This window comes from Bombus flavifrons, chromosome 10 (assembly GCF_040668555.2).
Source record: "Bombus flavifrons isolate JBK064 chromosome 10, iyBomFlav1_principal, whole genome shotgun sequence".
Classification (NCBI taxonomy): Eukaryota; Metazoa; Arthropoda; class Insecta; order Hymenoptera; family Apidae; genus Bombus; species Bombus flavifrons.
Window position 1 is genome coordinate 945,253 of NC_138451.1, and position 288,358 is coordinate 1,233,610.

Here is a 288,358-nt window from a genome sequence, read left to right on the forward strand (position 1 = left end):
CCGACATCCCCCACTCCCTTTTCAGGTCCTCCACCAGTTCCTCCTTGGTGGTGAGGGGGTCGATATTTTTTATCTGCATCGTTGTTCTGCTCACCAATGCAGATACTTCCATATTATCGCTCAGGGCGGCCCTGAGCTTTACCGCCACTTCGCTCACAGCCACCTTCCTGTCAAATTCAATGAGGATGTGACCAGCCCTGGTCTTCCTCCTCCCGATCGGCCGTATGATCGTTTCCCTGACCGTCACTATTTTCCTATATATCTCCATCCAATCCCGACCTTCCTCCACTTTAATCAGGATTGCCTCCTTTCTCCTCCTGCCAGTAGCTGCACCTCTACTGTCACCTCTCACCCCCTGTTCGTTACCACACACACCCGTGGAAAGCGGCTCCTGAGGTCTTCTCCTCTCCCTCTTTCTTCTCACTACTGCCTGCCAGCCGTCCGAGTCTTCACTCCTCTCCGCACAAGTCGGCTCCCCTTTCCACGGTCTCATCACTACCGCGACTGCCTTTTTTCCTTCACCAGGGGACACCCATTTCCTCTTGGGATATTCGGATACCAGCCCCTGGCCTACCGCATCTCTTCTCTCATTACAAGACACGCTCGTCTTCTCTATTTCTCGCCCGGCTTCTTCCACTTTTACCTGGCCAGACTTTGTCCTCCTCCTTCTCTCCGGCTGACCAACGCATTGATCCAAAGACGACGCAATAGCCTCAATCACTCTGCCTACCCCTTTTATGCCTCGATTTTTCTCCCTGTCCAGATTGAATCTCCTCACCAGTGCTCTCAGCATCTGGGCAGCCCCCACCAAGGCTTGAGTTAGACCTCTCATCTCGCCGACCGTCATCCTGACATCTTCATCTCCCCAGCCTCGCTGATGGGATCGTCGGTCTCCTCCTTAGTACTCTCCTCTGCTTCACTGCCCACCGGTAACATCCTTCCATATCTAGCTAGGGTATTCCTTTCCATCGCTCTCCTAGCAAGCTGTCTCCCTCCTTTTCCACTCTTTTCTATTGGCGTACTTTGGTCGCTAACCCCAAAGGATATTTCACTCCCTTCGGATTCTTCACCAACCTCCGCCTCCCTTTTCTCCCCTGCTATCGGGCTTCTCTGCAGCCTCCTACTCGGCTTAATAGGGCTCAACACTTCTCCCTCCTATCCTCTTTTCATTTTAGGAACTACCGTGATCGTGACATCCCTCAGCTTAACATACAAAGTATCCCTAGGTTTCTCCCTCCTCCCGTCCTTTATTACTCCAGCCGCGCCGCCTTCTTCTCCAGAGCAGCTTCACAATTTCTTCAGATTCAAATTATTTTCCCCAGTCGCTTTTCCCGTACGAGAGGGTGCCTCGAGATCCACGTCCCTCCGCCGTTCTTCCAGTAGCTATATAACCGTCGGGTCGAGCCCGGAAAGCCACTCGATTCCCCGACGGGGCTAGGGAGCTCCGAAACCCCCTGCGCCGTAACTTTTATACCCTTATTTAACTTTTCCATAATAACTTAACTTTTTCCAATTTAACTTATTTAATTTATAACTAACTACCTCCTTCTGCTGCTGACCATCACATTTATTAATTCTCATCTATCTTTTATTTCATTTTAGAGAGACAGATAGCGATATCTCCATCGCCCGCCTCAGATAAACACAAACATCCATTAATTATGTCTCCTACGCTTCATTCACCTAAGTATTTAAAAATTATTAATGGTATACTATTAAATGTATAATCTATTTATATCCATTACGTTTAATTCAGCAACCACCTCCTACTACAACTACCTATTACTACTAATACATCCTTTTCTTTCTTTTACTCTAGGAGGTTAGATAGCGATATCTCCATCGTCTACCTCGGACAAAAATCAAACACTCCATCAACCCACTATATGGACCAAAATTTATTGTTTTTACTTTATGGCCTACGCATCCTGCGTGCTCATTCACCAATAAAATACCTATCCAGTGTGCAGTCAACCAATCTATTATTTACAATTTTTTTCCAATAGTTAATATTTGGTGTGCGGTCTATTTCTATCTATTAACCTATATCTACCTCCTTCTACATCTGACCATTGCGTTTATTAATTTGTTATCTTTTCTTTTATTTTTAGGAAAATAAATGGATATCTCCATTTACAATGGTAGTTAGAGAATTTGAAAATCTTACCTCGCTCCCTAGCATGATGTGCAATGCGATTTCAAAATCAAAAGAAAGTAGAGTTGACAAAATAATTGAATTATTACGACTCGAACACTTGAACAAAGAGAAGAGAAGAATCGTCGGAAAATTAATTCGCAAGAATCAAGATAGATTTCATATTCCAGAAGACACGCTGAAAGGAACTGAAGTTCTAGAGCATCGAATAATTACAATGCATGATATACCAATTAATATCAAACAGTATCGTCACTCACCTGCACATCGAGAGGAGATAAATCGTCAAGTTCAAGAATTACTGGACACTGATGTCGTAGAACTACCGATATCTCCGTACAATTTTTCCGTTATGGATTGTGCCGAAGATACCGGACTCGCGAGGAAACAAACGTTGGAGATTAGTTATTAATTATAGAAAGCTTAATGATAAAACGATCCGCGATGCTTAACCGCTCCCCAACATCACAGAAATATCGGATCAATTAGGAAGTGCGAAATATTTTTCCACGTTTGACTTGGCATCAGGCTTGCACTAGATTCGAATGGGCCAGGAGGATGCCCACAAAACGGCATTTTCAACACCGTACGGACACTTTCAATTCAAAAGAATGTTCCTTGGATTAAAAAACGCCCCAACAACGTTTCAACGCTTGATGAACTCAGTGCTATCAGGATTGCAAGGAGTAGAACTATTCATCTATCTGGACGACATAAATCAAGACAATGCATTCAACAATTTTAAAACTGCATTAATGACAAAACCTATTCTACAATATCCGGATTTTTCCAAACCCTTCAACCTCATGACAGACGCATCGGGATACGCAGTAGGCGGAGTATCGAGTCAGGAACCGATTGGAAAGGATTAGCCAATCGCGTATGCCTCTAGACTACTAAACCCCGCAGAATAAAACTATTCTACCATGGAAAAGGAATGTCTGGCAATCGTCTACTGCGCGATGCATTTCAAACCCCACCTGTATGGTAGGAAATTTACTATAGTAATTGACCACAAACCACTAGTATGGCTGTTCCATTAAGGATCCCACATCGAGAATTTGGAAATGGAAACTGAAATTACCAGACTGAGTTTGATATTTAATACAAGGAAGGACGAACAAATGCAAACGCAGATGCACTGTTTCGAAAAGAGAAAAGGAGGTTCGCCAGATCGATATCTACATCTAAAAAGATTTCAATTGGATGCCTTGACCGAGGACTCTGAAACAACTCGGAAACGAGGAGAAGACGCAAGACCTACGGTGCTTGCGGAATTAAAAATTTCACAAAAACGCGAGACTCAGTTGCAAGACTGAATGATCATAAAGTAATATTCGTCGATGTTGGAATACAACGATATTAATCGCATACAGATGAGGTGATTGATCGAACGGATTCTTCCCTTCGTTGTCCAGCGATATCCCCACTAGCGTGCGTTCGTGAGATGTAACGCGGCGGCTAGGGTGCGCATGCTCTTTCGAGAATTCGGCGGAAGAAGAGTGGGGTTCAAAACCTTTTTAAGGGCCATGGGTCACTAAGCCAGTCAGTCTGGGAATAACTAGCCAACTATCTAGATTCCACAACACTCACTTATAATTACTGTAATAATTGTTTAATAAATGTCACATAATATAATTTCAATACAAACATTGTGTCTTCCACAGATTATTAATCTTAATTCCGAGATTAAATTCTAACAGTCGATATACAGGGCGCTCCGATAGATAAAGGAGCCAGCCTTGGAGATAAAGAAAATAGGAAGGTTACCGCGCTACGAAAGACTCATGTTGGAAAGAGCAAGTTTGAATCAAGACTCCGGTAAATACATCGTATCCCTACTCGTAAAGGAAGACCGAAATATTCCAATAACGCCAGGAAATCTACTAACTCGTTGAGATCCCTACTATAGTAGTAAATGAAAAGCAATTAACGTCCCTTATGGCAATAGCAAAGGAAATTTGGAAGAGATACCCTGCGACACACAATCAGGAAATTGAAGGAAGTATTTATGGAAAAAACCATAACTATCACCATTTGCGGGAGTAACTATGACTTTATTTCTTCGGTAGCGGCATGTCGCTTAATAACGGCGTGTCGTGAGCCCTGGGATTGGTTATAGATGCTCAGGGGCAGGGGGAATTCGGTCTCGCCTGCTCAAGTCACACTTCTACCTCCTCGTGGTACAGCCGGTAACATACCCCGCTCGTGTCAGCGTGGGGTGTATAATTCCCCCGGGCACGATGAGTATGGCTAAACGGAGTGTGGCGCAGAAGGAGCGAAAGACAAAGACCATCAGTCGGCTTGCCGACTCAAACGGCGATTCGTCGCCGTGAAAGCGGGAAGTAATTCCCCAACAAGGAATTCGTTCCTTTGAATTCATTGGCACGACCTGGCTTGTAAAAGGTCATGATTTGGCAAATTGATCGGGATTAGATGAACAGATTTCACAACCGAAGCAATTTTCGAAGATGAAAATGAAGCCACGGACGCGGCGTCTCTCGGTCCCGGAGGCGCCGTGGCGGATACTTCCGCTCTGGAGGGGACTACTGTTGACGACTTGGCTATGTCCACGGACATGAATTTTGAAATATTGGTAGCATTCGTGGGTACTCAGGTTGCCTGTCCTGTCTGTCAGGAGGGGGGAACTCACCTCTTCTTTCTATCACCGACGGACTTGGGCAGGCACCTCGAGCAGCATCACGTGACAACCCGCATCCAATGGGGGTACAGTGAATGTGGGAAAGGCTTCTCGAAGCTTCATGGGGCCAGATGCCATCTGCCGCATTGCAGTGGCCGGAGCGAAAGACCTGAAGGCCCTTACAAATGTGAGGCCTGCCCCATGAGCTTTGGGACGCAAAGAGGGCTGTCTACCCACGAGCGGCATGCGCATCCTGCCGTTAGAAACGTCAAAAGAAGGGGAGCTGACCCCCCAGACAAAAAATGGACGTTTCAGGAGTTGGCCCTCCTGAGGGAGCTCAGTGAGTCATACAAGGATCACAGGCATCCAAATAAAATGATCAGCGAGGTCCTCACCACTAAAACGATCGACCAAATCAAATATCAGTGAAAGAAAATGAGATTACTCGGTGGGGACAGCTCTCGGGAGGCCACCCAGGCGACAGAGGGAGGGTGTGATCCCGTTTATCCAGGCAATGCGCATTTCGAAGAGCCTGGAATCAGCGGGGATTTTGACGAGTGGAGGCTCCAATTGGAGCAGGCCATAGAGACACAAACCGAGGTGCCATCTGTTTTAAGATGGATCCACATTCGGTTGACGAACATCTGGGTCGCTCTCAAGGGAAATAGGGAAGCCCTTGAGAGTGGTATTAACAAATTTATACAAACGCTTTATAGAGCTATCGATAATATAAATAAAGATAAAAGGAAAAGTGTACACGATACTAAAGAGACAAAAAGGATTGGTCACCAAAATAAAAAGAAAAAGAGAAACGCCAAAAAGAGATACTCATACGCGCGTTGCCAGGAATTGTTCCTGGAAAATCCTAGGAGGTTGGCTGATGCAGTAGTTAATAATGATCAGGCCTTCCTCCAGCCGGCCAGGGATCCACCTGAAGCCGCGGAAGTAAGGAGGCTCTATGAGGATTTATGGGGCCAAACAGGACCTACCAAGGCCCCGGTCCCAGGAGATAGAGCCTCCGAGCTGTCCTTATGCGAGATCTTCCCGCCGATTGCTGAAGTGGATGTGGCGGAGAAAATAAAGAAAATAAGGCAGAAGGCTGCAGCAGGACCAGATGGCTTTCAAAAAGAACACCTTCTGATTCCTGGCCTGCCTACCATCTTTTCAAAGCTATTTAATATATTATGCTATATTTCTTATTTTCCTTCCGCATGGAAGGAAAATAGAACAACACTCATTCCAATAGCTAACAAGCCTAGCAGCCTGGTCGAGAATTGGAGGCCTATAACAATAGGTCCCAGTCTCGGCCGTATTTTCTCCTCCATTATTGACGGGAGGATAAGGAGGGGCATTGTATTAAATCCAAGGCAGAAAGGATTCACCGCCGAGAGCGGTTGTAAAATTAACATCGACCTGTTGAGCGCTGCCTTGTATTATAGTAAGAAAGAGAAGGGGTGATATTCACTATCGTGGATATCTCTAAAGCCTTTGATACGGTGTCCCACTCGCAATTGAACCTTGCCTGGCGAGGAAGGGAGTGCCGGCCCCCATAGCTGAGTTGGTAAAGAACATGTATCTAGGTATCAATACAAGGATTAAATTGAAAAACAATATGGGGGTTGAGATCGAGATTCTCAGGGGAGTCAAGCGGGGTGATCCCCTATCGCCATTGCTCTTTAACTTGTGTTTCAAGATCAAAAAGAAGACCAGTGGCATAAACGTTAACGAAAACAGAAAAATTCCTGTCCTGGCTTTCGCTGACGACGTGGTGTTGCTCGGCGCTAACGAGGGGGAGGCACAATGCCAAATGGAAACGCTTAACGAGTATTTGAATGGCCTTGGCATGAAAGTTTCGAGAGACAAGAGTCAAACATTTCAAATCGTCTCAAAGAGGGATACCTGGTTCGTTCAGAAACCTAAAATTAAGCTTAGGGAGGACACCATCCCAACGGTTGATCCCGGCGAGGCCTTCAAATACTTAGGCGCCAAGATGGGGCCTTGGAAGGGCGTCCATTGTGGCATAATTGTGCCTGAGCTTCTGAGCACGTTGAGAAGAGTTAGAAAACTCTCGCTCAAGCCGTGCCAGAAGCTGGAATTGATCGTTAAATATATACTCCCCCGATATACATACCACATATTCGTGAATCCGCCGGGCGACTGCATCCTTAGATTGCTGGACAGCGAAATCAAGCAGGAAGTTAAGGCGATCTTTCATCTAACGCCATTAACTGCCACTGGATTTTTCTATGCCCCTAAAAGTTGGGGGGGGGGGGCTAGGGTTGCCGAGATTCGAATACATCATTAAAGTCGGCACCCTCAAAAGCGCAATTAAGATTAAAAATTCGGCCGATCCAGCGGTCTCCGGCCTGGTTGACGAGCATGGCGAAATAAAACTAAAAAAGATAATAAACTCCCTGCGAATTAATTGGCCAGCCTCTCTAGAGGATATTGAGAAAGCAAGAAAGAGACTGAAAGCGGCCCACATCAAACAATGGGCCGAACTGAGGAGTCAGGGACAAGGTGTTCTTGACTTCTCAAGGAACAAGACTGGCAACGTGTGGCTTACAGACTACAAGCTGCTTAAGCCATCTAGGTACATCGATGCCCTTAAACTCAGAACCAATGCCTTCGGAACTAGATCGGTGTTGGCACAGGCCGACAAAAACATAGATGTTGCCTGTAGAATATGTCGGACCCAGCCCGAGACCCTTGGACACATACTCGGGCTGTGCCAATACACGAAGGGTCTGAGGATTAAGCGGCATGACGAGGCAAAGATGACCCTTGTTGACAACTTAAAGAAGAGTTACGAAGTCTTTATCGGACCTTCGCTTAGAGTGGGAGGTAACCTATATAAACCCGACCTTGTAGTTAAAAACAAGGAAAGGGTTCTCATAGTCGACGTCACCGTCCGCTATGAGAATAAGGATTACCTCTCCAAAGCAGAGAAGGAAAAAATGGAAAAATACAAGCCCTGCCTGGAACATCTGAAGGCGAAATTCAATGTCAGCAAGGGGGATGTTGTGCCTATGGTGTTGGGCAGCCGTGGTGCGATAACTCCATTCACGGAGAGAAATCTGAAGCTCATGGGTATCGGTGACCAAGTGATAAAAACAATAGTAATGAATGTATTGAGAAGCTCCATAGAGCTGTGTAATTTATTCTTAGACGAATAATGAGACCCAGATATTTTAACTATATGTGTGTTATTTATTTATTTATTTATAATCAGAATTGTACATATGAATTTATTGAAAAATTATATCTATATACAGAGTGCCGTCTATTATTTATTTATTAATTTGCCGTAATTTTATAACATAACAATAATTACATGGCAAATATTCAATTTTAAATTCCCTACGATCGGGTACCTCGGAAGTATGGGCCTTGTTTAAATAATAAGGTTCCACAGAGCGTTTCCGAAGGCCTCGTTATCTAATTAGTGACGCTACTGTAAAGCAATATGCCGCTGGAGCTTAGCTGTATTTGCTCGGAAAGCAATACGCTTTACGACTGCAGAAGAGTCTGGAGCAGACGTGTGCCGTGGACTTGAAGAAGAGATACCCAGCGAGTGCGAAGAGGAACGCTAACTACTGGTGGAGCGATGACCTCGCTACGCTAAGGAGTGAAATTCTGAGAATTAGAAGAAGAGCCCAGCGAGCGGTGGCGGCCCGCAAGGATGAAGCCGAGGTCCTGGTGGCCGAATTCAAAGAAGCAAGGAGGCGACCGAAAAAGGCGATCGGCAAGGATCGCAAGGTAGCAAGGAGGAAAGTTGGAAGGGGTTCTGCGCCACCTTAGATCAGGATCCATGGGGCAGGCCGTATCGAGTTGTGAGGAGGAGAATGATGCGGTCGGTACCAACGGAGCCAATGGGAAGGGATAGAGTGGCGGGAATCTTGGATGACCTCTTTGTCACTAGGCAGGAACTGCGACCGGCTACACAGGAAGAGACATCGACTCTATTTGACGAAGGAGGAGGGACTTTGATTGGCGAGGAAGACTTGAAGATGGCCGTCGGGAAATGCAATACCAGGAAGGCGGTTGGAGTGGATGGGATCCCTGGCACTGCCGTGAGGTTATTGGCGGAGCAAAGACCTAGTGTGCTCCTGACGGTGCTCAGCGGAATAAACACCTATGGGTAAATACCGGCGGTATGGAAAGAGGCTAGGGTGGTACTAATACCCAAGCCCGGCAAAGATTCTGCGACGTCATCGGCATATAGGCCGATTAGCATACTGCCGGCGTTGAGCAAGGTGTGGGAGCATACGCTCAAAATGCTCATCGAGAGGAGCGTTGGTCAGGATCCCTTCCATAGGGACCAGTATGGCTTCAGGAGAAGGAGGGGGACTCTTGAAGCCCTGGATAGGACGGTCGCAGTTACTGAAGAGTGCAGAAGGAAGGGCCTGGTGTGCGTTCTGGTCGCCCTTGATGTGAAGAACGCCTTCAACACTCCAAGGTGGGAGAGGATTTTGGAGGAGGTTCGAAGGAGACGGCTGCCGGGACGACTACAGGAGTTGTTAGGGGACTATCTGGCTGAGAGGAGAATACTGGTACACTGCCGGGACGGTGTCGTAAGGAGGAACGTCTACGCGGGGGTTCCGCAGGGAACCTTCGGTCTTAGGACCGTTACTGTGGAATCTCGTGTATGATGGGGTGCTGGAGGCGCTGGATCGGGAGAAGGATACCGAAGCAGTAGCGTTCGCCGACGATCTGGCGGTTCTACTCAAGGTCAGAGGGTCCCATGGCATCGATGAGAAGATAAAGGCAGTCATAGCCTTGGCCACCAGGTGGTGTCGCGAGGCTGGATTGCACCTGGCCAGGGAGAAGGCGGAGGTTATCCTCTTAACAAGGAAGAGGATACCAACGATTTTTAACTTTGACGTGTGGGATGGGGGGGGGGAGATTTCCACCAGCCGTGTTGTGAAGTACCTAGGGTTAGTGTTAGATGGTGCTAGGGGATTGTCCCCCCCCCCCACCTTGAAGCAGTTTGTGACAAGGCGGAACGGTTCTTGGGCGCCATACGGAGCCTGCTCCCTAATGTGAGCGGGCCTAACGATGCACTAAGGAAACTTTATTATGGCGTATGGGAGTCTGTGGTTCTGTATGGCGCGCCGATACGGGCCTCATCCCTGAGTAGAGAACGTAACAGAGCGATTGTCAGGAGGGAACAAAGGGCGGCGTTGATCCGTACGTCTACTGCCTACCGTACGATCGCACATGGGGCATTGTGTGTGCTTACTGACAACATGTACCCACCATGTACATGTAAGCCACCAGCCATACAATGGCATCTATTTCACCTATGAGCGCGTTATATTAATATTTATTTCATATTTAAATTTCGCAAATGACATTTCTTCGCGAGTGTAAATAAGTAAGTCCCTCCACGATGGATACTTTATACCCGCAATACGCCAACTTATAATCTCCACACGAGTAGAGAATCGTTTTCATGAAGTGCACGTGCACGTGTGTGTTAGTATTAAACAATTTACTTAATTGTTAAGACATATCAATACCACATACGGAGGCAAATAATTTCCGCCCCGCGTGAATATCTAAAATTGTACTCTGCTCATTTCAGCTCTGAATTATGTTGACAAAATCGAAAAACCCCTCCGCAACCCAAGAAACGATGCGTGAACAATTGACAGCCTGACCGGACGCGACATGGTGCGTACGTTAATTATACTCAAACACTTTATTTAATTAACCTAGTACCTCAATAGAAACAGTAATAATACTTACCGGTCTCCATCTAACCCAATCCGGCCACTGCATCGTGTGACAATCTCTCTTCTCCGTCAGAGTTGTAAAAAATGCACCACCTCACGTCCACCAGTAATTCACCACTTAATAAATATAACAATCACCGCTAAAAGCATTACTAAAAGCATAACTATCACCAACTACATTATACCTAACAGCATCAAAACCTCCTTCGCAATACGCTATACTGTCATCAATTTATCACTGTCTCTTAAAATACATACCTCCTTATATCAGTATTAGCCCTATTAAAAGTGATACGTCATTCCTATATACACATAACAAAATAAGCGCTATATAAACAAAATGCTTATTAGTCAAATGAGAACCAAACAAAGATAGTAATCCTTTTCATAAAACTAACTCGATATCTATTTGCAGACATCACGACCTCCTTCGCATGACACTAGGCCATCCTCATATTATCGAATACTCTTGAAATAAGTGCCTCCTTATATATCAATAGTTAACCATTAGATATAATAAATAAGTAAGCAACCCACTTACTATACCAACCTCTTAAGTAAGTACTTTCTTCTAATACTATAGATATAACAATATCAAACTGACATAATAATATAATTAAAATAAACTCCTCTTCCCAGGATAATTCTTCATTTTACTTTCTAAAATCAGCATCTTCTTAGATCCTCAACACATTCGTAACCCAATTCTCTGCCTCGTTGGAGTACGCACCTATTCGAAGTAAGTACATCATTCCTAGCACATATATTTAAATAGACGATATAAAATATGAAGCATAAGGCATCACCTAACAATCACTTAGTCGACATGAAACAAGAGAATATAATAATCCTCTTAGCAAAAACTCACTCGATGCCTGCTTACAGGCATCAACCTTCTTCGCTTGACACCTGCCATCATTAATATGTCACTATCACTCAAAGTAAGTGCCTCATATGCATAATATATATGTCGGGTTAGGGTTAGAATTTTGGGCGCGCAACAACTCTTCGCGTGAATTAGCCATTGTTTTACACAGCCGAGATTATATTTACGCGTATATACAAGTCTACTACAAAGATTAACAAATACTAAGTCTAGTGAATAATTAGCTTAATGAATAATAAAGTTAGTGAAATAATAAGTTGAACAAATAATAAGTCTACCAAATAATAAGTCTAATGAATAATAAGTTTAACGAACAGAAAGATTAATGAATAGTATGATTTACGAATAATAAGTTTAATGAACATTATTAACACTATTTTTTGGGGTTCAAACGAATCCACGGTCAGCGGGAGAACTCTCTACTAAGCGTAAAATGTTCTTAGAAACAGAAATACGATTGTTGAAAATGCTCGATGTGTCACTCTCCAAGGCAATCGCAAGAATGCCAGCCTCGTGGAGATTTTTCTCGCTGTACGATAGCATTTGTTTTTCTATACCCGTTTGGAAGCATCGAGAAGGTTCCAAACACCGTTGCTAGGCAGACTCATTGGAAGCATCGAGAAAGTTCCAAACGCCGTTGCTAGGCAGTTTCTGCCTGGAGTTTGATTGTTAATATAATGTATGTCTCATTGTATCAGCACCTCCGAGGCAACATCACACGTGGCTATGCCCGCTCCCGAGGCCGCATGCCGCCACAACCACATTTCTCGGAAAACCCATACAACCACTCCAGACCTCCGTTAGGCAAAACGTCCATCCCGTGACCGTGGCTACGTTCGGCGACCAATTGTCACCTCGAACCCAATCTCCCTATCACAAGTCTCGAACAATTACAGCTATGATAAAATCTAGGCTAGAGTACTAGAAGATGTTCCCAAAATTTCCAAGGAACGGCTTCGGCTTTCCTTTCATCTCCGACATATAAATATAAAATTTAGTCTTTATATTATAAGTAGAATCAACTATATAAAACTAAATCTTTCCTACATACATATAATAAATAAATAAGCAATATGTACAACGTAATGTCTATTAATCAAAATAGAGCAAAAATATATTATCCTCTACCTAGAAACCAACTCGATACCTATTACAGGCATCAAGACCTCCTTTGCATGACCCAAGGTCGTCATCGATTTATCATTATCTCCAAAGGTAAGTACCTCATGTATACATACTGCATAAAATATCCGCTCCACTCCGCGAGTGGTCGAAACACAATGAAAGCATGGAGTTGAAGCAGTTGAAGCTTAAAAGGATCGCCAACTCCCTGAGGATTAATTGGCCCGCCACTTCTGCGGACATTGAAAAGGCCAAAATGAGATTGAAAAATGAGTATGTAAAACAATGAGCCGACTTGCGGAGTCAAGGCCACGGGGTGGCAGACTTCGCAAGAGAGAAACTTGGTAACGTGTGGCTCAAAGGGTACCACCTGTTGAAGCCGTCTCGCTTTATCGACGCCTTAAGGTTAAGAATAAAAAGGCATGACGAGGTAAAAGCTCTCCTCGTCGAAAAGCTCCGGGACAAGAACGAAGTGTTTGTGGAGCCGTCTATCAAAATTATCTATATTATCTATATAAACTATCTATATAAACCGGACATCGTAGTGAAAAATGAGTAACGGCTTCTCGTAGTCGACGTTACTGTAACGCGTAAGCAACGCGTAAGAGTGTATCGCGTACCGACGTTGCACTGTAGGGACTTTGAAATATTCGCATCGGTTCGAAGATTCTCTTCGAAATAACTCGTGAAAAAGCGTTACGAGGTGTCTATATTTTAGGTGAAATCGTTATGTATCGACGTATTCTAGACGAATGTAACGATTTCTGTTTATTTTTTTGAAAAATTTCGTCCGCCGGACTAACATGAACGGAATATTGGAACTTAGAATTTTTTCGCATCGCTAAGAAGAGGCCGAAAGTTCCTCTCGAAATAACTCGCTAAAAAGCATTATAACGAAGGGGAAGTAATCACACCACCAGTTGAAATGAGAAATAATATAATACGAGAAAAACATGAGTCGTCTGTAGCAGGACACAAAGGAGTAACGAAGACTTATCGGAGAATACGACAGCATTATTACTGGGAAAAAGGAAATTCAAGAATATGTAAGAATCTGTAGAGAATTCCAGTTAAAGAAACTAACAAGAATAAGGACGAAGCAAGCGATGGTGCTCAAAGACACACCAGGTAAAGCCTTCGACAAGATCAGCATGGATATCGTCGGTCTGTTGCCAAAGACATAAAAAGGAAATAAATACATACTATCAATTCAAGACTTATTGACCAAGTATTCGATTGGGATTCCGATGGAAGGGATCTCTTTGGCTGAGATAGCGGACGTCTTCGTGAAACGATTTATTTGCCGATCCGGGTCACCGAGAGCCATTCTTACCGACCAGGAAGCAAACTTTACATCTTCGTTGATGAAGAAAGTGGCGAAGAGATTTCACATCAAGCAATACATCACGTCGGCATACCATCCACAAAGCAATGCTTGGATCGAAAGACCTCATCGTGTATTGACCGAATATTTGAAACTATACCTAGAAAACACCAGAAACTGGGATGAATGGGTGGAACTGGCCATGTTTATCTACAACATCTCTGTACATGAAGCAACAAGGTTCTCTCCGCACGAGCTAGTCTTCGGACACTTGGCCAGAGAGCCCACGAGTGAGGCGATTATCGAAGAAAACATGGAATTCTACTTACGCAGAATACCTGAAAGACCTACTCGACAAAATTAATCCGGTACAGCAAAAGGTGTGGGAAAATCTAATAAAGTCCAAACTAAAATCCAAGGAGTACTACGACAAACGAATCAATCCACAAAACTTTAAAACAGGAGATCTGGTGTACCTCTTGAATGAACCAAATATCGAAAAATTTAACGACCAGGGTACAGGACCGTATAAAGTATTAGATATTTTGAAAAATCAAAACGTTACAATATAAGTGCGAGGTGCCGTACATGTGAGCAAGCTAAAACCAGCGCACAATCGAAACAGACAATAGCCTATCAGTAAACAGATGGACCAACAACCAAACGTCGAAAAATCCGCCCTAAATGAACGGAGAGAGACGATTAACCAAATTTCCACTGGAAATTTTAACCCCAAGAGGAGGGCGGGTGTCACGTCCCGCACAAACCGTAGCGTGAAAGTAAAATTGATAATTTCTTTCAAATCAAGGTAATTTAAAACGTTTATTTGAAACCGTGTTTACAGTATTTGAAGTGAAAGGCAGTTAAGGCTGCTAAAAGCTAAATCTTGCCAAAACTAATCTAACTATGTCTTTATATTTACCTAATTATGTTTCTACAGCAATATTAAGACAATTTAATTAAATAAGAACATTTACCGTTCGTTTATCGAGTGAAAATATTTACCGTTGCCATTATCGAATAGAATATTTACCGTTCGTTAACCGAATAATTACCATTCAAAGAGTTAGTTACCATTTTGTCAACCGAAGAATTATCATCTTGTCAATCGAAGAATCATCATTTTGTCAACCGAAGAATTTTATATCCGTCTGTCTGTCAGTCAATTGTCAATATCGAAATCGAGAAAGATTTGAATAAATCATTACATATTGTAAATTTACTTTCGCCCACGAATCCCTTTCAGCTCCCTTTCCCCTATGCCTGCTCCTTCGAAAGACCTCCGCGTTATGGTTCACCGACTCTGTTTCCACCTTTGGATATGTTATAGAAATACGATACGCTGCCGTTAATTAGGTTTAATTAGCATTATGAAACTTAACGATGAATAATGGGCCACGTTCCGACACGAGCAAAGCACGAAACAGTGCCTTTTACAAAGCTACGAAATACGCGTAAAAATATAATTTAATTAACAGTTTGACTCAATGTCGGTGGAAACGCACGAACGCGTAAATCGCGTATCGTAATAAGTATCGTAACAATAGCGGTGACTATCGTCGGACGATGCCATAAATATTCCATTAAACGTGGAGCAGAGTATTACGCGAGTGGTCGTAAGTAAATTACGAATATTTACCGCAACCAGAGGGAATATTGAAAACATGGATAATATTGGCAAGTATATACAAATTGTTTTTAAGTGGTAAAAGTGAGTTAAATATTTATGTGATAAAACGACTAATAACGAAAATATATTTATAGCGTATCTTTTACACGATACATAGGTGCTTACATGTTCCAACAGAAGATATCGCAGCTTGTATCCATAAAGGTCAATGACTAAAATAATTTACACCAGTCTATATCGCAGATATATACGTGTGTGTCCCCGGGAGGCCGATCGTCGCGCGATGTTAAAACTTCGGGGAATCGAAATTACAGCCACTGTCGAAGTAGTCGGTCTCCCCTTCATCGTTCTCTCCATCGCTTTGCGTTTTGATGTCAGTCTGGCCAACTCCCCTTTCAACTTCAAAGTCTTCTACATCCCATATCCATTCTGAGAATCTCCTTTTTATATTGCTTGTTTCCATCTTAACACTCTTGTATGGAAACGCGTTCTCCTCGAACCTGACATGACAGGATATTGTCACCTTCTTGGTCTTCGGCAGGTAAATCCTATAGCCTTTAACCTGTCTGTCGTATCCTACAAATATCCCCTCATCTATCCTGCTATCGAATTTTCCTCCTCTTGGACTTCTCAGGTACCAGACTCTGCACCCGAACACTCTCAGTCTGTTTATCTCCCCTTGGATGTCACATCCCTTACCTTTCTATAATTCCAGTGGGATCTTGTCTCCAATAGCAGCGGATGGGTACAGGTTCCTTATGTGACATGCCGTGTTCACAGCTTCCCCCCACAGATAGTCAGGGAGCTCTGATTGGATGAGTAAACATTTAGACATTTCCACCAGGGTTCTGTTTGCTCGTTCGGAAACTTCATTTTGCTCAGGGTTCCTAGGGACGGTCTTCCTGTGTAAGATCTTAACGTACATGAAACGAGAGAAATCATCAATGAAGGTCACAAAATAATTACCTCCACCCAGTGATTTGCATTGAGTTCTGCCACTAATGTCGCTGTGAACGATCTCTAAGGGGCGCTGACACATGTGGTGAGCTGTCCTCGGAAATGGTACTTTGGTCATCTTTCCCTTCACGCAGACTCCGCATGGCTCCTCATGTTTCCTCGAGGCCGGCCAAAAGGAAACATGCCATCATATGGTCCTCAATTTTTATTCCTACGCTGGTCAACTTATCGCATAGGTTGTTGATCCTCCCGCAGTACGTGGAGATATCCATGTTGGGGGTCTTCTCCATAGTTCCGAGTTCCCGCATACATAAAACAATGTCCATCGACGTGGATCTCCCATGGACGACCTCTAATGCCTAAAAGCATTCCTTCGCTGTCTTCAAGGTCCTAATTTCTCCGAGATACTCCGGGCGAATATGCCGGAAAATGTACGCACGTGCCTTGTTGCCCATTCTCATGCATTCTGGGTTTAACATATCTGCTGCCGTAAATCCTGGTACTATTGCATCCCAGCAACCCAGGAAAATTAACGAGGCTTCCGTCATCGTCTTCCAATATTCGTAATTCCCCTTTCTAAGGATCGGCCTCGTATCCCTGTCCACATCACCTATTCCCTCCTGGTCGAGCATGGCGTGGTCTCTTCTCGGGTAATCTCAGAAAATCACAAAAACTCAAAAATAATATCCTTTATTACCGCAGTTTACCGCCCTGGGCCCATGACCTGTTAATTGATGTGGGTTTGGGGTTGATAATTAATCGATTCACACAGATTCGATTTTCTCCAATATATTTCTCCGCCTCGTACAACACGTTTTAACTCACAGAATACACTTGGTCAATTAACACGTGGTCGACTTCTAAGACAAAAGAGCGTCGTTAGAAGTCGTACCAACTTAGCTTGTAGTAATTAGCGATCATACCAACCTAACTTTTCTCAACAGTTCTAAACTAATAAATTTGAAAAAAAGAGCGTTACTACTCGCGGGTATAAAAGATACCGGCGTTCACTATGCTCGCAAAGAATTCTACGTAATACAACCTGTCACCCGTGCCGATTCGGACCTTTCATTCTACGACATGGTTCAGTGACCGGAGGAACAGAAAAGTATACGACTCACCGTTCGAAGCGGAGAAACAGAGAACGTTACCATCGATACTGCGCTATCCCAGCTAATGTCGTCAGGAAGATTAACATCAGTCAGGAACCGTTGAAAGACCAATGGTAAAAGTGGAGGTTGCGAAAAATCTGTTAGAAAACAAAACACGATGAGTGATCGCTGACTATTTGAAAAGTTGAAGATAATGAAAAATGAAGGTTTATTAACTTTAGTAACTTTAGCAATAATAAAGATTGCAATTCTAATAAACTTTGATAAGTATAAAAGCTGAAAATCTAATATGAAAGTGTAAAATCTAAAATAATCTGAAGTATGTTAGTCATTTGTTTTAGAATTCAGTATTAAGATTTTAACACTTATTTTACTTTAATGAAAGAATAATCTCAGAAAATGCTATCCTTCTAAATTTTCAATCAAATCGTATTTCTTCATTCATAGTAATCAAAGAAAAATATACAGAATAGACATAACTGAAAGTAAGTATGTAAAAATACTTATATACCTGGCTTTTGAGCCACTGTTAGAACACTCCTAAAGATGAAGGAGAAGTTGAAGCAGTGATATGTCTATAACAAGACATAAGATATCATTAATATCGGTAATACATATTAAGAAACTTGAAACTTTAGCAATAATAAAGACTAAACTCTAATAAATATGTAAATTGGAACTCTAATATAAAAGTTTCAGATCAAAACATTCAGTTATTTTTTATGCGTATCAGACAGTTTTATTGTACTTTAATGTTAAGACTTTAAGACTTTATTTCGATTAAAGAGGGCATTAGAGCTTTCTAAATTATCAATCATTTCTATTGTACAATTAACAATAATTCAAACAAAATATAATAATTAGAACAAATTGAAATACAATATGTAAAACTACTTACATTCTTGTGCTCCTGCAGAAGCTTTGTGCTCTTGAGAGATGCACTGACTCTAATACCGAAAAAGAATGTTCAAAAGAATATAAAATAAGATCACATTACCGCGACCGCTAAAATATAATCAGCGAACAAGAACTCCAACGTCGCGTACAAAATTATTTGATAAAATTTTATTACTTTCGCGTGTGATTATTTAATTGTATTAAATTATTGGAGTCATAAAAGACCGACGCCGCCAATACGTTACAATACGTTATTCACCTGATGCAACGCGATCCATGTTATCGGTACGAAATAAGACGACTAAATGACTCCTGGTACCTTAGTTTCGTCGAGTAACTTACAAAGTGGTGCGGGTAGGGGGGGACACATGAGCCGATGGCACACGATTCTACGTAGTTACAGATTAACGATCTAGACAAAGAAATGTATACCAGGTAACTAAATATGAAACCGGAATTTTTGTATAGAAAATACACGTTTATTGTATGAAAATGATTAAAAATATTTTATTCGAAGTATTGCCCATCGCTAGCTATACATTTTTCCCACCTGTCTGGCAATTGGTGGATGCTACCAAAAAAACTGTCGCTCTTTTGAGGCAAACCAGTCATCGAGCCATTTTCGTACATTTTCGTAAGAAGTGAAGTGCTGGTCAGAAAGTGCGTGTCCCATCGATGCAAATAAATAGTAATCGGACGGAGCCAAGTCAGGTGAGTAAGCCGCGTGCGAAAGTATTTCCCAACTGAACGCTTCAGTCGTTTCCTTGACCGGTTTTGCTGTATACGATGGTGCATTATCATGAAGCAAAATTACTTTGTGTTGCCTTTTTTGCTATTCTGGTCGTTTTTCACGCAAAGCTTGATTCAAATCGATCATTTGTTCTTGGTAGCTCTCAGTATTAACGGTTTCGCCAGGTTTTAACAGCTCGGTGGTCTTTTTCCGTGGTCTTCCACGTTCTTCGTTCCTCGCGTCAAAATTGCCACTTCTGAATTTTTAAACCATTCAAAGCACTGTGATTTACGAAGAGCATGCTCACCGTAAGCTTCGACAAGCATTCGATGCGATTCTGCAGCAGTTTTCTTTAAATGGTAACAGAAAATCAATGCTGTCCGCAAATCGTAGTTTCCAGGCACAAAATTTGACATGTTCAACGCTATTACAAACTATGCTGTTGCATGAAACTTGTATTGTTCTGAGTCGAAAATATTTGTGAGATGTCAACAAAGTCTTTTGGCATCAATGACGCAGTTTAGTGATAACTACATTATCAGCTAGGGCCATCTATAGACAAATTCCGGTTTCATATTTACACACCTGGTACATCAACAAAAATATACATCTTCTACGAAGCACTTCCTTTCGAATTACGCAGCAGGAATCTTTCTTTACATCGATATTTACAAACATTGTACAGTAATTCGTAGCCCTACTGGCAACATCACAGACACATTTGTCTAACTGATTCCCTTACTTACCTTACTTTATAACCTTAATTTCGTTAAACAAAGCAAGATTTAAACAACAGCATGGAGAAAATGAAAAATTGCTTAAAATTACTGGTCGGCAATGACCCAGTATGCAAAAGGAGGGTTAAGCGCTTTCTAAGTGAGTATTCGCTTTTAATACTAATATAAAAATAATAAAAGAGAAACGTTATTTATTCCTAAGCAAAAAATGTGGTAAGAGAATAATTTTCTCACGGTTGAAAATTTGAAGTCCATTGATATTTTCTCTATAACATTTTTATTATCATGACATAGTATCTGAAATTTTGACCAATTCAATGATTTTTATTCTTCGAAATATCTTGAATACGGAGAATTAAGAAATGTATACTGAAGGATATAAATAATGAAAATTAATTATGGCGGAGGAATCAACGGAGGAAAGTTATTTTGCCAATTATTATACGAATGAATATTCAAAATGTTGCGCCACGACTACTAAATTATTTAATTAACACTAACCTTACCAAGCCTAGCCAAATGACTGGTTTAAAGATCTAATTTAAAATTGTACATTTATCGTTATTTCTTCTGTTCATCTAGCTTTATGTGAATTCTTATATTCTCTGATTAATTGATTTCTCAACATTGAAACCAGTTATTTGACCGGGCCAGGTGAGATTAGTGTCAAAAGCCAGCCTAAAATTTTCTTCAATTTCTGATCTTCGGCTGATGTTCAGTATTTTGCCTTCGACTTTTCATCAGAAATTAGATTTCACAAACGAAATGCAATAGAAGACCCGCCAACGTTTAGGCTATATTGCTTTTAACTGCAACAGACTGCCGCAGCGTTAACGATAAATTCAACGATAAATTACGATTCAGATGAACGTATTTACCCAGATTCCTGTACCGAAGAAAGCGAGGATAACACAAATCAACCTTGTTGCGTGTTGTATAAAAATTTTGGTCATCCAGTTCACATCAAGATTGCTCTCAACGCTTATTGTTAGTGTTAAAAAGGCGATGGCAAAAGAGAATTTGGAATGTTAACGAAGAGCGATACAAATAAATAAGATTCGCTCGTGAAACAAGTGACTCAATAATTACATGCAGTCAAATTCCATCGAATAATAAACTGGATAATTGTTCTAGACCCTGTATCCCCTTATTTCCTCGTGATATATCTAATGGCTAAATACGAGCCACAACCCGAACCCTGAGCTTGGAGAAACGGCTAAATACTACAATACAAAGCTAAGTCCCGAAATCAGTGCGTCGAAGATCACTCAGAGTTCTAACTCTACACTTATAGGAGAAATCTTCAGGCTTATACCGCAGTAACATAGCTCAACAGTGAACTGGCTCCTCTCACTTCACTAAATAATAGGGCGACGATCCCCTAGACGAGTCCAGTAACTCGACGGTAGGAACAGAGCATCGCTCACAGCATTCAAGATTTCTAAACATATCCTACAGCCACGTATAGCCAATAGGAAGCTACATCTGTATATTCATTATTAAACGATGTCTTGTTCCTTGACAATGTTTCCAGTCAACCAACAAATTTAAGAGAAAACAGCGCCTGCTCTCCTTATAAATGAAATATCATAATGGAACTTTCGGGCAGCCGACTCTATCAGGCCAACTGACTCAGAGTTCAAAGTAATTTCTCGTGCTTTCAGGTTTTTTCCTGAAACGCGACTTGGCAAGTAGATAGCTGCCACTGTAAGGCATTATTTAAAATAGATTTGAACCGCGAGAAAATTTCGGAAATCCCCAGAAAACATCTCCAAAGTAAAAGCCCAACAACAGTGGAACTTACTTAGAGCAGCCTCTATTTCTGTCAACAAACAAGTGATCCGTAATGTGGCGACCTCTACTCGAGGTTGTGAGTGGAACTCGAGCACCGCGCCTGGAGACATACCGACCCGTAAAACAACGTGTCGTCTCAAGAACCAAACTAGGCAAACCGCCACTTTGTCTGGAACTTTTGCTTAGTAAATTCCTCCTACTCCAGCTTACTCCATGTTATTAACCCTTGTGATTGGAATGGACTCACTCTCCGAATCTTAAACTAAAAGGGGGAATAGGCCAATTACAAAAAGTGAACAGAATAATGCTCTTGACAATATAGCTTATTATATGGCTCTCGATACACCGTAGTACGCGCTCAGCTCCACAGGTGTCACTCGGTACTCGAATACCTAACTGTCGTGACTAGCAATAATTCGCAGATGGTGCGGCACGTTCCGTATACTCGTATAAGACTACATATCGTAACTTGTACGTACAGCGTATTGTTGGCACCACCAATTCGCATATCGGCACCAGGCTGATGATTCTATAACCCTGCCTTGAGTAACTGGACCCCCATACCAGGATGGCGACCGCCTGACAGACCAGTGCGCGTTCTTCACGTCGATACCGTTGGCTTTCGCGCTAAGGAGACCTACCGTGCCAAGTGAGTGCTACCCTCCACCTACGAGATCCAAAAACTCAACGCACCACCGAGCTTACGACGCCCTTTATGCATCGTTCGACTGTGCCGAAACCAGTCGAGGCTAATGCTGTTGCACATTTTTTAACCATCGTACGCATCAGCAATCTGCACCGTCCAGTACACCACCACCATCGTCCACAATTCTGGTTCTAAAGTCAAAATCATTTACCTTAGTGGTGTCCAATGTTGCCGTAAATTACATAAGTCAGTACAGTGACCAAAGTAACGCTAAACAAGTAGTATGAGCATAAATAAAAACTCTCAGTTTTGTCAGTTATAGCCCATACCAGCACCGGCATATCGTACATTATTTAAAAGATTTCATCCTATCTTGGCAATATTAGATTCAAAAAGTTTAATGGCGGAACATACTCCGACCCGACTAAATTTCAGCAGATCACTATGTGATAATGGAGGAAGCCATAACCCCAATATGGCGCCAACTGCGTGATGTTGTAAACGGTACACTCGTCCGACGCAAGTGCAGCGATCTCAGAATCGAGCTCCGAAGTGCAGGTCTTTTTCACAACATGGCGCCGAATGCCAATCCCGGTAAACGTCGCCTCTGCTCGTGTCGATCAAGTGCATTATAAACTTACACATTCCTCAACAAACCAAACGTTAGCATTAGTCGTTCGACTTGTTACCTCCACTCCAACCGGTTTAATTTAATTTAATTTACTTTAAGGACAGGCCCTGCAGTCCTATTGATAAATATCTAACTGGTATTACCACCATAGCAAGGTGAGCCAATATTTACATATACTATTATACTCGTAATAAAACTTTTCAAATCAAACTACTGTATTATTAGATTAACTGTTTCATCTATAATCAAAATAATACTGTTACTATTTAGCTTAATGTTACTGCATTCTTCTAGAGATTTCTTCAAACAATAAATTTACATAATGTTAGGGATTGCAAACCTGCCCCTGTCAGTGATATCGAAATTCATCTTCTTTCACCTTGTCAAAGTAAGATTAATAATATAAATAACTAATCTTTATTTACAATTCGCAAATCGTCCTACTGTGTTCGATCACTCGCGGAGAGACGCGATCGCGAAGAAGCACGTCAACGGGAGTCGTAAATTCCCGTTACGATTAGATAATCGACGCCACGAAATGACCGATCCCCTATTTCGTTTAGGATAATAGGGGTGGTTAATTGAGTAGTTACACTGATTCAAAAGGTATAACTTTATATTTATTTCAACAACTTCGTAAAGAAATGATTACACTGATGCGAATGTACAAGTTAACAGTTGATTGATCTTGACCCGGTTACAAGATGTTGACGGTTTGAAGAAGAGAAAAAGAGTGTGCTTCGACGATGAAGCTGTAACGGAGGAAAAACTAAGGATGGGTGTGTCTAGCTCACGGGATCATCGGATTTGTTGGCGACGATTTTGGCTAATAGAGTGAGGGAAATAGGCTTCGTTGTTAATTGGTTATTTGCTATGGTGGTGGGTGAGGAAGGATGCTCACCGCCCTCAAGATAAAGTCGTTGGTGGGAGGCCTCACACGTGAGAAACAGAAACTTTCCCGTGTCAACCCGTGGTGGGCAATAAACTTTAGGAGACAATGCAGCGAAAGAATGTTTGTTAGGTTCGAAGGACCTCGACTAGGAAATTGCTGAGATTTATGGAGGGTACTTGAGAATATTGAGGGTACGCAGTAAGGACGAGCGGACATCTGGTTACCATCTTGCCCGCGGTGTGTGGCCTGGTCTAGGTAGAGTGTCGCCCGGCGTAACATCCTCCCCCCGTTGAGAGGGCACCGATCAACCTTAGATGTGGGTCAGGTGGGTGTGTGATCCACCTCCTTCAATGTCGGTGATTGTCCGGACTCGACTCGGGCTGATTGACATGGCAGGGGGACCAGTCTTTTGACGCCGCGATCCAGGAGGCTCGATGATGTCTGCACCGTCGCTGTTCGAATGATACCATCGGCTCCAGGATGGATCTTGACTACACGGCCCAAGGGCCAGTGCATCGGTGGAACGTTATCTTCTCTGAGAATGACGATGGTGCCTTCTCGTATGTCGTGATTGCCCTTGTTCCATTTGTTTCGGATGCTCAGTTCGTTCAGATACTCCCGATGCCAGCGGCGCCAGAAATGCTGCTTGAGTTTTTGATTGGTTGGAGTGTCCCTGAAATCTCGTTCTCGAATGCTGGTTAATGAATCTCCGATGAGGAAGTGACCGGGGGTAAGGACAAGGAGATCGTTTGGGTCGGATGAAATTGGAGTCAGCGGACGGGAGTTCAGGATGGACTCGATTTCAATGATTAGTGTGTTGAAATTTTCGAAGGTTAAGAGCTCGTTACCTGCGACACGTCTGAGATGTCGTTTGAAGGATTTCACTGCAGCCTCCCACAACCCGCCGAAGTGAGGTGAGTTGGGAGGAATGAAGCGCCATTCGATCCGTCGGTCGGCCAAAAAGGACTGAACCTTTGAGGTTTCGAAGCTCTCGTAGTTCGTTGTTGGCGCCAACGAAGTTGGTACCGTTGTCGGAGTAAATTGTTGCGCAGAATCCTCGGCGAGCGATGAATCTTCGCAGAGCAGCAATGAAGGCCTCGCTAGTGAGGTCGCTGACCAGCTCGATGTGGACTGCTTTAACTGCCAGACATACGAAGATTGCTACATATGTCTTGATTTTACGTCGGTTGCGATCCTTTCGTTCTTTGATGTAGAAAGGTCCGCAATAGTCGATTCCGACGTTGGTAAATGGCCGAGATTCCGTTATCCGTGCAGCTGGAAGGTCACCCATCACGTAGTCCACTGGAGGTGGGTTAGCTCGGCAGCAACGGACGCACTTCTTCAGCGTGCTCCAAACTTGACTACGGCCGTCGATAGGCCAATAAGTTCTTCTTAGAGCATATAAGGTGGCTTGAGTTCCGGAGTGGAGATTCAGGAGGTGCTCATGCTCGATTATGAGCGCTGTAACTGAGGACTTCGGTAGAATGATTGGATGCTTCTGACTGAAGGGCATTGGTGAGTTACCGAGTCGACCTCCGACTCGCAATATCCCGTCCTTGTCCAGAAACGGGTTGAGTCGTCGTAATTTCCCCTTCATTGCAGAATTTCGGTCTGTTCGGAGAATATGGATTTCATCTGAAAAATAACAGAACTGTAGTAATTTGATCAGTTTGTTATGCGCATTGGTTAAATCATGCGTGGTTAGAGGTCCCCGTCGATCCTGTTTCTGTCGCCATCTAAGACAACGAGCGGTAATTCTCATCAGCTTGGGCCAAGACGAAAATCGCTCCAGTAGACTGTGGTCAGCCGGAGTCACGGACAGACAGGTTGCCTTCTTCTGCTCCGGAATTTCGGTCAATGGTACTGGGTTCCACGTCGGCCAGTATTCTTCAGGATGTTGGAGCCATACCGGTCCATGTTGCCAAATGGTTGGTCGTAGGAAGTCTTCGGGCGATTGGCCTCGAGATATGAGATCTGCAGGGTTGTCGGTAGTGGGAATGTGATGCCAATCTGAGGTGTGAGTCTTCTGTTGAATTTCCGTCACTCGATTAGCGACAAAGGTTTTCAGCGTATGGGGTGATGTATTAATCCAATGCAGAACGATTGTGGAGTCAGTCCAATAGACAGTCCTAGAAATGTTGCTTGGTAAAGCTTGAAGGACTGTGGTGGCCAGTGATGTGAGAAGAAGTGCTCCACTCAGTTCCAGCCTTGGAATGGTTTGTGACTTGAGCGGAGCCACCTTTGACTTTGCAGTGAGAAGTCGTGTCCAGACATGACCATCCGGAGTGATGGTGCGAAGGTAAATGCATGCTCCATACGCCCTTTCGCTGGCGTCACAGAACCCGTGTAACTCAATTTCCGCTGCGGCCTTGATTATGGTTTTACGTGGGAACCTTACGTTGTTTAACAATGGTAGCTGTGTATAAAATTTGTTCCACTCTGTATGTAAGTCGGCCGGTAGGGATTCGTCCCAGTCAATTTTTAATGTCCAAAGTCTTTGGAGCAGCATCTTAGCTCGAACGATCACTGGTGCCAGTAATCCAAGAGGGTCGTAGATCTTGGCGATTTCGGAGCTGATTGTTCTTTTCGTGACTCGAGAGGCGGTAGGGTTGATTTTGACGGAATACAGGATCGAATCGTCAAAAGAATTCCAGATAACACCCAGAGTTTTGTACGTTTGCGATTCGCCTAGCAGCAGCTTATCGTTTATGTCCTGCTCGGAAAGTCCTCGTAGCAGTTCCCGGTCGTTCGATGCCCATTTTCGAATGTTCAAGCCGGCTAGTTTGAGCAATTCTGTGAGCTCTGTTCTCAATGATCGTGCCTCGCCCCTTGTATCAACTCCCGTGAGAAGATCGTCGACGTAGAAGTCTCGCTTTAAGACTGTCGCCGCTCGAGGGTACCGATGTCCCTCGTCGTCCGCCAGTTGTCTGAGGCACCGAATGGCTAGATAAGGGGCCGCTGACAGCCCGAATGTCACTGTGTTGAGTTGATAAGTGTCAACCCTTCCATCAGAGTTGCGCCACAAAATTTGTTGGAATTTCCGATCTTCTGGACGCACAAGAAATTGTCGGTACATTTTTTCAACATCTCCTGTAATGACGTATTGATGAGAGCGAAATCTTAGAAGAATGAAAAATAAATCGTCTTGTAATTTCGGTCCCGTATGAAGTACGTCGTTCAATGAAACTCCGGTGGTGGTTGGTGCAGATCCGTCAAACACAACTCGGAGTTTCGTAGTTTGGCTGGACTCTTTGATCACGCCGTGATGTGGCAGAAAATATCCATCGTCCGTGTAGTGGTCCGTGGTGATCTTAGTCATGTGTCCTAATTCTAGGTACTCTTGTATGACGGCGTGATAGTCGGCTTCGAATTGTTTGTCCCGTTGGAACCGACGGCATAGGGAGGTGAGTCGCTTCATCGCCATGGCTTTAGAGGATCCAAGCGAAGGGGTTGTTTCGTTAAACGGGAGAGCGACAATGTATCGCCCTTCGTTGTTGCGCTGAACGTGGTTTCGGAAGTGTTCCTCGCACTGTCGTTCCACTTCCGAAGTGTGTACAGTGGGAGGTCCTTCGTCGATTTCCCAGAACCGGGCGAGATCCGCCTGTAAAGCCGTCGTGGAGGCGTGAAATGCGTGTACTGGTGATTGCGAGGTTGGGCTCCCCCCGATGACCCATCCGAATTGCGTTTTTTGCAGACGCAAGTCGGGTCCGTTTGCTTGACTGATATCAAGCTGGCCGACACAGAGTGATGCTAGTGTTGGCCCGGCGCTCAACAATATTTCGATCGGAGCGGGTATGTGGAATCTTGGATCGGCTAGTTGGAGATTCCGAGGTATCTGTATCGTTGAGCGATCTATGGGTTGATCTGGGATCCAAGACGATATTGTCGGTATGATTAGGAACGTCAAGGTGCGTTCGTATCTACCGTCAATGGAGGTGATCGTGGCCGTGATGTAGCGTTTTGAGGTCGTCGATAACGTGTTGAGTGTTCCGATTGGGACCGAACATTTCCGTTGATTGAGTTTTAACGAATTAGCGAGCTTTTCTGTAATAAAGTTCATGCTAGAACCGGTGTCTAGCAAAGCCCGACAACGGAATGGTTGAATTTTATTATTCAAGATGTTGACCTGCGCTGTGACTAACAAATCGTGCTGCAATGGTTCGGAGGGAAGCGAGGTCAATGAGTCTGTTTTCTGTGGTTCGGTCCCTAGCAAAGTCGTCTGATGAAGTCATTGCTTTTTTTGTTGTTTAGAACCGGGTGATATATTTGGTCCCGATCCCGTCGTTCGCGATAGCCGAGATTCGCGTTTCGGAGATGTTCGCGGAGATGTTCGGGGGGACGTTCGAGGAGACGTAGATGCGCGTCTCGAACGATGTGACGAACGCGGGGTCGGTGAACTGGGCGAGGATCGACCGTTGGATGCCCGGCTGCTCGACGATCGACCGCTCGACGATCGACCGTTCGACGATCGACCGCTCGACGATCGACCGCTCGATGATCGACCGCTCGATGTTCGGTCTACACGTGTTCGGACTTTGCGATGATCATGGTCTCGGTACAGATATGTATGGTGTCGCTGTCTGCAGATGCGACATGAACCGGCGGAACATTGAGTAAGGGTGTGACCCTTGCCTAGACAATTGGTGCAGAGCGACGTCCTTTTGGCCGTTTCAAGACGTTCCTTGGGCGACTGCGCCTTGAAGGTTTCACAATTCCATATTGCGTGTGGTCCTCGGCAATTCGGACACATCGACGGCTTATGTGTAGTCGCGAATGTGTGAACTCGCGGGGCGTTCGGTTGCTGACGGTTATGTCGATCGGACCCCCGTTTTATCACGGTTGATGCTGAATTTGTTATGTCACCGTTCGTACGCGTTTTCAGAAATTCTACCAAGTGCGTGTAGGACGGCATTTTCTTGTCTGGCAATGTGCGGTGCCATTTGCGTATGATGGCTGCGGGTAGTTTCAATGTGAATATTTTGAGAAGAACGACGTTTGATGCGACTGGTTCGCCGAGCTTCTTTAAGGTTTGGAGGTTTACCTTGACCGTCTCGAGAAAATCATCTATGGCTTCGGGCGTTTCTTTAGTTATTTTCGGATAGTCAAAAATCAAGTCCCAGTGGCGCATGCAGACTTGACGGTGGCAGTCGAATTTTTCTTTAAGAATGTCGATAGCAATTGAATAGTTTAATTCCGTGATGTCTAGCGATTGTATGCTTCGCGCGGCCTTTCCGGTCAGGGAGGATTGGAGATAATGAAACTTTTGCACGGGTGTAAGTCGCTCGTTTCGATCTATGATGGACAAGAAGGAGTCGTAAAATGAATGCCAATTCTCGACGGTACCGTCGAAAATAGGCACATGAATCTCCTGTAATTTAATTGATGCAGCCTCGCGAACAGCGGCTGATTCGCCGTTTGTCGATTGCGACGGCGTAACTAGTCGTAGATTGTTTAATTGATGAATTACTCGGAGCTCTAATCTTTCGTACTCGTCTGCTATTTCAAGGCCGCGCGCGATCTCTTTTTCATCTATACTTGTAATCTCGTTTTGAATGGCGCGGAATTCCGTCTCATATGTTTCCAGACGATTTTTAATTTGGATTAACTCGTGCTCTTGCGGACAGCTGGATTGTTCGATTTCGTCCAGCTTTTTTGATAAGCGTGTAAAGTGACTGATACACTGGCCTCGGCGTCGGCGCAAGGCGGCAAGTTCATTTCTGGTTGCCATTATTTATTATATGATAGAGACTGAAATGGTTAGAACTTACTTCTGTTGACGAAGATGATACTTGTCTAAAGTGACGCGTTTTGTAGTGAGAACGAAGTTGTTGGATATCGTTATGTTGACGATTGTCCAGTTGCGGCGGGAGGCTGCCTGGTTGCGTTTCAACCACCGAATTATGCCTCTTCAAAGGTGACGGCCCTTGGCGTTACTGACTTCGCTGGAGTGGTAACGCTTCCTCTGCTGGTTATGTTGGATTCACGTGGCACTGTATGGTAGTGGGTGTCACTGGCGTGCACTTTTCACAGACACGTGATCCGGCTCGAAGGACCAAAAATGTTCGATCACTCGCGGAGAGACGCGATCGCGAATAAGCACGTCAACGGGAGTCGTAAATTCCCGTTACGATTAGATAATCGACGCCACGAAATGACCGATCCCCTATTTCGTTTAGGATAATAGGGGTGGTTAATTGAGTAGTTACACTGATTCAACAGGTATAACTTTATATTTATTTCAACAACTTCGTAAAGAAATGATTACACTGATGCGAATGTACAAGTTAATAGTTGATTGATCTTGACCCGGTTACAAGATGTTGACGGTTTGAAGAAGAGAAAAAGAGTGTGCTTCGACGATGAAGCTGTAACGGAGGAAAAACTAAGGATGGGTGTGTCTAGCGCACGGGATCATCGGATTTGTTGGCGACGATTTTGGCTAATAGAGTGAGGGAAATAGGCTTCGTTGTTAATTGGTTATTTGCTATGGTGGTGGGTGAGGAAGGATGCTCACCGCCCTCAAGATAAAGTCGTTGGTGGGAGGCCTCACACGTGAGAAACAGAAACTTTCCCGTGTCAACCCGTGGTGAGCAATAAACTTCGGGAAACAATGCAACGGAAGAATCTTTGTTAGTTTCGAAGGACCTCGACTAGGAAATTGCTGAGATTTATGGAGGGTACTTGAGAATATTGAGGGTACGCAGTAAGGACGAGCGGACATCTGGTGACCATCTTGCCCGCGGTGTGTGGCCTGGTCTAGGTAGAGTGTCGCCCGGCGTAACATACTGTTTTTTCGATTTTAACCATTACCACTCCTTTATACCTAGCCAACGACTACCAGTTTATTTAGATATTGCACTTTCTAATTCAGTTTAATGATTAAATTATGCTAAATTTTTGAACGATGTAGCGAGCCCCGTCGATACCATTGATTCAACCTCTTTAACAGATCGGTACTGCTAACCAAAAACAAAAACACTACATCATTTAATTCCCAATTCTAGACCTACATATGCATTTTATATTAACGGTTATTATTATATAACTCAACCAAAACAACGCTAATACTTTTATAAACTTGACTTTTATGCAAAACCATATGTAGCGGCACTCGACAGGAAAATAATACCCGGACGACGGTAGAGCAGTGGTTAGCGCCGTTGGTTATCAACGTCCCAGACCAGGTTCAAATCCCGGCACACGTAATCCGATTTTTTCTCCACGATTCCTAACTCAGAAGAAGGCAATCCAGCAGCAGTAACTCACAGCGACAGATACGTCAGGATCAGCACTATCATCACTACCTATATCCATCTCACATATCTATTAAATATTTATTATAGATTTTCCAGCTTGACATTGGACATCTATATGTCATTGTTAGTCAATCATAAATATTTCCGTTGTTGTTTTTAGTACCAGATAAACCAATTATGACCGAATAGGCATGTATATATATGTCGGAGATGAAAGGACATCGCAGCCTTCCCTCTGGAACTTCGGGAAAATCCATTGACACCGTAATTTAGATTCTAACTTAGGTGTAATTAAACAATTGTCGCCATTCAACCCGATTGTATTTGTGCGAGATTTATGATAATGGGCTTGGGCTCGAGACGACAACCAGTCGCCTAACGTAGCCACGGTCAGGGGACGAACGTTTTTACCTAACAGGGGTATGGAGTAATTCTCTAGCTCTCCTTAAGAGAACTATTTGTAGCGGCATGCGAGAGTAAACATTTCAACGGTTTCTGTCCCGTGGCCCGCCACACGCAGACCCTATTCTTCGGGTATGATGGTTGCCAAATGCCGACGCATCTCCACAGTACATGTTCAGCTAGTCTCAGGTCCTTCAAACAGACAAGGAGTATTTGTCCCATCTACGGGAAGATAGGGGAGATCTATTTTTTTCAACGAACGACGCTTCCTGCTAGCAACCTTTCCTCAAGGACGACTAGCATCCTTTTCTAACCACCAACATGGAAATTGACCAATTAACAGCAACGTCAATTTCCCTCACTTTCCGAATGAAGGCTATCCCCGACGAATTCGATGATCTCGTGCCCTTAGACACACCCCATCATAGTTTTCCTCGACAGCGTCACCGTGCCGGAGAGACACTTTTTCGTACGATCTCGTTGACGATTTAAGTAACGTTCTACGAGCAGTGATTATTTCACGTTTTAATATAAAGTGCAACTCAGAATTTGACGGAAGGTCAATTCGCTGTCCCGCTGACCGCGGTTTCGTTATCGAACCTGAGACCATTATCATTAGTGTCGCGAGTGCCTAAACATCGCGATTACCTGTTACCACTATAATATCTCTACCTGTGTTAATAAACTGTATCTTTGTTGCACCGCACCGATAGCCAATTCCAATGAAGATTCATTAAACGCCCCTAACCCTAATTGTAATGTAAACCCGACATATAAATATACTAATAGTCATAATTTGAGGCGTAAGTGTTGTTCGTGATACTTATAGCTGCTGGCTGTAGATGTCGCTGATGGGGTACTGCTATTTTTCTTCTAATTTAGATGCGTGGAAGAAAAATAGGACGCCGGTCGCCGGGATTCGAACCCGGGTCCCGAACGTTCGTAACCTAAGGCGCTAACCACTGCGCTACTGTTGTCCGGTGGTAGTTGTCATTTATTATAATTCCGCATATCCCGATCTTAATTGTTAGTTTACCTCCTTTGTTTTCAACTTTACCTCCTTTGTTCTAAGCTAAATTTATTTCGAATAACTTTAACCTTGATTTAGTTATAATTAACTTCTTGTGTATTCGTATTATGCGGCGATATGGACTATCTATCATATACCACGGTTAATTTAATTCTTTTTATTACTTTGTAGGACGAATTCGCCGATGTTTATCTACACCCAGCTTTATGATTCATCATAAAATTAGTCAGCTAATCTCTTAGCATAAGTATCGAATTCATTTACTAATTTCTACATTGATTAGTTTACTATGATCCTGTAATCTTACCATACTTTACTATACCTTAATTACAGCTTTTCTACACTTATCAATTTATTATCTTTATTAAATATACTGTATTTATTTTACTTGTATTTTTATTCAGGCCCGGACCACCAATCGAGCCCAATGCTATTGTCCTCGCATTCTACATGACCACTTAAACCTAATTTAACAATGAACTACGATCATTTAAACTCTCAACTTCGGCACTTAACACAAGAAAATTCACACTTTACACAAAATTAATTTTGATGTTAGCTAAATATTCGTTTTATTATACAATGACTATGTTGTATACACTATCTTTCAGCCTATGACCTACGTCCACCTTATCAAGAGACTCGTCGTTATTCCTTTGTTATTGTTCCTGAGCTGTAATTGCTCCTTATTTCAATTCCTATTTAGTAAAATCCTAGTTTTCTTTCCTTCAATTTAGTCAATATATTAACCAAATCCACTAATCGCTTACTCTCCTAATGACAGCAAACAAAGATCACTGTACGCACTCATGACCCCCTGGCTCTTTCACGGAATCCTAACCATTCCCGTGGACATTGTACTTTTCCGCCATTTTTCCACCACGAAAAGGAACAATCCAGCACTACCTCGCTAGTTAACCATTGATACCTGTAAAAAAACCTTAAGATTAATTCCACCCATGTTATGTCAGGTCTACACCAAGCCATCTACTATTTCAACTAGTCTGTGCTCACGAACGGAAGCTCGTGGCAAACAAGTCCGTACGTAACGAAGTATCAAGTCGAACTGAACTTAACCCACCCTAACCCAACCTTTTTTTACGCGAGAAGGGGAAAATGCATTAAGTATATCCAGTGACCCGCGTCAACGGGTTATGTGAGCCTCGGCAGATGGTAGCGCCATACCCACTAAAAACCCATACCCTTCCCAATTCTTCGTAAAGTGGCGAGTCTCGCCGGCACCACTAAATAAGCATTACTTCAGCGAGACGCCATTCGAAGCATCAACACCTTGTATAATTAACTTACATCATTCTCTTCGATAGTTGCTCCTTGCAGTCACATTTGCTCTTCTCCTAATCCGATTATTTGCGATTTCTTGTGCTTGCATGGACTTCATCGCCATTCCACAAAATTCCCGGTACTGTCCCCAGATATGGTCGTTAGCTGAGAATAATGCGATTATATTATTCACATTGAAGATATCCCCCAACATGTTCTCAATCGTGGTGCACTGAACTGCCCATCTAGGACACCTTAATAACACATGTTCGGCGTCATCTGCGCTCGAATCACAATCTCAACACTTATTGTCAATTTCTTTGTTAATCCTGACCCTGTAATCGTTGAAGATCCCCTGCCCAGTCAACATCTGCATGGTGAAGTGGTTGATACTTCTTTTCCTCTTCCGAAAGGTGGCTGCATCATCGATCAGCCTCCTCGGACTCCTCGCGCCCTGATATAAATGAACATGGCCCCCGCCATCACGCACAGCGCCGTTCTACAACCTTTGTCTTTCCCAGCGCATCCACCCGCACTGGGCAGGCGTATAGCAGGACCAACTCCCATACCTGGTAGTACAGCTTCCTGCAGGCATTAGAGGAGCCATTTACATTCGGCAACAGCGCTCTGATGACCCTTACAATAGCATCCGCTCAGGCACAAACTGCCTCTATGTGTTCATAAAAGTTCCACTTGGTGTCTAACACCACGCCTAGGTACTTTACCCTTTACCGTGCCGGCGCCACATATAACACCACCGACTCCCAAACCCCATAATAGAGTCTTCTAACAGAGTCGGTAGGCCTGTTGACATTGGGGACCTATGATCTAAATGCTCCCATAAGGGCGCAGGACTTCCCGTCCACTATTTTCAAGTGAGTTCCGAACCTTCTATGTTAATCCAGCTGGACCCCAAGATATCTCACTTCCTTTCTCGTCGTCAGAAGGTATCCCTCGATATGCATCTCGATTACCCTAGGGATCCGTTTTGCCTGTCAAGGATATCACCTCGGCCTTCTCACGAGCAATCCTTAATCCACAATCGTCACAGCACCGCGAAATCATTCCCATCGCGTCGGATAACTTCATGGTCGCGTCTTCCTGCTTAGCTACGTCAAGTATGCCCGCTAGGTCGTCAGCAAAAGAAACTGCGTTCAGGCGAGGAATCATCTTTAACTCCTTTGATAGACCGTCGTACGCTAGGTTCCAGAGCAGCGGCCGTAGTACTGATCCCTAAGGGACAACCGCATGCACGGTCCTCCTAACTGTTCCTCTCGTCGTTCTGACTGTAATCCTGTGCTCGGAATAATTTTAGAGGAACGTCAACAGTCTCTTGGTTATCCCTCTAACACCCGCTTTCCACAGGATCGCGCTCTAACTGTGAGTATTAAACGCGCTCTTCACATCAACTACTATCGACACAGTTATTCTATGTCATATTGTTAAGGAAATCAGAGGATTTGGAAATACAAATAACTGACTTTATTTCACACACAACAGCTATACATCTATATTACACTCTGAAGAACGTCTTGCACGCACGCTTGTCGCCAACCGACTCTTCTAGATGCTTCTTAACGACAGTGCTTTGTCTCAACTAAGACCTGGACGCCCTCTGACCCTTACACACACACTCTCATGTACAGTGTAAATGTATCACTTCCCAAACACATATTTTGGCCCAGCCGATAGGATCAACCACATAGCACAAGGCGTCAACAGTGCCCTTCCTCCTTCCGAACCCATATTAGTCTTCATGGAATGGGTCCAACCCCAGGCTTTCCTCGATCGGACCATTAAACGTATGCTCCCAGACTCAATGCTTTCTTTTATACGTGTGGAAATCCTCATGGACACCACCTTAGCTCTTCTGGGAAGCGACGGGGTTGTGTCGGACTTTACTGACCAAAACCCCACGGTGGTCCGCCTGACGATCAACAGGGGTGCCCCGGGACCTCTTTCGAATTACTGCCGAAGCACTCCTGCGTCTTTTCCCATGTGAGGGAGTAGTTCCTAGGTTAGTTAGGGCATTAGGAGGGACCACCCCTCTCACCACTAACCCCTGGGCCGTCGTGCAAGTCTGAGGAGATCCCAGTTCCTCCTCGGCGTGTCAGCCACTATGACTACTTAGGGCGGCCCAAGGCCGTCCTTCGGCGCGGAATCCTACAATGGTGGGACGTTCTCACTCTCTCCCGCTCTGTTCGCTCCTTTACGAGAATTACTCCTTCCCATTACTCCTTCCTCTCGTTGCCACCTCAGCATCGCTATCACAACTGACGAGAGGTCTAATCTTTCGCCAATCCCTAGTCACAGAATATGATGGGGGGGCTTCCACGCCCGACAAAATTCCAGCGTGTGCTGTGGCGTGTCCTCGCAGTGATAGTAAGTGTTCGTCACCTCTCTTCCGACTTTCTGCAAGTATTCCCCGAATGTCCTTACTGTCCTGCGAGCACCTGCGTCATCCGGAAGGACAGTGGAAGCCCTCCGCCGTCTCTCCAAGCCACCCACCTTGGGAGGACCGATCTAAAGTTCCGGTAGCCACAGACCTGACCTTTGCCGACAGATCGTAGCGCCATCCCTCCAAAACCTCTCGTTCAGCTTCCCACCGAACGTCTGAGTCCACCAACCCGACGCGGGGAGGGAATTCTTGCCTGAGCTCACGCCACTCCGGTTTTCGTCCGGCAAAATGGAAGGAAACGAGGGTGGCGCTCATTCCCAAATCGGGTAGGGACCCAGCAATGACATCATCATTGCGGCCGATCGGAGTGCTGCCAGCACTGAGTAAAGTCTGGAGGAGTTTCGAAGATGGCGGCATGCAGAGACGACGTGTTCACGTCGCTCCATACTCTGCAACCGAAGTTATAGAGAAAACAAGGAAAGGCGACAAAAGAAATGAACCAGAGTGTTACGTCAGTGTGCGTGCGCGAACATGCGCATGAGAACTGGTAAGGAACGGACTGGATGGGACAGGAAAGCACGGAAAGTTTAGCCCTGTCGACGAAGCAGTAGGAGGACACATTGAGACGCGCGCCGGCAGGCCCGTCACACGGCTACGTCTCGGGGCACGTGTGGGCAGGCGCAGACATCTTATGACGCGCGACGGCAGAGCCGCCGCATAGGCTACCTCGGAAACTACCCTAGAGCACGTGCGCGCTGGGCCCCTCCATGTTGAAGGCAACCAGACGGATTCCTGCGTCTGACGAGGGTAATACTAGCAGAAGGCAAGCTGAGGTTTCCGGCATGGATCCGTTCATTGCGCCAAGCTCCGAATCGGATACCGGAGCCACAACGGTAGGAATCTCGCAGGGAAGTGCGAGTTCGGACGTCGAAGAGCCGATGGCTTATGGGGCCTCGTCCTCATCAGCGACGTCCAGGGGAAGAAAAAGGAAGCTGACACCCACAGCTTCTGACGTACCTATGAAACTGGCTTTGGAGATGAGAATATCCTCCACGGCGGACATACCATAGGAGCCGAACTAATTCGGCGGGTAAAGGAGATAATGAACGTGTCGAGAATATCGTCGGACCTGAAAAACACCTACATTAAGAACCTAACGGAGGCGGAGGCATTGCCGCGGGCACGATGGAGCCGACAAAGAGGACCGGGTCCGCCTACGGCACTGGAGCAGCCAGAATGGCGGAGATGCGTGTGGAAGTACTGAAGAAGGAGATTAAAGTCCTCGGGAAAGAGCAATCCGGGAAGGGCGAGTGCCTCCGTCAGGAGAGTTCACGGTGTCACGCCACCACTTTAGAAATAGGATACCCTAAGAAGCATGTTGGGGGGGCGTCTCTCAGCTCTCGAGAGGAAATTTGAAGAGCTCGGGCCTTCGCTAATGAGGACCCTATAAAAACGCCTACGGGACTGGCGACATAGTCCAGAAACACGGCAGAGAAAGCCAACCACGGTTGCTGATAATGCCACCCAAATAGATGATTTGGGGGGGGGGCGATGGCCCCCGATGGGGCAGGAGGGTGGGGAGGAAACCCCAGCCATACCCATATCACTGTTATTACAATGAGTCAATCAAAACATGTTACGTTTGTTTTTAATCTCAATTAGCTCATTTAGTTACATTTAGTCATATACCATATACTGATTTTCTATTGTTCAATTACAATATCTATTGAACATTATGCTTATTGGACTTATAATCAATATACAGTGTCACCTTCATAACGCATACCATTATTACTTGTTATTCTTATTTTCGATGCCTATTGTTTTATCCATATTCTACTTATCGCTATCTTTATTAATATTTCCTACTAATATACCTTTTCTAGCTAGATATATACTCTTATTTATCATATGTTAATAGGACTGTATAACCTTTGGTGCTCTATTGAAATGTCTGCTGGTGTGTATACTACTACATTTTGTATTTTCCTTTTTTAATATATTACAATATATGTTTATATATGGAATAGTTGGTTGCAGATATTGGCTTTAATTTATGTTTGACACGACTCCCAGCTTTAAGTTGCATGTAGTACCTTACTATTATTTGCTTTATCTAATCCTCAAAACCCCTGTAACTTCCTTTTAATATATCGTTATTTGACAGCTCTATTTATGAACTGCTCCATCGTCATGGCATTTACCGGATTATTACCAATATAGACAATAGCCACCTTGAAACCTCTATCTTGTTAAAGTGAGTTTTAATTCTTATTTTAATATTACTATCAATGATACCTATTACTCAACTATAGTCCTTAATGTGAATAGACCACAGACAATATTTTGATGATTTGTGTATCGCTACTCTCTCCTCTTTTAGTTCTTTATACATATATTACTACAAGTTATTTGATTATTTACAAATCTCAATTTAATAATTCTATTAGTTTGAGCCCTATCTATTATTAATTGCTATTAATCCAATATCTATATAAGTATATAATATATGTCGGGTTTACATTGGAATTAGGGTTAGCGGCGTGAAACGAATCTTCGTTTGGATTACACATTGCCGACATGCAATAGAGAAGACATTTACTAGTGCAAATACGATTATTATAGAATTGGACAAGTAACCGTGGTAATTAGATACTCGAGAAACTAATGACAATGATCCTAGGTTCAATAACGAATACGCGGGAATCGACGGGATGATAGATGAACATGCTCACAAAATCTAAGTCGGACTCTTTGTTAAAACGTGGAATATGCACCCAGCGTACAGACGCTAAGTAACTCGCTAATACGACGAGAGAATGACTTCCCGTCGCGATGATGCTGCAGAGAAAAATATGATGGGGTGTGTCTAAGGACACGAGATCCTTGGATTCGTCGAGGATAGCCTTCGTTCAGAAGGTGACGGAAATTGGCGTTGCTGCTAATTGGTCAATCTCCATATCGGTGGTTAGAAAAGATGCTAGCCGCCCTCGAGGGAATGTTGCTACTGGGAGACGTCGTTCGTTGAAAAATAGGTCTCCTCTATCTTCTCGTAGTTGGGACAAAGACTGTTTGTCTGTTTGAAGGACTTTAGTTAGATAAATCTTAAGATTTATAACGGGCCCTCAGGTTAGCCGAACATGTACTGCGGAGACGCATCGACATCTGGCAATCATCTTACTCGAAGATTAGGGTTTGCGTGTGGCGAGCCACGGGACAGGGACCGTTGGAATGTTTACTGTCGCGTGTCGCCAGAAATATTTCTTTTAAGGAGAGCTATAGAATTACTCCATAACTTTGTTAGACAAAGCGTTCATCCCGTGACCGCGGCTACGTTCGGCGACTAGCTGTCGCCTCGAGCCCAAGCTGATTGTCACAAATCTCGAACAAATGCAATCGGATCGAAAGACGACAATTGTTTAATTACGCCTATGATAAAATCCAGATTACGGTGTTAAGGGATTTTCCGGAAGTTCCAAAAGGAAGGCTCCGATGTCCTTTCATCTCCGACATATATATGTCGAGTTATCGTTAGGTTTAGGGGCGTGTAAGGAATCTTCATTCAGACTAGTCATCGTTGTTGTACAACAGAGATTATATTTACTGGTATAAATATGATTTTTACAGAATTTGACAAATAACCATTTTGATTAGACATTCGAGATGTTAATTGACAATGTTCTTAGGTTCAATAACGAATCCACGGTCAAAGGGTAACTCTTTGTTAAACGTAGTGTAGCGGCACTCGACAATAAACTTTCCCACGGTTCCTGTCTCGTGGCTCGCTACACAACGACCCAACTCTTCGGATAAGATGATTGCCAGATATCGATACATTTTCATAGAATATTTTCAGCTAGCCTAAGGACCCGCTATAAATCTTAGGATTTGTTTAGCTATGATTCTCCAAAAGGGATAAATAGTCTTTCTCTTAACAGTCCCTAAGTCTATCACATACTACGGGAAGATACTTCCCGCTAGCAACTTTCTCTCAAGGGCAGTTAGCATCCTTTTCCAAGGACCAACACAAAAATTAGCCAATTAACAACGACGTCCATTTCCCCCACTTTCCGAACCAAGGCTTTCTTCAACAAATCCGATGATCTCGTATCCTTAGACACACCCCATCATAGTTTTTCTTTGCAGCATCATCGCGACGGAAAGTCATTCACGTACGATCTCATTAGCGAGTTACACAGCGTCTTTACGATCAGTGAATACTCTACGTTTTAACAAAGGGTTGGTTGAGTAATACTTGTATCGTGGACAAGTAAGTCGAGTACGACTTAGTCATTAACATTTCACGTTTCTGGTTACCGCAGTTACTTGTCAAATTCTGTAATAATCGTATTTGTATTAGCAAATATCTTCTCTATTGTATAACAACAATATCTAATCCAAATGAAGATTCGTTACACGCCTCTAACCCTAATGAGAACTCGACATATATAACAGCATATACTGTTAGTTTAACCCTTTCGCTTCGGGTGCTGCTTATAGGCGGCGTCGGCTAGATGACCTTGGGTACGGGTGCCTCTTATAGGCAGCGACCACGCGATATATCAGGCATATTCCAGTGCCATCTTGTAAATATGTAAATATTTATAAGATGTATAAATATGTAAATATATTTATATTACTTATAATTTTGTAAGCCTTTTCATATTCAAGATGTAAATTATACCTATCATATTCGAGCAAAGATTGGTTTATTATTGTTTTATTGAGCACAATTGTTATTTAAGACTTAGGAAGACATTTATACAGCAATCACGCCACTGTGCGCATTTGTGGCGCGCGCCTCCGTACAGGGAGAGCACTTAGGCGGACTGGACTGCCGAAGCGAAAGGGTTAAAGATTTATAAACCATGTCGTCTTTGTAGTTTATAATTCCAATATCTACTCCTAAAGTTTTTGTTAGGGAGGTGATACATTTACACTATACATGTGAATGTGTGTGTAAGCGTTAGAGGGCGTCCTGGTCTGACTTGAGACAAAGGACCGTTAGAAGCTGTTAGAAATTTCTGGAAGAGTCGGTTGACAACAGGCGTACGTGCAAGAGGGTTATCGAAGTCTTCAGAGTGTAATATATATGTATAGCTGTTGTGTGCGAAATAAAGTAAACTATTTGTATTTCCGAATCCTCCCTTTACCTTAACAGTTTTGAAATCTTAATAACATTGATATATACTACTCCTACTTTTTAATATTAATATCTACTACACACATAGCTACACACCAGTGAATTGAAATTTTCTCGTCTTCTAGTTATTTATAACTTTTACGAGTTATATATTATATTTGCAAATCTCAATTATTTTCTTCTATTACTGTGACTCATCTATCTATTGTTAACTTTCGATTGTTCCATCAACCTTATCTCTATTGCAAATTATACTTATTAGTTACCAGTTTTATAAACCATGTCATCTTTCTAACTTATCATTCCAATGTCTATTCCTAAGATTTAACATATTACTTATTTACTAATAATATCGATGTATATATTCTATTCTCTTATTCCTATATTGATTGATTACTTAATTTCCAGCCAATCATGTTTTAATGTTACTTCATTTACTATTTTGTTATTCACTGGACCTAATGGTGGTAATTAGAACTTATTTCAGTTACAGCAAATCAGAATTAATAACATTATATTACTATGATACTACACCCGCGTACTACTAAGCAGCGTTCTGTTAGTTCGTTTGGAAGGGGTCCCAAAGCCAACATGGTGATAGTCTGAGTTCTTTGCACATTATTTTACGTAATAGATGTTTGCTTTTATCTTTCATGTGTTAATAGGTCACTTTCAACCTATGTTTCATTAAAGCGTCTGCTGATTGTGTATCCTTCTACATTCTGTATCTTATTCTTATTATACATGTCGGAGATGAAAGGACACTGGAGCCTTTCCTTTGGAATTTTGGGAAAACCTCTTAACACTTTAATCTAGTTTCTACCATAGCCGTAATTAAGCAACTGTCGTCATACAATCCGATTGTATTTGTTCGAGATTTGCGATAATGAGCTTGGGCTCGAGGCGACAACCAGTCACCGAACGTAGCCGCGGTCACAGGATGAACATTTTTACCTAATAGAGGTATAGAGTAATTGGATAGCTCTCCTCAAAAAGAAATAGTTGTAGCTGCACTCGACAGTAAACATTCCAACGGTTTCTGTCTCGTGGCTCGCCACACACAGACCCCATTCTTCAGGCAAGATGATTACCAGATGTCGATGCATCTTCACAGTACATGTTCAGATAGAGTGTCAGCCGACGTAACACTAGATCTTAATGATCTAATAGCTAACATTCAAACTTATTTGACTTATTGACTTTACAGCCAATCAGAATCAGTAACATTATATTACTATGTTACTGTACTACTATGCTAGTGTATTACTAGGCAGTGCTCTTGTGTTCCTACTGGCTAGTCATTACTGGAAGGGGTCCTGAAACCAATAAGGTGGTGGTTGTAGCTAGTAGTGGTAATACGCTACAGCTCGAGTTCCGCTGGTGAGGAGAGGCCTGCATAAGTTCTGAAGCGGGCGTAAATGTCGCTCCTGGGGCACTGCTGTTTTTCCTGTAATTTAGATGCGCGGAAGAAAAATCGGACGCCGGTCGCCGGGATTTGAACCCGGGTTCCGAACATTCGTAACCTAAGGCACTAACTATTACGCTGCCGTCGTCGTTACGCGTACGCAGCGCGCCGTCGCCTCCTAGTTAATGTGGAGTGGTGGTATTTGTTGTCGAGTGCCGCCATACCAACATCGCGACAGTCTGCTTTCATTCCTCGTGTCGGCTATTATGCTTTACATATTTATTTGCATGAAAATTCTCGCGAGTGTTAATTATGTGCTAACAAAATAATTTTTCAAACATTTGGTGCTACGTTATTATCTCTGCCGGTGTTGTATGTTTCTTGCTCTGGTCTTATGTGCTGTGTAGGATCCTCTATTTATTTTGATGAGTGTACTCTTCATTCTTGAGCTTATGAATTTTTGCAGTTCCAATTTCTTCTGGCATGCTCATTTTCATTTCTCTAACTTCTTGTGAATTTATATCTTTCTGTTTATTACACTGTTCATACTAGCGAGTACCTGCGTCATCCTATATGTGAGTAGGAGTCCATCGCGGCTTCTTCAAGCCTCCCAGGTTGAGAGGACCGCTTTCACTATTCGGTGTTCACTGTCCTCCTTGCACAACTGGATCCGCCACCGGTCCCACGCCTCGTCTTCCGCCACCCCCGAACGTTTTGAGTCGCGTATTCGGCCGCATCGCCCCCCGAGTCCAGTGCTTTTAGGCGTTTATATTTTCGCCTAAGCGCCAATGACTGGAACTCTAAGGGAGGAGATGCTGCCAGAACAATCGCCAACACATAGGATATCGTCCGGTATACCCCATTACAATTCTGATGGCAGTCACCCTATGCAGTTTTCTCAACGGAAGGATACTGCGATGACACGCACCCAGATCGCCAACCCATATCAGGGCCCTGTACAGTACTCGAGACCTGGCGATACCCTCATATATACGGCGTCCTGCGACTCCAACCCTGTCAATATTCGGCAGCAGACCGCACAAAGCGTTAACTGCTGCCGACACCTTGGGGACTAGAAGATCGAAGTGCTATCCAGACACCCATTGGCTGTCGATGATGAGATCCAGATACTTCATCCGGAACCCCACCTAGACGGCTTCTCCAGCCATGCTTATGCTCAAACCGATGGAGAAGTCCCTGTCCTGTTCCTGTCCTAAAACCACATGTCTTCCAACTTTTCCGGAAAGATCCTAAAGCGCAGTCCGCGCATAACCCTCTCCGTGCAGAGCTCTGTGACTTCTCCGACACGTAATGTTTCGTGTCATCCGCGCCCTCCTGCCACGACCAGAGTGTCATCCGCGTAACACACCATCGCCGTGCCCGGAAGTAGCGGACAGCGCAGCAGCTTGTCGTACGCTTCCTTCACGGTGTACCCGATCCACTTGTCATTAAGGTAGGCCCGGAATAGACGAGCAAAATAGTACGGCACCTCGAAAAGCTTCAGGGCCATCACTATCCTGTCCCATGGCATGGTGTTGAACGCATTGACACCATCCGAAGATACGCCAATGCCACATTGTGCCGGGTAACCATGGCCTCTAAAACGGCTCGCAGGCATCTGACAGCGTCAACCCCTCCGAAATCCTTACTGCCTTTCGTGCCAACCCGGTACTCGTCCCGACATGTCGTCCTCCAGACAGCCAGCAATGACTCTCTTAAAGAGCTTGCCGACCTCGTTCAGTAGACATATCGGACGGTACGTGCATGGCGAGGTTATCGGTCGGCCCTCTTTACGGAGTAAAACCAGTCATCAGCTACGCCCGTGAATAGATTCCTTCCTTCAGACACCTCGTATAGAGGCGCCGAAGTTTGGAAGCCATAACCCTCATTATTTCCACCCAGACCCAGCCTGAGACTCCGTCCAGATCCGGCGCTACGTCGTGGAAGACCATTTTTCTGGTCACCCCCTGCAGCTCTTTCTTCGTGACTTGCCATGTATATGGGCTCCCACACGGATCGGACTTGACTGCTTCGACGAGGTCTAACCAGGCCCGGGTCTTAGCAATCTCGATCTCCCTGTGCAACGAGCACCACATCTCGCGATACATCTCGTGGCAGTGAGAGGTCTCTTCCTCGGTGCGAAGCCGTCTTCGGCGAACCCTCTGATACCGTCTTTGAGTCTTTTTTTTTTTTTTATTAACGTGGTGGAAATCCTCACGGACACCAGGTCGCTTCTGGGGAAAAGCGGCGTGGTAGTGCCGGACTCAAACCGACTAAAACCTCCACGATGACCGTCCCAGCTGCGATTGAGAGGGGCCCTGGAACCAGTGTAAGGATACACCGGACCCCCCACCGCACTCAATACATCCCCCAATGGAGCGATGTGCGGCCACGTCACACCGCGCCTCGACGCCGGAGTCGCCGTGCCAGGCAGTCCGGTTCCCCTACCGGGCTGCTTTGCGGCCCCGGGGCGCTGAGCTACCAGCGCCTAAGTTTGCACCCCGCCGGGGGACGCGGCGGACCTAGTGCGTCTCACCGAATCGCGTCCATGGCCTCTGCCACGCCCTCCCCGGTCAATCCTCTCAGGGTGAGAGTACCGCACCCTCATCCTCTCCACGGCCTCCTTTCGAAGCATGACTTGCTCACAAAAGGAGGTCACGGCCCTCCTCCTTCTCTCGTTTACCAACAATGCCTCGAGGATCGTCGGCGGCGAGAGATCCCAACCGATTTCCACGATGAGGTCGTGGCGCGGCCGCGCCCACGTCGGGCAGTATTCCAGCGTGTGCTGCGCCGAATCCACGCTCGCATCGCAGTGGTGGCAGCGCGCGGTCGCCTCCTTCCCGATTCGGTGTAGATACTCACCGAAGCAACCATGTCCGGTGAGCACCTGCGTCACCCTGTAGGTCAGGGGAGGCCCGCCGCCGTCCAACCAAACGTCCCAGTTTGGAAGGACGGCCCCGAGGTCCCTTATCACCGGCGCACCCACTCTCGTGTGGAGGCTGGCGCGCCATCTGTCGAGCAAAGCTCGCCGAGCCCGAACCCTGACGTCGGCGCCCACCGGGCCCGCCCCGCCCGACAGACCCCGAGTGTGGAGATAAATCTCACGACACCTCAGGGCTTGCAATTCGAACGGAGGAAGCCCGGCGGGCACCGCCGCTGCCGCCGCCGAAATGGTGCGGAAGCCCCTCACTACCCTGATGGCCACCGTCCTGTGCAGCCTCCTGACCACTAGGAGACTGCAACGGTTGGTCATCCGGTCCTCCGCCCAGATCGGAGCTCCATAGAGGAGCCTCGATCGCACCACGCCGGCGTACAGCCGGCGCACTCCGACGTCGGGCCCGCCCAGCCGAGGCAGCAGACGTCCTAAGGCATTCGCCGTCGCCTCAACAGACGGCGTCAGGCGCTCGAAGTGAGCGCCGAAGGTCCAGTGGCTGTAGAGAGTCAGGTCCAGATACTTCATGCTGGTTCCGACCCCGATCTCAGCCCCTTCCAACCTCAGGCGGTAACCCGCTGGAGGCGTCCCGTGATCGGCCTTGCGGCAAAACCACATTGCCTCGGACTTTTCAGGGGACACCCTCAGTCCCAATCCCTTGATTTCGGCGACCACGCAGGCCACCGCCAGCTCCGCCAGGCGGACGGTTCTACCCCATGCCGTGCCCCAGACCAGCACCAACGTTTCGTCGGCGTAGCACGCCAGTGCTGAGTTCGGAGGCATCGGCGTCCGAAGCACCGCGTCGTACGTGATGTTCCACAGCAACGGGCGCAACACCGAACCTTGCGGGACCCCGCGGTGTACAGCCCTCCCGGATATCCTGTCCCAGGGGATGCTGTTGAAGGCGTTGACCACGTCCAGCGACACGGCCAACGCCACGTAACCACACCGCTCGGCCCCCTCGTCATACATATCTAACAATATCGCCACCCAAATGCAAGATAATCATAATTCCAACACAAGTCAACGTCGTCATAATTAATCAAAAACCCTAATATGCAGCTATAAATTAAGTTAATTTACTGCATCGTACATATAATCCATATTAATTTTACTTTATGGACTATAATCAAATTATTAATTATCTCAAACTATTAATTATAACATAAACACTATGTATTATATGTATTATACATTTACATACACTGTGAATTATACATTTTTCCTATGTATTATATATATCGGAGATGGAAGGACAGCGGGATTTGCCGTCTGGAATGCTGGGAAACCCCCCAATACCCTAGTGCAGACTTTTTACGATAACTGCATTGTAAGCAATAAAGAGAAAAAAAAGAAATAAATAAAAAATAACTTTAATGTTCCTACCCGGCTTTATGACGATGTGTTCGGGTTCAAAGTGACATAGCAGGTCACTAGACGTAGCCACGGTCACGGGAGGGACGTTTACCTAACAGAAGTATGGAATGATTATATGGCTCTCCTTAAAAAAAAAAAAGATTGACCCGAGAAGTGGGGACAGGAATATATACGGGCAGTTTCATTTGGATAGAGAGTTACAGAAGAAGAGAGACAGATAGTTAGTTAGTCGTTGTACGAATTGCTGATTGAGTTACCCTAATCGTGTATTACGTTGATACTCGTCATCCCGTGAACCGTGAATTCGTTATCGAACCTGAATCCGTGGTCACTATCATCTCGACCATCCTATCGCCGCTATTACTCATAGCCTCTTGTAGTGTCCACATTTGTACCAATAAACCTTAGCTACATCCGCGATGGTAAAGTACGTAAAGGTTCGTCGAACGCCCCGAAAGTCCACCCTGACTCCGACATATATTATTATATATTATTTATTATATCATTTTATTATTTATTTTATTGTTCATTATTATTATGTGTGTGCACCAGTAAATTATCGTTCTTACGCTTCATACCATTTTAATAACATAATTCTCTAAATTACGCATTTACGAACATTCACAACTGAGTTCGGCTCTATGTTCTATATTTTCACTGGTAGTTAATTCACCATTACGAGTCGCCACTCATATATGTCTCTAGTTCATGGTCCTACCGGTACAGGACAAGATGGCGGCAACCCGGAACCAAGCTCGCGTTATGCAAAATTACGTACATCAACATGTACTCACGATTTTTCACGTCGGAACAGACGAGAACGAGGATCAACAGCAACAGCGAGAAACGACAACGGTAGACCAAGAATACCAAGGGTTAACACAACAACTGGACGACTACCTACAATACTATTCAGAGGAATTGCAGGAGAACGAATTCATCTAATTGATACCGAAGCAGGGATAAATTTGATCAAAGAAAATAAGTTACGTCGCGTGAGATGGTCCGTGCGACGTCCTTCATTGTCCGACCGTCAAGGCCATTTTAAATAAAGAAGGGTGTAATATATTTGAAAACGTTAATAATGAAGAGTATAGCGAAGCATTAGATCTACTGAAAAATAATATATTTGCAACTAAATTAGTATGCTACTCTCTTTAGAAGTAAATTTGACCAAAATGACTCTGAACGAAAGAGATTATTTCTTAATATGTGTTGAGGTAAATGTTAGATTGGTATGATCACTAGTATCTACATGCAAAGTTGGTACGTCCACTTACGACTCTGTTTATTTTTCCCGTTCGCCATGTGTTAATTATCTGAGTATCCGGTGTGTTGTAATGGCTGTACATGGTGGTGAAATACAGAGTATACAAAACTAATCTGTGTGAATCAATTAAATATCGAACCCCAAAACCTATTTAATAACAATATGCTTATGACATATTGTGATCTTAGTGATCAGACTAATCAGTGGAAAGTTTCTACAAAAACTGCAGTAAGTAGAAGTCTAAATTTAGAGAAATTTCGAAGACAATAATATATTTAAGAGCTTATGTGCTTTTCTTTCTTTGACTTTGCGTTAGGAACAAATTTATGATGAATTTTTTTCACAAGGAGATTTAGAAAAAAGTATGGGTAGTTCCCCCATAGAAATTATAGATAGAGAACGAGCATCCATACCAGACCTACAAGTTCAATTCATTACAAATATAGTCCTTCCACTTTTTATGTAAGTATATTTTAAAAGAAACTGTCTTTGTACAATATATGTATGTCGGACAGGAAAGAACACCGGAGCCTCTGGAATTCTGGATAATCCCGCAACATTGTAATCTAGAGTCTACTATAGCTGTAATTAAACAATTGTAGTTATTCAACCCAATTGTAATTGTCCGAGATTTGTGATAGTGAGCTTGGGCTCGAGGCGACGGTCAGTCGCCAACGTACCCGCGGTCAAGGGATGAACGCTTTGTCTAACAAACGTATGAAGTAATTCTATGGCTCTCCATAAAAGAAATATTTCTGGCGACAGGCGACAGTAAACATTCCAACGGTCTCTGTCCCGTGGCTCGTCACAAGCAGACCCTATTCTTCGAGTAAGATGATTGCCAGATGTCGATGCGTCTCCGCAGTACATGTTCGGCTAACCTGAGGGTCCGACATAAATCTTAAGATTTATCTAACTAAAGTCCTCCAAACAAACAGTCTTTGTCCCATCTACGAGAAGATAGAGGAGACCTATTTTCAACGAACGACGTCTCACACCAGCAACTTTTCGTCGAGGGTAGCTAGCATCTTTTTCTAACCGCCGATATGGAAATTGACCAATTAGCAGCAACGCCAATTTCCCTTACTTTCTGAACGAAGGCTATCCTCGACGTAATTTGAGCCGTAAATTGTCGGACACAGGATATATTGTATACGTTCAACTTTTAAAATAGCGACGACCAAGAGAATAGCGTAAATAATTTTTTCACGAATACGACCTAATGTTATCACAGGTAGGAGAGTGATGTAGCGGCACATGAATCATAGGACGAGGCGGATCGAGAGCGACTCATGTTGTTGTCGTGCCTCGGAATACGGACACTGCCTTGACGCACAAAACATATAGATAGGTAAACTCCCGATAAAACAAAGTCACCGTTATGGGCAACCGTCGATCTAAGATGAATTCAAATTTTCTGACTCCCCCCCGACCAGTATAAATAAACGGATGCGATCGCGGGCGACTCAGTATATACCGAGTAACACGATTTAGAGATTAATATCTACGAGTTATTATCCGAGTCGATCATATTCTAACTTTGCGAATACATTTGTACTAGCTTCTCTTAACGGTATTTATATTTATTCTTATTTATTTTATTTATTCTAAATATATTTGGCGGGTTGCAGCAGCAATTTGTCGTATTTTAAATTATTGATCCTCACACGATCCACTACATGATCGATAACTGAACTCTTTACGATTGCATCCGCTTAAACTGGTATAGTATCAACTGGTCGGGGGAGAGTCGGAAAATTCAAATTCGTCTTCATTCGACGGTAGCACGAAGCGGCGACATTGTTTTGCCCGAAGTTTATGTATTATTACATTATGTATGTCCTAACGATATTGATACTCCGAGGCAAAAAACAACAACATGATTTGAATTGTCCTCTAGCTCATGTACCGCTACATGTACTTTCAAGGGTCAAAACTGGCACAGTTCCGCTTGTGACACAAAAAGAAGATTATCGTGTCCCTTCCTTTAACACATTTTGCCATTAAAAGGCACTAATTTCTGTGACTTGTTTTATCTCTGTTATAAAAGTTTATATTTACAACTTTGTAGTTTTTATGCAAACGTAAAAGGTAAGTAAATATTAATAAATATCATAATAATATAATATAATACTATATAATAATATTAATAAATACTTCGCTATTTACTTATTTTATTTCCATTAAAGTATATTGTATTTCACATTACAGTACTTTCATTTTTATTTAGTGTAATAATAAACATATACGTTAATATTCATTGACATTAGTGTATTTGTAAACTTCACTGTAAATTTAATAAAATTGATAAGAACGGAATTGTTAAATGGGTATATATGTATAATTAAACTAGATTCTATCCTCAACGTTACTTCATTATTTTATTATTGTTTCATATAAATATTTTTTTTTTTTAAATAATTTACGTATGCTTCTAAGTTAATAGAAGTAAACACAATGTGTTTGTATTAATTGTTATATATGTCATAATTTCAACCACATGATTAAATTATGGTATGTATTATTAAAAATTAAAAGTATAGTTTAATGTATATATTAAATACTTATAAAGAATCTATTTGTAGATTTTAAATATGGGTAATAGATCAAAGGATCGGATTAAAGCAATGATTACCAAAGATATATTGAATATACATTATTATTGCTTGGATGTTAAAAAATTTATTAACGACCAGTTTGAAGATACTGTGGATTATTTACATAGTTTAATTGTTAAAATACCACAAACAGCCTCTGGCCCTTCAACTACAAGGACGCCAAAAGTTTTGAAGAAAAAAGGTTATCACAGTATAAAGACTATCCCAGAAAATGATATTATCAATATTGATAATACAGTATCAGGTTCTACTGCAATACATGATAAAACAGAAAATAAAGATATAAAAACTGGGGATGTGATAGAAACAATTGGCCGAACAAAAGGAGAGGCTTCAAGGAAAGCTGCAATTAATATTAAAAAGCAGCAGTCAATGTCACTTGTTGCAAAATTACGAAGGCCGTTATTTCTTGACGATGACAGCAATGTAAGTGTTTGTATCATATTATGATGAAATTTAATACGTTTAATCTTACCCCAAATCTTATGTTACTAATCAATTCTAACCTTTATATATAGTACCTAATAATGCTTGATATAGGTTAATTAATATGTTGAAATCTAATTGCTTAAATTGTACATTGTGTATATTATTACTATTATAACGTTGTTAAATATATTCTAAATTTTTAGAGGAAACGTGGAAGCCGATCTAAAAAAAAGGAAAGTGCTAGAAGTAGTTCAGATGAAAAAAACACACAAGGCCCTACAAAACATAGTAAAACAGAAAAGAATGTTTTAAGCGAAACAATTTCAAGAAGAGTCGCTGGTACTTCACAGATACATTCACAGGATCATCTTTTTATAAAAGAAGATGCAATACAGCCAGAAAAGATTGAACCATTAAAGTCTTCAATGACAACAAGAAATAGTAATATAAAGAGAACTTTTTCACAGAGTGAAAACACGGAGGGTAAATGTTCTAATATTATTGATGATACAGTAATTGCACCAACAGGAAATGATATTGAAGAACTTTCAATGTACGAGGATGCACTTGAGATATATACTCCTCTTATGAATTCCACGATGGACATCAATTCTACTTATACGCAGAAGATGATGAACGCTACCGTAATTTTAGAACCTTCCACCAATCCTAGATCTTTAGAACCTAGATCACCAATAAAATTAAACGAAACTGTAGTAATTAATAAAAACTTGGCTAGTAGTACAGGAAAAAATTTTGAACCTAAATTTACACCACGGTCGTCAATAACTTTCCAGGAGAAGATGCAGCAGCTAAAAGAAGCGATGACAAACAAAGAGTTTGATGAATTACTCACGGAAGATGAGTCATCCCCTGAAATGAAAAAGTCTAAAGCAAATATTAAGAAACAAGAAATGAAAAAACGACAAAAGCGGCAGAACAGATCTATGACATCGAGCGAAGATGCAATACTTAATACTCCAACAAAACCATTTTCGAAGGAAAAGAATACAATTACAGGATTCCAGGAAATAAGAAACACGTATAAATCGAATGCTCTATTCGATCCATATATCAAGGTATCCGTAAAAAAAAAAAAGAATTGAGGCATTTGAACAGGCAGACGTGAACACTCCAAAACTTGCTGTTGATATTCATGCACCAACTAGAATAACTCGAACAAAAACACGAGAACAAAACACTAGTTCTGCTGCACAAACAGAAGCTTCGGAAAATGCAAACATTGCAGAAAAAGCGATTGCTCATAAATTAGCACGAAAGTCGGTTGCAAAAGCCAAAAAAATTCTATTACCAAAAGAGAATAAGGATGTCGATGAAAGAAGAAAACAAGAAGAGCAACAGCGTTTACAACGTTTAAAAGCGAAAGCTGAAAGACGAAAAGAAGCCGAATTAAGAGCTCAACGACAAGCTGCAGGTGAAGTAATGAAAACTAAGCATCAGATGATTACATCACAGGTAACATTATAAACAATATCAAAGTATTCTTCTGTTATAAAAGCACATTACTCATTCAATATTTTAGCCACAATATGGCTCCAAACAGCAAGGTCCAACCACTTACGTTTTGGATGGTGAACTTGACGACGATGAATCAGGTGATGAATCTAGACCAAAGCATACAATTCCTCATTGGGCACAATGTAAGTATTGTTTTACTAAATGAGTTAATAAACATTAGAATGCATAGAGTACTCGAATTTTTATCAATTTTAGCGCACATGCGTGAAAATCAACTTGCGATGCAACGATACATTCCGGAGAAAGCAGTCTATAAATTCTTTGATAGCAGAAAGTGCACACCAGATTTAACTGAAATGTTTCAAAATATAGATAGGAGTAGATTACAACGCACGTCCAGTGCAATATGGAAGACACCACCGCATTATTTCATGATGGAGAACGAATGAAAGGTATAATTTGTTAAACTGAATGTTGTTGATTTCAAATTGTGCCCTAGAGCAAAAATACTTGTCATACCCTGCATATAAATATAGAAATGACGTTACATTGTAACTATCATTAAAATAGGTATGTGTTCTTAATATATCAATGAACGTAAGACTACACTTTTTATATTTTAGAATGATCATAGGCATATATTATTTTTATTATACCAATCAAATTTTACCACTTTTTCTTATTTATATGTATCTTCTTAAGAATTAATAAATAGAACAATTAATAAATAATTGTTTTGGTACGACTTTTTGATGAGAAGTAAATTTTATTAGATTTGACTTATTATCACTGTTGTGTAATAATTCGCGTGATACGCGTGATATAATTCGCACGATTAAATAGCACTGGTGATTTCGTCTCTTCGTGACACGAGAAGGGTCTGGTAAATGGGTCGACCGTGGACGTTCAATCTTGTAAAAGAACAAACAGCGGCACCGTATCGTCGAGCATTTTTCTCTCGGTCAACAGCCATCCATTTTATATTTAGAATGTTCGGTTGCGACGCTAAATTTTCGTTACACCACCGGTTGTTTTGTCTGAAATTCGCGTGACGTAAGTGCATTACACTCTCGCACCCGTCAGCCGTTCCTGCAACCACTTCGCGCGTTAACTCAATAATATTTCTTCTCTGCTACCTTGTTGCCGTCGCTGCTTGACAGATCTCATTTGCTGGACGACTGATCGATGAAAATTAAAACGGGACGCTGATTTACCGTATCGTTATTTTTGTGTCAGGTATTCTCTTTTTGCCGTTTCGGCGAATTATTTTCATTTCCAACTTTCCTAGTCTTATTCTTACGTCGACTCTTATATTTTAAGATCTAGTCTTGTACGTGCGCTGGGGAACGCTTTTATTTATTGATTCAACAAAAAATATAGTTGTAGGTGTTTTACATGCGAGTAAAAGTAACGAAGTACGTGTCACGTAAAATTGATACTTGATTTGTAAGAAAAAAGAGGCTGAGTCGTAACCCAACTATAAATTTTCTTTTATCAAACTTTATTATAAATTTTAGCTCTTACAAGAATAACACTGAACCCGAGAAAAGGCGTTGTACGAGAACAGCGACTAGGACAAGAACAAGAACTGCCCGAACTGGGTGAAGTCTCGGTTTATATACGTTTTGGTTTTAGGATGTTGAGGGGCTAGGTGTAGGTTATGATGTGGAAAAGTGTCCGAAGATCGGGGGTCGATATCCAATCTCTGATGTGGACTAAGGCGCGTCACAGCCTTGGTGTAGGCTATAATGATAAGGTGGTGATGTGTCCAAAGGAGCCCGAAGGGTTGCGGTCGATGTCTTATCACTGATGTAGGCTGAGATGTGATTACGGAGCGATGGAATTGGACTCTGACTGACTCGACTCGTACTTGTTCTTCTTCGTCGTGGTATATTATGCTTTTGCTATTCCAACCTGTGAAGGTTGGCTGGTTAAATTTCGATCACGATTAATAGGGATAATATGCGAAGTTTGACTAAATGCCGCAGTATCATGTGTTGAATCCTTTGTAGACTTCCCAACAGCCTGTGATATAGAATGAGTTAGTTGGTATTTGAGTAATGATTTTATAGTATTTTGTTGTTTCTTTATAGTTTGATTGTTATCTAGTTGCTCCTTTGATACTTGCATTTCTTTGTTTTGTTTAGCAACTTCTACAGCCTTTCCAGCATCTACAACTGGTTCTTTTTCAATGTATGTAATTTCTTCTTCAACCAGCACAACTGTGCTTTCTTCTATAGTTTGTGTTTTTGTGTCATTTAGTAAATTTTTCAATTCAATTTCCACAGTATCTGGAGCTTTAGATACCGAGTTACTATCATCTTCTTCATTTTAAACCCCCCAATCATCAAAGATATCCTGAATTACAATTCTTTTGTTAATTATGCGCATTTTATCTGCTTCACTTATAGATTTATTCCTTCCTTCTGTATTAGCAATATATACGACAATTTTATTATGAATAATTTTTTTTCTACATTAATTTTATGTGAACTATCAAAAGATTCAGTCTTGCCATTTCCATTTGTTGTTTCTTGTTCTACATTATATTTTGCATCAGTATTTCTACACTCTTCCATTGGCCTCTTCTTTAATATCAGTGCCTTCTTTAATACTTGCATTCTTTTCTTTAATATCAATGTCATCTGCAGTTTCTAGACCATTAATTACTCCTGATATAATAGGGGTTATAGAATCGTTTCCTGTCTTTGTATGATTTAGTACTTCCTTATTGTCTTTCTGGCTATGATTTTCAGAAACTTCTTGACATTGATCATCAATTTGTGTGTTCTTATTTATTATTTCTTGTTCTACTTCATTAATCGCAGTGTTCCTTATGATCTCTGTCTCACTACTTTCTTTACTTCCAAAAAAAAAATTTTTTTTTATTTAAATCTGTTACATCACATTTATTTACTACTAAAACATCTTGAATTATATTATCTGTACATTCCTCTGACTTATTTTCTTGATTCCTTTCTTTTTTTTTTTGGAATATCCTTCACATTCTTTACAATATCAGTCGTTGATTTTGATATTAATGAAGAAGATCCATCTACTTTTATCGATGATTCTATTTACTTTATTAATGTTACTGTGCACTTCATCTAATTGTTCCATGGTAAAACATCAGGATTGTTACAATTACTTAAGAAGTCATCGATTGTCCATTTAAATATTTACTACACTTTTCCATCAATGTAAGCCTTTATGGCAGTTTGACATTCTACAGAACAACAATGCTGTATCAGTTTATATCTTTTTTTCATCATGAAGTTTTATTATATCACCTAATTCTTCCTGATGTTTTTTCTTTTTTTTCTTTTTTCAGGATAAGAGTGTGTTTTCTATGTGAATCTTCTAATTCTTGGTGCGCCTCGCGTAAGCGATTATTAACATCTTTGGAAAGTTTTTGAACGTTTTCCTACGTAATATTTCAAATTCCTTTTAATTGACAAGGATCATTTTTTTCTTTTTTCAAAATCGAGTTTCGATTTATTAGTTTCTTCTTCATATTTATCTTTAAGATCACCCACTTTTTCCAAAACATTTTCAACAACTTTTTTATATTCACCCTTTAGTTTGTCTAGTTCACATTGAAGGGAAGATTATTTGTCCTTGTAGTTCAAGACCTACATTTTGTCGCTTTTGCAACTTTAGCTCCAGCTTATCACGTTCCTCCATTAAATTACTAACACATGAATTATGTTTGGCCTTTTCTTGTTCCAGCAAGTCAACTTCATATTTGTGACTTATGTTATTTTTTCTAATTTTATTGTTAGTTCTTCAATTTGTATTTCAAAAGATTGGACTCTTTTCACGTTTGTGTGTGTGTGTGTGTGTGTGTTTTTTTATCTGCCAATTCAGATTCAAGCGCTACTATTCTTTTCGAGTAATCCGCGATACGATTTCTAAGATCGCCTTTCATAGCCTTTTCTTGCTTTAATTTCGCGTTCGTTCTTCTCTGAAACTTCCAAAAGCTGAGAATGGAGGCACTTCACTTTATTTCTATGTCCTTTCGGTGTCGCGCCTTTACTTCTGTTTTCTTTTTATGTAACTCGTTGAGTTGCAATTCTAATTTTTGCACTTCCTCCTTCATGTCCTCTATGTGCTTCTCGAGCTCTTGTGTCGTCCTGTCTTTGTTGGAACATTCTACTTGAATATCAGCGAGTTGATGCTCGGGATCGTAATTCAATTTTTGGTCGCTAGCAGTAATAAGCCCACGTGACTTCACTTTTGAACTTGATCTTGTTTGGTCTTGATTGTGATTTCGTGGTGTTTGTGGTGTTCTAAAAGTAGTCGTCACATTGCTTGCATTTTCAGTGCACATTGATACACTGCACTCTGCACTGGCAATGCTTTTGTTGTCATGAAATCTCTTTAACTTTTCAGTAACAAAACCTTTTATCTTACTATCTAATTTTGGATTATGCGCCCCTGGTGGAGATACATTATGTGTTCTCTTTTCCTTTACTATACGCACGTTATCCTTCTGCTCTCACTTTTTCTATCATCTTGTGCTGTTGTTCTATATATTGTGTTCTTATGTTCTTCGCATATAAATCCTGTTCGAGTAGATAGATTTTATCTTTCAGTTGAGGTACATGTTTAATTCTTTGCCTGTGATTATGATGAACAACCTCAGCGTATTTCTTTTTTTATGGATTTCCTGATAATCTTTCAGAAGTCGCTCGTTATATTTGGAAAGCTTTTTCGCTTCGTCTTCAGCTGTTTCTTGACGGGATTTTCCTTCTTCAAGTTTTTCTGTATTCGTTTTCTCTAAACTTCTCCATTTATTCTGTTCTTCTTCGAGTAATTCATTACGTTTCGGTATCTGGCTATCCTTTTCTTAAAAACATTTAATTTTATCAAAGATTTCTCCTATTTTAAAACTTGCTTCATTTAAGGTAACTTTATGAATTTCCGATTGATGCTCTAACATTTGATTTGAGTCTTCTATTGCTGTTTCACGTTCCTTCAACTGTTCATTAAATTTGTTGTTTAGCATATCCACTCGAGAAATTTCGAGTTCTTGAGCATCGTTTCTTTTTCAGAAATTTGGCTTATTTTCTCTCGCCTGCTGCTACATGTTGCTGTTATTTTATCAACTTCTTTCTTTTTTTCCCTTTTTTTTCAGCAACATATCATTGACCGTATCTTTAGATTTTACTCTTTTAACCGTATGTTCTTCATCTAAATTTATTACATAGTCTTCACCTTCCATTCTTGTTTGTTTTGTCACTAACTCTAACATATGAGCTGCACGTCCTTGTGCTGAGTAGGTTTTTTTTTTAATCTTATCTGTCGTTTGATATTACCTTTAGGTGATGATAACTGAAGCAGGTATTTAAACACTGATCCATCATTTACTTTTCTGCACTTCATAAATTATTTTCAATAATAGGAGTTGAAATCTTTGATTCACTAGTAATGATTTTATTGGTTTCCTCAAATTCCTTAATATTATCTTTAGGGACTTTGATATTGTCGTTATCACAATCATTTGAAACAATTTTAGCTACTTCCCCATCTTCAGCTGTAGCATCATAACATTTCATCAAAGGAGAAATATCGTCCATTTTATTAATTTTAATAAAACATTGTTTTCTAGTACTATCCTTTTTTTCTTTTTTTTCCTTTTTTTTTTTTAACTTAAGATCTTGATTTAAGCTTTGTGTTTCACTATATGATTTATTATTATTAACTACTTCAACATTATTTTCAGTAGATTTTTTCGCGTGATTTTTATACTTATTTAAATAATTTAACATGTACAAATGTATCGTACATCAGATATACCATTTTTAATAAATTGTCGCATTTACTACAACTCGAGTTACCTTTAATATCCTGAATGAGTCGCATGATTGATCAATAAGCTATGAATAATTATACAAATTCAGTTTTTTCTCATCTATCTATCTGAATATTATAACAAATACTTTACATTGAATATTTTGTTAAAAACTGTAAGTTTTTCATAAACGCTTCAAAATTCACAGTCTATTGATCAATTCCTTTATCCCTTCTCTTTCTCCTCACTAAAACAGATAAATTCTTAATGTACTTTGTGGATTTTTTTTTTCATAAAGTAAATCACATTTATCATCTGATATATTTTTTGAAGTAATTTCTGTCTGTACATTTTCTTCTTTTCCCCTACTTCTTTTTCTCCTTCTAATGAATTCTTTTTATTCTGTACAATAGTTTTTGTACCTTCAATTTTGTTAAGTGCAATTCTTATTTTTGATAACTTACTTTTATTAGATAATTCTTGTGAATCTTCTACTACATCTTCCATATCATTTTGAGTGTGGCTCCTACCTTCAGTAAATTAATATTTTGAACAGTATCATTAATTTCAATAGCTCTTTCGGTATCAAGTAAATCGCCCTTATTATCTAATATTCTTTTTGAATTGACTTCTGTCTCTGCAGTTTCTTCTTTTGTATTTTCTTCGATTTTTCTTTGTTCTTCTAATCCACTCCTTTCATTTTGTAAGATTTTTCTCGTATCTTCATTTTTTTTAACTTCAACTTTACCCGATCTCCTAAGTCTGCCTCTATGTTTCGCTTCTCTCTTTGCATTATTAGCACCTTTGTTTTCTTCTTGTTGCTTTTTTCATCACAACTCTTCAATCTCCGACTACGTGATAAGGGACTATCGGATACCATATTTATAAGTAAACGAGATATTTTATTCCTAGTACGTTGGCTTAAATTCGCTTCATCAATTGCTGTTATTCTCGTTACTGCATTATCATTTTCTACAGTAACTTCTTTTTTCTCCAAGCTTTTGTTCAAACTATTAGAAACTAAACTATCCTGATAACTCCAACTAGTCGCTTCTTTAATAGTCTTCTGTATTCCTAACTTGATTTCGGCAATTGTTTTTCGTAGCAATTCGATTTCTTTATCGAGGAGTTGACCCTCTTCTTTTGCTTGTTTGGTCATAGTGTCTATGCGTCTTTGCATTAGCGAGTTTTCTTCTTGTTGTTTGTTTAACATTTCAATAATTAGTCTAAGTTCGTCTCTAACAGTGCATGCTTTATCTTTCGACATCATTTTAAATGTTTCTAATTCTTTATCTGAGTCTTGTTCAAGGCTAGATCGTCTGTCTCTATATGTAAAAAATGAATCCAGTGTTTACTTTGATTTGTTAGCTTCCGTAGATGCTTCCAATTCCAAAGGCCTTCTGGTTTCGTGGATTAAGAATTCGTTGTCGCGGATGACCATAGTCCCAAATAATTCTATCTTCCGTAGATGATGAATGTCTTTCGGTTTCCGAACGGACGAGAGTGCCGTTAACAATATCAGGCAGTTGGCGCCATATTGGGGTGATGGCTTCCTCTATTGTCACATAACGACCTGCTGAGATATAGTCACCTTGCAGTAAGTTCCGCCGTTAAACTTTTTGAATCTGATATTGCCAAGATAGGATGAAATCTTTTAAATAATGTACGATATGCCGGTGCTGGTATGGGCTGTAACTGACAAAACTGAGAGTTTCTATTTATGCTCATGTTAGTTGTTTAGCGTTACTTTGGTCACTGTACTGACTAAGGTTATGTAATTTACGGTAACTTTGGACATCAATAAGGTAAATGATTTTGACATTAAAACCAGTGGGTGATGATGGTGGTGTACTCAACGGGGTAGATTACTGATGCGTACGATGGTTAAAAAAAATGTGAAACAGCATTAGCCTCGACTGGTTTCGGCACAGTCGAACGATGCATAAAGGGCGTCGCAAGCTCGGTGGTGCGTCGAGTTTTTGGATCTCGTAGGTGGAGGGTAGCACTCACTTGGCACGGTAGGTCTCCTTAGCGCAAAAGCCAACGGTATCAACGTGAAGAACGCGTACTGGTCTGCCAGGCGGTCGCCATCCTGGTATGGGGGCCCAGTTACTCAAGGCAGGGTTATAGAATCATCAGCCTGGTGCCGATATGCGAATTGGTGGTGCCAACAATACGCTGTACGTACAAGTTACGATATGTAGTCTTATACGAGTATACGGAACGTGCCGCACCATCTGCGGATTATTGCTAGTCACGACAGTTAGGTATTCGAGTACCGAGTGACACCTGTGGAGCTGAGAGCGTACTACGGTCTATCGAGAGCCATATAACAAGCTGCATTGTTAAGAGTATTATTCTCTTCACTTTTTGTTATTGGCCTATCGCCCTGTTAGTTTCAGATTGGGAGAGTGAGTCCATTCCAATCACAAGGATTAATAGCATGGAATAAATTGGAATAGGAGGAATTTACTAAGCGAAAGTTCCCGACAAAATGGCTATTTGCCAAGTTTGGTTCTCGTCCATATCTGGACGCCATGTCGCTGTGCGGGTCGATGTGTCTCCAGGCGCGATGCTCGAGTTCCACTCGCAACCTCGAGTAGAGGTCGCCACATTACGGATCACTTGTTTGTTTACAAAAATAGAGGCTGCTCCAAGTAAGTTCCATTGTTGGGCTGTTACTTTGGAGATGTTTTTTGAGGATTTTCGAATTTTTCTCGCGGTTCAAACCTATTATAGATAATGCCTTATAATGGCAGCTATCTACTTGCCAAGTCGCGTTTCAGGAAAAAACCTGGAAGCACGGGTAATTACTTTGAACTCTGAGTCAGTTGGCCTGATATAGTCGGCTGCCCGAAAGTTCCATTATGATACTTCATTTATAAGGAGGGCAAGTATTGTTTTCTCTTAAATTTTTTGGTTGATTTGAAACATTGTCAAGCAACAAGACATAGTTTAATAATGGATATACAGATGTAGCTTCCTATTGCCTATACGTGGCTGTAGGATATGTTTGGAAATCTTGAATGCTGCGAGCGATGCTCTGTTCTTACCGTCGAGTTACTGGACTCGTCTAGGAGATCGTTGACCTATTATTTAGTGAAGTGAGAGGAGCCGGTTCACTGTTGCGATTGTGAAGATAAACGTGAAGATTTCCCCTATAAGTTTAGAGTTTGAGCTTTGTATTGTAGTATTTAGCCGTCTCTCCAAGGACAGTGTTAGGGTTGTGGTTCATATTTAGCCATCAGATATATCGCGATGAAAAAAGAGAATGCAGAGGTTAGGACAATTATCTAGTTTATTATTCGATGGAATTTGACTGCAAGTAATTTTTGAGTCACTTGTTTCACGAACGAATCGTATTTATTTGTTTCGCTCTTCGTTAATATTCCAAATTTTCTTTTGCCATCGCCTTTTTAACACTAATAATAAGTGTTGGGAGCAATCTTGATGTGAACAGGATGATCAAAACTTTTACACGACACGCAACAAGGTTGATTTGTGTTATCCTTGCTTTCTTCGGTACAGGAATCTGGGTCAATACGTTCATCTAGATTATAATTATTGTTGAATTTAACGCTGCGGCAGTTAGAAGCCGCATGGTCCAAATGTTGGCAAGTCTTACATTGCATTTCGTTTGTCAAATCTAATTACTGGTGAAAAGTCGGAGGCAAAATACTGAAAATCAGCCGAAGATCAGAAGTTGAAGAAAATTTCAGGCTGGCTTTTGACACTAATCTCATCAAGCCCGGTCAAATAACTGGTTTTAAATGTTGAGAAATCAATTAATCGGAGAATATAAGAATTCACATAAAGCTAGATGAACAAAGGAAATAACGATTAATGTAAAATTTTAAATTAGATCTTTATACCAGTCATTTGGCTAGCCCTGATAAGGTTAGTGTTTATTAAATAGTTTGGTAATCGTTGCGCGACATTTTGAATATTCATTCGTTTAATAATTAGCAAAGTAACTTTCCTTCGTTGATTCCTTTGCCATAATTAATTTTTATTATTTACGTCCTTCACTATACATTTCTTAATTCTCTGTATTCAAGATATTTCTAAGAATGAAAATCATTGGATTGATTAAAATTTCAGATACTGCGTGATAATAAGAATGTTATAGAGAAAATATCAATGGACTTCAAATTTTCAACCGTGAGAAAATTATTCTCTTACTACATTATTCGCTTAGTAATAAATGACGTTTCTCCTTCATTTTTTTTATATTAGTATTAAAAGTCAAAACGCACTTAAAAAGCACTTAACCCTTCATCTGCATATTGGGTCATTGCCGACCAGTAGTTTTAAGTAATTTTTCATTTTCTCCATGCTGTTGATTAAATCTTGCATTGTTTAACGAAATTAAGGTTATAAAATAAGGTAAGTAAGGTGTTACGTCGCCTAAAACATCGGTGCTGCAGCTCTCGCGACCGGGCAGCCGATGGCCTGCGTAACGTCATTTCGACCCTCAATAAACCTGAAGACCAACCATAACTTTTCTCTTTCATTGTGTACACATGTATCTTCATTCAATCCGCTGTCCTGAAAGATTTCTTAAGGCTAAAAATATTTGCGACGCACATCAGGTTTTCAGAGGTCCTTGGGTTTATTAGGCGCAATTAAAAACACGGTGAAAGCGGGTACGCACCCATTAGGAAAAACCGAACATCTATCGAATAGAACAGGCTGGGTTTTCCCATGCACAAGGTCACTCACGAACCACGTTGGTCGGAGGCTTCCTACTCATCTCTTCTCCTACGACTCTAGGAGGGTCAAGTCGCAGTCTTCTCCTACGACTCTAGGAGGGTCAAGTCGCAGACTTCTCCTACGACTCTCGGAGGGTCAAATCGAAGACTTCTCCTGCTACATCAGGAGGGTCAAGTCAACTTATTTCGTCAATACCGCTAGGTCAAGTCAACTTACTTCTTCTACATACTACAACGTCGAAGTCTAGCATCAAAATCTCACGTCTATTAAGTATCCTCGAGTGCTACGTCCACTAACATACGAAATTCGACTGTACGAGCCTTGCTCTACTATTCATATCTATCTCATATTCGTGCGACAAGTTGTTATCGACGATTTATATCTACTCAACAGTGTAGTTTAAGTGTTGGAAATATATATTTTTATAATTCTGTGAATCACAGTGTTATATAAACTTAATCACCCCTATTATCCTAACGGAAATCAGGGGATCGACCAACTCGTGGTATCGATTAATATAATCTTAACGGGAATTTACGACTCCCGTTGACGTCTCTCCTCGCGATTGCGTCTCCCCGCGATTGGTCGAAATTACATAAGGTAATAAGTTAGACAAATGTGTCTGTGATGTTGCCAGTAGGTCTACGAATTACTGTACGATGTTTGTAAATATCGATGTAGAGAAAGATTCGTGCTGCGCAATTCGAAAGATTCCTGCTGCGTAATTCGAAAAGAAGTGCTTCGTAGAAGATGAATGTTTTTGTTGATGTATACATTACTTTGTCTAGTAACGTGTAATTGTTAACTGCGCAGCTGCTTGTGCCACCGGCTCATGTGTCCCCCCTTCTCCCACCACTTTGAAAGTTGCTATGCGAAACTAAGGTACAAGGAGTCATTTAGTCGTCTCATTTCGTACCGATAACGTGGATAGCGTTGCGTCAGGTTCGTAACGTATTGTAACCTATTGGTGGCGTCGGTTCTTTATTACTTCCATTAGTGTATTTTTCGCATTATTCATTACTATATTTTTTACCATCGTTTAACTTTGTAACTTATATTTTTTTTTGATAAAGGTGACGCGCAAGTAAACTCAAGTACTTCAAAGCAAGATTTCGCATGCGTTTCTGTAGTATTATTTAAGTATATTTAGTTGCGAACTTTCGAATTCTTGCAAATATTTTTCATTATTTATAACACGCGACTATAGTGTATTAGTGGAGTGTATATCTCACATTCTAGTAACGAACATTCATAGTATAATTCTTGCAAATGCTCGCATTGCATTCACGGTATTCGTAAACATTTGTTCGATATCGAGAAATATCTTATATTTTTAAATTAATATTTTTCATATGTAAAATAAAAGTAGCAATATTTCTAAATAAACGTTCGATAGAGAAAAGAAGAAAAACATCGAAACAATATTTCGCTTCTTTTCTACTCCCCATCCCACCCCACCCATAAACAACTCTATTTTTAAGCAATATTTGTGACAGCGTGCAATGCGGTTTGTAGAGTCAGTGTTTGCTCCGCAAAAGTATTTTTCAATATTTCCAAATCACGGTCGTTTTGATTAAATCCAATTAAATAATCACAAGTGAAAGTAATAAAATTTTATCAAACAATTTTGTACGCGACATTAGAGCTCTTGTTCGCCGGTTATAATTTTAGCGGTCTTGGTAATGTGGTCTTATTTTATATTATTTTGAACATTCTTTTTCGGTACTAGAGTCAGTGTATCAAGAGGACAAAGCCTCTGCAGGAGCTCAAGAATGTAAGTAGTTTTACATATTGTACTTCAATTTGTTCTATTTATTATATTTTGTTTGAAATATTGTTAATTATGCAATAAAAATGATTGATAATTTAGAAAACTGTAAATGTCCTTTTTAATTGAAATAAAGTCTTAAAATCTTAACATTAAAGTACAATAAAACTGTTTGATACGTAACAAAAATCAGTGAATGTTTTATTGTCAAACTTTTATATTAGAGTTTCAATTTATATACTTATTAGAGTTCAGTCTTTACTATTGTTAAATTTCCATGCTTATTATTGTGTATTAACGATATTAATGATATTTTCTGTTTTGTTATAGACATATCACAGCTTGAACTTCTTTGTCTTCTTTGGGAATGCTCCAACGGTGGCTCAAAAGCCAAGAATGTAAGTAACTTTACATAACTTACTTGAATTACGTGTATTCTATATATTTTGTTTTGAATACTATTGATTAAGAAATACAATTTGATTGAAAATTTCATAGGTTAGGGTTTTCTGAGTGGAAAAGATGGCGGCATGCAGAGAGAACTTGTTTACGTCGCTCCGTACTCTGTAGATTAAATTATAGTGAAAATAAGGAAAGGTGACAAAAAGTGGACCGGAGTGTTGTACCACTGCGTGTGTGGAAAGTGCGCAAGAAAATTGGTGGGTAAAGGACTGGATGGGACAGGAAAGCAAGAAAAAAATTCAGCCTTGTCGACGAAGCAGTAAGGAAGACAGGTAAGGACGCTCACCGGCAGCGTCGCACTTAGACTGGGGTGTAGACCGGGAGCAGTTACGCCACAGGTGCGGAGGCATCGGTCATCAGGCCAAGAGCTGCCCTGCTTGCGCGCCCATGTACCCGCTCTGTGAGTCGCTTGGTGTGCCCACCACCCACAGAATGGGAGGGGTGGCATGCGTTCCGCCAAGAACTAAAGAGACGAGCCGAATTCGGGAGCCTGCTACGGACGGAAGGTAGGGTGACAACGCGAGAGATATACCGCAAGAAGAGGAAGGGATGACGAGTGTGGCAGATAGCTCAGGGGAGGACATGGATATGGACTTGGTAAACTAGATTTATGCGGCTCCGCCAGACCAACTTGGGGCGATCGTATACCAGCCCTATCGTATTCTAGACACCCTTAACTAGGTCGTAGACCTGGACGGTTTAGTCGCTATAACGTGGACGTCAGCACCGGGCATACTCGCCGCAAGCATCCTGCTCTAGCAGGGCAAGGGGTATGCCGCGATCGAGTTTGCCGGCCTGTGTTTGGACACAAGAGGAGAGGAGGTTGAGGTAGGAGCTCTGATGAAATGCTTGGACCTCATCATCGATAGAGATTGGACGTTCGGGCTGCACTTCAATTTCCTGGTTCCCAAAATGACGAAGACAGCCAACGCTCTATGTGGCCTGCTGCCGAATATCGGTGGGGCAGAAGTCGGAGTGCGCCGACTGTATGTGGGAGTCGTCCATTCTTGGGCCTTGTACAGGACCCTAGTGTGGGCAGAGGATCTGATGACAAATTGACACAGTCTACTTTTGCTCAGTAGGCTTCGTCGAGGAGGATCGTAAGCGGATGCCGGACGATGTCATATGCGTCGACGACTGTCCTGGCGGCGTCTCCTCCGTTCGAGCACCAGGCTTTAGCGCCCCGACGAGTGTACGAAGACCAGAGAAGCCGAAGCTCAGGCGGGGACTCTCCTCCCGCCGAGCAGGCGGCCCGAGACGTTCGGGGGGAAGTTAAAGGAGAGGCGTGGAAGCGGTGGCGCTCCCACCTAGTTATCGAAGACCAGATCTGGGACCACCGAGCCGGTAGATTGGTACTGCGAAACTGGGAGGCTTGGAGAGACCGCAGAGGGCTTCCACTGTCCTTCCGGATGACGCAGGTGCTCACGGGACATGGAGTGTTCGGGGAATACCTGAAGAAAATCGGAAGAGAGATGACGAGCACCTGTCATCACTGCGGCGAGGGCGAGGACATGGTCCAGCCCACGTTAGAATTTTGTCCGACGTGGGAGGCCCCACGTCTTACTTTACGGCTGATGATTGGCGAAAGATAGACCCCTCGTTAGTTGTAAAAGCGATGTTGAGGGGGCGACAAGAGCTCCTCGCAGTACGCTCATATTGCGAAAGCGTAATACTCGTAAAGGAACGAACAGAGCGGAAGAGGGTGAGAACGTACCACCCTTGCAGGGTTCTGCGCCGAAGGACGGCCCTACGCCGTCCTGGGTGGTCATAGAGGCCGACACGACGAGGAGAATCTGAACCTTCTCAGACTTGCACGACGGCCCATGGGATAGCGTAGAGAGGAGTGGTCACTCCCAATGCCCGAACTAATCAAGGAACGACTCCCTCAGACAGGAGAAGACGCAGGAGTGCTCTGGCAGTAATCCGAAAATTTTCTGGTTCCCGTGCATTCCAGCTGAGCGTGGGATGGTCCACCGTGGAGTTTTAGTCGGTAAAGTCCGACACTAACCCGCCGCTTCCAAGCTGGATGGTGTCCATGAGGATTTCTCCACGTATAAAAAAAAAGGTTGGGGTTTTCTAAGAATATTCTTCTATTAAAATAAAAAAAGTTTTAATACCAAATTATAAAACAAATGACTAATATATTTAAAAATCATTAGATTCTTGATTTCTGGATTTTAAACTTTTTTATTAGAGTTTCAATTTTTACATTTATGGATGTTTATTAGAATTTCAATCTTTATTACTACTAAAGTTACAAATGTAATAAATTTCCATTTTTTATCTCCAACTTTCCAAATAATCAGCGATCATTTATCCTATTTTGTTTTGTAACAGATTTTTCACAACCTCCATTTCCACCATTGAATTTCAACAGTTCCTGCCTGATGTTCGTCTTTGAAATGATATTTGCTGAGATAGTTTAGTATCGATGGCAACGTTTTCCGTTTCTCCGCTTCTAATGGTGAGTCGCATGCATTTTTGTTCCTCCGGTCACTCAATCATGTCGTAGGATGGAAGGTCCGAATCGGCACGGGTGACTGGTTGTATTATGTAGAATTTTTTGCGAGCATAGTGGCCGCGGGTATTTTTTATACCCGTGAGTAGTAACATTTTTTTTCATATCTTTATTTATTATTTCAGGATAGATCTTCTTGCACATCGCGATTATAATCATGAATTTTTTAATAATTAGTTTAAACATATAAATTTGAGAATATATTCGTGGTACTGACAAATATGTATAATAGTATTCGGTATAAATATTTGCAAAAGGCAAATATCTAGACGAATATACCTGTATGACATAAATACACTTAATCTTAAGCAATGAATTTTAGTATAAATAAGAGATACCGAAGCGATTTCGTTTGAGCATTTTATAGCGGAGAAATCGGATGTCCGATTTCGTTGGAATGAAAGATGCAATTTTCCCTCAATGATAATGCCGATATATGCAATACACGATACATACATTTTGTGACAATATTAAGTCACATTCCTTTATTTGACTGCAGATATTATAAACGTAATTGTTTTCGCACGTTCGCGGGGAGACGCGATCTCGAAGAAGCCCGGCAACGGGAATCCTAAATTCCCGTTACGATTGACTAATCGTTCGATACCTTATTTCTTTTGGGATAATAAGGGTAGTTAAATTCAAGATAACGCTGCTATTAACAGGTTATTATATATTTGCACAATCCAACAACTTCGGTGTAATACAAAATGAATGGTTGATAGAAGCTGACTACGAATGCGTACGACGTGAGACGCTAGTCGTGTTGTCGTGTATGATTATGGATTTTGTCGACTCACTGTATTCCACTTGTTGACTTCTTGATAGACTGACTAGAGTTGATGTAATGACCCACTTGAGAGACTCGAATTGCTTGACTTTGTAGAATAAGTAGTTGACTTTTCTAGCGGTGTAGAAGAAGTAGTTGACTTTTCTAGCGGTGTAGAAGTTGACTTGACCCTCCTGATGTCGCAGAAGAAGTAAAGTTGAGTGACGATGATGTGTCGGAGGACTGCTAGCGATGGGTGTGTCTAGCGCACGGGATCATCCGATTTGTTTATGACATTTTTGGTCAGGAAAGTGAGGGCAGTATACATTGCTTCTGATTGGATAAACGAAGGTTGGTGAACTAGGAAGGTCTTAGCCGTCCTCGATAGAAAGTTGGTAGTAGGAAGCATCGTACGTGAGAAAAACTGACGTTCCCTTGTCAAGCTGTAGTAGACAATAGTCTTTAGAAAGTGATTCAGAAAAAAGATATTTGTTCAGTCTGAAGGACCTTCGCTAGCAAATTACTGGGATTTATGATGGGTCCTTAAGACTATTGAGGGTACGCACTAGGGATGAGCGGACATCTGGTTCCCGTCTGGCCCGCGGTGTATGGCCTGGTCTAGGTAGAGGGTCGCCCGACGTAACAGTAGGTAGAATTTAAAATATGAATTAAAATTCATTTCTTTTCCGTACAAGAATGTGTGAAATGTTATGTGCAAGAAGAAACTTCGCGACATGCAGATTTTTGAAACAAAGCAATGACCTTGAACACTGTTTCTGCATTTTCGGAGATGTGCTTTGACGAAGAGATTGCCGGAGATTATTTCTATCTTGGTAATACATTTAGAGACAATTATTCCATTTCATCGAGTCTTAGTGTTTTTATTAATGCTACTTTTTTGATAATATTAAAATTTCAGTAATTTATTAAATTAGTAAAGCAGAGTTATTATAATCCGAAACGAAGTAATAAAATGTAAAATCAAAGAACGTTAGTTCGTTAAATACAAATGAGACAAACTAATCATGTTTTTAGATTTAGATTTCCAGATTTAACAATTTCCGTGCCCATTGTCAGGATCTCGTTCACGTGCCTAGGTGCTACTTAAATCGGAAAAAGACATTGGGCACGATGACTATAATTAATGCAAAAATTTCTCAGCTGCTGAACATGTGTAGGAGTATCGTGTGTGTAATTAGGTTGTGGAATTGCGTCGTTTTTCTCATTCGCTACAACTTAAGATACGAAAAATGTGGAGACATATATTAATTCAAATTATGTATCAATACAATCGCAATTCGTGGTAATATCAGCTACACGATTAAGTGTAACCACGCTGTTAATATTGCTGTAAATTACAATTATAATTCCAAGTATACTTATATTTATTTTAACGATATCATTTCCTTAGACGTGTTTTATCACGTTTTACGCAATGGTTACTAGCCTTCGTCAGTCGATTTCAGGAAAAAGGTACGTATCTTAGAGTGTGCATACTGTGTGTTCAGCTCGGGTGTCGGAGACGTCCCGGAACGTTCTCTCTAGTGTAGGCTCTTGCGCCCGGGTGTTATGTGTGAGAACCGTGGAGATGGACCTCTGGTCGGGTAGACGTGTTTTCGAGTGACCAACCTGTTTCAGGGAATTTCATTTGAACAATCGACGGTAAAGCTGGTACGAATGGAACATGTCATCGTCTCTGGCTTTGCCCGTCGATTTTTTTAATTTCGCGGTCGTGATCGCGAGTGGTTTTCGAAACGAACGTTAATATTGCTCGAGCATGCATATGCGAACAGACAGCGAACGCTATATGATCGTTGTTCATCCATGTGCACTTGGATCAGCTTCCGCGATTTATGTTTTTATTTCACCTTTATACTTTATTTCTTGGTTTGAAATTTTGAAAGTCTCGAGCTTAGATGTAAGTTTCAGCGGGCATTGCGCCCGAAGAAAGAAGAGGTTACGAGCCGAAGAGGCCCGGCAAACTGCCATAGAAGAGGATAAGTACCAATGACTCCCCATCCTCTGGACTATCCAGAGCACGGGAAGTCATTCTTGTTACTACTTTGCCACTACGCTCGCTTTTAGTATTTGTAGTAGTAGTAGTAGTTCTGTTTTCGGCCGATGTATATAACAGATAGTAAAAGTTAAAAGACAGGTGTTTGTATGTATCGTCGGAGAAAGGGATGAACGTAACAGGTTAAAACAAAAACTAGCCGGACGTGAAAGGGTGGAGACAGCTCGGCGAAACGCCGCGTCGTTTTTCGTTAAATACTTGCCTAACGAATCTGCTGGCTCGTCCGGCTTTTGACGCCCTTGTTATTCGTACTGTGAGCGAACAATTACCTCTGACTCCTCCGTGATAACTGGCCGAAAACGAAAAAAAACGAGGTAGCTCGAGTTCGGGAGAGGCAGCATCGAAAAACAGAATGATTAATCGTAGTGGGCTCGCGCACGTGTATTATCGCCCCTTTCCCAGGTGTACAGCGCGAAATTCAACAATGCTGGAAAATGAAAAGCCTCCGGTTACGGGACGTGGAGATATACTTTCTGGCATTTATATGGTACGCTTTCAAGTTAGGACAATAAAAGGGCTAGTGAAAATTGGCGAATAGTGGTACTGGAGATTCTGTTAGCGGCGAGACGCGGTTAATGATGTGATAGGTTTTAAAAATATACGATACGCGTACTTAAATTTTTCTGGGAGAACTTCTGAGGAATAGAATGTTGATAGATTTAGCAGCGGGTAATCTGATTATTGGTTTGCTCAGATTTTTGTACTAATTTATTAGGTAAAATTTTTAATGAAATTGACGATTCTGGGACTATGTTTTTATTTATTCAATTCTACAGATATTTTCTAAACTCGCCATCAGAATTCGCACTAGAACAGAATTCTTTAAAATCTACGTTAAATTATTCCATTGACAAAATATGCAATATATAAAATGAATTCCATCACAATTGAAGACTTTTTTGATACATAAAGCTTTAATGGATAATGCATTCTGTAATGTTATCAGTGCTAATGGCGCATTGCTGGTTTCCCGTTGAATCGTATCTTTACTTTAATCATTGTCTAGGATTCCATCTTTTCAAGCAAACGCGAGTACTTGGTAGGAAACTGTAAATGAATGCTTTCTGCTCCACTGTTTCATTAAGCATATGCGTTTTGAAATCGGAAATCGGAAATCGTAAATCCAATCGCATAATGCATAGTGAACTGTTTTAAATTGCCGGTTACGTGTATTACTATCGCACCGAGTCTCTAAAAATTCCAGAAGAGGTTAATGCAATTAGTGGAATACTCGATGAATATCTTTTTTTTCATTTTTTTTTTTTTTTACGTGGACAAATCCTCATGGACACTCCGCTGCTGCAGTACTCGCGTAACAGCAGAGTAGTGTCGAACTCCTACCGACTAAAACTCCACGATGACCATCCTACGCGTGTGACAGTGGTGCTCCAGGAACCTCTTATGAATTAACTTCCGTTGCATCCCCTTCTCGCATCCTCTTGTTCGAGCCAGTCCTAATACCTCCCGGCTATTGAATTGGCGTTAAGGGGGGGGGTCATTGCCCCTAGCGCTGTCACTCCTTCTAGTTGTGGTCCGTTGGGACAGCGATGGGGCGTCTCTAGGTCGTCTGACTGACATCCTTCTCCATCGTCTTATCCTGCAAGGGTGAGAGTTTTTCTTTCTCTCCCTTTCCGCTTGCTCCTTCGCAAGCATAACTCGCTCGCAGAAGAGGCGGGCAGCCTCGTATTCCTGTGACCCTCTCAATATCGCTTCTACAATCGCTGAGGAAGTCACCGTTTCTCATATGGCGTGCCGAAGAATGTAGCGGGGCAGTTCCCACGCCGGGCAGAGCTCCAGGGTGTGCTGCGCTGTGTCCCTGCCCTCTCCGCAGTAGTGGCAGATGTCTGTCGTCTCTCCGATTTTCCTCAGGAATTCGCCGAACACGCCGTGTCCGGTGAGCACCTGGGTCATCCTGAATGAGAGCGGGAGGCCGTGGCGGCTTCTCCATGCCTCCCAATTTGGGAGGACCGCCTCCGCGCCTGGATCGCGCCTCCCTCGTTGATCAGCTGGGATCGCCACAGGTCCCACGTGTCCTCCTCGGCGGTTCCTGGGTCGTTTGGAGCCGCCTGCTCTGTCAGGTCCTCTCCCAGGTGCCAGACTCTTCGGTGGGTGTATCTCCTTTTGAGCGCCAGCGCCCGGAGCTCCCACGGTGGAGATGCGGCTAGAGTGGTCGCCGACGCGTGGGACACCGTCCGGTATCCCCTAATGATTCTGATGGCAGTTACCCTGTGCAGCCTACTCAGGAGCAGGATGCTGCGACGTCTCGCCATCAAATCGTCTGCCCAAACCGGGGCCCCGTACATCACTCGGGACCGAACGACACCCTCGTAACGCACCGCGTCTCCCGCCCCGCCGATGTTCGGTAACAGGCCGCACAAGGCATTAGCAGCCTCCGACACTTTCGGAATCAGGGAGTCGAAATGTGGCTCGAACGTTCACTGGCTGTCGATGATGAGACACAGATATTTCATCTGCGACCCCACCCGGACGGTTTCGCCTGCCATGTTTATGCATAGACCGAGCGGCGGGGTCCCTCGCCTCTTCTTATCGTAGAACCAGATGGCCTCCGATTTCGCAGGGGAGACCCTCAGGCCCAGTCCGCGCATAGCACGGGTCGCGCAGGCCGTTGCGATTTCGCCGATACGCAGCGTCTCGTGCCAGCCACGACCCCCGACCAGGACCAGGGTGTCGTCCGCATAGCACACCATGACCGCGTCTGGGGACAGTGGGCATCGCAGTACCTCGTCATACGCAACGTTCCACAGGATCGGTCCCAACACCGAACCCTGCGGGACACCGCGCTCGACGGGTCGCCTTTCCTCCCCTTCCTTGCTGGCGTAACATATCCACCTGTCGTCGAGGTCGGCTCGGATCAGCCGGACGAGGTAGCTGGGAACCTCGAAGTGCTCCAGGGCCGTCACTATTCTGTCCCATTGCATGGAGTTAAACGCGTTGACGATGTCCAAAGAAACCGTCAGCGCCACGCCGTTCCGGGAAACCATGTCCTCTGCAAGTGTCTGCACGCGTCTGACCGCGTCGATCGTCGAGCGTACCTTCCGGAAGCCGTACTGGCTTTCGTGCCACCCTGACACCTGACTCGTTATGTGTCGCTGCAAGCGGGTGGCGACTATCCTCTCGAGTAGTTTGCCGACCTCGTCTAGCAGGTATATCGGCCGGTACGCTGACGGCGAGGTCGTCGGTCGGCTCTCTTTGCGGAACAAGACCAGTCTCGCCGTCCGCCATGCCCGGGGGTAGACATCCTCTCTTAGACATCTTGTGTAGAGGCGCCGAAGTCTGCGGGCCATGACACCCATCACTCCCCCCCCCCCCAGATCCGTCCCGAGATTCCGTCCGTGCCTGGCGCCACGTCGCGGGAGGCCATTCTTCTGGTCGCCTCCCATATCTCGTCTTTCTTGACTTCCCAGTCGTCCCTCCATTCCAACCTCATGTCGTTTCCCGCGACCGTTCTGCCGCACTGTCTTCTTGCGTGTGGAAGAGCGTCACGATGATCCGCAGCAGCAGCGCAGGTTCCATCTCTCCCGTTGCCAGGGGTACTTTTGCGGGAAGTTTTCGCGTCACCATCCTGTATGGCCTTCCCCATGGGTCAGACTCGACTGTTTCGACCAATTTGGACCAGGCACGGTCCTTCGCGTTTTTAATCTCCTTTTGCAGCGAGCGCCGTAGCACGCGGTACGCCCGGTAGCGCAAGGAGACTTCTTCTTCGTCGCGTCGTCGCCAGCGGCGGGCCCTTAGATACTGTCTTCGGGCCCGGACGCATCTCGTCCTCAGCTCCGCGATGTCAGGGTTCCACCAGTAGACTGCTCTGCTTTGCACCGTACCTGGTGTGGCACGTGGCATAAATGCGTCGCAGATTGCTGTAATGGCCCGGCGAAGGTTTTCGGCCTCCTCTTCCACGTCTGTTTCGGTCGTCGTTGTCGAGGCCTCCCAGATCCATGCTGTTGCTATAGCAGCCGCCCGGAGTAGATCTCCGTTCATCTCCTTTACCTTCCATCTTGGCGGTGGGCGCGCGCGTCCTTTTCTGGCCGGCCGCGACCGTCGCCTGCAGTCGCCGTTCCAAGTCCAGGTGTGTCCACCTCCATGAGTATGTAGAGGTGGTCCGAAAGTGTCTCGACCCCTTCGCCTACTCTCCAGCCTGCGTTCCGCCTGAATGCATCGGGGGAGGCCCATGTGATGTCGACGATGGAGCTCCCGCACCACGCCACGCAGGTACTGGTCGAGCCCCTGTTCACCAGCAGGAGTCCAAGTCCCGCGGCCCAGTTTGACAGCGCGCGGCCGCGCGCGTTGGTCTTGACGTTACCCCATTCCGTGGAGTGCGCGTTGAAGTCTCCCAGGACGAGCACTTGCCGGGGAAGTCGTCGCCTGCCGCAGTCGCCAACCCCGTCCAAGAATCCCTCGAACGCAGCCCATCCGCTGTAAGGTTACACGTGTGTACACCCACCACCACCAACCCTGCCCACTCGACCGCGACGTATCCGTTGCCGCGTTTCAGCAAGGCTCCGTGGGCGAACGCCCACGGCGTTGATGTCCAGATGACAGCAACCATTTCGTCCGTATCTCCCGCCCCTTCCGGAGCATCCAGAACTCTGTATGGTTCTGCCACCACCGCTAGGGTGACTGTGCTCTCCCGAATGGTTTGGTAGAGCAGGTCTTGCGCTCGCCTTGACTTTCCCAGGTTAGTCTGGAGGATGCGCATTTTCAGTCCCAAGTGTCGTCACTTCTCTGGCTTCCTCCGTGCCAACTTCTTTGTTCGGAGGCTTAGGGTCGCCTTGCGACGGGGAGCCTTTCTCGTTGCCGCCTGCAACTGTGGATCTGCGGGTGGCTCCTTTTGTTCCTTTCTTCGGGGGGGGGGGGGGGGGGCGCAGGCCGGTCCACCCATCCTGTGCACAGATGGTGCTCCAAGCGCCTCGCAGAGCAGGCATTTCGGGCTTGCGGCAGTGCATGCTTTCGCTTGGTGCACTGGTTTGCCGCATCTGAAGCATGGGTGCCGCTTGTCCTCCTTGGCTGTGCAGGACTTTCTTATGTGTCCCGTCTCCAGGCACCTGTAACACTGTAAAGGTCTTCGCTCGATGGCTTCGACCTTCGCTGTGGACCAACCTATGGCGACCTTGCCAGCCTGAGCCAGTTTCCACACTGCACTGGCCGGGCCTCGTATCCACACAGATCCAAGGCCGTTTCGGGCGGGCGGATTTCTCCCAGTCGGACGTCCTCCGGCTTGCAACCGCTCTCCTTCGCCAGGGTGTTCTGGATTTCCTCTTTGGTGGCCGATATGTCTATCATGGACACCATTGCTTTCGCGGCTCGGAAGGGTGTCGCTACGCGGACCTTGCTCGGATCCAAAGCCTGTGTCAGGCGTGCTGCGAGCGCTGCGGCCTTCTCCCTCTCCTGATCCTCGGGGACCTCCAGGATGACGCCTCCTGTGATGGTCTTCCGCATCCTCATCGTGTTGATGCCGACTTCAGCTAGGAAGACGCTGTCCCTGGCCGCAGTCAACACCTCCGCGTAGGATTGGCTCGAATTATCTTTCAGATAATTTCCAAACCAGATTTCATTGATTTCTGCACCTGCTTTACTTTCACAGGCACTAATCCTTTACTCTGGTTCCTTTCCTTGCCTCAATTCTCCAGTTTTCCGGAAATTTCGGTTACGCTCACGGCTCCGTCCTCTCTACGTCTGCTCGACGCCTAGCACCACCATGAACTCACTCGATGAATATCTAGAGATTTTGCTTTATTATTTTGAAAAAAATGAAAAAGGTAGAATTATGTAATTTATCAATGAAAATAGAAATAGATGTACTATATATTCGTTAATTCTGTTATTAAACACGAAACTATTTGACAAATTTAATTAAAGGCTGTAAAGAATCATGTGTCGCAACCATGAAGTTTAGACGTGCATTGTTTCAGGAGTGCTTTAAGTGAGATAAAATAAGTCATCGATAGGATTGTTTATCTAACAACAAAGCAGGTTAGCTTTAGTCACAGAATAGTAGATTTTATAAATTTATTCTATAACACATCATGGTTAACATATGTGGTTCATTGTGTGTTGTCGCTTTAAATTCGGCGAGTCTCGAGCAATTTGGCTGTAAAAAGGAAGATTAGAAATATTAAGTTCGGATTAATTTTTAATATCGACTCTCTAATCGAACAAAATCAACTATCATAAAGAACGACATGCACGAATTTAGCAAATACATACGAATTTTCATTTGGCATCAGAAGTACATAGAATAAAATTCATCTGAAATCTTATTAAAGTCATACATCCTCTATTAACACGATACTTGGAGTGATTAATTTTACCCGGATATTTACCAGGTTGCGAAGCAGTGTAGGGGGTGTGCATCAACGGGGTAAAGCATCCTGAACAGACGGACGTACTCGTACAATGGGCACTCGAATGTTTTTCCAGTAGTCCCTGAATAGGATCGCCTATCTCAAAGGGAAGAGTCTCGAGTGCACGATAATTTCACTAAAATTTGCATGAGAAAGGGGAAACGGTTAAAGAAGCCGCTAGAACCGCCCCTGTTCACGTTCTCCTTGTTAGACCCCACTACAGTCATTGCAATACTATTTGGTCCTATGTTCGCGGTTCGTGGAACTTAGAGAGCGATGCAATCGCTTAGTTTCTTTTAGAACCTTCGAAATCGGGTAGAAAAAAACGTGCGAGCGATTAACAGCCGGCTCGGTTCGTTACGACACAGTTTCAACCCCTCCCTTTTTCCCTCCCATCCTGTCTGACACCCTTTGTAGTTGGTGAAAGGAACAGAAGTTTGAGCATCGTGACGTTCATTTTGCCGCGAGCGCGCGAAACATCTCGACCTTTGATCTCTACGGAAACGGAGACGGTGAACGTGGAATTGGACTTGATTTCTTCCCTCGCCTCCCCAGCTTTAGGAGCTGCTATATAATGATTCGCTTCTTTTTCTGCCTCGTATTTGTTGATCCAGTTTTGAAGATAATTGAGAAATTGATGTTACGAAGGAATGAAGGTAAATACCAAAAGTAAAAATTTTTAATAAAAACAAAAACAGTGTTTCGATATCGATCTTCCTCTTTCTCAGTTTTCAAACATAATGAAAGATTATCTATGCCATTAAAATCTAAAGGACACGAAGAAGGGGCCAATAGCCGGCCCTATGGATTATTTTGATTTCAAAAAAATTACAGATTCTGTACGTGAAGCTGCGATATCTCGGATCGTGGCGGAAAAATTGAGATCCTAGTAGTTCAAGAAAATAGGGACTCCAGGAGGCTGGTTAGACAATAAAGAGGGGGTGCTGTTTAACGAGAAGGAAATAGCTATTTCGAAAGTAGATGCGTGATAAGAGCGACGTATCTACTCGACGTGTCGTGAAAATTACGTCGGCTCGATCTCATGATATGTTTCGAGAGCCTAATAACAATAGCAAGTTTGCCGATACTTTCGGGCTACGAGAAGGATAGTTTAGGTTATCGTGGTTTGGTAGATAAGCTAGATTTATGTGCTGAATACAGAAATTTAGGTTTAAAATAGCTTAACTTTCGATTGATTATATTGGTACAATGCAATTACGTTTCCGGAGTTTCGGGTTGACCTGTACGTTCTATCTGTTATGTCGCGTAAGACATCTGCACTCCATCCCGCGTTGCTTCACAGCCAACAGTCCACGTACCGTCATTCCGACCCTCAATAAAGCTATGGACTCACCATAAAACTTTAACTTTTTAACTTCATTGTTTTAACATATGTTTTCCAGTTAATATACTTGTCCTGAAGGATTTTCTAATCCTAGAAATGTTTTCGGTTTATGGCTGGTTTTTAGAAAAGTCCTTGGGTTTATTATGCGCTCTTAAAAATTACGGTTTAAGCGGGTAGTGACGTAAGCAAGCGGGTAGTGACGTAACGGAAAAAGCGGATATTTATCTAACGAAAAATCCGGTTTTTCCCTTAAACAATGACACCGACTATCAACATTGATAGGAGGTTTCCTTCCCCTCTCATCACTCATTAACATTGACTAGAACCAATGGACATCGCAGATCGTTGCCCTCACCTTACTAACGAAAAGTGTGAGCAACGAATCCGCTTTCTTCGTTCAAAAAACCACACTCACACCGAGCTTTCCTTCGTAATTGCATGAGAGCGGAACATCAGTCTATTCAATTGCTACTTCTGCTACGTCAAGAAGGTCACCTTCGTCTTATATTCAACTGTAAGAGCCTTGGTCTGCTACGAAAGAACATTGTGATCATCTATAAGAGTTTCATACTTCAATGTATCGTCTACGATATTTATATCATATGTAACGGTGTAACTATTTACTGTATTATGTTATTGGAAATATGAATTTTATAACCTTGTTGATCGCAGTGTTATACCACATCAATCACCCCTATTATCCCACAAGAAATAAGAGGATCGATCTGTTCGTGGTGTCGATTCTCATAATCGTAACGAGAATTTACGACTCCCGTTGAGGCGCTTCCTCGCGATCGCATCTCCCCGCGACAGATCGAAAATACATGTTCCTTCGAGCTGGATCACGTGCCATTGAAAAGTGCACTTGCCAGTGACCATACAGTGTCACGTGATATCAACATTTTATCGACTTAATCACCACACGAGCAGCCATCGGAAAGGAACTCCTTCCTCGCTAAGCATATACTCGATCCCACGCCGCACAATGACGAGTGGCAACCGATTCCCGGACCAACGTCCAGTTCTTCAAGATAAGCTCGTTCAATCTATTAAACTAAAACATGGCCCACGCTGAACAGGTCAGTACATTGCGGCGGAGACGAAGCGCTTTAATCGGTCGATTGACAATCACGAAGTATCAACACGACGAATATCAAGAGGACGGCTAAGCAAGAACTACCTAATATCTTGCCGCAAATCGATGAAAATAATCGCGGTCCAAGACGAATTTGCAGCGTTAGACCAGGAAGAAGCTGGGCGTGTAGTATCTTTAGCGCAAGAATATAACAACGTTGACACACGAATACTAAAACTCCTTGACTAACTACAACCATCAACCCAGTCGATACTCAAAAAACGCGATTCCAGCAATGAGCTCGAACCGATATCGATTAAGTTACCGGAGATGCCCTTGACTAAGCTTGACGGCTTCATCGAAGAATGGGAATATTTTTACGACACATTCGTGTCTACAGTTGACCGCAATGTGAATCTAACATCGGTCCAAAAGTTCCAATCTTCGAGCATCCGTAACTGGAAGGGCCGCACGTAGCATTCCGGCATTGGAAGTCACAGATTCCAATTACTCGATCGCTCTTAACGTGCTGAAAGAAAAATTTGACTGTCACCGTCGAATCTGTATGCTGCACTGGGAGTTGCTACGAAACTATCCTAAAATAACGGAGGGAACACCAAAAGCCGTAGAAGACTTGCTTGAAACAGCTCAAGGTGAGTCTTAAAGCGCTAGAGAAATTGGGCGAGCCTATTACCTTAAACATAATACTCATCGAGTTGCTTTCATCGAAACTACCTTCGTCCATGACAGCGCACGTTGCCTAATAAAAGAATACCATCATACGCACATTTGATGGAGTTTCTTCAAACCCGGGCTAACGGTGATGACCTCCGATCGAAATCGAATAAAACCAAAAGGCATCCTACCAATCTCCCCGTCACCGAAAACACTTACCGCGAGGGCAAACATTCACCACAACAAACAGGACGTTGGTGTGTTCGACATGCCAAGGACCCCACGAAATCAAGCATTGCAAGGCCTTCAAAGCCAAATCGGCAACCAAACGCTTTGAACTTGTAAAAAGGGCATCACTCTGCACAAATTGCCTAGGCAGAGCACACTCTCTTACCTAATGTTCAGCTGTTTTGTGTCACATATGTGTACACCGACACCACGTATATTTACATCGGGAACATACCAATGTCAGTTCCCGTGTATCGAGCGGTCGATCGTCGAGCGGACAGTCGTCGAGCGGTCGGTTGTCAAGCGGTCGGCCGTCGAACGACCCATCCCCTCACAGACGATCATCACCTGGATCGCTGATACCGCATTCTTCACATCGTTCGAGATGTACCACAGAACCTTCGCGAAAATCTCCTCCGTCATCTCCAAGGAGTCGGAAAACTCCTCAATATGAATCTCAGTCATCACGGACCAAATGCACCGACCAAAACTCCTCGTCCAAACCCCAATCGGGGAAAAGTTGACTAGCTAAACCGAAGACAAAAAAAGGACCGAGTTGTAAATACCTCTCCAAACGTCACACTGCATTATGATCTGTTGGTCACAGCACAGATCAATATTTTATATAATAGAGCACAACCAATACGAGTCAGAGCTTTCCTAGACACTGGGTCTCGTATGAACTTGATGAACGAAAAGTTCGCAAACTCCCTCGGCATAAGGCAAAGGAGAAGTGCGGTCCCAATCGGCGCTCTCAATAACTTAATCACTACCGCGAAGCGCCACATCACAGTCACCCCTACTTCCATGGAGGGCACATATAAACGTACAGTGACATTTTTAATAATACCGACCATGTTACCATTGGTCCGAGATCAACCAATCGATCGTTCAACCATACAAGTACCCAGGAATCTACGATTAGCCGATCCAGCATTTCACAGGCCAAGCCCAATGAGCTCAGGACCAACCTTAGCCTCATTATGCGTCGGGTAGATCAAGATAATGTATTCTAATGATACCGAGTTGTGCTCGCACAAGATTCGATTCGGTTGTGTCAGCGGGGGGAGCCCAGCCGCTCAATCGACTATACATTCATTCCACGCAATCACGACAGATATACAAACGGATCTCGCCCGCTTTTGGGAAATCGTCGAGAGACCGCCTACCATACATCTCTCGACATTGGAACAACTATGTGAGGAGCATTTCCGAAACCATGACCAACGCACCAAGGAAGGGCGATACATCGTCGCCCTGCCATTCAACGAGAAGCGTCCCACACTTGGGACGTCGAAGTCCGTTGCAGTGAGCAGGCTCGCCTCTCTTCATCGCCGATTCCAACGCGACAAACAATTTGAAACCGCGTATAGCACGGTGAGTCAAGAATATTTAGACTTGGGTCACATGACGAAGATCACGACTGATCACCCCTCAAGCAACTGGTATTATTTACCGCATCACGGCGTGATCAAGGAATCAAGCGATATTACCAAACTTAAGGTTGTGTTCGGCGGATCCGCACCCAGCACCACCGGAGTATCTCTACGATACTCTTCATACAGGATCGAAGTTACAAGAGGATCTATTCGACATTCTAATGAGATTCCGCTCACATCAATTTGTCCTAACGGGCGATATTGAGAAGATGTATCGACAAATCCTAGTACGCCCAGAAGACTGGAAATATTAACTACTTCTATGGCGTAATTCCAACGGGGAGAAGAAACATATTAACTCAACACCGTGACGTTCAGACTATAAGCAGCCCCATACTTAGCCCTACGGTGCCGAAAACAGTTGTCAGACAACGAGGGACACCGATTCCCGCGAGCGTCATCGGTTTTACAGCGCGACTTCTATGTCAATGACGCCCTCACCGGAGCTGATACGAAGGAAGAGGTACAAGAACTTACTCAACTTCTCCGATCGGTCGGCTTAAACGTCCGAGAATGGGCTTCTAACGATGAGGACATACCTCGAGGGCTACCCGAAAAGGACAGTAATCGAAGATTACAATTGGATGAGTCGCAAGCTCTAAAAACTCTCGGCATTTTTTGGGATTCCCATGATGATGCAATACTTTACTCGGTCGAAGCCAACGCCCACACCTCTCGTGTGACAAAGCGATCCATCAGTTCCGTGATCGCCAGAATCTATGATCCTCTAGGATTGCTCGCATCAGGGATTGTTAGAGCAAAGATCATACTTCAACGAATCTGGTCGTTGAAAGTCGACTGGGGTGAGTCCCTCCCGGGAAACTTGCATTCCGAGTGGAACCAATATTGTGCCAAATTGCCATTACTTAATGATATTCGGTTTCCTCGCAAAACAATAATAAAATCAGCCATTGAGATTGAGCTCCACGGCTTTTGCGACGTCAGCGAAAGGGCGTACGGAACCTGTGTTTATCTACGTACATTCAATTCTGACGGAAACATCCAGACACGACTACTCACGGCGAAATCAAAGGTAGCTCCACTCAAATCGCAAACCATTCCACGACTTGAACTGAGTGGAGTCAGTCAAAATAACCGGACCGGAGTACCGGTCAAAATAAATCGGACAGTTTATTGGACGGATTCCAGTATTGTTCTTCATTGGCTCAATTCGTCACCACACACACTCAAAACGTTCGTTGCAAATCGTGCAGCAAAAATTCAAAATAAGACTAGCTACACCGATTGGCGTCATGCCCCACCAATGATAATCCTGCGGACCTAATTTTTTCGAGGACAATCACCCGAAGATTTTCTGCAGCCGAACATTTGGCAAACTGGACTACAGTGGCTGCAGCAATCTGAAGAGTGTTGGCCTATGTCCAACACCTTTGGCCAACATACCAGAGCACAAAACAGTGATTTTTCTAGCCACAACTTCTGTCGACCTTAGTCTCCTAGACAGATTTTCATCTTGGCCTAAATTAATCCGAATTACTGCTCGCTGTCTTCGGTGGAAACATAAACAAAACCGGTCGTCACCACTAACCACAGAGGAACTAAGTGTTTCCCACGACAAACTCATTAAACTATTCCAATCCAGTCTCTTTTCTGAAGAGAAAGCAACACTCCGGAAAGATCGAAACATGCCAGTCAATAGGAAACTCCAACGACTCAACCCTTTCATTGACAAGGAAGGAATGTTGCCCGTCGGGGGCCGACTGAGTCAAGAGCCGATGGCCTTCGCCCAAATCATACAAACATCCGATCATATTGCCTAAATCTCCGGTTACATCACGAATAATAGATCACGAGCATAAGGTCAGTATGCATTCAGGGACACAGGCTACTCCTTACGCAGTGAGACAACAATACTGGGCCATCGATGGCCGAAGTCAAGTATGGCGTACGATTAAAAGTTGCGTCCGTTGCTGTCGTGCTCATCTACCACCAGTAGACTACATCATGGGTAATTTGCCGGAGGCTCGAGTAACGGAGTCACGACCATTCACAAACGTCGGTGTCGATTATTGTGCTCCATTTTACATTAAGGTCAAGGTATACGTAGTGATCTTCGTATGCCTGGCAGTCAAGGCGGTGCACATTGAACTCAATGTGGCGATCTCACACACGAAACACAAACACCACTTTAGACGCGTCGTCGGCAACGAATTACTTACCTTCGAACAATTTAACACACTCATCATCGAAATCGAATCAGTTCTCAACTCCTGACCACTCACTCTCATATCCACGGATCTCAAAAATCTCCTCGTCCTCACTCCGGCCCATTTCCTCATTGGCGATTCCTTAAGGAGTTTGCGGGAGCGAGATTTCAGGGACACTCCATCCAATTGGCTCTCCAGATGACAGCATATCCAACAAATCAAACAACATTTTTGGAACCGCCGGCATAAGGAATATCTCAATGAACTGATAAACTGCAGCAAGTGGAACAAGGGCGGACACAACATCCAAGAAGGCACAATCGTCATCCTCCGGAGGACAACGTTCCATCAATTCAATGGCCCTTATAATACGAACAGCTACTGTGCAGACATAATCGAGCCTCCCGGATCGCGGCGTCAAACGACTGGTCCCCCTACCATGTCAATCAGATCCAGATGAGTCCGGTCAATCAGGGATAGTGAAGTCTAACCCATATTTATAGAGTTATGATCGGGGTCCTCTCAACGGGGGGAGGATGTTACGTCGCGTGAAATGGTCCGTGCGACGTCCTTGATTGTGTGACCGTCAAGGCCCAAGCCCCCTTAGACAGACCCTCTATAAATCAAGGCCCCACCATAAACCGAATCTTATTAGCTTGCAGGAACCTTTAATCCTGCAAGTATTTTCGGTTTATAGCTGGTATTTAAAACAGTCCTTAGGTATACTGCAAGCTCTTACAAACACGGAGAAAGCGGGTATTTACCTATTGGGAAAAACCGAATATTTGGCTAACGGAAATGCTGGTTTTTCTCATAAACAATGTCACCTACGCCACGTTGGTAGAAGGTTTCCTCCTCCTATCTTCATTTATTAACTTGGACCAATTGGCATCGCGGATCGTTACCGTCACTTTCCTAAAGTAAAGTGTGAACAACTTATCCGCGTAGTTAGTTCAAAGGGACACACCCACACTTCCCTTTCCTCCGTAATAATACGAGAACACCTAGACAGAAAAAACTACAAACTCTCATCAGTCAACATATCTTTACCTGTCTCTATCCTTATAACAGTCACGTACTTTACGTATTAGTGTAACTAGGTTTTATATAACGTGGTTCGAGTGAATTGTGATTTATGTTAATTCAGTGTGTATTACATTGTGATTGCTGAATTCATAATGGTCGTCCCGCAGAATTCACCTGCGGGTCGTAGCCGTTCGTTGAACACTACGAAGTTGGTGGAGGAGAGGTGATCGATGGTCCAGAATGAGCGGCTGAAAAAAAGAGGAGGATGTCACGTCGGAGACACAAGAAATCACGAAACCGATAGATCGCCGGTGATCTCCTCGCGTCGCAGTTTAAACGTTTTACGAATAAGGTGAAGAAATTGAACTGCGTATATGATAATAGAATTTATTATGCAAATCCAACAGAGTGTTTGTTCAAAGTGTTACAACAGAATGATTCAAAGTGATAACAGACTGATTCAAAATGTTTTAACAGGCTGGGACGAGCTTATTTTGGAGGGTTTTTATACTGGGGTTTTAGTCCCTCTGGAGGGGTTATCGTCGGGTGTATATCAGAGGCGGCTATTCCGTTACTATATGGTTATTGTTTCGATAGTTGTGGCTTGCAAGATGTTTCGTCTACCGTATTACTGCTTCTGAGCGTGTGACATTCTTGAGCGTCTGATACGCGCGTGTATATTTAACTCGCGCGCAGGGTGCCAGATATAACGCGAGCTTTAAGGTCGCTCAGGCAAACTTTTGTTTCATTCATGAACATTTCAATATTTCGGACGAAAAATGCAGATGGAAAATGTATACGGAATGTTTATGGAATTGTTTTACGTTGAATATGGATTTGGCTGGAGGGACTAAAATTGTTTTCCGTACCGTGCTATAGGTTTTCATATAGGTACATTCCTCGTCAAAGAGATAGCCCATGTGAGCTATCTTCAATTTCTCAATGACGCGTGTAATGTTTTTCGTCTGTAACGTATAGTATCAAAAGATTATAAGCTTAGGATATGCGGTTCGTTGAAAATAATTAAAAATATTATGAGATTTAGTGTGTAACAAAAAAAAAAAATGAGTACATCCCCCTTAATTTTCTATTACTTCTATTGTACGATTTGCTATCGATTTATGTAGTTTCTGAATATAATTTTGACTCAATGTATCCCATTCGCGTACAATTGCATTTTTTAATTCTTGTACGTATTGTCACTGCTTTCCATTCGCGTATACGCCGTGAACAAGTTCTGCCCAGCAATTTTTAATAATATTAAGGTCCGGGGTGCTAGCCACGACAAAACAGATATATTTGCATGAAAGTATGATTGGACCAATCCTGATGTGTGTACAGGTGCATTATCTTGTTGAAAGATGTAATCAGGTCCAGAAACGCGTTCTGCACGATTATTTATTTGTTCGTTGATTAAATTTATGTACCGGCCACTATTCATTCTCCCATCGATGAACATGATACATGTCTTGCCGAAATAACCAAAGCCGGCCCAAACCATCACGCTGCCTCCTCCCATTTGTCTTCGAATTGCCGACATTGTCTCTTTTCTTATGTCATGAAAATAATATTGGAACCCATCAGGACCATCCAAGTTGAATATTTTTCGCCTGAAAATAGTACCCTTCTTCATTCCTTTTCCAATGCATTCTTTCTTTTGCAACGCGTAAACGTTCTATTTTGTATTTCGTTGTTAACGAAGGTCTCTTTTCCAATTTTAGCCTCTTAACATCTTTGCAGTATAGTAGAATTCGACGAACACTTGAAACACTGGCACTAACACTAGATTTTTTCATTACTTGCCTCGTTGTTAACTGCGACTTCCAACTTGCTACACGCAAAATTGCTCGCTTATCACGATCGGATAACGATGGCGACCGACCAGTGCATTACTTTTGTTAGCATTAATTGCAGTTGCAGTGCATTAATTGTGCATTACTTTTCGACTTCTTCTTATTACTTTCGATATTTTTGCTACTAAAAATTGTTGCTGTTTTAGTTCAAGAATTTGCTTTTTTTCAGACTTGTTTAATTTTTTCCGCATCCCATACTTACAAATCTATATAATATTGTAGCGACACACGAGCTAGAGGACAAATCGAGCCACGTGTGGTCTTACCTCGGAGTATCAATAACGTTAGGAAATACTGTAAGAATATGTAAACTTCGGGCAAAAACAATGTCGCCGCTTTGTGGGACCGTCTAACAAAGGCGAATGGAAATTTACCGGTACCCCCTCGACCAGCATAAATAAACAAACGCGATCGTAAGGTGACCAATTTTCATCAGTCTCAGTCGCGTGCGATATTATTAGCAAGTTATACACAGTTTTAGCGAATCTGTTAGTATCGAGCGTCTTAACGAACATCCTTCGTATCTATTTATTATTTCAAAATACACTCGATGATTTTAACAGTTATCATGTCATTTAAAATCGCACGACCAATCATACCTCCACAATATTCTAACTGTTATATTTAGATTCATTTGATAGATTATGAAGTACTGAGCAATTTCTAAACATCATAACAGAGTGGGCTATCATTTCGACCTTAATATGAAACAGTTTTTCTTCATTAACAACATTGTGACTTATTTCCAGCAAGTCGCATATTCTGAGTTCATAATGTTTCGATATTATACGTTTCAGACGACAAATTTTACACGCGTCATTGAGAAATTAAAGATAGCACATCTGGGCTATCTTTTTGGCGAAGAGTGTAGTATCGTAGACGAATGGCCTAAGAGATATCAGGTGAACCATAAACAATGTCGCGAGAAAGCCTAAGTGCTGACAAGCCCATCAATGTGTAGCGGTATATGAGCTAGAGGACGAATCGAGCCACGTGTGATCTTGCCTCGGAGTATCAACAACATTAGGACATACTGTAAGAATAAGTAAACTTCGGGCAAAAACAATGTCGCCGCTTCGTGGAACCGTCTAACAAAGGCGAATGGAAATTTACCGGTACCCCCTCGACCAGCATAAATAAACAAACGCGATCGTAAGGTGACCAATTTTCATCAGTCTCAGTCGCGTGCGATATTATTAGCAAGTTATACACAGTTTTAGCGAATCTGTTAGTATCGAGCGTCTTAACGAACATCCTTCGTATCTATTTATTATTTCAAAATACACTCGATGATTTTAACAGTTATCATGTCATTTAAAATCGCACGACCAATCATACCTCCACAATATTCTAACTGTTATATTTAGATTCATTTGATAGATTATGAAGTACTGAGCAATTTCTAAACATCATAACAGAGTGGGCTATCATTTCGACCTTAATATGAAACAGTTTTTCTTCATTAACAACATTGTGACTTATTTCCAGCAAGTCGCATATTCTGAGTTCATAATGTTTCGATATTATACGTTTCAGACGACAAATTTTACACGCGTCATTGAGAAATTAAAGATAGCACATCTGGGCTATCTTTTTGGCGAAGAGTGTAGTATCGTAGACGAATGGCCTAAGAGATATCAGGTGAACCATAAACAATGTCGCGAGAAAGCCTAAGTGCTGACAGGCCCATCAATGTGTAGCGGTATATGAGCTAGAGGACAAATCGAGCCACGTGTGATCTTGCCTCGGAGTATCAACAACATTAGGACATACTGTAAGAATAAGTAAACTTCGGGCAAAAACAATGTCGCCGCTTCGTGGAACCGTCTAACAAACGCGAATGGAAATTTACCGGTACCCCCTTGACCAGCATATATAAACGTACGCGATCGTAAGGTGACCAGTTTTATCAGTCTCAGTCACGTGCGATCTCTTTAGCGAGTTACACACAGTATTAGCGAATTAGTATCGAGCGTCTTAGCGAACATTCTTTTAACGACCAGTATCGAGCAATCTACGGTTTTCTCTGTATTTATAATTACTTTAAAATATATTTGACGGTTTCAATATCGAGTAATCTCGTCATTAAACTACCACACGTTTTACAACATGTTCTTTTAATAAACATTGTGGGTTTTAATATTGTTTAAATGTTAGTGTTTTATTATTATTTATCGTTGTTCGTTATTAATGTTCTAATTTGTGACTATTAATCATTTATTAATTATTGGTATGTTTCAGGTGCGTGCCATGATGCATCGATGTCCTGACGTTTTATGTAAGTAAAAAAAATTTCATTATTGTAATTATTCTTGCAAAGTCATCGAAATACGTCATGGATATTCATTTGTTATAATTAATTTAACTTCTCGTGTTACTTTCATTCTCTGTATTGATGCGCACGTCAACATGAGCGCTTGAGATAAGTTATCTCCGTTTCGGGTGTCGCTACAAAACTGTTTGTTATTTGGATTCTTGAATTTATTATTTTAATTCAGACTCGTGTCATTTGACTTGTATAATATACATGAGGTGGTGTTTGGTGTAAGGTGCCCAAGAAATACTCGGCGGTGTTCAACAACATAATTTATTTAATAATCAACAATCCTCGATTACCACTGACTTTCTTGCTTCTCGACTATGCTTCTATCACGTAATATTCGTGAGAAGAAAATAAAAAAAAGATGAGATGAGGAGGATCCCCAACTCTTATATTTTCTTTTACAATATTTATTGATCAAGTATAAGAATACAATAGATTTACAATATGTAACGTTAGCGTATAACTCCGAAGCATGACCGAGGGTCGACAAGATTTGTCAAGACTGCGCTTTCTGGGTAGATGTTCGGCTTTTATATCCTAAAAGTATTGGTGCTAAAGGGCGATATTGAAAGTTGTGGGTGCCGTGTGCAAAAGCTGATAATGGCTATCTGGATGACGTCATTGGAGGTGTGGTGACCGTCACATTCCCCCTTTCTTAGAATGATTTTGGTTCTCCAAAATCTCAACGTTTCTTCATTATGGATTTGTGGAATCGCACTTTGGTAGGTGATCATCTGAATTTGTTCCAAGTGTTCTGTTTCATCTTCTTCGTCCAAGTGGTGGATGGCTAAAGTGTTTTGCAGTATTTCTGTATATATCTTTAGAGGTGTTAGATTTGTCGCAATACTTTGGATGTTATTCTTAGTTTTACAACATAATAAATGAATACATAGTTTTATAGGTAAACATTTCAATAGACACCTGCAACATAACCGACTATTTGTAAAAATGAGGGTCCCCATGATTTAAGAGACTATTGGTTAGTAAAACTGATTTTGTCGGATATTTGGTCTAAGTTATTCTGATATTCTGGCATGTTACTAGAAATTCTAGGTGTTCTTTCGATTTTGTCTAACAAATGATCTATTCTTGTATCATTTTCAAAGGGAGTCGTTTTGAGCTTATATTCAAATGTTATATTGACTTTGCATTGTCCTATCTTCTTTATACTATCGTTGAATATTATGCATATTACATTGTTCATCAGGTGACTGAATTATGGAAGGTCTTCCTATTTTAATTTGTTTCTGAGTATTATCACAAAGCACGTGTATTTCAATTTCATCTTTTGGCATAGCTATATATTGGTTTTCAGCTGTTAATGGAATGAAAGTTATATCTTCGATTTTATAAACGGCAAATTTACAAATGTTTATTCTTTTGTTAAAGTTTATTATTTCTCACAAACAGTCGTGGATAGATTTCTTGTCATGTGTCGCTTGAGTTTGTTTGCACATTGTAATTCCTATTTTTATATTAGAATTATGATCGAGGTATTCATTATCAACGTTCATGTATGTATATTGTTGTGTAAAAAATATTGGATGTTCAAATACTGGTGCCAGAAATGCTTGGCCTTTTTTGGTTGATATGAGGTATACTCGCACTATATCCCATGCCAAGTCCGTTAATAAGGGTACAGTTATTTTAAAGAAAACTTTATTTTGCCCGGAGTTTATTTATCGTTACCTTTCGTGCGTTAAGGAAGAGTCAACGTCCGTTTGGACTGTACGTTCGGAATGACTGTTAGTGTATACAATTATTCATCCAATATAGTAATAAGTAAATAGCTTCATAATATGTAACCTAATTACTAATCTTACAATCCACTCTTACTGTTGCTAATAAATCTAATAAGCCTAAACAATTTTATCTCTTATATTATTAATTTCACTCTGCTATATGAATCACTAAACCACATATTTGATTCCAACTATCTTACTATTTTATCCATACTTATCATCAAATACTATATATAGGCACTCTCACCAACGATCCGACTTCCTATTATTAAAATCTCTGCACTCTATATAAAACATCAAGTACTAACCATCGATCCTATTTACATTGAGCTCGATCCATCAATACTTAGCCAAAGTTCTCTATTAATAATTTAAAATTAAAAATACTATCAACTTCAAGTCATGCTATATATGAAAATCATCATACTATCTCATTATATTATTCGTCAACCTATATAAAGTTAATATAAGGTCGCCAATCAAACATAAATAGTTGCTTTTTTTACTAAAAATCCTACAAAATATCTATCTACTTATAATTTTAAATTATAAATATAATGACTATGTAACTACCTCAATTAAAATGTACAATCTAATCAATTATTGATTCTATAGATTGGGTAACGCAATTGTACGTATGGGATGACTATAAGTGTATACAATTATTCATCTAATATATGTGAGTAAATAGTTTCATAATAGCTATCCTAATTACTAATCTTACAATCCACTCTCACTGTTGCTAATACATCTAATAAGCCTAAAAATTTCTCTTATATTGTTAATTCATTATTCAATCATTCATAATTTGGGAACCTCTTTTTTCGCGAGTAGGGGAAAATGTATTACGCATACCCGACAACCCGCGTCGCCGGGTTATGTGGGACTCGGCTGATGGCAGTGCATTACCCACTAAAAACACCTCCTCTTCCAATCCTTCTTCGAGCGTGGGGTTACGTCGCCACTGTTAAATAAACATTACTTCGGCGAAACCCCACTCAACGCGTCTGCTCCTTATTTATCAAATGCCTTCTTTTCTTCGGAGATAGTCAAACATCATCTTCCCATCTTCTAGTAGCTCCGCCTTTGGCTCTTTCTTGCGCCTGTCTCGCTTTCATCACTGTCCCGCAGAAGCTCCGGAACAGCCCCCAGGTATGGTCGTCGACCGACACCAATGCGATTATATTATTCACTGTAAACGTGTCGACAACAACATTCTCCAGAGTGGTACGTTGGACTGTCCATCTTGGTCACCTCAGTAAGGCGTGCCCAGCATCATCTGGACACGCATCGCAATCCCAACATTTGTCAACGGTTTCCTTGTTAATCCTAACCCTATACGTGTTGAAGATACCCAGTCAACAGCTGCATGCTATAGTGATCCATATTTCTCTTCCTCTTCCGGAAGGTGGCTGCGTCCTCAATCAACCTCTTTGTCCAATTGTTCGCGTTGTACTTTGCCCACTCACTTCTCAACTCGTCCACGGCTTCCTCTCCGTAAAGATGGAGCTGATTCAGGAGCACTTCTGGATCGCTGAGGCCTGGTCAAGCTAGCTTCTTCCTAACCTCGTAGATTCTCCCTTGCCCTGATATGAATGGGCATGGTGCCCGTCAACACACACAACGCCACACACAACGTCTTGACCTTGCTAAGCGCATCCACCCAAACCGGGGAGGCATATAGCACGACCAACTTCCATACCCGATAGTACAACTTCCTACAGGCGTCAGAGGGGTCGCTCACATTCGGTAGGAGCCCACTGATGGCGCCTACAATCGCGTCCGCTCTAGTACAAACTGCTTCGATGTGGTCACTGAATTTCCTTTCGGAGTCCGACACCACGCCTAGATATTCAACCCTTTCGCGTGTGATAAACACCTCTGCTGTCAAAGTTATGTTAAAATTCTTTGGAACTCTCATTCTCGTCAATAAAGTGATCTCAGTTTTATCCTTTGCTATCTGGAGATCCGAATTTTCATATCATTTTAGGATCGTCTTCATGTGGAGATTCAAATTGACCTCCACACTTTCCTTCTTCTTCAGAACCACCAAGATAGCAAGGTCGTCCGCAAACGCAAAAGCTCTCAAATTTACTCGATTGTCAAATCTGGTCAACAGGCCATCGTAAACTAGGTTACACAGAAGGAGACCTACCACAGAGCCCTGTGGAACACCAGCAAAAATTTGTTTCACGATAAGACCACTCGGGTTGTCGAGAACTACGAAACGGTCCTTGTGGTAGTTCACGAGAACCCTCGTCAAATTGGGGGGGAGGAGGACTCCTACGCTTCGCTTCTTTCAGGATTATCTCCCACCGCATGGAATTGAACGCGTTTTTAACATCGATGCACACCATGACGCAAACAATGCCCTTCTTTCTGCAAGAATCGGCGAACTTGCAGACCTGCGAGATGGCACCGATGGTACTCTTCCTCTTGCGGAGCCAAAATTGATTTCGGTAGAACGGGTCCAATCCCAGTTCCTTCTCAACGGCCGACTTGAACGTGTTTTCCCAAACTTTGCTCATCGCCAGTAGGATACTTATTAGGTCGGTACGACGAGACCAACCTGGGACCCTTCCCCCGATTTGTTTAGCAAGGTCAGCTGGGCCACTTTCCATTTCGCTGGAACTCGTCCCGTCTCGTAGATAGAAATCACCATGGCGAGAAGTTCCTGTGCTGGATGCTCGAATATCAATTTAATAACTGATCCCGGAACCCCATCGATACCAACGGCCTTGTTAACATTCAGCTGGCCAACCGCTGCTCTTACCTCGTCCATTTGGACCACATTACCCGCTCCGGGGGTCCCACCGCCATCATTCTCTGTTACGTTCTCATTCGCGACGCCTATATCCTCGATTAAGAAGAGTTTACCGATAATGTTATCAGCCTGCTCCCTCCCCAGGCTCACATTCTGCTTGCTCCATCTAAGCCTGGCTATGACTCTTTTATAAGGCAAGCCCCACGGATCGTGGTCGAGGGTAGCTGTGAACCCCTTCCAGGCCAGCCTCTTACTCGAATAGATAGCTAACCTGAGCTCATTCTTGCTCTTCCTATAATCGGCTCTCAGCTTTCTACGCCTCGATCTCTAAGTTAATCTTCTCTTCTTCTCGGGGTCTCTCCTCGGAGCCGCGCAATCTCATCGTTCCATCAATAATTCGGGTTTCTACTCTCCTTAGTGGGAACACTTTCTTGAGTGAAGCCTCACAAGGTTCTCAGATGATCCGTTGCAAGTAATCCTCTTGTTTTGTCATCTCCCCCAACTGTGCTTCCAATGATTTATTTTTTGTATCGTCAAAACTTCTTAGAAACGTCTTAGGTACAATGTCCTTCGTCGAATATTTAAAAAGTCCATTGCTTTTAAACCTAGCCCTTCCTCTGAACTCTTGCAAAACGTATCTGTGGTCCGATGCACTACAGTCTTCAAGGACCCCAGAACGTTTATGACTCTCAAGGAGCTTACAGCTCACACTCGTTATATCCAGGAAGGTCCTCCTCGAGCCTCTCTGAAATGTGGAGCCAATCCGGGTCCCAGTAAGAGCAAGGTGGTTCCTGTCCAGAACCTCCGACAGCATTTGCCCTTCTATCCGTCATAGCGCCACCCCAAGCCATGGATTTCGCATTGAAGTCACCCGCAACGATCACTTCATTGCATCTCCTCGCAGCTGTCCCGATGGATATGTCGAACCTCTCAACGTATTCGTCAAAGCTGTTTATTCCAACGTTTGGCGAATAGTAACCACTCACGCAGTACACTTCACCTATCTTGATCCCGACATATCGCTCCTCTTTGGTCAACACATCTTCGCTGGGGCGGAGGCCACTGAATCTGGTTGCCCAAATAGACGCATCCCCCTTCGTATCATTGTACCAAAAAGGGAGTTCTCGATTCCAATATAATAACCACATCGACGCGCCGCTCCTAGGCAAGCTACTGCATCCGGTCCTGGGCAAGCCTGCCCCTATTCAATTTTATCTGCACTACTTTCAGGGTTCTCTCCCTCTAAGTGTCTCTTTCTGCATTAATTTCCTGAACGTAGGGCACGCTAACGACCCCATAACGTGATTAGTCCGTACCTCGGACCCACTGCTACACAGCGTGCATTTCGGATCGTTATCACATTTCGTAATTGAGTGCCCCATCTCGTCGTATTTCCGGCAACGCTCTTTGTCAGGACTGAACGAACAGCTATTCGCCATGTGCTCTATCCTATGGCACCTGTAGCATCTGATTACCTTGGGAAGGACCCGCGTAGTGGCAATTGTAAGACCAGCTCTTATTTTAATCTCCCCTCCTTGCTCGCGATATACGTAGCGGGTACCACGGCAATAGCAGTCTGCGTGCCAGGCTGCCGCCTTTAGGAAGGTTAACCAGGCTGGTATCGTTACCTCTCAGCTCACTAGTTATGTCCTGCTTCAGGTCCTCCCTACTTTCTAGCGCGTCGATATCCTTGACCTCTACAGATACTCTACTCTGGAGGGAAGAAACACAGACCCTGTCCCCAATAATTTCTTTAATCGTGAGGGCAACATTGCCTCCTTTGACCCCCGCTTTCAATTCCACGAAGATGTCTCTGCTCCTTGTTCGTCTGACGTCCGTGCTCACACTCAACGTCTCCTTCGCCACCATAAGCTCCTTATAAGTATGAATCCAATCCTCATCCTTCAGACTGTTCCGTTCTATTGATGACGATAAGATCTTCAAGAATCCTCACAACTCTGTCCTTGTAGATACCCTCCGGTAGCACGTTCCGATCCATTTTGGCTCTTATGACTCGATACGGCCTCCCCCAAAGATCCTGGTCCAGAGTTGCGCAAAACTCCCTCCGCTTTTCGTCCTTACTGCGCTCGATCGCCCTTTTTAATATCCTCCTAATCTCCTTAAATTCGCTTACCACATGGCCAGCATTGTCTCTCCCAGCAGCCACTGCCCGCTGCGCCCTTCTTCTTGATCTCGGAGTTGTCCTTCTCAACCCGGACAACTCCTCGTTCCACCAGTGGTTGATACTTTTCCTACCGCGCGGCGGGAAAATCTTTTTCAATTTGTCGGTACACGTACGTTTCAGACATTTCTGGAATCGGACGACTTGTGTTGCGTCGTCGTTCGCCATAAAATTGAGATTCTCGTCGAACCTCGTCAGAAATTTTCTCGCATTAATGTTTTTCGTCGACTATTTAAAACTGCCCCGCACCGGCTTCTTTCTATTTTCCAAAAACTCGTGGAATAAATATAGGTGATCCGAGGCAGAGTACCAATCCATAACGGAACCTTTTTTCCAACTGTGCCTCATTCGTCTACTAACACTCAAAATATCCGGGAAGCTCTTGCTTCCATTCCTGGCGAAGGAATACGTCCCCGCCATCCTAATCGGCATCAGCTCGTTTCTTATCAGAGTACCAAGCAGATACGTCCCCCTCGGCTCTGTCCTCCTGCTAGCCCAGACTGTGGATTTCGCGTTTAAAGTCGCCTGCCACTAACAGTGCCGGAGCTCTTCTCCTACCATCGCTTATAACAGCCTCCAATTCCGCTATGTAAGCCGTCGATCTCCTGCCTGCTCACATTGGGAGAACAATATCCACTGATACACATAGTATCCTCGACCCTGACGACGATCACTCCCTCCTTGGTGATAAAAGTCCCGCTTGCAGCGTGCCGCCCATCGAACAGTGTGACCTATAGCGACGCATCCCCAACCGCATCGTTGTACCAATACGGCAACTGTCTATACGGTTCGGAGATGAACACTACATCCACCCATTGTCTTGTGCAAGCCTGCATCTATTCAGGTTTATCTGCAGGACCTATATTTTTTCCCGCGCTTGTACTCCACTCTAACCATCGGACAGGCCAACGAGCCCGTAACATACCTTGCGTTCGCTCCTTCGTTCTTACAGCACATCGCACACTTAGGCTCCTTCGTGCACTCTTTCATTACGTGTTCGCTGCTGCAACATCTCCTTTACAGCTCCCTACCCGGACACGACACTGAGCACCTTGCAGCCGCATGCCCTAACATATGGCATTTGTAGCACTATTGTTAGTCCGGTAGCAGCCTAGCCGAAGCGATGGTCAGACCTGTCCTGAAACTTCTCGCCCCCTCTTCCAGTGGAACCGCACTCGTGGGTAACACCACCACCACCACCTGACTTCTCCATGGCGCCATCTTCAACGCCTCCACCTCAACGCTTCCTCCACTCATTATCCCTCACTCTCTTCTAAGGTCCTCCATCAGCTCCTCCTTGGTGGTAAGGGGATCGTTATTTTTTATCTGGACCGTAGCCCCATTCACTTGCGCAGATATCTCCGTCGCATCGCCTAAGACGGCCTGGAGCTTCTTGGCCACCTCGCGCACTACGATTTTCCTATCGAACTCCATGAGTATATGACCAGCCCTGGTCTTCCTCTTAACCGTCGCCCCTCGATCGTATTTCCGGCCGCCATTATTTTTTTATACATTTCCATCCAATCCCGACCATCCTCCACTTTGATCAGGATTGCCTCTTTCCTCTTCCGCGCGTTTAATACGCCTTTACCGCCTACTCTCTCCCCCCTTTCGTTAGCACGTACACCGGAGGATGTCGACCACTGAAGTCCTCTCCTTTCCCTCCTTCTTCTGCCGATCGTGCTCCAGCCCTCCGAGTCTTCGCTACTTTCTCTGTCCGACACTTCATTGGCAACCGAGCGATCGCACATCTACGCATAAGTCGGCTCCCCCTTCCTGGGCCTCTTATTTGTTGCTGCGACCCTCCTCCCATCGCCATAGAACACCATCTTCCTTTTGGGGTAGTCGGCCGCTATCCTCCCTCCTCTCAACCGATACTACACCTCGCTTCCCTATCTTCCGTACGGCCCCTTCCATTTTTTCATAGCCAGTACTCGTTTTCCTCCTTCTTCTCGTTTGACCGATACATTGGTCCAACGACATCACAATACCCTTGATCACGTTACCAATATTTCTGATTCCCTCGTTCTTCTCCTTGTAGAGATTGAGCTTTTTCACCAGAGCGTTCAGCATCTGCACTGCCCCTGACAAGGCTTGCGTGAAGCCCTTCATCTCACTCATCGTGATCGTGATTTCTTCTCCCTCCGCCACGCTATTCGCAGCGTCGATATCCTTCCTCACGCTCTCCGCCGTCTCGCTGCTCGCAGGTAGCGGTTTCCCCGTATCTAGCGCGCGTACTTATTTCTACCGCTCTCCTCGCCAGATATCTCCACCCTTTATCGTTTCTTCCTACAATCGGCGTACTCTGTTCGCTGTATTCAACACCGAACCACACTTCCCCGTCTTCCGATTCGTTACCGACTTCCACCTCCATTTTTTCACTTATAATCAGGCTACTCTGGAGCCTTTTACTCGGTTTAAATGGACTGAACTCTTCTTCCTCCTCCTTTCCCTTCGGCTTCAGTATCACAGTGATGGTAACATCGCTCAATTTAATATCTGAGGTAGCCCTAGGCTTCTCCGTCTTCCCATCCTTTCTTAGTTCAGTCGCCCCTTCGTCCTCGCCCGAATTACTCCTCCGTCCCGTTGGATTCAACTTAATTTCTCAAGTCGCTTTTCCCGTACGAGGGGGTGCCTCGGGATCCACCTCCCCCCGCCGTTCTTCCAGTAGCTAGATGACCTTCGGGTCGAGCCTGGAAAGCCACTCGAAACACTGACGGGGCCTGGGGGCTCCGAAACCCCTGCGCCGTAATTTTATTCCCTTTTTTAACCTTATCCATCATAAAAATATAAGTCTCGTAGTCCAAAAAACACAGCCGGTCGTCATAGGTTCTAGCCAAATAACCATCCATATAAAGAACAATCATAAGCCCAAAGCTCGCCAGGTCGTCAACAAAGGTAACTTAAACCATTATCAGACATATAATATCAGACGTATAATAATAGTAACCCTATAATAATATAAACATCTATCTACAAAATAAATAAATAAATAAATAACTAATAAATGATAACTAAATAAATATAATACATAATATTAAAGCTCAATGCATCCCTCATATCGCATACGCAACTCATATCTTACTCTTCCCCAGTTACGTGGCACAATTTAACTTAAGAGTCCGCGAGAAGGAGTTCGAGAAAAGGAGTTCGGCTGGAGTACATGTATTAAAATACAAAATAATACCAAAAATACGAACTCTGGTCGACCCGACTTTATTTATTCATAATAAGAATTACGCCGAGCCGACCACGCATTCGTTCATCACATTACCCGTAACCACATGTCATGCGCATCATGCCATATTAACGCATGCGCCCTACAGTTACCAGCCGCACAATATGGCGCCAATCACCTACCCACGAGCGTGTCTTAACAATATCAACTCCGCAACTCTATATCCGCAGCCCGAAACCCCAACCATTCTGTTTTGCGTGAGGAGAGGAAAATGCTATTACGCATACCCAAAGAGACCCGTGTCTCTGGGTTATGTAGTACTCGGCAGGTGACATCGCCATACCCACTAAAAACACCTCCTCGTTCCTCTATTTGATTAGACACGGACAACCTCGGCATAGACGATCAGCATTCATCAGGGTTGTTCTTAACCGTGTCTCCGAATATTTAACGTTGCGTGCTGGTACCGCTGCTCCTGTTCGCTGACCCCATAGCCCCCCATTTCTCTTCTCTAATTTATCATCGATTTGCAGAACGCTTTGAGCTTTGTCCAGTATTCGTCCTTGGTTACCACGGTGTCCACCAAGTTGTCTACACTTATTCTGACACCTAGGAAATTCTCCAGTTCTATCCTTTTATTCGTCCATTTTGGACTCGCGAACAGAACGTGTTCTGCATCGTCGTTCGGATCGTCAGAATCCCAGCACCTAGTGTCGACCTCCTTACCGGTCCTCTTTCTATAGCTGTTGAAGATTGTGTGCCCCGTTATCATTTGCATCGTGAAGTGATCGACGTCTCTCCATTTCTTAGCAAATATGACCGCATTTCCTATCAACTTCCTAGTTTCCTTGCTGTATTTGCTCCATTCCGCTTGCCATTCCTGTAGGGCTTTCTTACTGATGATGTCAAGTTCTTCTTTCAGCATGATGTATCTATCGATCACCTCGCCTTCAACAGCCATGCTCATATAAATCTTAGTTCTCTCATAAGATTCTTTTAGCATCTTAACTTTAATATAGATCGGTAAATTGCCGGTCAGTACACAAAGCGCCGCATGAAATACAGTGCGGTAAGCTGTAGTCGTGATGCACAGGGTAGTTCGTTGAGTTCTTTTTATAATCCTCCTATTTTTCTCATATCTCATTGCATCAGCCCACACTGGCGCACCATATGTCACTATGGATTTCCAAACACTGTAGTAGAGCCTGCGTGCCAAGCCAGGCGGACCATTGATATTTGGCAGAATTCCTCTTAGTGCTCCCATCTTGATGTCTGCTTTATTGCACATAGTGACAATGTATTTGTCAAATTTCCTGTACGTGTCAATCGTGACATCTAGATATTTAATAGCTTCCACCGTGTAAGTAACCGAGCCACCCAAATTTAGACCAATAACTCTGGGCACCCGCATACCGGTAATGAGTATTATCTCTGTCTTGTCTCTAGCCAGCATCAAGCCCACACTCGCGCACCAGTCACACACGGTTTTCATAATCTCGCCTACTTTCCCACTCACACCTTCATTCTTCTTCACGGCACATGTGATTGCCAGGTCATCTGCAAACGCGATTGCCTTAAAAAGCACCCTATTGTCCAGCGTTTCCAATAATTGGTCATATACAATATTCCACAGAAATGGCCCCAGAACAGATCCTTGTGGTACACCTGCCGCAACCTCGTACTCCACCGTACCAACCTGATTGCTGGCGATTATCTTTCTGTCCGTCAGATAATTTTCGACCAACCTGATAACCTTCCAAGGCAGCGTCCTCCTGGTCAATTCTTCAATAATGCTATCCCAACAAAGGGTGTTAAACGCATTCTTTATTTACGCCGCAATCATCAAACAGATCACCCTTTTTTTCTTACAGGTGTCCGCGAATTTGATCACCTGAGTAATTGCATCCACCGTACTCCTTCTTTTCCTGAACCCGTATTGTCTCCCATACATCTTTCCATAATCTCGTTTAGGCACTTCTCCCATACCTTACTCAGGGCTGGGAGTATGCTTATTGGGCGGTATGCGCTGGGGAGCTAAGGGTCCCTACCCGGTATCCTAAGCAATATCACCCTTGCTGTTTTCCAGCATCTCGGGATGCTTCCAGAGTCCGTGATATTGTTAATCACCTTAGTGATGAGTTCTCTTCTGTTATTTACCAACAACTTAACTATCTCCTGGGACCCCATCTATTCCCACAGCCTTCTTTTCATTGATTTTACCAGTGATATACCCCACATCTTCCTCGTCGAGTATCGTATTGTAGGTGATATCCTCCCTGTCACATTCTTCGACTTCCCTTTGGACCGGTCTGTGTCCAAGAATAAATAAACAATTTAAAATCTCTTTGACCTTGTTAATCGGCATGTCATTCGGAATCCCTTTCATGTTGCATCTACTCATGATTGTGCGATACGGTTTTCCCCATGGGTCCCTTTCTAAGATCTCGCAGAATCCGGCCCAAGCTCTCTTTTTGTTACCAGCTATTTCTTTCATCAACTGATTCCTTATCTCCTTATAGGCGCTGATAAGAACATCAATCCCGCTGGCCTCCTTCTTCCTCGCTCTAGTTACTCTTCTTAAAACTTTATGAGCCTGCGCTCTCAATTCTGCGATCGTTTCGTTCCACCAATAATTGCTGTACCTCCTGTTCGCCGTACAACTCACCTTCTTCAGCGTATTTTCGTATGTTCCCACCATACACTTCTGTAAAAGCTCCGCCTTGTCCGCATCGTCTTTAACTACTCTCACCACAGGGGCCAGGAAGCTATCTTTGCCGGCAGCGACCGCCACGACACTCGGCTGCACCCCGCCATTACCTACATTGAGGGTGCCAACATCCTTCCTCTCCACCACTTTACGGATATCGTCGCTAAACTCGAGGAGCTTAGCATTCTTCCTTGGGGAGCGAGAAGTTCTCGTCGCACCTTCCTTAATCGTTGTCCTCTACTTCGCGCTGCCTCTCCCGACTTCAACGTCGCTCTCGTCGCAGCTATCATCCCCGGTCATATTTACCGATCGAGAGGGGGCTACGGGACCCACCCTCCAGTCACTTGATGACTGTCGGGTCGAGCCTGGTACGCCACTGAAACCACCGACGGGGCCTGGGGGCTCCGAAACCCCTTGCGCCGTAATTTTCTTCTCCTTGTTAACTTTGTCCATAATAATAAAAATTAAAAGTCTCATAGTCCAGAAAAACACAGCCGGTCATCATAAGTTCTAGCTAAATAACCATCCAAATGAAAAGAACAATCATAAGCCCAAAGACTCGCCAGGTCGTCAACAAAGGTAATTTAAATCGATTTTAGTCATTAACAAGCGCTCGACAGTGGTTGCCACTCCTCTGCATACTTGCGAAGCACCATCACTACATATATATCAACCATAAATACAGTTAAATAAATAAACACGTAATAAATAATATACATCCATCAATAAATAACTAGTAACTTTGAGTAACTTAATAAATCGTAAATAAATTTAAATTAATACTGCAAAATAATAATAACCCAATAATAATATAAATATCTATCTTCATAATAAATAAATAAATAACCAATAAATAATAAATAAATAAATATAATACATAATATCAAAGCTCAATGTATCCCTCATATCGCTTACGCAACTCACATCTTACTTTTCTCCAGTTACGTAGCACAATTTAATTTAAAAGTCCGCGAAATAAAAAACAAAATACAAAAATACCTGAAATACGAACTCTGGTCGACCCGACTTTATTTATTCATAATAAGAATTACGCCGAGCCGACCATGCACTCGTTCATCACACTACCCGTAAGGTGGCGACGACACTCCGCGCCGCCGCGAACCATACTCCATGCGCACCACGCCAGGCTAGCGCATGCGCCCTACCATTATCAGCCACACAATATGGCGCCGATCACCTACCCACGTGCGTGTCTTAACGATATCAACTCCGCAACTTTAACGCTAACGTAAAGTGCCGCGTCACCGCGCTACAGTTTACCGTGCCTCAAATATAAATCCATAATTATGTATGATAACTCGCAAAAAGTTAATACTCTTTTTACAGTGAAAATACGTGAAATATGTGAAATATGTGTGTGTATATATTATGTGTGTGTCAATTAATTAATTAATTAATATAATACTCAATTACTCGATCACGTATAACTACCATCGCTTATTCATTGCTCATTAAATTCGTGATCAACAATTCACCGTTGTAGTCGCATATCAATAACCCTATTCTATGCCTGACTATCCGCAGCCCGACAACGTGGTGGCGGCAGAATCATACGTGACATACCCTCGGCGTAACCTAACCGCAACCTCTTTTTTCCGCGCGAGGAGGGGAAATGCTTTTACGCATACCCAGTGACCCGCATCACCAGGTTATGAGGGACTCGGCCAGGTGTCATTGCCATATACATCCTTATACATGAACCAGACAATCCCGGCATTACTGATCGGCATTCATCAGCGTTGTCTGCCTCGACGTCATCGCTTAACTACTCGCCGCGTATGCTCCTCCTATTTAATTTTTCCTTTTCCCTTTCCATTACTCTTTTATGCACCATTACCACTTTATAAAATTCCTTAAATCTCAACCAATAGTCTTCTTTTGTTGTCATAACGTCTACCAAATTATGGACATTCACACTCACCCCCACATAGCACTCCAGCTCAATCCTCTTCCTAATCCATTTAACATCCTAGCTTTAATATGTATCGGTAGGTTACCGGTACGTATACACAGCGCCGCATACGAAACAGTCCGATACGCCGTGGTGGTAACGCACAGAGCTGTTCTCTGCACCCTTATTAACGTCTTACTATTCTTCTCCATGTCCACAGCACTCGCCCACACCGGTGCACCATATAACACTATGGACTCCCAGATTATAATAAAGCCTGCGCGCCACATTAGGTGCTCCATTTATATTAGGTAAGATGCCCCTACGGACTCCCGTCAAAACGTCCGCCTTCGCGCACACCGCCTTGACGTGCTTGTCAAACTTTTTACGTGTATCTAAAATCACTCCCAAATATCTGATAGATTCTACAGATCTTATGATCGCGTCACCCACACTAATACTAACGACTCGCGGTACACGCATTCCAATTATGAGCATGATCTCCGTCTTGTCCATGGACAACGTAAGGCACTTGCGCACCAATCACACACAATCTTCAACAGACCATTCACTTTCGCACTCACACTCTCATTTCTTCTGACAGCACACGTGATCGCCAGGTCATCTGCGAACGCTGTTGCCTTCACCATTACCATGTTGTCTAACCTATCCAGCAGCCGGTTATATACCAGGTTCCACAAAAAGGCCCCAAAACCGAGCCCCGCGGCACACCAGCCGCATTCTCGTACTCCACCGTACCAAACTGGTTACTAATCACAATTCCTCCTCCAGTCAGGTACTCTACCACCAGTCTCCCGACCTTCCAAGGCAGCTTCCTCAATAATACTATCCGAAATGAGGGTGTTAAACGCATTTTTAATATCCATATTATAATATAATCCATATTGCCTTACGTGGAACGGATCAAGCCCCAGACACCTCTCCATTATTCTTTTCAGGCATTTCTCCCATACCTTACTCGGCATCGGGAGAATGCTTACAGGCCTATACGCATTAGGAAGCTTGGGATCCTCACCCGGCTTCCTAAGCAAGATGAATCTAGCCGTTTTCCAGCGTCTGGGATTCCGCCCCACATCCATGATATTGTTCATCACCTCCGTTAACAATTTAATTCTGTGGAAACTCACGGCTTTCACTATATCACCCCATCAATCCCCACCGCCTTTTTTACATTAATGTTGGCCACGATCTCACTCACATCATCCTCACTTAGCCTAATATCCTCTAAACGTGGTCCGTTACCAGCGACTCCCCCCCCCCACCGTTTCACCATTCACTGTCTCACACCGCAACGGTCTATATCCAATAATAAATTGATTTTTTATCACATCGGTCACCGCACTAACCGCATGTCATTATCGGGTTCTCTGCTCCCGCATCTCTTCATCACCACACGGTAAGGCTTACCCCACGGATCACAATCCAAAATCCTACAAAACCCAGCCCATGCTCTCCTCTTGCTTTCCGCGATCTCCTTCTACAGCTTCCTTCTTGCTCCCTTATGCACCATGCTAAGAGTCTCTCAGCCCGACTAGCCCCTCTCTTCCTCTCTCTCGTCAGCTTCCTCAGTGCTTTTAGCGCCTGCCCTCTTAGCTCTGCTATCTTCTCGCTCCACCAGTAATTGCAGAACTTCCTATTCGGCGCACTACACACCTTCCTCAGTGTACTCTCACACGCACCCTCGATATATCTTTGAAAACAATCTGCCTTAACCGCTTCGTCAGCTCTATCAAACTCTGCCTCTTTCAACATCTCGTCAACTCATGATATAAAATTCTCCGGAACTAAGCCCTTCGTTACAAATTTAAAAAATGTATTCTTGCTACGCGTTGTCCTCGTGCTAAAATCATGAATAATATATAAGTGATCCGACGCCTACCTACCTACTCAGAACCTTGCTCCCTCCGTACATTTCGCTCAGTTCGTTCGTAGCACTGATTATATTGGGGCAACTCGTCCTCCCATTCCTATAAAAAGTATATCTATGGTTCAGACTCAACGGAAACATCCCGTAATCACACTGTATTTCCATTAAGACTCTCCCTTTCTTGTCCGTAATCTCTCCTCCCCAACTAGCGGACTTCGCATTAAAGTCACCCGCGACTACCACTCTCTTATTCGTTCTAGTCCCCTCTTTGATCACTCCATGCACCCTATCAATAAAGTCAAGGAATTCCCGCTTCCTAAGGTTAGGAGAGCAGTAGTCACTGAAGCAGAGAATATCACCGACCCCTATACCCACCAAGCCATCACTTCTAAAATTCATTAAATCATGCGGTACTCTCCCATCGAGCTCAGTGACCCAGATCGACGCGTCACCCTTTGTGTCGTTACACCAATGCGGCAACTGCCAATTCGGTTCCGAAATCACCACAATATCCAGCCTCGTCTCTATCGCGCATTATTCCCTGTCCCGTTCGTCCTAGCATATTTGTATAACTAGGGCACGCTAATGACCCCGTCACATGGTCTATTCTAACTCCCGTCACCTTGCTGCAAATAGCGCAGCACGGCATGTTAGGGCACACAGCTATCGTGTGGTCCCTCTCCCCGCACTTCCTGCAGATCTCTTTGTCCGGGCTGACCACACTGCACTTGTTCGCCGTATGTCCAAACAAATGGCACCTATAACACTTAACCACACCAGGCAGCACTCTTAGCGTAGCTATGGTTAACCCAGTCCTTATCCTAATGCTCTCGCCACCTTTATCCACGTACACTTTCGGTAGCACCACAATCGCCGACTGAGTACACCACGGCGCCCGCCTCATAGTTTTAACGCCCACTTCACCACCGTCCTTAACTTCCAACTCCCCAACCAAGGGCTCAACAATCTCCTCTCTGCTTACAAGAGGCTCAATTTCCTTAATCTCCACAGACACTTTATCCTGCATAGGCCTCGCACGCACTTTGTCACCTATGAGCTCGTTAAACTTCTCCACCAGCGCCTTCGCCCCGCTACCGACCTTCAACTCTACCAGGATATCACCGGCTCTGGTCCTCCTTATCCCACGACTCTCCTTCAACACCTCCTTTGCCACCATCATCTCCCTATAAACTTGCAGCCACTGCTTCCCCTCTTCCACCTTCACAAGAATGGCCTCCGGTCTACTACGCATTCTCGGCACCTTTGTCCCGCGACTTTCACTGGACAGCGGCGCCCCCCCCCCCATCCACGTTACTATCCGCAACTCCTTTTTTCTCTCTGACACGTCTTCTCTCCCTCCTACTAGTCTGTTCACCAGACTCGCAGATTTCCTCATTTCCTAGGTTCTCCTCGTCCCTTCTCTTCTCACCACATACCTCAACATACGAGGCATCCCCTCTCCTCACGGACACGGGACACGGTTTTTCTCTTGCTGCCATTATCGGAGGCCAGCTTTCTTCCGTCCCCTCTACTTCTCCCTTTCTCCTCCATCAATGGTGAAGTCTGCGTGGCTACCTCAGCCTCCTCGGGTCTCTCTATTCTCCTCCTATCCCTCCTTCCTTTCTTGCGTAGAGTCGTCACCAGCTTCCCCCAGGCCTCATCCGCCTTATTGTTCGCCGCCGTAGCCAGCTCGAAGATCTTCGTGTCCTTCTTAGAAATGAGATGGAGGTCTTCATATGCCCCTCTCATCAGCTCGACCATATCTTCCCACTCCGATGGCCCAACCAGGACACACTCCTCCGTGCCTCGCTCCACTCCCGCGGAACTCCTCGGGGTCTTCATCGGCGTTCGGATAAGTGGCTCTCTTTGCCTCCTATTCCTATTTAAAATCGGGGTACCGGAGCAGCTACTCTCCGATACAGAGACATCCCCTTCCGACACCCGACAAACATCCCCTCCTCAGCAGTTTCATTGTTCGATTTGGCAGCGATACTTGACCACGTTACCATGGACATGCTTTCCCTTCCTCTGACTCCTCTCACCACCGGAGCCAGAAAGCCCTCCTTATCCGTAACAACCGATACGACTCTCGGTTGCACCCTAATACCGCTAGCTCTGACACCTCCAGCCTCCTTCTCAACCACTTCTCGTATGTCATGCCGAAACTCGACGAGTTTCATGCCCTTCCTCGGAGAGCGGGAAGTACCTTTTACTCCTATTCGTCTTCCTGGTACTGTCTCCACCGATGTCAGCATCGCTCTCTTCACAACTATGATCCCCGGTCGCTTTTATCGAACGAGGGGAGGCCCTGGGACCGACCTTCCCCTCGCCGTTTGTTCAGTCGCTCGATGACCGTCGGGTCGAGCCTGGTACGCCACTCAGCAACCCGACGGGACCTGGGGGCTCCGAAAACCCCTGAGTCGTGAGTTTATTATAACCTAACTTCAACCGGCACCTCGGAGTCATTAAGTTTATAGCTCGAGGAGGACACGTAATTCGGAATTTCCTAAAGAGGGGTAGGGCCCGTCCGAGCCATAAACAAACGGTCACTTAAAATTCCGATCAGTTTATATTCAGTCGAAATTGCGTCATCAAGGAGCTCGCATCGAAATATTCATAGCATTGTTTAGATTATTGTATATTATATTTCAGTTTGTTTTTTCATTTTACGGCTCATTTAACTATACTTAACTTATACGTACGCCTCAGTGTTACTCTTAAGTATTGGAAACATAAACTTTATAACCCTGTTAATCGCAGCGTTATACCACCTCAAATACCCCTATTATCTGAACGGAAATCAGCGGATCCATCTATTCGCGGCGTTGATTATTATAATCGCAACGGGAATTTACGACTCCCGTTGACGTGTTTCCTCTTGATTGCGTCTCCCCGCCGTTGGTCGGAAATACGCAAACTTCATCTTAAAACAATTTGATGGAACACAATAAACCACAGATTGGATATCAGAGTGTGAAACGGAGTGCGAAGGACTAAAAATCCAAGATGAGGAGAAGAAATCAAGTGCTTGAAGATGTATTTGGAAAAAATAGCACTAGAATGCTATCAAACAAAGACGTTGAAGAATAAAGAATACAACTGGAATGATTGGAAAACTTCATTTCTAAAAATGTTTTTAGCAACAAGAGTTGGTCTGCAGCACGATACGCATATAACATCAAACACATTGCAGGTTCGTTCATTGAGTACGCCATAAAAAAAGAACGTTTAATATTGGAAATAGAGAGAGAGACGGCGGAAAGCACGAGAATAAATTTAATCGTTACTGGGCTACCTATTCAAATTAAAGATAGAATCGACAAAGAAATGATACATTCAACGGATGATTTCATTAGAATGTTGGGACAGTATAAAGAAGCGTATCATAAGAAAGATTTCAGTAATAAGGAGCAGATGAAAGAAAAAGGAATGCAGAGAAGAAGTGTACGTCCTGTCAGAAATTCAAATCCAATATTCAAGAAACAACCGTACCCGGTTTGCGAAGCGCTGAATTTTCCTGGCCAATACCACCCCGTAGAAGTATGCAGAAACATAAATAAAAATGCTCAGAAGAATTTCAAACAAGTAAATTCAACTGAAATATTTACATCCGAAAACGAGGAGTCTATAACACATAATGGGAACGAACAAGAACTAAAATGCCCGGAGAAGTACGAATCACTGATTAAACTCCGAGTTATAATCAATAATCAGAAAGAAGTTTGAAGATGTTTATGACACTGGAGTCAACTCAAGCTTTATTAATCAAAAAAATATCGACGAAATAAAAGCAGATCTAACCGAATATAAGAGTATTTTCAAAACTATCAGTGGCAACGATTTCAAGAGTAATCAGGCGAAACTTAAAATGAAGATAAATAAAATAGAAGAAGAAATAAATGTTTTTGTAGTACGCAACGATAACTTCACATCCGACCTTACCCTAGGATTGGATGCCATAAAGAAATTCAAATTAAGACAAGATGAATACTTAAGAACCACTCAAGAAGTAAATCACAAAGAAGGAGAAATAATATTCAAGAAGAAAGAAGAAAGAAAGAATGATCGGAAGAGAGAAAAGAAAAACAACACTGAGTACATGTGGACGGACAAATTCGTTGACAACATTGAAGCAGATTCACTTTCTAGGAACCCTGTTTTTGAAAACTTTGAAAATGAGGAGGATGTTCTGAAAGTGGCAAATCTTATTACAAGGCAAAAAATATTTCAGGATCAGGAAGTAAACAGGAAAAGTATTGGAAATACTAAAAATGTCACACAAAAATCAGAAATTTTCTGAAAAAACATTAGAGGATTTCAACGCATATTCATTTCACAGTTTTGCCCGAGCAGTCGAGCTACACGGTCGTGTGAATCAGTGCTTCCGTAAGTGCGACAAGTGGGAAAACAAAGTGACATATAATAGAACCAATCGCTAAATGATGGAAAGCATGCAACAAATACCACCAATAAAAATTCTAAATAAAGGCGAAACATATTCTATAAACAGAGCTATAGATAAAACAAACCGAAATAAACCAACAAGCGAAGTTCAGGATTGCTCAGTTATTAATGAAATAGAAATGGAAATTACATAAAATAATGACGAAAAGAATAATATCAACAATGATCTACCACATCAGAACGAAAGCTGGAAGAATGTAATTCCCAGCAAAAAACGAAAAATAACTTCAAACACAAATGTTAGGAGGGCTATAGAAACAGAAGGGCAACAATGGCTACAGGAAATTCCTCTACAAAACTCCTTCAGCTCACTGCTAGAAGAGGTGGATTCAGAAACAGCTGAAAAACCAATAACACACATTCCCAAACCACAAACAATCTACATAGATGCTAAAATAATAGACCCCCTCATTGATCTGCTAAACATCACGGCAGGAAAAGAAAATTACACCATCAAACAACTTAAATTGGATTAGGTAAAAGTACAAACTAATACCCCAGAATTTTACAGGAAAGTGACAAAATCACTAAAAGAAAAAAATGCTGGGTATCATACTTACCAACCCAAAACTGATAAAAGCTACAAAGCAGTAATCAGAGGTTTTCACCCTAAGACAAATACAAATAACATATGCGAGGAATTAGCCAAAATCGGATATCAGGTAAGAACGATCAATAATATAACCAGATGTGATACTAAACAACCATTACCGCTATTTTTAATAGAGCTTGAACCTAAAAATAACAAAAAAGAAATTTTCGAAATTAAAAAAATTTTAAACACAATAATTACAGTCGAGCCACTCAGACACAAAAAAGACATACCACAATGTATGCGGTGTCAACAATATGGACACACAAAAAATTACTGCAACAGAAACCCGACGTGTGTCAAATGCGCAGGAAAGCACCTAACAATGGACTGCCCGCACACGGGAAAAATAAACGATGTAAAATGTTACATTTGCGGTGGAAATCACCCAGGTAGTAGCTACAAAGGCTGTATAGTCAGAAAACAACTTCAAAACAAACTTTTTCCGCCGCTTTGTAGCAGGACATATAATAACTACCACACACAACAGCAGCACAGTAACCGAGACATCAACAAACGTACAGCATGTAATGAACATCAACCATAATAATACCAAAACTTTTGGTAGCGAAGCTACGCGCAAGTAGCCAAACAGTCAACACCATTAGATAATCAAAACCAGAACAATAACATCGACGACGCTACAGAAATCAAAGAACTGTTAAAGCAATTCATCAAAAACACGGAAATGCTAACAAAAATGATAAGCGAATAAAACGCAGTCCTTAGACAGCAAACGCAACAAATCACACTTATGCTACAACTACTTACAAACATGCTAAGCAAAAAATAAAAATGGACACGCTTAAAATAGCAGCCTGAAACTAAAACATTCCTGTATAACAATAATATCGATATACTACTTGTTTCAGAAACATACTTCACTCCAAAAAGCTACATGAAAATACCATGCTACACCATATATGATACCAAATACCCCTCAGGAAAAGTACACGGAGGGGCCGCAGTGATAATAAGAAACGATATCAAACATCACTTACACAGCCAAGTTAGTAAGGAATATATCCAAGCAACCACCGTTACGGTACAAACTAGCAGCAACTATTTACAGCTGTCAGCAGTATACGCACTACCGCGACACAAAATGACAACACAAATGTGGGAAGAGTACTTTCAACACTTACGTGACAAATATTAGGTTAAGTAAAAAGTTCTGAGCGTTTTTCGCTAGATGTCTTTAGTGAGCCATATCTCACGATGTGCACATCGCATCGAGTCATAGTATACACCGATTTCAAGGTGATATTACGCATCAAAAAGGTTCTTTGTCAGTTTTGTGTTCGGTGAAGCCAGTTGTGTGTTACAGCGTTCGAAAATGGAGATAAAAAAAGAGAAAATTCGATACATTCTTCAGTACCACTACGACCAAGGTGAAAAGGCGGAGCAGGCGGCCAAAAAAATTTGTGCTGTTTATGGACCCAGTACAGTATCGAATGCAACAGCAAAGCGGTGGTTCCAACGATTCCGTTCTGGTAATATGGACGTCGAAGATGAGGCATGCTCTGGTAGGCCAATCGTCGAAAATGTGGATAAAATCATGGAAATCGTCGAGTCGGACCGGCATGTGAGCACTTATTCCATTGCCCAGGAACTGAAGATTAGCCAGAAAACCGTTTGGAACCATTTGCATAAGGCTGGTCTCAAGAAGAAGCTCGACGTATGGGTGCCACATGAATTGACGCAAAAGAACCTTTTGGACCGAATTGATGCCTGCGATTCTTTGTTGAGACGTAACGAAATCGACCCATTTTTGAAGCGGATGGTGACTGGCGATGAAAAATGGGTCACATACGAGAACAACAGCCGAAAAAGATCGTGGTCCAATCGCGGTGGGCCGGCCCAAACGATCGCCAAGCGTGGATTAACGGCCAAGAAGGTTTTATTGTGTGTTTGGTGGGATTGGAAGGGAATCATCCATTATGAGCTGCTCCCATCGGGGCAAACACTTAATTCGGACCTCTATTGTCAACAACTGACCAGACTGAAGCAGGCGATCGACCAGAAGCGGCCAGAATTGGCCAATAGGAAAGGTGTTGTGTTCCATCAAGACAACGCCAGGCCGCACACATCTTTAACGACGCGTCAGAAGCTCCGAGAGCTTGGCTGGGAGGTTCTATCGCATCCGCCGTACAGTCCAGACCTGGCACCAAGCGATTATCACCTTTTTAAGTTTTTGCAAAATTTTCTTGATGGTACAAAACTGGCCTCAAGAGAGGCTTGTGAAAATGAGCTGGTCAAGTTTTTTACCAATAGGGACGAGGACTTCTTCAACCGCGGAATTATGAAATTGCCTTCAAAATGGACAAAAGTAATCGAACAAAACGGCGCATATTTAATCTAAATCGAATAATCTTGACTATGTTAATTTCATCGTCGAAATAAAGCGAAAAAGCGCTCAGAACTTTTTACTTCACCTAATATATCGCAGCGGGAGACTACAATGCAAAGCACACGCTATGGGGATCAAGAATTACCACACCTCAAGGTAGAACCCTGGAAAAATACATTAGAAACAATAACCTCAATATATTATCCACAGAAAGACCGACATACTGGCCGACAGACCTGAGCAAAATACCTGACTTACTTGATTTTGCAGTTACAAATGGACTAAATGCAAATAAACTAAATATAGCACCTAGCCTCGAGCTTACCTCCGATCATACACCCATAATTATTACATACAGAAACAAACCAATACTTTATAACAATTCAGAGACACTATGCAATAAAATCACCACCAAATGGCAAACATTTAAAGAAATAATTGAGAGCGAAATCAACTGCAACATCCCATTGAAAACACCTGAACACATCGAACAAGCAGTAACAACACTCACAGAAACTATTCAGGAAGCAGCATGGGCAACCACTATACCCGAATCAACAAATAGACAAACAAAAATAATTCCGCCAGACATCCTCGAAAAAATTAGAGAATAAGAAAAGCGAAAGCAAAATGGCAAAAACATAGATCAAAAGAAAACAAAAAACACCTAAATAAACTTGTAAAGGAAATAAAAAACAAAATAAAAGAACACAAAAACAACGAGTTCACAAAATTCATAGAGTCACTATCTGCACACGAGAACTCCAACTACTCCCTATGGGAAACCATAAAAAAAATAAAGAAGCCAATAAAACTAGTTCCAGCAATTAGAAAAGCAGATAACACTTGGGAAAGAAGCAACGAAGAGCAAGCTGAAGAATTTTCCAACCACCTAAGCAACACATTTACACCACATAATATCAATAACAGCAACCTCAATTGTCATACCGACGAGGATGCGTTAACCACTAGTACCTCAACTGACAAACACTACATCATACCTAAAACAACAGCACAAGAAATTAGAAACATAATCGAGAAAACAAAAAACAATAAAGCACCAGGAATCGACCTAATCAATGGTAAAATCTTGAAAAACCTTCCTCCAAAAGCGATACGACTAATTACAATGCAATATTAAGAATCCAATACTATCCTAAACTATGGAAACTAGCACAGATCATACTGTTACCTAAACCAGGCAAAGACCCACACCAAACAGCATCTTACAGACCAATATCACTACTTCCCGTGTTTTCCAAAATACCAGAAAAAATAATTTACGCTCGCTTAAAACCAATAATATAGAAGGAGAAATTAATACCAGATCACCAATTTGGATTCAGAAACAAACACTCCACGATAGAGCAACTGCACAGACTCACTAATGAAATAATACTAGCATTAGAAAACAAACAATACTGCACAGCCCTCTTTATGGACATCGAGAAAGCATTTTACAAAATAAACCACGAAAGCCTACTTCAATCAATCAGAAAACAATTCCCGGAGCAGATATACCATTTAATAAAATCTTACGTAAGCAGTAGAACCTTCGTACTAAAAATTAAGGACACATACTCTGAAGTTAAAGACATCAAGGCAGGGGTTCCGCAAGGAAGCGTCTTAGAACCAATACTATACACACTATACACGGCTAACATACCAACAACTACCAATAGCAAAATACTGACATTTACGAATGACACTGCTGTTACAGGGTTAGTGTGCCTGACTAGTACAGCTGTCACATTACTACAATAACATATCACAAAAATAGAAAAGTGGCTACAAGTTAAACAAATTAAAGCAAACCCCGATAAATGCAACCACATTACATTCACACTGCGAAAACAGATACCACCAAACATTATACTGAACGGCACGCACATAATACAAACAAGGCAAGTCAAATACCTAGGACTCCACTTACATACACGATTCAGATAGAAACAGCATATTAAATCAATAATAGGCAAAATACAGACAGCTAGGAGACAAATGCATTGGTTAACAAGTCGAAGATCCAAACTAAGCATAGAAAATAAATTAAAAATATACAAAACGATCATAAAACCAATCTGGACGTACGGAATACCATTAAGGAGAACAGCAGTAATGAGCCATATAAGCAAAATAGAGACAATTCAAGCTAATATTCTCAGAACAATAGCAAACGCCCCATGGTACGTTAGAAACGAGGACATACGGAAAGACCTTAGAATACCAACGGTCAAGGAAGAGATTAGCAGATGCGCAAGAATGTACAGAGAAAGAATAGCAACGCACCCGAACCGGCTGGCAGCGGAAACGATCAACACAAGCATAGAAAGAAGACTAAGAAGGAAACACCCAGCAGATCTCATAAAGGATATATCTTAACAAACACGAAGATGGTACCCCATTGGGGGTAGCCACCCACGTGATAATCAATCAGCTAAAAAATTCTACCAAATGTCCAAATTGGACAAATTGTGAATGTGAAATATTAAATAAAAAGAAAAAAAAATATTCATTTCACAAAATTTTGGTAAACACATTGTAAAAACAATTCATGATTTCTTTGGCCACATTGGAAAGAATCATATTTTGAATAAAATGTGACCCTTCTACTATTTTAAAAATATGGATCGGATAATTGACAAATTTTGTAAACTGTTTTTGTGTCTAAACTGGGACCAGCAAAAAAACCTTTCGAAATAATGTCATTCGATACGGTTGCAGGGGTCTCCAATAGCAACTCACCCAAAAAGTACATGCTCATTTTCATTGATCATTTTTCTAGGGTCGTTTTCATATCCACGTCAAAAACGCAGCACTAAGAGGATATTATAAAACTCATAAACTCAACGGGAGAGACTGATTCCATAAAAATTATTCTCGCAGACCGATACACAGTAATCACATTCAAAGAAGTCCAAGATTACATAAGAGAGAAAGATATCAGATTAATTTTTACTTCAACAGACTGCCCAACTTCAAATGAACGAGTAAGTCAAACCTTGGTAAACCGGATCGGATGTAAAATTTACTCAAATAAAAAGAGAAACTGGACAAAAGTTGCAGATGAATGTGTGAACGAATATAATAACACCAGACACAGTGTCACTGGATTCTCACCGAATCATTTGCTACATGGAAAGGTAATTGAGATTGTCGCTAAAGGAATAATTGAAAATAGGATTAACCTAGAAGAAGACAAAAAAAAGCATTCCAAAATTCAATGAAGAATTTCATAATCAACAAAGAAAGATAGGATAAGACAAGAAGAGAACACGAATTCAAAATTGAAAATATGGTTTTGGTTCATAGTGGTAAGAAATTAAACAGAAATAAGTTGGATAAAATTCGGAAAGGCTCTATCAAAATTCTGAAAAGGATTTGGAATACAATGTATGAAGTGGATGGTAATCGTAGATGTGGTGAGAATTGTTTCCATTCGAGCGAATTAATTTCTTATGGAGATGATAATCACCAAGAGGGAATTGGCACGGGATGTCAGCACGGGGAGGGGAGGTGTAAATTCTATAGAATTTGGAACACCACTTGGAATCGACTGTTTGACTTTCCCTGTGTTTATTGGGAGTCGGTCGAACGATATAAATACAGAAGGACGGGGACTTAGGACAGAGAATAACACAAGGTTTCAAGAAGCGAAGATTGAACAAAGAAGAAGAAAAGCAAGTTAATAGTTAGAAGGAGAAAGTGAAAAGATATTAGAAGCGAAGAGTTTTGAGGAGATACGGAAGAAGACTTAGAAAATCGATTCTTGAGTTTTCACAAATCGATCGCCTGATTTCCAAAATTATTACAACATTACATACATATAGTTTCGCACGGTTCGTGTTTGATGTGTATAATTATTCTGCGTTTATTATGATCATATTAAAGCGTTTTCTCTTGTTATATTTATGTTATATTTCAGTGTACTTATACGTGGTATACACTTAAAGCATTTGTCACGTGATTTGGATTTTCTAGTTTTAGTACTTGAGTGTTATATTGGATTCCTGACGGTGGAAATTTGATGACACGCGTTGAAAAATTAGAGATTTTATTCGTAACGAGTAACTGCACGCCAGTACTAACTGCAGAATTCTCTTCTGGTCTATCACTGAGTAGTGTGATTCTTATAGTCTAGTGATGAGGATGAGTAATATGGGCAATAATAATATGCTCGGGGAGGAATGACGAGAAAAAAAAGGGTCGAAGTTCGGGATGATTCAGGAAGGAGAAACAGAGATTACGGTGTTTGTTACAGGACGAGACTATGATGTTTGTTGCAGTATGAATAAGGAATTAATCGTCCAACAGTTAATTATTTAACGAGAATATGTATATATGTATATGTAAGTACGAAACTGTCAGCAAATTTTTCGATACAAACTGCAGGCCCATCGGGAATTAAACCGATGACGCGGAAACAATTATTTGATATATTGCTGCAACGCACGGATGAAAACATTCATAAAAGAATTTAAGTATCTCGAGAACATTTTGCTCAACCAGGAGAATTCGAAATTATTCGAAAGAAGTACGCCGAGCGTTTCAGCATAAAATATCTTACATAAAATATGAATTTGAACGTAGATGGTTGTTTATAAGTTACAAGGAACAGGTTTTCAAAATACGATACGAAAGTTGGTTTTAAGAAAAGTAAAAGTACCCGTTGCAAAATCTCGACCTGAACAGACAACGAAATCTTTCACTAATTTATAGGAACTTGGTAAACGACAAAAGGCAGGCCTCCGTAAAAATACAAAGATTAATTAATATTTGTTACCCAAGAAAAGCAAAGATTTCCTGACTTGATGGATGCTTCAATAATATTGAAAGAGATTACAGAATTTCCTGAGCGAGTGACAAGATATAGAAAAAATTATTGGAGTATTCACCGAGAAAGAAAACAGTTGTCAAGTCTGAAAGTTCTCTCGATATTTGTTGATGCGCAACTATCATGAGAACAACGTGATTAATTATTGGAACAAGCGAAAAGAAACTATAATTATTTACATTCAATTATATCCATATTAGTCTGTATTCTTAAAAGCAAAAAAGAAATACTATCCTATTTCAGGGCCATATACGATAATTGCAACCATTGCTGAGGTATATTTACAGATTTGTTAGACCATATAACTGTCCACGTATTAATCTATTTGGAGGATGTAGTAAACAATTTGTCTCGAAGTGAGTGTAATGCTTTGGGCTCGTTACCAAATGGAAATATGACGGATTTTAGCAATTCCAATTTAAATAGAAATTTGGAAATAACTATGATTTAGATTTATATATATTCCAAAGTTTCTTTGGGGCATTAAGATTTAATCTGCCTGTCGCATTGCTAGTACTTAGCGGTTCACGACTTTTAAAATGGACTGTATAATAGTCTGTGAGTACAACTCAAAGACTGAATTTCGATATATCCTGTTCGAGGATCTGAATAACTATCGCCAAGTGTCTAGAGTTTCGAACTTATATCCTTCTTCCACTTTCACAAGGATACCAAATTCCTTTCCCGAAAGGTGGCTGAAAGAATTTTGACCAAGAAAGAATTAATTAACTTTATTAACATTGAGCGCATTCAGAAAAAAAATGAAATAGGATATTTGTTAATATTTTTATATTGGAATCTCTTTTACTATTTACTTACATATGTCGATGTTAAATAATTTTTTATTTCAATCGCAGTTGCGGATTACCTAGAGACATTTATATTTGTCTTCGGTATCGAGAACGACCAAAGCGTAATATTGTCATCTGAATCGATGCTTTGTGGCCAGAATTTTAAACCTCGAATCCAATAATGTATTTAGTACATAAAAATTATTATCTTCAACAGCTCTTATGTAATAATCCATACAATATATTAATTGTTGTCTCAAGGTAAATATATTCAATGGATGTATATAATGGAATTATTAGTTGTTTTTTAATGGCTATTATTTTAGACAAATTTATCTTATCTCTATTAATTTCCTCTGTAAGTGTGAAAAATATCACTAAAGTAGGTGCAATTATGCTAAGGGCATTCCACTCTAAATCTGTTAATAATTCAAAATGATAATATTAATTGCTGTTCGCCATGCTGTTCGATTAGTCTATTGAATATTTGATTTGTAGAATTCCATCTTGTTGCCACTTCTGTTATCAATTTGGTTGGGCACATTGACAAGATTCTGCATTCTTTGCAATTTATCTTTTGCTACGGTGCTGCTATATTTGATACATGTCACTAAACTTCGACACATATCACTGGTAATGTTAGGTCGTTCAAGCATTCTGATTGCGGCTTTAATACTCGCTGCGTTATCAGAAACTACAGCTGTTATTTTACTTTACAATTGCCAATTCTGAAATACAGCCTCTAAACTATCCGTACTTATTTTGCCGGGGAGAATTCATATTAATATTCATATTTGTACATAAATCTTTAGTGACACAAGGTATTGTTATCTATCCAATTCGCCCTGAATTCTTCGTATTCTGATTAACCATTCTCTTAAAATTACATGGAACTTTCCATTTAACCGAATTTCATCACAATTAGCAGTTGACGTCGAAGCTCGATCTCGCGGTTGTCGAAAATCTCCTCTCTACTAAAGTTTTTATAAATCACAGTTGGTTAAGTGACCTTTCGTTCTTTTTCTTTTTTACTAATCTATATAGAGTATATATATTTATTAAAGAAATTTCCACCCCCCCCCAAATAACTCGCGCTACCACTTCAATGACATTCTCATAAAACAGTATGTCGAGACATACTGATCAGCCCGATCAACTTCTCCCACGAACTTGATGTAATTTATAATTATAATAGCTTCTCTGACGATAGTCCAAGTTCCATGGCGGAGAGTTCTTTCCACGATACCCATCTCTGCATTATGCCAATTTATCAATAATGTGACGATCCTTTTATCCTTCCACGCTAGAACCAAATTATTATTCATGCGATTTTTTATCCCATCTGACAACTCTTTTCTATTTATCAATATTGTGCCGGCCAAATAACATTTTAATTTATGTAATTCAGTAGCCAAAATGTAACTGGTGTAATAACGGTCTGTAAACATATGATGTCTTTGCGATCTGGCTATTTTATTCAATAACATTTTATATAAGTGTAATGGAATTCTAGTGGATACCGGAAGGTCTTATCAATGTTTGTGTTGTAAGGCTCTCATAATAAGGCAGAATTCCGCAAATATAACCCGGGAATATATAAATATTCTCTCTGGCAAAATAAGTGCGGATAGTTTAGAGGCTGTATTTCAGAACTGGTAATTGAAAAGTAAAATAACAACTGTAGTTTCTGATAACGCAGCAAGTATTAGAATCTGCTAATGTATAGATTCAAATACCCCGTTTTGTTGGGTTTTTTTCGGAAATTTGCTCGTTCGTTATAAAATAGTTAAGAAATTTGGAGTTTATGTAATCAAGATAACCACTTATTAGCTGCAAACGTGTTGTAGAGTTAGCACCTTGTGTTGAAACTATCTTCACATGTAACATCCGAAAAATTTGCGTAAATCTATCTCTTGTAAATGTGTCGGAATAAAATGGAATGTGGCTTGCTTGGCGCCTTGACCAATATTCTTGTATGTTGGCCACTGGCATCGTCCTCATATTTATAATAACTGCGGTGAATGTCCAAAATTCTTCTTTGGTGATTGTTTGTTCCCTCATTTTTGTTAGGATAATAGAGGTGGTTGAGTTAGTATAACACTGAGGTTAACAGGATGTAATATGTAGCGGCACATGATTTAGAGAACAGTTCAAATCATATTGTTGTTTTGCCTCGGAGTATCAAGACCGTTAGGTTACAAGTAATGTAAGAACAAATAAACTCCGGGCAAAACAATGTCGCTGCTACATACAACCGTCAAACATAGACGAATTCGAATTTTCCGGTTCTCCCCCGACCAGTATAAATAAACGGACGCGATCGCAAGGAAATGAGTTACAGTCAGTTGTCGATCAGTTATCAACCAGTTATCAACGAATTATCAGCGATCTAATTAACGAGTCATTAGCGATCCTATTTTACGATTTATACACTGTTCCAGCGAATCCGTTAGTACGAGCGTCTTTGCGAGCATTATCTGTATACTAATTTATCATTTTAAATATATTCGACGGTTTCAACAACGAGCAATCTCATCCATTAAATCTCAACGACCAACCGCCCTCTACACATAAACCTCTACAAATTGGTAACCCCGAAGTGAGTTGAACATGAGTAACCAACCTCCACATTGATGACCCCGACGTGATAGAAAACATTAAGATGGCGACTACGAAAGACGATGTTAAGGCTACGGGTAGTGTCGCGGTGCAAAGCCTCCGCTGCAACCCTCCAACATTACTGTTTGGTTTGCATTGTTGGAAACGCAACTAGACGCGGTGGACGTTACGTCCGATATGGTGAGTTTCGCGACCCTTGCAAAGAGCCTCGACGGCCAGCTCCTCCAGCAGGTAGAGAGCGTTATAACGGACCCATCAGCCACCGGACGGTATGTGAAATTAAAAAATGAACTCATTCGCATCCTTAAGGACTCGGATAGCGATCGCGTAAAAAAGTTGGTGGAGAGTGAAAAAATGGGCGATAGGAAACCGTCCCAATTTTATCACCATCTGAGGAATCTCGCCAGCCCCTCCACACCAGATGAGTTTGTCCGATCGCTGTGGAAAAATCGGCTCCCCGCCCGCACCAGGCGCATACGATGCGATCAGCGGACCTCATCGCGGAGGAGTTCAAATGAGATACGGGACATACTTCGCAGGTAGCAACGATAGCGGACCACCCGGCGCACGCGGAACCGGCTGAAGCTCCTGGCTCGCGCTTTTTAATACGTTTAACGACCAGATAAACCAATTAAGGGCCGAGGTGAGTGCGATGAACATTAACCACCGTCCGCGTCGGCACTGGCGATCAAGATGTCGGAGCCGTTCCAGGTCGCGAGAAAGGACGCATGATTCCGGCCTGTGTTATTATCACGAAGTATTCCGCGAACGTGCGAGAAAGTGTCGATCTCTGTGTAAGTGGAAACAGGAAAAGGGGACCAGCCGTCCGTAAACGCGGCGAATGTCGACGGCTTAACACTAAACCTACCGACATTTCGTGCTACCTATTCCTACCGGGCGCGGTCAAGATGACCGCTAATTTAAAAAGAAATAGTGTATTTTCCACCAATCACGGGGAGACGCAATCGCGAGGAGAGACGTCAACGGGAGTCGTAAATTCCCATTACGATTATAATAATCGATACCACGAGTTGATCGATCTGGTCTAGGTAGAGGGTCGCCCGACTTAACAAATAGTTTTTATAATTTAACTTAAATAATGGTTAATTTATAACTGAATGTATATAAAATGATGATCTGTCAGGAAATATCGTCCAAATTCACTTTTATTTAATTTCAATTATAGACTTAAATAAAAATACACTTTAATTTATATAGAGATATCTTATTCAACTCTGCTGCATTGTTTACAAATTATCTTATTATCAAATGTACATTTACCGCATACATATTTCCCTCATGTTGAACAGATTTTCATAGTTCTGTAACCTTTACAATTTCTTACTTGAGAAGTTTTTCGTGATAATGTATCTGAACTTGTTGATAGTTTTATAGCATGATTTTCTTCCCACGATTCTGTATACTCAACAGCGACCTCTGTAGCTCATTGGAATAAAAATTCCTGTCTTGAAATATTTTCACCTCGTATTTAGTGGACACCGGTGCTGACACTTGTGTTTATTCGCGCAGTAAGATCCGCGGACACACGAACAAAACCGACTACGAACTGTTCGCGGCCAACGGAACGCGGATCGCGACATACGGTACCGTTACAGTTCCACTCAATTTATCGCTACACCGAGCTTTCAAATGGCGTTTTGTAGCCGATGTAGCGATGTGCAAACGCCTATCATCGGTGTTGATTTTCTGAGCCATTACGGGTTGCTCGTAGACCCTTGCAACAAACGGCTCCTCGACACAACGACCCGACTATCGACGAAAGGATTCGCCGCCACGGCTAACGTGGCATCGATAAAAACAATCACCACGGATTCACCGTACCACAAACTGCTGACGGAATTCCCCGATCTCACGAGATCGCCAGTGTTCCGGAGAAGTACAATACGGCATGGGGTGCAACACTACATCAGCACGACGCCCGGACCTCCTGCCCACGTCAAACTACGCCGCCTCGCCCCCGATCGACTCAACCAGGTGAAGGCGGAATTCGAAGTAATGATCGAACAAGCTGTGATGCGGCCATCGAGAAGCCCGTGGGCACCATCCTTACACATCGTACCGAAAAAGGATGGAGGGATTCGACAGTGTGGCGACTATCGGGCATTGAACGTCCGCACCATCCCAGACAGGTACTCACCACCGCACATCGAGGACTTCGCGCAGAATCTCCATGGTAAGCGCATATTTTCCAAAATCGATCTCGTTCGCGCTTACCATCAAATTTCGATCGCGCTGGAAGACGTACCCAAGACAGCGATCACAATACCATTCGGGCTATTCGAAGCGATCAATATCAATATCAATATGTTTGGGCTTCGAAACGCCGCTCAAACATGCCAACGATTCGTAGATGAAATCACAAGAGGCACACAGTCGGCGGTTGCGGTGTTACCGAAAGTTTACGTTGATAAGGGATCTTGCCGAATGTGATTAAATGTTTTAGGTGCCACATGTTTGGGCATACGGCAAATAAATGCAGAACGATAAGTCCGGGCAAAGAGGTCTGCAGGAAATGCGGAGAAAAGGATCACACAATAGCTGTGTGCCCAAATGAGTCTCGCTATGCTATATGCAGTAAGAAAATAGGTGCTAGATTTAATCACGTGACGAGGTCACTAGCATGCCCCAGCTATAGGAAAATGTTGAGGCAAAGTAGCCAGGAAAAAAAATGAAAATACTACAAATTAATCTAAATACATGCAAGATGGCGCAAGACATGATATATCAGTGCGCGATTGAAAATAGGCCGGATATAGTAATTATTTACGCGTACATAGACGATTTCTTAATTGTATCCGAAAACGAAGAACGACACCGCGAACAGTTGCGGATTTTGTTTAAACGCCTCGACGAATATCGAGTCGTAATAAATTGGCGTCAGCGAAATAAAATTTCTCGGTTACACGGTTACTGTCGAGGGGATAAAGCCATTAGACGAACGCGTCGACACTATAATTAAAGTACCGCTACCTACGACCGTTAAAGATCTACGAAAGTACCTCGGTATGATCAACTTTTACAGACGTTTCATACCGGGGGCAGCGAAAATCCTTCAACCATTCAACGACTTGTTGAAAGGCACAACGAAGTGCAACGCATATATCGAGTGGTCCGAACAAGCCGAAAATAGCTTCCGCGAGTCGAAACGCGCTTTAGCTAACGCGACAATGTTAGTGTATCCGATTCCTGGCGTGCCCTTCAGCCTCGCGGTTGACGAATGCGATTACGCCATAGGAGCGGTACTCCAACAGCGCTTTAACGATACCTGACAACTATTAGGTTTTATGACAAAATCGCTATCCCCCGCACAACAAAAGTACAGCGCGTACGACCGAGAACTACTCGCGCTGTACACGGCGGTGAAACGATTTAGACACGCCGTCGAAGGTAGAGATTTCACTATTTTCACCGACCACAAACCAATTATATACGCGTTTAATCAAAACCTCGACAAGTGTTCGCCGAGACAATTTAGACACTTAGACTACGTCGGACAATTTACGACCGATATCCGACACATTAAAGAGATAGACAATAATGTAGCCGATACTCTATCCCGAATAGAAGCGAATAGAATACGATTTCCCGATCAGGATGTAGGAATTTATTGCGATCTCACGAACGAAACCCCGCGACCGTACGTACCGGAACTGTTACGTCGCACCATATACTAATCGTTACGTGGACATTGTCATCCGGGTATGAGCGCCCAAATTAGTTACTGCATTAAATTTGATATAATTCGCAATTCTCATAATGCTGAATAAGTGCAAACAAACAAATTTTTCCACCCAAGAAACTAATTGTTACATATAGTAATAGAATTCAAAAACAGATAACGGCAAATCACTATAATACTTTTATCTTCTCAGCAACGAAATCTCGCTAAACGTTCCGATCAAAACTAAAAAAAATTAAAGGCTTCACAGAAAAAAAGGAAATAATTTCTGTGCTTTACCAAAAAATAAAAAGATAATTTAACATCTTTGATAGTTGTTTAATAGATTTCTCGTTGTTCAATATGCATAAATGTAACGCAACTGTTGTGGACGTTATTTGCAATTACATCACACAAGTTTTCGTCCGCGGAAATATAACTGAATTCCTTAAAGAAAGTCAACTCTAAGTAAATTCTTTCAACCCTGACTCTGCAAAGAACAAAAGTTCAACAGAAGGGAATCAGATGGTGCAAAGTTTGGGTTATATGTGTGGATGTGGTAGAATTTCCCAGCCTTTTGATGGTTTCAAGAGATAATTACGCAGTATGTTGTCGCACGTTATCTTGAAGAAAAAGCACTATTTCCCAGTAGCTTGCAAGCTTCATATTCTTTTGAAGCGTCTTTCTGTAGCATTGACCATTTACAGTACACTGGTGTTCTGAAAAAATCTCGAAGAAATTGGACCTTTGGCATCCCAAAAGACATTTAACGTCGCTTTACCAGCCGATCGTTGCGTGCTGAATCTTTCTCTGCTTAGAGAATTTGGATGCTTCCACGTGCTTTGCTGTTTTCCTTATATATATATGATGGATCCAAATCACATTACAAGTCACAATTCTTTCCAATAATTCATTTCCTTCGGTCAAATAGCATTCTTCAAGTTCCCTGCACACACGCAGTCTGGTTTCTTCGTGATTGTCAGTAAGTTGTTTTGAAACCCATTTTGCACATGTTTTACAGAAGTTTAATTTATTGTGAATGATAAAATAGATTGCTAATTTAATCGCAGAAGTCATTCGATGGCTAAGTAACCCAAAAAACTAATTTCATATTTTCGAAACTATTACGATTAATATGATTGATTATCTGTTAAGCGGTCTAATAAATTCGGTGTGCTAGATTTATCGAGTTCTCAAGTTTGTAGTATATCTTTAGGAAAAATTATAATTTCGTTATTTATATACACATATCTAATCGCAAGATCTCAATTCAGCCACCAGATTTTCATAAGACGAAGTCAAAATATGTCATTGAATAAACGACAACGCCTCAACGTTACATTTATGAGATTAAATAGCTTTTGTTTTTTGCTATCTTGGACACAAACAATGATTTTAACATCGATTTCTGCTTTTCGAAGTTATGTTAAAACAAGATTTACAATTTCAAAAAGCTTATCCCTGAAGCATCATGTTCATTGAAACCCAAAATTATTAATTATCGGTACGAATTTTTCGCATTAATGCTACCTAAACAAAATAATAAAGCTTACTTAGCAATTTTCCAACTTCTCCTATGTTTTGCTACATCAACGACAGGGATGAAATGCACTTCCGTACCATCAAATCTTCTTTTATACTGTACTTTTCCTAAACATTTATTGACATGATATAAGTCATATGCAATGCCCTTAACACTGTTGCCTTTTTTTAAAGCATGATATATCGCTTTTTTACCTTTTATCTTTCAAGATGCAAAGAAAGGTTTAAGATACGATTTATTCAGAACGAAACGTACACTTGTACAGTTATAAAACGGCTGATGACTATATCATCAACAGAATACAGATTAGGTTGTATTAGGTTATCCAAAAAGTTTCTATCGTTTTATAAGGAAATAATAGTATAATAATAATATTTTTTATTTTATATTGTTTCATTGAATTATGTCTGATCTACTTTGTTCAACAGTTATTTCTACATATCTTTTTATTCTATTATTTGTTCTACAGTTAGAACAAAATGGATCATACATAATACAATAAAATAATACAAAACAAAACATGTTGTGCGTCTATTATTTCCTTATAAAACGGAAGAAACTTTTGGGACAATCTAATACGTTTATTTAGACGCTGTCTGATAAAGCGGAATGCGAAGATCGCGAAAAGAACTTTTGGGGCAATCTAATAATTCTAACTTTAATATTTTGTTGCATATTCATTTGCATGTAAAACTACTTCTAAGAGTTTTGGTATAGATTCGACTAATTTTGTTTGCAATGAATCTTGTGTTTTGTCCGTTAGAAAAGACCGATTTTTACTAATATTTTGGATGCTTCATGTAAATGAAGTAACAAATGAAGCACAAAAGCACAAAAACTAAATTTATGTTCATGCAGATGCCAATATTGGTTGCATACAAACCATTTTGCCATGTTATGGCATTTTCACGACTGAGAAATTAGTCAGACCTAATCTCCCAATAAATACAAGAATAATTTTACAGTTGTACCAAAACTTATCACAATCAAACCCTGAAGCTGCAGGATACCATATTTATGCCCACCATTATTTTACTTATACTCCCTTGGCTGATGCATTATTAAGCATGAAATGCCACATAACTGGAACTATTCAAACTAATAGAAAATTTATTCCGAATAATATAAAAAATCGAAAAATTGCAGAAAATGATATCGTTGCCTACAGACGCAGACATATTACTACTGGCTTGGAGAGACAAACGAATCAATGTTTAGCACTTGTGCCACCACAACTATGAAAAACATCACTAAAAGAACACGAAGAGAGGGAACCAATATAGTGAAGCCAAATGTCGGATAAATTACAATAAATATGAGGTGGTTTAAGGTGTAAGTGCCGAAGAAATGTTCTAGATGTTCAACAATATAGTTTATTTAATAACCAACAGTCAACAATCAACACTCCACGTTTTTCGACTATGTTTGCTTCGCTGTTACACTGGACCCTTCGCACTTCGCTGTTCAAGACCTACTGAATCTTTGGACAGATTCTTTTCTTTTCTTGCCCCTCGATATCCGCACTACGCACGCGTTCGTTAGGCGTTCGCGACCGTTGCCACGTACGTCTTCTTCCAAATATTCGACGAAAGGAACGTAGGGATATCGATGGTACATTAGGCATGTCGGCCTTACACTTTCATGGTATAGCGCTTTGTATCGCGAAGCTGTCGGAAAGAGTTCCGTCGTCGAGTGCCACCACAAATATACGGGCGGTGTCGACAAAGCAGACCAGTATACAGCTACATACTGTTTTATACGAAAGCGCCAAAAATGGTGGCGAAAATTTTTTTTGCGGATTGGAAATATCAACAATAAATTCTTACTTATTATATAACGCAAACCAGGAGAAAAAGAATAAAAACAAAGTAACGTATTTGCAATTCGTACGTCGCTTGATGGGTCAATTAATTGGGCATTTTCGTGACGCCGACCCCAAGAATACTTCATCAACTTCTGGAACAGCAGAAAGACTAAACGGCCTTTTACATGTCATTCGGCGAGATGACACAAAAGGAAGTGAAGATTGTGTTGCAATCGGAAAATCAAAAGTAGAAGAAGAGATTCGATGTACTATTATGCCACTCGTTTGGTTAAACCGGCCCTGCATACACGCAATTGCTTCGAAAAATACCACACCGCGCAAGAATATGAAAGGAGTCATAAACGTAGCAAAAGTAAGTACGTTTTCCTAGATTTTGACAAAAAATTCTGTTATATCCAAATAAAGTCCTAGTTTTTATAACGCAAGTGTTTTCTCACATAGGACTAACACCAATGACTAAACGGATAACAGAAGAATTAAACGAAGTGGAACTAATACAGTGCATGAAAATAATCTTGAAACCAAGCGAAAACATGAAAAGATCAAATTCCGTACCCGGATTACCTATAGAAATCATGGCTACAAGCACAGAAGATAAAAAGAAGAAAAAAGGATAGTAACATGGGGAGCCAATCATCCTACAAAGAACTAGTACATTAAAATAAAAGATCAAACGCAACGGTGAAAAATTACTAGCGTTGCTGGAAAAGAAAAAGAACAGCAGAATAACAGAGAAACAAAGAGAGTGGATACGAAATTAGAAAAACCTTCCACAACTCCATAAGAAACTACTGGAAAAGTAAAATTAAAAACATATCCAAATAAAAACCCAAAGAACTTTCACCATCGATTAACTGCGTTTTACGCCCCAAAAACCACAACATAGGTGTTACGTCGCGCAAGGCATCTGCACGCCATCCGGCGCTGCTTGACCGCCAACGGTCTGCGCACCGTCCTTCGACCCTCAATAAATCCAAGGAACCCGTAAAACGACAGCTTTTAATGCTATTATTTTGACATATGTCGTCAATTTACGGAATAAGCTCCATATCCTAGAGATGCTTTCTGTTTATAGCCAGTTTAGAAAGGCCCTTGGATTTACTACACGCTATTAGGAAACCCGGAGAAAGCAGGTAGTGACTTAGCAAAAAACGAATGTTTAATTACCGGGAAATCCAGGTTTTCCGTTAAACAAGACATCAACTAGCAACATTGGTAGGAGGCTCCATCCCCTCTAGTCATTCTTTAACATTGACTTAAACCAATGGACATCATAGGTCGTTGCCCTCACTCTACTCACGAAAGGTGTGAACAACGAATCCACGTCCTTAATAAAAAGGGAAACACCCACACCGAGTTTTCTTCTGTAATCCTACGAAAACGAACTACAGTGTTCCTACAAGCTTCATCCTGTCGATTACGAGGCTACTTCGGTTGTCTCTCTTACTCGTTCCTTGACTACGTCATATCTTAGGATATCGTCTACGTTACTACATATCAGTGTAAAAGTGTTGAAAATATATAACGTTTATAGCTCTGTTAATCACAGTGTTATACTTATTCAATCACCTCTATTATCCTAGCCGAAATAAGGGGATCGATCTATTCGTGGTGTCGATTCTTGCAATCGTAACGGGAATTTACGACTCCCGTTGACGCGCCTTCTCGCAACCGCGTCTCCCTGCGATAGGCCGAAAATACAATAGGTGATATACTCTGACACAACAAGAACGGATACAAATAGGAACTCATGAAAGCCGACATGTACCGTCACACAATTCGAGGAAGGCAATAAGATAATCATTATCGATAACCATGAGAAACTAAACATACTAACATAGGGAAATAACATTTATTGTCTGGATGGCTATAAAGTACAAGGAAAAAGCTTAGGATATTGGCAAAGACGCCTGAATTCCAACTGAAATATTCAGCATATACCGAATGGGAAAAACGGTCAGGGTCTACTTGGGGGTACGTGACTGCTGGGCCGCATGGGCACGCTCCGCGTTACATAGACGAAACTTCGCGAGTATCTCCAAATAAAGGGCCTAAAAAGGCTAATTTGGGAAGTCATAAACTAATCGTCTATACTAAGAGCACGCATTGAAACAGTCCACACACCAAATAGCCACATAAGAATATATCAAGTAAAAAGCATAATCGCGCAAACAACGAACAAACGGAAGCAACGCAAACGCAGTTGACAAGCCAGATTTAATCTTATCTGACATTTCCGCAAATTAAAATAAGTTAGATCTAACCTTCAAAAATGAGCAATAAAAAAAATTATCGAATTTGGTAGGATAGATTTAAAAGAACCTACCTATCATATTTACACACTTTTCACACATCTACTCCTGCAGCATAATATTTAACAATTGCCTAAACGCCAACTATTTCTCCATTCTGGAAAACAAAAAAGGCAGTAGCATTAAAAAAAGAAGGAAAAGCAACAGTGATCCTGCCAGCTATACCGATCAATTAGACTCTTACCCAACATTAATAAAGTATCCGAATCTATGATAAATAACACTATATACATTGAAAATAACCTAATTCCGGACATCCAATTTGGCTTCAAATTTAAACATTCAACAATACATGCAATTGCAAAATTCATCATATATCTCTTGGACAAGAGACGCGAGTGATTGGGTCGAAGCGGTATTCAAAAATTTAGAGAGGGCATTCAACACATTCTGGCTGGATTTCTTTCTTTAAGCTCGAAAGAAAATAGCTTTCCACACCACGTAATAAAAATAATTTGGAAATCACAAATTAATATAAGCAAATTCAAAACAATTCTATTCGGGCCGTACATTTCCAAAATGTCAGATGCAAAAAAAAAAGTTCCGCCTACACGACATCTACGATACAATAGCAACATATCCATTCCTAACAAAAAAGTCGTTCGCTATTTAAATATACATTCGGATTTCAAATCGAACAAACACACGAATCTACTGCAAACAACTGAATAATAAACTAAAATAGGTAAAAATCAAATTGGTTCTAATGTAAGTGACTGAGATCATACTCAATATATATTTAGCCATTATATACCATTTATAGGTTTTAGATATTTTTTGTACAATAATATCGAATAACAAAACCAGTTATTTCAGCCAACGCTCATACCGCATTGAGTACACTCGTTCTCGCACTCTTCTCTTGAAGAAAGGAAAAACAATATCGTAGAAAAGTACCACTTTTGTAGCGACTTAAATTCAATCATTAACTGAAATGTTAAAAATGTAAATCCGACACAAAATATTGTATGGCTACGTCATACTGTCGCGTAACGGTACTTTTGCCAAAACCACATTCCAACTGAAATTCTTTCTTTATTGAGAATATACACGTGTAATATGTATTTTCTCGGGCAATAAATGTTATATATATGTCGGGTTCACATTATGATTAGGATTAAGGACGTGAAACGAATCTTCATTTGGATTAGATTATTGTTATGCAATATTTACTAGTGCAAATAGGATTATTACAGAATTTGACGAGTAACCGTCGTAATTAGATACTCGAGAAGCCAATGACAATGATCCTAGGTTCAATAACGAATCCGCGGTCAACGGGATAACAAAATGCCCTTTCTTTCAAAGTCCAAGTTCTACTCAACTTGCTTGTCTACGGTGCAAGTATTACTAAACTAACTCTTTGTTAAAACGTAGAATATTCACCGAGCATAAAGATGCTATGTAACTCGCTAATGTGACCTCACGAGAGAATAACTTTCCGTCGCGATGATGCTGCGGAGGAAAACTATGATGGGGTGTGTCTAAGGACACGAGATCATCGGGTTCGTCGAGAGATGGAAACGTCGTTCGTGAGAAACATAGATTTCCCCTATCTTCCCGTAGTTGGGACAAAGACTATTTGTCTGTTTGAAGGACTTTAGTTAACTAAAGCTTAAGATTTATAACGGTTCCTCAGGCTAGCTGAACATGTACTGTGGAGATGAAGAGGGTCTGCGTGTGGTGATCCACGGACAGAAACTGTTGGAATATTTACTGTCGAGTGCCGCTACAACTATCTCTTTTTGTTGAGGTTATTTGGTGTATAAACAGAGAAACTCGTCGATAAATTGTAAGGTAGAAAATATATTTTAATACAGAAGTGTAATTATAAGTAAGAATACAATTTGAGCTGGTCCAGACCCGCACGCTAGCAGTGTTACCCTATAACTGAAAACCCCGAAGCCAAAGTCGCCTGTCTACTGTTTATAGTCTGCCTCCGTCGCAGTCTCTTGTCTTTACGCTCTCGATGGCTTCAGTGCTTGAGAAAAATAAAAACAACAGATGTGGAGTTTTCTTAAAAGTGATGACCACTTCAACACTTTTTGAGGAGAGCTACGCTATTATTCCATACCTTTGTTAGACAAAACGTTCATCCCTTGACCGCGGCTACGTTCGGCGACTGGTTGTCGCCTCGAGTCGAAGCTCATTATCACAAATATCGAACAAATACAATCGGATTGAATGACGACAATTACTTAATTACGGCTATGGTAGAATCTAGGTTACAGTGTTAAGGGATTTTCCCAAAGTTCCAAAGGGAAGGTTCCGGTGTCCTTTCATCTCCGACATATAGAAATATAGATAACACTCGTTCTCGTCCATTTACAGAAGTCAAGCAGCGCTGAGCTTGGATAGTACTTAGATTGTTGACATCAAATAATAGTCATAATCTAGAACACGTTACGTACCAAACAATTTTACGCAACAGGCAGAACAGTTCAAACAAAGTATCTAAAATCAAAGACGACCCATAACAAGAAGCCGTGAACTCCTCCATTTTATTTAATTTATAGCGATGTAAATTGTAGCGCAAATAGCGATAAAAATAATGAAGCGATAACATTCGCGAATGACCTACTAATATGCGCGAGAGACAATAAAGCTTTAAAATCCGAAAGCAATCTACAACAAATATTCGACAAAATGCATGGCTATTTAAGGACAGTAGAAATTAATATAAGCAAGTGAAAGACAATTTTATTCTAGCTGTACATCTCCGAAATATTAGGGACAAAATACGATGTACGCAGCTATGTCAAGAAATTTCGCTTTACGACAGCAACAATAACAACCAGCCAATGTTTCCTGCAATGGGAACACGAATTGAAGCCTAGATTGAAAAACACGATTTCAAACTACTTGCCCGGGCTGTTGTTTTAGAATCATCCCGTTATTAGTCCAACAATTGCAGTACAATCACTGAGTAGACGTAAATGAAATTGATAAATAACGAATTCTTTGCAATAATAATACTTAACAATGAACAAATTAGAGACATTTTGCACACGGGACTAGTCAATGGACTACCCTTAAAAGATGCAAAAAGTTTCATCTCGATAGCTCGATCCAATCCAGAATAACTGATGAATTTGTATACATAAAAATTGGATTTTTGCAAAAAAAAAAAAAAATAGTTTACAAAAAAGAAATGGAAAACTATTTTATATCTGGACCAACGGGAAATTATGTCTTACAAGGAGCTAAAAGTGTCATTCCGATTGATCAAGCCGTTTCCGAAAAATCGGTAAACATAACAAAAAGAAAAATATACATGTCGAATTGAGGCATTTTCCACCTTTTCCAATGTCGATGTCATAAAATGTAAACCTTTTTTCGCATTTCTAGCAATAACTTCTAAGTCAGTACTGTGTACTAAAAGTTATTTAATATAAGCACCTAATATATTTGATAATATAATTGATTAATTTCAATCCCATTCTTTTTAAACAAAAAATGCTATTGGTTATTTCCAATTACTAAGTAAATCGCCTATCATGAAAAACTGCGCACTACTTGTTTTCCTGCAAAATTCGAAATCCTCAAAACCTTCAATAATTTGTTCAGTTCAGTGGAAACTAAAATATCTCTTTATTGACATTTTTTCGTTTAAAAGAACACAATTCCCGTCAAAATCATTCTTTCGCTACTTTAATTCTTAACGAATCAAACAAATTTCGACATGTATCTAACCAAGTATTAATTACACCGAACCAATGAATGATTCTGCCAGGACTTGAAATATTAAACTTTCGAGTATCACGAATTTCTATTCAGAGAAGGTGAAACGTAGAATAATATGGCGTTAGAAAAACACTATTCGTCTGCCACGAAGAGATAACTGCATCGGTATAAATATTAAACTGAAACCACAGACTCTACGTGCGTTTGCCTTTTTCCAGAAGAACAAAAATTATCTTTAATAGCGATACGTTACAATTTATAATCGTACGTCTATTACAATCTATCGTTTTTATTTTAAAACAAACAGAAATACGTACCTTATACAAACATCGTGACCGCGACATTTCATCAACAAGTGACGGTTATTATATCAACTGAAATTTTGTGGTATACTTACTTAACACGCAAAATAACAAGTCATCTGGTGGCGCCAATTGATATCTACTTTTATTTTATGCATTTCATAGTAAAAGATCATTCGCATTTATATATTAACCCAAATATAATATAATCTTAAACCTAAATTGTAGATATTTATTAACAGATAGTAATTTAAAAATTCATATCCATACTCATTCCTATTTTACACTTTTTTTTTGTTTTGAGAGGAGGGGAAAATGCAGTTACGCATAACTAGGTACGCTAACGCGCGCCTGGATTATGCGGGGCTCGGCAAGATGATAGCACCTCTAGCCACTAAAAAACCCCTCCTCTGTCTCTCTCCTCTGTCGGTACAAGAACCAACCCTGGAACCACCTCTCGGCATTACTTCAGGGTTGGTCTTCTTACTGAGTGTACCTCTCATCTTATTATGATCTTCTTCTAGTTAATTCTCTCCTTCTTCTCTCCATGTTCCTCTCCTTATCTTGTCTATCTGATTGAGCTATCATTATCATTCGGCAAAGCCCTTGGAATCTAGCCCCGTTCTCCTCGCTACTGACAACCACGTCGATTACGTTATTGGTTGCCAGTATTTCGCCTACGTAATTATCTAACATTGTTCTTCCATTGTCCCATCTGTCGGTGGGCCCATTGATGTGCGGCAACGATGTCCTAATCGCTCCCATTAGGGCATCAACCATGCCACAAACCTTTTCTAGATGTAATGAGAATTTTATATTATTGTCCTATTGCAATCCAAGATACCTAACCTCCTGTTTAGTCATCAACAGGTAGTTTCCCACATTGATGTCCATGACCTTGTGATACGATTTCTGGTAAGTAGAACCACCTCCGTCTTGTCTTGGGCCAATTTCAATCCAGTTTCGGTACACCACCGAGTGACCGTTAGTTTGGAATAGTTCTTCTTGGTTCTATAAAAACATCCACGACATTGTGATTTATTTCCAGCAAGCGCATATCCTGAGCTCATAATATTTTGATGTTATACGTTACAGATGAATACCTTACCCGCATCATTGAGAATAAAGATAACTTACCTGGGCTATCTCTTTGACGAGGAGTATAATACTCGAAACTGATGCTTCTGTACCGACATCCAATTTAATCTTGTTAAGGGAAACTGCTGTATTCGAAATTTTAAGCAAAATTGACCTTCTTTCCCTCTCCGCTGTAGCTCGTTTCGTTCTTCCATTATAACTTTTTCCAAAATTTTCAGGGTTATTATTGAAATTATTAATTACCTAGCACTCCCATTAATTCTTTTTCCAATTTTTTGGTTTGAGACATTTTTTATGAAAAAAATCTTTTTTTTACATAAACATATATATTTTTACGCGGGACTATTCAAGTATGTCAGATTCTTTTGCATTCACTGAAAAATAGCAAAAAAGTGCATTTGATATTGTTCGAAATTTTTTTGTACAGTTCCTATATCTACTCCGGTAATTTCTGATGTTGTATCTGGATATTCAAAAAATTTTCGGGCGGTATTGCCAGTATTATTCTACCCAAATCCTTATGTGAGTTTATCGATGACTGAAATAAACTGGCCACTAAATTAATCTTAAATCCTTAGCTTTTTATCTTGTCTCTTCTGTTTGTTTTCCGGGTTATTCTTAATTCTTTTATTTTCAGTCTAAAGCTTCATTCGCAAACATAAGTCGCAACTTAAATGTAAAAAAATTTCATAAATTTTATCCTTGCATGTAATGCTGAAAGACCATATTTATAATTTTGTTTCATATTTTCTCCAGTATTACCGAAATCTTTCGTATTTTTATGACGAATTATATATATTGAGCTGGACTTGGGACTTGTTAGATATTGAGCAACTTTCCCATCGAATATCGTTAAGTGCACCTTATGGAACACTAATGATAAGTAATGTTTCTTTTCCATCAACTATATATTCTATAGGCACTAATGAACTAATCTGATTTTTTATAGTCGAAACTTCTGTTGTAGCACGGTAGCACAGGGATACTTACTCCTTGTCACGTCATCGCCTGTGGCGGGCCGTCTGGTACCGTCTTCGGGACCAACATGGAAATTGACCAAATAAGAGCAACGCCAATTTCCCATACTTTCCGAACAACGGCATCTATCCACGAACACGTCATGACTCGGCGGAGGTTTTCGACCTCCTCCTCCACGCTTCCAGGTCCAAGTGTGCATTTCACCTCCATGAATATGTAGATATAGTCCGAGAGTGTCTTCAGGTCTCTCCAGCGTGAAATCTGCCTGAATGTACCGTGAGAAGCCCATGTGATGTCAACGACGGAGCTCCCCTCCACGCCATGCAGGTGCTGGGCGAGCCCCTGTTCACCAACAGGAGTCCAAATCACGCGGCTCAATCTGATAGCGCGCGGCCGCATGTTGGTCCTAGCGTTTCCCCATTCCGTGGGGTGTGCGTTGAAATCTCCCAGAACTAGCACCTACCGAGGAAGGCGCTGCCTGACGCAGTCGCCAACCCCGTTCAGGAACTCCTCGAACGCTGCCCTTTTGCTGTTGGGTGACATGTACACGCCCACCACCACCATTCCTGTCCACTAGACCGCGACGTATGCATTGCGGCGCTCCAGCAGGATTCCGTTGGCGAACGCCACCGGCGTTGATGTCATGGTGACAGCGACCATTTCTTCCAGTGTCTCCGGCCAAGTCCAGAGCATCCAGAACTCCGTATGGTTCTGCTACTACTGCTCAGGCGACCGTGCTCTCCTGGATGGTTTGGTAGAGCAGGTCTTGTCCAAGTAGGTCTGAAGGATGCACATTCTCGTAATTCTCTTAAGTCATTGCTCCCATGGCTTCCTCCGCGTCAGCCTCCTTGCTCGCAGGCTTAGGGTCGGGGGTTCCCTGCGGCGACGAGCCTTCTTTGTTGTCACTTCCGACCGCAGATCCGCGGGTGGTTCCTCGTGTTTCCTTCTTCGGAGAGGAGGGGGGGAGTGCAGGCCGGCCCCCCATCCTGTGTACCGATGGTGCTCCTAGAGCCTCGCACAGCAGGCACGTCGGGTTCCGGCAGTGCATCCTTTGTCTTGGTAACCCCAGTCACCGCATCTGTAGCACAGGTGACCCATGTCCTCCTTGGAGGTGCATGTCTTGCTTGCGCACACAATCTCTAGGAATCTGTAGCATTGCAAAAGTCTCCGCTCGATGGCTTCGACCTTCGCTATTGACTATCCTATGGCGACCTTGCCAGCCTGAGGCAGTTCCTCCCTGCTCTGGCCTGGCCTGGTATCCATACAGATCCAAAACCGCTTCGAGCGTGGCGGATCTCTCCCAGTTGGACGTCCTCCGCCTTGCAACCACCCTCGTCACCAGGGTGTTCCTGATTTCCTCCTTGGAGGCCGGGATGTCTATTCTGGTCACAGATGCTTCCGCGGCTCGGAAGGGTGTCGCCACGCGGACATGGCTCGGATCCAGGATCCGAGTCAGCCGTGCTACGAGCGCGGCGGCCTTCTTCCTTTTCTGGTCCTCGGAGACCTCTAGAACAACGCCCCCGGTCATAGTTTTACGCATCCTTACCGCTTGGTTACCGGCGTCAACCAGAGGAATGTTGTCCTTGTCCGCGGTCGACACCCTCCGCGTAGGATTGGCCCAATCTATCCTTCAGCGTGATTGTCACCGCCGATGTTTGCGGTGTGTTTGGGGAAGGTAGCTTGTCTCTTGCTCTTCGCACGTTCTCTGATCCTCTCCCGGGGCTTTCCTCGTGCTCTTCGCCCCTGTCCCCGGAGTTCTCTTCATCGGTCGTTTCTCTGCCGGCTCCTTCTTTTTGCTGCTTCTTCTTTCAACGTTCTATTTCAACGTGCCATTCCGTGGCGGCCGCTTGACCTCCCTTGGTTGCTGGAGCGTATGGAACTCCAGGCTCTATCCTTCTCGTGTTCTCGTCCATTTCCCTTCTTCTTTCGATGTTCTGAAGGTGTTCCTCCATCAGCTGGATCAGCGATAAGTCTAGCTCCTCCATCCTGCGTTCGATCGCGGCGAAACGCGCTGTCTCGCCGCTCTGCTCTGCCGTAGGGCGTGAGGCCAGCTCTTTTCGGAACGCCTCGTTCTCCGCCTCTAATGCCGCTGTGCGTCCTTCCATTATCGAGAAGGCGCCAGGGGCGGTGTCCATTTCTCTCGCAATGTTGCGCCAGCGGCGATGGACCTCGCCGCTTCTCTCAGCATCTTCAAGTGTGTGCCCTTGAGGTTGTGAGATGATTCGGCATCCTTGGTCACATCAGAAGCGCGACGGCGCACTTCTGCTCCTATGTCCGCAGTAGTAAATGTCCTCATCTCGACGGCCAGTTCCGTGGGGAGACAGGGAGATCCGCTGGTCTTTCTCTTCTTCGCGCGGGGCGCTCCGACGACGCGGGTCTCTTGTTCCTCCGACATTTGCTCGGTCCGTAAGCTCTCCGTGCTCAATGAGGAGCGGAAGGACCCCTCCTCGAAAGGGACGGCTTTCCTCTTACGTCTGGTGCTAACGTGTGTAGGCTCAGCAGCCGACTCCGCTTCGCCCCCTCCTCTCATGGTTTCATCCGCCTCTTTCTCCTCCTCTAATATTTTGTCCTTTTTTCCCATTAGGCACGCAAAATGGCCACTTATACCCGCACTTGTCCCAACCACCAGTCATTACCACTTTCAAATGGCCCGCGCGACGCGCTTTCGGCGCGCGTGCCGATATGGCTTCGTCCGTGTAGTTCCCCGGGTGGCTCATGCAGCGGCGTTATTGATGCGATTCCGAATATGGCTTCCTCACCGCCATAACCGCACACGCGATTTTATTTCATTTCTAATGTCCTTTCCTGACCAAATTTTGCTGGTCCTTATACCTGCTTTTTTCATAGACACTAGTACTTCACTCGGATTAACATCCTTGTCCAAATTCTCCAGGTTTCCCGGAGATTTCGATCGCATTCACAGCTCCGTCCTAACTCCCTCTCCACCATGCAAACAATCCCCGTCGCGTCCATGAACCGAAAGCTGGGTTCAGTAACTTAGCGTCTAGAAAAGAGTCTTTGCACTTGTCGCGTTGATGACTGAGTCTTGACTGACTGTCCTGTTATTACGCAGGAAAGCTCGTTATGGGTGTATCTAAAGTACGAAGAAAGCGGATTCGTTGATCACATTTTTCGTTAGGTAAGTGAGGGTAACTTAGGGTGGATACTTAGGTTCATTCAGGGTCTGAATAACGGTGGATCTTAATAAGTGGATCTTCGACGGCCAGGCAACGAGGGTTGGCGTACGGATTATCTCACGTGACGTAACACGGTTTTTCGCCACATATAGCAAATTTCCTTTTATGATTAATATTTTGGTTCATGCATACCTGAGATATAATTACGATGTAATTTTCTTAAATTAAATATCGCGCTAACCTGCTAGAGATATTGGTGAATTATAATATAATTGTTCAGTATTTTTATAAACATTGTGGCTTTTTTCCTACTTAGTTCGGTAATTTTCAATTTTAAGTTATTGAGCAATTTCGTTTCGTTGTATTACTTGTCTTTGGATTGTTGTTTTATAAATACAGTGAATGTAGGAACAAGAGAAGAGGAAGAGGAACAAGAGAAGTAATTGAGATGCAACGAGGTACCTTACAGATTTTATATCTAGACAAATAAAGGTAAAAAATAGAATTTAACCAGTATCAGGATCCATTAGGACTGGTCAGCAAATAACGGAAGTTGTTCAGCTTAGTGTCATAAGAAGCCGAAGGTATCTCTAACTTACGGATTTAGTATCAACATTCATTGTAACTTCAATGAGCTGTGTTGGACCTAGGCGTCGCTTTCTGTGCAGTTGACCGAACCTTTCGAGAGTTTAGCTATCGTCCAATATCATTTTGATTGTAAGATTATCAAAAATCCAATTAAATTGTTTTATAACAATGAAATAAAAAATATGAAAACTTCGTTTTTCTTATTTTGGCAATTTATGAATAATTGCGTTATCGCTGGAACAGATCAAAGAAAACACCGGAAACTGCTTCCAGTGATCAGTTCCGCGAAGTAGTGGGGATAACTCGTATCCGCTTAAAATTTGAAGGAACAAATTCTCGACTGTCTGAGCGACGTTTACTTCGATGGGACTATCAATTGTCGTTTGCACGTTGCATTAATTTCTCTAATGTAATTTCGCGTACATTTAACTACATGATTCGCGTACATGTAACTCAGTTCTTTCGGCACTTAACGAGAGAGCCGAAAATTTCGTCGTTTTGAAGTTTGGCGAGCTCGATAATGGTTGATTGCGTAATTTCATGGTCTTGATAAGGATGGATTACCTGCAATTAATATGCCTAAAAATAATTACAAACATTGTGAAATATGCCCACCTTGATATTCAGTACATTTATTATTTTTTCTTAACATGTTTCTAAAGACGCTCAATAATACCTCTTCACTTATTTATGACACACGCCTTTCGATATTCTCCTCAGCGGTTTCGATTTGTACACATCAGTCTCTAACACCCCTCGGAGAAATAAATGTTAAATCGGTATATCAATCGTATAGGCCATAATACCATTTGATATGTTTCTGTCGCCAAGAAATTCTTCCATCATCGTTTTCCACGCTGTATGTGCCGAGTTAGGATGGTTTATGTAGTAAGGCTTGGTCCTTCTGGAGGGGTTATCATTATGATGCCTACTAGACGTGACATTTTTTTTTTTTTTTTTTACGTGGAGAAATCCTCATGGACACTCGCTGTTGCAGAGCAACAGCTGAGTAGTGTCGGAAGCTTACCAACTGAAACTCCACGGTGGCCTCCTGACGTCTGTGGGGATGTCCCGAGTTCTCTTACGAATTTCTACCGATCGACATCCCCGTCTTGTTCTTTTCTAGAAACGCCCTTATTGTTGGATCACCAGGGCGACCACTCCCCTGACGCCCTTACTCCTGGTTGAGTACTTCCACTTGAGGTCTTCCCCTTTGCGTCCTCCTCTCTTCTCTGTCAGTCCTCGCCGGGTGGCCAGTTCTCACCCTTTCTCTTTCCGTCCGCTCCTTTGCCAGCATTACCTGCTCGCAAAAGGCACGGACGGCAGAGTGATCCTGGCAACCCCCGAGGACCGCTCTAATCAATGTTTCTGGGGCCAGATCTTCAGCCACCTTCATTCTCAGTACCCTCCTTTGTTCCTACCACGCCGGGCAAGCTGTTATTGTGTGTTGCGCCGTGTCCTCCCCCGTCCCGCAGTGATGGCATATGGACGTTGTTTCTTTTCCTATGCGTTGCAGAAATTCCCCAAACTCCCCGTGTCCAGTTAGTATTTGGGGCATCCGGAACGTTAGTGGGGTTCCATTTTTATTCCTCCACTCCTCCCAGTTGGGAAGCACGGCGCATACTGCCCGGTGTGGTCTGGTCCGGGTTTCTTCTTCTAGCCATGCGTGCCAGCGTCTCCATATTTTCAGTTGTATCTCCCCCAAGTCGACGTGTCTGGGTGTCTCCTCGGGTCCCTCCTGTTGCATTATTCTCTTACACTCATATCTCTCTTTGAGTGCGAGGGCCTGTAGCTCGAGGGGGGAGGATGCAGCCAGGACGGTCGCTGATGTGTACGACACCGTCCTGTATCCTCTGATGATCCTTATAGCTGTCATCGTATGTAGCCCCTTCACCAGCGTCAAGCTGCGCCGGCTCGCATTCAGCTCTCTTGCCCATACAGGGGCTCCATACAGGACCCGGGAACGCATCACGCCTTCATAGAGGCGCCGTACTCCTAGTCCCGCGCCTCCCAGGTTTGGCAGCAGGCCGCACAGCGCGTTGGCCGCTGTGGCCACCTTCGGCGCGAGTAGCTCGAAATGCGGCACGAAGGTCCATTGGCCGTCGATAGTGAGACCCAGGTATTTCATTCTTTGTCCCACCATCACCTTTCCTTTGCCTATACTTATAGCCAATCCTGGTGGCGGGGGGCCTCTATGTCGGTTGTCGTAGAACCCCAGCACCTCGGACTTGGTAGGCGACACACATAACTCCAATCGATTGATCTCTCTTATTACGCATGCCACTGCATTCTCGGTCATGTTGGCAGTCTCATTCCACCACCGACCCCCGGTAAGGACTAGGGTGTCATCTGCGTAGCAGACCACTTCCGTACCCAGTGGTCTCGGGCAGCACAGCACCCGGTCGTACGCTGTTATCCAGAGGATCGGTCCCTGCACTGATCCTTGCGGGACACCCCTCTCGACCGGTCTCCTCCCTATTCCTCTCTGGCTGCCGAACTCTACTCAGCGGTCGCTGAGGTAGGTCTTGATCACTTCCACCAGGTACTTCGGTACTTGATAGCGACGCAGAGCCACCACGATCCTATACCAGGGAATCGTGTTAAATGCGTTGGAGATATCTAGGGAGACTGCCATTGCCACTCCCTGACCGAACACCATCTCCCGCGTAGCTTCCCTGGCATGCGTTATCGCATTGATGGTCGAGCGACCCTGGCGGAATCCATACTGTCCGTCGTGCCACCCGAATTCCCTCTGCCTCATATGTGTCTCCAAACGGGCGGCGATGATTCTTTTGAATAATCCCACATCCCGGCAGGCCATCTTCTTTACTGCCCTCATAAGTACCTCGTTTGTGATCTCATCCTCTTCCTCCCTCCACTCGGGAGGGCCTCCCTCTTCTTTCTCCTCGCTGTCCGAGTATGAGAGAGAAGGGAAGCTATTTAGTTCCTGAGGGCGTGCCTCCTGTTTGGGAACAAGGCTCCAACTACCTTGTCCAGGATTTCCGGGTCCATGCTCTCAGTCTGTGGGGGGGGCCTTGTACGGCCTCCCCCGTGGATCTGATTCGACTGCCTCAATCAGTTCCTTCCAGGACCGATCCTTTGCCGCTTTGATCTCCCGTTGTAGCACCTTTCTTGCTCCTCTATAGGCTGCGTACGTTCGGGAGATCTCCTCCGCGTTTCTCGTCCACCTACGACGTTGGGCTCTTGCAAATCTTCTACGAGCCCGGCTGCACTGCTCCCTAGGCTCAGCTATCTCTGGATTCCATCAGTACATCGTCCTTCTTGTGTTCTTGCCTATGGAGACGCGTGGCATCGCTGCGTCACACACTCTCTTCATTTCTTCTTGGAGGTCATTTGCCTCGTCATCCACTGTCCGTATCCTTGTGACATCACGAGCGTCCCAGCTTTGTCTTTTAAGCGCCATCTGGGCGTGCATAGGGCCGGCCTGCCTTGCTCCCGATCTGCTATCGTTATCCTTTTCTAGTTACAACTCCATATACACGTAGAGATGGTCGGATAACGTCTCTACTCCCTCCGCCACATGCCAGTTCCGTATCTTTCGGTATAGTGCTGGTGTGGCCCAGGTGAGGTCGACGACCAACGCACCCCTCCATACAACACATGTCTTCACTGCTCCTTGGTTTGCTAGTGCAAGGCCATTGCCGGCCGCCCAGTCGGACAGCCACCTCCCTCTTGATGTTGTTCTGTCATTCCCCCATTGTGTCGAATAGGCATTGAAGTCACCGAGGACCATTACCTGGCGCGGGTAGCATCTTCTGACACAACTACCCACCTCGTTCAGGAAGTCCCCGAATGCCCCCAATCCACAATTGGGGGAGACGTATATTCCCACGACTGCTATAGGGATAGCAGGGGCCCACTCGACCGCCAAGTATCCATTGCCTCGGTCGAGTAGAACGCCGTGGGGGCCCAGCCCTGGAGTTCAGATTATAGCTGCTCTTCCGCTCGTGTCTTGTGCCCAATTGGTGGCGTTGGGCACGTTATACGGTTCGGCGATGACTGCGAGGGCTACCCCGCTCTCCCGGATAGTCTGGTAGAGCAGGTCCTGAGCTCTCCTCGCATGCCCCAGGTTGCACTGGATTATTTTGGGGTTGAATTTAACCCGTCTCCATGACCTCCCCGGGTCGTTCCTCATTACATTAATCGGACTCCTTCTATAGTTGTTATTGATTTGCCGACCCGGGGGTCTCCTCAGTCTGATTCTTGGAGGAGCACATGCTATTCCCCCCATTCGGTACCCTGCTGGGGCGCCTAGCGCTTCACACAGTGGGCAGTTTGGCTTGGCTGCCGTAGATTCTCTGGTCTTATGGCCGCTCTTGCCGCATCGGTGGCACAGGTTGCCTCTGTCCACTGCCGACGTGCATGTTGCTCTTACGTGTCCCAACTCTAGGCACCTATAACACTGCAGTGGGCGTTTGGGAATGACCGTGACCGTGGCCCAGGACCACCCTACTGCTACTTTCCTATCCCGTGCAAGCTTCCTGGCTCCAGCCATTGGGCACCTCACCCATGCTGTTCCGAGCCCCCCTCTAGCTATTGCAATTTCTCCCACCTGCACTTCCTGCTCCTTGCATTCCGCGGCGGCGGCCAGGGCATGTCTTCATTCCTCCTTATTGACCGAAACGTCAATACGCTCGATCTTCAATTGATATTATACAATTGATATTCGATATTAGACGTGGCTATCCTGTTAGTATCTTACTATTGCTTCAATGGCTGCGGTATGAAGGATGTTTGTCAGACGTGGTTATGCTGTTATTACTTTCCAAGTCTGTAACATCAGCAATATCTTTCGTGCTCCCTCAATTGTTCATTTCTGCAATATAGCGCACCATATAGCAATCGTAGTCACATGCATTGGTATCTCCCAAATTTCTCCAAGATTGGTAGTGGTACATGTTCGGCTATTCTACCTGTTGATATGTCTATCTAGATGGAACTATATCTTGTCGCTGAAAAAAATAATATATCTAAAACATGGTCATTTTGTTCTTATAGAAATACTGGCAATCGCCGATAACAACGAATATGTTGTTTTTTAGTTCTTTCGCACTATCGGCGTTTAGTTTCATAACCGATATGTAAGTAGTTGCATAACAGATATGTAAGTAGTCTATGAATATATATTATAATATAATACATAACCGTCACAAATTAGTAAGTAAATTTTCATATCCGGGAGACCCTTAATGAAAACCAAATAAATATTATATGACAGTTTCAGTGATGAGAGCAGGAAATATGATGAAGGCAATACAGGTTCATTTGACATTACTATTGGGTTGCCCGGAGAATTCATTCCGATTTACATTCCGATTCTATGTACATTTGTTAAATTATACAAGTGCCATTTTGTTCCACAACCTTTCTTCATCTTTCACGCAACTTAAATATTCTATTTTTCCAGAACTTCTAGGATTTACGGCGAAAAACTTTTCAATATGAAATAAAAGAAGTGATGGTTCTCTTGATGAAGATTGTGATAATTCTCATAATAGATATTTGGAGAGAAGCAAACATTGATTTTTTTTACGTAATTTTACCGAAAAGGAGGGACTGATATAATATGAATAGTGTAAATAATATAAATATTAAAAAGGAAAAGTAAACAATTTTTAACGTCTGATAATTTAACAAGAGGAGTATCCAACGTTCCTTTCCTCTAGATCTGTTTGGCAATTATTTTATTCACTAATTTTTCTAGAGCTTCAAATATGATCTCACTGCACTCAAGACTGTCAATAGACAACGTGCATAGAAAACGCTGATGCCACATAGTCAAAAAGGCTTTAAGTGAAAACATACATACATGCCTGTATGAAAACTGCAATTGCTCACAAATACAGTTTCGACTTGGATTTCAGAATCCTATAAGATATCATTTTAAACTATACTAAATATATAGAGCACGCTGTCCCGCGTCTAACAGATATTTGTAAAATGTCGGTCCTACTAAATTAAACTCAACATTGGTTTATAGTAGTAAATCTAGTCATCAGAAATTTGCACCGTATGAAGAAAGCCCATCGAACTCGGTGTATTTATTACCGTTACGAAACATGTATACTCTAATAGGAACACTCCTAAGATGATAACGCTTGTACGAAAACACGTCAGAATCGCTGTCTCTCAAACCCATTCAATGAGAAAGTGACGAATGAAGATGCGTATTAAAGTCATGTGCAAGTATCCGTAAAGTGGTGAGATGTTCGGACAAGTTTGTTCGATGAAGATCAGTTACATACTCTGTTCGCGGGAGAAGAAATGAGTGCCTAAGTGGGTGAAAAAGGAAGGGGAAATAAAAGAATACAAAGAATTGATGAATGTAAGGAAGAGAAGCTAAATCTAAAAGTAAGGAACAAGAAAAAACAAGCTACTTACGATAACACCGTTGCTAGTCATCTGTTCTCGATGAGAATTGAATCTGCCACCGCTCTTGTTGAATATTTTAGCAGTTCTAGTATATTTGAGCATATTATATTATATTTCGATGCACACTACCACTTCCACCACTTATTTATGTGATTATGACTGAAGAGCAAACAGAAGATACTTATCGTAAATTAAATTTAAGCAAGAAGAAACTTTTTGCCATGTTAACTCCAAATAGGAAAATATGGATGCCAGGTTGTCATTATGATTAGAAATAGGGGCGTGTAACGAATCTTCTTTTGGATTAGACATTGTTGTTATGCAGTAGAGAAGATATTTACTAGTACAAATATGATTAATACAGAATTGGACAAGTAACCGTGATAATTAGATACTCGAGGTGCTAATGGCAATGATCTTAGGTTCAATAATGAATCCGCGGTCAACGGGATAGTAAATGTACTTTCCTGCAAAGTCTACGTCTGACTCTTTGTTAAAAACGTGACATATTTACTGATAGTAAAGACGTTGTTTTACTCACTGATGCGAGAGTGTGTCTTTCAGTCACGATGATGCTGCATAGGAAAACTATGATGGGGTGTGCCTAAGGACACAAGATCATCGGATTCGTCGAGAATAGCCTTCGTTCGGAAAGTGAGGGAAATGGACGTTGCAGTTAATTGGTTAATTTCTATGTTGGAGGTTGAAGAACGATGCTGACCGCCCTTCAGAGAAAGTTGCTAGCGGGAAGCATCGTTCGTGAGAAAAGCAGTAGGTGATAGATTTAGGGTCTGTTAGGATAAAGACTGTTTTTCCGTTTGAAGGATCTCAGTTAACAAAATCCTAAGATTTATAGCGGTTCCTCGGGCTAACTGAACATGTACTGTGGAGATGCATCGACATCTGGTAATCATCTTGCCCGAAGAATAGGGTCTGTGTGTGGCGAGCCACGAGACAGTAACCGCTGGAATGTTTACTGTCGAGTGCTGCTCCAACTATTCCTTTATAAAGAGAGCTATAAAATTACTTTATACCTCTATCTCTCTCTACCTCTAGCTCGTGGTATTACAATGTCGCAGACGGATCGTGTTATAGGACCGGCGAAATATATACAATGTAGCGACAAGCGCATAGTTGTCATGAAGCAGCAAGTTCTAGAAACGTCGATTTACCTTCGCTCCGTTATTTCATCTACACAAAGAAGGTGGCATATGTGATCATAGGCGCAAACGGTGGCGTGACCCGAGCGTGGTGGGTGTCATAGATGAAATCCGACTAAACAAAGCGATAAGATAGCAAAATTCCAAGGACTTAGCATGAGCGGGATAACATCCGGTCACTCTACCCTTTCTTAGAAATATATAATCGAAGCCTTTTCCCACTCCCACGAATAAAAGAATTTAAATACTCCCCCTAAAATCATCCAAGTCAGTCTTGAACAGTCACGCCTAGAGCTCGGAAGTGTAATGTAAACCAGAAAAAAAATAAAGTTCCTTTTTTTTTCTTAAATTTATTTTTATTTTACGTGACATGGGAGTCGTCTCCCAGAGAAGACGAAGAAAAAGATCGAAGGACAATCAGTATCATTTGAGGATTCAAGGGGAATGCATCGAGAGATTCTGACGAATAAAATTAAAGTCACTTAGTCTAACGAATATATCAAGAACTATTATAAAGTCGGGTCGAATTACTAACAAACTAATTGTATTTATCGCCAAACAATTTACGACGTTTTTATCATAATTTAAATATTGTTAAATATACAAGTTTATATTAACCCTGTTAATTCATTGTTAAACTCATTTGAACCACCTTTGTTATCTTAAACGAAACAGGGGAACGACTAATTCGCGGTATCGATTGTCAGAATCGTAGCGAGAATTTACGCTATTACTATTGACATCGCTAATAGCTCTATTCCCTTAACCTTTGAGCTCGAGAGGAGACTCTCAGTTGTTACGGCGTTCCGTGCTGTAATTTCAGTGGCGAGTGAGAGGCGACAGTCCCTATTTATCCGTTTCAGTCCCAAGCGGCGCGATCGCACTGTTTAGATTTTGTGTCGAAAAGTCCCAGTACATTTGAACGACTGACAGTATTTTGTATTTGTATGTATAAATGAGTATCGTCAGCGTATTGGGCTTAGGTTGTTGCAAAAGATTTTCAATACTCCGTTGAAAAAATTCAGCGGAAAATTCGCAGTTAAAAAACATATTACTTAAATATTCAAATTACGGATGTCAAAAGAATTGAAAAAATGTAAATCGTTTACGGCAAAAACGCAATCGAGTCATATACAGAGGCGTCAGTGACTATTGTGAGTAAAAAGGAATGCCAATTATACGTGTTTATATCGTCGTGATACTTCACCCTACAATGTCGTAAAATATTCTTCAACTTGGTCTTACGTCCTTTTAAAAATATGCGTGATTACTTTGGTTTCCGCGATTCAACAGACAGAAAACATTTTCAGAAATGTGTTCGTCTCACCAAAAGTCCGATATTATTTCGTGAAAATATTCGTCTCGTGCACTTTGGTATACGAAATAAATATTGAAGACTACTGACCTTTCAAGACGATACGTATGTGGCGGATCGGTACCAACAGGACGCCGACAGGTCGAGGCATTAAAAGCGGGCGTAACACCTCCCGGGCGATCCGGGTACCAACGGCCAACACCAGAGGGCTACTACGACGACAACCAGTCTGTCTGTCTTGCTAGCGGTCGAATATACGGGCGCATGATACAAATACCGCACGTAGCGAGACTGCCTCTACGTCTAAGGTAGGGACTATCGGGCATAGCCTTACTGACGAGTCCACCGGCAGTCCCGGGACGAAACGCGAATTCTCTTTTCACACGGCAGGGCCATAACACTGCCAAACATAGCTTTATATTACTTTCACATTTAGTTATTTAATTTCCAACCAAATCTAAATATAAAAAGCGTAATGCCACATCTTCGGTTTGTATCTCTTCCGGCAACTATTATCCAATTATTTTTATTATAAATTGAATTTTCACTATAAATTTAAATTGCTCGCCATCGTCAATGTGAAGTTCCTTTATCAGGGTTGGAATATGTACCTACTTTATCTCTACACCAAATTGTATGCAATTGTATGCAGTAATAAGGACTGGCGTCATAATCCGGAAACAAGGCAGAGAAAGACAACCACGGTTGAAGGCAATGCCACACAAATAACATTGCCCTCGAAGGAACAACCCACGCTTGCAGCACAGTTAACACAAGCCCTGGATCCGACCATGAACGGCGGAGCTGAGAGTAACTAGGATCGACATCTCGGTCGACAAGGAGGAGCTTCGGGACACCCTGGTTGGGGTCGAAGGATGCGGGGCACTTGAATTCATCAGGATCTCCAGAGATGGCCTTGGTTCAGCCTTGATAAGGTGTTCGACGGTAGCAACGCGGAAACTAATCCGAGCGGGAAGAGTTGCTGTGGGCTGATCAATGGCAAGGGTCGAAGTCATCCTGAAGAGGCCCCTACAATGCTATAGATGCTTAGAGCTGAGACACGTGAGAGTGACCTGTGACTCTACGGTAGACCGGGGGCTGCTATGCTACAGGTGCAGAGGCACCGGTCACCACCAGGCCAAGAGCTGCTCTGCCTCCGTGCCCAGATGCCCGCTCTGTGAGTCTCTTGGTGCGCCGTCCAGCCACAGAATGGGTGGGGCGACATGCGTTCGCTCAATGTCACTCGATATACTCGTTATAAGAGTGCTCGGTAATGTAATGTACTAAGTAAAGGTACTAGGTAATGCTTACGTTTACTCGATATTCACTTTTTGGAGGGCATGATCGTCTAGTTATACTGGTCGGTGGAGTATCGGAAAGTTTGAATTTGACTCCGGTTGACGGTTACACGTAGCAGCGATATTGTTTTGTCCCTAGTTTGTTTATTATTACATTTCTGTAATATCGTGATGGAATATATTTACAATGAATGGATGATACAGGTGTTAATCAGATAGAAAAACGATAGTTGTTCAATATGAACTAATCGCAGCAAACGTATAATAAACAGCACAACTAAATAATTAATCAACGACTCGACTTTCATAAACGCAATCAACACACTCTCGGCAACGCAACTCGCAATCACTGTTGATTCGTTTCTCGTCCCCTAGCAACCGCCCGTGGCCAAGATCACGTAGGCTTCCTCTTTCTAAAACTACGCGATCAAAACGAACGCCTCGGCTTTCGCGACATTCCACGCGGTTCACCCGCCAACTCTCAGGCCCCTCGCTCGCGATACTACATATCGTACATCGTAACGGTGTTAATTCTCCGCGGCAAAACAACAACATGAGTCACTCTCGATTCCAATCGTCTTATAACTCTTGCGCTGCTACAGATATATTTTTTTTATTTATTTATTTAATTTGTACTTTACAATTTGTCCATTCGGTAAATCTTTCTAACTTTATTGCAAATTAAGTCATATATTTAAGTTTCTTAGTCCTTATTTTGCCGTTTACTTTTATTTACAATATTTTTAGAGTAAACAATTAGAAATATTTCTTGCATCATACAGGACGATTTTAAGTGCAACTCTCTGTATAAATCATTCTGTATGGTTATGTAATTATTTCATTCTAACGTGTTATAATTAATTATAAATAATTCTCATATGTAAAAGCACGATCACTGAAACACCAGATTACGTATCGGAGTTGTGTTGTTTTTACAAGAGATATCCTACCTTTTTCCATTGTTCGTTTGCATTTCCCATTCTTTTCCCTTTCTTTTTTTTTTTTTTTTTTTTGACACATTTTTCTTGGTTATGTTATAAACTGGCATTACAATTGATACAGAACATACTTAATATTTATATAAGTTTTACAAGTTTATATTCTATAAGTTATACGTGTCGCGCAAAGCATATGGAAAATCGCTGTAATTAATTATGAAAATTATAGAAGAAAATCTAAAGTTATAGAAGGAATCCTATTACATTTTTTATTACTTACTGTTGAGGTATTTTGAAAGCAAACTGATAGAGTACAAGTCTACCCAAAATTTCATTCTTTTATTTCTCACTAAATTTTGCAAGTAAGTAAGTGTCCCTTCAAGGAAAAAATTTTAAACAATAATGAAATTGACAGAAATCTGCTATTACAGCCACAATTAATTGCACCGTCATAGAAGTTACAAAATTTATTAGTAGAAATGGAAAGACAGCAACGTAATTGCTTAGAAGTGCTACAAAATATAAAACAAGAAAGAGCAGAGAGCAGTCGCATTGACAAATAAAGATTTGCTAAAATGGTACGTCTTGCGACAAGCCGTACAGTATATTTTGCATCGATATAAGTATTTGCAACATGCAACACTACAATTTCATATGTTATTCACATCTCAATGTAAGAAACGTATAGAGTTCATAAAGATACGTATACAGTATACAATGTAGAAAACATTAAAGAAACGTTGTATTTAGCGGTGACATAGAATCCGACTCCAATGCAATTAGTCTAGTTGAACGGAATTGTAGAATATCCAGGAAATTCCTAGCCAACAATGTATTATCTACTATATTGTAATTTGTCGTATATCAACATATGTTGAAGATATCGATAACAAATCTAAAGATTTAGATATTGTTTATCATATGACAATGGACATAGCATATATAACATAGGACAATGACACAGCAACGTTTTGAACTTGTGATATCTATTTATGTGATAGGGAATTTCAATAATTTGCCAGACTCGTAAATAATTATTTGCAACAAATAAAAGAAAAAAATTTGCGTTTTGAAGTTTGGCACAGTGACGGGAAAAAGATGAAGAACGTGATTCTTTTCCAACTTTTTCTTCTTCTCTTCTAATTTCGGCAAACGTTTAAATCAACGTTCTGCACGTTTGCTGCTGTTATAGTCACCACCTTTACGAAGGAAGAAGAAAGAGAAGATAAGGAACGTAGAAACATTGTTTATTATTTGGATACAGGACTATAATACGAAGAATCTCTATTTTAAGTTTCCAAGAGAGCAGAAAAGGAGAAAGAAATAAAACACAATGAGTGATTATAGTAACAAATGGATTTACGCAATACAATATATCACTAGAATTGAAAACGTTGCTAAAATATTACAATCGTGTACAACACGTATCCTATTCTTTCACCTAACTCTGAATTCCCTTTCGTCAATCGTATGAATTTAAATGCATTAAAATCAAGATTTCCATCTTGGACAGTTTATTACATCTAAAATAATTCGAAGCTTTCTTACCACAATTCGATCAAAACGATTCGATCGAAACGGTCTTAGGTTCGATAACGAATCCGCGATCAACGGGATAACAAATGTACTTTTCTTCAAAGCCTAAGTCGGACTCGATCTACTCATCTACGGTACAAGTATTACTAAACTAGTTCTTTGTTAAAACCTAAAATATTCACCGACCGTAAAGACGCTATGTAACTCGCTAATGAAACCTCACGAAAGAATGACTTTCCGTCACGATGCTGCTGCAGAGGAAAACTATGATGGGGTGTGTCTAAGGACACGAGATCATCGGATTCGTCAAGAAAAGCCTTCATTCGGAAAGTGAGGGAAATTGACGTTGCTGTTAATTGGTCAATTTCCATGTTGGTGGTTAGAGAAGGATGCTAGCTGCCCTTGAGGGAAAGTCGCTAGTGGGAAGCGTCGTTCGTGAAAAAAAAAAATAGATTTCCCCTATCTTCCCGTAGTTGAGACAAAGACTGTTTGTCTGTTTTAAGAACTTCAGTTAACTAAATCTTAAGATTTGTAACGTGTCCTCAGGCTAGCTGAACATGTACTATGGAGATGCGTCGACATCTGGTAATCATCTTACCCGAAGATTAGAGTCTGTGTGTGGCGAGCCACGGGACATAAGCCGTTGAAATGTTTACTGTTGAGTACCACTACAACTATTTCTTTTTGAGGAGAGCTATACAATTACTCAATACCTCTATTAGGTAAAAACGTTCATCCTGTGACCGCAGCTACGTTCGGTGACTGGTTGTCGCCTCGAGCCCAAGCTCATTATCGCAAATCTCGAACAAATACAATCGGATTGAATGACGACAATTGCTTAATTACGGCCATGGCAGAATCTAGATCAAAGTGTTAAGGGATTTTCTCAAAATTCCAAAGGGAAGATTCCAGTGTCCTTTCATCTCCGACATATATATGTTGGAGATAAAAGGACATCGGAGCCTTTCTTTTGGAATTTTTGGGAAGATCCCCAATACCTTAGTCTAGAGTATTTATGATAGCCATACTTAAATAATAAAACTTAGAAGTAGTTGTTTATGATTCAATTCGATTATGTTTGCCTCTGATTTGTGATAGTGGGCTTGGGCTCGAGGTGAAACAACTGGTCGCTGAACGTCGCCGTGGTCACGGGATGGACGTTTTTACCTAACAGAGGTATGGAATAGTTGTATAGTTCTCCTGAAAAAAATATAGTTGTAGCGACACACGGGCTCGAGGACAAATCAAGCCACGTGTGGTTTTGCCTCAGAAGTGCCAATAGTATGGGATACACGTTGTATTAATAATTAAACTCTGGGCAGAAACAATGTCGCCGCTATACGGGACTGCCTAGCAACGGCGGTTGGAATTGTGTCGGTATCCCCCGACCAATATACAGCAAACGAACGCGATCGTAAGAAGCGGAAAGTTTTAATCAGTCTTTTATTCTATTATTATTATTATTCTATTATTATTATTCTATTATTATTTTATATAATTATGTGATCTACTTGGAGAGTCTCGCATCGTCCTTACGAGTAGTATATACCGAGCGTCCCAGCGAACGTTATTTTGTGCTTCAAAATATATTTTATGTTTAATAAAGAGTTATCCCGTTGACCCTGGATTCGTTATTGAACCTAAGATCATTGTCATTAACATCTCCAGAGTCTAATCACCACGACTATTTGTCAAATTTTGTAAAATCCATATTTATACCAGTAAATGTAATCTCTCTTGTACAACAACGATGGCTAGTCTAAATGAAGATTCTTTACACGCCCCTAAACCTAATGATAACTCGACATATATATAATCGTATGTTTGATACATACGAGCCATTCATTATAAAATGAAAAATACTCGCGGGCTCTATGTCTCTTACACAATTAGATTGGGGTTTTCACTTTATGAATTCGTTCAAAGTAAATGTGTACACGATTTCACTAGAAAACGTCAGCGTTACGTCATGATGTCACGTACACTTGTGATTTAGATTATAAAAAAAAGAAGGTTGAGCCGTAGCCTAACTCTTAACTTTCTTTTATCAAACTTTATTATAAATTCAATGATTACAATAGTCCTACAGAGGTATTATAATATACTGAATCAGAGAAAGGCTGAACAAGAACTGCCTGAGCTTGCTGATGTCTCGGCTTATATATGTTTTGGTTTGGGGATGTTGAGGGGCTCGATGTAGGTCATGATGATAAGGTGGTGACGTGTGCAAAAGAGTCCGAAGGTCGGGGTCGTTGTCACAAGAGGCTCGGTGTAAGTTATGATGATAAGGTAGTGACGTGTGCAAAAGAACCCGAAGGTGGGGGAAGAAGCCTTATCTCTGATGTACATTAAGATGTGGTCGATACCACAACGACTACGACTACGGAAAACTATCTTCCGAGCAGGACTCGCGGGATGGTGAACGAAAGATACAGCAGGTTGGTTCTCTCGAACGTCCCTCCTTTTATCCAAACGATCATTGTGTTTTCCGTGTTTTACAAAGTGCAGCGTAGCATGTGCAACTTATTCAAGTCGATGTGGAAAGTTGTCAGCTTGGTTTTCGATAAGTCACGGTTAGTTCGAAAATTACTTCATCGTCGGAGCAAAGTATAAAATGTGGGATTGACGATGGATCTGAGATTGAAGTTAAAAATACGATTGAAACACGAGTGTTTTGTAATTACTTACAACGCGAGTTTATTATAGAGAGAAACGCAGAGAAGAAAAGTGCTCACGTTTAGTTTTTAGCGTGTTCGAGTTGTGATACCGCTCAGCATATAACCTTGAGCGATAGAAAATAACGGAGTAGAAGTTGGAAACACCGAGTTATTACTACGCTTTGTAGTATCCCCATTCGCTTTGAGGTGGGATGTCGTGATAGATTCAGAAGGAATACTCAGATGTATTCAACAATAAATATTTATTAACTGTGATGTTTGATGAGTACACTTGGCTCAAGACTCGCGGTTATTAAATTCGGTTCGCGATGCGCGGTTACAAGTTCGAGCTCGGATAGCTATGATTCGAGTGCGGATGATGATTGCGCGAGATGTCGAAGGCTTAGATAGTTAGTTAACTCGAATCGTGCAATTGTAACGACCGTTGTGTGTTGACCCTGTGTAACAGACTGACTTTCCGTCACGATGATGCTGCGAAGGAAAACTGTGTTTGGGTGTGTCTAAGGATGCGAGATCATCGGATTGGTTGAGAAAAGCTTTGGTTCGGAAAGTGAAGGAAATGTACGTTAATGTTTATTGGCTAATTCGTGTTGGCCGTTGGAAAAGGATGCTAGCTGCCCTTGAGAGGAAGTTGCTAGCGGGAAGCGTCGTACGTGAGAGAAAGCAGATTTCTCGTGTGTTCCCGTAGTAGGTGGTAGATTTATAGCGGCTCCTTAGGCTAACTAAAAATGTTTGGTACGAATGAATCGACATCTGGCAATCATCTTGTCCGCAGGAATAGGGTCTTTGTGTAATGCGCCACGTGACAGAAACTTTTTTTTCTTTCTTTTTGTACGTGGAGAAATCCCCATGGGCACTCCGCTACTGCAGTAATCGCGTAACAGCATAGTAGTGTTGGACTCCTACTGACTAAAACTCCACGATGACCATCCTACGCGTGTGACAGGAGTGCTCCAGGAACCTCTTATGATTTAACTTCCGCTGCACCCCCTTCTAGCGTCCTCTTGTTCGAGCCAGTCCTAATACCTCCTGACTATTGAATTGGCGATAGGGGGGGGGGGGGGGTCATTGCCCCTAACGCTGTCGCTCCTTCCAGTCGTAGTCCGTTGGGACATCGGTGGAGCGGCTTTAGGTCGTCTGACTGCCCTCCTTCTCCATCGTCTTATCCTACAAGGGTGAGAGTTTTTCTTTCTCTCTCTTTCCGCTCGCTCCTTCGCGAGCATAACTCGCTCGCAGAAGAGGCGGACGGCCTCGTATTCCTGTGACCCTATCAACATCGCTTCTACAATCGCTGAGGGGGTCAATGTTTCTCCTATGGCGGGCTGCAGAGTGTAGCGGGGCAGCTCCCACGCCGGACAAAGCTCCAGGGTGTGCTACGCTGTGTCCCTGCCCTCTCCACAGTGGTGGCAGATGTCTGTCGTCTCTCTTCTGATTCTCCTCAGGAACTCGCCGAACACGCCGTGTCCGGTGAGCACCTAGGTCATCCTGAATGTGAGCGGGAGGCCGTGGCGGCTTCTCCATGCCTCCCAGTTTGGGCGGAGCGCCTCCGCGCCTCGATGTTCGTCTCCCTCGTTGATCAGCTGGGATCGCCATAGGTCCCACGTGTCCTACTCGGCGGTTCCTAGGTCGTTTGGAGCCGCCTGCTCAGTCAGATCTTCTCCCGGATACCATACACAAGGGGGCGGGGCGCGGCTAGAGTGGTCGCCGACGCGTGGGACACCGTCCTGTATCCCCCAATGATTCTGATGGCGGTTACCCTGTGCAGCCTCCTCAGGAGCAGGATGCTCCGACGACTCGCCATCAAATCGTCCGCCTATACCGGGGCCCCATACATCACCGCGGCGCACCGCATCTCCCACCCCGCCGATGTTCGGTAACAGGCCGCACAAGGCATTAGCAGCCGCCGACACTTTCGAAATCAGGGAGTCGAAGTGTGGCTCGAACGTCCACTGGCTGTCAATGACGAGACCCAGATATTTCATGTGCTATCCCACCCGGATGCCGCGCTCGTCTCAATCAACTCTGCTCTTCGCAACACACTCGCTTTTCGACTCGCATACTCTGACCTCTCCGTCACCTCTCCTTGAAAACCGAAACCGTCTTTTGTTCTAACGCTGTTTATCGTTTTCTCATACCTCTGCAAGAACTAGCTGACTTTAGTCACATAGGCGCTCTTAAATGTAAACGAAACACAGAAGGACGACATACACGGTCTTTCTATTTTCAACCGATCTAAAATTAAACTCCTTTTATGATACTACATTACGATTAGCCCGATTTTGGGCAGAATTTTCTCTTCGATCCTCGATGGACGACTAAGAAGGGGTGTAGAGCAGAGCCTTAGACAGGAAGGCTTTACATCCGAAAGCGGATGTAAGATTAATATAGAATTGTTAAATGCAGCCTTAAACTACAGCAAAAGGAATCGAGGGGGAGTGTTCACAGTCGTGGACATTTCTAAGGCTTTTGACACTATACCCCATGCTGGAGTAGGACCGTGTCTGGCCAAAAAAGGTGTACCGGCCCCCATAATCGATCTAATTAGGGAAATCTACAAAGGGAACAAAACAACTGTTAGAGCTAATAACAATATAGGGGTCGAAGTCGATATTCTCAGAGGAGTAAAGCAGGGCGATCCTTTGTCGCCACTTTTTAATTTATGTCTTGAGCCGCTGCTCGAAATAATCGAAGAAAGTACCGGTGGCATAAATATAAATGAAGGAAATAAAGTTTCTGTTCTGGCCTTCGCAGACGATATCGTCTTGCTTTCGATCGGACAAACAATCTCGAGACAATTCGCACGGTCTTCAGAGAGGATCTCAAAATAATCTGCTTACGGCTTCTCGTAGCAGAGACTCTAGTTACACTCTGGCCTCCGGAGCCGATTCGATCTCGACTTCTATGGCTTGCCAGAGACCTGCCAGTCCTCCATGCACTCTCCTATGGGTTCAATGTCTTTAGAAAACCACGGGAATAGTTTCAAAGTCATTCGAAGTCGGCCAGTCAGGATTCCGCTAGATACTCCACGATATCGAACTACAGGTCGTCGTCCAGTCAGGATTCCAGTCACTATCAACTTCGACGTCTACGGTTAAGGCAAATCCCGTGCCTCAATCGTATCTGCCAAGTAAGGCACATTTGCAAAACAAGCGGCCAGGCGTTCATTACTACTACTCCCACCTCCAAGGTATCGTAAACGCCGTAGACCCCGCCAAGTCGATGAAGCCGATCGGTCATTCTTCCAGACTGCCTCAACTAAACAATCAAAGAGACGACCATTTCGCGTTAAACAAGAGGAATGATATAGGACGTATCGTAAATCCAATTTCCAGGCAAATGCCCAGACAGATTCTAGTGGATGACGTAGACCAGGCTAGGCGAATAGCAGCCGAACTCAGGAAAACGACTTGTCAAGTGTTGTGCGACAACAAAGTTGATCTCGTGGACAAGAAGAACTTTTACGAAGCCGATACTCCGAGGAGGGTAAAATCTACCGATCCTCTAACTGATATCTCGTCAGCAGAGATTAGCACGAGGAATCTGTATTCGCATGGCCTTCGCAGTAAGTCGAACAGTCAGTCGAACAGCCGAGACACCTTCGAGTTGGTGCTTGGAACGCAGACGTCCCATCCAAGCTCTAGGTCTTTGGAGGGCCTTTTGGACGACGTCATGCTTCAAAATCTGGTCGAACAGAGGAACAGAAAGAACCGAGTAACAACGGTTCCGCAAACTCAGGTTAAGGGAGAAGCGTCGCAGAATATGGGTGGCATCGGTAGCGGTTTTGCGTCGAACAGCTTCAACGTCGATGACGCCTGGGAGCAGGACCCCTTATGGAAAGAATATCTCCGGCGAATGAGTCTAAGAAATGCCAGGTCCCTGGTCAACTTGGACAGTCCACGAAGACCGACCGTGTCTAGCTCGGACTTACTGATTTTTCATCTTTCGAACAGTTAACATCTCTTTACCGGGTTTCTACCCTTAGATCAGTCGCTTACTTAATTTATATAAAGTTGTTAGAGTAAAGTGTAATTTATACGTGTCAATTCAGTGTATACTCAATTGTGACTATTTATGGCGGCACTCAACAGCAAATACCACCACTCGACACTAACTATTATCGGACGACGGCAGCGCAGTGGCTAGCGCCTTAGGTTACGAACTTTCAAGACCCGGGTTCGAATCCCGGCGACCGGAGTCCGATTTCTCTTCTACGCATCAAAAACGGAAAAAAATTAGCAGTACCCATCAGCATCATCTACAGCCAGCAGCTACAATTATCACGGACAACACTTACACCTCGTATTAACCCCTTGGCCTACGCATTATCTGCCAATCGCGCGAGCCATAGTAAGCAAGAAGTTCGATCGCGCGCCGTGCCATTCGTCTGTTCAGCCGTGTGCCCGAACTGGCGCAACATGTATACTTCTTATGACATGTATATTTAGGGGCTACAAAAGGAATTGCGAAATAATAAACAACGTTTGAGGACAAATAGTATTTTCAAGACGTCTAAGGCGTAATCATGATTTATTGATTAATTAGCAAAAACAATTTATCATTTCAAAGTCGACAACGAATCATTAGTAATTTGTAAATTACCACGATTCACATTCGTGGGTTCCGTTACTGGCACAAATTCTTTACCACGAATCAGACTCGTGGGTTCCGTTTATGGCACAAATTCTTTACCACGAGTCTTACTCGTGGTTTTCGCTTATGGCACAAATCCCTTGCCACGAGTCTCGCTCGAGAGAAAGTTAATAGTTGTGTTTTGGCTCAACCTTGTTTTTTTTATAAAATCTGAGTTGTGATTTTACGTGACACGATGGCGTGTTCAGGAAGTGCCTGAATGGCCGTGTTCCAAAACCTGGTCCGGCTCTCGTGCGGATTTAACTGGCCGAAGTTCTTCTCGCTCTGCTATCTCGTCGAATGGTCGAAATGCTCAATGGATTTGTTCATTATCAAATGTACCTGTGTTTTACGGCAAACTGTATAGCGTTCGTTGTCTCGTCGAATTTTCCTATTCCTTTGGAACCTGAACCAAGTGCCGCGCTGGACGAATACGTTTCTATTTCGCGACGTTCGATCGCGCGAAGGGATGAAATATTTGTATTTGTTTTTGTACACCATGTATTTTCGACCAATCGCAGAGAGACGCAATCGCGAGGAGAGACGTCAACGGGAGTCGTAATTCCCGTTACGATTATAGTAACCGACACCACGAGTTGATCGATCCCCTGATTTCGGTTAAGATAATAGGAGTGATTCAGTTAGTATAACACTGTGATTCACAGAATTATAAATTATATATTTCCAACACTTAGGTTACACTGTTGAGTATATATAAATCGGAGATAACAACTTGTGGCACGAAGATAAGATAGATATGCACAATAGAGCAAGGCTCTTATAGTTGAATTTGGTATGTTAGTGGACGTAGCACTAAAGGATACTTAATAGACGTTAGATTTAGATGTTATACTTCGACGTTGCAGTTGACTTTTCTAGCGGTGTAGAAAAAGTAGTTGACTTTCCTAGCGGTGTAGGACAAGTAATTGACTTGACCCTCCTGATGGCCTAGGAGAAGTAAGGTACGGTGACGATGTCGGAGGAAAGCTAGCGATGGGTGTGTCTAGCGCACGGGAGCATCGGATTTGTTTATGACATTTTTGGCCAGGAAAGTGAGGGCAGTATACATTTCTTCTGATTGGATAAACGAAGGTTGGTGGACTAGGAAAGGTCTTAGCCGCCCTCGATAGAAAGTTGCTAGTGGGAAGCATCATACGTGAGAAAAACTAACTTTCCCGTGTCAATCCGTAGTAGACAATGCTCTTTAGAAGGCGATTTAGAAAAAGGATATTTGTTCGGTCTGAAGGACCTTAGCTAGCAAATTACTGAGATTTATGATGGGTCCTTGAGACTATTGAAGCTATGCAGTAAGGAAGAACGGACATCTGGTTCCCATCTTGCCCGCGGTGTATGGCCTGGTCTAGGTAGAGCGAAAATGAAACTTTAAAGAGAAAGACAAGCTCTTACTATTTTCAAAAAAGTATCAGGAAAATTCCAAAACTGTTCGTATGTACCTGTTGGAAAACCAGCCAACGTTCACAGATTGCCAAAAGGCAAGGCTTTCGGAATTTACAAAACTACCTATAAACTGTTTCAAAACAATAAATCCTCCGAAAGAAGAAGATGGGTAAAAATAAAGAAAGAATTAGCTCACGGGAAATCTCGATCGACATGAAGAGTCGATAGGAGTAGCGAAACGAGAGAATCGCCCGTGGTGCCGTCCGAAACGTCATCGGCTGACTGACTGACAACGCATACGAATGATAATGCGAAACGAATGGTGCGATCGAACTGCTGGCGATGCAAGGATTAAACCGTTTCATCTCTCGTTGCAAACACGGAGAAGCTGACGTTGAAGCAGACGTGCAGCACGCTAATAAAGTATTTTGCAACGTATCGAGAAGTATCGTCACTCGAAATGCGCCTAATACGCAGAAGTAGGCGAAACTGAAACATTTTACCGCGAATGGACAGCTATAAGAATGGATCCGTTAAAAACCGACGTACATCTTGCGGATTGATGGATTAAACAACCTCAACCCAGGCACTCGTCGATATTTTAAGATGTTTCTAGCGATTCATGATCGATATCCGACGTGCTACGATCGAATTTGTGTCAACGTCGATTTAATTGATTTAGCAAGATACGCTTAACACGCGGAACAATTCATTAAGCATTAAGAAACCGAGTATTTTAAACTTAGCCAATACGCAATAGTCGTTCTTCGTTGGAATCGAAAGTACGGTACGGTCGGGAGAAAGATACTTGGTTATTGCGTTCATCGATTGTTTAATGCGCTTTGCATTAACGTTGTACTCCTGGTGCGCCAAGCGGCCACGTTTACAGTGTACCGTTAATTCACATCAGAGACCAGGCCACACACCGCGGACAGGATGGCACCCAGATGTCTGCACATCCTTGGCACGTACCCTCAATAGTCTTAAGTACCCACCAGGGGTCTTGGAATTTTCATAGTTAAGGCCCTTCGGACCAAGCGAGTATCTTTTGTCTTAGATTTCCTTTTATGTTTATTGTTTACCACGTGTTAACATGAGAAGTTGGTTTTCCTCACATCTGGTATGTTCAGTTAGCAACTTTCTCACGAAGGCGGCTAAAACCCTTCCTGATCCACCAACCATCTTATTATCCAATCGGAGACGGTGTCTATTGCCCTCACTTCCTTAACCAAAATTGTCATCAACAAATCCGATAGTCCTGTGTCCTTAGACGCGCCCACCCCTAGCTTTCCTCAGACACAGTATCGTCAGTAAGACTTTGCTTAATCTGTATCCTTAGAATAGTCAACATATCTTTACCGGTCTCTACCCTTATAACAGTCGCGTACTTAACGTATCATTGTAACTAAGTTTTACATAACATGGTTGGAGTGAATTGTGATTTATGTTAATTCAGTGTGTATTCCGTTGTGATTGCTGAATTCATAATAAAGTGCAATTAAAACAAAATTAATAGTTGTCTTACGGCTCAGCTATTTTATTTCATCAACCAACCCTTAAGTTTACGTGACAATGCCATCGTTGTGGTCGCGGTCATCTCTGCTGATGCCTACGAAATGTCAGCTTCGTTGCGCAGAGATTGTAAACGCGATTCGGAAAGGTCTGCCGAGCCGGCCGGTCGTCCAACGATTACGATATCGTCGAGTAATCTGTCCTTGCTATATATATGTCGAGTTGTGATTGGTTAGGGGCGTTTGGGCATCCATTTGAATTAGATATTGTCGTTATGCACTAGAGGAGATATTTACTAATACAATTGTGGCGGATCGGTACCAACAGGACGCCGACAGGTCAAGCTATCAACGCAGCGCAACACCTCCCGGGCGATTCGCGGGTACCAACCGCCAACACCAGAGGGCTACTACGACGACGAGTCTGTCTATCTCGCTAGCGGTCGGATATACGATGTCACGATACAAATGCCGCACCTAGCGAGACTCCCTCTACGTCTAAGGCAGGGACAACCGGGCATAACCTTACTGACGAGTCCACCGGTTTTCCTCTTTTCACCTGGCAGCTACTCCACTACACTTCCGCCAAACAATTATGATTATTACAGAATTTGACAAGTAACCGTGATAATTCGATACTCAAGATGCCAATGCCAATGATCTTAGGTTCCATAACGAATCCACTGTCAACGGAATAGCAAATGTGCTTTCTTCCAAAGTCTAAGTCTTACTCGACTTACTTGTCCACGGTACAAGTATTACTCAACTATCTCTTTGTTAACACGTAGAATATTCACTGATCTTAAAGACGCTATGTAATTCGCTGATGAGATCGTACGTGAATGACTTTCCGTGGTAAAGGTTGATCCTTTAGAGCTCTCTTTGCCCTATCAATAACTTTCTTTTTCCATAGAAATGGAAATTCCAACCGTAAAACGGGCATAGATATGTTAGGAGGATTTGGCAACAAATAATTCGCGAGATACCAAACTTTAATGTATCCAGCATTGTGTCCTAAATTTGTTTTTTTGGACTTACTCTCCAATCATATTTTCTGACTTTATCTTTCCCTTCATATTAAATATTTTGTCGCAATGAAGTATCACCACCAGTATACCACAGTGAAGTATATCCACCAGCAGGGTGATGAGTCTACACTTGTACATATTCTGAATCAAGAGAAACCCCCTACAGGGCTGCTTTGCGGCCCCGAGGCGCTGAGCTGCCAGCGCCTAAGTTTGCACCCCACCGGGGGACGCGGCGGACCTAGTGCGTCTCACCGAAGCGCGACCATGACCTCTGCCGCGCCCTAGCCGGACAATCATCTCAGGGTGAGAGTACCGCACCCTTACTCTCTCCGCGGCCTCTTTTCGAAGCATGACTTGCTCACAGAAGGAGGTCACGGCCCTCCCCATTCTCTCGCTTACCAACAATGCCTCGAGAATCGTCGGCGGTGAGAGATCCCAACCGATTTCCACGATGAGGTCGTGCCGCGGCCGCGCCTACACCGGACAGTATTCCAGCGTGTGCTGCGCCGAATCCACGCTCGCATCGCAGTGGTGGCAGCGCGCGATCGCCTCCTTCCCGATTCGGTGAGCACCTGCGTCACCCTGTAGGTCAGGGGAGGCCCGCCGCCGTCCAACCAAACGTCTCTGTTTGGAAGCAAAGCTCGCCGAGCCCGAACCCTAACGTCGGCGCCCACCGGGCCCGCCCCGTCCGACAGACCCCGAGTGTGGAGATAAATCTCACGACACCTCAGGGCCTGCAATTCCTCACTACCCTGTACGTGAAGCCCGAGCCGTCCCTCACGGTGAGCGATACCGCGGCACACCGTGGTGGTCGGGGAAGGCCCCGCACTTTCTCGCTGTGCGCGTCCCGCCCGCTAGCGTTGCGTTTCTTTCCTACCCCGATAGCTCCGAGTCCATTGCCGCTGCCTGCTGCTCGCATGAATTCCCTTCCCGTGCGGGGGCGCGCCGGAGGCCTAGCGGCCGCCTCCGCGAAAGTCCTTGCCCTCGTTCCGCCGCTTCCGGTCGCCGTCCAGGGGGCCAAGGCCCCTATTCACAATGTCGACGACGGAGGAGACGACGATACCCGTCCCTTGGTTCTTGTGTCCTCGGTTGGCGCATGGAAGAGATTGCACCGTGGGCTTCCTGTTCTTTCGCCTCGCTCTTCCTCTTCTTCCTCCTACCACAGTGGTGAATCCTGTCTCGTCGGCCGACGACTCCATGGTCGACTGCGAGGTGTCTCTCGCCGACCGCAATCGTGCTTGTATGATTCCTGCGGCGACTCCAGCATCCGTAGCCGGGGAATTGCCCCCCCCCCCCTGGCATTATGTTTTGCCGACATTACTCCAACTTGCGGAGGAACAGGATCTTGAAATCTTCTAGTGGATCTCGAGGTCCTGGACCACCGAATCTACCCGTTCCCTCGGTATGTGTTTTACGTGTATTACGTGTATTACTCCCCGACCCGTTGGGACAGCGGAGACGGCGCGACGCTGACCAGGGTTTGCGGGGGTGGTGGGGGAGGGGGATCCATAACCATTCACGTTGGGGCCCGGGGAGCATTTTCTTTTGTCCTCCTCGTATAGGTGATTCCCACCTCTTGTCCGTTGCCGTCGTTGTTATCAACTTTGGCTGTCCTCTCTGTGCTATCCTTGGTCAGTCGTTCCACCGTCTCTTGGGGACGACTGACCTCTCCCTCCAGAAAGCGCACCCTCCTTCGCAGGTATGCGACGTCCTCCTCTTCCTGATCGTGGGTCGGTTCCGCGTCTCTCACGGTCGCTTGTTTGTCGACCGGTCCAGTCCTCAATTCGACCCTCCGCATGTCGTCGCCGCCGTCGGCACCGCCGCGGATGGTACAGGCGGCGGCGGCCACGGTGGCAGCCTCGGCGTCGGTATCGGTGCCGGTATCCGTCCCGCGCCTCACGCCCCTCTTCATCCTTTTACCGGGAGCTGGAAGTAGCGCGGAGTCCGGATCCCCCGCGGGCGCGTCCCCCCGCCTTGTGCTACATCCCGCGCCTCCGCCGCGGCCGTTGGCGGCAGAGGCGGTGTTTTCTGTAGTCTCGGCAATCCTGCGGTACGACCGGTTGCCGAGTGTGCCTGTGACGGTCGAGTAGGAAGAGCATGACGACATTTCGTCGTCGGATCCCAAACCCCCGCCGCCGCATCCCACCCCGCGTAGGTTCCGGGCCGATGGTCAAAACGTCGGGTTCCTCCGACCCTCTCCGAGACTCCCTAGTTCGCGAGTCCCCTTCGCCAGACGCATGAGCGTGTCCAGGGGCCTGGCGGCCCACCCCCGGACGGCCACGGTTGCTCGATGACGACGCAGCGGGGCCCGCTTTACCACCCGCGGCTGCGCCGGTACTGGGGTATCCCTCCCCTGCACCATAAACGATTCTTCGATTCGTTTTTCTATCCATTGCTATTCGAGAAATTGCGGAGGTCGTCAACTAGGGTTTCCATCCTGGTGCCACTCACTCTTTCGCACCCTGCCCCGGTCAAGGCTGGTGCAGGGTGACGGGGAGCCCCACAAGAACGTGAGGTGAGTGGTCTTGGCGGATACGGACCCACCAACTTCTGTGAGGTTCTCCGCACCGGATCGGCAAACTAGCGGGGGCCAAAACCGCCGACCAGTCACCGTCCGGCTATAGGAGGATATCAGATTCATCGGGGTTTCCCAGGGCATGGTCCTATGCCCTGAAAACCCGTAGCCGCCTCGTGTTCCCCATCAATTTTATACCTGAGCACGTTGTAACTGAGCCAAACTTTCCTTCTCTATTTCTTCGCGTTGTCTTTTTTGCATTTGTTGTGCTAAATGCGCTTTTTCCTCTCTTTTTTCCTCAGCCTTTTGACGTTTTTCCATATCTTGCTTTTCTTTTGCCTCTCTGGCTAACTTATTTTTTAATTCTTTTTCTTGTCTTTTCCTTTTATGTAGAATGTATTTTTCATATATTACTCAGTAATGTGTCTACTGATTTAAAATTAAATAAATTATATTGATTAATTCTATTTTACCTTTTTCTTTCTTCCATTTGAAGTCTTAGCGCCAATTTTCTTTTCTTTTCCTCTACTACTTCATCCAATGAATTACGTTTACTCTCTGACTTTGGAGCTTGGATTAAAGATTCTATCGATGCAATAATATTTGTACATGTTGCACTTAAAGCCCTATTGTGCTAAAATTAAAATACTACCGTTTAAAAATCTTATAATATTAGATACTACTAATAGGAAGAAATGAATTTTACATTCATATTAGTTTGATTGGCTGGAGTATAAGGAACACGATTAGCAGACATTGGCAACTGAGTTCTTATTTTGCTTAATGGGGTTGTCTTCTGTTGCTGTTTTTAGTTCATTTTCTCAACAGAAACTAGTTTATTAACCTTGTGTTCTAATTTTAATTTGTTCTAAAAAATAAGATTGGAAACATAATTAAATTTGCAATCGATAAACAAAATTGACAAATATCTTGTTAACAAATTTTCCTTATAATAATTCTAATTCTAAATACCTCTTTATATTCATCGGCATCCTTATTCTGTTTTGCTAATTAAATTTTTTTGGCTTTTGTAAGCGACTTTCGTGCCAATTTTTGAACAACCGCTTTCTCTGAAATATTTGCATTTCCTGAAGCTTCTGTTTGTGCAGCAGCTCTAGTAACACGTGTTTTTGTTCTGGTTACTCTAGTTGGTGCATCAATATGAACAGCAAGCTTTGAAGTGTTCATGCCTGCCTGTTCGAATGCCTCGACTCTTTTTTTCACAGATTCCTTGGCATATGGACTGAACAGAGCATTCGATTTATACGTGTTTCTTATTTCCTTTAATCCTGTAATTGTACTCTTTTCCTTCGAAGATGGTTTTGTTGGAGTATTAAGTATTTCATCTTTGCTCGATGTCATGGACCTGTTCTGCCGCTTTTGTCGTTTTTTAATTTCTTGTTTCTTAACATTTCCTTTAGACTTTTTTACTTCAGGTAATGACTCATCTTCTGTGAGTAATTCATCGAACTCTTTGTTTGTCATCGCTTCTTTTAACTGCTGCATCTTCTCCTTCAAAGCTATTGACGACCGTGATGTAAATTTAGGTAATTTGGGAGACATAAATTCAACCTTTGGTTCGACTGTTTTCTGTTCATTATTTTTTCCTATACTACTAGCCATGTTTTTATTAATTACTACAGTTTCGCTTAATTTTTTTGTTGATGAAGGTTCTAAAATTACGGTAGCGTTCATCATTTTCTGCGTATAAGTAAAATTGACGTTCATCGTCGAATTCATAATAGGAGTAGGTTTCTCAAGTGCGTCCTCGTACATTGAAGGTTCTTCAATATCATTTCCTGTTGATGCAATTACTGTATCATCCATGATATTAGAATTTTTATCCTTCGTGTTTTCACTCTGCGAAGAAGTTCTCTTTCTATTACTACTTCTTGTTGTCATCGAAGTCTTTAACGGTTCAATCTTTTACTATATATAAAGGTTAGTATTGGTTAGTAACATAAGATTTGGGGTAAGATTAAAAGTATTAAATTTCATCATAATATGATACGAACATTTATATTACTGTCATCGTCAAGAGTTACGGCCTTCGTAATTTTGCAGCAAGTGACATTGACTGCTGCTTTTTAATATTAGTTGCAGCCTTCCTTGAAGCCTCTCTTTTTGCTCTGCCAATTGTTGTCTCTACCACATCCCCAGTTTTTATATCTTTACTTTCTGTTTTATCATGTATTGCAATAGAATCTGATACTGTATTATCAATATTGATAATATCATTTTCGGGGATAGTCTCTATACGTTGAACACCTTTCTTCTTCAAAACTTTCGGTATCTTTGTAATTAAAGGACCAGAGGCTGACTGTGGTATTTGAGCAATTAAACCTCGTAAATAATCCAAAGTATCTTCAAGATTGTCGTTAATAGATTGTTTAACATCCAAGCAATAATTATGTATATTCAATATATCTTTGGTAATCATTGCTTTAATCCGATCCTTTGATCTAATACCCATATTTAAAATCTACAAATAAATTCTTTATAAGCATTTAATATATTCATTAAACTATACTTTTTTAATAACACATACCATAATTTAATATTATGGTTGAAATTATGACATATATAACAATTAATACAAACACCTTTTATTAACATAAGCAATGAACTTAGAAGCATACGTAAATTATTAAAAAAAAAAATTTATATGAAACAATAATAGAATAATGAAGTAACGTTTATAATAGAAACTAGTTTAACTACACATATATACCCTTTTAACAATGCCGTTCTTATCAATTTTATTAAATTTACAGTGAAGCTTACAATTACACCAATGTCAATGAATATTAACGTATATGTTTATTATTACACCAAATAAAAATGAAAGTACTGTAATGAAAAATACAATATACTTTAACGAAAATAAAATAAGTAAATAGCGAAGTATTTATTAATATTATCATATAGTATTAATTATTATAATATGTATTAATATTTACTTACCTTTTACGTTTGCATAAAAACTACAAAATTGTAAATATAAACTTTTACAACATAGATAAAACAAGTCACAGAAATTAGTGTCTTCCAACGGCAAAATGCGTTAAACGAAGGGAAACGACAATCTCCATTTCGTGTCACGAGCGGGATTGTGGAAGTTTTGCCCCTCGAAAGTACATAACGACTTTTCAGTTCAATTTGGATCATTGCGTTTAACGCCATCTATTCTCTCGGACGCGCCATTTTTCTCTAGAATTTAAATCTCATCCGACGTAATTTGATTAGTCGAACAATTATCAATTTCTATAATTGTATCTTCACGTAAAATAATTTTCTGTTAGCGTCTGTGGTTGTAAAAATCACGATCAAGTGTTGAGATACAATGGTGTACCAACTATAAAAAACATTTCTCACAAAATCAGCTTATAGTCTTAGTAAGGTTGTGAGGTACAAAAATGACGTTATTCTAAGCAAACGCTACTTATCCGCGATGCAAACGTGTTTGACAACTATGAAAACTGTGTGATTCTATTGGAAAGAAAACCTTATGAAACTTCTGTTTGAAAAAACCTGATTGTTTGGATATGTCCGTTCCTTTGTACTAGACAATCAAATGTGAGCGTTTATTTAATTAGGCGAATCAGTAGCAGCAGTCTTATCCCCTTGTACAATTTGTCTAACCCTTAACCTTTATCAATCCCAAACCCCTGTGGGTTGCGAGTTGCGAGTTAGGCCCAAAAAGGAATGCTGTCCATTGATTGCCAATGTGTGTATTTACCGAAGATAGTATTTACCAAGATGTGGATTTATGTCATGTTATTTTTATTGAGAATGCAGAGACGAGGATTTGGTAACTCAATTGACCGCAGTCGTACTATTCCGACCGTAAAGTAATTTCTCAACTTTAGCCTCTGACTTTTTCAGCGAAAAGACTAAACATTAAATATTAAGATAAAAATAATAATCGGTATTCTGTGTTATTAAACTGAACCAGTTTAGTCAAGACTTATCATTTTCACTATAACGAAACTGGTGATTATCAAAACTCGATATTATAAAGTTTACTAATATAATAATAATAATAAGTAATAATAACATTGTACTGTTGTATATACATGTAATATCGTAGTCGCTTAGGCTGCAGATGTCGCTGCTGGGTACGGCCGCTTTTCTTCTCATTTTTCGTATCGTGGAAGAAAAATCGGATTCCGGTCGCCGGGATTCGAACCCGGGTTCCAAACGTTCGCAACCAAAGGAGCTAACCATTGCTTTTTTTTTTTATGATGTTTATTTAACCAAGGATACAATTTTCGTTACATTTTGTTATTCATAATAAACTGTGAATTTTGGTAATGGTGTGCTAGGCAAAAGTACCGATACGCGACGGTACGACGTAGCCATACTATATTATGTGTCGGTGTTTTACAATTTTTTTGTGATTTTAGGTCTATTCTTTGGATTTAAGCCGCTGGGGGGCGGAGCTTTTATGTAATTTTGTTCCTGCTTGATTTTTTTTGTCCTGAAACTTGGTCGCAAAACAGGACTTATCGGTAATTTACATTTTGGCGCTGTATGCCTTTGGGGGGGATAATAGGGAGGGGGCGGGGGAGGGGGATGTCAAGTAGGTTTATTTACAATATTTACATATTATTTACAATTACACCTGTGTTATGCGGTGTCAGAGATGTGTTCTGTCGGTTTACTGGTTTTCTTTCTTGTTTTATTTTGGATTTGAAATCCACCAATATTTCTTTGTGTTTTTTCTGTGTTTGTCTTTAGCGTCTTTCAGAGGGAGGGCCATGTTGTATCTCCACCTAGTGTCTGCGGTTTGTCCGTTTAAGTTTTCTTCGTAGAGTATGGTTTTGGTTCCTATTTTTCTTTTTATGTGGTATATTACTGGGATGTTATTTTGATCCTGGAGGTAGTTTTTTTCGTCTAAGTAGATGAACGCTTCTGGTGGGATGTAGCCTGTGGCCAGAGTGTTTTTGTAGTATGAGTCATTTGGGAGTAGGCAACTGAAGATTAGGCTGTTTTCTTGAATTTTTGCAGCTTGCGCGAAGTGGTTTCTTGTTACTTTTAATATGTGACAGTCTATGCGGTGAATGTTGGCTAGGTCGTATATTGTTTTGTTTTTAACATATTTTTTGAATCCGCTGTGTTCGGATCTGTAAGTATTCAGGCAAGCTCTGATGCATTTTCTTTCGAATCTGCGAATTTTTTCCATTTGGGAGGCTGATATGTTGTACCAGATTGGGCAGCCGTATGTTATAATAGGTCTGATTAGTGCTTGATAGCACAGTATTTTTACTTGACTGTTGAGATGTTTAGAGTAAAATAATCTTTTTACTCTCCAAAATGCTTTGCTGGCTTTGGAGAGTTGGATTTGAATGTGCTGCTTGTAGCTTAGTTTATCGTCTATGTTTATACCTAGGTATTTAACGCAGTTTTTATGCGGTATGGGTTCCCCTTCGTTTGCTTTTTCCCTAAGCTGAAATTTTTTGCAGTGTTCCCTTTCTATTGGACCGATTTTGCTTGACTTGGGTCTAAATAGTATTGTTTCACATTTGTTTGTGTTTATTTTTAGCTTCCATGTGTTGTAATAATCGTTAATTTTTCAAAGAGTTCTTGTAATTCTGTTTTTATTCTCATGGTTTTGTGGCCTGTTACGTAGATGATTAGGTCATCTGCGAAGGCTATGGAGCGTTTATGGGTGGATGTATTGAGATTAAAGAGGTTTAGTAAATCACTATTGTAAATATTGAAAAGTAGCGGGGAGTTTACTGTGCCTTGTTGCAGACCGTTTTTTATGGAGAATTCTTTGCTGGATGTGTGTGATCCTTCAGTCATTACGAAAGTTCTGCTTGTGATCATGTCCCAAACTATTTTAATTAGGTATTTGGGAAAATTTTTCTTGATTAATTTGTATATGAGACCTGGGATCCAGACTGTGTCGAAGGCTTTTTCGAGGTCTATTAGGCAGGCGGCTACTCGTTGTTTTGCGTTTAGCGCCCAGCAGATGTCCGACGTAAGTTTGTTTATTGCGTGAATTGTGGAGTGTTTGTGTCGGAAGCCAAATTGATTTTCTGGGATTATGTCATTTTTTGAGCAGAAGGAGGTGAGGGGGTTGTTTATGGTTATTTCAAATACCTTGCTTATGTTGGGGAGGAGACTTATGGGTCGTAGGTTTGCGGGTGATGAGCCGTCTTTATCTTTTTTTGTTATCGCTATCAGTTTGGCTTTTTCCCATTTTTTGGGGAAATATGTGTTGTTTAGTGCATTGTTGAAGAGTACTGTGTAGTACCATTTTATTTTGTTCGGTAGGTGCTTGAGTAGGATGTTTGGGATGCCGTCGAAGCCGGAGGATTTTTTGTTGTTTAGTTTGGAGAATATTTTGTTTAGTTGATTGTAGTTTGTGAAGTAGTTTATTTCTGGTTCCGGTTGTTTGGGGTTGTCTGCGGTGTTTTCGTTTGAGAATGTGCTGACTGTTTTGTTTAGCGTTATGTCTTGTTCCATTTCGTTTCTGAGTTTGTATGTTTCGGCGGTGATAATTCTGTTTAGTTGTTCACGGCCCATGTGTTCGTTTTGTGTGTGTGTTTTGGAAAAGTGGGTGCCGATAATGTCTAGTTTTTCTGTTGATTTGGCTATTATGAAGTTACCCTCGGTGTCTCTGGTGGTGTTGCGTATCGTTAAACCTGCTTCTTGGATGAGGGAAGCTTTTTCTGGGGGCAATTTGAGAGGTGGGATGGGGTTTTGTCCTTTTGGCCTGAAGATTTGATTTATTTGTGGAAACATGTTGGCTGTGTCGTTTTTGGAGATGTTTTTTATTTTGTTTGTCCAGTGATGGTTTATGGAGCTTGCGAATTCTTGTTTCAGTTGTGTTTTTATTTCGTATAGAAGGTACTTTAGAAATTCTAATTCTTCTCTTTTGTCGTAAGAATAGTTGAATTTTATATTGTTTACTTTGGAGAGTATGTAGCTTTTGTCTCGTTGTGGTTCTTTTATTTTGTTGTTGATATAGGGCTTGCATGAATTTTCTTGTTTTACGATTGGCACGGATTTTTGGAGAGCGATTTGTGTATGTTTTTCTATTTCGTCTAGGAATGAGTCGATTTGACTGTTAGTTAGGTTGGCGTTGTTGTAGATCTTTAGGTCGCAGTTCTGTTCGAGTAGGTTTTGGAATTTTTTCCAATCGGTCTTTTTGTAATTGTACCTGGGTGCCTCGGTCTGTGTTTCGAGTGTTAGGAGGTCCGATGTATCCTTTTTTATGTGGAATACTAGGGCGCTATGGTCACTGTCATAGGATAAGGTTTTTAGGGTGTTGTTTGGGCGTAGGTCTTGAAACTTTAGTCGCGCATCTGCTAAGCATATGTCCAGGTATGAGCCTCCTTTTGGGTAAGAGGGTAGTTCGGAGCTGTATAAGATTGTTTTGAAGTGAATGCTTCTGTTGTCTAGCCAGTTTCTAATGAAGTTGCCTCTCGTGTTATTTATTTCGTTTTTCCAGCTGGTGTGTTTTGCGTTAAGGTCGCCTGCTATTATATAGAAGTTTTCTGGCTTGTTAAGCTGTAGGAGTTCGAAGAGTTTATTGAATTCTTCGCTAAATTCCTTCCGGTTTCCATAGGTTGCGTAGGCTGCAGTGACAAATAGGTTTTCCTTATCGCTTATTTTTATTTTTATGATCGTTGTTTCTAGGATTTTGAAACTTGTTATTTTGTCATTTAGAATTGTTTCGTGTTTTATGGGGTTTCTTATGAGGATTGCTGTTCCTCCTCCTTGGCTGGCGTTCGGTCTGTCTTGTCTTATCATGGAGTAGTTTTTGAAGTGTACTTTGTGTCTTTTATTTAGTTTTGTTTCTGAGATGAGTACGATGTCGGGGGTTTCTTTATTTATTAGGGTTAGCATACTGTATCTTTTTTGATTTGAAATTAGGGAGTTGGCATTTATTGCAATTATTTTCAGATCTTTTAAGTTTAATTTATTTGTTTTTTGCTGTGCTTGTTGGTTTTGAGGTTTATGGATATTTGTCATACATGATATTTAAAGACTTGTAGATGGCGTCGAACCTTTCTTCATGTATTGCTAGTGTTGTTTTTATGGCGTTTAATTGCATTTGCTGTTCTTTTAGCGCTTGGAGTATGCTTTTTTTGAAGTCTTCAAAGTAGTTTATTATGTTTAGTTGGGAGGTGTTGTCGGTTTTAGGTGGGTTTAGGCTTGGGAGCGGATGATATGAATTTGTTTTTGGAGGTGTGTCTTCGGGTGTTTTATTTTTTATTATTTGCCGTTTCACTATGTCTGAGAACTTTAGTTCTGGGACGTATTTACGGCTGATTTGGGCAATTCGTTCTGCTTTTGTTTCTTTGTCATTTTTTATTTTTTTTGTTAAGTTTTTACGAAGTTCTACGAGTTTGGGACACCCCTTGTATGACGCTGGGTGTCCGTAATTTTTGCAGATTACGCAGAATATTTTGTCGTTAGTGACTGCGTCTTCTTTCTTTATTCTACAGTCGCCTGGGCCATGGGGCTCTGTGCATTTTACACAGCGATAGTGTAGGTTGCAGTTTTGTGCAGAGTGCCCTAGTCGTTGGCATTTATGACATTGGATTATGTCATCCTTTCTTTTTATTATTTTTTCCCATTTTATCTTAAAATAGTTAAAATGGTTAATTTTTAATAAGTTGCTTATATTGCTGTGAGGGGATAGTTGGATTATATAAATTGGGAGCAGTATGTTATTCTCCCTTGATCTTTTTGTCGTGAATCGCGAGACTTTCGTAAATTGTACGTCGTTTATTTGTAGAGATTGTAGGTCTGTCAGTATTTCTGTTTCGGTGTAGCTGTTGTCTAGTCCTTTTAGTAAGTATGTGTGGTGTTTTTCTGTTTTGGGTGTGTAGGTGTAGTATGTTGTGTTTGCTGCTCTGAGTGTTTCTTTGGCTTTGTGAAAGTCGGCTATGTTTCGTAGGTATAGTGCATGTTTACCTGTGTGTACCCTTTTGATGTGGAAATTTTTAATGTTTGTTACTTCTTCCATGAGGGCTACAGTATCTTTTGGGTTCTGGTTTGTGATAACTATGGGTGGGGGTTTGATTTCCTTTGTAGCGGTAGGGGCGTTCGTATGTTCATCTGCGGTGTGTTTGCTGGGGTGTCCGATTGGTGTCCGGATCCCCTTTGGCGATGCTGTTGGCGCTGGGCCTCCGGGCATGTTCGTTGAGGCCTGTCGCCTCTCCGGTGATGGGAGTCTTGACGACGGGGTGGGTCTGTGTTGACCCATTTTGACTCTTAATGAGTCGTTTTTTTTTCTTATTTGCTCTAAGGTTGAGCACGGTGTTGGGTAATTTGTTGCCTCTTGTTGGGGCTGAGATTCTTGTTCGATTTGCAATAGATCGAATCTATTGCTGGTTGCGATCGCTGGGTGTGGGGTTCCTCTTATGGGCCTCATGGTTGCGAATTCTGTCGCTTTTTCTACTTGCGTGCGGCGAATTTCTTCGTTTATGTTCACGCGACTTTTTGACCTGGCAATCAGGTTTGGTTGTGGGTTGAGTTTCCGCGTCTTTTGCGCGGAAAGTCCAACGCTGTTGCAGATTTCTATAATTGCTTTCTGAGTGTCTATTTTTCTTTTTATCGAATGTTTTTTCGTTAGATCTAGGGCGGATTCCGTTTTCTTGCTTTTTGCTTCATTTTCGGTGGATCCTATTTTTTTATATACCTTAATTTTGTTGTTTTTTTTTTTTTTTTTTTTTTTTTGTTTTACGGCGATGATGTCACTGCAATGTTTTTCACTGTTTGACACTTTTTTTTTTTCCTTTTCACTTTTTGTCACTTTTTTTTTTATTTGGGAGCGTTAGTTTGCTTTGACGCGCACACTGTTAGGGCCCAAGCCTGATGTCCCTTTCCGGGCTGAGAGGTCCGTCCTGCTCGGAGGTTTACGGTCAACTGGAGCTAACCATTGCGCTGCCGTCGTCCGACACTAGTTAGTGTCGAGTGGTGGTAATTGCTATCGAGTGCCACCACAAGCCTTTTTTCCATGATACTACATACATGTGATTAATGTTACACATATCGTATGTATGCACGTAATATGTCATATTATATAGATTGTGGATCTTTACCATAACTTAACACAATTATTTGTTTACTATATTTACAATTTGATTACTAGAAACTACATAATATGTTTTAAAATCGGTAATAAAGTTGTATAAATATATGTTTAATGAATTTTTTTGTGGAAAGTTTTATTTATTATTAACGAAGCTGACTAAATTCCATATCTAAATCATTTTGTCAATTTTATTATTCGTTATTACATCAAAGCATGTGTTTTTGTAGATCATACTATAATAATGTTTCCATATATGAAGCTTCACTAAAACTTTCTTATAGAAACGCGTACATTTCTCTTAATTATGCTTATATTCCTAAAAGTAAACTTTTGGAAAAAGTAGCAATTTTTTTTATATGTAAAATTTAAATTTTTGTTGTTATTATGAATTAATATTTGTATTCTTTACATTATTATTATTTATAATATAAGTCTACAAGTCACTATAAAGGTCTATTAAGTTAATGTTTCTCAAGCTTTGTGGAACTTGTAATAGGTTAAAAAGAATTGGTGCACTTTTTACATTATTTACATTATTGTGGTATTGAGCGATTGTTGAGCATGTACGTGGTGAGGCTAAGACAAAAGACCAGGGGTTGATAGGGGACGATAAACGAATTAACAGCAGTATGAGTTGAGATGTCAGAGAGTGCGGATTGTGTTGATGAAAGTCGTTGATTAATTATTCAGTTGTCTTAATTGTTATACGTTTGCAGTGATTAGTTCATGTTTAACGAACATTATTCTCTGTTCAATTAACACCTGTTCAATCTACTTATCATTAATAAACTAATTAAAGTAGTTTCGATATTACATTATATAACTTTAAATACTGAAAAAAATAGAGATGACAAAATGGAAAATACAAATTTAGAAATGTAAACTAAATGTATAGCTCAGTTTATGAACTATTATTAATAAAAACATTTACATTTTAAGAGATTATTATATTACAGCCATATAAAAATATTAAATTGCATAAATGCTTCTTACAAACTAATGTATGTTATAAACTACATATAATGTTCATATTTTCATGCATTTAATAACAATAAGTAATAATTCACAAAAAAAGTTGAATGCTATATACTTATTTAAGGAGCGATTTTAAAGAATAAAATATGTCGGGTTTACATTAGAATTAGGGTTAGGGGCGAGAAACGAATCTCCATTTGGATTACACATTGTCGTTATGCAATAGAAAAGAAATTGACTAGTGCAAATACGATTATTACAATATTATTACTACATTATTATCTCTTCTAAAAGCCTGAAAGAACATACAAGTAAAAAATAATTTTTGTTTTTGCAGAAAAGATAATTAAAATATTTAATTACAAATATATTAAAAAGTTACCTATATGCTTTCTTCTGTTCCTTGGTTTTAGAAATTTCTTTAAGAAGTGGTACACACATATCGTAAAACGTCTTTAATCTATTAATGTCAGTATAATTAATAAATAATCTTATTATATCGTGAATACTTTCTTTGAAAAAATCGTCGATATCAGGTTCTTTCAACTTAAATAACGCACGATCGAATAATTCGTGTACCACTTCCTTATCCGTAATTGTAAGATACACCCGTAATTGTACAAAATATTAGTTAATCTCTTTAAAGAAAATTACTTCTTCTATTCACAAATTACTCTTATTGTATCATATGTAGCAAAGCGTTGTCCTTCTTCGTCAGTACCAAGTGGCTTAGTAGTGTATAGATTTGAAAACAATGGTAAATAATTCTTTGCAAATCTAGCTAGTTCGTGTATATCTTCTTTTTTGTCGTCTTCGACTGCTTTCGTTATTAATCTTCGTAAGGCAGACATTATCTACATCCTTAAATTCTTTCTTTCATTTAAATTTGTTCCTAATAGTTTAGCTATATTCTAAACAAGATAAAAGTTATCTCATGGATACTATACTTTGATACCATATCTTTTATATTTATCTCTGATATATACCTTGAAATTATCTTTCACATCGGTAGCGTTGTTACATGTACTTGGTAAAATAGCCCAGATTTGGCAAACGAGAAATTCGTAAGTTTTCCCACCTACAGGTTCGGTTGCCTTTTTCTGAAATTGAGTATAATTATCATTAAAAATATCAATATAAGATAATTTATACTCTTATGATAAAGATAGATTAAAATACTTACTCGCACAATGCAACGATACATAGCAATGTTTCCATGAAGAAAGTGAGTGACCCACCTAGCACACAATCTTTCAATAATGGTAGTAGCCAAGTTCTTTTTAAATTAATCGCATTGTCCGATATCTATAGAATAGAGATTTATATTGCTGTAGTTATAAAATAAAGTTTTTCTTTCTAAGCATAATCCGGTTCATATAGAATTACTTGCTTTCAATGGAATCAAATTTAATATTGCCTCCGGACCTAGCACTCTTATCGCAGCTCCAATAGCGTACTCAGTGTCATTTTTTGGACGCAAAATTGTAAGAATCACGTAACTCAGCAAGACTTTTTAATATCTCTATTAATTGCAGACTTCTCGCTTTACCAGTTACCTGTAATAAAAGGGAACGTTGAATTGTACAACAGTGACAAAAGGGTAAGAAACAGAAAATCGATATTACCTGAAACAGTAGAGCTATTAAATGAAAAATATGATACCAAGCTTCCAAATATTGATAACCTAATGCTTGATGGATCATAAAAGTTAACTGATTGATAGTGTCCTTATATCTAAAAGTATGATATAAATGATGAAATATAAATAATAGATACGAAGAATAATAATTAAATCTAATCTTACGTTTTCATTGATTCTTCGATCTCACATATTTTACCCACACAATCTTGTAATCAAATTTTTATCGTGTGCGTAGAACAAGATATAACTTCCGATTTGTTATTTTATGAAATAAAATTATAGTTGTTATTTCGTGCAAGCGTTGCCAGGGTCACCTTGCTACGGTTGCATTGAAAAATCTGACCCAAACCTAAACCCAATACATTGATGATACTCGCTCTTAATCGAGTTATAACAGATACTTTTCGCAGCCTCGTATATGCAGTTGCGCCCGGGCTGCTTCGAGTTTTCTCATAGTTATAAAGTTATAAACATTTACTCGCATTTTTCTTCTTTTTTCTAAAGATAAAAATGAATCAATTCAATGTGTATCTTCAATTTAAATCAAAATTCATGTTATCATTATTTACCTTTTGTTTAATGCTGCTCTTGACAGAGGTACATAAGCATATGGATCTGGTTTTCCTTTTCTTTTAACATCACCTCCAGCCTTTGATGCTTTATATTCCGCTCCTGGTATATATTCTGTTCTTGATTTTTTCAATGGTCGATGTATTCCAGACCCTCCTGCTATGGATACCAAAATTGTTATTAAACAACAGACCAAAATTTACTATAGATTATATATTACTATTATACCTTGATACTTCAATGTGGATCCACTCCTTACGCTAATGTTATCATAACTATCGCTATATTTACGTTTTTTATCCATTGCTTGCGACATGGCTACAGACTGAACATCATCTTCTGATCATGTAACATAAAAATTCATTGGCTTCGTTCACTTGTTTCTTTGAATTACTTTACATTTTGCTACAATTCCTAACCCCAAATCTAACCCTAATTCTTACCATAATCGTCTTCTGAATCACTGTGCAACAAAATTGCAGATTTCTTCTTTCTCTTGGGTTCTGGTTCATTATCTTTCTCATTATCTACTGTGATAATAAGACGGCCATCAGACGTAGTCTTAAATTCACGATCTTTCCGTTTTATAGCCGCTATTTTTGAATTTATAGCGACTGTAGGTTGCGTAGCTAAAAAATTATTTTGTGAATTTAATTCCAACTTCGACTAATCGAATTTTGAAAAATATCTAGACTTACTTGATATATTTCGAGCAGCCGCAGGATCAACGAGATCAACGATCTCTTCATTCTCATGAATCCAGGCTTCCTTTCGCGATGTTCTTTTCTTCCTTTTCCTTGACTCTTCATTGTCCATATCTTCAACGAACTCATCATCGCTATCCGCCAATATTTCTTCCATACTGAATTTTAATAAAGATTATAGAGTTGTTTCGGTTTAAGAAAAATTTCGATTAAAGTAAAATACAAAGTTACCTTTTAGGTTTTCTCTTTGCATTGAATTCAGTATCCTCGTCATTTTCTTGTTTTTTCAAGTTCCTCAATTCTCTTTTCTTTTTCTTCGCCTCTTCTGCCTTATTCATATTTCTTAATCTCTTATGTAACATCGCATTAGAAACTGGAATCATGCCAGAAATTGTTTCCATTCCGTATTTTCTTATTAACTTTACGAGAATATCTCGTACTTTTTGTCTGAAATGCCTATGGCAGTCATCGTTCATTGCACATAAAGCGTCTATCTGCAAATTCATTAATTCGTTTTTTTATTGAGCTATATGGGATTTCGTTACTAACCTTTTATTGTTATTAATTGAACGCCTTTGTTACTAACCAACAATTTTAAATTCAAAGCAGCAATATGAGATGGCATCACAGTAATATAGACTTTGATATATGCCAATGCAGCTTCTGCAATTTCTCTTGTCGGACTTGTAACAAAAATACAAGCTTGTCCCAAGATTTCTTTAACTGTCTCTATACCTAAAGATCCTGTTGTAATATTTTTAATATGCTATTATTTATTTTCATACGAAATATTTATTTTAACTTTAGTTTGAAATAAACTGTACCGTTGTAATGATAAGTGATAGAAGAAAGTGCCAGCAAGGATGCGGTACAATACTTTTGTACATTTTCTATCGCACCACTCAAACCAACCATGAGCATATTAATATAATCTTTAAGATGTGTAGGATTTCCTAAAAATTTCTCGGCAATAGTGTTTAAAAGTTGATATGCAGAAGTTCGACATTTCGTATTTAAATCTTTTAAATAGATTACTGCTTCGGGCACAATGGCTTCTAAGAACTTAGTTTTCTCAAGTTGTGGATGAATTTTGATCAGATGAATTAAGCATCTTAATCGTGCCTAATTAAAAAAATGAGTAAGACTTATTTGTTAAAATTTTCATAAGAAATTGATATTATAGAGCAATGTTTGTAAGTTAGCACTTACTCCTCTGCTTGGTTTTGCGACTTCAGTAGCCGAGGATATTAATAATTTTTGTATCTCGCGTCTGTATTGAACTACAAACTCTTTACACGTTTCCTTCTCACTGCCACATATCTCTTCTAAAAACCTGAAAGAACATACAAGTAAAAAATAATTTTTGTTTTTGCAGAAAAAATAATTAAAATATTTAATTCCAAATATATTAAAAAGTTACCTATATGCTTTCTTCTGTTCCTTGGTTTTAGAAATTTCTTTAAGAAGTGGTACACACATATCGTAAAACGTCTTTAATCTATTAATGTCAGTATAATTAATAAATAATCTTATTATATCGTGAATACTTTCTTTGAAAAAATCGTCGATATCAGGTTCTTTCAACTTAAATAACGCACGATCGAATAATTCGTGTACCACTTCCTTATCCGTAATTGTAAGATACACCTGTAATTGTACAAAATATTAGTTAATCTCTTTAAAGAAAATTACTTCTTCTATTCACAAATTACTCTTATTGTATCATATGTAGCGAAGCGTTGTCCTTCTTCGTCAGTACCAACTGGCTTAGTAGTGTATAGATTTAAAAACAATGGTAAATAATTCTTTGCAAATCTAGCTAGTTCGTGTATATCTTCTTTTTTGTCGTCTTCGACTGCTTTCGTTATTAATCTTCGTAAGGCAGACATTATCGACATCCTTAAATTCTTTCTCTCATTTAAATTTGTTCCTAACAGTTTAGCTATATTCTAAACAAGATAAAAGTTATCTCATGGATACTTGATACTATATCTTTTATATTTATCTCTGATATATACCTTGAAATTATCTTTCACATCGGTAGCGTTGTTGCATATACTTGGTAAAATAGCCCAGACTTGGCAAACGAGAAATTCGTAAGTTTTTCCGCCTACAGGTTCGGTTGCTTTTTTTCTAAAATTGAGTATAATTATCATTAAAAATATCAATATAAGATAATTTATACTCTTATAATAAAGATAGATTAAAATACTTACTCGCACAATGCAACGATAGGTAGCAATGTTTCCATGAAGAAAGTAAGTGACCCACCTAGCACACAATCTTTCAATAATGGTAGTAGCCAAGTTCTTTTTAAATTAATCGCATTGTCCGATACCTATAGAATAGAGATTTATATTACTGTAGTTATAAAATAAAGTTTTTCTTTCTAAGCATAATCCGGTTCATATAGAATTACTTGCTTTCAATGGAATCAAATTTAATACAGTCTCCGGTCCTAGCACTCTTATCGCAGCTCCAATAGCGTACTCAGCGTCATTTTTCGACGCAAAATTGTAAGAATCACGTAACTCAGCAAGACTTTTTAATATCTCTATTAATTGCGGACTTCTCGCTTTACCAGTTACCTGTAATAAAAGGGAACGTTGAATTGTACAACACTGACAAAAGGGTAAGAAGCAGAAAATCGATATTACCTGAAACAGTAGGGCTATTAAATGAAGAATATGATACCAAGCTTCCAAATATTGATAACCTAATGCTTGATGGATCATAAAAGTTATCTGATTGATAGTGTCCTTATATCTAAAAGTTTGATATAAAAGATGAAATATAAATAATAGATACAAAGAATAATAATTAAATCTAATCTTACGTTTTCATTGATTCTTCGGTTTCACATATTTTACCGACGCAATCTTGTAATAAAATTTTTATCGTGTGCGAAGAACCAGATATAACTTCCGATTTGTCCGAAAGCCACAATTGCATGCATCTGTCTAAAATTCTTGGTAAAAGAACTGCGCATAAATTTAATGAATTGCTATAAAGGAAAAATACATTCAGCAATTACTATCTCTTCAATAAAATTGGATATAAGGAGTTTAAATATAAAAGTTTGTTTACTGCGCTAAATTTAAATACGCTTCTTGCATTACGGTTAGCCACGCTAAGGTTGGTTGTGTATCAGTTGCCGGAGGTTGATAATCATATAAGGCAGTAATGATTTGCCCATTTCTTTGTACTGGTAGAATAGCTTCTGATGGTCGAGAAACGAACAAACCATGAAAGGTTTGTAGACAACATGAAGTTACTAACACATTTTTCATAGTCATAAGCTTCAATAAAGATTCACTGATAGTCTGGAAAACAAAAGTTCGTAATAAAAGTTGTATAATATAAATATATGTATTTCCTTAACGAATGTTGACAAATACCTTCACATGAATCTTTGGTAAATGATGGAAAATGTCTTTTAGTAGTGTAAGGACATGAAGAACATTTGTAATACCATCGTACTCGGAGTCAAGTTGACCAATACAGAATTTTGCAATGTATGGAGTAGCTGGATGATATTGCGGTGGGTTTTCACCTTTCATGATATCACCTCCTATAATTATTAACATTGTAACATTAAAGTTTATCAAAAATTGATTTATTTGAAATTTATTTGAATAATTTCTTCATTCAAATTTGTGCTACCGTTTAATATGGCACATATTCCATGTTGTGCTGATTTTCTTAATTTTGGTTTATAGTGTATACTAAATGACAAAATAACATCCAACACTTGCATCGTAGATGAACTAGACCATGTGGCTGCTTCTTGTGCTCGAAGGAGCACAGATAAACAATGAATACACTGTGAAAAATGAAAAATACAGATAGTATGCCTTGGTGTAATATTTAAAATCATATAAAGAAATAGAATGAAAAACGATTTACATGTCGAAGTATTAAGTACTCTTCCGACGATGCATATCTAACAAGGATACGTAAGAATATTTCACTTGCAGCTCCAAATTGGATGTTTAGAATATTTTTTGGGACAGTTTTTAGGCCCATGCCTAATAACGAGAGCGTGGCTGCGATTGACGTATCCGATTCAATCGCTTCCAAAGTGCTCATCTAAGATATGAATATTTATAATTAGTTTGTCCATACCTTTCTTAACCCTTTGCGAACGAGTATCGGTATATAGCCGCCAGAGTCTGTTCACAGTTCCGGGTACTTATTTTGAGATGTCTGACGTACGTCTATTTTTCTGAGGGATAATCTTATGCGTACTTACACATGGGTATACTAAACTAAACAGTGCTATGTTTTTAATGGGAGAAAATTATAGATCTTTAGAAATCTTATGTTCCGTTTAACGTAAACTCGCGATGCAGGATGATGGCCGAGTGAGAACGAATTTCAGTCTTTCAATGGCATTACCAGACGAATCGGCAAGCTTTTTATAAATTTTATATATTTTTTATAATACCTTATATGTACACAATGCCTAAAAGATTCAGAAAAGGTTCGATAGTGACAGTAGTGATGACGAATATTATTTTGAACGTGACAAGATAGAAGACAACAACAGTGCTTCAGACAATGGAAATGAACTCTGTTCAATAAGGACATAGCTCAGACATTTCAATATTCCTAGTGATAGTCACGGCGATGATGAACTAAATATAAACCCTCAACAACGCAATCGTTCAATGTGTATATTTTCTCAACTGTGTGTGCCAATACCTCTTATCCACAGCGACATCCGCTCGTCGAGCAGCCCCGTCCGCAAAGGGTTAAAAAGTGTTTTGTAATACATACCAATGCAGCAAAATATTCTGTGCTAGACTCATTACCACCATGCTGTTTTATAATCTCTGTTACAGCGGACAACACAGCTAACATTTCCTTATGCAACAGTGATTTCGATTGAAAATGATTTAAAAACCTGTAAAATCATTATTCAATAATATTCAATTAATCGCTCAATTTAACATTTAATAATATCTTCGAATACATATTGCTGATATTTAAAACTAAGTTTGATTTAAGTACGATTATGTACTAACCTACTAAATGATATATTTGAACAATTACTATAATTGGTAGCAAAGGTATCAGCAGTGTTTTCTGTACATGTTTCCCAAGAGTAACCTTCGCTATCAGGTGTTTCTACCTGTGATTCAATCCCTTGAATAGCATTGTGTTTTTTTAAATTTTCCTCTGTTATACCAGGCTTCGCAGGGGCTAAGAGAATTACAAAATTTAATATAATATCAAAGACAAAAGAAAATTCATAAAAAAATTCTAATCATTGATATTTGTAAGTTTATACCTGTTGAATCTTTAAAGAACATCCAGGATGCCTGTTCCCGATGCTTTTTAGTTTGTGGATTAGAACTGGAGCTCTGACCCTTCGGCCAACGTTTCGCCTTTTTTCGGCTATTTAACCGCGGTCCCAATTTACCCATCTTCTCCTACCTAATTTTTGAATAATATATACTTGAAAGGTACGAAATTTATCAAGACAGATATTTCTTTCTTTTATCCACAACGATAGAGAGAGGTTAAATCCATACTGCACGTGCTACAAGTATTGTTACAACGCTATTGATGGCGTCGTATGGCAAAATGCTACGATATTCTAATGACTGTCGAAAGATGGCAGCATGTATGCACCATTGTGTAACTTAAATATAAGTGGGAGCCATCATATTCTATGCATGTACTTTTGACCTTTTGACAGATGTCATAGCAGACCAGCCAAATTAGCCTTCAAGGCAGAAAGACATCCAAGTTTCAAATTTCCAAGACCGTAAGCTTTTAAGTTTTATTTTCTCAAAATTGGAAATTTTCAAATTCTTAAGTTCGGAAATTTGTTAAGTTTCAAATCTATCTATCTAAGTTTGTTAAGTTTGTAGATCTATCAATAATAAAAATAACTTTATCTACAAATTAAAGGAGACTCGATCTTGGAAAGCAAATCGAGAATCAAGAATCTAAACGTCCGTTGCTCGGAATGATTATTCACGTTATGATCTTTATTGTAACTATCGATGATTAAGCGTGTAATTAGGACGGTCATAGTTTAGGCGATTTGCAGAGTAGCCAATCGAATACTGTTCTTCCTCGAGGCGACGCGAAAATTTTCAAATTTATTGTAAACCGTATATGACTTATGAGTCTAGATGAATCAACAGTCACGTTCTCGTTTGATGGAGATACATATGTTATTCGATCGTGAAGGAAACATTTGCCGGATGGAATCATTAACAGGTAGTAAAGAATAGATCCTCCTTGCATGAGGCCATGACCATCGTGAATGAATTGTCCGTTTCAAGAAGCGTTTGATATAGTATGTATTATTGTATTATCATTAATTATATTAAATATATTGTAATTATTGCATATTGCATATAGTATATTGTGCGTGATGAAAGAATAGAATGTGAATAATGGTATGTACCGATTTATGTCCTTGAACGTGTTAGATTGATTAGACCGCTGATTTTTATACAAATTCATATTCTTGACTTCATCTACTATATTTTGGATTTCGTATAGTTGCTTTGCTTTTATGGCGGGGCAACTCAAAAACTTTCGCATTTGCTTTTATTGCATACAAAGTTTACAGAATTTTTTTACCAGCATGTTCTATCATGTAAAGCAGCATATTTATAATGCTTCACGTCAGAGGGCAAAATTATTTCATATATCGTTATCAATTTGGCCTTACAACTATACGATAACATACGATAGTACGGCTATGGCTCAGGAAAATGTCTTTATAAATTTCAAAACACTTCCTCTTTAAAGTTTATATTTCTTGGATTGTGGCATTATTAAAACAAAGCAGAGATACGAGGAATACAGGCGAAAGATACACAGCGTAAAATACAAAAAACTCTACTTTCTTAAAGAGCGTAAAAATAACGTAGACCCGTTGCTCGTTATGCTATATCTCGGTTTCACGCGTTGAGTGATCAAAAATCCTCTCGATCTCTTTTCTAACATCCAGACCATCAATCTTCCAAACAGTCCGATCGATCAAACGATCTACTAGTGACAAATGCTCCAAACTGGGAAATTTTTCCAAAGAAGAATTTCCTGGAAGAATCACGTTTTCTTTTCAACTTCGATCCGAAAACTACGTTTGCGATTTAAGAAACCTTTCTCACCAGAGATCCACGAATGAATAGAGTGAAATTAAGGAAGAAGGGTACGATCTTGCTTGCCGTGGTAATTGAACGCGTGTTTTGTCAGTTGCAAACGACACCGTGCTCTTGGCAAATTGCATTAAAAGAACAAGTTCGACCCACAACGACATGGTACCCTCGTTTCCAGTAATTGAACACGGACAAGAAGCGATGGTGTCATTGGTGACGTTGGTGGTGAGCTGAGACTGGATGGCGTATTGATTCCGTGACGTCACGAAAACACGTCCCACGCAATAAGCGTGCCGCCGAATTCATGAGATTCCTCCTCGTTCCTAGCTAGCTTCCGGTTATCCAACCTTATCCAGGAATTTACGTTACTCGTAATTAAGGAATGGCTTTTTCGAACATTTTCGATCAATATTTGGTGGACGGGTCAGTTATTTTTTCGTGTCTCTTGTTTTTGAGATGTGGATTTTCGAAAGTTTATATCATCTCCTAGAGTTAAGATACCAAGATGGCTATGCTAATATTCAGAATACTTTGAAGATCGTTGTGATAGAAATACAACGATACAAGTTGATAGAATAATTAAAAAATTTATAGTGTTACAAAAATTCCCCTTAGCGAAGAACATTAAATTTTTTAAATAACTTTTAATTTGGATCTGTGATCTTAAAATATTTCGTAGGTCACGAGTTTCAAGTTAGAACTTGATACTAGTGCTGACTGTTTAATAATGCATAAATAACAATAAATTAATAATAAATGAAAGAATCTTTCTTTTTCTAAGCAAGCGGGCAACATTTTTACTTAGCAACGCAAACGAACAAGCTAAAAACAAGTTTCACATAATCACATCGAGGACAGTGATAAAATGCATCTTGCGTCGATCTTTCAATCATGTGCTGTAATGATCCGATGTAATGTTATCGTTTATTACACCTTGAGATACAAATCCTTCTTAATGCCAGAGGATTCTGTTGAACGAGGCCCGTTCCTTATGTTGCTACCAATTCGTACAATTAACATACCATAAATGCCAATTACATTGTTGCATCGTTAAGCCCACGTCTGCGGTGCGGAATTTCCAAATTCGGAAGTAAACTTGAAAAATTAATCGATCGATATTTCACGACGAAAGTTGCGTCACGCGGTATAGTTAATTCACGGTTTTACCAAGGAGATGTCACGTAAAATGGGTACTTGGAATGTAGTAAGGAGTTTGAGTCGTAACCCAACTACTAGTTTTCCTTTATAAACCTTTATTATAAATCTTAACACTTACAGAGATGACACTGAACCGGAGAAAATAGGTAGTATGAGTACAGCCATTAGAACAAGAACAAGAACAAAAACTAGAACTAGGACTGCCCGAGATGGGTGAAGTCTCGGTTTATATATATTTTGGTTTTAGGATGTTGAGGGGCTAGGTGTGGGTTGTGATGTGGAGAAGTGTTCGAAGGTCGGGGGTCGAACCCTTTATCTGTGATGTGGACTAAGCTACGTGTAAGCCTTGGTGTAGGCTATGATGATAAGGTGGTGATGTGCCTAAGACTCGAGGTCGATATCCTATGGTTGGGATGAGATCGGTGTTACACACCCCCCTCTTTAGATTGATTTTGGTCCTCCAAAATCTTAGTGTTTCTTCAGTATGGAGCGATGGAATTGGACTCTGACTGGCTCAACTTGTACTTGTTCTTCGTCGTGGTATATTATGCTTTTGCTATTTCAACCTGTGAAGGTTGGCTGGTTAAATTTCGACCACGATTAATAGGGATAATTTGCGAAGTTTGACTAAATGCTGCAGTATCATGTGTTGAATCTTTTGTAGACTTTCCAGCAGCCTGTGATGTAGAATGAGTTAATGGTCTTTGAGTAATGATTTTATACTATCTTGTTGTTTCTTTATAGTTTGATTGTTATCCAGTTGTTCCTTTGATACTTGTATTTCTTTGTTTTGTTTAGCAACTTCTACAGCCTTTTCAGCATCTACAACTGGTTCTTTTTCCATACATGTAATTTTTTCTTCAACCAGTACAACTGTGCTTTCCTCTATAGTTCGTGTTTTGTGTCATTTAGTAAACTTTTCAATTCAATTTCCACAGTATCTGGAGCTTTAGATATCGACTGACTATCATCTTCTGCATTTTCAACACCCCAGTCACCAAAGATATCCTGAATTACAATTCTTTTGTTAGTTATGCGTACTTTATCTGCTTCACTTATAGATTTATTCCTTCCTTCTGTATTAGCAACATGTATAAGTACGACAATTTTATTATGAATAATTTTCTTTTCTACATTAATTTTATGTGAACTATCAAAAGATCAATCTTGCCATTTCCATTTATTGTTTCTTGTTATTCTTTTATTTAATATCAATGTCATCTGCAGTTTCTAGATCACTAATTACTCCTGAGGTAATAGGAGTTATAGAATCGTTTCTCGTCTTTGTATGATTTAATACGTCATAATTGTCATTCTGGCTACAATTTTCAGAAACTTCTTGAGCCACAATTTCTGTTGAGATTACTTCTATAATTGATTCATCACTTTCTTATGCATGATCTATCAAATTAAATTCTTCATTGGAATTTACAGCAGCATCCTTTTCATGTACAGTTAAAACAATATTTTCTTCTGTACTTTCATTCATATCATTAATAGTTTCTACAGTCAGTACCATTATTTCTAAACTACTATCAACTAGTTTAGACAAATCTGTGTCTGTATCCGTGACATGCAATGTTTGGTCTTTATCATTAAAAGTCTCACCAAGTGTTTTAATTAATGCTTGACACTAAGCGTTAGTATCACTAACTGTATCTATATTTAACACTGTACAAACGTTGTGTTTCTCAATGTTTTGTTCACCCTCATTTGTATTAAATATTTCAACATTGTTTGTACTTTCTTTATCTAAAAATGTGTCACCTGCATATCTTGAATGATCTCCAATCTCGGTTGTATTCTCTGCTTGCTCTTCTTCAAATTTCTCATCTTTTTTTACATTGTTCATCAATTTGTGGGTCCTTATTTATTATTTCTTGTTCTACTTCATTAATCGCAGCGTTCTTTATGCTCTCTGTGTTACTACTTTCCTTACTTTTAAAATTTTTTATTTAAATCTGTTACATCACATTTATTTACTACTAAAACATCTTGAATTATATTATCTGTACCTTCCTGTGACTTATTTTCTTGATTTTCTGGAATATCCTTCACATTCTTTATAATATCAGTCGTTGATTCTGATATTAGTGAAGAAGATACATCTACTTTTATCGATGATTCTACTTTATTAATGTCACTGTGCACTTCATCTAGTTGTTCCATAGTAAAACATCAAGATTGTTACAATTACATAAGAAGTCATGGATTGTCTATTTAAATATTTACTGCACTTTTCCACCAATGTAAGCCTTTATGGCAGTTTGACATTCTACAGAACGCCAATACTGTATCAGTTTATATTTTTCTTCATCATGAAGTTTTATTATATCATCTAATTCTTCCTGATGTTTTTCCCTTTTTTTTTTTTTTTTTTTGAATTTTCAAATAAGAGTGTATTTTCCATGTGAATCTTCTAATTCTTGGTTCGCCTCGCGTAAGCGATTATTAACATCTTTGGAAAGTTTTTGAACGTTTCTCAGTTCTTTTCTAAGAAAATTATTTTGTTCGTCCATATCTTTTACTTTACCTTGAATTTCTACCCTACGCAATATTTCAAATTCATTTTCATTGACAAGGATCATTTTTCTTCTTTTTCAAAATCCAGTTTCAATTTATTAGTTTCTTCTTCATATTTATATCCAAGATCATCCACTTTTTCCGAAACATTTTCAACAACTGTTTCATATTCACCCTTTAGTTCGTCTAGTTCACATCGTAGGGCACATTATTTGTCCTTGTGGTTCAAGAACTACATTTTGTCTCTTTTGCAACTTTAGCTCTAGCTTATCACGTTCCTCTATTAAATTACTAACACATGAATTAAGTTTGACCTTTTCTTGTTCCAGCAAGTCAACTTCATATTTGTGACTTATGTTATTTCTTCTAGTTTTATTGTTAGTTCTTCAATTTGTATTCCAAAAGATTGAACTCTTTTCAAACGCTCTTTTCAAGATTCAAGCGCTGCTATTCTTTTCTTTTATGTAACTCGCCGAGTTGCAATTCCAATTTTTACACTTCCTCCTTCATGTCCTCGTGTCGTCCTGTCTTTGTTGGAACATTCTACTTGAAGATCAGTGAGTTGATGCTCGGGATCGTAATTCAATTTTTGGTCGTTAGCAGTAATAAGCCCACGTGACTTCACTTTTGAACTTGATCTTGTTTTAAGTTTTGTGTTTCACTATATGATTTATTATTATTAACTACCTCAATATTATTTTCAGTAGATTTTCTTTTTGGCGTGATTTTTTACTTATTTAAATAATTTAACATATGTAAATATGTATCGTACGTCAGATATACCATTTTTAATAATTCGTCGCGTTTACTACGAATCGAGTTACCTCTAATATCCTGAATGAGTCGCATGATTGATCAATAAGCTATGAGTAATTATACAAATTCAGTTTCTTTTTTTCTCATCTATCTATCTGAATATTATAACAAATACTTTACATCGAATATTTTATAAAAACTGTAAGTTTTTCATAAAGGCTTCAAAATCCACAGTCTATTGATCAATTCCTCTATCCTTTCTCTTTCTCCTCACTAAAATAGATAAATTCTTAATGCAGTTTGTGAAATTTTTTTTTTTTTTTTTCATAAAGTAAATCACATTTATCATCTGATATATTTTTTGAAGTAATTTCTGTCTGTACACTTTCTTCTTTTCCCCTACTTCTTTTTCTCCTTCTAATGAATTCTTTTTATTCTGTAGAATAGTTTTTGTATCTTCAATTTTGTTAAGTGCAATTCTTATTTTTGATAACTTACTTTCATTAGATAATTCTCGTGAGTCTTCTACTACATCTTCCATATCATTTTGAGTGTGGCTCCTACCTTTAGTAAATTTAATATTTTGAACAGTATCCATTAATTTCAATAGCTCTTTCGGTATCTAGTAAATCGCCCTTATTATCTAATATACTTTTTGAATTGACTTCTGTCTCTACAGTTTCTTCTTTTGTATTTTCTTCGACTTTTCTTAGTTCTTCTAATCCATTCTTTTCATTTTGTAAGATTTTTCTCGTATCTTCATTTTTTTAAACTTCAACTTTACCCAATACTTCAATTTTAAAACTTTTTTTACTTTACTTTAGCTATTGGCATCAAACATTAAGTCTGTTTTAATGAAAACATAATCCTGTGAAGCGGTGTCAATTGATACTTTCTTTTCGTAAGAATTTTCTACATTAGACTGCAATTCTTTTGAAAATTCTTTCAAAACCATCTCTTCATTTTCTACAGTAACTTCTTTTTTCTCCAAGCTTTTGTTCAAATTATTAGAAACTAATCTACCCTGATAACTCCAACTAGTGGGTTCTTTAATAGTCTTCTGTATTCTTAACTTGATTTCGGCAATTGTTTTTCGTAGAAATTCGATTTCTTTATCCCTTTGCTTGCTCTCTTCATCTGTTCGTTGAATTGAAAGGTCTATGCGTCTGTGTATTTGCGTGAGTTCTTCTTGTACTTGGCTTGGCATTTCAGTACTTTGTTCGTCTCTACCAGTGCATGCTTTACCTTTCGACATTGTTTCTAATTCTTTGTCTGAGTCTTGTTCAAAGCTAAATCGTCTGTCTTTATATGTAAAAATTTTACCTTGATTTGTTAGCTTCCGTAGATGCTTCCAATTCCAAAGGCCTTCTGATTTCGTGGATTAAGAATTCGTCGTCGAGGATGACCGTAGTCCAAGTTAGTCCTTCCCGTAGGTATGGATGTCCTTGTTTTCTAGACGAAGCGATGTTTCACAATCCTGCGATTTAGCGTCTGTAGATGTTTTATGCTTTACCAGTGTTTCTTCCGGTTTCGTTGATAGTTACTTCGTTGTCGCGGATGACCGTAGTCCCAAGTAATTCTATCTTCCGTAGATGATGAATGTCTTGGTTTCCGAACAAACAATTTTCACTATCCTGGCAGAATCGCCAAAATGTCACGTAAAATGGGTACTTGGAATGTAGTAAGGAGTTTGAGTCGTAATCCAACTACTAGTTTTCCTTTATAAAGCTTTATTATAAATCTTAACACTTACAGAGATGACACTGAACCGGAGAAAATAGGTAGTATGAGTACAGCCATTAGAACAAGAACAAGAACAAAAACTAGAACTAGGACTGCCCGAGATGGGTGAAGTCTCGGTTTATATATATTTTGGTTTTAGGATGTTGAGGGGCTAGGTGTGGGTTGTGATGTGGAGAAGTGTTCGAAGGTCGGGGGTCGATGTCTGATCTATGATCTAGACTAAGGTGTGTCATAGCTTCTGTGTAGTCGGAGAAGTGTTCGAAGGTCAGGGGTCGAACCCTTTATCTGTGATGTGGACTAAGCTACGTGTAAGCCTTGGTGTAGGCTATGATGATAAGGTGGTGATGTGCCTAAGACTCGAGGTCGATATCCTATGGTTGAGATGAGATTGGTGTTACAGGGACATGGTGACAGGACTACAAAAAATGCACCTGGCCTGACCTGGAACGGAGTTTCTATTCCAGACGATCTTGCACCCCTTTAAGCGAGATTGTACCCCTTTGTCTAGTCTCTGAAGTCTTTAGAACAGATCCAACTGCTGGATCTTTTATGCCTCGACGAGTTTTCGCGTTCTAACTGGACACGTGCAACCTCGGGGTTCGTTTCCTTTTTTGTTTTTCTCATTGCTTCGTCGGAACTTGCGCGTTTTGAGGCGTTGCCTATAGTACTGGGCTTATTTGAAGACTTCTTTGAAGATTCGTCGTTTTAGACATAGATTTAATTTTTTTTAAATTGCCGAATCTTTTTATAGGAATTTTATAAGAATTGAAGTTGAAAGTTTTATATGGGAGTATTTAGATTCTCAAGTGCGCTATTGTATAATTGGTACATTCTATTATCATGATTGCATCGCCATTATTATTCTATTGATTTGCGCTTGTCAGAAATAATAATTTTTATCTTTTATTCTTTTTCAAGAATTAATACCTACTAATTTGTGTTTAGTTATTGTTACGTCGAGCGACACTCTACCTAGACCAGGCCACACACCGCGGGCAAGATGGTAACCAGATGTCCGCTCGTCCTCACTGCGTACCTTCAATAGTCTCAAGGACCCATCATAAATCTAAGGAATTTCCTAGTCGAGGTCCTTCAAACCGAACAGATATTCTTTCGCTGTATTGTTTCCTAAGGTTCATTGTCCACCATGGTTTGACACAGGAAAGTTAGTTTTTCTCACGTATGATGCTTCCCACCAGCAACTTTCTATGGAGGGCGGCTAAGGCCCTTCCTAGTCCACCAACCTTCTTATACCCAATCAGAAGCAATGTCTACTGCCCTCACTTTCCTAACCAAAATTGTCATCAACAAATCCGATGATCCCTTGCGTTAGACACACCCACGACTAGCTTTCCTCCGATACAACATCGTCACTTTACCTCACTTCTCCTACGACATTAGGAGAGTCAAATCAACTTCTACACGGCGAGAAAAGTCAACATGTCACTATCGGGCTTCTATACGTAAAACAATTACTTACTTAACTTGTACGTACGCATCAGTGTAACCATCTCTCTACAAAGTTGTTGGAATAAACATCAAGTTATACCTGTTAATTCAGTGTAACTACTCAATTAAACCACCTCTATTATCCTAACCGAAATAGGGGATCGATCATTTCGTAGCGTCGATTATCTAATCGTAACGGGAATTTACGACTCCCGTTGACGTGCTTCCTCGCGATCGCGTCTCCCCGCGAATGGTCCAAACAGTTATAACCAGTGTTCGTCGTTGCCGCACAGAGGCAAGATACGCTAGTGAACATTTTTACGGGCGTTTATGATTTTATGGAGGAAACATAACGTAAATTGAAAATTTCATATACTAGCACACATAAATAAATAATTATTGTGCATAAACATCATGAAATCTGTGTTTAACGTTTGTGTTAATAAATCTTAGGAGCTTTATATTTTTATTTAGAATTGAATTATCTCTTCCGAAAAAATCTCAAATTTAGAAAAATTTAGAAAAAATTGGGTAACTGAATATTTTTATCGCTTTCCTTACGAAATTACGATACTCCGATTCTACACACGCATATCACACACAATACTCAATCGAATATAACAAAATACAGCTACTCCATACATTGCAAAATTCTGTATTGGTTAACTTGACTCCGAGTACGATGGTATTACAAATGTTCTTCATGTCCTTACACTACTAAAAGACATTTTCCATCATTTACCAAAGATTCATGTGAAGGTATTTGTCAACATTTGTTAAGGAAATACATATATTTATATTATACAATTACGAACTTTTATTTTCCAGACTATTAGTGAATCTTTATTGAAGCTTATGACTATGAAAAATGTGTTAGTAACTTCATGTTGTCTACAAACCTTTCATGGTTTGTTCGTTTCTCGACCATCAGAAGCTATTCTACCAGTACAAAGAAATGGGCAAATCATTACTGCCTTATATGATTATCAACCTCCAGTAACTGATACACAGAGATAGAAATCATCTTAAATAAATAAATAAGTATATAGTATGTTCAAAGTTAACTATATTTCACTATATATAATTCCTGCAAAAGTCATATTTTTGTCATAATTACAGAAATTTTCGGTCTGTTTATCTCCCAAGCTAAATTCAACAATTTGTTGTGTCAACTACGTTATTTATGTTTGTTGGAAAAAGAATACTTGAAATATTATGAAACTATAGTTACGCAAGACCTGAACTATATGGCAGTATAATGTATTATAATTAATTACTACGAAAGCTTTGGACACTGTTCTCAATTACCGCTGCTTTGGTAAACACGCGATTTCATTAACGGTAAGCATGAGAGGGTTAGCAAGAGTAATTGAAGAAATAAGATTATGCAACTTGCAAATAGCTTATCGTGCCTTTGCATCGTATAAGGACTGAACGATCATCGATCGTATTTCCCTCATTGCACCAGAAGATCCTTACTTATTTGTGCAGTCTTAATCTCTCGAATTATTATCTAGCTGTTTTGAGAATGTATCGACAGACATCCTTTAAATGAATACTGGTTTCGTCGCTATCATTTCCTAATTTTTTTATATTTCGTTATAAAATATCTTATGTATATTAAATGAATTATATAAATGTGTAATTTTAGGACATTTGATGATGGGACTGTAGGAAGGTCGCCTACCCTACGATTTCTATGATTTTTTGCATATGTTGTAGAAATGTATGGGTATTTTCTACAACTTTCTTCTCCTTTGTGTACCGTAATGGGTGGACTCGCTCAGCTGGCGAGATATTCGCGAAAAACGGCCGGTACCACTGCAGTGTATTTTTGCCCATAGTTGTGCGTCCGTGGCAGCGTATGCGTCAGTATTGGTTGCCGGCTGCTTATCTTCAGTTTATAAACGAGGATTGGGCGAGCTTAAACGCCCCGTGTACAACGTGCATATGCATATGCATATGCGGGGCTGCGTCTGAGCTGCGAGAATGCAATTTGTTGCAACTATACAACTTATATTACTATTGCTTTGTTCAGTTTTGGGTCAGATTTTTCAATTCTGCCGCCACGAGGCGGCCGTAAACGTCCGCGTGAAATAACAACAAATTAATTATAAAAATTACGGACGAACGAATAAGTAATGTTATTTTATGAAATAAAATTATAGTTGTTATTTCGTGCAAGCGTTGCCAGGGTTACCTTGCTACGGTTGCATTGAAAAATCTGACCCAAACCTAAACCCAATACATTGATGATACTCGCTCTTAATCGAGTTATAACAGATACTTTTCGCAGTCTCGTATATGCAGTTGCGCCCGGGCTTCTTCGAGTTTTCTCATAGTTATAAAGTTATAAATATTTACTCGCATTTTTCTTCTTTTTTCTAAAGATAAAAATGAATCAATTCAATGCGTATCTTCAATTTAAATCAAAATTCATGTTATCATTATTTACCTTTTGTTTAATGCTGCTCTCGACAGAGGTACATAAGCATATGGATCTGGTTTTCCTTTCCTTTTAACATCACCTCCAGCCTTTGATGCTTTATATTCCGCTCCTGGTATATATTCTGTTCTTGATTTTTTCAATGGTCGATGTATTCCAGACCCTCCTGCTATGGATACCAAAATTGTTATTAAACAACAGACCAAAATTTACTATAGATTATACATTACTATTATACCTTGATACTTCAATGTGGATCCACTCCTTACGCTAATGTTATCATAACTATCGCTATATTTACGTTTTTTATCCATTGCTTGCGACATGGCTACAGACTGAACATCATCTTCTGATCATGTAACATAAAAATTCATTGGCTTCGTTCACTTGTTTCTTTGAATTACTTTACATTTTGCTACAATTCCTAACCCCAAATCTAACCCTAATTCTTACCATAATCGTCTTCTGAATCACTGTGCAACAAAATTGCAGATTTCTTCTTTCTCTTGGGTTCTGGTTCATTATCTTTCTCATTATCTACTGTGATAATAAGACGGCCATCAGACGTAGTCTTAAATTCACGATCTTTCCGTTTTATAGCCGCTATTTTTGAATTTATAGCGACTGTAGGTTGCGTAGCTAAAAAATTATTTTGTGAATTTAATTCCAACTTCGACTAATCGAATTTTGAAAAATATCTAGACTTACTTGATATATTTCGAGCAGCCGCAAGATCAACGAGATCAACGATCTCTTCATTCTCATGAATCCAGGCTTCCTTTCGCGATGTTCTTTTCTTCCTTTTCCTTGACTCTTCATTGTCCATATCTTCAACGAACTCAGCATCGCTATCCGCCAATATTTCTTCCATACTGAATTTTAATAAAGATTATAGAGTTGTTTCGGTTTAAAAAAAATTTCGTTTAAAGTAAAATACAAAGTTACCTTTTAGGTTTTCTCTTTGCGTTGAATTCAGTATCCTCGTCATTGTCTTGTTTTTTCAATTTCCTCAATTCTCCTTTCTTTTTCTTCGCCTCTTCTACCTTATTCATATTTCTTAATCTCTTATGTAACATCGCATTAGAAACTGGAATCATGCCAGAAATTGTTTCCATTCCGTATTTTCTTATTAACTTTACGAGAATATCTCGTACTTTTTGTCTGAAATGCCTATGGCAGTCATCGTTCATTGCACATAAAGCGTCTATCTGCAAATTCATTAATTCGTTTTTTTATTGAGCTATATGGGATTTCGTTACTAACCTTTTATTGTTATTAATTGAACGCCTTAGTTACTAACCAACAATTTTAAATTCAAAGCAGGAATATGAGATGGCATCACAGTAATATAGACTTTGATATATGCCAATGCAGCTTCTGCAATTTCTCTTGTCGGACTTGTAACAAAAATACAAGCTTGTCCCAAGATTTCTTTAACTGTCTCTATACCTAAAGATCCTGTTGTAATATTTTTAATATGCTATTATTTATTTTCATACGAAATATTTATTTTAACTTTAGTTTGAAATAAACTGTACCGTTGTAATGATAAGTGATAGAAGAAAGTGCCAGCAAGGATGCGGTACAATACTTTTGTACATTTTCTATCGCACCACTCAAACCAACCATGAGCATATTAATATAATCTTTAAGATGTGTAGGATTTCCTAAAAATTTCTCGGCAATAGTGTTTAAAAGTTGATATGCAGAAGTTCGACATTTCGTATTTAAATCTTTTAAATAGATTACTGCTTCGGGCACAATGGCTTCTAAGAACTTAGTTTTCTCAAGTTGTGGATGAATTTTGATCAGATGAATTAAGCATCTTAATCGTGCCTAATTAAAAAAATGAGTAAGACTTATTTGTTAAAATTTTCATAAGAAATTGATATCATAGAGCAATGTTTGTAAGTTAGCACTTACTCCTCTGCTTGGTTTTGCGACTTCAGTAGCCGAGGATATTAATAATGTTACATCTTGACATCGTCATCTTGACTGCGTCGGACAATTTACGACCGATATCCGGCATATAAAAGGGATAGACAACAATGTAGCCGATACTCTATCCCGGATCGAAGCGATCGGGAAATCAGTTGATCATCAAACGCTAGCCGCAGCGCAATTCCCGATCAGGATGTCGGAATATATTTTGATCTCTCGACCGAAGACCATTCGTACCGGAACCGCTACGACGCATCGTATTTCAGTCGCTGTATGGACTTTCCTATCCGGGGATGCGCGTCACGCAAAAACTGGTGACGACGCGTTTTGTCTAGCCGTCCGTAAACAAAGATTGTCGAATGTGGACGCGGCAATGCATACCGTGCCAGCACAATAAAGTCACCAGGCACGTATCCTCACCAGTTGGAACGTTCAAATCGTTAGCAGGCCGGTTCGAACATACATTCTTAGACATTATCGTGATGCAATACTCGCAAGGCTATGGATATTGTCTAACGTGCATCGAACGTTTTTCGCGTTGGCCTAAAGCAGTTCCCATTGCCGATATGGAAGCGCCAACCATTGCCTCGGCCCTCCTTTCGACCTGAATTTCTCGTTTCGGCATCCCCTTGAAAATAACGACCGATCGCCAATTAGAATCGCGTCTATTTTAAGAGTTATGCCGGTTGCTCGGCGTCACTCGCGCACGTCGGCCTATCATCCCGCGTCTAATGGGATGGTAGAGCGCTTACATAGACAACTTAACACTAAACCTACCGACGCGGTCTTTTAGACCGCTTCCAAAACTTCTACTCAAATTTAACCATATTAAACGTTATCAAATCGCTTCATATTTCGTGACTTTTCCTAAAACATGCATACAATATATTTTTCGGTATTTATTTCTAGTTTTCCTTTTTCTTTTCCAAGAAAAATTTGTACTTTGCCTTGCCTACAGTGGGCGGTCAATTTGACCGCTCGATGGAATATTCTATTTATTCTCAAAATAAATACAATCAGTGCAAAGAAAAGGCTATATCAAGGTCAGGTGACAAATAAAATTAGTAATAACAAATGATAACAACTGTTACACACGTAACCTTGTCATAAACCATAATTTATCCCTGAATCAAGAGGGCCACTCAGTCCCATATAATGACCCCAAGAAACCGCCATAAAATTTGGAATTTTTATGGTCAATTGTTACAAACATTTTAAAAGACGAAAAGTTTTTTAGGGTTATTGCTCATTCCGGTAAAACACGAAAAAAGTGGGTTTTCCCATGTTCAACGGTCAATTCCACCCTCGAACAACCATTGATGGAAAATGGCCAGTACCCATCAATATTTTCATATAAATATCGCCGTCAGAGACTATATTTTTACTTGGTATCTTTCTTTCGACCAGAATACGTGTCGGTTTCTTAGTGAATCAGTCGACATCTAAACTTGTTATCTCTATAACTCAGACAGAAAGTATCTCGGAGTGTTTTGTGTAAAGTGGTTATAAAAGAAATAGTAAAGCATATAAAATTTGACAGTAATTTTGTATTCCGTACATAGCGTTATTCTGTGATAAATATTTACCCTAAAAATGTCAAGACTTTGCAAAAAAAGTTATTAAAAAAAATAACGGGCATATCAGAAGACTGTTCAGTGTGCGATGAACAAGAAACTTCAGCAACTGAAAACAGCATGGAAATACATGAAAAGCTATTTACAACCGAATCAGAGTTAGACAGCAATAATGAAGAGGAGAATATTATCAATGAGCGTTCACGTTCAGGGCAAAAAAGAAAGAAATTATCATTGACAGCAGAGCGTAAGACTGATGTAAAGAAACAACGTATCGAAGTTTGGCTCGATGGAACAGTTTGGAAAGAACTAAATGCAAGTTCCAAACCTGGCAGGACACCAGTTCATAATATTTTTAGGAGTGTGTCAGGTCCGACAGGATATGCTAACCGGCATATAGTGAAAGGACAAGTAAAGACAGCATTTTATCTTATCATTGATCACCATATAAGGGATCATATAATAAAATGTACGAAAGAAGAAGCATTTAGAGTATTGGGGACTAAGTGGGAGCTAGATACAACAAAACTGGATGCATTTATTGCTCTGCTATACGCCCGCGGTGCATATCAGGGAAAGAACTTAGATGTCTCATATTAGTGGAATAAAATTGGGGACCTGCATTTTTTTTCAAAAACAATGAGCAGAAATGATTTTACTGAAATTATGAAGTTTATACGATTTGATAAGGGGAGCGAAAGAAGCCAGCGTTTATGAACCAATAAATTTGCAATGGTATCTACAGTGTGAGACCGATTTATAGAGAATTCACAAAAGTGTTATAAACCTGGTGCAAACCAGACAAATTCGGCATAAAATTATGGTTGGCGTGTGATGTCAATAGCAAGTATATAATAAATGGATTTCCCTATTTGAGAAAGGATGAGAAGAGAGAAAATTCAATTCCACTTGGAGAATTCGTTGCTCTGAAGCTGATGGAACCATTCACAGGATGTGGAAGGAACCTAACAACAGATAATTTTTTTACGAGTGCATCACTGGCCACAAAGTTACTCGCAAAAAAATCTACAATCGTTAGAATAATCCGTGAAAATAAACGGGAATTGCCAAAGATAGACAAAGATCGAAAGGACAAAATGATTCTGTTTTCAAACAAATTTTATATTTCGAATCAAATTTCTTTTACGGTATATAAACGCAAACCAACAAAAAAAGTGTTTGTGATAAGTTCCATGCATAAAGCGATAGAAATTGAAAAAAGCAATAAACGTATACCGGAAACGATTAGATTTTATAATGATACAAAATTTGGAATAGATGTAGTGGATCAGATGTCAAGGAAATACAGCGTGAAGTCAAAATCTTGTAGGTGGCCCCTCCAGGTATTTTTCAACATTTTGGACCTAGCTGGAATAAATGCCTGGATTTTCTATAAAGAAACAACAGATAAAAATATTTCAAGACAGGAATTTTAATTCCAATTAGCTACGGAGCTCGCTGTTGAGTATACAGAATCGTGGGAAGAAAATCATGCTATAAAACTATCACCAAGTTCAGATACATTATCACGAAAAACTTGTCAAGTAAGAAATTGTAAAAGGATAGAAAACTACGAAAATCTGTACAACATGCGGGAAATATGTATGCGCCAAATGTACATTTGATAATAAGATAATTTGTAAAAAATACAGCGGAATTGAATAAGATATCTCTATATAAATTAAAGTGTAATTTTATTTAAGCCTATAATTGAAATTAAATAAAAGTAAATTTGGATGATATTTCCTGACAAATCATCATTTTATATGCATTCGGTTATAAATTAACCATTATTTAAGTTAAATTACAAAAACTATTACTTTTTAAATCAGCGGTCATTTTGACCGCGCCCGGTAGGAATAGGTAACACGAAATGTCGGTAGGTTTAGTGTTAAATCTATCGATTGTAACTAGGATTATCTTCTAGTTATTATTTCTTATAACTAACGCATCTACATATGGATGGCGAACACGAACTCACGTTGTTATTTTCAACAGGAAATTTATCTGTTGAAGATATCGTTTCCATTGCTCGGTCAATGAGACCGAGGTCTATGACAAAGTATTTTAGTGGTACTGTTAAAGTCGCCCTTGGTTTAGTAAGATTCTATTTTCTGTACGACACGCCATGTCTTTCATTCTTCTGCTCTCGATTCTTGTATCGCACTAGAAACTAATACCGGCACATTATGTAAAGTTTGTTTCAATCAATGATAACGTTTCGTCGTCGAGATCTCGCCGCATCTTGCGCAACTGTTGATCACGTCTAACTCATAAAAGTGAATTCCGCGAGATTATCCATAATTTGAAAACACGGTCCTGTGATGCTCACGTGGAATTTTCGCCCTTTAGTTCTTCAAAGATATATTTTATGACAAATTTATTTTAGATTCATGGAAAAAATTCTGAACGGCTGAATGGTAGTGATGATAATTTGTCCTTCCTGCGGACTCTCCTTAGCAGGTGACTCCGGAGAAATATGTATCGCTACAAAGGGAAACCGTTTACATTTAATATGTACATTTAATATTTCTGCGGATATGTTTATTTTACAGGGCTCGCGATTGTCTTCTTCTTCCTCGGGTTGTGAATCTTCGGAGATTCAGATCAGATTCTCAGTAATCGGGAATAATGCTTCTCAACTGCGTTCAAGTACTTTCCAGAATTTGTGGGATCTATATTCTTATAAGCTGAGGAGATGGACGAGATTGCAGGATTTGATCGCGTGATTTCTCTATTTCACTCAATGGGTTGGGATTTTCAAGTAAAGTAGCTTCTTCGGTTTCTCCTTCATCCAATGTTATTAGATCCTTTGTGAATGATTAGTATTTTATTTATTGTTCAGACTTAACGTGAGATGATTGTTGGTTAGTGTTGTGTGTGCTATTAGAGTGCTATTAGAGTGTGCACCAACGTACTTCGTTGTTGTGTTGGTTGCTTCCGGGTGAACTTTTCCTCCTTCTATGGGTAGACGTGGCGCTGTAATTGGTCCTTCATTCGAATTGCTCGGAGGTACGCTCTATGTAAACCTTCCTTGATTTCTTTCCATTCCTTAAACACGATAACCGGTTTATTTTGGATAAGTGCGCTTCAAATTCCTTATCTTTGCGAGCAACTAACGGAAGACCACTGAATTACGAGACAGTACGATTGCGTTCTTGTTTCGTTTTCCAGGTTTCAGTACGATATTGCATTTGTACTTTAGCAGCATTAGTTTTCATTTAACCAATCTTGAAATGGGATCTTTGATCGAATATAGTTAGACTAGGGGTCGATAATGGGCAATGAGTGCAAATTTACTAACACAAAAGGTCGGAGATATTGCGTAACATATATCATAGCCAGGCATTTCTTCTCAGTTGCTGAATTCTTACTTTCCGACTGGGTATAAATTGAGTGAACCATATGGAACTGGTAAATCGGGACCAATTTCATCTTGGCTCAATACTGCACTCAATATTTGTGTGATCTAAAGCGTCGATAATGATAAAAATTGGATGGTTGAGATCTGGATAATGTAGTATTACAGATTTTCAAACTGCTTCTATTGTTCATCTGTCCATTCCAAGCGGATTTCTTTTTTAAGCAGTTGAATCAATGATTTTGCGTTAATAAAATAGTCTATGATAACGACGATAATATGTGACTTGTCAATCCTAAGAATTGTTACATGTCCTTGGATTCTGAATTGTTGGATTCTGACTTTGGAGTAAGAAAATTTTCTATCGCATGGAGTTTCCTTGGACCTGGTTTGACATCGTCAATGACGCCGTAAATTCGCGATTTTTGAGATGAATCAACAATCTTTAAATTTTGACTTGCTATACAGCTGAAGAGTAGATTACTATATCATTCAAACAATTTTGAATTTATATTTCACAGAATTAATACCAGATATATTAAACGTTGAAATTCATTTGCCAGATCAAACATTGAGAAATACTTTGCACCTCTCAGTTGGTCCAGAGTTTCGGTAATTTGAGATAGTGGATACTGGTCGCTTTGTTTTTTTCGTTCAGTGCAGGAAAATTAATTATAATGCGCCAATGTTCAGTGTAATAGGCGTCCGATATTTTCGATACAATCCATAAAGCGGAGTTATACGGTGAAGTGGACGGTCTAACTGTTTCTTGGAGTAACAGAGCTTCAAATTGATTCTGTATCTTCTCTTGATTCATCGGTGGGTAGCGGTACTGCCTAGTATATGTTGCAATTTCGGCTGTTACATAAATCGAGTGGCGAATTCTTCATTCGTTATACCTTACAACTTTCGCATGTAACAATTTCCTTTATTATTTGGAATAACAATGATGTTCCAAGTGGACAACTTTGGTAGGACAAGTATCTGTAGATACAGTAATATAATTTCTATTTGTCCCACCAAAATTGTATCTGTAGATACAGTAATACAATATCTGCCACAGTGCATTGCCGAATATTAATGCCACTTACTATATGCATATTGTTGGGCTTTTATTGAAACGTTTCGTCAGTGCCTTTGCCTGGACAAACATTGAATCTCTGAAAAGTAACTAAGCAGGCACGCCTGCGCTCAGTGCAAAAGGTGGAAATCCCTGACTACGAAACTAATTATTTATTTATCAAAAGTAATATTATTAGGATGATGTTTAATATCGTATAGTATTAGCACCGGTATTAATGTCTATTACTATGTATTAATATTAATTTATAGCATAAGTACATACTGCTAGCATTTCCACTAGTATATTACATATGGTAGTAGTATGTATCTATATATGTACTACTGTGTATATTATACATATGAATATATATCTATATACATGTGCATAATACAAGACAGTAGTATATGTACACATATTATGAAAGAATAATAGATAACATTACCTTAAAGGTAAATATCTTATTTTTTTAGTATATACATGGAATATTTTTTTATATACATATATCAAATTTAATCATTTCAACTAAGAGTAACTAATTAGTTACCTAATACCATACTGTTATATCGGAATATATTAAAGATGTAATTTTGTCTGATTAATTATAATTTATTAATAATGGATTGAAAATACAGATATTAGTTAGACAGAAAAACGATGTTTGATTAACAGGAAAACTAAATGCAACGATCGTATTTACATCAAATAACTTGACAACTATTTGGTAACTCTCTCTCTCTTTCTCTCACTAGCAACTCTAACACTCGACAACACTCACAACTCAATTCTAACGACTCTATGCTTCGACGTCTCGATCAACTCTGATCCTAGCAACACACTCGCTTTTCGACTCGCATACTCTGACCTCTCGGTCATCGCTCCTTGAACCCGAAACCGTCCTTTTTGTTCTAACGCTGTTTATCGTTTCTCGCGTCACTGTTACTAGGCGCTCTTGGATGTAAACAAACCACAAAAAGACGACGTACACGGTGTTTTCTAATTTCAGCCGATCTCCAATCAAAGCTGTTACGTCGCCTAAAACATCTGTGCTGCATCTCTCGCGACCGGCCAGCCGACGGCCTGCGTAACGTCATTTCGACCCTCAATAAACCTGAGGACCAACCATAACTTTCTCTTGCATTGTGTACACATGTATCTGCATTCCATCCGTCGTCCTGAAAGCTTTCTTAAGGCTTGCGACATATTTGCGACGCACATCTGGTTTTTAGAGAGGTCCTTGGGTTTATTAGGCGCAATCAAAAATACGGAGAAAGCGGGTACGCGCCCATTAGGAAAAACCAAACATCTGTCTAACAGAACAGGCTGAGTTTTCCCATGTGCAAGGTCATTTATGAACCACGTCGGTAGGAGGATTCCGACTCACTCCTTCAGGTTTCAGCATGGGTCACAGCCAATCGACATCGCGGATCGTTGCCCTCACTTTTCCTGACGAACAGCGTGAATAACGAATCCGCGTTCTTCATGCAAAGGGCACACCCACACCGAGCTTTCTTCCGTGCTAGCCTAAGGGCGACAATTAGTAAGAAAAACAACGTCGACGTGTAGCATCTAACTCTCCCGTCCACTTACATACGAAATTCGACTGTATGAACCTTGCTCTATCATTCGTATCTATCTCATATTCGTGCGACAAGTTGTTATTGACGATTTGTATCTACTCAACAGTGTAGTTTAAGTGTTGGAAATATATATTTTATAATTCTGTGAATCACAGTGTTATATAAACTTAATCACCCCTATTATCTTAACGGAAATCAGGGGATCGATCAACTCGTGGTGTCGATTAATATAATCGTAACGGGAATTTACGACTCCCGTTGACGTCTCTCCTCGCGATTGCGTCTCCCCGCGATTGGCCGAATTTACATGGTCCTTCGAGCCGGATTTTGCGCCATTAAAAAGTGCATTGACCAGTGACTATACAGTGTCGCGTGAAATCCACATTCCAACGACTTAAGCAACTAACCAAAGGAGCTGCCCTCGGAAAGGAACTCCTTCATCGCTCAGCACATACGCGAGCCCACACCGCACTGTAACGAGTAGCTACCGATTCCTAGATCAACGTCCATTTGATTAAGGTAAGCACATTCCGACTATTAAATTCAAATATGGCTCAAGCTGAACCGAGCAGCACGTTGCGGCGTAGACGAAGTGCCTTAGTCAGCCGATTTGCAACCACGAAGCGTCAACTCGAGGAATATGAAGAGTCTGAACGGGTAGACAAAAACTATCTAACAGCTTGCCGTAATTCGTTCGACGAAAATTGGCGAAAAATCTGCGCGGTGCAAGAGGAATTAGAAGTGTTAGATGAGGGGGAAATAGCTCGTGCAGATTCTTTATTGCGAGAGCATCATAGGATTGACGTACAGATCATGGACCTCTTCGACCGACTACCATCAGTAACCCCTTCGCCAACAAAGACCCGCGATCCATGCGTGAAACCTGAGACGACACCAATCACTTTGCCAGAGGTCCGTTTACCTCAATTCGACGGTGCCCTCGAGAACTGGACCTATTTCTACGACACGTTCTCATCCACAGTGGATCGCAATGAGAACTTAACTAACGTCCAAAGGTTTCAACATCTACGCTCCTCTATAACTGGACGGGCCGCACGGAGCATACAATCCTTAGAACTCACAGAGGCCAACTATCCCATCGCGCTCAACACACTGAAGGAGAAATTTAATTGTGCCCTCCGGATCTGTATGCGTCATTGGGAATTAATGCACAGTTATCCCGAAATAAAAAGGGAAACTCCAGAAGCCATTGAAGATTTGCTGGAAAACGTCAGCGTAAATTTGAAAGCGCTCGAAAAATTAGGGAAGCCTGTAACATCAGATATAATGATTATCGAGTTGCTTGCATCGAAATTACCTTCGTCCAGCATGCGTAAATGGCAGCGCACGTTGCCAAACCAAGACGTGCCTTCCTATCAACATCTGATGGAATTTCTGAAAACACGGGCAAACGGTAATCAACTCCTTTCTAAATCAAAGGAAACTAAAGGATCAACCCACAAAACACATCGTCATCGACAAAACGTACCGCGTGGCCGAACCTTTGCCACAACCAGCAAGACATTAGTGTGCCCGACCTGCAGCGGACCCCACGTACTCAGACATTGTAAGGTCTTCAAAGCCAAATCGGCGGTAGAACGCTTTCAAATCGTAAAAGGGGCAGCGTTATGTATAAACTGCCTAGGCAGCGGACATTCGCTGACACAGTGCACAGCGGGTTCGTGTCATATCTGCGGGCAACGACACAACACCTACCTACACCGAGAGCAAACGCAGATCATTCCACGTTCGTCGAGTAGTCAGTCATCTAGCAATCGGTCGTCCAGCAATCGGTCGTCCAGCAGTCGGTCGTCTAGCGGTCGGTCATCGAGCGGTCGGTCATCGAGCGGTCGGTCATCGAGCGGTCGGTCATCGAGCGGTCAGTCGTCGAGCGGTCAGTCGTCGAGCAGTCGTTCATCGAGCGGTCGGTCGCCGGGCAGTTGTTCATCGCATAAACGATCTAAGAGACAATCCCCACCGGGATCATCGAAGTCACGTTCGTATCATAAGTCGAGACGGACAACCGAATCATCCCGGAAGCATACATATTCGGCTCCTAAAGACTCGAAAGTTCCTGAGTCAAGCTCCCCACGGACCAAGGGCACCGCCATACACACCTTATCCAAGTCCCAACCAGAGCTAAACTGACTAGCTCAACAAACTACAAAAGGGTGGACCGAATGGGAAAATACATCTCCAAACGGCATACTACATCACGATCTACTGGTCACAGCACAGATCGATGTGCTAGACAAAAGGATCTCACCAATCCGAGCCAGAGCATTGCTAGATACCGGATCTAGTATGAATTTCATGAGTGAGAAATTCGCAAAATCCCTCGGTATGAAACGAAGGAGATGTTCAGTCCCAATCGGCACCCTCGATGACTTGACGACAATTGCCAAGAGCCAGATCACGGCCACCATTGTTTCTATGGATGGCAAATATAAACGCATAGTAACGTTCTTAATAATCCCAATAATATCGGCAGTCGTTCCAGATCAACCAATCGATAGGTCCGTCATCCAGCTACCCAAAAATATAAGATTAGCCGACCCAGCATTTCATCGACCAGGCCCGATCGACATATTATTGAGTTCGGGACCAACCTTAGCATCCTTTTGTGTCGGACAGATCAAACTATCCCAATCCACCGATACGGAGCTGTGTTTGCAAAAGACTCGATTCGGTTGGGTTATCGGGGGGAGCCCGCCAGCTCGCTCGGGGATCCATTCCTTTCACGTCACCACCACCGACCTACAAGCGGATCTCGCACGTTTTTGGGAAATCGATGAGGGACCACCTACCACGCATTTCTCAGAGGCGGAATTACAATGTGAGGAGCATTTCCGCAACCATGTCCAACGCAACAAGGAAGGGCGATACGTCGTCGCCCTGCCATTCAACGAGAAGCTTCCCACGCTGGAGACGTCAAGGTCCGCTGCCATGAGTAGACTCGCCTCGCTCCATCGCCGATTCCAACGCGACAAGCAATTCGAAGCCGCGTATAGTGCGGTGATCCAAGAGTATCTAGACTTGGGTCACATGACGAAGATCACGCCTGACCTTCCCACAACCAACGGTTATTATTTGCCTCATCACGGCGTGATAAAGGAATCGAGTGATACTACGAAACTCCGAGTTGTTTTCGACGGATCAGCAATCAGCACTACCGGAGTATCCCTCAACGACATTCTACATACAGGACCTAAATTACAGGAAGATCTAATTGAAATTCTATTGAGATTCCGGTCGTATCAATATGTTCTAACGGGTGACATTGAGAAGATGTATCGACAAATCCTCGTACGCCCAGAAGATCGTAAATATCAACTGATTCTATGGCGTAATTCCAACGGGGAGGTCGATACCTATCAACTTAACACCGTAACGTTCGGACTATCAGCTGCCCCATACTTGGCCCTCTGATATCTCAAACAATTAGCAGATGACGAAGGACATCGATTCTTGCGAGCAGCAGCGGTTGTGCAGCGCGATTTTTATGTCGACGATGCCCTCACTGGAGCCGACACAAAAGAAGAATTACTATCGGTAAGACACGAACTCACAGACCTTCTCAGATCGGCCGGCTTACATATCCGGGAATGGGCATCCAATGACAAGGACATATTGCGAGGACTAACAGAAAGAGATACCAATAGAAGGCTACAATTGGGCGAGTCACAGACGTTGAAAACCTTAGGCATTTATTGGGATTCTCAGGAAGACGCAATCCTTTACTCAGTTGAACCCACAGCGACCATCACTCGAGTCACTAAACGATCAATGAGTTCGGTGATAGCCCGAATCTATGATCCACTTGGTTTGCTCGCGCCAGTGATTGTCAAAGCAAAAATATTGCTTGAACGCGTCTGGGCATTAAAAATTGATTGGGACGAATCCCTACCAGCAGAGTTGCATACTGAATGGGATCGATATCATATCCAACTACCCTTGCTTAATGATATTCGGTTCCCTCGTAAAACCATAATCAAGGCAGCTAATCATATAGAGCTGCACGGTTTCTGCGACGCCAGTGAAAGGGCATACGGAGCATGTGTCTATCTACGCAGCACCAATCCGGAGGGACACACACAAACTCAGATACTCACTGCTCGATCTAAGGTCGCGCCACTAAAATCGTTGACAATCCCACGACTCGAGTTAAGCGGAGCATTACTCCTCGCCTCACTTATGTCCTTGATAAAGAAGTCCCTCAATATAAAGGTTTCTCGCACTGTGTATTGGACGGATTCTACTATAGTGCTTCAGTGGATCAAGTCCTCGCCACACACGTTGAAAACCTTCGTGGCGAACCGCGTAGCCGAGATCCAGACGAAAACAAACATCGACGATTGGCGTCATGTGCCCACCAACGACAATCCAGCAGATCTCATCTCCCGCGGGCAGACTCCCAAGGAATTTCTGCGCCCGACCATCTGGAAAAACGGACCCGAATGGCTCAAACAACAAGAGGAAAACTGGCCGATCTGGATACCCACGACGCTGGGAGAACTCCCAGAACAAAAGAAGACGATATGTCTAACAACTAGTACCATCGACAACACACTCCTCCATAGATATTCATCCTGGACAAGACTAATAAGAGTCGTCTCTTGGTGTCTTCGATGGAGATATAAGCAGAACCGATCCTCCCATCTAACAACGGACGAATTAACCACCGCACATAATAAGTTGATCAAGATAATCCAATCCCGACACTTCGCGGCGGAGATTCGGACACTGCAGAAAGATCGAAGCAAGGATGTTGGAGGAAAACTACAGCCACTAAATCCATTCCTCGACGAAGAGGGGATACTACGCGTCGGAGGACGACTGACCAACTCTGCTATCCCATTCAGGCAAAAGCATCCAATTATTTTGCCGAAATCGACAATTACCGAGATCATTATAAACGAAGAACATCGAAACAACCACCACACAGGGACACAAGCTACATTATACGCCGTGAGACTACGCTATTGGCCGATCGACGGCCGTAGCCAAGTGTGGCGCACTATCAAAAGGTGCGTCCGTTGCTGCAGAGCTAATCCTCCACCAGTAGAGTACTTGATGGGGGATTTACCAGAGGCGCGTATTACCGAATCGCGCCCGTTTACGAACGTCGGAATCGACTACTGCGGTCCGCTCTATATCAAAGAGAGAAGGAATCGCAACCGCAGTGAAGTCAAGGTATACGTTGCCATATTCGTATGTCTAGCAACAAAAGCCGTCCACATCGAGTTAGTCAGCGATCTAACTACCGACGCATTCCTAGCCGCTCTACGCCGATTCATCTCCCGAAGAGGATACTGCGCAACCATCCTCACCGACAATGGCACCAATTTCGTCGGAGCTAATCGGGAATTACAAGAACTCCGAATCCTATTACAGTCCGACGACCACAAGGAAAAGGTGCAGAATTTTCTCGCCGACCGACAGATACAATGGCGTTACAACCCCCCAAACTCACCACATTTTGGCGGTTTATGGGAAGCCGCCGTAAAATCGTTCAAACGTCACCTCATCCGCGTCGTCGGCACGGAGCTCTTGACCTTTGAACACCTTAACACCCTTGTGATTGAGATTGAAGCAATTCTCAATTCACGTCCACTGACTCCCATCTCGTCCGATCCGAAAGATCCCCCTGTCCTCACTCCCGGTCACTTTCTAATCGGTGATACATTAACGAGTTTACGGGAGCGTGATTTCAGGACAGTTCCATCAGGCCGGCTATCTAGTTGGCAGCGCATCCACCAGATCAAGCAGTACTTCTGGAGCAGGTGGAATCGAGAGTACCTCAACGAGCTGACCCGCCGCAACAAATGGGACAAGGGAAAACATGACATCCGTGAAGGCACCGTCGTAATCCTCAGGGAGGATAACGTCCCATCCATGCAGTGGCCTTTGGGCCGCGTAACCAAAATCCATCCAGGAGTCGACGGAATCATACGGACCGCTACCGTGCAGACGGCAACGAGTATCCTGGACCGTGGTGTCAAAAGATTGGTCCCCTTACCCATTCAACCAGAAACAGATGAATCCGAACATCAACCCGGAGCGAAGGCAATGGACAAACGACGCACCTGACTCCACAGGCAGAATTTGATCGGTGCCCTCTCAACGGGGGGAGGATGTTACGTAGCCTAAAACATCTGCGCTGCATCTCTCGCGACCGGCCAGCCGACGGCCTGCGTAACGTCATTTCGACCCTCAATAAACCTGAGGACCAACCATAACTTTCTCTTGCATTGTGTACACATGTATCCGCATTCCATCCGTCGTCCTGAAAGCTTTCTTAAGGCTAGAAATATTTGCGACGCACATCTGGTTTTTAGAGAGGTCCTTGGGTTTATTAGGCGCAATCAAAAATACGGAGAAAGCGGGTACGCGCCCATTAGGAAAAACCAAACATCTGTCTAACAGAACAGGCTGAGTTTTCCCATGTGCAAGGTCATTTATGAACCACGTCGGTAGGAGGATTCCGACTCACTTCTTCAGGTTTCAGCATGGGTCACAGCCAATCGACATCGCGGATCGTTGCCCTCACTTTTCCTGACGAACAGCGTGAATAACGAATCCGCGTTCTTCATGCAAAGGGCACACCCACACCGAGCTTTCTTCCGTGCTAGCCTAAGGGCGACAATTAGTAAGAAAAACAACGTCGACGTGTAGCATCTAACTCTCCCGTCCACTTACATACGAAATTCGACTGTATGAACCTTGCTCTATCATTCGTATCTATCTCATATTCGTGCGACAAGTTGTTATTGACGATTTGTATCTACTCAACAGTGTAGTTTAAGTGTTGGAAATATATATTTTATAATTCTGTGAATCACAGTGTTATATAAACTTAATCACCCCTATTATCTTAACGGAAGTCAGGGGATCGATCAACTCGTGGTGTCGATTAATATAATCGTAACGGGAATTTACGACTCCCGTTGACGTCTCTCCTCGCGATTGCGTCTCCCCGCGATTGGCCGAATTTACAAAAGCTATTCTACGATATTACAATACCATACCATACCATACCATACCATACCATAGTTAACTAATTAGAAGAGAAAAAGAAAAACATTCGCTAAACGAAATGGCGCGATCAACCTCCGCAAGCAAGGTTGCGATGGTGGCGTTAACAGTTGGGTCGCACGACACAAACAATTTCAAATTGGAGTTCAACCGCTAATCGCGACAAGGCCACGGTGATTTTTACTCTTTTCTATAAGCAGGCGGCACCTTATCAATAGAAATCTCACTCCGCTGGTCCGATGTTTTTAATTATATTTTTAATACACCGGTTATCGCATCGAGCAGCATCACGGCCATTTGTAAACATTCATTGGTAAAGACACGCAATACATTTTAAATCCGTCATAATAAAAAGGAGAACGCATGATTACATGCATTTCGTAATAAAGATAATAAAAAAAGACTCACCAAACCAACGTAAGAGGAGATTTATAATGATTTACCTTACAGGAGAATAGGTTCAGTTGAATAACACGAAATCCGTACATTGGTTTCTGGAGATCCAAAGACTTTGAGCACCCTGAGAAATTAAAGCAAGTTAGATAAATACAGAAATTAAAATTGAGACATGATTATTTTATAACAGTATCATATTGAATTACATATTTGATGCATACAATTAGGTTACAATATTTTGTCATTATTTGTTTGAATTTCATCAAATGCTTTTAAATAAGAAAATTTTGATAAAAATTAATAACATAGTGTTAAAATATAAAATTGTATTATCTTTATAGCATAATTTATTTATAAGTTATAAATAAATTTATAGCTGTAACATTCAGAATTTCGCAAAGTATTCTCAGGATATATCTTGTTTCACTTGCTAAAACTTTTTAATGGATTGTTATCTAACATACATGATTAAAGCACACTCCTCTGTTAATCATTGATCAATGAAATTGGTCTTGATCTTAAAATCTTAACGAATTCCATAATCAATGTTTCACAATATATAGAAAAAAATAATTTTAAAGCGATCTGATCTACATAAAAAGAGAACATTCTCAAGTTTAACATTGCAATGTTGTAATATTTTTACACTTATAAAAGAAATGTTGACATATTTAAACAAAATAATCCATCAGCGCTTCACATATTTTGGATTATTAAAATATAATTTCACTTGATACATCTGGCGTGTTAAAAGTTTTTACAATTCATGAAGGCGTACATTATTGTACATTTGATGATAATAATAATCGTACATATAAGTTATGAATAAAGATTATAAGAGTAAATAAATGTTCAATACTTCAATGCTTGCTTATCATGTATTAATGTTAATCCAAATAAAGATAGGTTTTAACATATATTAACGTATCGAAAAATTGTTGTTTGTATATATAAGTAACTATGTGCTTTAAAATCTATGTATCAATATTAGTGGCTTCCTACCTGTTATTTCATATTTAATGCAATTTTATGTCTATACTCACAATTTAATTTATGAAATGTAACAGTGATATATGAGCAATATGGATATCATTAACTACTGCTGGAATACGTTTGAAACAATCTTGGCAGTTCAATCTTCTCATTCCATAAGAATCTATACATACGTCTATACATGGGTGCTACCTTTATTTATTTTACAACATAAACAAATTGATATTGTAATTTTACTGTGAAACTTTACAAGACCATGATATAAGAAGAGCATATAAAATTGTATATACATATTTGGAAATATATACAATTTTCATATACACCTGAAATCTAGCTCATACCGCTTTCTGACTTTAAGCACTGTATGAACGTATTTCCTGTTAATATAATATTTACATTGCGATGTCTTTTCATTTTTTATAGACAAGAAATTTTGTTGCTGTTATATAGTATGACGAAACGTGGTAAAAAGGTACTACGACAATATGGCAAATTTGTAACTTTTAATTAAAAAAGGAGGAAAAAGAAAATATTTTACATTTAAAAATGAAACTTTGAAACCTATTACCTTGTGCAATAAGGATAGAAATTAAACAAATTTCGTATATCGCATCGCAAACTGAACTATGAAAATTGCAAAGTTAAGCGTTATCAATCGTCACGTAGGCCCATACCAATAATCCCAAATAGGTATTTTATTGATTAATTTTCATCAGTTCTGTACATATTCCTAGGTAGTCGTGTATTAATATTAGATAAAAATGTACGAAACTATCTACACAGTTAATAAAAATATAATTGAATTAGAACTTTTTAATACATATTCCACGTTTATTTCTCTTATCTACGATCTAGATTTATGTCTAGATCGTCTAGATCTACAATTTCTTCTATTTATCTTTTATACAGAGTGGTTGGTAACCGGTGGTACAAGCGGAAAGGGGGTGATTCTACGCGAAAAAAGAAGTCGAAAATATAGAATAAAAAAATGTATTTTTTAATTTTTTTTTTAATTTTTCCATCGAGACAACGATCTACAGTGAGATCCGTTATAACGGGACGTGATAAAGTGCAGGCGTACCGAGCGAAAATACAAAGTCTCGAAAATTTGTTTTCAAACGAAAAATTTTTATGCTATATTTTCAACTTCTTTTTTCGCGTAGAATCACCCCCTTTCCGCTTGTAGTACTATTTACCAACCACCCAGTATATATGGTTTGATATGTTTGGTGTGCCGCAATAATATAGGTTAAATTATATAAAACATATCTGTTTCATATAAGAATAACTTAAGTAAAATCTTTAATTGTATAAACATATATAAAATATTTACCTTAAATAAATCAATGGTCGATCAAGTGTTACATTTTTTGTATTTCTACATTCTCTTCTATCAAAATTTAACAGATTAACTTTGTAATTCTTTGTTTAGCATTCATTACTGCTGTATATCCACATTGTAGGCAACCTTCAACACGACACACAACTAACCATGTGCGTATCTACAGAACGACTGTGCGGTGCCTCGTGTCGGTCAACCGCTATTATTTAGAATTGCTTACAGTACTGCTCCTTGATTGGCTACAATTCAGCAGTACAACATGGTACCTGCGCACATCCTTGCGCGATTATATAAGAATATAAATGTATAATATTTGTACTTTAAGAGTGATTAAATAGATATGTAAGTACAATTTTAACGAGCCGTCTTAACAAGATCTTTATGAACACATCATACATCAAATATGATACATGCAAAGTATGTATAACATTTAAGATACATGTATGTATGTATAATGAAAAACAAAACTGTTCTTACAGTTGGAATGTAAAAATAAAAAGAGCAATATTTCCTACAGTATTCAAATATATGTACTTGTACACCATAAGAGACATTTATATAAATAGTGTAATTGTATAATAAATGAATACAAAACATTGACATTATTTATTGTTAGGGAAAAATCGATATAAATTTCCTTTATATTGTCGCTTGTAATGATGGAGTTTATTTTGTTGACCAGTGACTCATCGGCTTATTCTGTTTTTGCCGAGCACACGCGTTTTTGTGTCTTGCCGGCAAACTCGACCTAGGCAGTTTTTGCATTACCTTGGTCTAGGCTTTAGAACACAGACTTACTCATACAAGAGCCCATCTGTTTTTGCCGATCGACTAAAAATCTTCAACTGAGTGTGAATACGGTTAATGCTTCTGAATCATTTTATCCTTCTCTCACGTACGAGTAGCCGTAAGTTCAGCTACTTTTACCCCACGAACGCTCTTCACTGACTATGAAGGACGTGATTTTTCGCCGGTTCGACTCTGTAAATCTAACGACACATACGTCCATTAGTAATCAATTTTGTAATTTCGATCGCTATATACTATAAACAGAAGATAAGAGATAATAAAAATTTGAGTTGGATTTTGCCAACCAATACTGATCCATATATTGCAGTGGTTCCGACAATTTTTTACGAAGATCTCGGAAACTAAGGCAAACCACCGCACTGACTCTATGTATAGGAAAAAGTTGTTAAAAATGCTGAGACTTACAATGCATTGACACGTTCAAACTGACGTGACCCATCGGTTGGCCACAATCTATACTTCTATCTGACGGTGTAACCAATCTAACCAAAATTGAAATAAAACTCAAATGTCATCGAAGAAGACTAAATAATGACATGTAGTGTTTACTTACAAAAATATTTAATTAATTTCAATTGTACAGAAAATATGCAGCTTATTCAATGTAAATAGTTTAAACAAGTATTATTCAAATAACAAACTATGAATTTTTTCAAAGTATAAGGATCAAAGTGTAGCTTTGTTCTTACAATCTGGACAGCAAAAGTTAACATGTTTGCTACATTTTACATAAAGTAAATTTACATCGTTTTATTGTGGTTATATTTTTCAAAGATATGTTTTTTTTTGTTCGATGGGAATGATGTTAAAGATCTTTTTTCAGTTAACAAATCGTCAATTATCTTTTCACGAAATTCCAAGATACCAAATTTTGTCTGTGCGCCAAATTTTGTATGCAGGCACCAAGCGTTTACCAACATTGTACCGCAAATAACTTCTATTAACATCTTTCTACACCAGTTTATTGTTTTTCTCAAAGAGTTATAATAAGCCGCCATTTGATCGGGAAAATCGACTCCTTTTTCGCTTCATTGTAGCTCAGTATAACATTTGGCTTTTTGCAAGGTTTTTCTTCTCCTAGTAGTGGTTTGTAGAGAATATTTCTGAGACTCGCATATAGTTGATATAAGCACAGATCTCTTGTCAGTTCATTTAAAAAATTTCATTTGATTGAATGTTCTATTTATAAAGATTATAAAAACAATTTTGTATTCACCAGACACGAATTTCAATAACTGCACTGAACTAGCAATTGATATTACGCATGCCCTGCTTATCACAAACTAAACAAGCAGTAAATCATTGTCAACGAAGGCATAAAATGAAGACACGTATAAGCTCGCACTGACCCATTATGCAGAATATCAAAATGCGTCCCGGCTTGTAGAAAAATCATTGAAACCGGGAGAAAGTAGGTTGCCTACAAGCTCGATCATTATCATACATTTACTTGTGGCTTAATTTCTGAGTTTCTAAACATTTTTTTGTGGAATAATATAAAGTAGTAGAAGCAATTGCTACAGCCAACACTCATACCGCACTGAATACACTCGTTCTCGTTACAATATGTTTCTTCCGCAAAAAGACACAAAAGACAAACACAGAAGAAAACGTAAAAATGTATTGGTAGATACCGAAATCATAAAAAAGAAAGAACCGTAGAACGTCACTAGCGTCCAATCTCTCTTTTTGTAAAATAAGTGTCCTTACCTCATCTTCCCCTCCCTACCTTCTCCAGCAACACCCCTCTTTACTCAAACCCTCCATCTCAGAAAAACCAAAAAATAAGCTACCGATTTGTACAGTTTTATCATCAAATTTTCAAGACAACAGGAAAAAAAGACAACATCGTATAATAGTACGCTTCTGAGCAGTTTTAATACAATCAATTACTGCAAAGTAAAAAATGTGTAAATCCTACACCAAATATTGCACGATTACGTCGTACCGTCGCGTTAACGATACTTTTGTGAGAACCACTTCTTAACCCAAATTCTGTTTATTGAGAATGTAATAAATGTAATTTGTATTTCTTTGGGCATTAGACATTATAATTAAAATAACATTAAAAAAGCACTCTGTTACGTCACGTGAGATGGTCCGTGCGACGTCCTTCATTACCTGGCAGGCTACGGCCCACATACCGTCATTCCGACCCTCAATAAACCTAAGGACCCACCATAAACTTTACCTTTTTAACTTAATTGTTTTAACACATGTTTTTTTAAGTTAATCTGTTTGTCCTGTAGGATTTTTTAATCCTAGAAGTATTTAAGATTTATGGCTGGTCCTTAGAACAGTCCTTGGGTTTATCGCACGTTCTTACAAATTACGGAGAAAGCGGGTAGTTACCTAACGGGAAAAGTGGATGTTTGTCTAACGGAAAAGCCGGTTTTTTGCATGAACAAGGTCACCCCCGAGCCACGTCGGTAGGAGGCTTCCTCCTCCGATCTTCATTTAATAACGTTGGGCATCGCGAATTGTTACCCACCCTTTTCTAACGAAAGTTGTGAACAACGAATCCACGTTCTTAGTTCAAAAGGCACACCCATTCCGAGCTTTCCACCGTAATCAGACAAGAACAAGCTGCACTTGTTCTCATAACGACAGAGCAGTCACTTCATCCCTCTACTTATTCTCGGAACTACAGAGCACTAGACTACTACTAGACTACTAGACTGGGAAAGTCAACTTGTTCTCTGGACGACAGAGCAGTCACTTCATCTCTATACTTGTTCTCACGACGACAGAAGAGTCAAGTAACAATCAAATCTCATCAGTGCGTCTACATCAACTCGAGTCAAAGGACAGTGCAAGAAATACCAAGAGTCAGAAGTAAAGCGGAATCTACAAGTCGCAGACAGTCAATCGACAGAAGATATATCATCATAGTCGCCAACACAAAAGGAGTCTCAGGTCGTACTCACTCGGAGTTATCATTTCAAATACGCAATCTTGTATTACACTGAAGTTGTTGGATCATTCAAAATATATAATAACCTGTTAATATCAGCGTTATATTCAATCAACCATTGGGAGATTGGGTCCTTTCCAATTATAAGGGATAATAGCATGGAATAAGCCGGATTGGGAGCATTTTAATAAGCGAATGTTCTCGACAAAATGACGGTTAACAAAATATTGTTCTCGATACGCCATGTTGTAGTATGGGTCGGTATGTCTCCAGGCGCGGTGCTCGAGTTCCACTCGCAATCTCGAGTAGAGATCGCCATATTACGGACCACTTGTTTATTAACAGAAATAGAGGCTGCTCTAAGCAAGTTCCACCGTTGTTGGGCTGTTACTTTGGAGATGTTTTCTGGGGATTTACAAAATTTTCTCGCGGTTCAAATCTATTTTAAATAATGCCTTACAGTGGCAGCTATCTACTTGCCAAGTCGCGTTTCAGGAAAAAACCTGGAAGTACGGGAAATTACTTTGAACTGTGAGTCAGTTGGCCTGATAGCGTCGGCTGCCAGAAAGTTCCATTATGATATTTCATTTATAAGAAGGGCAAGCGCTGTTTTCTCTTAAATTTTTTGGTTCATTGGAAACATTGTCAAGGAACAAGACGTAGTTTATTAATGAATATACACATGTGGATTCCTATTGGCTATATGTGGCTGTAGGATATGTTTGGAAATCTTGAATGGTACGAGCGATGCTCTGTTCTTACCGCCGAGTTACTGAACTCGTCTAGGGGATCGTCGCCCGATTATTTAGTGAAGTGAGAGGAGCCGGTTCACTGTTGAACTATGTTGCTGCTGTATAAGCGTGAATATATTCCCTATAAGCGTAGAGTTTGAACTCTGGATGACCCTCGACGCACTGATTTCGGTACCTCGCCTTGTATTGTAGTATTTAGCCGCTTCTCCAAGCACTGGGTTAATGATGTGGCTCGTATTTAGTCATCAGATATATTGCGATGAAATAGGGGAATATAAAGGTCTAGGACCGCATGTATCGATGGACTCGAGAAGACTTACTTGAACTGAATGGTAACGACTTTGGCTACGTTATTAGGAGAAGACATTGGTATAACTCACTTATGATGAACGCGGCTCTGTCCCTGGACAATGATACCTTTTTTTGATAAGATAATTATGGATAGTACAAATAAGAGTATTAAGGTTACGGCATGGGGGGTTTCGGAGCCTCCAGGCCCCGTCAGTGTTTCGCGTGGTGTTCCAGGCTCGACCTGACGGTCATCCTGCGAATAGGCAAACGACGAGAGGAGGGCGGGCTGCCTCTCGGTGGAGGAGGTAGAGAAAGGCGTAGAAAAACAATAAAAAGGGGCCGTTGTGCATCCCCCTCCCCTCCCTCGTAGAAGAATACGAAACTTCTCGAATTTAGAAATGACATTCGAGAGGTGGTAGAGGGAATGGAACCTGGCAGCTTAATGGTAAGCGGCAATGACGAAAGGATAACACCGAGAATTGTTTCCGTCTCCACCGCTAAGAAGGGGTATATGGCTCCGGTAATGAAAGGAACAAGCGGAATGGAGCAAAACTTCCGTGTGACTTGGTTGAGTGTATCTGAGTGACCGGTCAGTAAAGCCAATGATGAGGAGGTCAGCGCATCCGAAGGAGAGGTTTCTGCATCGGATAGTAGCTGTTACAGCACTCCGATGGTACATAGAAATAAGCATGCGAAGGAACTATTGATCAAATCGACGCTGAGGAAGCAGTAAAAGTGCAACGAGCGCGGAACAAAACAAAGAAGATAAGGAAGACTGTGTGATAGTAAAAATCAGTGAATGGAGAAAAATGGCCGACATCATTAGAGTGGCCTTTCTGGATATGAATAATATTCTGAGAAGACCGCATTTAATGTCTAAAAAGGACCCGGTGATCAAGAATTCATCCAACTTTATTAATACCAAAGCGGACACCCTCTGGAAGGGACTGAACGAACAGATCAACAAGAAGGGACTTAAAGTCAGGAGACAGGATGGAAGGCCCGAAGAAGTTAAAGCGTCCACGCAAAGTTCCCCGCCGATGGAGGAGAGTAGAAAAAGATGTGACCAGTGGGGAAGCAAGGTGTCTGCTAATCAAAGCAATAAGAGGAAAACCACGTCACCGCCCGAGGATAGGAATTCGGACCGGGAGAAGAGGGCGAAGAGCCAGGCTTAGAAATAGAAGATCGAACGGGAACCTCGGGAGGGAGCAGGCCGTAAGCATTATCTCGAATCTCTTCACAGCAGAAGACACGTGCGTACCCGATGAAGAGGAAATAGGAGACATCAGCGGTAAGACCCTTGAGAAGCGGTTGGACGATTGAATGTGAACAGGGCCGTCGGTACAGACGGGGCCCCGGGGTCAATTATAAAGCTGATTTTTAGGCACAGAACGCAGGTCATGCTTGACATATTCAGCTCTATATATAATATAGGAAGATTACCAGCTAGATGGAAGATAACCCGGTTGATCTTATTAAATAAACCTGGGAAGGATCCTAGACTTGCCTCGGCGTACCGACCAATTAGTATCCTTCCGGCGATCAGTAAGATCTGGGAGAACACGTTCAAGACGGTCACTGAAAACGAATTGGGGCTGGACCCTTTTCACCGGAATTAATCTGGCTCCTGTAGGAGAAGTACCATCGATGCCATTTCGCAGATTAGCAAGTTTGCCGATTTGTGCAGGAAGAAGGGCTTAATCAGCGCAATGATGTGCATCGACGTGAAGAATGAATCCAACACGTTGCTTTGGGAGGTCATTCTGCAGCAGGCGAGGCGTAGGGGCCTCTTTTGTAAATTAAAGAGAGGTCTCGCGAATTACCTGAAAGACCGTGTCGTAGTTTTGGACAACCTGAGTGGACAGATTAAGAGACGTAGACTTGCGGGAGGTCCTCAGGGCTCTACGGTGGGCTCGATGTTGTGGAACTGAGTTTACGATGGCCTGTTAACCAGATTCAATAATCAGACTAACCTTAGAGCTACTGCTTTTGCTGACGACTTTGCTATCTTGGCAGGCCTGAATAAAAATGAAAATGTGGAGAGGGCGTTGAATCTCCAGATGAGGACGAACATCAACTGGTGTGAGAATTCAAGTCTCTAGATAGCAAAGGCGGAAATTATTTTACTGACGAGGATCAGAGTACCGAAGGTTTTTAATATCAAGATTTCGGGTAATTCACTGACCATAAACGAAAGGATTGTTGACGCAGCCGCTTTTCTGAAGAGGAACAGGAATATCGACCACTTCACTATGCAGATCTTGACTGGGCATGGGATCTTCAATAGCTATAGAGTCAGAATTAATAAAGGAGAGGACAGCAGATGCTGGGACTGTGATGCAAGCCCAGACGTCGTCGAACACGTGCTACTGAGGTGTCCTAGGTGGGCCAGTGCACCTTACTTGAGAACATGTCAGGGATATATTCTTTGTCAGCAACATAATCGCACTAGTTCCGGCCAACGACCATATCTGGGGACAGTTCCGTCAATTCTGTGGGACGGTGATGAACTCTATGCAAACTTAGGAAATTTATGCAAAATTAGGAAGAAAGATAACGTTATAGTGAGGAGCAATCACTGAAGAAAATGGTGGGAGTTTTAACGGTACAAGGAGTTGACGCGTCTTGAGTCTAGAAATAATGCGTATTCTAGCGGTTCGGACGAGACTCACTGCTATCTCGAATGTTCGGGAAGAGGAGGGACTTTTAGTGGGTATGGCGACACCACCTGCCGAGTCCCACATATCCCGGTGACACGGGTCACTGGGTATGCGTAACGCAATTTCCCCTCCTCGCGAAAAAAAAGGTTGGTGTTAGGTTGGTGGCAAGGAGTAAAACAAGGAAATATCAGTAAATGAGTATCGATAGATATCTCTTGAGTAACGCCGGAGCTATTAACAGAACTTTATAGGATAAGTTATATATTTAGTTGAACATAAAAATAAGTACAGGTTAACAGTAAATAACAATTAAATACATAAAGTAATGTATGAGGAACTTATATGTAATATGAATGCAACTGGCGCACGGAAATGGTAATAGGCGCGGAACAGGTGATAATTGACATCAATTAAATTTTATTCACGTAACGTTCATCTAATCTTAACCTTAACTCATGTAGTGATTTAAACAGGGTTATAGGTATTTTATAGATATTTTATGTAGTATTTATTATATTATATTTTATTATATTTTATTTTATTTTATTTTGTTTTATTTTTATTTTCCTTTACCTTATTTTATTTTGAAAATACCCTCTTTTTTATTTTATTTATGGATATTGCGGCGTACTACGTAGCATAGACATGATAAAGTAGCAGAAGCAAATCACAGAAATTTGTAATGTTTCTAAAGCACGAGGGTAAATACGCATATGCAGGTATGATACATAACTCAAGACGCCATCTTGTAGCGTAGCATACAATAGGTCGTACGAAGCAAAGAAGAGTAAACGCTAAAGAATAACTAATTGAAGAACGAAAATTTTACATTAAGGGTATATGAGGTCATGAAGTTAATTGGGGAAAATTAAACAATAAACTATGTGATCATGGATAATAAAGGATGTTAGTATTATAGAGATAAATAACGTAGAGCCGAGCCGAACTAAACTGAACTAAACTGATAATAAATGAAGTGATAAATGAAGTGATAAGCGAACTGGAAAATTGAAAGCGATAACGATCTGGAAATAGAAATAACGAGAAATAGTAATATTAGTAAAAAGGAAGTAATATGATCATAAAGAACACACACGCATAGGAAAGACACATTAACGCTAAATACAAGGGAGATTAAAATGAGACATTAAAACATATATAGTGCATATGAGGTGATTAGGTCGCGATAGGTGCTGAAGAAACACTCGTGTATAGTTTACAATATATTTATTACCAAATACTCTCGATGTACACTTTGCGTAGAGCCCGCGTTTACAATTAATGATTGGCGCTTCGCGCTTACAAGTTCGACTTCTAGACGATGCGTTAGGATAGCGAATCAGCAGAGTGCGCGCAGCCAGTCCGGAAGATTATTGCTCTAGATGCGTTGAGGAACTGTAGTCAACTATCAACTACCAACTATCGACTATCCACCATCAACTGCCGACTAATGACTAACGATTAACTTTCCGTCGCGATGATGCTGCAGAGAAAAACTATGCTGGGCTGTGTCCAAAGATACGAGATCGTCGGATTGGTCGAGGAAAACCTTCGTTAGGAAAGTGAGGGTAAAGGACATTGCTGTTAATCGGTTGATTTCTAGATTGGTAGTTGAGGAAGGATGGTAATCGCCCTCGAGAGAACAAAACAAAACTTTTTTTGTCTAAGACAAAAACTATTTGTTCGTTTGAAGAGCTTTAGCTAGAGAAATCCTAAGATTTATAGCGGGTCATTAGGCCAGTTAAAAATATGCCGTGAAGATGTTTCGACATCTGACAATCATCTTGTCCGAAGGATAGAGTCTTTGTGTAGCGAGCTACGGGACAGAAACCGTTGGAAAGTTTGCTGTCGAGTACCGCTACACATACAGCGCATGAAGTCAAAAATAGCGAATAATAGGGCGAGGAAAGAAGGAATCCCTTGGGATAGGAGAAACATAGGTACATATAAACGATGGCAAGAATTGGAGGTGGAACGACGAACTTATGACGACCTGGCTGACGTTATGGCTTGTAGAAATGGTAGAGCGACTTATGTGGATCACGACAAGGACAATGGATCAACCCTATCAATAATTAATATGAATATAGGTTACAAAAGTGAGAAAATTACGGATCAGGGGATTCCGGAGCCCCCAGGCCCCATCGGTGAGTCGCGTGTTTTACCAGGCTCGACCCGACGGTCATGTAACGACTGGAAGAACGACGAGAGGAGGATCGGTCCCAGGGCCACTTCTCGGTCGGAAAATACGTCCGGGGACCAATTGATAGAGGAAAGCGAGGAGGAAACAGTTGAAAAATGGAAAAATACAAAAAACAAGGGGCAAGGAGACGCATAGCTCCTCCCCAAGAAAAAAAGATTTGTAAGCCATGGAATTTAAAACCGACATTCGTGAGGTAATTGAAGGAAGTGAATCCGAAAATACTACGGAAAGTGTAAGTAAAGCAAAGAAATTATCGAGGAGAACTGCGGATATAACAAAAAAAAAAAAAAAAAAGGGAGAAATATCGTACTCTTCTTCAAAAAAGGGAACTGAGCGGAAGAAGAACCGTTTGTTCCAAGGAAAAGCTTAGCGAGAAGCCCTGTCGAAAGGGGCAAAGAAGAAGAATATAGCGTATCAGAGGTAGAAGCGCTATCAGAACACTACGTCAGCAGTTGCTACAGTACCCCAATGGCGAGTGGAAACAAAAAGCAAAAATAGCCATTAATAAAAACGGCGACGGAGAAGCAGAAAAATACAACGAATACAAAGGAGAGTATGGAAGAGGAGGAAGATAATATAATAATAAAGATCGGTGAATGGGAAGAAATGATTAATACAATAAGAGATGTTTTCCTGTATATTAAAGGAGTCGTGGGGAGACTTCACTTAATATCATAAAGAGACCCTTAAATAAAAAAAGCACCGAAATAATCAACAATAAGGCGGATGGCCTCTGGAAGAGACTGGAGGTGCAGATAAGGAGGAAAGGTCAAAGAGTCAGGAGAGAGAAGAGGATGACAATTAGAACGAACAAGTCTATAGGGACACAAACAACACCGCCGACAGAGAGTACAAGGAAAGGAAGCAACGATAAAGGGAATAAGGTGGTCGAAGAATATAAAAACAAAGGAAAAGGAATATAGCCGTTGGAAGAAAGGAAGACCGACCGAAAAAAAGAGAGAATAGGAGAAAAACAACATATGCAGAGGCATGCAAAGAGGGTGAAATGAATAAGGAAAATCCAAGGGAAGGAACAATCAGCGATTCGGGGGAGGAATGGAGAGTAAAAATGAGAACAAAAGAAAGAAGGAAGGAAAGGAAGATTATAAACAACGAGGAAAGAAAGGCACCGATCAACGAAGGGCGAAGAGAAATAAACAGAAAAATGCGAGGTAGGCCGGAGGCCATTTTGGTGAAAATCGGGGAAGGAAAGGGATGGCTGTAGGTTTACAAGGAAATAATGGCGGCGAAGGAAGTGTTAAAGGAGAGCACGGTAGTGAGGAGAACAAAGAATTGGGACATCCTCATTGAACTAAAAGCGGGAGCCAAAGGGTGCGAAATAGCACACAAATTAACCCTTTCGCTTTCGCCGGATATATCTGGCATTCCACGATGACTTGTGCGTACGAGCGCCGGATATATCCGGCATCCATATGATGTGTATAGAAGTAACATCTGTGGTCATGATGAATTCATCGTTATTGACAGATCATTTTCTGTTGAATTTTTTGACTTATTGGATTAATCAGGTATTGCAACTGCACTTTTATGTTACATCAAAACGTATTACTTAATATACGTCGGACATCAATGATCGTTTACTGTTTCATTCCAAAATATCTATAGAAACCATTTGACAGTAAAACGATAGTTTTTCTATAAGAATTAGGAATAGATCGGCTTAGGATATAATTCTTAATTTTTTAAAAATTTAAAGTTGTAGGTTAGGCTTTTCTTTTTTTTTTGTGTAGAAGGATATGCTAGGAATCTGTATGAACAACGTATATGACGAAACTCAATCGGACTGATTTATTGATGACGATTTTAGCTATGAATTTGGACAGGAGAAAGCAATAACGGATCTATGATGGACTCGGTTATATCCACGGTCTATTCTAAGTTAAATATAACATTGTGGACAGGTCAACACGTAGAAATAAAGTTACGGTTCAGGGGATATCAGTGTCCCCAGAACTCGTCGGTGTTGCAGGTGGTGCCTCACCAGACTCGCCCCCACGGTCATCCAGAGGCTGATCGAGGAACGAAGAGAGGACGATCGGTCCCAGGGCCACATCTCGTGCAGTAAAAGCGACCGGGGACCAGGCGCTTCTGGAGACTGACACGAAGAGAAGATTAGAGGAGGCACTGTATAGTCTAATCGGAATGAAGGAGAGCACTAAGGAGGAGTACGCCTTCAAACCGCGGCGAAGACTAGAACGCAGTCCGATAGTAAAGGTGAAGTTGGTGAGTCCGGATAGTGAGTCCCGCAGAAGCTCCGGAACAGCCCCCAGGTATGGTCGTTGGCCGAAACCAATGCGATTATATTATCCGCAGTAAAAGTGTCGCCAACAACATCTTCCAGAGTGGTACGCTGGACTGCCAATCTTGGACACCTCAGTAAGGCATGCTCAGCATCATCTGGGCACGCATCGCAATCCCAATATTTGTCAACGGATTCTCTGTTAATCCTAACCTCCTGCGTGTTGAAAATGCCATGTCCAATCAACAGCTGCATGGTATGGTGATCAATGTTTCTCTTCCTCTTCCGGAATGTGGCTGCATTCTCAATCTCCTCGTCCAATTTTTCACGTTGGACCGGGCCCACTCCCTTCTCCACTCCTCCGCCGCTCCTTCTTCATAAAGGTGGAGCTGATTTAGGAGCACGTCAAGATCAGCCAGGTGTAGTCGAGCTAATTTCTTCCTAACCTTGTAATGCACTGCACTGTGCCCTGATATGAATGGGCATGTCCCAATCAACATGTACAACGCCGCATGCGAAACCGTCCTGTACGCCGTAGAGGTACATAACCAGGCACTCCTCTGTGCCCTACAGAGTTCGCCTACTGTCTTGGCCTTACTAAGTGCATCCACCCAGACCGGGGAGGCATATAGCACGACCGACTCCCATACCTGGTAGTACAATTTCCTACAGGCGTCAGAGAGGCCATTCATATTCGGCAGGTACCCTTTGATGGCATCTCTAGTGCAAACCACTTCGATATGGTCATTATATTTTCTTTCGGAGTCCAACACCACCCCTAGGTATTTAACCCGTTCGCGTGTGTTAAGCATCTCTCCTGCCAAAATTATGCTAAAATTCTTTGGAACTCTCATTCTCGTCAATAAAATGATCTCAGTTGTATTCTTTGCTATCTGGAGACCCGTGTTTTCGCACCATTTTGGATCGTCTTCATGTGGAGATTCAAGTTGACCTCCACACTTTTCTTCTTCTTCAGACCCGCCAAGGTAGCAAGGTCGTCTTCTCAAATTCACATGATTGTCAAATCTGGTCAACCTGTCATCGTAGACTGAATTCCATAGATGCGGGCCTACCACAGAGCCTTGTGGGACACCAGCAAAAATTTGTTTCACGATAAGACCACTCAGTTTGTCGAGAACTACGAAAAGGTCCTTAAGGTAATTCGCGGGAGCTCTCGTCAAATTTCAGGGGAGACTCCTACATCTCGCCTCTTTCAGAATTATCTCCCACTGCACGGAATTGAACGCATTCTTTACATCGATGTACATCATAACGCAGACTAAGCCCTTCTTTCTGCAAGAATCGACAAACTTGCAGATTTGCGAGATGGCATCGATGATACCTTTCCCCTTGCGGAACCAAAATTGATTTAGTTACCAGACACCTAGTACGAGCAGAACCATAAAGGTGAGGGCAGTGAAGGAGGCAGAGATGAAGTTGGTAAAAAAGAAAGGATTGGGAGTCAAAAGAAATAACGAAGAAGCCATGGGTGATGGGTCTTCTGCGAACGAAGACAGGGGCCCGATGTTAGGGATCTCATAATGAGTCTGGAACTCCTTATAAGGAATATAGAGAGAATGATGTGGAGAATCAGCAGTACCAGCAAGGGAAATTCGACATTGGAGAAGTTAAAGACGGATAATGTAAGGGAAATAATGAACGTGAGGCGTTGGATGGACACCAATGTCGAAATGGAAAGGGGACGACAGGACAGGAGAACGGTGACTACCCTAATGACCCCTAAGGAGCGAGATGAAATACACCGTGTTAGAGTGTCGGTAGCCGTCCAAACAAAGATCGGCTGGTCGGCAAAAAGGAAAGAGATTTCGCCGTGGGCGGAAAGAAGAACTGATAAGAGGAAGAAACCGAGGCAAGAGGAGTTAACATATCCTGAGGCATGTAGTGGGAACGGAGAAAAGATTGAAAGCGAGGGTGAATGGTCCGGTGGTCGGCAGGAGAAGAAGGATTAGGAGTGTAGCCGATAAGACCGATGAGGAGGTACCTGGAAGTAAAGACCGTAGGGAGGAAAGAAGAGATACAGTAGCAAGCAGAAGGAACGAAACGATTCTGGTTAAAGCTGACCAGGACACTAACAGGATAGACTCATACAAAGAAATAGCGGGAGCGAAGGATGTGCTCAGGGAAACAACTAGTGCAAAAAAGACCAGGACACATCTTAATTAAAATAAACCATAAGGTATCGGCGGACGAGATTGCAAGGAAACTGACAACGGCCATGAAGAAGGACATAGACACTTTGCCATTGGCTAACAGGGAGACTCGAGAGATAAAAAATTACAGATTCCGTCGCTACCAGGTAGGAGCTGACTGAGGGCATAGCTACTGAGTTGGAGATTAACGAGAAAAATTGGTTTCAGATAAAATCGCTGAGATGACACCTTGGGGAACCCAGGAAACGGAGGTGGTAGTTCTGGCGAATAGCATTCCAAGGAAGAAACCCACTATCAGGATTAGGATAGGGTTGACGAATGCAACAGCTAGAGTTATTCCGAATGTCCTCAGATGCTATTGATGCCATATGGTGGGGCATAGCGCGGCGAGGTACAAGATATTAAGTCCAGGGAAGGAGCTAAGTCGGAGGTGTGGCGATGGCGATCACACTATAAACGGCTGTGGCAAGGAACCAAGGTGTGCGATGTACGCAACGGAGAGAAGAGCCAACATGAGACATATAACGGAATCGCTGACATGCCTAGCGGTGAAGGATAGGATAAGAAGAGGAAATACATCCAGGAGATAAAAATCGTAATAATAAATTTAAATAGGTATTGGTTGGCTCAGGAGCTGATGTACCAGTATGCCTGTGAAGCCAAAGTCGATGTGATCGTTATCACTGAGCCCTATCGACAGCAGACTTACGGGCACAACGATGACAAAGGCGATGCATCGTTGTGGGTGACCCTGTTCAGAGGAAAACATCCGGATGAAAGTACTCGACAACCAGGAACGGACTAATGGGCATTTGTGTCAGCGACGTGTTTTGCGTTGGGGGGTACTGTTCCCCCAATGTCAAACTAGAAGAATTTGACGACTACCTAAGGGAAATGGAGACCATTATCCGGACAAGCAGGAGGAGTTATCCCTCAATGATGATAACCGGCTATTTTAACGCAAAATCTAATGCGTGGGGTGGCCAGAGAACTGATCGCAGGGTTACGAGCCTGATGAATATTTTGGTAAAGAACGGCATCGTACCCATTAACACGAAGGAAAGCTATACGTTCTGTAGGAACAGAGGAACAAGCTCCATCGACGTGGTATATACCGATAGAGGATTGGCCAAGAAATACGTGGGAGGGAAAATACTAAAGGTGTGGACAGCGTCGGACCACATGTATGTCCTGCACGATTTTAGAACGAAAAAGACGAGGCGTAACCTAGAAAATGGTACTTATACGTCGAAGGATGTTGATTTAAAGAAAGTTGTCTTAAGATTCAACGCAATTTACGATAAATATTTAGAGGGAATACGGATTTAGAGGAGGAGGTGTATGAGGCGAGACTACAGGTTACGGTGAAAATAGCATGTAAAATTAAAGAAGATTTAATTAAAGAATTAAAGAAGGTTTACCGGCCGATGTGCAAGAAAAACCATAATTGTTGGAATACAACGATATTAATCGCATACAGATGAGGTGATTGATCGAACGGATTATTCCCTTCGTTGCACAGCGATATCCCCACTAGCGTACGTTCGTTAGATTTACCGCGGCGGCTGGCGCGTGCATGCTCTTCCGAGAATTCGGCGGAAGAAGCGTAAAGATATGGATAGAACATTGAGCACGTCGGTGTCGCGTTTTGACGGCGTAGCGCTTTGTATCGCGAAGCTGCTGCAATGTTCCGTGGCACGTGCCGCCACACAGCATCTACACAGGTCACACTCATTACTGTATAGAGAGTGGGGTTCAAAACCTTTTCAAGGGCCATAGGTCACTAAGTCAGTCAGTCTGAGAATAACTAGCCAACTGTCAACATTCCACAACGCTCACTTATATTTCCTGTAATTTTTGTTTAATAAATATTACATAATATTGTTTCAACACAAACATTGTGTCTTCCACAGATTATTAATCTGAATTTCGAGATTAAATTCTAACAATAATTACTGGTAGAGTGGGTAATTGGCAAAATTAAGAAAGGAGGCGATGATGACGAGAAGAAGAACTCAGAGGGCAATGGCGAGAGGAAATAGCGATGCGGCACAGTGGGCTCAGGAGTGGAGGAAAAGAAGAAGGAGGCGAAGAAGATAATACGAGCCAACAAGGAGAAGGGTTGGAAGGAGTTTTGTGCTATGGTGGAAAGGGATCCATGGGGAAGGTTATACAGGGAAATCATGAAAAAATTAATCCCCAAAGTCCGAACGGATAGCCGCCGTGTGGACAAAGTGCGAGGTATTGTTCACGAGCTCTTCTTAACGAGATCGAGAAATTTTATTTGCAGAATCGACTGGAGTATCAGTATGAGCGAAGGCGAGGACATCTGCTTGATTACTCAGGAAGCGATACTAAATACCGGAGCTGGGATAAACCCTAATAAAGCGGTAGGCGTGAACAGCATACCGGGAACGGTGGTGAAGGAGTTAACTGAGAAGAGGACTGACAAGATGCTGAGAATGTTGAACACGGTAAATGTCAGTGGAAGGAAAGTTGCGATGTGGAAAGTGGCGAAGGAGGTACTTATTTCAAACCGGATAGGGACCCCGCACTACCATCATCGTACCGGCCGATCAGTCTGTTGCCAGCGCTCAGTAAAGTCTGAGCGTGCAGGGGGCTCGGCTTGGGGGGCCGACCGCGCCATTCCTGGAGTATAAAACTCATACTGGCTTCGCTGTATAGGTGTTCGGTAATTATTATCCACTTTCAAACTGCCACTGCCCGGGGAACGGCGCGCAGGTGGTCGGCGCGCGATTTGGAAAAACCCTGCCCTCTCCTTACGGGTCATTGGGCAAGTTGAACCTACCCTTTCGGGCAGCAGCTCGCTTAGCCGTCGCCGCGCGATGCACGCATCGCGCTGCGCCGTTTCCAGCGGGGGCCACGAGGAGGCGGAGCTGCCAGCATGTAGCTCGGTCCCAGCAGGTTGGCTGTCTAGCCGATTATTTCCCTGCACCGTCACAGCATTCATTTGCATGAATGCCGCCTGCACGGACGATCGCAGGGAGTCTTCTCCAGTTCTTGCTTATCGCTATTTGTATTTCATGTTTCCTTTTTCTATTCTATCGTCTCTGTTCTTTGTGTTTGCTCTCCATCTTAAGTCTGGTGCTGTTGTGGTTGTTCCAGTTTTAGTTTCGGTTTTTTTTTTTTCCCTTGCATTGCTTCTTCTGCAGCTAGATATTGTCTTGTTCGTTGTTGTTGTTGTTGTTATTGTTGTTGTCTTCGTCTTCGTTGGTTTCTCTGTTGCCCAGCGTTGCGGGTTCTTCTTCTTCTTCTTCTTCTTCTCCCGTGTTCTCTTCGGCTGGTTGTCGTGCCAGCCTTGGACTTCGTCTTGGAGGCCGGCATGTTGACTCGCCAGGTTGTGTTGTCCTCCCTGAAGGTCGTCCTTGTAGCGGGGTGTCCTCCGTCTCTCTTTGGACTCTCCTTCTCTTCTGCTCCTTTGCTTGCAGGACGCTCCTTGCGAACTGGCGGAAGTGCGGGTATATATCCTTGGATATAAATTCCCACTTATGCTCCGGCCATTGCAGGTCCAGTTCTCCTATTGCGTCTCGCAGTCTCTGCCTGTCTTCGGTGAAGATCGGACAGTCCTCCAAGATGTGATGAGGGGTTTCTATCCCCCCGCAGTCACACGTGTCCACCTCGCTCAGTCGGAATGTCTTGAGTTTACCGTTGAAATCCCCGTGACCACTTATGAACTGTGTCGTGTAGTGGTCCGGTCTTAGCCAACGGCACTCGATCCTATCCTTGACATTGTCAAAGTATTCGTATGTGGTCCTTCCCTTTGGTGTGGTCTGCCATCGCTCTTGCCATTTTTCGATGGCTTCCCTGACGATGGCTCTGTGGTTAGTTGCTTCGTCCAATCCTCGTTTCATCCTGTGGGCTCTTGCTCTGATCTCGATTAGCAGGTCGATGGGTATCGCACCTGCGATGACCTGTAGTGCCTCCGTTGATGTGGTCCTGTAGGCCTTCGTCACTTGGAGGAGTGCCATTCTTTGTGACCTTATCAACATGCCTGTCGTTCTCTTATTTAGTAGGTCGCTCCAGCCGGCTGCAGCGTAGGTGGTTATCGGCTCGAACAGCCCTTTGTATAAAATACTCATGGCCGCGTGTCCGAGTCCCCAATTCGTCTTAGCCACTCTTGCGAGGCTGTTAAATAGTCTGTGGCACTTCTGCTTTGTTTCGTGCACGTGCCGATTGATCTTCAGGCCTCTTTCAAAGTGCACTCCCAGGTACTTGATCACCTGTCCCATCTTGATGCTCTTGCCATCGATCTTGATGATCGGTGGTCTTTCGGTGTCCAGCTTGCTTTTGACAAGTAACATCTCAGTTTTCTCCGCGGACAGAGAGAGTTTCTTCCTGGCGCACCAGGTAGAAACGCGTGTGACTACTTCCTGTCCGCTCTTCTGTAGCTCCGTCCTTGCATTTCCGGCGACTAGGATGATTAGGTCGTCGGCGTACGCGATGGGTTCGCATTCTATCTCGCTTGTCATTAGTTCTGCCAGCAGGTCATCGAATACTAGGTTCCAAAAACTCGGGCCCAGTACTGATCCCTGCGGGCATCCTTTCGTGACGGGCTTGCTGACTGTTTCGTTCTTGCCGATGATTTGCACGGCTCTGTCCGAGAAGTAGCTCCTCGTCAGCCGATACAGGTTGTTGGGGCAGCCTCTTCTCTTCAGCTCGTGCATTACGTTCGGCCACCAAACGTTATCAAAGGCTCCTGTTATGTCGAGTGCTATTGCGAGGACATACTTCCTGTCGCTCATTTGCTCGACATTTTCTCGCAATTTCGTGATTGCGTCCACCGTCGATCTTCCGGGGCGAAAGCCGTATTGTCGATCCGAGGACATCTCGTGATTGTTGAACATGGTCGCCATTCTTGTAGCCATCATCCTTTCGAGCAATTTGCCCACCATAGATAGTAGGCAAATCGGTCTGTAGGATTTCGGACTACTTCTGTCTCGATCTGGTCCTTTTGGGATGGTTATGATGTTTCCCAGTTTCCAGATTCTTGGGAAGACCCCCCAGGTGAGGCAGCCGTTCATGAGCCTGAGGAGCTCTTGGTGGATCCCCCCCCCCAGGCACGTTGTATTATCTCCGCTTCGATCAAGTCGGGGCCGGGGCATTTGCCCCTCCGCAGTCGCATCACTGCGCATCCGAGTTCATGAAACTGGAACTCCGGTGTGTCTTCTTCGCTTGGTGGGGTTGTCGTGCTCCTCCTGATGTCTGTCTGCTCCAGGGTGTCCGAGTCTTCTTGGTTGTCGGGTAGGAGGGCGGACAGCATCGCCGCCGCTGTCGTTCGCCAGTTGGAGGTGCCTCCTTGTGGCGTCCGCAGGGTTGACACTGCCACTTCTCCCCTAAGTTTTCCCATGACCATTCTATAAGCGATTCCCCAGGGCTCTTTATTTCCTTCTTTTGAGACAAAGTTCTGCCAGCTCTGGATCTTGGCTTTCGTTATCTTCCTTGTGTATTCCCTTCTAGTTTCCCTGTACCGCAGCTTCTCTTCTTCCCTCGTTGCGGGGTCCTTAGCCCCCTGGTACCTTCTCCTTGCTCGGTAGGTGTCCCTCTTTGCTCTAGTGAGCTCGGGCGTCCACCATGGTACCGACCTGTAGTGCCATTTCTTCTTGGGGATGGCCGCGTCGCAGGCTCTTATAAAGACAGCCTGCATTTGCTCAGCCATTCGTTCCACGTCTTCGGCTTGTTGGAGGATGGTCTCTCGGAGTGTCCGTCCCCCCTCTGTGATGACTCTCTGGAACGTCTCCCAGTCAGTTTTGCGTGTGTCGTATCTCCTCTCCTGGAGCTGCGGCTCGGTACTTCTTGGCCCGAGAACCAGGCGTGTCTCTAGCACCCTGTGATCGCTGGTGGTTCCGTCTTCTTGGACTCTCCATTCCTGTACGAGCAGTATTGCCTCCGGGCTCGCCAGGGTTATATCAATATTTGAGCGTCCTCGAGTTTTCTCGAAGGTGTATGCCAGTCCTGGTTGGTTAAGGACATAGAGGCCGAATTGGGCTATGACAGCCTCTAGGGCTTCTCCTATGTCGTCTGTGCTCCTGCTATTCCATAGCGGTGACTTCGCATTGGAGTCTAGGCCGATGATGGTCCTCCTGCCTCTGAGACTCCTCAGCACCTTCTCCAGCTGTTCTATGTCAACTTCGATGTCTTCGGTCGGTGGCAGGTACTGACTTACCACGTAGAGTTCGAATTCTCCGTCGCTTATCTGCACGCATACACAATGTGTTGTGCAGAGTCCGGCGACTTCGAGTGGCATTAGGTGTTCCGATTTAACACCCACTGCTGCCATTGGCGGGTCGTCTTTCGATCCTCGACATGTGACCGCTACTCCTGTACCGAGCCCGGGTATCTTGCCATTGATGCTGTACGGCTCTTGCATCAGCAAGATTTCGTCGCCCACAGCTTTCATTTGTTTTCTGATCTTGTAGGGAACTGTTTTGGATCGCTGCATGTTATGTTGCAGGATCCGTATTCTCCTTTCCCTACCATGTCCTAGCCTGTTTCCGTTTGTGCTCTTATTCATATTCGGTTCTGGCGATTAACGCTTCCAGGGCTTTCTTATATATGGGGCAGTCTGCGTTGGAGGCCGCGTGATCGCCCTTCTTCCCAGCCTTCCTGCAGTTCACGCAATTGGCGTTCTTGTCTCTGCTAGTGCACTCTTTCGTGCTGTGCCCACTTTCTGCGCAGTGCGCGCAGATTTCATAGTTGATGCGACAATATTTCGCTATGTGCCCGTAGCCTTGGCATTTGTAGCAGCGGCTTACGGCGATAAAGTCGCGGACCCTGCATGCGTTCCACGATATATAGATTTTCCCTCTGAGTAATTTTTCTCTTACCTGGGGGGGTGCTTCTATCACCCAGTTGATCTCCTCAGCGTCCTTGCGGCCCGTCCTGAAGCAGAGTTTAATGGCCGCTACATCATCCTCCTCGAGTCTGTCTCCGTTTTGTTTTCTGATGCAGGCTCTTAATTCCTTTTCCGGAATATCCCTTGGGACATCGAACAGGATCATTCGGGGCTGTCTCCTCTGCGGCGTACTGGCTTTTAGGCCGGCTTCCTTCAGCTGCACGTTCTCGGTGAATGCCTTTAGGCCTTCTGAGTTCGTTGTTTCCACTGCCAGGCCGTTTCCTCCAATCTTTCTTACGGCGGTGACTTGTATTCCCTTCTTCCGAGGGTTTACGAGTGTAAACACCGCATCCCGAGCTTCTTCGCTCGTGTTGATCTCTCCGTCTGCTTGTTCGGGGCGGATGATTACCACGTTTTTCGGTGGCTTGACTGATATCTGCCCGACTTTCTTGCTGCTCATCTTCACCTTCTCCGCGTACGAAGGTTGTTTGGGCTCAGTTCTCGCGGTTTTCTTGACCGCCGTTTCGAGCCGCTTGCTGACTTGCAGCGACTTATTGACCACAGATAGTATCTCTGTGTTCCTATTTTGGGCTGTTCCCGCACTTTGTTCCAGCTTCCCAGTCAGGTAGCTGTTATGGAGCAGGAGCTCTTCTACGATTCCTCGCATTCTTTGAAATGCTTCATGATTGTAGCGGCTTGGTCTTTGTTGATTTTTTTGCTCGGATCGAGACAAAATGCCAGAATTGTGTTCTCTATTTCGCTGGCCTTCTCTTTAATGTCTGGTATCGGCCTTGGCGTTTCAGGAGCTGGTCGAGATTCGTTCTCAGCTTGTCTGCCATCCTCCTCGGTCTTTGTACTTCTTTTAATTTCCCGGCTCTGTTTTCCCGGTGTTGAGCCCTCCCGTTTTTGCACTTTTAGGGGTTGCAGGACCACTCGTGCCTTAGTGGTTGGTGGTATCTGCCCCCGTGTTGCCATTCCCCTGTTTGGCTTCAAAATCGATTTTCCTGTTGCGGGGGCGAGGCCCCAACGGCGTATCGTTTTGCGGTCGCAGGGACTAAGTCCCAGCGGCGTATTGTTTTACGCACGCAGACACTAAGTCCGACGGCGTAACGGCGGCACTAGTCCAGCACTTAAACTTGCACTGCACTATAATTTTTTTTTCACGCGCGGGCACTAAGTCCAGCGGCGTATTGCTTTTTTCGCCCAGACACTAAGTCCGAAGGCGTAGAGGCGGCACTAGTCTAGCACTTTAACTTGCACTGCACTTCTACGCACGCGGGCGCTAAGTCCCAGCGGCGCAGGCACTAAGTCCGAAAGCGTAACGGCGGCACTAGTCAAGCACTTGAACTAGCACTTCTCTGTGTTTTCGAAAATGGCTGCTTTTTGCTGCGTCTTGATGTGTCACTATACGAACGTGGCACTTAGACCGCAGCGTGTTGCTTTGCGGACGCGGATACACTTAGTACCGCTGCGAGCGGCTTCACGAACACCTGCACTGAGTCCCCCGGCGTATCGCTTTACGAACGCGGGCGCTAGTCCCACGGCGTGTTGCTTTACGAACGTTGGCGCGCAGTTACCAAGTAGCCCGTGCGGCGGCGCTGCAGTCCCAAGATGGCTTCCTCTCTGCCCTAACCTCAACCTCGATTTCTACGTCCACTCACGCTTCTATAAAAGCGATCTCCACTGTTTTTTATTATCACTTTTCTTTCTGAGCATTTTCACTTCACTTTCGCGTTATTTTCTCGCCCGATTTCTTTACTTTTCCGTAAGAACTCGAACATTGAGAACGGAGCGACGTGAACGCGTGCTCTCAGTATGCCGCCATCTTGTGGACTCGCCCAGTAAAGTCTGAGAACACACTTTCAAGAATCTCGACCACTTCCATATAAATCAGTTTGGATTTCGTAGGAGGAAGACTACGGTGGACGCGCTGCGCCGGGTAGGTGAATTGGTGGACAGCTCTAAGAGAAGAAAACGGATATGTGTGCTCGCAGCGGTAGACATCAAGAATGCGTTCAACACTCTCAGATGGAATAAGATTTATCTGGAGGTTGAGGCGAGAGAGATACCCCGGTAACTTTCACGTCTTGTAGGCAGCTACCTAGAAGACAGGAAGATTGTAGTCCGTAACAGCGGAGGAACGTTGAAGAGAAACGTTTACGCGGGAGTCCCACATAGTTCCACGCTAGGTCCCCTGTTATGGAATCTTGTCTACGACGGCCTCCTGATGGAGCTTCAGGATATTCCTCGTTGCCTCTGCCGACGACCTGGCACTGATACTTGGCGTGACCAGCCAGGAGGAGATCGGGATAAGCTTGGGCAGGGCAATGAATATAGTAACGAGGTGGTGTGCCGACAATGGACTAGTGATAGGACACGAAAAGACGAAGATAATCCTGCTCACCGGAAAACGTATTCTCAAGGTCATGGATATCCACATTAAGGACCATCCATTGAGAACTAGGGAAGAGATCATTTACTTTGGGGTACAGTTGGATAAAGCAGGAGGTATCGGGCTCACTTTGAGAAAGTTTGTGGTAAGGCCAATGAACTTATGGGGGCGCTGAGGGCGTTGCTGCCTATTGTTAACGGTCCCACTGGCTCAGTCAGGAAGCTTTACTATGGAGTATTGGAGCCAGTGGTGCTTTATGCGTCCCCAGTATGGGCCAAACCGCTGTTGACCATGAATAACAGAAACATCTTGAAAAAGGCAGAAAGGGCCGCACTCATAGGATCGTCTACGGCCTACAGAACTGTGTCGCAAGCAGCGCTGTGCGTATTGACGGGCACAATGCCAATTGAGCGGCTGCGGGCCGAGATCTAAGAACTAAATATGATGAGAACTGGAATTAGAGTAAATTCTATCTAGAGCAGGAATTGCTGAAAGTTCTGTGCAAACGGGGAGGACAGTGGAAGAACGTATAGACGACAAGTGGAGGGATAAATGGAGTGTGTACAGAGAAGATAATGGGACAAAGAAATTAATGGGTGACGCTTGTGCGTTTAAGAAGTACAAAAAAAATATTGAACATTGGACGATGCAACTGTTGACCAGGCACGGGATATTCAACGCGTATCTTAGGACGATCAACGAAGAGGTTCACTCCAAATGCTGCGATTACGACGCGGAAGTAGACGACGCGGAGCATGAGTTGTTACACTGCCCTATGTAATCCCTTGATAGGACCGAACTGGAGAGCTATGTTGAAATAAAATAGTAAAACAGTAATAGTAAAGTTAAAGAGTAAGACATGTGAGCAGCAAAGTTTTACGTATTTATTCTCCGTCGGACCATTTATACGTTTTACACACATTTAAGACTAATATTTGCACCGCCAAGTCGAAATATTTTAAGTAATCGACAAGGGAACTCGAACCTGATGTTTTTATAGAGAAATTGGACGAAATGTTGACAGGCGAGATTGTAAATAATACTGACGTAGCGGCAATAATACTGACGACAGAGCGGAAAGAATACGGAGGTGCATAGAAAAAACATGTGAGGATAAATTGAAAAAAAGCAGGTAGCGCGGTAAAGAATAAATGCAGAAACTATTGGTGGGAAAACGAAATTAGTAACCTAAGGAAAAACATGATCAAAGCGAGGAGGAATGTGACGAGAACGAAGAGAAAAGCGAATATAGCAATAGATGTTCTAATAAAGGAATTCAAGCCAATGAGGAGGAAGATGAAGTACGAAATTGCCAAGAGCAAAAAGTGAGCGTAAACGGCATTTTGTGAGGTCTTAGAGATAGATCCCTGTGGAAAGCCATACCGTACGGTTATGGCAAGATGCAGGAATAAATTTCCGCCAGATGATATGCCGGATAGTAAGGTAAGGACAATCATAAATGAGCTATTTATTACGAGACACGGACCGCTACAGCAGGATATTGCAGTAATGGACACGACCGACGATGAGGAACACGATTTAATAGTAGAGAAGGACGATGTAAAAGAAATCTCAGAGAAAATTAGCTTTAACAGGGCGGTAGGGATTGACGGAGTAATATCATGAAGTTAATTGTAGGTCACAGGAGCGACATAATGAAGGAAATGATAAACAGGTTCACCGAAACAGGGCAAATTCCAAAGAGATGGAAAGTAGCCAAGTTGATTTTACTCGCTGGGGCTAAGGGCTGTAGGCGCCGTCCTTCCGATCTGGGATGTTTGGTTGGACGGAGGCGGCCCCCCACCCCTCACCTACAGGGTGACGCTGGTGTCACCGGGCACGGGTGCTTCGGTGAGTATCTGCATCGAATCGGAAAGCAGGCGACCGCGTGTTGCCACCACTGCGACGCAGGTGTGGACTCGGCACAGCACACGCTGGAGCACTGCCCTGAAAATAGGACCGGACCTCTCGCCGCCGGCGATCTTCAACGCGATACTGACGAGCGAGAGAGGCAGGCGTGCCGTCGCCTCCTTCTGCAAGCAGGTTACACTTCGGAAGGTGGCAGCGGAGCGGATGAGGAAGGGACTCCCATCTGGAGAGGATCGGCGGGCGAGGACGCGCCTCGGCGAGGCCCGGTGGGATTTAAACATAGGCGCTGACAATCTTAGCGCCCAGGAACCGCCAAGCAGTCCGGTTGGGGATCCGGACGGCCTTGCACGGCGGTCCCAGCAACGGACACCGCGCCACCAGCGAATGGATGGATCATTGCGCGCCGGCGGAATGCTCAGTGTTTGTTGCTTACCTACAGTTCCTAAGCCACTCTGGATCGCAACAGGGTAGGTCAGCGTGGAGGTTTTAGTCGGTTGGAGTCCGACACTACCGCGCCGCCTCTCTCTCCACGTAAAAAAAAGGTTGATTTTACTACCAAAGCCGGGTAAAGATCAGAAATTACCCAATGCGTATAGACCCATCAGCATACTATCAGCACTAAGCAAAGTATGGGAAAAATGCTTAAAACTGGTGATGGAGAGTTGCATGAGTATGGATCCGTTCCATAGGAAGTAATATGGTTTTCGACGGAAACGCAGCAGCGTGGACGCAATAACTCAAGTTATGAAAATTGCGAACAGTTGTAAGAAGAAAAGGCAGATTTACGTGCTGGTAACGCTCGATATAAAGAACGCTTTCAGTACTCTCAGCAGGGAGAGTATAAGAAAAGAAATGATAAGATCGTTATCAGCCAAGATAAGAAGGCTAGTGAAGAACTACTTGGCCGATAGAAAAGTAATTGTCAGCAATGCGTTTGGTACGGTGGAAAGTGGGGTGTTTGCTGGAGCGCCGCAGGGATTAGTGGATTCCTAGGACCATTCCTGTGGAACTTAGCATACGATGAATTACTAGAAAAATAACGTGGCAATAAAAGTCATTGCGTTTGTGGATGACTTGGCGCTTACGTGCGCCATAAAGAAGAATGAATGTGCGAATCGGAGAATAAATGAAGTAATGAAAAAGGAGAGCAGATGGGGTGTGACTGTAGAAACCAGCCTAGTGAAGGACAAAACTGAAATCATAATGATAGCCGGCAGGAGAGTACCGAGGATAATCAAACTAATGTTGGGAGAGTTGGAAACCCAAACGAAAGAGGCAATTTAATACTTAGAGGGAGGAGGAGGTTGGTAATCACATTGTTAGTGTACGGGGAAATCGGTTGTTAGGTTCGGCGCGTTGAGAAGTATATTGCCGAACGTAAACGGATCTCCCAACTTAGCGCGTAGGTTGTATTATAATGTATGGGATGCAATAGTGATGTACGGAGTACCGATACCGATACTTGGTACGGAGTACCAAGGCCGGAGCCTTGAATATTGCAAAAAATAAGAAAGTGATGAGTGGGGGCAAAGAACGGCCCTGATTATAACTACGCCGTACGGTACAGTCTCTCATGCGGCATTATGCGTATTGTCCGGTAACAAGCTGATCTACATCAAAGCAAGCATGAGGAAGGAAATATATGATAAAACAAGAAATCCTAAGAAAGTAACGGGAGTGGAACATGGGATGGGTAATCCCAACACCTTGATGCTAGAAATTAATAATATAATATGTCGGGTTAGGGTTAGAACTTTGGGCGCGCAACAACTCTTCGCGTGAATTAGCCATTGTTTTACACAGCCGAGATTATATTTACGCGTATATACAAGTCTACTACAAAGATTAACAAATACTAAGTCTAGTTAATAATAAGCTTAATGAATAATAAAGTTAGTGAAATAATAAGTTGAACAAATAATAAGTTTAACAAATAATAAGTCTAATAAATAATAAGTTTAACGAACAGAGAGATTAATGAATAGTATGATTTACGAATAATAAGTTTAATGAACACTATTAACACTATTTTTGGGTTCAAACGAATCCACGGTCAACGGGATAACTCTCTACTAAGCGTAAAATGATCTTAAGCACAGAAATACGATTGTTGAAAATGCTCGATGTGTCACTCTCCAAGGCAATCGCAAGAATGCCAGCCTCGTGGAGATTTTTCTCGCTGTATTATTGCATTTGTTTTTCTATATCCGTTTGGAAGCATCGAGAAATATCCAAACATCGTTGCTAGGCAAACTCGTTGGAAGCATCGAGAAAGTTCCAAACGCCGTTGCTAGGCAGTTTTTGCCTGGAGTTTGATTGTTAATACAATGTATGTCCCATTGTATCAGCGCCTCCGAGGCAACATCACACGTGGCTAGGCCCGCTCCCGAGGCCGCATGCCGCCACAACCACATTTCTCGGAAAACCCATACAACCACTCCAGACCTCCGTTAGACAAAACGTCCATCCCGTGACCGTGGCTACGTTCGGCGACCAATTGTCACCGTGAACCCAATCTCGCTATCACAAATCTCGAACAATTACAGCTATGATAAAATCTAGGCTAGAGTACTAGAAGATGTTCCCAAAATTTCCAAGGAACGGCTTCGGCTTTCCTTTCGTCTCCAACAAATATATAATAATATAATAAATAAATAATAAATAAACCTAACGAAGAGTCGTAAATCGAATAGAATAATTATAACAAAGATAATTTCGCTAAAAATAATTGTAAAAAATGCAACATTGTTCAATATAAATAAGAAAGAAATATCACTACACGATGCAAATGCTAACTGGGCACGGCATTATTTATTCCATAAATGCAGGAGGAAGGTAAGGAAAGACGTGGAATTAAAATGGTGGGATTGTGGGGATACAGAAGACGAGGCGAAGCACGTGCTGTACGTATGTCCGAAATGGATAAGCTAGCGCACGGAGCTGGAAAATTTAGTGAGGGAGAGGCTAAACGCATTTGCATCATGGCCCTACTTCATAGGACTGGTCCCTATCACCGCGCGCGGTCCGTCGTACATACAGTAAATAACATCCGAATTCTTCATGGGATTTATCGAAAATTTACTGTTCAAAACGATCGGTGGACAATGTTACGTCGCAAACATCGCATTTGACATTCTTTATTTTTCAAGTGGGAGGAAAGAAGTGAGGTGCGGATGTAGTTGAGGTGCTAGTTCTACTACGGGTTTATATGTCGCTGGTGGGGTACTGCGGCGTTTTCTTCTAATTTAGGTGTCGTGGAAGAAGAATCAGTTTACGGGCGCCGGGATTTGAACCCGGATCCCGAACGTTCGTAACCTAAGGCGCTAACCACTGCGCAGCCGTCCTCCGACGTGAGTTGCTATCGAGAGCCGCCACAGAAGTACAAAGTGCACAAGGATAAATAGGTAACGGATAGACGACAACCCCGAAATAATGCCGAATGGTAATGCTAGGTTTGTCTTAGGACCTATTTTTTTGTTTTTTTTTTCGCGAGGAGGGGAAAATGCATTACGCGTGCCAGACGACCCGCGTCGCCGGGTTATGTGGGACTCGGCTGATGTCATACCGACTAAAAGCACCTCCCCTCCCAATCCTTCTTTGAGCGTCAGCACTGTTAATAGCACATTACTTTGACGAGACCCCATTCGACGCGTCTCAACTCCTTATCTAACGAATGCTTCCGTTTCTTCGGAGATAGTCATCATCCTGTACTTGACCTTCTTCGAATCGCTTCGCCTTTATACCTTTCTGGTGCCTGTCTAGTCTTCATCACTGCTCCACAGAAACTACGGAACAACCCCCAAGTATGGTCGTCGGCCGACACTAATGCGGTCATGTCATTCACTGTGAGCGCGTCGACATTTTCCAGAGCAGTACGCTGGTTTACCCTGGTCTGGTACGTTGGTCTTGGACACCTCAGTAAGGCGTGCGCCGCATCATCTGGGCACGCGTCGTAATCCTAGCATTTTTCGACGGTTTCCTTGTTTATTCTGACCCTATGTGTGTTGAAGATATCATGCCTAGACAACAGCTGCATGGTGTAGTGGTCCATAGTTCTCTTCCTCTTTCTAAAGACGGCTGCATCCTCGATCAACCTCCTTGTCCAATTGTTCGTGTTGGACCTGGTCCACTCTCTTCTCCACTCGTCCACCGCTTCCTCTACGTAAAGATGGAGCTGATTTAGGAGTGCTTCTGAGTCGCTGAGGTCAGGTCGGGCTAGTTTTTTCCTACCCCGTAGACTTTTCCTCCCCACCCGCTCAGATATGAATGGCCATAGTCCCTGCCAACACACATCGCCATATGCGAAACAGTCCTGTAGGCCGTTGAGGTACTTATTAAGGCACTCCTCTGTGCCCTGCAGAGTTTGCCTACTGTCTTAATCCCCCTAAGCGCATCCACCCAGACCAGGAAAGCATATAGCACGGCCGACTCCCATACGCGAATGTACAACTTCTTACAGGCGTCAGAGGGGCCGTTCACATTCGGCAGAAGCCCTCTGATGGCGCCCACAAACGCGTCCGCTCTAGTGCAAACTGCTTCGATGAGGTCACTGTATTTCCTTTCGGAGTCCAACACCACGCCTATGTATTTAACACTTTCGTTTGTGTTAAGCACCTCTCCTGTCAAAGTCATGTTAAAATTCTTTGGAACACTCATTCAATAAAATGATCTCAGTTTTATTCTTTGCTATCTGGAGACCCGAATTTTCACACCATTTTAGGATCCTCTTCATGTGGAGATTCAAGTTGACCTACACACTTTCCTTCTTCGTCAGACCCACCAAGATAGCAAGGACGTCCGCAAATGCAAAAGCTCTCAAATTCACTAGATTGTCAAATCCAGCCAACAGGCCATCGTAAACTAGGTTCCACAGAAGCCTACCACAAAGCCCTGTGGAACACCAGCAAAAATTTGTTTAACGATAAGACCACTCAGGTTGTCTGAAACTACGAATCAGTCCTTGAGGTAGTTCGCGAGAACCCTCGTCAGAATGTAGGGGTGGCTCCTGCGCTTTGAGTCTTTCAGGATTACCTCCCACCGCAGGGAATTGAACGCGTTTTTAACATCGATGAACATCATGACGCAGACCATGCCCTTCATTCTGCAAGAATCGGCGAACTTGCAGACCTACGTGATGGCATCGATGGTACTTTTTTACAAATTGATTTCGGTGGTACGGGTCCATTCTCAGTTTCTTCTCCATGACCGACTTGAATGTGTATCCCCATACTTTGTTCATCGCCGGTAGGGTACTTCTTGGTCAATACGACGAGGCCAACATGGGATCCTTACCCGGTTTAATGAGCAAGATCAACCGGGCCACATTCCATGTGGCTGGAACTCTTCCCGTCTCGTAAATAGAGTTCACCATATTGAGCAGATCGTGCGCCCGATACTCGAAAATCCATTTGAATACGTTCCCGACACCCCGTCGGTCACAACGGCCTTGTTCACATTCAGCCGACCAACCGCTGCTCTGAGCTCGTCCATTTGGACCACACCATCTCCGGGGGTTTCTCCGCCATTTTCCTCTGTTACGTCCTCGTTAGCAACGCCCGTGTCCTCGATTAGGAAGAGTTTGGCGATAATATTCTCAGCCTGCTGAGCGTGGCAATGGCTCTTTTATACGGAAGGCCCCATGGATCACGCCATGGATGGAGGGTGGCTGTGAACTCCTTCCAGGCCAGTCTCTTGCTCGAATAGATAGCTGACCTGAGCTCTTTCCTATTCTTCCTATAATCGGCATCAAAATGAACGGCGCGCTCCTTATTTTGTCGCCTCGATCTCTGTGTTAATCTCCTCCTCCTAAGGCCCCCCTCGAAGCCACGCTATCTCGTCGTTCCACCAATAATTTGTGTTTCTACTCCCCTTAGGGGGAAATACTGTATTGAGTGAAGCCTCACAGGATTCTTCAATGATCCGCTGTAGGTAATCCTTTTGCTTTATCGTCTCCCTGGACTGATCCTTCAATAATTTATTTTTCTTGTCTCTACTTAAAAACTTCTCGGGTATAACGTCCTTCGTCGAATATTTAAAACATTTCTTCCTTCTATAATTGGCGCCTCCTCTGAACTCGTGCAAAACCTATCTGTGATCCGAAGCACTGCATTCTCCAAGGACCCCAAAACGCGTATGCTTCTCAAGGAGCTTACTGCTCGCGTTCATTATATCCAGGAAACTCCTCTTCGAGCCTCTCTAAAATGTAAAGCCATCCAGGATCCCAATAGGAGCAAGGTCTTTCCTGTCCAGAACCTCCGTCAGCGTCTTTCCCCTTCTGTCAGACTTAGGACCACCCCATGCCATGGATTTCACATTGAAATCACCAACCATGTTCACTTCATTGCACCTCCTCGCAGCTGTCCCGATGGATATGTCGAGCCTCTCAGTGTACTGATCATAGTTACTTATACTAACGTTGGGCGAGCAGTAACCGCTCACGCAGTACACTTCCCCTATCTTGATCCCGACAAACCCCCCTTCTTCGATTAGCGTATTTTCGCTGAGGTGGAGGCCATTAAATCTGGTTGCCCAGATAGATGTATCCCCCTTGGTATCGTTGTACTAAAAGGGGAGCTGTCTATTCAGTTCAGATATGATGACTACATCGACGCGCCGTTCCCAGGCCAGCTGCTGCATCAGGTCCTGGGCAAGCCTACTCCTATTTAAAATTATCTGAACCACCTTCAGGGTGCTCTCCCTCTAGTTGCCTCTTTCCGTATTATCCTGCTGAGCGTAGGGCATGCTAGAGACGCCATGACATGATTAGTCCGAAATTCGGACCCCCTACTGCACAGTATGCACTTCGGATCGTTTCCGCAGTTTGATATTGTGCGCCCTATCTCGCCATATTTCCGGCAGCGCTCCTTGCCAGGACTGTACGAACTCCTATTCGTCATGTGCCGCATCTCATGGCACCTATAACATCTGATTATTTTAGGCAAAACCCGCATAGTGGCAACGGTAAGGCCTGTTCTCATTTTTACTCTCCCTTTCTTGCTCGCGATATACGTAGCCAATATAACAGCAATCGCAATCTGCGTGCCCCAGGGTGCTGCTTTTAACGACATTACCTCCACCACGCTGGTATCGTTTACTCCCAGCCCTCTTGCTATGTCCTGCATGAGATCCTCCTTAGTTTCTTCCTCCACAGATACCCTACTCAGGAGGGTGATAACACAGACCCTATCCCTGATGGATTCTTTGATCTTAAGGGCAACGAGTATATCGCCGCCCCTTGTATGCCTGACACCCGTGCTTTCATTCAATGCCTCCTTGGCCCCCGTAAGCTCCCTATACTTTTGAATCCAGTCCTCATCCTTCCGGACTATCATCAAGAGAGCCTTAAATCTGTTACATATCCTCGGCTTCCATTCGCCTTCTATTAATTGTTGGTCTAGATTTGATGATCCTCTCTTTAAGCCTCCTTTTATCTCTTCTACTCATCTGGACAGTCAACTCCCTACCAGAATCGCATGTTTCTCTAGTCACGAGGTCGGTGTCATGTAAAATAACAAAAAAAAAAAAAAAGAAAACAAATTTAAGATGATAAATAAAGATAGGAAGTTTATTTTTTTTCTAACATTTTGTTTACAATTTGCTTCTGAGCTCTAAGCATGACTTTTCAAGACTGACTCTTGCAACTCGACTTCCGATCGGAATCGGTTATTTTTCTTTTGTCGCCCCCTCAATATTCCCACTGTCCTCGACTTTGTTAGGCGTCCGCGACTGTTGCCACACAAGCCTTCTTCTCGAACATTCGGCGGAAGCACCGTTGGGATATTGGTGGTTCATTAGGCAGTTCGCTTCGGCGATATATATTGTTGTCGAGTGCCGCCACATATTTGTCTCCGGTTTTGAACTGAGCCGGTCGTGACATCGGCTTCGTTCCTTCTCCTCTCGCTGCATATCTCCGCGTACGAAGTATCACCTCTCTTTGCCCTTTTTATGTCGTCCTCCTTGCTGTCCTCTGGTGGCGACACAATTTTGCTCTTACTACTGTATTCCACTAGAACTCACTTTCCCTACTTCGACTTGGGCCGTAGGGGTGGGGTGGTTTATGTCGAAGCGTTTACCTCGGCAGGCATATCCACCCGCCTCCTGCCTCTACGACCCTTCTTACCCAATATTACGTTTAATTTATCCCACACACAGCCCATTTTCATATCGGCCGATGCTGCTATTTCACCAATCTTTGAGTCCTTGTTGGTATACCTCTTAAGCTTATCCGCCGCATGTCTCATTTCATCGATGGCATCTGTCATCAAATTCCTTAACTCGTCCCACTCGTCGAGACTAACTAGCACATAGTTTGCTTTTTCAGGCTCGATTCTTGATGTAATAATATTTTTATTCTTCATTGCCACTCTAGAGCGTGGTTCCCTCGGTTGTTTGGCTTTAAACATCATCGGAGTATTATAGCTGCTACTCTCGGAAGCGGAAGCCTCCCCCTCGGATACGCTAGCAGTCTCCTCGACCGTCTCATTGGTCGATTTCGCCGCCAAATTCGACCAAGTTACGAGGGAACTTTCCTCACTGCCGATGGCTCCTTTCACGACCGGAGTTAAGAATTCCTCCTTGTCTGTAATAACCGAGACTATTCTCGGCGGCGCCCGTCCACTGCTAGTCTTTAGGCTGCCCGAGCCCTTCTTCTCTACCACCTCTCTTATGTCGTTGGTAAACTCCAGCATCTTCGCACTCTTCTTGGGGGGAGGGGGCTTCACCCCTTTATAACCCTTTCTGCTGCTCCTCTGGTTTCCTGCTCCAATTCCGCACTCCCCTGCACCATTACTATGGTCCACGGTCGTATTTTCCGATCGAGAGGACGTCCCGGAACCCACCCTCCTCTCGTCGTTTGCCCAGTCGCTAGATAACCGTCGGGTAGAGCCTGGAACGTCACTCGAATCAGCGAATCACGTGAACTGTATGCCAAGGTATGCTGGTCTTAGATATAGAATGTAATTCAGCTTGTATTTTACCTGAACTTGCCTTCGAAACTTGACAAGCATGACAGTTCTCTACGAATTTACAAACATATTTTCGTCATTCCTTCGAACCAGTAATACTCGTATAGTTTCTCAAGCGTTTTATCCCAACCTAAGTGCATAATGGACTGGTGCACATGGTTAATAACGGACCTCCCAAAACCTCTTGGGACAATGGGCAAGCAGAGAGTTCTGCCTTTTCTCTGTATCATACGATGAAGGGTACCGGACCGTAATTCATACGTATTCGCGATATTTTCCGTGAGCTCCTCGTTTTGCAATTTGTTGACGATCTCAGAAATTTGGGGGTCGCGGCATTGTCCCGCTAATAGCCAATCTTCAGAGATTTCGGTCGGATTGATTTCCTTCTCTACGACTTTGTTGATCGTACGGTGATCCGTTGACGGGGTTTCGCGAGAAGAAATCTACATGGGCCTCTCGTTTACCTTCTTGATACATAATATCAAAAGTAAAAGTTTGTAAGTAAGCATACCACCCGTAAACCCTGTCATTTAAATTCACCCCATTTCTAGATGACTTCAAGGAATTACAATCAGTAACAACAAGAAATTCTCGACCATGTAAATAGTGGCGAAAATGTTTAACAGCGTTTAACGACTGCCAACGTCTCTAGTCCATATGAATAATACCTAGATTCCGCAAGGTTAGTTCGTTTTCTGTAATATTCCGCTACCCTGTTTTACCTTCAACCTTATACATTAAAGTAACCCCATATACATCCAAACTAGCGTCAGTACGTAATTCTAGGGTCAAATATCGTTAACACCAAAGCATCAGTCAGGACGGAAATTACCTTTTGCCTCATCTTTTCGCGTTTATCTGTCCAAGTTATGTTTTTGTTACCGGAAGTAAGTGTGCATAGAGGTTTCATTACCTGTGAAAATTTAGAGACGAATTTCCGGAAGTAAGAAACTAAACTTATGAAGTGTCGATGCTGTGTGACGGTCGTTGGTTCAGGTAAAGAACTCAAGATTTGTATTTTCCGGATTGAGGCGAACTTCTCCGTTATGAATTGCATACCCCAAACAGAGTACCGATATGTTTAGGAAAGAGCATTTAGAAAATTAGAAGAAAATCCGGCATTTACGAGGGTATTTAATACGGTGTACAATCTTTCTAGAGCTTGACCAATAATTAGAGCATCATCCAAATAAACAACAACGTACGATTGGGACGTTTGCTATCACGCGTGTTTTCAAAGGAATCTCAAGGACGATTTCTCCTTTCGTTTGTTCGCAACACTAAAATCACCAGCCGCTGTCGAAGACAATGAAGAAAAGTGCGGTACAGATCACTCCAACCAAATGGTTTCCTATGTCACCACAATTAGAAAAAGGATCAGATGGTACAGAAGACTTGGTACGACTACTTCTGGGGATTTCTGTGGGAAACGCTTTGGTGGTTTAAAAATTGAAGCAAGGAAGAAATTAGAATATTTAGAAAAGTATTAGTTGAAAAATTATTAAGGTTGTCTAAAAATGCAAAAATCCTTGTTTCAACGGAGTCAGCGTAATATCGCCGTTCGGAAAAAACGATTATGAAAATAAAAGGACGTCGAATGGACAGAACAAAGGCACAAAAGAATTTGAAGAAAACAACAACTTATTGTCCAAATCGTCCAATGCTGTACATTTTCTAGAATTAGGATGAGTAGGGATTTGGCGAAATCTGCTGGCCATATCAGACTAGTAAAATATCTCGCATTTGCAATCTCGCGATTTGATCCGCAATAAGGGGTAAAGGATACCAATCCGCGACCGTATTTTTATTTAGTTCTCGAAAATCTACCAATCATCTGTCTGAACCATCGTTCGTCTTCACGAGTAACATAGACCTCGCGAACGGTGAATTACTAGGCCTTATGATACTTGGCTCCAATTAATTCGCTTATTCTCTCACGTACTATTCTGCGCTTTTCCTTGTTAAGTCTATAAAGACTTCTTTGTACGGTGATATTAGGATCAATTAAATGTATTTCTAACCGGCCTGTATTTACGCGAGTACGTAGGAAACCCGTAGCGGGTGAATCTTTGAATTTTCGAAAAGAAAGATTAATCGACTTTTATCACTATCACGTACATCATTGTCAACTCCATTAACATCGATCTCGTTTAACGGCGGTATTGTTACAGGCATTAATTATTTTTATTTTACACATATGGGAGCTATTTTGTGTAATATTACGTCAAAGCCTTGGCTTAAGATTTGCGATCATTCACGATATCATATTTTAAATAACTGTCAGCGAGGACATGAAAAATTTATCTCTAATGTAAAACCACTAACACCTGCAAGGCGCAAGATTTGAGATGTGCGTTTAGTACAAATATTTCTTATTCCTCGCATTACTACTGTATCAATCGTTCTTTTGCCAGAAAATCTCAAGACTACGGATTCTTTAATTAGTGAACACTCGGCTCCAAAATCGGGGTAAAATGAAAACGACTCACCCGGATGACTTGATCCACCAGTTGGTGCTCCCACTACGTAGAAGTCGATTCGACGCTAGTTATTGAAATTATATTCAGAGTACTGCATTGGGATCATGCAGCGGAGTCGAAGCCCGCGGTTTCAGGGTTAAAACGCGGCAGCGAAAAATTGTTAGGATCCACACTCGATTTTTGCACTGGCGACAGAATTAACTCGCGCACGATGGTCGTAAGCTCTTGCACTGTTATAACCGGCACTGATCCCACTTCTGATGTCGGGTTCACATCGGAATTAGGGTTAGGGGCGTCAAACGCCCCGAATCTTCGTTTGGATTACACATTGTCGATAAGCAATAGAGAAGACATTGACTAGTGCAGATACGATTATTATAGAATTGGACAAGTAACCGTGGTAATTAGATACTCGAGAAACTAATGACAATGATCCTAAGTTCAATAACGAATCCGCGGTCAACGGGATGATGGACGAACGTGCTCACAAGATCTAAGTCGGACTCTTTGTTAATACGTGGAATATTCACCGAGCGTACAGACGCTAAGTAAGTCGCAAAGGGAGAGAATCCTGTTTCTTCGTGTTTCGCGGTGTTGTATCCTAAACAAATGAAATTAAGTACTTGGTCCCATTCTTTGTCATCGTCGTGCAATGCAGTACGAATTAAGTCTTTAACTGAGGCATGCGTTCTTTCGAGGGATCCATTACTCTGTGATTGAAATGAAGTTGTTTTGATGTGTTTGATTTTAAAGGCTTCTTCAAATTTCATCATTAAATCGCTAACAAAATTTTGTCCCTGGTCTGTTAGGATCGTCTTTGATGCCGAAAATATGTAAATATAGTGTTCAATGAGCGCGTTAATTATGGATTCAGTTCGCTGCGTTTTAAGGGGGACTAATATCAGATATTTCGTAAGTTCATCGTGAATTGAAAGCATGTATTGATTTTCGTGTTTGGTTTTCGTCATCGGTCCTATGATGGGCATAGTGATTTTGTCGTTAGGATTAAGTGGCGTGTCTGAGATTTGTGGGGATTCTTTGGGTCTGATACGTGTTAGTTTCTCCTTTTGACATGTGTCGCATGTTTTCACGAAGTTTTCTGCTCTTTCTAAAAGTTCGGAGATTTTGAATTTATCCTTTATCCGTAGATACGTTTTCGGTATCCCTAAATGTCCTACGGTGTCGCTATGGTTTTCCTTTATTTCTTGTAGTATTTCGTTTTCGTCTAGTTTTAAGATGGGATTAGGCGCATAAGTAATTTTCTTGCATGTGTCGTTAAAATATGTTAGCATGAGCTTAATCTGCATTTTCTCTAATTCAGTGAAATCATTATTTCCTACGCCGATTTTCGTTGTAACTTTAAGAATTTTGTAAAGTCTTCTGATCCAAAGTGTCTCGTCGTATTCTCCTAAATCGTTTCGAGATAATTGGTAAAATGTTTGGTCATTCCGTTTAATTTCTAAGAGTTTCGGATTCTCGTTGTTGCCTTTCCATGCGTTGAATGAGTTAGTGTGATCCATACTAGGTCGAGGTTAACTACTTCGTCGCGAGTTACCGCGTGAACTCTAGTAGAACTCAGTATTGCTCTTAGTCCTTCGTTACTTGCATCGGTAGTTAAGGTAAAGGTTTTGTTAAAATCTGGGTAAGCTAATATTGGGGAATTACAAAGTTTGTCTTTTAAAGTATCAAAGGTAGTCTGGAGTTTGTCAGTCCAATGGAATGGTGTGTCCTTTTTTGTTAACTCTGTAAGGCTTTTCGCGATTTTAGAAAAGTTGCGAATGAATTTGCGGTAATAACCTGCTAAACCTAAGAATGATTTCACGTCCGTGGCATTGCGGGGTAATCGAAAGTTTTTTACAGCGTCTAATTTCTTGGGGTTTGGTTTAACTCCTTCGGCTGAATCTACGTGGCCTAAGTATTCTAGTTCGGGTTTTACGAATTCATATTTGTCCGGTTGCAATTTAAGTCCTAATTCTCTGAGTCTCTGAAATACCATCGCGAGGTTGTCGTTATGTTCTTGAATCTTTTTTCCGAATATCACTATGTCGTCCAAATAAACAAAGCAATATTTTCCTACAAGCCCAGTTAAGGCTCTGTCCATTAATCTTTGAAAGGTAGCGGAGGCGTTTTTAAGTCCGAATGGCATTGGATTCAATTGAAAGTGCCCTTGCGGTGTCGAAAATGCGATATATTTCTTAGATTTCTCGTTCATAGAATTTGGTGGAATCTTGAGGATAAATCAAGTGTCGAAAACAATTTTGCGTTTCCTAGTTATGTTAGAATGTCGTCTATATCAGGTAAAGAGTAAGCGTCTTGTTCTGTGAGTTCATTGATTTACCTAAAATCAACAACTATTCTCCATTCCTGTTTTCCTGAGGCGCCTAATTTTTCGGAACTACTCATACCGGAGAGTTATAAGGGGATTCGTATTCTTCTATAATATGTTTCTTCAACATGTCTCCTATTTGTCGAGAAATCTCGTCTCGATGACATTCCGGTGGTCTATGATGCACCATAGTGTACCACACTCCCATACTTATTCTCATCCCATGCTGATTATAAACAACTCTCATTATATCCCCCCTATCTCATAACTTAATTAAATTAATAATATAAATTAATTTGTCCACATATCTCATTAAAATAGAACCATCTATAAACTCATACTATAAAATCGTTATACTACTCATTATATTATTTATCCACCTATATAATTAATATTAAACTTCGAGTCATGCCTTATAAAATGCCTTACTACATACATACATTTATTAGAGTAATAAACTTTAACGCATTATATTACATTAACATAATTCCTTAATACTAGTAACTTATCTACCTTAATACTAATGGCTATAAAATTTCCAACGGCCTATCACGCCAGAATGCACCATGATTAATTGCATCCATTCTAAACATCCATCTTTATAAATAGGGGAATAAAAACACATACTACTGTCCAATCCAAATATTTATAATAAGACTTCTCCTGCCACTCAACGTGTCACGGGCACACCGTTAATTCAACCTATCAACCACAACTCAACCTTTCTACTTCAGGGTAGACCAAGTTACAGGAATAACGGATTTAATACCTCTCATAAAACGATTCCTTAACTAAATTAAATAATCAAAGAATCTCATACCCAGCAAATACAATATTGTAAACCCATTACGTCAATCTCCTATACAACAAATTTACTGTGATAATATCGCTGGTCAAATCATTATTTCGTAATTGCCACTAATTTAATATAATTCACTTAAGCTTAACTATAAACAGCTAAGTAACTCAAACTAGTTGCATGTCCAACATTTTATTTTACCAGTATAGCGCATACATAACCTATCACACCTCTATGTAGATATTTATTATTTCTCAAATATTACATGTTATACTATACAATCACTTTTAGTAGCCAAGTTTGTCCATAAATAACGCATATAACTAAAATTCACGCAGCAGACTGATTTGGCCCATATTTAATTTATAAATATCTTCTACAGACTCAACGCCCATAAGCACACCGTTACAACTACTTCGTCGCCAGGACTCTTCCAAACCCAATAAATTAACTAATAATACATCGATTTAAACGGTTCCTTAAATATCTATACACCGTTTAATATCTTCCTTTCCATGTTAGATCTCGTGGGCCACTAAGTAACGCGCTTATTTCATAGGGACAGTTCTGATCTCAAATACCTTAATATATAACTGTGTCTTTTACGTATTTTATATCGTTATATTAACATATTCCAATCGTCCTGATATACTACAACGGTTCACTTTCATTATTATCACATATATTAGTCCAATATTACTCATTTTTAATATTTAACTACCGTACGACCACGGCTATTATAACGACTTTCAGTGTTTTCTACAGTCAAAATTTTTCCATCACACTGTCTCTGTCACTTTTAATATCAGAATCTCTAATCATATTTGAATGCGCACACATAATAAAATAGATAGTCACCAAAAAAACTTAATTTCCACTTGATTTTACGGGAGCGAGCCGAAGCACATCCTCACCCTTCAACATCACAAGCCGAACACCTTGTCTTAGAACCTAGCGTAGTAAAGAAAAAGAGAAGGGGTTTTTCGTAGGTATGGTGCTATCATCTTGCCGAGTCCCACATAACCCAGAGGCGCGGACCACGTAATCGCATTTTCTCCTCCTCACGCAAAAAAAAGGTTGGGATTCGGTTGGGTCCCAAAGGTGCTTGTGTGGCACAGCACTCTTCACGCCCACCGGTACCAAGTGTGAACTCCTCCTCAAAGTCGGTGAGGCCTGATAAACACTGGCTTGCCAGTGGCTAACACAGGAATGGCTATCGCAAACACCCTTCCCCTGTCCCGTCCCTTTACCACAATCCCTCCCTCGAGAAGCGACCGGTGGTTCCGCAAGAAGATGCCGACTGTATAAGGATGGCCACGTGGGCTAGACACCGACCATTCCCGAGGGAGAGAACAGGGAGGCAAAGTGGAGTAAACATCTAGACACGACGGAGATCCAACAAGGGGTCGTTGCGGGCTAATAACCCGCTGGATCTGAGTGAAGCTTCTGGCTCGGAACCGAACATGATTTGGTCCCGCTCGCGAGGCCCGGAGGGGCCGTCTTACCTAGGAGCCCGGAGGTCACGACTCTTCCTTCTTTCTACCACTTCCCTTCTCCGTTACCTCTCAACTTCCAAACTCTCAGGGGCTGCGCACTCGCTGGCGAGTCGCAGTACGGGTATGCGATCCCGCGGTACCCTGGCTTAAATATCGTATCCCATTGGACGTGACTCAATGAGCCGGGGGGATCTGCCTTCATTAACCGGACCGCGGAGACAACCTCTATAAAACATCCCTAATTCTAAGCAGCGCTGCACGGCGACGGGGTACCTCGCAGTCGAGGGCACTGCGAGGTGGCTGGTGGATGCAACAGTCATTAGCGGCCACCCCTGGGGTACCTAGCGTCCCCCCGGCGGCGTCAGACTTCCCCTGGTAAGCGGCTCTGCCGGGGGCGACATAATTTTCGCAGAAATTGGAGACACACAGAAGCCTTAGTGTAACTGAGTAAGTTAGTAGTGACTCAGTAGTGAGTCAGATAGTGTAACTCAGTAGTGACTGAGTGAGGTCAGTCGTCCCCAAGAGACGGTTGAACGTCTGACCAAACAGTGCACGGAGAGGGCAGCAAGGGGTGGTAATAACGACGGTGAATGACAAGAGGTGAGGTTTACCTCTACGAGGGGGACGAAAGGACTCCCGGGGCCCCAACGGGAGCGATTATGGGTCCCTCCGCTGTTACGTTGGGACGGGGAATAATGTAAAAACGAAGGCTAAGGACACGGAAAGATTCGGTGATCCAGCGCCTCGAGATAATGCCAGGGAGCGCGGTTTCCCCGGCTACGGTCGCTGCCGCCGTTGCAAGAGCCGTGCAAGCACGGTCGCGGCCGGCGAGAGACATCTCGCGGTCGACCGTGAAGTCGTCGGCCGACGAGGTAGGATTTACCACCGTCGTAGGAGGAGGAAGAGGGAGAGCGAGGAGAAAGAACAGAAGGCCAGTGGCGCAACCTCTTCCAACGATCCATGTGCCGACCGCGGGCGCAAGAGCCGAGAGACGGGTATCGTCGTCGTTGCCGTTGTAGCGTAATAATTTATCAAATTATTACAAAGTGTCGATCTCGAAACAGGTGATCGAGCTCTTTATTTTCACACACTTATACAATAAACTTTTCGAGGTTCACAACGATAAGGTTTTGGGTAGGTTTTGAGTATTGTCGACTGCAGACTGCTCGGGTGATTTCGGGAGGAGTATTTATATGAGTTTAGTTGTTGGAGTGGGAGAAAGACTCTGGACTTTGGTTGTATGTTTGGAGTGACTGGATGTTACCCTGGCGGTGACTCATGATCATTCTTCATGATGATTCTTCGAGGTGGTATATGTTGGTCGGGATACAGATGATCCCGCGTTCAACGGGATGATAGGGCGTTTACACAGACAATTGAAAGCGGCGATAAAGTGCCACGACACGAGCAACTGGGTTGAAGCATTACCAGTAGTATTATTAGGCATTCGTACCGCGATAAAGGAGGACTTGAACACAACGGCAGCCGAAATGATCTACGGCATCGGCATACGATTGCCGGCCGATTACTTTAATGCGACCAAGCAGCAGGCCAACACGGAGTATACAAACCGGTTTAAAGAACAGATGGGAAAGGTCAGGCCGCATCCGGCTACGCGTCATGGCGGAACAAAAGTTTTCGTTTTTAAGGAGTTAGAATCGTCGCCGTACGTTTTCTTGCGTCATAATGCGATAGGAGGTCCTTTACAGCCCCAGTTCGACGGATCGTTCAAGGTTGTAAAAAGGGGTGAGAAGGATTTCGTAATTAAGATAAACGATCGTGACGTAACGGTTTCCATAGACCGTTTAAAACCGGCGTTCGTAGTCCCAGAAGACCTGGAAGAGAAGACCACCGAACCTCGAGACATACTTACTCCGGCAAAGCAAGCGAATGCGCACGATGAAAGCAGCGCAAACAGCTATCGAACTGCTGAAGAACGCACATGGGATGGGTATGTCACGCGGTATGGACGTAGAGTCCGTTTTCCAGTGGTATCGGGTAGGTCTTGATTAGGTGTTGTATCGGTATCGGCGATAAAATAGCGACGACCGAGAAACTTCGTAAATACTTTAAAAAAAATTTTTAACTTAAACGTTATCACTGGAAGGGGGGTAATGTAGCGGAACGCGAACAGGACAATTCAAATCTTGTTGTTGTTTTGCTTCGGAGTAGCAAGACCGTTAGATCACAAGTATTGTAGAAAGTAACAAACTCCGAGCAAAACAAGGTCGCCGTTACATACAACCGTCAAACGCAGCCGAGTTCAAATTTTCCGGCTGTCCCCCTGATATATCTATGATATATATGCGTTATGATACGCATTAAAAGATTACGGACATAAGCGAAGTTTCTCGGAGATATCAACAAGTCGTATTTATATTTTGTACCTGTGACTGTGTTATACTTTAATAACATAATACTTATCTGAAATATATACATTAACGGAAATAACGAAATCCTGCTATTTCACTACACTTATAATAGACCAATCCTCCACAACGGTTTCATTTCGGCAGCAAAATAGATTGATACATAGACTGTTCGGTATACATTTTTTTTATGCATTTGAATGCTCCTATCTTGCTTAATCCGTATATACCTAGCACGCCTAACGCTATGTACCCTGATATCTGGAGCGTAGTTAGTCCCCAATACTGTATATTTTTGATCCTAAGTTCAAAATTAAGAGTTTCTATCTCGTCGTCTATTTTATCGATCGTGGTTTTATAGCCTTGTAAATTATCTCTTATCTTTGGTGCCCGCTCGAGTTTATTTAACAGATGAGTGAAACTATCGTTTGCTTTGAGCGCTAGGGTTTTTGTTTTGATTTCGTATTTGACTTCGTTTTTTGTTTCGCCTATACGCATGTGTTCATCTTTGTACAGTATATCGCAGGAAGTGTTGGCTCTTATGATGGAAGGCTTGTCAAGTTTTTGCAAGGTATGTTTCGTTTGGCAAATTGTGTCTATTTCTATCGGATTTGCCGGCATCGCAATGTAGCAGTTGCTAGTTTTGAGCGGTATAAAGCTAATGTCTTCAATCTTAAGTACAGTTATTTGGCAATGTTCGATGTGAGGTTTGAAGTTTATTAATTCGCTGCGACAATCGGTTCTCGAGTTTCTGTCATGGATTAGTAGTGTTTGTTTGCATATAGTGGTTCCGGCTCGATTCTTACAAAGTTTGTTAAAGTACTCGATATCAGCGTTTATAAATGAAAGACCTGAGGTTAAATATATCTGATGTTCGACTACTGGTGCCAAAAATACTCCATTTCTCTTACTCGGGATAGGATATACCTGTAATATGTTCCATTCTGTGTTAGAGACTAAAGGTACTATGATTTTGAAAAATATTTTGTCATCTACTGTGAAGATTTTAAGATCACTGATGTCGAGTATGAATTGAAAATGTTCGGTTTTGGCAGAGATCGCGGTATTGTACATTTGGCTACCTATTGCCTTGGCGTAATTTTCTATATATTCATCGAGGTCGAGTATTTGTGGACTAATTATTCCTTGTTTACCTAATATCATGACGTATTTTATCTAATTGGAAGTGTAAAGTTTGCATCGCGGTGTCGAGTTTCGTGATCATCTTAAGCATAAATCTATCGATATTTGCCTGCCGTTGTTGTTTTAATATATCGCTATGTGATTTCTCTAAGTAGTTTAGGTTTTCTGAGTTTACAATTTTTCTAATAAGTGCTGCTTGATTAGCTATTATGGTCTTGATTTTATTATTGTCATCGAATAGTTTGACCATATTGTTGTTTATGAGCGTAAGATCGTCATCGTCGAGAGTTCCGAACAGACTTTTCGATACGGAACCTATGATGTTGAGTAAACCTCGTGTGTTTCGGGTATGTGTTAACGCTTTCAAGTGTTTTGCGAGTTGTTTTAGGTTATTGATACGATTTTGTAATCCGTCTAACCCTTCAGCGTATTCTTTGCTGATTGCACGCGAGTCTATTGTAAACGTATATGATTCTATTGTGTTTATCTGCTCGTATATGTCGCTAGTGTCTAATCCTACTATAATATTGGCAGTATCGCTGTACAAATATCCTTTTCCTATGTTTTCTACGAATACAGAGTTTCCTTCTAATGGTGTAATATTTATTTGCGCGGATACTATTCCGGCAAAGAGGAGCGTCGACCTGGAAAGTAAGGTTTTAAACGATTACCGTGTATCTTTTTGTCTTGAATCAGATAGTATGGTGTACATACTTTATCAATCGTGTATGGTCCTAACCATTCCACATCAAGTTTATGCCTTTTATGATCGTTATGTATTAAAACGGAGTCTCCTTCTTTGCAAACTGATTGAGGTTTTATAATTTTACGTTTTTGATCGCGCTGATATCGCTGTTTACTTTTGATCAATGTTTCGCGGGCGTGTCGGAGTCTAGAGTCCCATTCTTTTTTGCGGAACGTGACTTCGTCTGCGTATGTGCGTTGAGGATTCTTGGATATTGTGGAGGGAAGATTGGCTTGGTGTCCGAATGTAAGTTCGAATGGCGTGTAACCAGTGGAGTCGTGTATCATTGTGTTATATGCAAGGCATACAAAGCATAATTTCGCTGTATCGATTTTAACATGTCCGTTACTACTGCGTGTGTTCATTCTAAAGATCCGTTACTGTCTGGGTGGAAGGATGTCGTTTTGATATGTTTGAGTTTGAACGCGTCTTCGTACTGTTGCATCAAACTAGATATAAAATTCTGTCCCCGGTCAGTTAATATCTTTTTTGGAGCAGAAAAGATGTAAATGTAATGATTCAAGAGTGCGTTCAAAATTGTTTCCGTTTGCTGAGTTTTTAGTGGCACGAGTATTAAGTATTGTGTCAGTTCGTCATGTATGGATAGAATGTACTGGTTGCCTTTCTTCATCTTTTTCAGTGGGCCTAATAAGTCCATAGCAATTTTATCGTTTGGTTCGAGGGGTGTGTCGGTGATACAAGGTTCTTCGCGCGGTCTGATACGTGTAGTTTTGGTTATTTGACAGGTGTCGCATGATTCTATATGTTGTTGTATGCGTTTCATCAAATCTGGTATTCTGTGCCGTTTATGAATGCGGTCGTATGTCTTTTATATACCGGGGTGTCCTACTAAATCGTGATTTTCTTTTAATAATTTGTCTATTTCTTCGTCGCTATATGTTTGGATTGATTCCCATGCAAAATTTAATTCTTTTACGGTGTCGTTCAGGAATAATAAAATTCGTTTGATCGCGTTCTTCTCGGTTTCTGTGAAACTGTCGTCGCCTATGCCTATCTTCTCGTTTGTATGAATAACTTCGTTTAATTCAGTTAACCATTCGATTCTGTCGTAATTTCCTAGCTCTGTTTTGGATAATTGATAGAAAGATTTATGGTTCGGAGTCATTTTGAGAACTTTGGGTAACGCGTCGGTAGATTTTTCCCAATCGTGATACTTTTTATCGAGTTCTATGTTCAAATTTTCGCGTTGTCTGGTCAGAACATGTATTCTAGATAGTGCATCGGCTGCAGTATTACCTTTTCCTTTCGTATATTCTATGTCGTATTCATATTCTTCTAATTTTAATCGCCATTTCATCAAGCGTGATGAGGGGTCTTTGCAGTTCTGTAGCCATTTTAGCGCTTGGTGATCGGTTCGAATGAGGAATTTCCGCCCTAACAGATATTGTTGGAGGCGTTTTACGACCCATACTATTGCTAAAAGTTCTTTTTCTGTAGTGGAATAATTTCGTTCCGGTGGGTTTAGAGTTCGCGAGACATAACAACATGGATGTCCGTCCTGTGATAAGATCGCACCTATACCTTCGTTACTGGCGTCAGTCATTAATGTGAATTGTTTTGCAAAGTCTGGGAATTTTAGTACGGGTGATGAACTGAGTTTGTCTTTCAATGTCTGGAATACTTCCTGGGTTTTATCTGTCCAATGAAATGGTGTCTCCTTTTTTGTAAGTGCGGTCAATGGTTTCGCGATTTCGGAAAAGTTTCTGATGAACTTGCGGTAATAACCTGCTAGTCCTAAGAAAGATTTGATGTCTGTGGGATTACGTGGCTGTTTGAAATTGCTAACGGCTTCTAATTTTTTGGGATTGGGCTTTACACCTTCGGCGGTTACTATATGTCCGAGATATTCTAATTCTGGTTTGAGAAATTCGCATTTGTCCGGCTGTATTTTGAGTCCGAGTTCGCGTAAGCGTTGCAATACTATCGCGAGGTTGCTATTGTGCTCTTCAATCGACTGTCCGAATATTATAATGTCGTCTAAATATACGAAGCAATGTTTATTTATGAGTCTTCTTAGCGCGGTATCTATCATGCGTTGAAATGTTGCAGGTGCATTCTTTAAACCGAATGGCATTCTATTGTAATGGTAGTGTCCTTGTGGTGTGGAGAATGCTGTATATTTCTTAGAGTCTGTGTCCATTGGGATTTGGCGGAATCCGGAGGATAAATCGAGGGCTGAGAAGAATTTTGCGTTGCCTAGTTGGGATAGTATGTCGTCTATGTCAGGTAATGGATATGCGTCTTGGTCAGTTAGCTCGTTTATTTTTCTGAAGTCTATTACAATTCGCCATTTCTGTTTCCCTGAGGCGTCTGCCTTTTTTGGTACTACCCAGATTGGTGAATTGTAAGGAGAATCAGACGGTTCTATGATGTTCTTTTGTAACATTTCGTCCATTTGTCGTTTGATTTCTTCTTTGTGGCATTCAGACGGTCGGTAAGATTTTGTGTTAATGATTTTATTTTCTTTTAACGTTATTGTGTGTTTAGCAAGGTTAGTGCATGGTAACAAGTCGGTCTCTAAATTGAATACGTCAAGGTAAAACAGCAATATCTTTTCGATTGGTTCGCGGAGAGCTTTTTCTATATGCGAAAGTCTGACTAAATCTTTAAATGTGGAGACTTGATCGTACGTGTTTGAATTTTCGATAAAATTGGTCATTTTGGCTGGGCACTCATCACCATTGATAAAGCATATCGTTGTCGGTTTTCCTTCCAGGTAGACTGTTTTTGACACTGCTTGTTTTGGAGGTACGTCGTTTTCCTGTTGCAATAAAAGAATATTATTGTCAAGTTTTAATTGTTGATTTGAGAGTTCAAATTTGAATTTAGATAGGGCTGGTAAACCGAGTATGCCATCTCCTATAATTGGAAAGTTGTCTTCTACTACAAAGAATTCTAGAGTTTTGCCAAATACCATAGTTTTACCAAGGCGTGTTCGTTAGTTTTAAATTTAGAGTGTCCCATCGAGAATTTTCGTTCTTTTGTTATTCTTGGCCGTAATACGCATCATCGCTCGAGTATATTAATTCCTGCTCCGCTGTCAACGAGGAATTTATGTCGTTGTCCGTCGAATCGTAAAAGTACTGTGGGGAGTCTTCCTGTTGTGGCGTTAATTCCTAAGTTTGGTCTATTGGTTCCTCTGTTTCTTCCTTGTGTGTCTCGAGATTGAGGACTGCTGGTGGTCTCGAAAATTGGCTGGGTGTTGGAAAATTTCTGCATTGACTAGAGACATGTCCGATCTGATTGCATTTGAAGCATTTTAATTGAGTTCTTTGGGCAAGTGGTATTTGTTCAGTTTGCCGGAAATTTCTTGGCATTGGATTAGGTGTTGAAGTTGGTTTTCTAATGATTGGGTTGGGATTATTGGTCGTTAGTCGTCGCTGCTCAGGGAGTCGTAATCGTTACATTGGTTTTGGTCGTCGATTTCGATCTTCCCTGAAAAATCGCTCGATGTCGGTGGCTTTTTTTCTGCTTCAAGGATATTGTATGGTGGGTTGACGAGTAGTAATTATCCTATTTCGGTTTTCAGGCCTCGAATAAAGTCGGTTACGGAGTCTCTAAAAATCCTGTCGTTCATAGCTCGTCTAGTAATTTCGTCACAGTATTCGTTCGTTATACTGTATTGTAGCTTATTGAACGCTCTGCGGAACCTGATGATATAACTTTGCTCACTTTCGTCGTGACGCTGTCTCGTTTCGCGTAGCTGGTCTTGTTGTTCTCTAACAGAGTCTTGGATGGCTACGTTTCGTCGTAGGGCATCGTATAGGTGTCCGTATTCGTTGATCGGTATATTGCGGATGGCCATTGCGGCTTTACCCGTGATATTCCCGATTTTGATCATTTTTAGTAATAGCGTGGGTTCGCTACACATGGCTCGCATTTCACGTACTTCGCGTATGAACTCTTCTACTCCGATATCGTCTTCGCCGTTTAATTGTGGAATGCATGCTATCGCGTCTTTGGCCCGTAAGCTCGGAGAGGCGAATTGCGGTAGACGGTCTTCGTAAGAGGGATGGTTGTCTGTTTTTGTTCGAATCGAAACGCATGGTAGGGAAGTTCTATCTCTCGCGGCAACAGATTCGTCCATGGTAATAAGGGAGCCTAGTTCTGTAGTAGCGTCGTGTCCTATTTTTAATTTAGAGATAGTTTTGCCTAATAGTTCTATCTCCGCTGTACGCTTCTTATTTTAACTGTCGACTATCCGTTGTGTCTCTTCTATACGTCGCGTAAGAAGTTCGATTTGTTTTTGTATCGCGTCGGGTATGGCACGAGTCGAATTATCCATAGCTCCGTTTGTAGAAACGTTTTCGGTTTTGTCTTTTCGCAATGCAGACATGATTCTAACAGAGCATAACGAGTCTGAGCTATCGTTGCTGCTTGGGCTCGAAACACTTGAGAAACTTGGTTTTCTCATACGGTAATATACAAATAAATCCTGATTTCTAGCTTAGCGTAGTAGCTATAGCCGTTGAGGAGTCTCTGGGGTATTTCCTCTCTGGTTGGTTTTAGATTCCGAATCTTATTCGTAGGCTTGCTCTGCGCTGACCGTATTCCTCTCGTCTAGTTTCACCGTAGTGGAACGTTGAAAGTTGCTGCAGGGCTTCGTAGTAACAAAGATTAGTAGTGGTCCGCTGGTCCTTCGATCTTCAATGATGCGCGTACGCCGAAATCGTGATTTCGTTTACACCGTAGCGAATGGATCCTGGCAGGATCGCCAAAAATGTCGCGTCAAAATTAAGATAAAACAAGAAACTTGTCAATTTCCGAACAGGAGATCGAGTTCTTTATTTTTTCACTCAATTTGTACAGTATTATTTTCGGTTCGCGATGATACACCTTTGATACTTGGGCTAGTTGAGAATTTTTTCAGACTGACTGGATGATCTCGAAGGGAACATTTATATTCTTTTATTCGTTGGAGTGGGAGAAGGCTTTGCTCGTACTTATCATATATTTCGGAGAACGGCTAGAGTGACCGAATGCCACCCAGGCGGCTGAGAACGGATGCTGACCGAACGGTCACACGTGATATGGCGCTCGGAATTTTGGTTTATCATATGGCTGCTCGAATTTCACCTGTGACACTGGTAGCGTCTCCTCCGTTCAAGGTGCAGGTCCTAGCATTCCGACGGGTATACCATCACCTGCGGAGCCTGTGCTCGGGCGGGGATACGACCTCCGTCGGCCAGTCGGTTCGCGACGTCTGGGAGGAGGCAAGGCTCGAGACTAGAGAACGGTGGCGCATTCAGCTGGCCGCCGAGGATTCGGTGCGGCCTCATTGAGCAGTTAGAGCGGTCCTACTGAACTGGGTGGCCTGAAGAGATCGTGATGGACTCCCGCTGATATATAGGATGACGCAGGTGCTCACCGGGCACGGAGCGTTCGGGGAGTTCCTGCTAAAGATCGGCGGGAGGTGACTGGCACGCGCTACGCCAAACATTCATAATTATTGTTTTGATATCCCGATTATTGATACCCATTCGCTTGAGGGTTCTTCCCGTATTGGGAGTTATTGCGCATCTACTGCCCAAGACCACGTGTAAAACTTCACCCCCGCCAACATTAAACTTTTGTTTAAGGTAATTTAGACAGGATGGGTACTTGTCGACCTTTTCCTTTTTCTCTTTCGAGAGTTAATTCTTATTCTCGTAATGGACAGTTACGTCGATCACGAGACCTTTTCCCCGTTTTTAACGACGAGGTCAGGTTTAACCAGATTACCCCCCACATTCAAAGTAGGCGCGACAAATACCTCGTTGCATTTTCGCAAATTGTCGGCGAAGATTAACTTCACCTCATCGTGCCACTTCATGCTTGGGCCTTTGATGTATTGGCACAGCTCTAATATATATCGAAGGGTCTCAGGCTGGGCTCGACATCTTCTACAAGTAATGTCTATCTTCTTGTCGGCCCGTGCCAATACAGTCCTAGTCCCAAAGGAATTGGTCCTAAGAGTAAGGGCGACGATGAACCTCGATGGCTTGAGCAGATTATATTCCACAGGGCACACGTTGCCAGTTCCATTTATTGAGAAGTCATAAACACCTTGACCTGGACTCCTCAATTCCGCCCATTGTTTTACATATGAGACTTTGAGCCTCCTCTTTGCTTTCTCAATTTCTTCTAAAGAGGCTGGCCAATTGATCCTTAGGGAGTAGTCCATTTTTTTGGGTTTTCTGTCACAATCTTCATCAACAAGACTAGAGACTGCCGGATCGATCGAGTTTTTAATACTGACAGCGCTCTTCAGGGTACCGAGTTTCACGACATGTTCAAACCACGGCAACCCTATCCCCCCACAGACATTAGGGTCATAGAAAAAACCAGTGGCAGCTGAAGACATAAGACGTAGAATTGCCCTTACCTCCTGCCTGACTTCACCATCCAACAATTTTAAGACGCTGTCACTTGGCGGACTCACGAGCAGGTGATATATGTACCGAGGAAAGATGTATTTTGTTATCATCTCGATCTTCTGACATGGCTTGAGAGAGAGCTTTCTAACTCTTCCCACCACGCTCAGAATCTCGGGTACTATGATGCCACAGTGGACGCCCTTCCAAGGCCCCATCTTAGCGCCTAATACGTAAAGGCCTCATCGAGATCAACTGTTGGGATGTTATCTTCTCCGAGATTGATCGTTAGTTCTCTAACGAACCAGGTGTCCTTTTTAGCAACAACCTGGAACCATTGGCTCTTATCCCTAGAGATGGTCATACCCAGGCCATTCAGATATTCGTTGAGCACGTCCACTTGGCGTTGTGCTTCCCTTTCGTCAGCACTAAGTAAAACAACGTCATTGGCAAAAGTCAGGGCAGGTACTTTTCTTGAATTACTAACGTTAATGCCACTCGTTTGCTCCTCAATCGTTTCCAGCTCAACGTTTCCAAATCGTTTCTCTTACTATATCTTAAGGCAGCATTTAGTAGGTCTATGTTGATTTTACATCCACTTTCGGATGTAAAACCTTTCTACCTTAGATTCAACACAATACCCCTCCTGATTCTCCCGTCAAGGATGGAGGAGAAAATCCGGCCGAGAATGACTGCTAGGCTTACTTTGGTATCAACGTAGATCTATTTTCCTTCCATACAGAGGGAAAATAACAACTATAACACAAGATGTTAAACAGTTTTGACAAAATTGCAGGCAGGCCAGGAATCATTAGGTGTCCTTTTTGGAATCCATCTGGCCCTGCCGCAGACTTTTTCCTCATTCTGCTAATTCTCTCCTCCACATCCTCAACAATTATCGGCGGCAACATCTCATTTAAGGACAGCTCAGAGGCTCTATTTCCTGGGATTGGGGCACTTGAAGGTTCTGTCTGACCCCCCAGTTCCTCATACAGCCTCCTCACTTACGCGGCTTCAGGTGGTTGCCTGGATGGCTCCAGATATGCCCGATCGTTGTTGACAACAACGTTGGCCAGCCTCTTAGGACATTCATAGAATAACTCCTGGCAACGTTCGTAGGAGTATCTCTCCCTAGAATTCCTATTTTTCTTTCTATTGTTGTCCCAACTGATTTTATTAGACTTATTTTCCGACCCACTGTTACGTCGGGCGATACTCTACCAGGCCACACACCGCGGGCAAGATGGTAACCAGATGTCCGCTCACTCGTACCCTCAATAGTCTCAAGGACCCATCATAAATCTAATGAATTTCCTAGTCGAGGTCCCTCAAACCGAACAGATATTCTCTCGCTGAATTGTTTCCTAAGGTTTATTGTCCACCACGGGTTGACACGGGAAAGTTAGTTTTTCGCACGTATGATGCTTCCCACCAGCAACTTTCTATCGAGGGCGGCTAAGGCCCTTCCTAGTCCACCAACCTCCTTTTATTCAGTCAGAAGCAATGTCTACCGTCCTCACAGACACACCCACGACTAGCTTTCCTCCGATACAGCATCGTCACTTTACCTTACTGCTCCTGCGACATCAGGAGGGTCAAGTCAACTACTTCTTCTGCGACATCAGGGGGGTCAAGTCAACTACTTCTTCTACACTTCTAGAAAAGTCAACATGTCACTATCGGGCTTCTATACTTAAAACAATTACGTACTTGTAGATACGCATCAGTGTAATCATTTCTCTACAAAGTTGTTGGAATAAACATTAACTTATACCTGTTACTTCAGTGTAACTACTCAATTAAACCACCTCTATTATCCTAACCGAAGTAACGGGAAATAACGAAGTAACGGGAATTTATGACTCCCGCTGACGTGCTTCCTCGCGATCGCGTCTCTCCGCGAGTGGTCGAAACACTCACCACTCCTTTCGCTGTTTAACTCTTTAATAGCACCATACAGAGATGTGCAAATAAAGGTGTTTAGTCTGTCTATAAGGGCTTCTCTAAACCCTTTATAGACGACCCATATATTTATCAATCGATCATGAACCTCCCTTAAAACAGGGGGCATCTCGGTTGGCGTCATAATCGCATTTTCAATTTAGAGTCTCCATTCCTCGATTGACTCATTATTATTCCCGCCGACACCAGGCTCTTCGAGATACGCATTGCCTGAATAATCAGGATCGCACCCTCCCTCTGTTACCTGGGTAACCTCCTGAGGGCTGTCATCCTCACTAGGTAACTTTAGCTTCCTTTTTTGATATTTGATTTGGTCAATGGTTTTCTTTGTGAGGATTTTGCTTATTTCTTTATTGGGATGTCTATGATCTTTGTAGACCTCCCCGAGCTCCTTCAAGAGAGTTACCTCATCTACTGTCCATTTGTTAGTGTCTTCGGGGTCCGCTCCCCTTCTTTTTACATTCCTCACGGCAGGGTGCGCATGGTGCGTTCACGGCATGGGTGCGTTCGTTGGTGGATAGCCCTCTTTGCGTCCCGAAGATAATGGAGCAAGCTTCGCATTTGTATGTTCCCTCTTTTTTCTGACTTGGGCCACTACACTTGGGTATGTGGCACCTAGCCCCATGAAGCTTCGGGAAGCTTCTCTCACAATACAGGCATCCCCACTGAATGCTGTCTTCCATATGCTGATGCTGATCAGGGTGCCTGTCCAGGTCCGACAACGTCATGAAGAAAATGTGGATCTTCCTTTTTTCACAGACCGGGCAGGCAACCCGATTCCCCACGAGTGGCACCGTAATCCTTAAACACGCGTCCGTGGACAAAGCAGAGTCATCAATCGTGGTCCTCTCCAAAGCGGAAAAATCTGCCACAGCGCCTCCGGGACTGAGAAGCGCCGCGTCCGAGGCTGAATTTCTATTACTCATCTTAGCGAATGTAAATTATTCTGCTGCTTAAGACTTAATCCGATCATATCCAATTCATAAACCAGTAAGAACACTTCGTCATCATAAGCCACCAAAGTAATGGATTCCTTATTATGACCATGATGGTAGTTCCCAACTTCACGGTTAGGAATATATTCAAAACCGTTGAATCGGCAAGCCGATTATTGAAATTAGTCTTCCGCTCCTTCGTCGTCGCACTCCGCGTCATGGATGCTGAGTCCGGGGGACAATACCTCACGCCAACACGACGCACATGTTACCGGCGGTACCACAGGGAGGTAGGAGTGCGACTTGGGCAGACAAGGCCGAAGTCTCCCCTGCCCCTGAGCACCTATGACTCTCCGAGGCTTCCCAATACACCGTTTAAAGGCGGCATGTTGCTTGTCAGCCTAAAACCTGTGGAGCCTCTTAATAAGGCCCCATACTTCCGAGGTACCCCCTCATAGGGACTTATAATTTCTTAAAATTGACAATAGTCAATGTACAATTCCATTATAATAAATAAACACAAATTAAATTAAACAACATATAAATAAATAAAGAAATAAATAATTTAATAAGTTAGGTTGAAAACAATTTTAACCATCTAAAAATATGTTGCCAATTTCAATGGTGCTCCTAAGCACGTTTATTACTATTGTCTTAATTTCATTGTTATTTAATACCATTTCGTATAAACTTTTCTTGGTTTTCATAGTAACAGTCCCTCTAGTACCTAGCACTTCTGGTATTATTGATCCTTCTTTCGAGCCATATATTGATTTAAGGTGTTCCAAACATGGTAGGTATTTGTCAACCTTTTCCTTGCACCCTTTGAAGAGGTAATCTCTATTCTCGTAGCGGACTGTAACGCCGACCACGTAAAGCCGTTGCTCGTTTTTGACTACGAGATCCGGTTTGTAACGATTACCCCTCACCATTATTGTTGGCTCAACAAATACCTCATTTCGCTCTCTTAGTTTATTGGCTTTTTTTCGTGGAGAAATCCTCATGGACGCCGCCGCACTGCAGTCGGGTAGTGTCGGACTCCTACCGACTAAAACTCCACGGTGGTCTCCTGACGTTTGTGGGGATGCCCCGAGTTCTCTCTCGAATTTCTAGCGGCCGACATCTCCCGTCTTGTTCCTTTCTTGGCGGAAACATCCTTGATGGTGTGTCACTAGGGGGCCACTCCCCTAGTGTCACAGTTCTCAGTTGGTTGTCCCTACGGAGGTGGTTGTATTGATCCTCCTCTTCGTACACTTCCCTCCGTTCTGTCTACCCTCGCCGGGTCGCCACTCCTCACTATTTCCCTTTCCGTCCATTCCTTTGCCAGCATTACTCGCTCGCAAAAGACACGGACGGCTGAGTGACCATGACGACCTCCGAGGATTGCCTTCACCAGCGCTACCGGGGTTATACCCACTCAGATCTCCGTTTATAAAATTTGTCGAGGCTCTTCCCATGCCGGGCAAGACACTAGCGTGTGTAGCGCCGTGTCTTCTCCTTTTTTGCAGTGGTGACAAGTAGATGCCCAATCCGTAACAGGAATTCCCCAAATACCCCGTGACCGGTGAGTATCTGAGTCATCCTGTACGTTAATGGAACCCCTCTCCGGTTTTTCCAGGCCTCCCAATTGGGGAGCACGGCACGAACAGCTCGGTGTGGTCTTGTCAGGTCTTCCAATTTCGTGCGCCAGCGTCTCCATGTTTCATTATTTATTTCTTCCTGGTCAGCGGGCTGGGGCGCCGCCCTGGGTACTTCTTGCAGTATTTCGTATTTTCTTTTGAATGCGAGGGCTTGTAGCTCGGGAGGAGGGGGGGGATGCTGCCAGGACGGTTGCTGAAGAGTACGACACCGTCCTATAAGAATTTGAAAATCTCACCTCGCTCCCTAGCATGCCGTGCAATGCGATTTCAAAATCAAAAGAAAGTAGAGTTGACAAAATAATTGAATTATTACGACTCGAACACTTGAACAAAGAGGAGAGAAGAAACGTCGGAAAATTAATTCGGAAGAATCAAGATAGATTTCATATTCCAGAAGACACGCTGAAAGGAACTGAAGTTCTAGAGCATCGAATAATTACAATGCATGATATACCAATTAAAATCAAACAGTATCGTCACTCACCTGCACATCGAGAGGAGATAAATCGTCAAGTTCAAGAATTACTGGACACTGATGTCGTAGAACCATCGACATCTCCGCACAATTCTCCGGTATGGATTGTACCGAAGAAACCAGACTCGCGAGGAAACAAACGTTCGAGATTAGTTATTAATTATGGAAAGCTTAATGATAAAACGATCGGCGATGCTTATCCGCTCCCCAACTTCACAGAAATATCGGATCAATTAGGAAGTGCGGAATATTTTTCCACGTTTGACTTGGCATCAGGCTTCCACTAGATTCGAATGGGCCAGGAGGATGTCCACAAAACGGCATTTTCAACACCGTACGGACACTTTCAATTCAAAAGAATGTTCCTTGGATTAAAATACGCCCCAACAACGTTTCAACGCTTGATGAACTCAGTGCTATCAGGATTGCAAGGAGTAGAACTATTCATCTATCTGGACGATATAAATCAAGACAATGCATTCAACAATTTTAAAACTGCATTGATGACAAAACCTATTCTACAATATCGGATTTTTCCAAACCCTTCAACCTCACGACAGACGCATCGGGATACGCAATAGGCGGAGTATCGAGTCAGGAACCGATTGGAAGGGATTTGCCAATCGCGTATGCCTCTAGACTACTAAACCCCGCAGAATAAAACTATTCTACCATAGAAAAGGAATGTCTGGCAATCGTCTACTGCGCGATGTATTTCAAACCACACCTGTATGGTAGGAAATTTATTATAGTAACTGACCACAAACCACTAGTATGGATGAATTCCATTAAGGATCCCACGTCAAGAATTTGGAAATGGAAACTGAAATTATCAGACTGAGTTTGATATTCGATACAAGGAAGGACGAACAAATGCAAACGCAGATGCATTGTTTCGAAAAGAGAAACAATGTTTCTAAAAAAGATTTCAATTGGATGCCTCGACCGAGGACTCTGAAACAACTCGGCAACGAGGAGAAGACGCAAGACCTACGGTACTTGCGGAATTAAAAATTTCGCAAACGCGAGACTCAGTTACAAGACTGAATGATCATAAAGTGATATTCGTGGATGTTGGAATACAACCATATTAATCGCCTACAGATGAGGTGATTGATCGAACGGATTCTTCCCTTCGTTGCCCAGCGATATTCCCACTAGCATGCGTTCGTGAAATGTACCGCGGCGGCTAGGGCATGCATGCTCTTTCGAGAATTCGGCGGAAGAAGCATAAAGATATAGATGGAACATTCCGCACGTCGAGAAGCTACTAGAAGGTTCTGTGGCACATATGACGCCACACAGACATCTACACAGGTCACACTCATTACTGCATAGAGAGTGGGGTTCAAAACCTTTTCAAGGGCCATGGGTCACTAAGCCAGTCAGTCTGAGAATAACTAGCCAACTATCTACATTCCACAACACTCACTTATAATTTCTGTAATGATTGTTTAATAAATATCACATAATATTATTTCAATACAAACATTGTGTCTTCCACAGATTATTAATCGTAATTCCGAGATTAAATTCTAACAGTCGATATACAGGGCGCTCCGATAGATAAAGGAGCCAGCCTTGGAGATGAAGAAAATAGGAAGGTTACAGCGCTACGAAAGCCTCATGTTGGAAAGAGCAAGTTTGAATCAAGACTCCGGTAAATACATCGTATCTCTACTCGTAAAGGAAAACCGAAATATTCCAATAACGCCAGAAAATCTACTAACTCGTTGAGATCCCTACTGGTAGTAAATGAAAAACAATTAACGTCCCTTATGGCAATAGCAAAGGAAATTTGAAAGAGATACCCTGCGACACACAATCAGGAAATTGAAGGAAGTATTTATGGAAAAAACCATAACTATCACCATCTGCGGGAGTAACTATGAGGCGGGAGTAACTATGACTCTCTCTCTTGGGTAGCGGCATGCCGCCTAATAACGGTGTGTCGTGAGCCCTGGGATTGGTTGTAGTTGCTCAGGGGCAGGGGGACATTGGTCTCGCCAGCTCAAGTCACACTTCTACCTCCTCGTGGTACCGCCGGTAACATACTCCGCTCGTGTCAGCGTGGGGTGTACAATCCCCCTGGGCACGATGAGTATGGCTAAATGGAGTGTGGCGCAGAAGGAGCGAAAGACAACTACCATCTCAGTCGGCTTGCCGACCTAACGGCGATTCGTCGCCGTGAAGTTGGGAAGCGTTTCCTCAGCAAGGAATTCGTTCCTGTATGATGGATACCGGTAACGACTGGCTTGTTAAAAGGTCATGAGCTGGACATGACTTGGATTGTTGATTAAGATTACACAATTGAACGAAGCATTTTCGATAATGAAAATTTAGCCTCGGACGCGGCGTCTCTCGGTCCCGGAGGCGCCGTGGCGGATTCTTCCGCTCTGGAGGGGACTACTGTTGACGACTCGGCTATGCCCACGGACTTGAGAATGACTATTCTGATACCATTCGTGGGTACCCAGGTTGCTTGTCCTGTCTGTCAAGAGGGGGGAACTAACCTCTTCTTTTTATCACCGACGGACTTGAGCAGGCACCTGGAGCAGCATCATGTGACAGCCCCTATTAAATATATGTGTAGAGAATGTGGCAAATGCTTCTCGAAGCTTCATGGGGTTAGATGCCATCTGCCTCACTGCAGTGGCAGGAGCGAAAGACAAGAAGGACCTTACAAATGTGAGGCCTGCCCCATGAGCTTTGGGACACAAAGGGGGCTGTCTACCCACGAGCGGCATGCACACCCTGCCGTTAGAAACGTCAAAAGAAGGGGAACAGACCCCCCTGAGAAAAAATGGACGTTTCAAGAGTTGGTCCTCCTGAGGGAGCTCTGTGAAACCTACAAGGATCACAGGCATCCTAATAAAATGATAAGTGAGGTCCTCACCACCAAAACCATCGATCAAATTATATACCAAAGGAGAAAATTGAGATTAACTGGTGAGGACAATTCTCAGGAGGCCACTCCGGCGACAGAGGGAGGGTGTGATCCCGTTGATCCAGGCAATGCGCATTTCGAAGAGCCTGGAACCAGCGGAGACTTAGAAGAATGGAAGCTCCAGCTGGAGCAAGCCATTATGACACAAACCGAGGTGCCCTCTGTTTTAAGATGGGTTAACATTCGGTTGACGAACATCTGGGTCGCTCTCAAGGGAGATAGGGAAGCCCTTGAGAGTGGAATAAATGAATTCATCTCTTCAGTGCTCTATAGAGCCATAGAAGATTTTAACAAAGGAAAAGGAAAAATAACGATAGCAAAAAATTGAAAAGGATTGGTCACCAAGCAAATAAAAATAATAAAAAGAAAAGACGTAACGCTAAAAAACGATACTCATATGCACGTTGCCAGGAATTGTTCCTGGAAAATCCTAAGAGGTTGGCAGAAGCAATAGTAAATAATGATCAGGCCTTCCTCCAGCCGGCCAGGGAACCACCTGAAGCCGTGGAAGTGAGGAGGCTCTACGAGGAATTATGGGGCCAAACAGGACCTACCAAGGCCCCGATCCCTGGAAATAGAGCCTCCGAACTGTCCTTATGCGAAATCTTCCCGCCAATTGCTGATACGGATGTGGCGGAGAGAATTAAGAGAATACGAAAGAAGGCTGAGGCAGGTCCAGATGGTTTACAAAAAGAACACCTTCTAATGCCTGGCCTGCCTACCATCTTGGCAAAATTATGCAATATATTGTGTTATATGTCGTATTTTCCTTCCGCATGGAAGGAAAATCGAACAACTTTAATACCTAAAGCAAATAAGCCTAGCAGCCTGGTCGAGAATTGGAGGCCTATAACTATAGGTCCCATTCTCGGCCGTATTTTCTCCTCCATAATTGACGGGAGGTTGAGAAGGGGCATAGTATTAAGTCCAAGGCAGAAGGGATTCACCGCTGGGAGCGGTTGCAAAATTAACATCGAACTGTTGAGCGCTGCCTTGGACTATAGTAAGAAAGAGAAGGGGGGGATATTCACTATTGTGGATATCTCCAAAGCCTTCGATACGGTGCCCCACTCGGCTATTGAACCTTGCCTGGCGAGGAAGGGAGTGCCGGCCCCCATAATCGAACTGATCAAAAGCATGTACAACGGTATTCATACAAACATAAAATCCAGAAGCAATATGGGGGTCAAGATCAAGATTCTCAGGGGTGTCAAGCAGGGTGACCCCCTGTCGCCATTGCTCTTTAACCTGTGCTTAGAGCCGCTGTTGGACTTGGTTGAACAAAGAACCAGTAGCATAAATGTAAATATTAACAGAAAAATTCCTGTCCTGGCTTTCGCTGACGACGTGGTGTTGCTCGGCGCAAACGAGGGAGAGGCACAGAGCCAAATGGACATACTCAATGAGTATTTGAAAGACCTTGGCATGAGAGTTTCAGGAGACAAAAGTCAAACTTTCCAAATAGTCTCCAAAAGGGATACCTGGTTCATACAAGAACCTAAAATCAAACTTGGGGAGAACATCATCCCATCTGTTGATCCCGGCGAGGTCTTCAAATACTTAGGCGCCAAAATGGGGCCTTGGAAAGGTGTTCATTGTGGCATAATCGTGTCTGAGCTTCTGAGTACGTTGAGAAGAGTGAGAAAACTCTCGCTCAAGCCGTGCCAGAAGTTAGAACTGATAGTAAGATATATACTCCCTCGTTATATATACCATTTACTTGTGAATCCGCCGGGTGACAGCGTCCTAAGATTGCTGGATAGCGAGATCAGGCAGGAAGTTAAAGCCATTTTCCACTTGACGCCATCTACTGCCACTGGATTCTTCTATGCCCCTAAAAGTTGGGGGGGGGGGCTAGGGTTGCCGAGATTCGAACACATCATTAAACTCGGCACCCTCAAGAGTGCTATCAAAATTAAAAATTCAGCTGATCCAGCGGTTTCTGGCCTGGTTGATGAGCATGGAGAAATTAAATTGAAAAAGACCGCTAATTCCCTGCGAATTAATTGGCCAGCCTCCTTGGAGGGTATTGAAAATGCAAGAAAGAGACTAAAAGCGGCCCACATCAAACAATGGGCCGAACTGAGAAGTCAGGGACAAGGTGTTCTTGACTTCTCAAGGAACAAAACTGGCAACGTATGGCTCACGGACTACAGGCTGCTCAAGCCATCTAGGTTCATTGATGCCCTTAAACTCAGGACCAATACATTTGGAACGAGATCGGTATTGGCACGGGCCGACAAGAACATAGATGTTGCCTGCAGAAAATGTCGAACCCAGCCCGAGACCCTTGGACATATACTAGGGCTGTGCCAATACACAAAGGGCCTGAGGATTAAGCGGCATGACAAGGCGAAAATGACCCTTGCGGATAATTTAAAGAAAAATTATGATGTATTCATTGAACCTTCGCTTAGAGTGGGAGGTAATCTTTACAAGCCTGACCTTGTAGTAAAAAACAAGGAAAGGGTTCTCATAGCTGACGTCACCGTCCGCTATGAGAATAAGGATTACCTCTCCAAAGCAGAGAAGGAAAAGATTGAGAAATATAAGCCTTGCCTCGAACACCTGAAGGCGAAATTTAACGTTAGCAAGGGGGAAGTTGTGCCAGTGGTGTTGGGCAGCCGTGGTGCGATAACTCCATTTACGGAGAGAAGCCTAAAACTTATGAGTATCGGTGACCAAGTCATCAAAACGTTAGTTATGAACGTTTTAAGAAGCTCCATAGAGCTGTGCAATTTGTTTTTTAGATGAATAAAGACCCAGATATTTTAAATTATTATATATATATATGTTATTTATTTATTTATCTATTAAATTGTACATAAGAACTTGTTAAGAAATTATATTTATATACAAAGAGTGTCGTCTATATTTATTAAATTTGCTGTAATTTTAAGATTACAAAGCAAATACTTTTTATTTTAAATTCCCTACGAGGGGGTACCTCGAAAGTATGGGCCTTGTTTTAATAATGAGGTCCCACAGAAGATTTCCAAAGGCCTCGTCATCTAATTAGTGACGCTACTGTAAAGTAATATGCCGCTGGGGCTTAGCTGTATTTGCTCGGAAAGCAATACGCTTTACGACTGCAGAAGAGTCTGGAGCAGACGTGTGCCGTGGACTTGAAGAAGAGATACCCAGCGAGTGCGAAGAGGAACGCTAACTACTGGTGGAGCGATGACCTCGCTACGCTAAGGAGTGAAATTCTGAGAATTAGAAGAAGAGTCCAGCGAGCGGTGGCGGCCCGCAAGGATGATGCCGAGGTCCTGGTGGCCGAATTTAAAGAAGCAAGGAGGCGACCGAAAAGGGCGATCGGGCGTAGCAAGGAGGAGAGTTGGAAGGGGTTCTGCGCCACCTTAGATCAGGATCCATGGGACAGGCCGTATCGAGTTGTGAGGAGGAGAATGATGCGGTCGGTACCAACGGAGCCAATGGGAAGGGATAGAGTGGCGGGAATCTTGGATGACCTCTTTGTCACTAGGCAGGAAATGCGACCGGCTACACAGGAAGAGACATCGACTCTATTTGACGAAGGAGGAGGGACTTTGATTGACGAGGAAGACTTGAAGATGGCCGTCGGGAAATGCAATCCCAGGAAGGCGGTTGGAGTGGATGGGATCCCTGGCACTGCCGTGAGGTTATTGGCGGAGCAAAGACCTAGTGTGCTCCTGACGGTGCTCAGCGGAATAAACACCTATGGGTAAATACCGGCGGTATGGAAAGAGGCTAGGGTGGTACTAATACCCAAGCCCGGCAAAGATTCTGCGACGTCATCGGCATATAGGCCGATTAGCATACTGCCGGCGTTGAGCAAGGTGTGGGAGCATACGCTCAAAATGCTCATCGAGAGGAGCGTTGGTCAAGATCCCTTCCATAGGGACCAGTATGGCTTCAGGAGAAGGAGGGGGACTCTTGAAGCCCTGGATAGGACGGTCGCAGTTACTGAAGAGTGCAGAAGGAAGGGCCTGGTGTGCGTTCTGGTCGCCCTTGATGTGAAGAACGCCTTCAACACTCCAAGGTGGGAGAGGATTTTGGAGGAGGTTCGAAGGAGACGGCTGCCGGGACGACTACAGGAGTTGTTAGGGGACTATCTGGCTGAGAGGAGAATACTGGTACACTGCCGGGACGGTGTCGTAAGGAGGAACGTCTACGCGGGGGTTCCGCAGGGGTCGGTCTTAGGACCGTTACTGTGGAATCTCGTGTATGATGGGGTGCTGGAGGCGCTGGATCGGGAGAAGGATACCGAAGCAGTAGCGTTCGCCGACGATCTGGCGGTTCTACTCAAGGTCAGAGGGTCCCATGGCATCGATGAGAAGATAAAGGCAGTCATAGCCTTGGCCACCAGGTGGTGTCGCGAGGCTGGATTGCACCTGGCCAGGGAGAAGGCGGAGGTTATCCTCTTAACAAGGAAGAGGATACCAACGATTTTTAACTTTGACGTGTGGGATGGGGGGGGGGGGAGATCTCCACCAGCCGTGTTGTGAAGTACCTAGGGGTAGTGTTAGATGGTGCTAGGGGATTGTCCCCCCCCCCACCTTGAAGCAGTTTGTGACAAGGCAGAACGGTTCTTGGGCGCCATACGGAGCCTGCTCCCCAATGTGAGCGGGCCTAGCGGTGCAGTAAGGAAACTTTATTATGGCGTATGGGAGTCTGTGGTTCTGTATGGCGCGCCGATATGGGCCTCCTCCCTGAGTACAGAACGTAACAGGGCGATTGTCAGGAGGGCACAAAGGGCGGCAGTCTCGAAACCTTTAGCGATGCCAACTATACAGGCGACAAAGAAACAAGAAAGTTGACATCAGGCGTTGTATGTAAGTATGCGAATGCGGCCATTACATGGCAATGTAAGCGACAACAATGTATAGCTCTATCTACGACGTAAGCTGAGTATGTCAGTGCAGCCTCAGAAGCGAACGAAATTATGTGGTTAAAGAAAATATTCCTTGAATGTAAAATAGAGATCCTTAAGTATATGCTATGTGTAGACAATACCAGTGCCGTGAAAATAATTAAGAATCCAGAATTCCATCAAAGAAGTAAGCATATTGATGTAAGATATCATTTCAAGAAATTGATGTAACGTATGTAACAGGCGAAGAGCAACTGGCAAATATATGTACAAAGGCGTTGCCAAAACCGAGATTTGAATATTTAAGACAAAAGTTAGGTTTGAAAAATAAAAAGGATATTAAGAGGTAATTGTTTGTAGACATGTAGAGTTTTTAGAGAGGGTGTCGAAGTGGTTATAAAAAAAAACTCTATATGATCTGTTTAGTCTTCTCGTATTTTTTTTTGTAATAAATTAATTTGAATGGAAAACCTTATTTATAATTACACTTTTATTTAAATATATTTTCTGCCTTACAATTTATCCACGAGTTTTTTCTGTTTACACATCGAATAACCACAACATTAAATAATATAATTTATGTCCAAAAACATTTCCTCGAAGAATATACATTTTTAGAGAGAACAGGTTAACACAAGATGTGACTAGCAAGTTGAAATATACTTTATTCGAAGGGATGTCGAAAAGCTCTACCTGAATGAACAATAACCCTAAGAAATTCATCGACCTGACGTCTCGTAGTAATGAAAGGCCTTGGCAGTAAAGCGAAAATATTAGTTTCGTGGCAGTTACTTAGGATTATTGTGGGTCGTCCTAAGTATGTTATACATCTACTGATCGAGGGATGGATTTAACAAACAGAAGTGAAACACTAATTAAACGGCAGTTTCACCTGTATTTATTTAACGAGACGATGGAAAGCGAAGAACATTTAATTTTGAAACTCGAAAGAAATTTGCTATGGCATGAAATCCGCTGGTAGGATTTTCGATGGTTATTCTTTTCAGAGAAATATTTTCTCTTCGTTTAGAATATTTTTAACATTTTGTTTTTCTTTTTATGCTTGGAGATGCGTTTTCTTATTTTTCTTTTTTTTTTGCTATTATCAGTTGTTGTTTTCTAGGAATTGTTCCCAATTAATTACGCTACTTTTTCTGCTTTTAGAAAGTACAGTATATAATAAGATACATCAATTTGGTGGTGTTAAAATTAATTAACAAATTACACTATCAGTTATGACTAATTAAAGTGATAATCGAACGATATCATACTGTACAAAAATATTAAAATGCATTATGAATTTATAATTTCACGTTCAAGGCGTGTTATTATCTTTAGTCATTTTTAATAGTTTGCAGGCTCCGCTCAATCTTTCGTACGACAAGAATGATGCACGAAGTGCTGGGCGAAGCTAAGAAAGGCGTTGAAAGACGAATTTGAGGATGTAGTAAGTGACCAGCAGATACATCTGGAGTTGGCGCGTAGAACGAAGAGACCAGATGAGAGTCTACAACAATACATGCATAGTATGTGTGAGATTGTGGGACAAGGAAGAGTTGATATACAGTCGCAAATCGGCTATATTATTCAAGGTATTCCTGACGAGGTCATAAATAAGGCTGTGTTATACGGAGCTAGGAACATGCAACAGCTGAAGGAACGCTTCAAGCAGTACGAAGCGATGAAGAGGGATATGAAGGCGAAAACAAAATTCGGGGAACGCAAGGATGATGAAGGAAAACGATCTGTTGCGTCGGGCAACACTCCACCTAAGCCAGGCCACACACCGAGGGCAAGATGGCAGCAGATGTCTTCGGATCCTTACTGTGTACCCTCAATAGCCTCAAGTACCCTCCAGAAATCTCGAGAATTTCCTAGTCGAAGTCCTTCATACCGAACGATATTCTTTCGTTGAATTGTTTCCTAAAGTTTATTGTCCACCACGGGGTGACACGGGAAAGTGGCCTTTTCTCACGTATGAGGTCTCCCACTAGCAACTTTCCCTCGAGGGCGGCTAGCATCTTTTTCTAACCACCGATATGGAGATTGACCAATTAGCTGCAACGTCAATTTCCCTTACTTTCCGAACGAAGGCTATCCTCGACGAATCCGATGATCTCGTGTCCTTGGACACACCCCACTATAGTCTTTCTCTGTGGCATCATCGGGACGGAAATTCATTCTTTCTTGCGATCTCATCGACGAAAAGAGTAACCCCTTACGACCAGTGAATATTACGCGTTTTATTAAAAAAGAGTCGGACTTAGATTTTGTGATCATGTTCATCTATCATCCCGTTGACCGCGGATTCGTTATTGAACCTAGGATCATTGTTATTAGTTTCACGATTATCAAATTACCACGGTTACTTGTCCAATCCTATAATAATCGTATTTGTACTAGCCAATGTCTTCTCTACTGCATAACGACACTGTGTATCCAAACGAAGATTCGTTTCTCGCCCCTAACTCTAAATTGCAACATTTCTCCGACATATATATATGTCATTTTTCAACAGATATCTGTTGTCCGTATTTTAACGAATAAAATGTGAGTTTGTAATAAACGAATTGTTTGCATTTATTTTTGAATGTCGTAGTAAGAACAGAAGAAATATTTCAAATTTTAATCTTGCGCTGAAGTTTCTTTCAAAATATTAAAACGCTCTCTGTTTTACTCAAGCAAGAACGAGCTATCCATTTTTCAGCCTGAACACCGAAACATCTCTGCCATCGGTATTTATTCGCTTAAAAAATTGATTGTACAGCATACGACGAATCAAGCTCGAGTGGCCAATAGCTGGTCTAGAGCTCCTCAACCTTCCGCTAAGTTTTCCTCTTCTGTTCCTGCTTTGTTTCGCGTTCAACCTGCTTTCGACATCTGCAGTTGAACCGGCTTCCTTCTTCCACCGATTATGATTACTCACGTAAACATACCCGAAAGGAGGTAAATGTGAATAGCTTGTGGGGTCTAACTAGCGTTCTCCGCGTTGTCGCAAGTGTTTGACTTTCTCGAATCTCCTCCCGCTTTTTTCGTGTTTTCTTCCATCTCTCTCTCTCTCTTTCTCTCTCTCTCTCTTTCTCTCTCTCTCTCTTTCTCTTTCTATTCTCTGTATTTCCTCTTTCGCCGAGGATCTCGGTGTGTCTTTTTCTGCCTTGACTCTCGCGACACGCGGTTCCAGAGCACAGCTGAAAATTTACATTCGACCCGGATTATCTCGCTCAGTGCCGGGGGAGGTGCAATTTGTTTAGTCCCGTCCTTCGTATGTACAGGCTGTTTTTGACCTATTCGTGCTACAACCGATTCACCTCATGGAATATTTACGCGCCAGTTAGGCTCTTGCAGCGGACGGAACAAATTGGCAGCCAGTCGTGTTCGAAGACGAACGAGATATTGTGGTCAGTGATATTCTAAGCTCCGTGTGATTTGTTCATATCTAACGCGACTTTCCACTTTCAAACGTGTTATTCCGATTTATGGTTTTGTAGCGGCAACATTGATTTGCCCGAAGTTTGTTTATCATTACATTTCTGCGTCAAGGGTGAGTCAATGTTCTGAGGCAAAACAACAGCATGAGTCGCTCTCGACTCGCGTCGTCCTTTGACTCCTGTGCCGCTACATTACCCCCCTACCAGTGATAACGTTTTTTACCAAGTTATACTTTTAAAGTATTTACAGTGTTTTTCTTGGGTCGTCGTTATTTTTTAAAAAAATTACCGATACACCTGATCCGACAATTTACGATGCCTAACCTGCCTGTAGTTTTCTTGCTGTACATACATACGTACAGCCTGGCGTGGTTTTCGATACAAAGTATCGAACGAGTGGATGAGTCGCGTCGATTGTTTTGCTCGATACAGCCTCTGTCCACACAGCCACAGTCGTGTTCGCGTATCGTTTTGTCGCTACGTTGCTGGTTTTATCGCTGTGGTGTCGATTTCGAGGGTCGACCAATAACCCGTAGTGGTTTAAGAAGTCCACGCCGATGAAAGGCGTGCTAACGTCCGTCACCCTAAAACGTTGTTTCGTGTTCGTCGTAGTGGCAGGTCCCGTTTCCGATTTCAGGTGCCTGGGGAACGGCACTTCTTCACGCAGTCCTAGAACGTCGCATGGAAGTAACAAAGGCCGGGCTGTTGCGATTCGGGTGGTTCCTGATTCCGAATGCCTTCCGTGGATGTTGACGGCCACCTTGATCAGGGCGTTCGTTTCCGTTATTCTCAGCGCCGTTAGTACGTATTGAGTACCCGCCGGGAGGCGTTTCTTCTAGGTCGCCAGCACTAAGTCGTCGAAGGCTGACGAGGCGGCAAGCTTCCTCAGATCCGTATAGAATTAAGACGGCGTTCTATCGTCCATTTCTTCGTTCTCGAACTCCTAGTGCAGTCCTGAACCGTTTGAGTTTGCGAATTCTGTGCAAAGTTGTCTGTTGCTACTCGTCATTATGAATGTTCATTTTTCGCACGTCGGTGTCACCAATGTAGACGTTGTTTAGTCATGTTCAACTCACGTCGGGGTTACCAATTTCTAGAGGTTTGTGTGTAGAGGATGGTTGGCCGGTGAGGTTTAATGGACGAGATTGCTCGTTGTTGAAACCGTAGAATATATTTAAAATGATAAATTAGTTTTGTTTTGTTTTAAAAGGCGAACATATCATATTTTCAATTCAAAAACTTTCTATATTCACTAAGCGGATCACGAATCGATATTTTTTACGCTCGACTAGCGCAAATCGGCGCAGACTTCGTAAGAAATTTCCATTTCCGCGGATTATTCAAAGCGGTTAAAAAACCTGGTCATGTCAGTCAGATAGATTATATTGCAATAAATTGGACATTTCCACCGAACTAAATATCTTTGCCAGTTGAAATCCTTGACACTTTGCGATCAATCTTCGCGTCAATCGAAATCCATCGAAAATCGTGCACCAACCAGCAGCCTGAGGGATGTACACGATATCTATATACATCATAAAGATTTCAGGAAATCGAAAATGACAAATTCGATGTACGTGGCTATTTTGCATTCGCACGTTTCGTGAAAGCGGTTGAATTGTGCTCGGAATTGCGATTCGAGCCACTCTCGTCTCACAGACTACGAATGTTCTGTTTAAATCGAATTCGACTTCTAGTAAACGCATGTCGACTTTCCTTAATCCGGCTTGGGAAATTGTACAGCACTTTCACCAAGTGAAAAATATTTTTCGAGTTATTCATGCCGTAAAAGAGTGCAAGCTTTCTCTTCTTTGATCTTCTCGTCCTTTCGATTCCATGTTTCTACGGTTCTTGCGATATTCTGCTGCAATCAACATCGAACAGGGAATAAAAGGAACAGGGATACGAGACTTCGGCAACTATATTCTCTCGACATTTATTTCTTTTATCTCTCTCTCTTTTATCTCTCGGCATTTATATCTTTGGCAAACTTTCTTTACAATAAAAATTTCATTCGTTTTAAGTTGATCAAACAGCCCCTGCGTGGATCCCTTTTATCGGGAAACCTTTATGCTGGTGATATTTTTAAAATGAAACAGAGAAGTGGTCAAGAGAGGCTTCCAGGACTTTATTTGAACAAAGAATCTTTCTCTTTATCTTTTTAATATTTTGTATGTACTTGTAGTGTTTGCTTCCGTCATGAAATGTTATTTCATATATAATATGCAAATTATTTCTGTGTAATGCCTTTTTATAGTGAGATACGCAATACCTAAAAGCTTGCAACAGTTGTTATTGCAAATTGTATCTCATTTACCTCATTTGGCACTACACGAACCTATATATCGTACATACTATGTTTTTCCTACTATGAGAAGAATTTTTAAAAACGCTTTTATTTTTATAGTCTTCAAATTGTTTAACGATTTCTCGTGAGAAAAATGTTCCAAACTTTGTACTCTCTATGGACACAATCTCCTTTCTTTGTCGTGTTTGAAACTTGTGGAACAGTCTAACTTGAAAACCGCTTTTTCCTAAAATATACCAAATGTGCTTTAAATCCTTTATCGAGGTTTCCGTTTAATTCGACTCAACTGATTGAATAAACTCAACGATTAAAGTGTGTAAATCGTAGGTGTCAAGAACGATCCGGTCTTTATCCAGCAAACGTCGAATCGCCGCCGGTTATTGGTGAAACGTAAGGAAGAGGGTTTCTATAGTGAAAGGAAGTAGCTCAAACAAAGGAATATT

The 288,358-nt window shown here is 42.0% G+C and overlaps 5 protein-coding genes, 3 long non-coding RNA genes and 2 pseudogenes across 11 annotated transcripts; 4 read left to right on the forward strand and 6 right to left on the reverse strand.

Annotated features, from left to right (window-relative positions):
• The first annotated feature begins 50,939 nt into the window (after positions 1-50,939).
• LOC138184347 (uncharacterized) lies at positions 50,940-52,539 on the forward strand. Its single transcript, XM_069122233.1, has 3 exons — positions 50,940-51,430; positions 51,637-51,758; positions 51,810-52,539. The coding sequence occupies exons 1-3, from the start codon at positions 50,981-50,983 to the stop codon at positions 52,537-52,539; spliced, it is 1,302 nt and encodes a 433-aa protein (XP_068978334.1). The 5' UTR covers positions 50,940-50,980.
• A 3,625-nt stretch (positions 52,540-56,164) lies between these two features.
• Positions 56,165-57,426, reverse strand: LOC138184348 (chromosome partition protein Smc-like; annotated as a pseudogene).
• Positions 57,427-57,561: 135 nt separating this feature from the next.
• Positions 57,562-58,931, reverse strand: LOC138183829 (uncharacterized). Its single transcript, XR_011174185.1, has 2 exons — positions 58,527-58,931; positions 57,562-58,023 (listed from the first exon to the last, which is right to left on the reverse strand). It is a non-coding gene; the product is annotated as an uncharacterized LOC138183829 (long non-coding RNA).
• A 5,103-nt stretch (positions 58,932-64,034) lies between these two features.
• Positions 64,035-161,977, forward strand: LOC138183817 (uncharacterized). Of its 4 annotated transcripts, XR_011174167.1 has the most exons (5): positions 64,035-65,193; positions 65,518-65,585; positions 67,987-68,113; positions 70,348-70,409; positions 87,401-87,714. It is a non-coding gene; the product is annotated as an uncharacterized LOC138183817 (long non-coding RNA). The 4 variants fall into 4 exon arrangements; XR_011174168.1 differs by lacking the exon at positions 70,348-70,409; XR_011174169.1 differs by lacking the exons at positions 67,987-68,113; positions 70,348-70,409; positions 87,401-87,714 and adding an exon at positions 161,710-161,977.
• On the forward strand, positions 125,941-130,458 carry LOC138183824 (uncharacterized). Its single transcript, XR_011174181.1, has 3 exons — positions 125,941-128,923; positions 129,013-129,457; positions 130,278-130,458. It is a non-coding gene; the product is annotated as an uncharacterized LOC138183824 (long non-coding RNA).
• Positions 161,978-167,261: 5,284 nt separating the features above from the next.
• On the reverse strand, positions 167,262-170,272 carry LOC138184349 (inner centromere protein A-like; annotated as a pseudogene).
• A 9,826-nt stretch (positions 170,273-180,098) lies between these two features.
• Positions 180,099-186,587, reverse strand: LOC138183813 (RRP12-like protein). The gene is made up of 23 exons (XM_069121244.1): positions 186,311-186,587; positions 186,045-186,222; positions 185,797-185,923; positions 184,924-185,106; positions 184,681-184,840; positions 184,416-184,588; positions 184,105-184,340; positions 183,854-184,021; positions 183,675-183,783; positions 183,441-183,605; positions 183,234-183,355; positions 183,036-183,150; positions 182,730-182,966; positions 182,438-182,664; positions 182,227-182,350; positions 181,842-182,139; positions 181,604-181,761; positions 181,249-181,511; positions 181,012-181,175; positions 180,757-180,942; positions 180,542-180,652; positions 180,313-180,472; positions 180,099-180,241 (listed from the first exon to the last, which is right to left on the reverse strand). Exons 1-23 carry the CDS (start codon positions 186,444-186,446, stop codon positions 180,208-180,210), a joined length of 3,834 nt encoding a protein of 1,277 aa, XP_068977345.1. The 5' UTR covers positions 186,447-186,587; the 3' UTR covers positions 180,099-180,207.
• A 4,940-nt stretch (positions 186,588-191,527) lies between these two features.
• LOC138184364 (myosin heavy chain, clone 203-like) lies at positions 191,528-193,833 on the reverse strand. The gene is made up of 5 exons (XM_069122248.1): positions 193,471-193,833; positions 192,962-193,200; positions 192,296-192,460; positions 192,018-192,206; positions 191,528-191,660 (listed from the first exon to the last, which is right to left on the reverse strand). Exons 1-5 carry the CDS (start codon positions 193,831-193,833, stop codon positions 191,528-191,530), a joined length of 1,089 nt encoding a protein of 362 aa, XP_068978349.1.
• Positions 193,834-198,120: 4,287 nt separating this feature from the next.
• On the reverse strand, positions 198,121-200,632 carry LOC138184365 (RRP12-like protein). The gene is made up of 10 exons (XM_069122250.1): positions 200,539-200,632; positions 200,140-200,192; positions 199,755-200,052; positions 199,517-199,674; positions 199,162-199,424; positions 198,925-199,088; positions 198,670-198,855; positions 198,455-198,565; positions 198,226-198,385; positions 198,121-198,154 (listed from the first exon to the last, which is right to left on the reverse strand). The coding sequence occupies exons 1-10, from the start codon at positions 200,630-200,632 to the stop codon at positions 198,121-198,123; spliced, it is 1,521 nt and encodes a 506-aa protein (XP_068978351.1).
• A 399-nt stretch (positions 200,633-201,031) lies between these two features.
• Positions 201,032-202,331, forward strand: LOC138184366 (uncharacterized). The gene is made up of 2 exons (XM_069122251.1): positions 201,032-201,052; positions 201,720-202,331. Exons 1-2 carry the CDS (start codon positions 201,032-201,034, stop codon positions 202,329-202,331), a joined length of 633 nt encoding a protein of 210 aa, XP_068978352.1.
• The last annotated feature ends 86,027 nt before the right edge of the window (positions 202,332-288,358 follow it).

Bases quoted from the DNA above. Each gene is read 5' to 3' on its own strand.
- LOC138184364 (XM_069122248.1), bottom strand. From the start codon at position 193,833: ATGTCGAAAGGTAAAGCATGCACTGGTAGAGACGAACAAAGTACTGAA. The intron at 193,201-193,470 runs GTATCAATTGAC...GCGATTTACTAG, and splicing joins AAAATTCTTACGAAAAGAAA to ATACCGAAAGAGCTATTGAA. The intron at 191,661-192,017 runs GTGAACTAGACG...AAAAAAAAAAAG, and splicing joins CAAATAATGTGCCCTACGAT to GGAAAAACATCAGGAAGAAT.
- LOC138184366 (XM_069122251.1), top strand. From the start codon at position 201,032: ATGCATACAATATATTTTTCG. The intron at 201,053-201,719 runs GTATTTATTTCT...TTCCGTACATAG, and splicing joins TGCATACAATATATTTTTCG to CGTTATTCTGTGATAAATAT.
- LOC138184365 (XM_069122250.1), bottom strand. From the start codon at position 200,632: ATGTCTAAGAATGTATGTTCGAACCGGCCTGCTAACGATTTGAACGTT. The intron at 199,675-199,754 runs GTACAGTTTATT...ATATTACAACAG, and splicing joins TATCACTTATCATTACAACG to GATCTTTAGGTATAGAGACA. The intron at 198,386-198,454 runs GTATAATAGTAA...TGGTATCCATAG, and splicing joins ATCCACATTGAAGTATCAAG to CAGGAGGGTCTGGAATACAT.
- LOC138183813 (XM_069121244.1), bottom strand. From the start codon at position 186,446: ATGGGTAAATTGGGACCGCGGTTAAATAGCCGAAAAAAGGCGAAACGT. The intron at 182,351-182,437 runs GTAACTTTTTAA...ATGTTCTTTCAG, and splicing joins GAACAGAAGAAAGCATATAG to GTTTTTAGAAGAGATATGTG. The intron at 180,943-181,011 runs GTAAGTCTAGAT...ATAATTTTTTAG, and splicing joins GGCTGCTCGAAATATATCAA to CTACGCAACCTACAGTCGCT.
- LOC138184347 (XM_069122233.1), top strand. From the start codon at position 50,981: ATGGGTAATAGATCAAAGGATCGGATTAAAGCAATGATTACCAAAGAT. The intron at 51,431-51,636 runs GTAAGTGTTTGT...CTAAATTTTTAG, and splicing joins TTCTTGACGATGACAGCAAT to AGGAAACGTGGAAGCCGATC. The intron at 51,759-51,809 runs AAGAAGAGTCGC...TCATCTTTTTAT, and splicing joins GTTTTAAGCGAAACAATTTC to AAAAGAAGATGCAATACAGC.